General features: G+C 42.2%; 6 protein-coding genes across 7 annotated transcripts; 1 reads left to right on the forward strand and 5 right to left on the reverse strand.

The window, feature by feature from the left end:
• Nucleotides 1–3,073: 3,073 nt before the first annotated feature.
• Nucleotides 3,074–7,777, reverse strand: chrm3b (cholinergic receptor, muscarinic 3b; the record flags this gene model as incomplete). The annotated part of the gene is made up of 5 exons (XM_079237681.1): nt 3,074–3,588; nt 3,677–4,392; nt 5,937–6,232; nt 7,196–7,368; nt 7,675–7,777. The coding sequence occupies 5 exons, from the start codon at nt 7,775–7,777 to the stop codon at nt 3,074–3,076; spliced, it is 1,803 nt and encodes a 600-aa protein (XP_079093807.1).
• A 28,531-nt stretch (nt 7,778–36,308) lies between these two features.
• ryr2a (ryanodine receptor 2a (cardiac)) lies at nt 36,309–188,092 on the reverse strand (the record flags this gene model as incomplete). Its single annotated transcript, XM_079237783.1, has 115 exons — nt 36,309–36,404; nt 37,091–37,142; nt 37,692–37,792; nt 37,925–37,989; nt 39,188–39,344; nt 41,496–41,630; nt 42,036–42,182; nt 42,960–43,020; nt 44,303–44,436; nt 49,901–49,943; nt 50,106–50,236; nt 50,397–50,666; nt 51,531–51,617; nt 51,858–52,005; nt 53,502–54,380; nt 58,776–58,846; nt 59,506–59,817; nt 59,907–60,113; nt 60,257–60,529; nt 60,652–60,867; nt 62,154–62,308; nt 62,422–62,580; nt 65,136–65,217; nt 65,793–65,897; nt 66,365–66,493; nt 66,908–66,996; nt 67,357–67,437; nt 73,675–73,748; nt 74,332–74,408; nt 74,558–74,637; nt 74,904–75,003; nt 75,092–75,136; nt 75,243–75,294; nt 75,561–75,667; nt 77,910–78,006; nt 78,138–78,289; nt 78,638–78,781; nt 79,675–79,734; nt 81,449–81,619; nt 81,751–81,843; nt 82,421–82,508; nt 82,897–83,054; nt 83,320–83,402; nt 84,071–84,263; nt 85,096–85,223; nt 87,477–87,607; nt 87,888–87,969; nt 88,198–88,436; nt 89,389–89,449; nt 90,889–90,938; nt 91,217–91,338; nt 91,524–91,588; nt 91,891–92,006; nt 92,537–92,660; nt 93,521–93,596; nt 93,725–93,802; nt 93,980–94,117; nt 96,008–96,097; nt 96,207–96,285; nt 96,484–96,647; nt 97,131–97,271; nt 97,553–97,643; nt 98,233–98,453; nt 99,385–99,554; nt 99,721–99,841; nt 99,981–100,092; nt 100,377–100,563; nt 100,731–100,866; nt 102,921–103,024; nt 104,968–105,100; nt 105,427–105,541; nt 105,848–105,993; nt 106,520–106,647; nt 107,180–107,323; nt 107,464–107,569; nt 107,988–108,188; nt 108,676–109,316; nt 110,355–110,530; nt 111,056–111,150; nt 111,971–112,102; nt 112,610–112,696; nt 113,570–113,729; nt 115,362–115,522; nt 115,623–115,737; nt 115,869–116,014; nt 116,354–116,527; nt 117,062–117,270; nt 118,032–118,206; nt 118,347–118,451; nt 118,836–118,939; nt 119,071–119,218; nt 121,872–122,031; nt 122,287–122,370; nt 122,594–122,697; nt 122,827–122,931; nt 124,010–124,214; nt 124,694–124,886; nt 125,217–125,458; nt 125,629–125,762; nt 126,911–127,029; nt 127,226–127,321; nt 127,700–127,835; nt 128,450–128,633; nt 130,231–130,352; nt 130,930–131,094; nt 131,612–131,768; nt 134,549–134,623; nt 136,261–136,357; nt 137,053–137,152; nt 139,867–139,979; nt 140,679–140,757; nt 141,589–141,708; nt 143,639–143,743; nt 143,882–144,001; nt 188,045–188,092. 115 exons carry the CDS (start codon nt 188,090–188,092, stop codon nt 36,309–36,311), a joined length of 15,849 nt encoding a protein of 5,282 aa, XP_079093909.1.
• A 1,956-nt stretch (nt 188,093–190,048) lies between these two features.
• Nucleotides 190,049–218,119, reverse strand: mtr (5-methyltetrahydrofolate-homocysteine methyltransferase). Its single transcript, XM_079237377.1, has 33 exons — nt 217,983–218,119; nt 215,769–215,980; nt 215,458–215,547; nt 214,330–214,399; nt 214,140–214,232; nt 213,704–213,810; nt 213,399–213,458; nt 213,048–213,142; nt 212,818–212,918; nt 212,003–212,064; nt 211,583–211,650; nt 211,410–211,489; nt 208,800–208,912; nt 208,527–208,667; nt 207,274–207,459; nt 207,009–207,188; nt 205,889–206,005; nt 204,302–204,442; nt 204,130–204,219; nt 203,734–203,886; nt 203,296–203,403; nt 202,815–202,915; nt 202,510–202,577; nt 201,629–201,749; nt 201,271–201,352; nt 200,699–200,797; nt 199,217–199,292; nt 198,098–198,253; nt 197,033–197,232; nt 196,392–196,592; nt 196,100–196,292; nt 193,166–193,278; nt 190,049–192,125 (listed from the first exon to the last, which is right to left on the reverse strand). The coding sequence occupies exons 1-33, from the start codon at nt 218,020–218,022 to the stop codon at nt 192,036–192,038; spliced, it is 3,807 nt and encodes a 1,268-aa protein (XP_079093503.1). The 5' UTR covers nt 218,023–218,119; the 3' UTR covers nt 190,049–192,035.
• Nucleotides 218,120–227,215: 9,096 nt separating this feature from the next.
• bms1 (BMS1 ribosome biogenesis factor) lies at nt 227,216–241,031 on the reverse strand. The gene is made up of 24 exons (XM_079237784.1): nt 240,972–241,031; nt 239,663–239,842; nt 239,282–239,472; nt 238,721–238,800; nt 238,236–238,424; nt 238,002–238,144; nt 237,317–237,438; nt 237,044–237,237; nt 236,792–236,934; nt 236,309–236,472; nt 235,871–236,266; nt 234,259–234,360; nt 234,007–234,158; nt 233,502–233,583; nt 233,224–233,303; nt 231,865–232,074; nt 231,574–231,762; nt 230,954–231,134; nt 230,417–230,475; nt 229,628–229,750; nt 228,930–229,077; nt 228,650–228,825; nt 228,246–228,407; nt 227,216–228,066 (listed from the first exon to the last, which is right to left on the reverse strand). The coding sequence occupies exons 2-24, from the start codon at nt 239,839–239,841 to the stop codon at nt 227,839–227,841; spliced, it is 3,693 nt and encodes a 1,230-aa protein (XP_079093910.1). The 5' UTR covers nt 239,842; nt 240,972–241,031; the 3' UTR covers nt 227,216–227,838.
• A 20,459-nt stretch (nt 241,032–261,490) lies between these two features.
• On the forward strand, nt 261,491–262,853 carry adoa (2-aminoethanethiol (cysteamine) dioxygenase a; the record flags this gene model as incomplete). Its single annotated transcript, XM_079237538.1, has 2 exons — nt 261,491–261,826; nt 262,413–262,853. 2 exons carry the CDS (start codon nt 261,491–261,493, stop codon nt 262,851–262,853), a joined length of 777 nt encoding a protein of 258 aa, XP_079093664.1.
• Nucleotides 262,854–272,047: 9,194 nt separating this feature from the next.
• Nucleotides 272,048–273,726, reverse strand: egr2b (early growth response 2b; the record flags this gene model as incomplete). Of its 2 annotated transcripts, none has more annotated exons than XM_079233911.1 (2): nt 272,048–273,224; nt 273,564–273,726. In XM_079233911.1, the coding sequence occupies 2 exons, from the start codon at nt 273,724–273,726 to the stop codon at nt 272,053–272,055; spliced, it is 1,335 nt and encodes a 444-aa protein (XP_079090037.1). In that variant the 3' UTR covers nt 272,048–272,052. The 2 variants fall into 2 exon arrangements, with proteins under 2 accessions (XP_079090037.1, XP_079090036.1); XM_079233910.1 differs by having other exon boundaries at nt 273,549–273,726.
• Nucleotides 273,727–288,358: the final 14,632 nt, after the last annotated feature.

A 288,358-nucleotide genomic window follows, 5' to 3' on the forward strand; every position in this document is an offset into this window, starting at 1 on the left:
CATTTTTGGAGCAACTTTAGCCAACAACACTCATTTTAGTGCTAATCCTTAACCAAAGAAATCTCCACCAAGTGGCACAACATGGATTCATCACTGATATTGATTGACATCATTGATGATCTGACAAGATCAATATGTTTGAGAATCATGGTATTGTATCACTGTGTAGTATTTAATGGTCTTTGCCTCTAAACTAATTGAACTGCAGTTGTTCTGCAAATCATGTGTTGCTGTGGAGAAAAGAGGAATACAATAATTTTTGTTGTTAATAAATTGATATTAGTATATATATATATATATATATATATATATATATATATATATATATATATATATATATATATATATATATATATATATATATAAATTGTTTGAAATACAAATTGCTCTCATGATGGAAACATTTCTGGAATTCTGGTGGTGCACTATGCATATTGCAAACATCTTTCATGAATGTCTCGTGCACAGCAGTAGTATTAAATAAAGTCAGTTTAATCTTGAAGCCACTTGATGGCGCTATTGCACTGTTATTACTGAGACATTCTGATCCAGAGTTGCAGTCAGTAACATGTCAGAATCTTGGTATCGTTCTAAATAGTTTCAGCAATCATGGGTAAATATATGTCAACGGTTATACATTTTATTGCATCGCTCTTCAACTCATATATTCATGTGGACACCAATTCAAATAGAAAATTGGGTACAGAGTTGAGTTGCACACGTTAATAAAAAAATCCCTGTGGGGTTCTCTTGGAAACAAACAAGAGTTATGTTTACATGTCGTGTTTCTCACCCAATTACACTGTGTATCTTTAACACACATGCCCATTGCACTCCCTTCTTCAGAAAACAAGTCATTGTCTCTTACTAGTTACTGCTGTTATTAATATGTTTATCGCTTGCAGTCTTCTTCCCAGACTTTGTTTGCACATTGCAGAATATCTTGACCCTTGAATAGTTCTGCCATTGGTAGAACTGTCTTTGTGCAAGACGTAAAGAGAACCCACTAAAAACACTACTTGAGGTCCAAACCTCCACAGGGAACCTTTAACACAGGAATAAACACACAAGTGCAAAGTATTTACTCTTTGTTTTTAAAACCATGTATATATCCTCTCACAAGAGTATGTGACTCAGAAAGGATGGAGTGTTCTGTACTGTTTGATGTCATCTGGCAAAACCAGGCACATGGGTGTAGTGAGCGTTTAGTTCAATGGAACCAAAAGGACCTTCTTTTACTCGAGAAAACTTAAAACTGTCCACAGATTTGTGAATCTAAGAAAATCTAAACGAACCATTGTAGCCTACTGCTAATACGTTCCCATTCAACCAGAGACTGTCTTTGTGTCCGTGTGAAACCAAATGTAAATATTGACTTATTTGAATCTGTAACTTAAATAATGTAATGAGCATATTTCATTATAAGCCAAACCATTATGTTCATACTCGGGATGCACAAATACCAGTATTGATGTGTCTTGATTCAAATTACATTTTAAAACTGTAACAGTAATCCTCAAGAAAATAGTTTCCCCCGAAAAAATGTATACTGCACTGGAGTTGGATGGGAACGTAATTTTGTAGGAAACGGGGTTCAATCAGGGCTGCTTTAAAGAAACAAAAATAGAGTTTACTTATTTAGTGCAATCCCACACCCTGAACAGAATACATCATGTTTATAGTCATAGTCCATTCAAAGTTGATCATCATGATGTGCAATACATGATGCCATGTCCCTTTTGTAGACTGCATAATAAATCAAACAGTGTTTTGAAAATGCAATACATTCACACAGGAAAATAACAAAATGTTATCATAAAAAAGGCCCCCTTTATTACAACACTATCATAGACATTCTGAATGTGCTGTGCTAGGACAACACAAAAGGGACTGAAAATGAGGAAACTATTTTTGACTTGCTATTTTGGAAGTTTTCAAATTTGAAAGTAACCAAAACGTTTTCTATACTTAGAAATGCATATTCTATGACTGGTTTTGGTATTCTATTTCAGTAAGTAAACTACAGCCCTTGAGCAGGGTACTGCTAAAATAATCTCAATAAACAGATCATGTGTTCATATTCAGAAAAGAGGCTGAAATGCAATCTTGGAACCCACTTACGATTATTTAGCTTTTGATTGTTTTGACATTAGCTGATAAACTGGCTACTTTAACTCCAACTCCAGTCTAGCATCTCAATTTGCTCATCAAATTGTAAACAATGAATGCAAGGAGTCTTGGCCCTGATATCTGCTGGTATATAGCCCCTTGCCCTCAGAGGTTATCCTGGATGTCATGGATTTCCACCAGACTGTTTCTTAACTAAATTATGGTTGTCATACTGAAAAGTTCGTATTAAGTGAGTATTTTTGCCAGAATAGTTGTAGAGCTAGATAAAACTAATGAAGTCTAAAACAAAAACTAATGGACCACATTTGGGTACATATTACTACAAACACTTCTCAAAATAGCAATACAATTCAACAGAAGCACAAATTACAGCCTCCAAAATGACCATAAAGATGAATGAACACATCTCCAGAACATTTTCTAATAAATTAGCTATGTGTACCAAATAAACTGGCAAATGATTATTTATTTTTACTGAATGCAGAAACAAAGATGTACATACCTCAGCTGTCCTGGTGACAATGCAGGAATCTGCATTCTATTTTAATCTTTCCATTCAATTTTGATTGCCTGAAAATATCATGGGCCCGTCAACAACACTGTAATTCATCCTCTGGAAACCATGAATATTTACAACAAACATCATAATAATACAGCATTGTTTTTTGAGCGTTCTTTGGCCAAAATGCTGGTGACAGAAATAGCTGGAGGGCTCCCCAATGTATTGGCAATTGTGCTCTCGGACCATAAATAGTTGTTCCACCAGCCTTTGGGCCCACAGCTAGCCTGGGAAAACTTTCTGTAGAACACGTTTTGATAAGCAAAATTCTGTTTAGCATCTTTTCCATGGAATAGAAGGCTTGTATGCTGCATTTCAAATCTGAATATATATCAGAAAAAACAGCATTAAACACAGAGCCATCAACCATTTTGCCAATGTATTCTACATTGGGTCTTTTTTCTTGAAAGCCACAGATTTCCTCTGATGAAAATTAGGCTGGTTTTTCTTTTGATTCCACCGGCACATCAAAATATCCCTGAAGGTTGTTCGGAAGGTCTTGTTGCAGAGGGCATAGCAAATGGGGTTGATTGTGCTGTTAACATAACACAACCAGTAGCCCAGTGCCCAAAGAGTTTGTGGGATACAGTCCTGACAGAAAGTGTTGACCAACACCATGATATTGTATGGTAGCCATGTTGTGATGAAGACGCAGAGGATGGCACTGAGTGTCCGTGCTGCTTTCTTCTCGTTTGCCTTTTTTTCATTCTTCCGCTTGTTGATTTCTGTCTTGGCCTTCGAGGCGAAGCGTTTGGCCATCGCCGCGTCTTTAATGCTGATGGCTGCTGGAGGTTGGTCAGCGGGGGATGAGGTGACAGAGTTTGATTGTGACCCTTTTCGACTTTTGTTGGATGATTGTTTATCTTTGTTGGTTTTCTCCTTTCTAGATTTCTTACCATCTAGATAGATAGATAGATCATTATTTATATTTATATAATTTTTACACACATCATGCAGATAAGACCACTTAGTAGCGTGATGTCCAACCTGTTGGAGGCCTTGATGGGTCTGCACCGTCACCTTCGTCCTCTGAACCTGACTGGTCCCCAACTTCATTGTTGTTTAGGCTATCCGAACTGCCCTGCTCTGCTTCCCCAACCGTCGTTGTCGTGGTGTTGACAGACCTCTTGGATGCACACTGACCTAGCAGCAGTAATGAAAACTGAAAGCAGAAAGCGCCACACCTCGCTCTGCTTCCTGTTCCACCAGGTATGCTGGCATTGTCCTTGTTGTTCTTCTCTGAAGCTAGCTGATTTAGTTCATAGCTGCTGCAGCTTTGAGAGCTTATGGCTGATGAATCTTTCTGGCTGTTAGTTGCACCTTCTCCACCAGCTTTTCCTCTACCACTCCCTTGATTCTGAGCCTGGCTTTGGCTGTTGCCTGACCCAGATGCCTTGAGACCTTGTATATCTTTAGCACGCTTCTCTGTCTCCTGATAGATCTTCCAAAACAGGAAGGACATAATAGTTACAGGCAAGTAGAATGCAGCCACAGCAGTGGAGAAAGTAATGATGGGCTCGGACAGGAACTGGATGTAGCACTCATTGGGCTGGACTGTCCGCTCACCCACAATATACTGCCAGAAAAGGATGGCTGGGGCCCAAAGAATGAAAGAGATTGACCAGGCTAATCCAATCATGGTCATAGCTCGCTTGGTTGTACGCTTGGCCCGGTAAGTCAAAGGTCTGGTCACAGAGAAATACCTAAGACAACACAGAAAGAAATTAGGCAACTGTGTAGATATACTTTAACTGTCAACCAGGTCTCACTCCCAACTTGTCGAACCCCAAGTTTGGGTCAGTGCTCTTTGGCTTCTGATGCACAGGCACCCTTTAGAGTCTGTATGAGACGCACCAGGCTTTCAAATAACTCTACTGTAAACCAGTCCGCATCAGTATTAGATGGTCAGAGAAACTGACGGAGAGTAAAGAGAGAGAAAGTCTGCTTAGAGAATGGTTGGGTAAAACTAACATGGACTTGTGACACCAGGTCAAGGTTGACTTATTTAACCTTAACTTTGTTACACAACAAAACAATACGCAAGTGACTTAACAAGCGTATTTATTTTATGTAACAAGCATACTTCTTCTAACCCAAACCAAAAATGTTTCTTAAGCCTAACCAGGTAGTGTTGTTGCCTAAACCAAACCAAGTAAACCTACGTTGGAAGTTTATTTTGAAATGCACGGTATTTGACAAGTTGGGACTGAGAACATGTTGCAACTGTAACTGTGCTGTTGTGCATGTATACCACATTGTCTCTTGATAGAATCAGTAAGTCAAAAGATATTTTATTTTTTTCTACACAAGGGACTTTAAATATGTCCCGTTTCTTACGGCTCTCGGCATTATACCATCATGATATCACATGTAAATATATCCTTTTTATGATTTGGAGGATTTGGATACTCTACTAGAAAAGAGACTCTACTAAGCAATTAGAATAGAAAAAGGCTCGGGAACAAAGACCACGCCTCAAACTCATCCCATTTCCTCAGGACAAACGTATTTAAGCACAACTGATCCGTTTACTTTCCCTTTGACTCAGTTTTCACAGGACCTGTGACAAATGAGCAAAAAAGAAAAAAGCATGTAACGTTGTCTACGTTGTCATTCCCTTACCTTCCCCCAGCTCCAGGGGGGATATCGTCCCTTCCAGATGCTTCTTACAGACCCGTTTGAGATCCATGCACTCAAAGAGTGAAATATCCATGCACATTCATGCCTCCATCCCAGCATTCATTCCTCTTCTTTTGCTTGCCCTGTCACATCTACCTCGGCCACTTTAGCTCTTCCTACCACAATATCGGCTATCACAGCCGCACAGACTGCTCCCATGACACAGCGATGGAGGCTAAAACCCTGATTTCCTCTTGATTTTGTGGGATGGTATACAATAACTTTAACGGCGTAGGATGCCATGTTTGAAGCTGCAAATTCTTCAATACCAGCCCTCATATTCAGAATCAGTCCAATCGGTGTAGCTTTTAGGACATCCCAACATCACTTCATCCCTCGACCTCCATCCCCTTCATTCCTCAACCTCCTCCCGGACCCTTTAGCAATCCCTCCTACATCATTGCGTCACACCGTGGTTGGGGACCGCTGCTTTAGCAGATGTCAGCATCCACTGGTGTGCAGTTTTATTAAAAAAAAAGTAATCAGATAGTACTAACAATATATGATGGTGGCTGTGAGCTTCATTCTAGTTACCCAACAACAAATATAATAAATGATGTTCTGTTACCTGTCAAAGCTGATAACAAGCAGGTTCATGACCGAGGCGTTGCTGGCCACATAGTCTATTGCAAGCCATAAGTCACAGACCACTGGCCCCAGAGCCCACTGGTCCATGATGATGTAGGTGGTATACAGGTTCATTGACAGCGTGCCAATGGTAAGGTCAGCAAATGCTAGGCTAAGCAGGTAGTAGTTGTTCACTGTCTTCAGTGCCTTGTTGATCTTGAACGACACCATCACTAGGATGTTGCCAACAACAGTGACAACAGAAAGTGATCCAGTGAGGAAGACAATTATGATGACCTGAAAGAACCAGAGAGGGTGGTTAAGTGACAGTGTTCATTTTTACCGAAATGGGGTCTATTAACCATTAATCCTATATGCTGACAAAGCTTCTAGTTAATGATAGCACCCACAGTTATTTGTATTTAATGTCTAAGAATTCTACCATGGACAGACACATATTTCAAAAACAGACTGAATTTTCAGCTGATGAGGTCTTCAACAACTATTGCTTTACTTGTACTTTATTGTATTTAATGATATCGTCAATGTCCTAAACATTCTGCTGCACTATTTTGTCAGGAAGCATTCGAGAAGTACTGTCAAATCAAGTACTGTTAAAGTTACAATGTCTCCTCCAAGGTTCTATTCTGGGTCATCATCTATTCCCTGTGTCTGTCATCAATATCCTGGAATTGCTGCCTCTCACACTAAATTTGTGTGTAGATAATACTATTTTAAATGCCATAAATGCATCTGTTCATCTGCTATTGCAAATATACAGTCAAAATGTAACCAGACTTATGGGAGCACTTATATAAGAAATTCATTAATTTAGACAAGTCTCATAACTTTCCATAGATGCAAAGTTTATCTTGGAACACCAACTATAAGCGACCAGTTCAAATGAGCCCTAAATTCCGTGGAGGTTTGGAGCAGCCATGTGAAGAGCTAAATGTTTGTCTGGCGGTTAGAATTTCTCGCTACTGAAGACATGGAATTTACACAGTGAGGCCACACAACTACTCGGTTCTGGAGTACTCTCTACCTGCAGAGTGCACGTTTCATGTCTGCACATTTAGTTGTCAAAAACTATAGTAGAAAGCCATATGAAGTATTATGGTATTATGTCTAAAACATAAAACAAAAAATAAGTGCATCAATGGTTTGATGATGATGTATCCGATATTGTGGAGCAACCAAAGCATTCCATAAAACTGATGCTATTAGAAAAGAGATAAAAGTATAATAGCTGATGGTTACCTGCCAGATAGTATGTCCTCCTAATGGGTCAAAATCCTCTGCTGGCAGCATTAATGTCCTGTTAACTGGCGAATCAGTGACATTTCCGACTTGCCTTAAGATATGACTGACATTATGCTGCTTCCACCCACCAACACTGTCAGATAATATGGCCAACTCCTGGTAAGAGCCACCTGAAGATGGGGAGAAACATCATTAACATGTTTATCAGAGATCTGGAGAGTCTACAATTACTGTCCCTATAAGAATCAGAAAGAATTGCATACAAGTCTACAAATCTTCTATCAGCAGATTTGAAAAGCTTTCTCAGCAACGTTGTTTCAGCAACACTTGGCTAAAATCATAGAGAGACCATTTTGTATTTTCTCTTACGACATATCCCTTTGAATGATTTTACACATAGAATTTTAAATATGCACAAAAATCCACAATATCTACGTTACTTAATTGTAGTAAAGTTCTGTAGTGTTGTGCACGACTGAAGATGGCGGGCTCAGCTATGATTGTGGTAGGCTGCTCTCTCATACCAGGAGAACTGTTGGTGAGGAAATGGATGGAATCAGAGCTGGAGGTCAGGTTCATGATGACCAATGGACAGCTTGAAGAAAGGAAAGGAAAATAATTAAAGAGATAGGGTAAGTCAAGGATATAGTGATTTGACCAATTATTTAACATTTTTTAAAAAGATTTTGAAAAAAAAATAAAGTATTTATTAATTTCAAAGATGAAGTTGATTGAATGACGTTATGTTTTCATTTGAGCTGCTCTAAAAATCCATCACCAAGATCTGCTGTCTTCCATCTGCAGAACATCTCCAGACTCCTGCCATAACTTCTTGACTGTTGCAGACCTGTATTGGACTGTCCTGATTGGAATCATAATTGGACTACCCAGTAAAGCTTTGGACAGTCGCCATCAGTGGCGGCTGGTGAATTTTTTTTTGGGGGGGGCGCAGTTGGGCGGCGCGGTTTAAATAGCAATCCACAATGAGAAGAAAAGAGGTTTTGAGTAGAATATTCTAAAAAACAAAGCTTTATTTCAAGAAAACACAGTACTCAACACTGTCCAATAACAACTATTAACAAACTGTAACTTTGGGCATGAGAGGTTCAGAGCTGAATGGTTTAAGAAACATTGGGTTGGGTTTCAGAGGTTTACAGAATAAAAGAGGTGCCCACACCCTCACATGAAAGAGATTTAGAGCAGAATAGATTCCGAAAGAGAGACATCACATTTTACATTGGGTGTTTGACAGAGTAGGCCCCACTACTTGTAAAGAAATTTACAAGCTGCGCAGAGCCACTGCTTTGCTCCACACTTAGCATCCAGCTAACCAGCTCCGGTTAGCATTGAGGAGAAGCTCCCGCGGTCAGTGCTTTGCTGCTGAATTTTTAAATCCGGACGTTCGGGTCCCAACTCTTTCAGCCTCTTCTTGTCAACATCTGATCATCGGTTGAAAGGTGTTTCGCGTAGAGATGCCACAGAGTTTTCAGTCGCCATACTAACATAATCAAAGCCTCTGCTAGTGTTGCTCGCGTAGCTACGTGGGAGCTGTATGGGCTGTGAGGGAATGATAAAGGTCTATGATTCGACGTCTCTGATTCTGGCTTCCATAGACTCACATTTGGCCGGCGCCCTACAGGGGGAGGGGTTTTTCTCAGTGATGATGAACGGCGATATATTACATTTGGTCACATTTAACTGTTTTTAAGTGGTTGTTGACAGGGGCTTACGGTCTCCCACACACATTTAGCGCGTCAACACGGTATATTTCTTATTTAAATTATGTGGTACATAATGTTTTTTGACAGTATATATATATATATATATATATATATATATATATATATATATATATTTATATACATATATATTTATATATATATATATATAAATATATATATATATTTTTTTTTTCCATCGCAAATTTTTAAGAGAGGCGGCGCCCTAGCGCCCTCTATTGACGCACCGCCACTGGTCGCCATTATCCAATCCAGAACTCTTACAAAATAACCCCACCAAACAGAATTACCAGTAGATGTAATGCCTGGGTCACCACAGTATCACATCCCAAGAGATTTTTATTTAACCAGGCAGATTAGCTGCCAAAAATACCCTTACAACTTTTTGACCTGCGTTTGGGCCTTTTAGATCTGTTACAGATCCACACAATAAACAGTTCACGTTTTACACATTGTAATGTTCCTTAACGTACATTTCACGTTTGGTGCATCAGTCTTTATCTCAGAAGTGTTCCATCTGTTCTTTTTCTGTGTTTTTAAATTTCTTGATCCTGCTTTGTCTACACCCAGTCGTTTCTTACATATTTTGTTCACTCACCAATGAAGACAGCGTGTTCAGTTATGTTCATTTGTGCCGTGCTTTTGCACATGAACACAGACAGGTATAGACAAACAAAAAGTACAGTCATAGCACAAGATTAGTATTTCCTACTTTGGCTTAAATTAGTGTAGCAACAGGGCTTTTGTAGTTTCTCCTCTTTTAGCCATTTTCTTTCATGATGAAAATTATCCAAACATGCTTATTGTTTCGAGTGCAATCCTCCGCTTCCATTGCATTGCTGATTCTGGCATAGATTAGCATAGCCTGTAAAGAATAGATGACATTACTAATACAGGCTGTACTAATTAAAGCCAGAACCATCATATCTCATCAGAAAGTGTCTTCAGTCCGTGCCTTTAGTCATGATGTTTGATGTTGGAAAAGAGAAGGGTTTGCTGACGGGCTACATTCCCACACAAATAAATGCACATGTACGTTAGACAATATAGAAAAACTTAAAAGTGGCTCATATGTCGAGTATGATCCAAGCACACAAACCAGCATAGCTAGTTAGCCAGCAAGCTGCCCACTTAATGTGTGTTAATATTAGCCTTAAATAAACTTGAGAATGCATTTTTGCACCGGAAGAGGACCTTAGATTGTGCCCCCCCCCCCCCCCCAAGAAAATATCCCTTCAAGTGTCAAATTAGTATTTATTTTAAGTTGGAGTGGTCTGCTGGGGCAGCAGCATCTCGACAGCTGACAGGAAGAGACTTAACAAACTCATCAAGAAGGCCATCAGTGTGCTGGGGTGTCCACTGGATGCGGTGGAAGAGACCGGAGGATGATGAGACCGGAGGGCGAAGCCATCATCCCTGAAAGACAACACCTCCCACCCCATGCAGGACACCCTGGCAGCTCTGTACAGCTTCCTTCCTGCTTCTGTCAGGCTGCACAACCAGCTGTGCTCCCAATTGACCACAAAACACTTAACACTATGTTATTCTGCCTGTATATATCATATTTCAGTTACTGAGGATTCTTACTATTTTTGTATTGCTTATTTATAATACTTTTTTTTTTATTCTGTCTCTTGTGTGCACTTTACCCTTTGCTGCTGTAAATCCTGCACATTTCCCCACTGCAGGACTAATAGAGGATTATCTTATTTGATCTTAATTGAACTGAAATAAGTTAATTGGTTCTTGTGTGTTGTATTATTAGGCAGATCTGCATGAAAAATGTAGCAGTATGTAAGTATTCGGGAAACACAATCATCAAATACTAAAACATTAAGAATAATATTGAGCACTATTCACTTGGCTTATCATTTTAAGCCTTGTTTTATTATTCCCATATTGTTATTGTAGCCTAATATCGGAGTTAGATTTGTGATTAAATGGGATTAAATGGGAAGCTAATGTTGACCAAATGTAGAACACTGTGGTAAAGAAAATGGATAATTATATGGAGTACAAATCCCTGTATTTACTTTTTTTCATTTCACCAGTGGCGGGCCGTGCATTTTCGACCTAGGCCTCCAGTGCCGTATTGTCCACATCAGGGGCGGACTGGGGGGAAAAAGTGTCCCGGCGCGTTCATACAGACCACCATGTGTGGACAGCAGACTCCCACTCCGCGACACGGCACCACCACGAGAGAAAAAAAGAGAGACAGCAGACACTTCAATCACCAGCGGGGACACCCCCGCCGAGCAACGCACAGTTACGCAGCACCTCTTGGTCGGACGCCTCGACCTGATCAGCCCAACCCCGTCGGCCCATCGGGGGTTTCCCCGCATCAACAAGAACCACACTTCGTTATAACATGACAAAATAATCCATGATAAAAACAGCAACATAGACACATCAACACAATGCCAGCGCGGATGTAAAAGCCATCTTCCGTCCATCTTGTTAGGGAGAGACCTCACGTTCTCCATCATCATGGGAAACGTGAGGTCTCTCCCTAACAAGATGGACGAGCTAGTGGCGCTGACTCGCCATCAGAGGGAATACGGGGAGTGTAGCCTCATGGTGTTCACGGAGACTTGGCTAACCGAGCTAACTCCGGACACGCACTGGGCCGATCTGACCACAACCTGGTGCACCTCCTGCCTGTGTACACCACTCTTGCACAGAAGCAGCCAGCTGTGACCCGCACAGTTAGACGATGGACCGATGGAGCCGAGGAGGCTCTGAAGGACTGTTTCGAAACAACTGTGTGGGAAGTATTCAGTGATGCCCATGGGGAAGACATCGACGGTCTCACCGACTGCATCACAGATTATATTAACTTCTGTGTGGAGAACATCGTACCCACCAGGACTGTGCCGTGCTTCGCAAACGGCAAACCTTGGATTTCCCCAGAGATAAAGGCCCTCCTCAAGGAGAAAAAGAGGGCTTTTAGATCTGGCAACAAAGAGGAGCTGAGGACTGTGCAGAGGGAGCTGAGGATGAAGATCAGGGAGAGGAAAGATGTCTACAGGACGAAGGTGGAGGACCAGCTGCAGCAGAAGAACACCGTCGGTGTCTGGAAGGGCCTCAAGGCCATTTCTGGGTTCAAGGGGCCCAACCAACAGCCTGAGGGGGACCAAAAGTGGGTGAATGATTTGAATTTATTTTTTAATAGATTTGACCAGCCATCCACCCCTCTCCCCACCCAGTCCTCCCTGCTGCTGCAACCCCCCATCATTTGCACCCCCTGTGGACTACTGCCCCCCCTCTGCCTCCCCTCTTCCACAGCACTTGGCTCCCCTTCACACCTCTCATACTCAGCATTCTACAACCAGCAACCCACCCCCACTCCAACACCTCACGGCACCCCACCCCCCAGAGTGTCCCTCCACCAGGTGAGGAAGGAAATGAGGAGGATCAAGGTGAAGAAGGCCACGGGTCCAGACGGCATCAGCTCAAGGCTCCTCAAATCCTGCTCAGACCAGCTTGAGCTTGAGGCTGGGGAAAGTACCAGAGCTGTGGAAGACGTCCCGCGTGGTACCGGTACCAAAGACCCCTCGGCCTAAGGACCTCAACAACTACCGGCCAGTGGCGTTGACAGCCCACCTGATGAAGACCCTGGAGAGGCTGGTCCTTGCCCATCTCTGCCCCCTGGTGAGCTCATCCCTGGACCCACTTCAGTTCGCCTACCAGTCTGGCATCGGGGTGGATGACGCCGTCATCTTCCTGCTGCAGAGATGCCTCTCTCACCTGGAGAAGGCTGAAAGCACTGTGAGAGTCATGTTCTACGACTTCTCCAGTGCTTTCAACACCATCCAGTCTTTACTTCTGAGGGACAAGCTGGAGCAGACCGGGGTGGACCACCACCTGACTGCATGGATCCTGGACTACCTCACCAACCGTCCACAGTATGTGAGGATACGGGAGTGTGATTCAGATCGGGTGTCCTGCAGCATGGGAGCCCCACAAGGAACCGTCCTGGCTCCATTCCTCTTCTCCATGTACACATCGGACTTCAACCACAACTCTGCTAACTGCCACCTGCAAACTGAGCTCTCAGTAAACCATGATCACTTAATCACTTTTGGACACTTGGTCACTTTACTCACTGTGGACACTTTAATTGTACTCTGGTGCAGTATAAATACGTTTAAGTACTTATATATATATATATATATATATATATATATATATATATATATATATATATATATATATACTCTTATTCCGTCTGTATATTTAATTGGAAATCGATACTATATTCTTCTTACTGTTTTACTACTGTTTATTGTTATTTTATTTATATTACTTTTTTTACTATGTGTCTCTATTGTGTGCAAGGCTGCTGTATTCCCGCAATTTTCACACTGAGTGACTAATAAAGGATTATCTTATCTTATCTTATCTTAAAACTAAAAAGAACTTCACTCACCAGATGCTTTTCACTTAAAGACAAAGTCCATCCACCTCTCCTTGTTAACAAAAAGTTCAGCAACGCGGTTGTACAGTTTATCGGTGCGCTTCAGTTCAAGCAACAGGTGGCCATTGACACCGGTGAGGACAGCCGAGCCTCCCAGCCGCGCCCCCGGAACACGCCTCCACGCGTTCTAGGGCAGAAATATCCACTCGACAGCGTCTGTCGACACACGGGTCATCGCCGCAAACATGCGTTGTCACCAAATCCGCCACCAAGTCCGCTTCTCCTCCTCTTTCAGCCACCGGCATGTTACAACTTCTCTCGCTTCAGCCCGAACCATTCCAGCTCCCACTGAGCTCCGCTCTGTTGACACACTGACCAATTACAGCGCATGTTAATGGTCATGCTGGGCCACTGACCAATCACACGTCCACACCATTTCGCGGGCCTGGCACGTCAAAGAATACACCCAGCTTGTCAAACTAAAGATTTAATTTGTTGAAGTTCATGACAATCAACCACAACGTCCACTCCCGGTGTACTTTAATCTGCAAAGGCCTGCTTAAACGGCTTTGTTTACATAGGGTACATCCCAAGTCTCTAAAGTTGTCGTTTCCTCGATCCTCGAATGAACCGGAAGTGGTTCTGCGCCGCCATCTTGACGGCCGTCCCAAAGCTATTATTCTGCTCGGAGGAGCGAGGATCGAGGAGCGAGGAGGGAAATCGGAAGAGCCATGATCGAGGAGCCCCGAGAGCGGGCTTCCAGGAAGTGTTTTAACGCTGGACACGCCCCCTCGCTGTTCATCTGTTATGTGATTGGACGCTGCAAGCGGAGCGGACTGATCGCTGGAGTTTCATACCAGAGTGAAGACGATCACAGATTAAACTCATTAAGCTATATATTATATATGTTTTCTTATTCACCATCTGGTTAAAATATGTTCAATGTAGGTCTGAATAATAAAAGGACCACAAACAACTGTCTTCAAAGATTTTAACTGTTGTTTCTCTCAATAACTTGTATTATGTATGTCATTAAAATCAGAGAGCTGGAGAGAGGAAACACTTTTTACAACACGTAATGAAGAGAAAACATATTTATATTGTGGGTTATTTTATAATGATGTTACAATCAGAATTTCAAAACATACCGACGTAAATAATAAAGAAATAAGACTCATTCCGCCGGTAGAATCGATCCTGCGCGTATAAGCAGGTCACATCACAGTATATAAATACTCAATGCAGTTTATTAAACGGTAACAGACGACAGAGAAAACATCTCCACTCTGACACTCATGATATATATATATATATATATATATATATATATATATATATATATATATATATATATATATATATATATATATATATTAATAAGATAAGTGTTATATATTATATATATATATATATATATATATATATTAATAAGATAAGTGTTGGAGTAAATGTTAAATATTTAGTAGTAATGCGCGATACCCTTTTTTGCATTGAATCATACAGGGATTGCTGAAATTGATTAGATGGCCCTACCAAACACCACTTAGAAACTGTTAGATTCTACAAACTGCTGCTTTACTGGACTACACGTCATCATATCATCATGTCATCATATCATCATGTCATCATATCAACTGGGAGAGCTTTGTTCCAACAAGCCGAAGACGGTCGGCATGGCAAAAGCTCCTGCACGTCTCCCCAGCGATCACTCTGTGAGCGAGCACTGCTGCTGCTGTGTGAGTGCTGCAGCCCCGCCCCCTTGCAGTCTCTGCATGAGAGGCAGCGGAGCAGTGAGTGCGCTCTGATCCGCGCTATTTTAATAAAGTATCGATACAAAAAATATGCAAAATCATATCGTGTTTAACGTACGGGTACCGCGCTATCGTTTAAGTATTGTGCAACATTACAGAGTAGTGTAAAACTAGAAATTGCATTTCCTGCTGAAAATGCGTTGGAATGCGAAAAGCTGAAGCTTAAAGCTTAACTATTTGAAAATATAGCTGAATATAGCTGAAAATAGCGGAATGTAGCTGCATTAAGCTGAAACCAGCTGAATATAGCTGAATATAGCTGAAAATAGAAAATATGAAGTTATAGAATTATAGCTGAAGGTTTTGTCAACATTTGAACGTTTAAAAGGTGCCTGTAACTGAACATATGCAGATCCTGTAAGATTTTGAAGTTGAAGAGGATTTGAAGATTTCCTCCATTGGATCACATTCATTTTAATTTTCATGAAAAGCTTAATAATTCAAGTCAGAAATATGAAAAGCATTGCCATCATGTCCTTAAGGAGCTGAACATTTTAATAGCTGAGCGGTTTCTGTAGCTGAATACATGAAGGAGGAGAAGAGATTCAAAATGTGTACAGAAGAAATAGAAAATATATAAGGTGAACGAGAGATGTATAGAAAGAGAGCTGAGGTAGCATGTTAAAAAACTAACATGGTGGGACCTAGGACCAAGGGGAATGCAGGTATGACTTTGTCATACTCTCACATTCATCGTGCAATATCACTCTTGAAAGAGAGAATCATTTAATTTTAACAGAATACAGCTTAGAGGGCAGGGGGCGCTACTTACCTGACAGGGTACAAATGTTCAATCATGGTTTCGAATTTATAATATTACACCAGCAAACTGGATGCTGGGTAATCTCCGCCCACTTATCATGATACTTCGTCGCACAGGAGAGAGCGTCTCCTGTGTGACGGAGTTTCCCAGTGTGTGTATGTGTGTTTGTGTGTGTGTCAATGTGTTTGCGTGTGTGTGTCTGTGTGTGTGTCTGTATGTGTGTGTGTGTGTGTCAGTGTTTCTGTTATGATCAAAAGTCAAGAGTCTGAGTGCACGCCACCGTATTACCACGTGCACGCGCGCAGCCGTTCGCGCGCGCACACGCGAACATGCACGTGACCATAATGACACGTGCGTGCCAGCTGTGACATCACCACTCTGAGCTGCGCAATACACACCCATGTTAAACGCAGAAAAGGTTGGAAAAAAGCCTAAAACAAAAACGGTGACAGTTAAAAAATTATTAAAGATATAAAAAATCTGAAACTATAGAATAATAGCTGAAGGTTTTGTTAACATTTTAAAAGTGTAAATGGTGTCTTTAGCTGAACGTATGCAAAACCTGTAAGCTTTTGAAGTTGAAGAGATTTTGAAGATGTTCCCCATCCACTGCATTCATTTTAATTTTCATAAAAAGCTTAATAATTAAAAAAGTTGAATAGTTAAACATATGAAGAGATATAGCGATCGTGTCCTTAAGTAGCTGAATATTTTAATAGTTGAACGGTTTCTGTAGCTGAATATATGAAGAAGTTTTAGAGGTCCAAAATAAGTACGGAAGAAATAGAAGAAAAAAAATAAGTTTATTAAAGATTTGAAGAACAATAGTTGGACTGCTGAAGCATTCCAACTAATAAGTATTTAAATCAACTCAGGCACAGAAAGGAAGCACCGGAATCTGCATTGCTTTTCGGTCCGGTAGGTCCGGTTGATCTGGGACCAGGTGTTTTACCTGTAGTTTCTCAGCCAAAGGTCTTCTCTCAAACGGGTGTTGGAGGAGAGATTATACAGAGTTAGCGTTTGGTTTTCTGTGAAGAGCAGCGCTCCTGCTCGCTGCTGTCATGTTGTTATCATGGGTGGCGCGCGCCTCCTCTGCCCGAGGAGACAGAGACACGTGAACACGCAGACTTGGGGCTTGATGAGAATAGCCCTCCCAGAAGTCTTTTTTAGGGCACTGATTGGATAAATTGTATGTCATTCATTTATTTCTTTAATCAGCGATTGGCTAAACTGCGTATTAGACCCGTCTTCCTTGGGCAGAATCGATCTAGCCCCAACGTGCAATAGCAGAGATGTGCACTGGGGCAGCTGAGAGGTGCATGAGCAGAGAGGACAAGCAGGAAAAGCAGATATTTGGTGCAGATATCCTATGTTACAAATATTACTGGGTATATTCCATGGCTTAAAAACACAAATATTGACAATGTGTATAATTTATTAATATTATTATATTTCTTATAATTAATAATATTATAAATATATATATATTTTTTTTTTTTTTAATGGCTCAAGGTGGGTGGCTCTATTGGCCGGCCGCCACTGGTGTGAAGATTTCGGGAACTATCAGCCAAAGGTATTTCAGAGAAAACTTTGTCCACACAAACAAAATTGTGCCCGTCGACATATTTGATATATAAAACGAAGAAAACCAATTGGCTAAGTTTGAAACAACAGTTGAACAACAATAATCACTTGTCATTGGTAAAATAAACCAGAAGCTGAGCACCTTTAAATAGGAACATCCTTTAGTGGCAAGTGATTCACCAAAACCGAGGCGATAACGAGGTGAAATGAACACTTAAGCAAAGCTCTTCTTCAAACTATAAATAGAAGGTTATTCTAGGTGTTGCACTTTTGGAATATCCAATGAATAAACTATGAACTGACAAACATATTCAATGCACACTGAGTACACTGCAGAGGGAACCCCTTCCAAAAGAAAAGCTATTTAGAGCCCATTTGTAATGTTGTGGTTCAGTACTGATAAGAGGGTCATTGATGCTTTTCTGCACTGGAGAACAAATAAAAAACCATACATATTCATTCATTCTGAATATATATATTACTGAAATCAGATTTAATTTATTTTTGGCTGATACATGTAATAATAGAAAATGTGCATATTTTTATGTAGCTATGTATACTTTATAATATAGATTTATTACTATCTTAAAATGCTTAGTTTTTTATGGTTATTTAAAGGAATGAATGAATAGATGAAAATCAAAAATTTTAGAGGTTAGTATTTTCCTTATAAGTTATGGATAAATAATTATTACACTACATTATTACATTACATTTTATTTAGCTGATGCTTTTATCCAAAGCGACTTACGATAAGTGCATGAGTACAAACTCAGAACAATAAGAATCAAGAAAGTGCAATTTCTTCAATAAAGTGCTATCAGTAAGTGCCATTTAAGTGCTACTAAACTGCTACTACGGCGCTACCTTCCTTATTCAAGGTGTAGTCGAAAAAGATGTATTTTTAGTTTGCGACAGAAGATGTAGAGACTTTCTGCTGTCCTGATGTAGTTAAAGACTGTTTCTGTCTGTTTGACTGTATGTCCATGTGTGCCCTGCTGCATTTATTATATTTAAGAATTCAATTAAGCAAAAGCCAAATGCTGAGTTACTGTAATGAAATGCACTTACCAGTCCACTCTGGCTCCCAGTATCCAATATGGTATCCGAGCTGGGAAGCTCAGCTCTGCTGGTGCAGCATGCTCCTCCTGCTATGGCCAGACTGTCGGGTTGCTGTGTGACTGGAACCTGGAGCTCCGCCTCTGATAACCGCTTTGCTTCTGTCTGCTGCAGAAGGTCTCAGATCTGCTGGAACATGACATGCATATGAGGTGGGCCCTCGGGGTGCGAGTGCCCTGTGACATGGCAGATGATTTGGTCATAATAATAATACAGCTGGTCTTACATACATATGGAGTAAAGAATGGCAACAAATATCTGTGAACATACCCATCATAAATTAGCTGCAATCATATATGTCTATCCATCCATCCATCCATCATCCATCCGTCCATCCATCCATCATCAATCCATCCATCCGTCCGTCCGTCCATCCATCCATCCATCCATCCATCATCAATCCATCCATCATCCATCCATCATCCATCCACCCGTCCAGCCTCCCATCCATCAATCAGTTCATCCATCCACCCGTCCCTCCATCCGTCCGTCCATCCATCCGTCCATCTGTCCATCCATCATCGATCCGTCCATCGATCTGTCCATCCAACCAACCATCCATAAATCCATCCGTCCATCCATCATCCATCCGTCCATCTCCATCCATCCGTCCATCCATCCATCCATCCATCCATCCATCTATACGATGAAGTTCTTCTTAGAATGTATGATCCAGTGGGGTTCACCATTCAGCACACCTGGTAAGAGTAGATGTGGATTGTTCAGAACGTGTTGGTGCATCTGGAGTTGTAATGTTTCTGACAGTGGTAACTGCTTCCTAATGACATGCAGCGTGGCAAACTGACTGTCGTAAGACTGAAGCTCTTAAGGTCTCTAGTTCAGTGCTGGATTTCTGCATCCTGAGTTCTATATTTGCAGCAACCATGCTTGCATAACTTACTGGACCACATCCATGTGGGAACTTTCCACATGATGCTGTCCTTATCGTGCGCCTGTGAAGTCTTATTATGGAAACAAATAGCAAAAGGAAAATTGTACTTTGTGTAAACGGAAATGTACTGCTTCTTCCCCTCATGTGCAAGAGCTAACTAACATTTATTCATGGTATGCGCCGGAGAAGCTGCCAATTTTGGTATCTCAGGACCAGCCTTGACTGTACAAATGATTTTACTTCTTGGCTTCGTGTCTGTCAACGTTTCACTCCCCGGGGCAGAAGTTGAACATTCTTGCACTGCAACAGGTAAAGAGGGCTTTTTAAAAAACATTTCAAGTGTGAAATCCATACGGGAATCCTGGCCCTGCTCCTAATCTCCAGTAAGACACAAAGTATTGTGGAAATGATCATAGTCTGATCTTTGCAGATGTTTTCTTTTCGGATAAAACACTTCCAGCAGTAGAGCCTCAGACTTTTAATCTGAGGGTGCAGGCGGATGGGCTCTGAAACTATGCTCTGCATGATACTTTTGATGAATGCTGAATATGTTTAGATGTATTCTTTCATTTTATCATTTTGCAGTGGCCTTTAGTCCAGTTATTTGCCGCCCACTCCATCGACCTCGTTCTTATTAATTGTATGTTTGGCAGATCATTTTAAATACCAAAATGATTTGACTGTGTGTTTTGAAGCCATGCATGTTGTTTATTTAGCACTTGTGATATCAGGGTTTTATAAAGATGGAGGAGTAATTGAATGGTTCAGAGGTGGAGCCAAGCAAAAGCTTTATGCATTCTTCAGGAGCTCTCCTGACCAAACAAGGACCTATAATTGGCCACTTTCATACAGTGTGTTGAAAGAAGCCAATAGCAGAGCTCTCTTGACCCCATCACACACACACACACACACACACACACACACACACACACGCACACACACACACACACACACACACACACACACACACACACACACACACACACACAGAACAGAGAATATAATGAGGAATGAAGTGATGGAAGATACTGGATAGACACTCTATTAACACTTTAAGTTTAATTATTAGGTCGTTAAGGATACATTCTTAAGGGAAACCCAGCTTAGGGAGTCTTGTTTCGCATTATTTCCGTTTTTCCTTTTAAACTTATGATTCCTATTGTTGACAACATTGAGACAGTTTTTTACATGCCTGACTATTGTGGTATCGCAGGGGACAAGACACACACACACACACACACACACACACACACACACACACACACACACACACACACACACACAGAAGACAGTTATAAATCGGCATGCACTACAACCAATCAAATAGTTGTATATATATATATATATATATATATATATATATATATATATATATATATATATATATATATATAGTATGTCTAAATAAGTCAATAAATACCATGTTATGGTGTGTCTAAAACAGCGGTCCCCAACCACTGGTCCGTGGGTCCCTTGGTACCGTACAGAAAGAATTTAAAAAAAATATAGATATTTTTATATATATATATAATATATGAAATATATGTTTTATTTTGGAAAATGACCGGATACAGCCGTCTGTAGGTAACTTCAGACGTAACCTCTTGACACATGTCAAGAGGTGCTTCTATTTCCAACATCCTGTCTTTGTGAAGCGGGGTTTCAGTTAAACAGTAGACTGGACATAAAAAACACACGTCGGGTGTTATTAGGCTCATTCGTTAGAGCTGCGCCTCACCTGGAATCCAGACGAGAGCAGGCGGCCGCAGCAGGAGGCGTTGACAAGAAACTGCGATCAAGTCGAACAGTTTTAGGCTGCCTTCAAAGTATACACAGGAAGTCACAGAAAAAATGGCTTCCTGTTAGTTCCGAACTTTTGTTTACTTGTAGTTTACAGATCACGTTTGGATTTATTCAAATGTGTTTGTAAATATATATTTATGTAGAAATGTGTGTGTAGCTGCATCCGTTGGTCTTTTGATGTCTGCCTGTGAAATACATTACTAGTAGTTTTGATGTGTGTTGTATAAATACGATTTTGTATTAACAACCACACAAGAAATGTGTTTAGATCAAACATGAGACTAATAGTCAACAATCCAGCGTTAAGTATTCCAACTACACATGAAATAAGGATTTTCTACAACACGTGATGTTTGCTGTTAGATCTAAGAGCCAATCAGCTCTCTGATGTGGCGACAGCCAGGCATTTCCCATCATGCACTGGGCCACGCAGTCGTTGGAAAGCAACTGCGACGGCTGACTCTGAAATCGACGGCGACTTGATCTCATGAGAGTATCGTTGACCATGTGCATGACGTCAGAGCAAGTCGGGAGCAAGTCGGACACAAATCTACCCGGCATGCATTGTGCGCCGATCGATTCTGCGCAGAACTGGCTCGTCTCAAACGAGCCTATTGTCTCCCATCACCCTGAGGCAGAGAAACAAGCTCAGGCCTCCCACTAATTTGGCGTAGTGGTGAGTTGTATTTTTATGCACTCTAAATTGTTGCAGTTTCTCAATATGCATTCTTCTCTGTACTTGTGTTCTCGTGAACTCGTGAAACGTCATCAGTCGCGGCCCAAGTACTGTTCCAATTCAAAAGTCCGCTTCTCGCCAAGCACGGTGAAAATGCCCGGATGTGACTTGATACTCCCATTTTACCGGGATGCATCAGAGCAGACTTGAGCGTACTTGAGAGAGCCAATATCCCAGAATGCATTTCGGACCAGCAAACAGGAAACAATAGGTTCGTTCGTTAGAGCTGCACCTCGCCTGGAATCCAGACGAGAGCAGGCGGCCGCAGCAGGAGGCGTTGACAAAAAACTGCGAACAAGTCGAACAGTTTTAGGCTGCCTTCAAAGTATACACAGGAAGTCTCAGAAAAAATGACTTCCTGTTAGTTCCAAACTTTTGTCTACTTGTAGTTTACAGATCACGTTTGGATTTATTCATATGTGTTTGTAAATATATATTTATGTAGAAATGTGTGTGTAGCTGCATCCTTTGGTCTTGTTATGTCTGCCTGTGAAATTCATTACAAGTAGTTTTGATGTGTGTTGTATAAATACGATTTTGTATTAACAACCACACAAGAAATGTGTTTAGATCAAACATGAGACTAATAGTCAACAATGCAGCGTTAATTGTTGACTATTCGTCTCATGTTTAATCTAAAAACATATCTTGTGTGGTTGATAATACAAAATCATATTTAAATAACACATATCTAAATGAGTAGTAATGTATTTCACAGGCAGACAAACAAAGACCAAAGGATGCAGCTACACATACATTTCTACATAAATACAGAGCTACCAACTCTCACGGTTTCGCCGTGTGACACACGCTTTTGCATGTTTTCACACGCACTCACGCCACACAACCAATTTCTCACAGATTTTTTTAGACTTTAAGATCAGGGGACTGGACCTTTTTGAACATAAAAAGAGTTAAATTCTCAGTTTAAAATATCATACATTTTGGGTTTTAAAAGATAACAAAATATTGTTTCTAGAGCAGCAATAGTAATATTTGCCACTTTAAGGTCACAATATAAAGTAATTAATATCTCACTGGAAACATCTAAAATGTCAGTAAAATAAATATTATTCCTGAGTGAAGTTTATAAAGAATTAATAATAGTCATAAACCAGCAGAGAAGTGTCTGATAACAAATGAAGCCCACCTGTTGTAAATAATGTAAAAATGTGTTATTAGTGGATACTTGTTGAACAGGTATATTGGCTTTTTTACTCATAAGTTGTCATCCACTTGAGTAATCTTCTCTTAAACCTGGCCTCTGCTTTCTCTCTACTGTGTGTGTGGTTGTGTGTCTGAGTGTGGGAGCTACAGGAGCTCGCTGCAGCGTGATAATGAATTAGACCAAAACACGCTGATTTTCAGTACGCATCCCTTCCTTCAGCTAACATAAGTACGTGAGAGGCTCTCGCTCGTTTGTCCGTCCAGGGCCTCTATAGAAACACGGGGCAACCTGGTGGACCCCCGCTCCCTGTAGAAATAAATGGCTATTTCTAATTGAACAAAAACACAACGATTGTTAGTTTCAGATGATTAAACACTAATTAAAACATAGTTATAAATATGATATTACATTTCTACATATAACCCCTCTAAATGTTACACACAGTTCCTTTAATCTATATAATATAAAAGATGGTTTGTATGATTGCTGTCTATATAAGTAATGACATTGATCCGCATATTAATCTACACATTGGCGAACACTGGTGCGTTTTTCCAGCCAAATATCTTCCTGGTGTTCTAGTGTTATTGAGTTGGGGGAGATGTGATCGAATCTCTAATGAGATCGACCACAAACACTATTAGTTTCGACTATGGGTTTATTAATAACGTTTTCTAATCTAATCTTCCTGCACAATCTAACATGTAGAATTCCTGCTTAAAAGTCCTTCTTTATAATAGTTTACCACCTTAGAAGCCATCTTATTGGCTAAGATGCTTGATATATTTATGTTATCTTTACTAGGATCTTGTTTTAACTTGAAGGGGAAATTCTTGGAAACATCATGAAGAATTTTCTTAGAATTTCATCCCGAGATGTTTGTACAAAGATGTTTTATGAATAAGGCTTATGGACATGGAAAGTGTAAATCTCATTTAATGATGTCTGAATGGTTATGTCTAGTACAGACCACGATTTCATGAATTTTCAAGAAGTTCATAATGAAGCTATTGAGGCTACGAAATGTATAGAAATGTCAACATTTTCAATATTCAACATCAATATAATGCTGGTACTGAGAACAAATATCCTACAGCAGAGGAGATGTTGTCTCAGTAGGTCTGTGTGACTTTCCTCTTCTTCCCACATGTCATCCATTGAGGCGGCATAGCTAAATGTAGAATGTAGAAACAAATAGAAACATCTGCATTAACATGCAACACAACTGACATTTGATATACAAACCATTAACATTGGAAAGTGGAGATGGCAAAGATATGCAGGATTTGGACAAACCTGAAGACCCTCGTTCTAACAGACGGTGTGAACACCAGTCCACTTGCAACTTGTCAACTAGTTGAAAATCAAAAACAGATATGCTGACAATAGTTGTAGCCTATGAGAAGCCTCAAGTCTAAACCCACACAACTACAGCTATGTTCCTTCCAGATACAGTGATGCAATACAATTATGATAATCATCAATCACAAAATATGGTAGAAGATGTCATTGGAGAGCTGCACAGTGTGGATACCATTATTTATGATGTAGGTCTACCAACATGGCTTGTTGTTGTGTATTATGGTCCAGAATCATTAAAGTCATCACAATGCTATAATGAACCGGGTTACAGACCAAACAGGTACATTTGCCACTGTAGAAATTATCAATATATTTCAATCAGGAGAGACTTGTTCCGAATTCACAATAATTTTATTCCGTTGGTATAACAATGAATAGTACAACAATGAATAGTGCAAAGTCTTTGGCGATCGGACTCTATCCTGAACCAGGATAAACAAGGGGCAGTGACGCTGAGTTCTGACCCGGCAGAATCCCCCCTGGAGTCCGGACACTGGTGGTGGTGGTGAAGAAGGGAGTTTCTGTCCTCCAGTGATGAGTGAGGAGTTGAGGCCTGCTGCCTGGAGGTGACTGGGGTGGAGGAGGGTCGCATTCATTTCCGCGCTGAAATGACAACTGACAGCACAGAGTAGAGCACACCTTTAAAGTTTGACAGCAACGATCTGATTGGGTAGAGACACCGTGATGCCTTCGGTTGGTTGCTTACAAGTGGCCCCCCCCGGATCAGCTGCGACCGTAATGAAGAAATAGACTGCGATATATGAACGACCCGTAGTGTAGGGTCTTCCTTCCTGAACTACCGCTTAAGCTCCATTTCAATCAGGAGAGACTTGTTCCGAATTCACAATAATTTTATTCCGTTGGTATAACAATGAATAGTGCAAAGTCTTTGGCGATCGGATAAACAAGGGGCAGTGACGCTGAGTTCTGACCCGGCAGAATCCCCCAAAAAGATTTTATATCAATAAAATAAAGCAATACCTTACCTACAGCCGCAGTGAATGCCTAAGGAAAAGGGGAGTTAATCAGGAGACACATGGCAACATTAGTACAGGTTAGGTGAGCTTGCCTGAGTCGCCTTTAACCCAGTGAAGAGTTTAATTTACACACCCCAACTTATAGAGTAAGGCGTTGAGACCAGGAAGTAGTCCCGTTAGACCAGGAATTTACGAAGTAGTCACGATAGACAAGAAATTCAGTGGCGGTCACGAGATATCCGGACTGCAGCGGAGGTCACGAGAGACCCGGAATGCCGCGGAGGTCCCGAGAGACCCGGAATGCCGCGGATTTCACGAATGCCGCGGAGGTCACGAGAGACCACGAATGCCGTGGAGGTCACGAGAGACCACAGAGGTCGCGATAGACCAGGGAGTCAGCAGAGGTCACGATAGACCACAGAGGTCACCATAGACCAGGGAGTCAGCCGAGATCGCGATAGACCACCGAGGTCGCGATAGACCAGGGAGACAGCAGAGATCACGATAGACCACCGGGGTCCCGGTAGACCAGGGAGTCAGCCGAGGTCACGATAGACCACAGAGATTCAGCCGTGGTCACGTGAGACCAGAAATTAAGATGAGGTCACGTTAAACCAGTAGTGAAATGCAGTGAAAGGCTAGCCTGGAAGGTCAGGCCATAAGCGCACTGAGAGATTCCCCAAAATCAATAACATCCCGGAAATATCTAGCGGTAGTCTCAGGACACCTTATTCAACCTGAGATCACCCCTCCCTATGGAAAGGCACCGTACCTGCCAATCCAGCAGGCCTATAACGGACACCACCACCAGTTATATGCATGACGTAGTTACCGGATACTCACAATTTCATGAGTTTGCTTATTAGTATTGTGTCGAGATGGGCAGAGGTAGGAGGTGAAGCATAGTGACGCCCCCTTGTATGAGATGCCTTCGTTGGCAGCCGAAGTAGCAGCCCCTTATTCTAACGTAGGCCCGACTAATGCCGAGTTGATCAGTTGCTATAACTGAGCATTAACTCTAAATTCAGTAACCTGAATTTATCTTCATGATGCCTTTGGAAAAGGAGCACCCTCGGTCAATAATGATGCAGCTCCTTATAGCAACGGATGAAGTCAAATTATGTGACCGAGGAAGGCCTTGACAGAACCCCCCCCAAAACCCAGGGATGGCCTGCATCCATGTAGACGTTTCTCGTGAATCAGAGAAAGCCACCCGCTCGTTGTAGAGATGTCACATTATCCCCCTGATTGTACGCAGATCTGACCTGCCGGTAAGCGCTGCCGCATCAGCAGATAAATACGACTGTTCATATTTGGACATGGAAAACGCCATGTCCCGCCAGCAGGCGAAGACAGCGTCCCATAATGGATGATACTCTTGGTGAAATTGAGCTGCCAGAAGGGAGAGTAACGCTTATTTTTCCCGTTCTTGCGCTGTAGTGCGAGCCCCCGCAAAAGCGCCAGATTCTGAGCCTGAATGGAGCCACTTATACTTTTTGCCAGGGTCGCTACCAGGCGGACCATGGTCATGACTGTTAATGCGTACTAATTATTGGATGCCTGGTGTAGCGTCCAGAAGAACTTAGTCAAACAACTTCTCTCGTTCTCTGAATTTAATTTCCTTGATCACAAGTAAAGTAACAAGCGCTGCCATTGCGATAGCAGGAAGTCGTCCAGTCAACACGCATGTTGACCGTCCAAAACTACACCCCGAACAGCCGGAAGTTCGGCTCTTTAATACACGGTTTTCCGTAATATTTTATAGGCTCTAACTTGGTTAAGAGGAGGAGAATCGTGCCCTCATCTTCTCACAAGGCTGGAACGTGCAACGACCAGTCTGCTTCCCTAATGTCAATGTACTAATAAACAGGTGTGAGTGTTATAGAGCAAAGCGTGGAACCTTGAAGAACATTTCTCACAAAACCTTCTCACGGACAGTATCTGTTAAACTGACCTTGCCCAACCTGAACTCTAATAGACATAAGAATAATGAAATGCAGAATATCTACAGAATATAACGATTTATGTTATCATGACCCAGACGCCGTTGTCTCAGGACCAACCACTGATAGCTAATTGAGAATTATACGATTCTGACTGCGTCCGAGAACACGCCAACCATTACGTGCACTGTATAGGTTCGTCCGATATGAACTGCGCCTCGCCTGGCAAGTAGGGGCGCCGACAAAACTGCTATCCTGTCGGACCGCTTCCAGCGGCCCTCAAAGCACACACAAGTCCCCTAACCAGTTCTTCCTGTTAGTTCGTCAACAGTCAACAATCGCGCCCTAAGCACCACGACTACCCAGAAAACAAGGATTTCCTACAACACGTAGTTGTAGAGTCAATCAGCTCTCCGATGTGGCGGCGGCCGGCACTTCCCCTCCCTTCCCCTGCACTGGCCATGTAGCCGGTGGAGAGCTACTATGGCGCCTGGCTCTCGTGAGATCATTGTTGACCACATTGTGCATGACGTCCGAGCACATCGGGACCACGTTGGCCACACATCCAACCCGCCTGCCTTGCGCACCGATCGCCGGTGACTGATTCCGTGCAGGACCGGCTCATCTCAACCGAGCATGTTGTCCTTTCACGTGAAGCTACTCAGCCAATCAACCCAGTGTATTCTTGCTTAGCGTTGCCGCTCTAGTTAGATTTACCCCTGGACGAGAGACGGGGAAAGAGACCCAACCGGAGAATTACATGAGTCCGATTAATTATCACATGCGTTTTCGACTTTGAGCAGCTTTAACCAGCCCTTTTACCCGACTACTGTTCACACAATCTCTTTAAAAGTTGAGAAAATGTAATATCGTGCTTTTGATGGACCTCCCATCACCCTGATGTATCAACATCGGACTTTGTATGAGGAATTCTCTCACTGGACCTGAATACCACTGCTCTGCGCGCCGTTATCTGCCCGTCATCCACCCTCCGACGAGGACACACTAAGTGGGTCTCTTAGTTATGTCTAAATATGCTTGTAATATCACGGCTGAGTTCTAAATCACGAGAATTCACAGAGAAATCTCCCATATTGATTGACTCGAAAGTGCTGCATCGAAACACCAGACGCGTGTCTGGACCCATCGTTCTGTTAACCGAGGAGCGGAACACCGGCGTGGTGGCGCCGCCGGTAACCCTGTAGTAGCAGATGCCGTTTACCAGATTGAAGCGAGTGTCGACGGAGCTGCCTTAGATGAGCCTGATACTTCCGGCCCGGCGAAGGAAGTTACCTGTTAGAATTAATAGCTAATTGGACCTTTCCAACTGCTGCATCGAAATGTTATTGCTCGGGCAACATGAGTTGTACTCTGACGATGGGCAACATCTATGACATCTTGGTCAGTTTGTCTGCTTGAAATGTGATCATTTTGCTGCAATAAAAATGATTGAAGCAAGATGAAACTTGATCTTCTTAGATACAATATGTTGATGAAGTTTTCCTTTGGGGACAATTTGCGGTGGAAAAAAGAGAATAAATCGCAATCAGAATCAGAAACCGTTTATTGCCAGGAGTGTTTGCACAAACGAGGAATTTGGTTAGGCGGAAGGTGCATACATTAGACATTAGACATTAGACGAGACAAACAACAATCAACGACAGCAACAGTGCAATGATGTCTAAATCAGATAAAGATAAAGTGCTCAGACAACAGATAACATTAATGTAAGTGTGTGTTAAAGTGACAATACTCAATATATCGCAGTATAAAATAGAATCGTGGGAACTCTGGTGATTCCCACCCCTAGTAGGTACAACGTGATTAAGGTAACAAAAAAATCAATAAATATAGTTTTGAATTATAAAAAAAGAAAGAAAAAAGTTAGAATTGTTAATAATTGTTTAAAAAATGTAATAACAATGAATTACCAGAAAGAAATAAGAATAAAATTGAATATGATTGTCTGGTAGTATAGTCTCATTGTTGCCATTTGATGACAATTGTTCATATATTGTAAGCCTAAATAAGTATGTTTATTATTTTTGAACAAAGGTTAAATGTTATTTCACAAGTTTCAAAAAGTGTCCCCAATTTTAATTGAAAAGCCCCTGGATTTCAGTTGGTGGGCCCTGATTGGGATGAGTCTTTCTACGATGAGGTAAAACAATGGAGATACATGACATCCCCCCCCATCAGAGTAGCATGTGATTGTGAGTTGTTCTCTGAGCACTCTGAAGGCACAGAGTATGCTTTTCTGTCTCGTCCAAATAGGGCCAGTAAGCTAAAAGGACATAAAGCTGCTAAAAATATTGATGTTGAGAGCAGTCCACACAGCTCTCAACATGGAGACAGCTGAGTGCTAACAGTGCTAACATTTTAAACAGTGCTCACAGAGCTAATAGTGCCCATCTGAGGGTGGTCGCTACACTTCTTTGATGATGCCTTGGGTCGGGACGGCGTTACTGTATTAGCAACAACCACCGTATGAGCACTGTACAGGGCTGTGGTAATAGTAAAGCCAATAGGACACACTAAGACTCTCATGCACCACTGTTGGTCCAGCTACGTAAACATCAGCAAAAGATTTAACATTGTTTGTGCTGGAAATATATATATATATATATATATATATATATATATATATATATATATATATATATATATATATATATATATAAAAATCCACTTCATATCCAGATTTTCATTGGAGTGATTTCTCATCCATCATTAAAACATTTTTACTGTATAAAGTAAACAGATCTCCCACATAAAAAAATTACAAATGAGTACTAAATGTGCTTACAATTTAGTGTAAAACAAAATAGAATTCTATTTTGTATTATTCTTTTTTCTTCATTGATTATTTACTTCATTTTTGGTATTTACTGCATGTATTACTTAATTGTATTTAACTGTACTTGGTTGGGCGTTTCGGTCCTCCCCCCCCCCCCCCTTGCTGAGCCCTCCTGGTGGAGTGTGTATGTTGAAGTGTGTATATGGAGGAGGGAGCATACGGGTATGTGTGTAGACTGCTGCGTAAGTGTATGGGCATCTGTTAGTCTGGATGTTCATGTATGTAAGAGTTAGAATTTATACTCGTATTTAGACTACCGACACTAAACGCCACCGTTTTGACTATTTGGTACCTGCTTTATCATGTTTGTTTATTTTGATGTCAAGGAGGACTCTGATGTGATGAAAACACAAAATAAAAAGTTTAAAAAACAACAACAATTTAGTGTAAAACAACAGCCCTGCATGAAAGCAATACAACTATCGTTATAGGATGCTGCAGGAATAAATCCTAAAACCTGGAGAGTTGCACTTTCTGTTCCCTTCTAAAAAACAAAAACAATGAGCCATTGTTTTAGTTTTTTTTAAGTTTTCAAGCCTGACATGGGGTCTGTGGTGGTGAACACATGATTTTAACATCTTGTTCAGTAAATCAGTGAGTTTGGAACATTTTACTGTACATGTATATAATGTTAGCTTTTTGACGTTTGTGTTCGAGCTTCAAGGGGCTTCTTTAGGTGTCACAAGTTATCAACAACTGCTTTAGTTTGTTTACGCTACGGATTAGGAATTGACAGCATATCTGTACCTTGAGACGTGCGAGTGAAAAAACGCATCTGATATGCCTTCGGCCTGTAGGGGGGGGGGTTGTGGTTTACATGCAATCAATCAAACATTACAGGTGCAATTTTTTAAATTGTTTGTTGAGACATTGTCAGAGATGACAAGCATGTATGTCATTTACTCCATAGCCTTTATGTTCTTCGAAAAGTAGCCACAAAGCATGGACAGTCAAAACAAATGTTGAATTAAGAATATTCTGCTCTTCACAAGTTAATGAATACAGTTTTATTTCCAAAATCATGCAAATCCATTCATTACTCATAGACTCAGTCCCACTTTATACAAGTATCTCTCAAAAGTTGCAACAGTCTACTCAAAAAGTTTACATGATGCACTAGTCGGTGGCAAATTAGTATGCCCCCTTTGTGATAAATATTTATATGAGCAAAATACCATTTAGTAATTCAGTTTGAGGTGGTATTGAAAATAAAAAGTAAAAAAAAGGCATGGCATCAGTAAAGTGAGCACACTGCATAACACCCACACTGGTTGGTTGTGACCGTAACTCTGTGCTATCATACTTGTATTAGTCTCATAATTTGTGCTAAATGTCAATCACTCATGCATCTTCCTCACTCAACATTAAAGGCGTCATCAGTGGAAATGGCTCTTTAGTAGCCTCTAGTGGCAGCGTGTATTTGTAAGTAAATTATATGATGGAATTTTGTGTACAGTACTTTGGACATAATGTCATTTACAAATTGACTCAGGTGTGAGAACGTGCAGATTAATTTCCAATGCCTCGTCGTAATCACATCTCAATACTGTTTTGCAAAGTGGGAGTGCTGCTCTTATGTTATTCGCAGTGAGTTGACATTTATCACAGAGCAAAAGCAAACATTACGTAGCTAGCTAGCTTATATGGCTAACTGCATCATACTGCAGGTTGATTATTATGGACACCCAAAAGTTTACATATTTAAAACAGACTTTATGAAATAAATTAGTTTAGATTAGTTGTTACTTTTGTCTGACGCTCTGCTTCTAGATTAAATATCACTTCATAATAATAAACTGAATTTTGTCTCAAATGTGTGGTTATTTTTTACATCATGTTCATATTTATTTGATTATTTATTTCATAGTGCCTTTACTTGTTTAATATGCACTTTCCTTGATCCAAATTCATCACAATTGAAGTATTGTAGGGTCTGAAGTTCAATCCATCTTTCACACGCGTCACTGATCACTTTTGTTTCAGAGAAACCAAACCAAGTGCAGAGTGTCTGCCGAGACAGGAAGTGTGACACTCAGGAAGTTTACAAAAGAGGATTTCCTCTTCCTGTTTGAGAAAGCTGATAGCAGAAACAGAGGCAGGTGGCTTTGTGCAATAAGGGAACAATATATAAATATATATATATATATATATATATATATATATATATATATATTGCACCTTTAAAATGTAATGGTAGACTTAACAGTTGCATTTCCTTTCCATTATTATTCATATATTTATTTATATTATTTATTAAATAAATACATAGATTATAAATGAATACATTATTTTATTTTAAACTGTGACCAAATTAAGCAAGCTTTTATTTGTTTTGCCTTTGTTTGCATTTTGAATGGTCAGTCACCTCCCATACACTCCCTGAAGGGCTATTGCTTGAGCTTAAAACAAATGATACATAAACAAATATTTGATTCATAGTATATTTAGATAGAGATAGATAAGTGAGAGAAGCAGGAGCCACTTTTTTTCTGAGGGATGCACTCGTGGCAAACGACTTGAAGAGCAATGAAGCCCACAACACTAAAATACAATAATACAGAAATCTTAATTCATTTTAAATAATCCTATATAACAATTTATGGGTGACACAGATTCTGTGTCTTTGTATATGTGTTAATCAAACCCGCATAATAATCATGCAAAAGCATTTTTTTATACATTTACTTTTTTGGAGAACGTCCACACAAAAAGAGTAACTATAATAATGAGACAAAAATAAATAAAAAAGATAAACAATCCTTTTTTGAAAATGTTTCCAGAACATGTACTATGAGTATTCATTCAATCGACACACACTTCCTATTACTGAGGGATGAATCAGTAAAAAAATAATAAGCATTACTAAACATAATTATGCTTAGGCTATTTTGTTGATGATGTCATTGTGTCATTATTCATTTGGACCCTTTTTGTGCACCCAATCCTAAACGGACAAACTTTGTAAGTCATGATATGCGTTCTATGGAAGGTCTTCCTGCTTTGCAGTGAGGGGTGTAACAATTAAGTACAGAGTAGGAAAAGAAAGAAAGGAGCATACAATCCAACATATTGTCATGGATTATGGATGTTGACTCCTGTATTGCCCGAGACAGAACGGATGGATATACAGTATGTATGTCTGCAGCAGAGTGTGTACTAAAATACAGCTACGGCAACTCCATCTTTTAAGTGGCAGGAGAAACCTTTTCACCTCAGGTCCCCCACAGTTCCCAAGTGGCATTATTGTTGGCGCTGCTAAAACAACCGGATTAGATTTAACAGAATAAAGTAGCCTAAATTTCACCAGTACTTATTTCAGAAAGGCCACCGCAAGAAAACGCGTTCTTTGTTTAGATTATGAAAGGGACAATGCATCGTACATTTTGGTTTTTGGCTGCGGTTTGCAACATGACAAGCTCATGCTAGCAGCCACGTTGGTTTCTGGCTGGCCTTGGCTTCCTTGTAACTTCTTGTACCAAAGCAAGAACCAACCAGAAGAATTCCAATTTGAACTACAAACCCCCGATCACAATGCTATGATACCCAGTGTTTCCGTCATACATCCAAGGGCCAGGTACCACTAGCTAGTGCTAGCTAGTTTAGGAATTAGTAATTCGCATTAAGTGTGATATTGATCGGGATGCTTGTATGCAAAGTCCCCCCCCCCCCCCCCCCCCCGTACTGTTGTCATGAACAGGGAAATTAATGATAGAAACCAAAACAGTTTTTTTGACTGTAAAGATGTTTCTTTACAGTCTGGTTTTAACACGGTTGACTCGTTCTTGAACGTCCCCACTCAATTTCCAATCCTCATTTTTCGCTGCTGTCCCTTCTAGAAAGCTTTCGGATGGTCGGAGAGTTCTGCGTAATTAAACATAATCGATTAAAACACAATTCAATTGTAAATGTTTCAATTGTCACACCCCCTTTTTTTCACTACACAAAGCCATACAAGCGCAACTGAAGTGTGAAATGATGTCAAATGTGATACTTCTACACAGGTGTGCACTGAAACTGCTCCAGGACCAGTGAGGCCAGTCTATCAGATTCCCAATAACAAAGTCCTGAGGGCATTTCTCTCTGACCTTCTGTTTCTACTTTCCTGGTTGTATTTTGGTCTTTCATGAACACCAGCACAGTCACCTTGCTCTAGGAGTCCTCCTCAGGCTTGATATTGTATTTATGTGAGGCTGTCCGACTTTGCCCTCTCCTCCTCCAGCTTGCATTCCTCACTCCTGGCTTAGTAAGGCACTGTATCCTCCGTTCTCCCATCCCCCTGATTCCATCCATGCATTGATCATGTGTCTTCAGCCCGTCCTCCAGCTGTGACTGATGTGTTGCTCCAGTCTGGTTGATTTTTGATCCTAGTTAGCAAGCACACAATAACTTTGTCCGCAGCTATAAAGTCTTAAACAGACAGGTTGTTTTTGCTGCTTTGGTATTGCTTTTTTTTTTTTTTTACAAAACTACATTGTTTGATTAACAAATGCACCGAGCAAGCCCTAATTAAGTAGCATTCATTGGAAAAAGTCTTAACCCCAACTGGTGACACGAGAGGCTGTGATGTTTCTTACACCAGCAGTGGGACGAACGGTTTGCCTAAATGCTGGCTTTAGGTCATGTGCTCGGTAACTTCCATGGAAATCTGACCTGTAGTTGCCCAGACAGGCATCTCTATCCTAAGGCCATGCTGCTACCGGGGCACATAAAAGAAAAATAATCACTTACCAAACATGTCATTAATGAATTTAACCATTTTGAAAACATAGTTTTGGGGGATTTATTTATTTCTGTAGTCTTTCAAAAGAAGAAAAAAAGATTTAACTTGCAAGCTCATGGAGGATTATGACTTGTTGATGTCCATACTTTGGCCAAGTTTCCAGCTCACTCAGCTCCACTGGAACAAAAGGTACTTTTGATCATGGTGCTAGCCATGTGAACACTTAGATAAGGAGCCCTTCACACACAGTGTTGGCATGTACAAGGTATCGACACAATATTAACATTTGTAAACTATACTTTAATTCAATCCAGTACAACAGCCCTATTTGTGAAGATCAGGATGTTCAGTTTCCGTTGACAGTGTCACAGAGGGGTCGATTCGACTCTGGTAATTGCAGAAGACTGAAGTTTGGTGGTGTTGCATTAGATTATTATTCAGAGGCACCGTGTATCTTCCCACTTGACATGTACCACAAACTAGAGAAACTCGAATCTCCCACCTCTTTGACAGTCTCTAACAAAAGCTGACATTAAAGCTTCTCAAAGGTCCGATTATTATTGCAGAGCTGTTATGTTGGATCACAGCAGGGTTGAACAGGTGCTCCTTTTTTGCGTCCACAACCTGTACCTACATGCAACGTGCATTGTACACATGAAAAGTCGTAAAAATCATCATACTAATGTCTGCTCTTTGTGAACATTGTCCTAAAAGTTTTTCAGGAATAATTCCCTCTTCATTTTCCTTCCACTCTCCTCCCCTGTCTGCCTCGTCCTTTCTTTTTCCTTTGCTCCAGTATTCCTTTGTATTTTTTGCTTGTTACTGTGAATGTAGAATAAGATGAAACAAAGAAGTCATCATCTGAGCCAAAAACCTTGACGTGCCACCAGTCCCGTATTGTACAGCATATACTCTGATATTTTCTATGTACAAAGTCAGAGTTAGAAGCATTCCAAACAAAGTGTGCTGGAAGTTGGGGCGGAGCTGGCAAGTTGAGTGCCTGGATGAGGAAGAGCCAGGAGAAAGGGTGGGGCCTGTGGAGGAGGCTGGAGGTGAGGTTCCTCCTAGACTGGGAAATGGAGTCGAGTGTAGGACCCGTTGTTCGGTAGAACAGGGACTCCTTATAGAACAGTAAGAAAGATTTGAGGGATAAGCATCGGGAAGATGGCTTGAGAGGGTTACAGTATGAAAGGGAAGAGTTTGTTGCTCCAGGAACAGATCAGTTGAGCTGATCCTCATACTGTTTTCGGAAACAGTCACCAGCAGGGAAAAACTCCCAGCAACGCTCCTGGTACATCTTCCATACGTAGGACTCCTTTAAGACAGACAGATGGGAGGAGGAAGGGATTCATTATATACAACATATTTGGAGTCAGCTATACTGAGGCTAGCAGTGTAAGCTTCAAATACTAGCCAGGTTTCCATTTAATTGAAATGTCGCAAAACACAAAAGGTGAATTTGTTTTCTATCAACTGGTTTGGAGCCAAGAGATAAAGTTTAAATTGTTCTTGCATGTCAGCTAGTATTGGTCGTGTTTAATGCTGTCTGGAAACAAAGACAATGGGAAGACACCAACAGTAGAAACAGCTGATCAGTCATGTGAGTTAAATATTCACCAAGTCACAATTTATTCGGCTTCCATAGTTCATTAAGCGTTCATAACTCGTGTGAATGGATGCACAGCTACTGAGCCTTTAAAAGTCACAGTATTCTTCAACAAACCGCTGTACGACCAGGGCAGGAGGGTTTCTACCTGTTTCGAATGGCCAAACTTGCCGGCCATCGTACAGAGGGGCAAGTTCCCTCTTTACCATTGGAAAGGTTTCAGATAGCGGTTAGAGGACCTGACAGGCACTTAGTTTAAAGCATACTGAGACTAAACAATAAAAAGCAGCCAAGAGCAGGAACACTGCAGGAAAGCTGAGCTGTGGGCTACAACCACTTTACAATATCACAGTCATGTACATGCACGGAGAACAAAGGAAAATGAGCTGCTTTACCTGCCCTGTGTGCTCTGTTTCATCTTTGTTGATGAGATACATCACAAAGAATCTGAAACATACACACATTGGAAAACATCTTACAATATTATCGCACATACACACACCAGCATGATGTTAAATAGAATCCAAAACAGAGCTCCAAGCTCTGAATCCTTTTTCCATAAATTGGGCAAAAAAAGAATTACACATAAATATATTAATACAATATAGATTTATAGAAATGGTAAACCTAAACTAAAAGAAAACTGAACCTGAAAACATCTTTTTTTTTTACCTTGACTCATCTCAACTCAGTCGGTCTGTGTTTACAACACTGACACTTGGTGCTCAAACAAAGTCAAATGTGACAGATCTGGTTTCAATTTCATGTTAATATGTCGGCCACATTGCCCCGAGATATGTTTTGTTGCTGCTGTTTGCTTTCATCCTCCAGTCTTCAATCAGGTGTTAGGGTTAGGGTTACACACACACACACACACACACACACACACACACACACACACACACACACACACACACACACACACACACACACACACACAGCACACACACAGCACACACACAACACACAACACACAAACTCTCCAGATGTACTCACAGGTAGTTGGCGAGGTTGTGCTCCTGTAGCGTGTGCGTTTCAAAGCCATGTGGCACTGTGTCAAAGTAGTCATTACCTATCCCACAGATAAAACATTTGGTCTGGAAGAGAAACAGGTCAGTGTTAAGTGATTGCCATCACACAACACATGTGCCTGCAGTGTGTCATTCATGTGCTGCATAATAGTCCATAGTTTGAAGGGGTAAATAATGCGTGAGTTTGTGCCTTCTCACCTCCATGTCTTCTTTGACTTGTTCCTGCTGGTCCCTCAGTTCTCCAAAAGCGTCAATAATCAACCCTAGAGTGTACACAAAATGGTGCAGACATTAGCTACCTGGACCACAACCACCTTTAAAGGGCCTTTAATAGTACTGAAATCTAAATGTTGCAGTTGTCATTGCAGTGAGAGTTGTTCAGCTATATACTGATATTGATGAAGTGCAAAACGAATTTTGGCATGGCGTGACCACGGGATCATTTCTGTGTATTCACGTCACTCGCCCTAGACCAGGGGTCAGCAACCTTTCGTATCCAAAGAGCCATTTTGACCTTTTTCCAGCAAAAAAAATTGTCTGGAGCCGCAAAAATTATTTGATATCACAGCTTCTGAAGTTTTATATATAGTCATATTATATATACAAAAAACTATAGTTTGTACTTTTTTTTTTACATTGTATTGCTATTTTACCTGTTTATAACTAAAAAAATAGTCATGTGTCGGCTACATTAAGGTTAATTAAAAACTCCTATTCTCCTAATACTCCTAATAAAAAATTCCTGAAAGTATATCTACTTTACTCAGTTTGCTGCAGCAGTTGAGGAATCGCTCTTCTGCGCGCGAGGGCGGGGCTCTGAATCACGAGTAGCCAGCTGCAGGGGCGGAGGCTTGACAGCGACATGACGCACATTTTAGTGAAAGAAATATTTAAACATGTATTTTTATTTTCAGTGACCCAATACCACCTAAAACTCCAAGATAAGAGGAATTCCCTTTGAAAGTTTTTCCACTTTCTTTTTTTGTCAAAGCCTCAGGGAGCCGCAACAGACGGGCTAAAGAGCTGCATGCGGCTCCGGAGCCGCGGGTTGCCGACCCCTGATCTAGACGCACCAGAGAGGAGACTTACCTCCATGTAGACAACATTTCATCAATCATGGCTGAAATAACCACTATTGCCACTATAGTGGCCAGGGAATAAATGCAACAATCCAATCTTATGCAGATAGGAAAAATTAGTTAAGTGTCTTAAAGAGTGCTATAAAACCTTTTGTTACTGCAAACATTATTTATGGGTATTAGTTAACAGTGTTACTGCAAAAATATGGCAAATTTTATAGGTGAATGCGAACTCAAGTCTCAGATATTAGAACTTTTTGATGTAAGAACATAAAAGCCACTCAAGATCATGACTACTGTGTGTGTGTGTGTGTGTGTGTGTGTGTGTGTGTGTGTGTGTGTGTGTGTGTGTGTGTGTGTGTGTGTGTGTGGGATCTCTCACCCTGGATGATGGCCAGGAGGATAACAATGACGAAGAAGAAGAAGGTAATGTCAAAGATGATGCGATAGATCTCATACTCGTCACCTGCTGGGTCCTCAATCTGGTCCCCAATCCCTCCACCTGCTCTCACACCTACATACATGTGGAACATGTAGCACTGGGAGATAGGGGCGAGAGACACACAGGGAGAAGGGGGAGGCAGTCAGACAGACAAGTATCGTGCTGGATTTGACATAGGAACGAAGCGCGATTATCGCAAAAAAATGAGATTTGACTGTTTAAAGAGCTCATTGATGATTATATACCTTACTTGAGCAACAATGTACAAAAACAATAATCACTTGAAAAGAGAAAATGCCTTTGAGAGAAAGAGTCTAAAGAGAATATGCCAATGTAAATAAATACCTGGAAAAAGGTGAAAGATTTCAAAAGGTTAAACAGGCATACTGTGTTTATAAGGGGAACAAGATGCAGAAGAACTGAGCATAAGGCGGGAGAGGGGGAAGATGATGGGAAACCCCTATACAGGGAGAGAAAGATGAAGGCTCAGAGAAAAGAAAAAAACGAAGAGATCAGCTCAGATCCTCTCATTTGGCTGTGAGTATTATTGTAAGGGATTTATTCACATTAAGGGAGGAGAGGAAAGAGCAAAAACCTGCCAGAAGCAGTGGCCCTTCATCAGTCCATCCCTCCATCCCACTAAGCCCCTGTCACCTTCCTGTAGACCAGCTAGAGCTGCCACCCGTGGCCCCTTAATAGGAAACAGAAGCGCTCTATGGAATGCTATGGGTGACTGACTATAGGGGATTAGAGTGTGTGTGTCCTGAAATTTCCGGGTGACAGAAGGTCCCCCCACCCCCCAGAAAACACACACCACAGAGTCCTTTTATAGTATTTCTGTCAGATGGCTTGGTAGCAGGGAACAGCCTCATAACAGCAGTTATTCTGTCTTTACTCGTTTCCTCCCTCCATCACTGACAAGATGTTCCTTGATACAGGTTTACACATCCTGCCTGACTATACCTGTTAGGCCATCATGCATCAAGGGCATGTGTAAATGTGACGAGTTACACAACCAAAGTTTGAAATGCATAATCAACCAGCTACCGCTATCCCATGGCCTGCAGCATGAAGAGATTGGTGGGTTAGTAGCTATCGTTGTGCTAAACTCACAGTGCCACAAATAGAGTTCACCTTCAACGAGGACAAACCACAACTGTAGCTCAAGCTGCCACTGCAGCTAACCTGCTCCGGCATCATGAAAGGGGTTTCCTGTTTCCACTCTCCGTTCCAGATCCTGGATCATCGCTGTTTCTGTACCCTGAAGAGCCTTTAATTGAGCTTTCATAATGATACATAAAATGCATCCTTCTGATCCTATTCCTACAATATCTGGAAAATAAACAGGACAAAAAAAGAGTGTGTAATCTTACAGCAGCTCAGCTGAACCGCATACAGAGCCTGAGGGTGAACACTGTTGGACTAAAAGCTCGGACCCATGACTTTCTGTCCATAAATGGAGCTGGACGCTCTTTACTGACGGGCTCCTCGGGATACTTCCTACTTTCAATGAGACAGGCTGTACTGACACGTGCGTAACATCAGAGAGCCACTGCACGAGCTGAAGATAAAGATATCTTATGAACATGCAAAGTGCAGATTTTTGTTTCAGAATATCGGCTTGAAATGTCATCAGAAATGATATGTCTCAGCCCCAGTGCAGCTTTCGGTGCACATCAGTGCCTTCTAGGTCAACCCAAAAGAACCCCATGTTCACATGCCTGACATTAATAAAATATGTTAGAATCAGTCGCATTGAAAGCGATGCAGGTAAAAATGATATGTGTAGAGCAAAAGAGCGCATTTACTGAAATGAAGTCTTTGAACCCATCGTCTGTCATCTGACAAAGATCGGTTTGAATTAGCTTGTAATTTGGCTACTGGTGAAACTATCCGGTCGTCCATGTCGTCTCTCAACTCCAACTTCTGTCCTGCATGCAAGTTTGCTAATTGGACAATGCACGGTGAAAGGAAGTCTTGGCCTGGATGGCAGCTTTCTAAACAGGAACCCCAGAAATACCGCCCCTTGCCATTGGAGGCGTCTCTGTTGTCAGAACGACCGCCGATGGGTTCACAGTTTGAACTGCTACTGTTTTGAGGCTGCGTCAATTAATAGTTATGTCCTGTCGTACTGCGGTCCCACAGATAGACCTACTTGAAACCAATGTCACGGTGCCTACGTCCACTTCTATGTAAAGTCGTCTGACTGCACTGCAGCACCTTAAAGCGACACACTTCTCGTACTCACTGTCAACATGTCATCACACTTCATGTCGGGCAGTTCTCCATCTTCACCCTTGTTGTAAAACTTCCTGAAGAAGTTGAAGGCCACGACTGTGTAGAGGTACACCACCACTGCTAACAGGCCAACTGTTAACACCAGCTGGAAGACAGGGGAGAGGAAGAGGCTGTTGTGATGCATAGTAGTACAACCTCGTCATCATCAGTCTTTTGTATATTTATATATACAAATAGCATATTTGATTTATATTGTACTTTAAAAAGCAAATTTGCACCAAAGTGCTTCAAAAAGACATACACGCAGTCCTGTCCTCATTGAACTGAAGTAAATAATGAGCTAACCATCCTTAATGTCTTGGAGGTAGAGCTGAGCATCATCAGCATAGAATTGACTGGGGAATTCAGACGGGGACTGAATCATTTCTATGTTTTTGTATTACTTAGAGTAGTTGCAGGTTGGTGTTTGAATACAATCGAGCTAATACCAAAATATGTGTGCAGCTGTATTTCTGTTGACTATACTGCAGCTAAGAATGCGGTTGTTTACCTGTTTGCCATTGTGTGTGACCGAGGACAGGATGGTACGGAGTGTCTTGAACCCCATGGCGATGTCGAGCAGATGGGCAGCAAAGAAGAAGTTGTTATAGTGACCAAGGATGGACATGGTCATATACCAGGCCAGATACAGGAAGGACTGCAAGGAGCCATGGAGAGAAAGGTTAGTCAAGGTCGTGATTATTACAGATACAGATGTCTGACTGTGGCTATGCTCAGTTTGTGGCTTGTTGTGCAGATTAGTGATCAGTTCATCATGATGTGATTTGAAGAGTTAATGATCCCAGAATAAGACATGAGCTGGACCAACATGTCTTATAAATGAGACAAAAGAGAGACACGTAAACCCTGCATTGATAAAACATTTACTATATTATTGTATCCATTATCAGTATTTTGTTTTCAAAGATGTTCTTTTTGCAAGTTTGAAATAATTACATCATGATTGTTTTTAATTAATACAGAAGATGTTTCAATATTTCGGGTATTAAGTTTCACAAGTGTATTACTGTCTATACCCAGGTAATAAATAAATAATTCATTAAATATTCCCATATCTGTGAGACACCACATCAGAAACAGCTACAACCTTATTCAATAAGTCAGGGTAAGGAAATATACAAAGTGAAATGTAGTCATATTTGAATATTTGGTTTATTTGAATCAGAACTCAGACAATTATGGTAAATGAAACCACAGTTTAATATATTTTTGATCATGCATTAAAAAAAAAGTTTAATCAGTGAACAACTTCATTTTAATTAAATGTTCAGGAATTACTGTGAACATCATAATAATATTTAAATTCTTAAGTTGAAAATCAAGAAAATGCTTTTGGAAACCCTGCCATTTGTGAACAGGACACTCATAGCATGGTCGGAGCCAGACATGCACGGCTGTGCCTTGACATACTCACATTGTCTGTGAATACAACCCCCAGCTTCCAGATCTGGTACTTGACATCAATGGAGTTCAGCCTGATGACAGAGGGAGAAGATGCTCACAGAGGACGATCATGTGTGAGACCATCTGACCAGAGCTGAGCCTCTGAGGAGGACCCTGGTTTCAGGATCAAAGTCCTGTTCATGAAACCTCACATTCTTATTTCAGACTGTGTCCAGTGGGAATACTTCATGCCAATCACAGAAAGATAGGTCTTTAACCCGTTAAGCTCCAGGGCATTTTTTTTAGGATTTAGCTCGAAATAGCATACCCAAACTAAAAAGGGTGTATCTCTGCAACCACAAGGGCTATTTGAATAATTTGGGTGTTATAATAAAGGCAACCCTTGTGAGCTTTTGGTCAGATGTGTAAATATTAGTATATATGTTGCTGGCTAAGAGTAAATAAAGATTGAAACACAAAAAAAATAAAAGTTTCAGGTTCGCCTATAAAAAAAAAGCACTTTCAGGATGATTATCTCCTTGAAATGATGCTTCACTAAGCCCTGAAGCTCTCCCAAATCATAGCACAAAACAACAGTCTCTCTGCAATGTTTTCACTTGAAAAAGTAAAGCAGAACAAAGTCAGAGAGGTCAGGTACAGAGAGAATTCAGACGAGGTTTCAAAAATTTGCATTTCGGCACATTTGCGCATATTTTCGCGCATCTGTGACGTTTGAATTTTTTCATGTAGTAAACCTTATATTTCACTTGTATATGACTTATGGTGGTCAATAAACTTGTATCCGTGTGGATTTATGGGGGAAATGCAGTTTAAAAAAAAAAAGAAGAAAACAAATTCAAAATTTGCTGACTCAGCGATTTATGTTGCTGTGTTCTTTGGTTCATATCTCGGTGATGCTAGCAGAGGGACTTTGTGAATAGATTTGGAATCTGTGTGAAATTGTCTTGCTTTTTGCTATTTGTCTTTTTCTGATAGCACCAAGCTCCGGGTTGCTAGTTCCGGAAACATGCAGAGTGGGCTGACTCATGACAAAATTATGACTGATATTTTAATAATTATTTTAGTTGGTGTTTGAGTTGTGTTGAAATGGCTGACTAATTATTGTAGCCCAGGTTTTCTTGTTTAATTTGATGTGTAGCATCAATATATTTGTTCATGATTATTGTAATGTTTTACACAGTTTAACTAAAATGTCTAAAAAAGGACCTATATAGGTCCATTCGGGGCTGCATGCAGATGCATTATTTCCGCAACAATCCAGTTATTGGTTAATCAGCTAATTAATTGAAATCAAGCTTTTATTGTGCCGGGGAAGCATTAGTACATATTTGCCCGCACACACACACTACTCACACAGCAGCCAGTGAGCTGTCTCTCCTGGGCTTTCTCTTTTTGTGAGAGTCGCTGAAGTCCAGAGCAGCCTTGTCCATTCCAAGCAGCTCACTGATGCGGTCATGGCCGTAGAACTCTCCATATTTATCCATCACCTGAGGAAGAGCAGGACTTCTTGAAGAAACACTTTGCAGTGGAACCGCATCTCAAATGGATTTGAATGAATTGCATGTTTTTAAGAGCGAGAGCGAGAGCGACAGGCTCATAAGGTTTAGCATTAATAACCTTGATCTATTCTTTCATTTTGAATTCAACCCTCCCAGATGTACAGGAGAAAAGTGAGTCTTGGCCTTTGTCCATACTGATGTTCTAAAGCAGTGATTCTCAACTGGTGGGACCCTGTTTTCAGGGGGTCCTGTGGTCTTATTTTTAAGGGACTTTTTTATGCAGCGGAGTGTCGTTTTTTTGCCAGCTCTGGTTTCAACTTGTATTGCACTTGTAATGCACCTCCATGTTTTCAGCAGCGTGTGCCAGGTTGGGTCAAACCATCCTGATATGGGGGAGACTCTGGGTTTTTAGGATGATTTAATTAAACAGCCTACTGAATATAAAATTCACGACTGATGGCGCTGCCTGCATGACAGAAAAACACTCAGGGGTCAAGAGGAGAATTGAGTGTGGAGGGGAGAATTCACTCCCCTCCACACTCCCACTTCCCGTGCTGAAACCCCTCCAGCTAGACCTCCGTCACTAGTTCTAAATGCTTTGATGCAAACACCGAAGTTAAAGCGCCGTGCCCCTGCCCCGCCTCCACAACATCTCCACAACCATCCTCTATCTCCCGTACCTGATAAAGACATTGGTTGATATCTTTTGGGTCCGGACTACAAGGTTAATGACACCACTGATTATCTCCAGGAACAGTCGGGGCCCTGTATGAAGTAAACCTTCTTAATTCCTGTCCTGACTTATCGAAAAGGAAAGGTGAGGCTGCGAAGAAACATTAGTAAATCTGCAAATTTATCCAATTTAACATTCATTCCTTGTCAGCCTGTCCAAAGAAATAGGGCAAATATAGTTTTAAACAAATTAAACTTAGCTTTATTAAATGTCAGGTCTCTGTCAGGAAAAACATTTTTAATCAATGATTTCATTATTAGGCACAAACTTGATTTTTTGTTTTTAACCGAAACTTGGTTAGACCAAGATAACAGTGCAGCTGTTCTTATTGAAGCAACACCTCCCAACTTCAGTTTTATGAGTTAAACAAGAGTGCATAAGAAAGGAGGTGGAGTTGCTATTTTATATAATGAGTCTCTTCAATGCAAGCAGATGTCTTTTGGTCATTTTACTTCCTTTGAATATGTGGCTCTCAATTCCACGCAAGTTTTATTCCTCAACATTTACAGACCTCCTAAATACTGTGCAACCTTCTTTGATGAGTTTACTGAACTGCTGTCTATAATCTGTATTGATTTTGATTGTGTTGTCATTGTTGGTGATTTTAATATCCATGTTGATAATCCCCAGGACAGAGGGTCTATAGAGCTATGTGGTGTCCTTGATAACTATGATCTGACTCAGCATGTAACAGGTCCCACCCACAATAAGGGTCACACTCTAGACCTAATCATCACCAAAGGTCTGGACATTTCCAAGGTTGCTGTGACGGATGTTGCACTCTCTGATCATTCCTGTGTTTTCTTTGAGAGTGCAATCTCCCTGCACACAAATGTCCAAACCAAGGTTGTGACAAAGCGTTACATCACTGAAAACACCAGTGAACTATTTATTCAGAGGTTCTGCTCCACACCAGCCCTCTCTTGCATCTCAGTCAATGAGCTTGTGGATGGCTTCAATTCTAAAGTTAAAAATGTTTTTGATGCCATTGCACCCACTAAGGTGAAGGTTGTCTCGGGTAAGAAAAGATCCCCTTGGAGAAATGCCACACTGGTCAGAATAGAGAAAAGAGAGTGTCGGAAAGCTGAACGCAGGTGGCGAAAAACTAATCTCCAGGTTCACTGTGGTATCTATAAAGAGAGACTTCACAATTATAATTTGGAACTTAGAAATGCAAGACAAGCCTTCTTCTCAGACATCATAACCAAAAACAATACACGCGCCTTATTTGCTACCGTGGACAGGCTAACAAACCCTCCGGTGTCGGTAACGGCTACGCTCCAATCCACCTGGGCATGCAATCAATTTGCCTCCTATTTTGCTGATAAAATTCAGAAAATTAGACAAGCAGTCGGTGGCTCCACACCAACCACAGGATATGTGTCCCCATCTTTAAATAGCATCCATTCAAATATCAAGGGTTAGAGGCCTTATGTCTCAACAGGATTTGGAGAAACTTGTCCATGCATTTATCTTCAGTAGACTTGACTACTGTAACGGTGTGTTCACAGGCCTCTGTAAAAAGTCAATCAGAAAGCTGCAGCTGATTCAAAACGCTGCAGCTCGAGTCCTCACTAAGATCAGGAAAGTGGATCACATCACTCCAGTTCTGAGGTCTTTGCACTGGCTCCCTGTCAAACAAAGAATTGACTTTAAAATCCTGCTGCTGGTTTATAAAGCACTGAATGGTTTAGGGCCTAAGTATTGTTTGTGATCTGCTGCTACCTTATGAACCATCCCGGCCACTCAGGTCGTCTGGGACGGGTCTACTTTCTGTTCCAAGTCAGAACTAAACATGGAGAAGCAGCGTTCAGCTTTTCTGCTCCATATATCTGGAACAAGGTCCCTGAAAGCTGCAGGTCTGCTGAGACCCTCAGCTCCTTTAAGTCCACATTGAAGACTTTTCTGTTTGCTGCTGTCTTTAACTGAACCAGATTCAATTACTGCATCTCACTACTGCATTTTATTTCTTAAACTGCACTGCAACTTTTATTCAACTTTTATTTTTTATGTTGCTTTTTCTACTTTTATTTTGCTTTTTGACTGTTTTAATGTTTTCTTAACTGTTTTTAAATCTGCATTATGTTTTGATGCTTTTAATGGTTTTATGTGAAGCACTTTGAATCGCCTTGTTGTTGAAATGTGCTATACAAATAAACTTGCCTTGCCTTGCGTGCTGCTTAATTTTCTGTAAAGCACAATGTTTTTCAGTATTTACCTACTGATGAGGTAATCACAAGAAAAGTACATTTTGTATATATGAATCCTTCTGAATTGCACTTTTTGTTTAATTTATTTTGAATTTGTGGAAAAGCTGCTCCTCAAGACTTGTTCCATAGTAAAGTGTTTGTCATAGATTCAGTGAGTGTGTATTCTCAGTTAAAGGTAGGTCATTTGAGTCTTTTTGAAACTACTTCTTAGTTGTTGGACTTTTTTGTTTGTGCATGAAAGTTGATGAGTCTGTTTAAAAATGGCTGAAGATTCTGAATTGTTTTGTATGTTGTAATACCTCGTGTCCTGAATATGCACTTTGGGGTTTTTCATTAAAATGAAGCTAATTGAGTGTAAAAGGGAATATTTCCATCTCTAGCATCGCCACCAGCTGGTCGTTTTGGTTTATCATTAAACTTGTTTTTGTGTTGGCATACATATTCTGTCATCACTATATAATGTGTGTGTATATACAGTATATATATATATATATATATATATATATATATATATATATATATATATATATATATATATATCGGACATAACTGTTGGACATAACTGCATAGATGGACAAAAGATGGAGTGTGTGTGTGTGCGTCAGAGAGAAAGCTAAAAGTGGCACACAGCTCCCTCTGTCAGGCTAAACTTATATCACATAGTGATGAGATGTGGAGTTACTTTGTATTTGTATATTTTATTGAGAGACGAAAGTCAGTATAATGTCTCTGCATGGACTAGTAGTCCTTAAGGGGAGCAGTGTGCTCCATCAGAGCTGCTCGCCACTCACACAGACGGTATATAAGAAGTGGCTGTAGTCACCCTTTGGTTTGTGTAGTTTTGAAGCCTCGAGTTTGGCCATTTGGGCGTCACCAGTTTTTTTTGCAACCAGTGAACCGTGACCATATTTGGACTGCGGATGAGTGACGTAGAGACGTCTTATGCAGCTCTGGTGGTGGGAGCAACCGGTCAATCACAGTAAGCCCGCCCTAAAGCATCCCCTGCTTTATGGTCTGTTTGACTCTAAATGGACCATAATTAACTAAATGAACATCATGCTGTATTGAAGAAGACTTGAACCTAGAGATTGAGACATAAACTCATGTTAACAATGTGTAGTGAGGGAATAAATCAAGAGATAAGTAAAGTCATTTTCTATAGACTTCTATACAACGAGAGAAGTCGCCCCCTGATGGTCAGTAGAGAGAATGCAAGTTGAAGGCACCATCTCATTGGCTTCACTTTTCTAGTACAACCCGGCACTAATGTGCCTCATCACATCAGTGGTTTGTAAAATACTTTTAATACATATTTTGGAAGAAAATACAGGAAACAGTTTGCAGCGCTGATGACAGTAGACTCAGCCATCAGAATTACTAAACTAACCAACAATCTGTCATTGTCTATATTTTACTCGTCCCCTTCTCTTAGCGCAGGAGTTCTCTTTGTTCTCTAGTAAACGTGTCGCTCAGCAGCTTTGTGAAAAGCTCTGAAGAGGAAACTCTTAGCTGGCATCTTTAGGACTAATGGGCCCTATTCTTCGTACCTGGCTTACTGAGTTAGCCGGATAATTTTCAGAATAAAATTACGTAGGTCAGGTTTTTTCGGTTCCTCGAAGCAAGTTTAGAAAAATCACCATAGCAACACATCAAAACATTTTAACCTGCTTCAGCGCAGGCTAACTGGAATTCACTGGATAAGCTGGCCACTCCCACCGGACAAAAATGTCAGCTCCCTTCCTCATTGATGAAGGAGCGATATTAGTTATATTACTTTTATAGGGAGAAAGTTCTTCCAAATCGCCAAGATCCGTTCTCACATCATTATGACTTATACACAGATTCAAACTCCTAGTTATATGGTAATCTCCACATACATGTATATACACATACATAGTACATGATACATACGCGCATACGCATATGTACGCGTATATATATCCTCACAAGTATATATTAATTTGTATACTACATTTAACTGATTGAAATTGGTGATGAGGCACTTAAAATTAGCAGATACATTTTCCCAACACTTACGCATTTAACTTGATATTTTACAATGCTTAAGTGACTCTAGCTCGACCAGCGAAGGCACCGTTATGCTGCGTTCACTAACAGGAAGTGTTGCGTATATTCGCTACACTTTGGATGTGAACGCACCATTAGACTTTGCCATGATTATGGACTTAAATTCATCACATGTAGTCATGATCATCTCCTGCTCCTCCATGGAGAAAAGAGACGCTCTTTCTCTGAGTTTATTTGCCATTGTAGCGTTTGAAGATCATGTAATCTGTGTTCGACTCCTCCCCCTTTTGAAGAGGAGCGTGCACGCGCAATTATACAGGTGACTGACGTCTGGTTATAATTAACGATGTCAATCATCTTGTTAATTTCAGCTGGATAATAGGACATTTGATCGACTTTGTTGAACCACGCACGAAAAATAGGGCCCTGGTGGTAGGAAGAGACCGTTTGTGAATATGGCCCCAAAAACAGGAACACTTACCTTCCTCTTCACAAACTTATCCCAGTAGTTGTTGGGGAAAGATCTGAAGATCAGAGGACACACGTAAAAGTGTATTATTATTAAATGTAAGTGTAAAGAACTGCAACAAAAAGCAAAAGATTGAACCGCATCTCCTATTCTTCACACTGCATAGCGCCGCAAGCTCATCTATACACACCCTCGTACACACACAGGGCCTACTCACTGTGTGTTGATTACCAGTCTGTCCCACTGTCCTTTTATGTCATCCTCAGATGGTTGTTCTGTGATGTAAAGGCCATCAAATTCCAGCTTCCTGGCCACCTCCTTTTCACGCTTAAAGATCACCAGTGGTACCTACACACACACACACACACACACACACACACACACACACACACACACACACACACACACACACACACACACACACCCCAATACAATAATAAATAATAAAGTTAAAATCCTAATAATATTATTATTATTATTTCTGCTGTATCAATAGTCAGTATCCTGCCTTTAGACAGTAGTATCCAATAATGCAGAAGAAGGAGATGACAGTGTGCAAGACAGCCAGGATCCGTAACATGGGCTCCATGTATCCGGTGCTCTCCTCCAGGACAAAACGGACTGTGACGGGCTTCAGGGGCTCCCGGGCCTCATCCATCACGTCCTCCTTTGTCTCCATGGCCTCTCCTCCCAGTGGGTCCCACTGAACGCTGTTGTCTGGTTGGGTGCTAGTGTACACCACTTCCCTTTCCTCAACCACAGATGAAGATGTAGATACCTGGCAGGAACAATTTAATAGTTGTTTAAAGGAGACAGATCATGCTCATTTTCAGGTTCATACTTGCATTTTAGACATTTTTTGTGGCGGCTGTAGCTCAATCGTCCCGCAACCACAAGGTAGCCGGCTCAATCCCCAGTCCCCCCATAGTTCACATGTCGAAGTATCCCTGAGCAAGACACTCAACCCCTAGCTGCCTCACAGAACAGCCCACTGCTCCCTAACCAAGGATGGGTCAAATGCAGAGAAGAATTTCCCCAAGGGGATTAATAAAGGATAATTTCTTTCTAATTTCTTTCTTTTATACTTGTATTTTAGAACATGTGTACATGCTTAAATGTAAAAAAAATAAACTATTTTTTTTTATACTGTCTGAATATGTATTCACCCTCCGTCTAAACTTCATTTTAGTGCCTTTCTCTTTAAGCCCCCCTCCCGAAAGAGCCCAGTCTGCTCTGATTGGTCAGTGTTTTCCGGTCTTCCACATCTTCGCTGTCTCGTGTCTTCACGGCGTCACTGCAGTCAGGGATTGTAGTGATTCCAGTTACGTAGCAAAACTATGGTAAAATAAGTAAACTTTTATTTCATACCGGACAGGAACAGAAGTCTCCTGGGTGAAAGTCTGTTTGTTTAAAAAAGTTCACATCAGGTAAAATACCTGATAGCATGTATCTTTTAGCATTGGGCTAATTTCACCGTTTACCTCGCAAGCATTGAGATAGAGGAGAAACATAGTGTCTCATTGATAACTTTTAATAGATCAAACCCGTGCTTTTTGGTCAGAATGTGCCATTTACTGACTAAAGGAAAAAAAGGTCTGTTTCCGTCTCTTGCCTGATAGTAACATCCCTGCTATAACATTACCTTATAAAATAGGAGGATGAAATTGATTGCGAAAGCAACAAACAGCGCCAGCATCCTCATGTTGTAGAAGTTCCTGGCAAAGTAGTTCTGCAGGGGGAGATAGAAAGAAGAGCTACTAATGTTTTGTTTGGATGTTCAACACTCAAAGCCAGGTGTTGGATTTTCAATGTTACTCCTTAAATACTGCGTCAACTGTATGTGAGCATTGTCTGTGTAAAATTAATACAAGAAATATTGAGTGGGTATCTCCCAACGTTACATCGTTTGTTGACAGAGATACTGAATCGACAGAAAGCTGAAACAAAAGGACAGAGAAGTTCCCTTTACCAGTAGTTTCCTCTGGTAGGCTATGATCTTCTTCAGAAAGGCAGACTCTTGCAGATCCGGTTCATCAGACTTTGTGTGATGCCTTCTCACTTTTGGCTTCATCTTCTCATTTTTCTGTTGTTTCTCTTGTTTCTCTGTGTGTCCACCCCTGAAATCACAAAACAGTGAGTTCACGCTTTCACACATAACATCACAATACTGCTCCATAGTAATGGTTTTAAAATAAAGGCCTATAAACCAAAGCTCAGTTGTAAATGTGTGGATATTTTTTATGTCACTACATTTTTAACTCAACAAATTCCCATTGATCGTTGTGAAGAGATAAAATCATGGACAGATTACTCAATGGGCCAACAAGACACAAGTTATTACTAACATTTCTAGACGCAGAATGACAGATTGACCGCAAAAAGATGCAAAACTACCAAAAGGAAACACAAACCAACCAAAAAGAGACACAAAACAACTACAATTAGATGCACAATTGACAAAGAAAAGAGAGCAAAACGGCCAAAGAGAGACACAAAACGTCTACCAAGAGATGCAGAATGAATAAAAAGAGAGCAAAACAACTATAAAGAGACACAAAAAGACCACATAGAGATGCAAAATGAATACAAAGAGATAACATACTATTAAAAGCGCTGTAAACAGATCAACATTCACGCTTTCGCACACATGGAAGTACATGGGGATCATGGCATTCATGAAACCCCATGTACAGGAGAGGGCCACCACTACTAACATGGAGGATGATACAGAAGTAGGGATTTATTGGACTTCTTCATTAATCAATTCACACATATTACCTGCATTTTTGTTTTATTTATTAAACAAACTGTCTTTTGTCTTTTAACAGATAACTCTTGATCTGATGCCGGTGAATCTGATCATGAGCTGACACAATTACCCCAGGTAACTGACACCATAGTAAAAAGAACTTAACAGGTGGGGAGTTGTATTCACAAAACTTTACACCATGGCTAATTTTGAATGTGTTTACTTGCTTGCAGCAGTCTCTTGAAAACATGGAGAGTGACACACACAGCCCAGGACCCCCGCCTCTCCTCACCTCTGAAGCAGTCCAAGACACTGCAGAGTCAGTCCCCACACACACAACGCACACACACCCACCCCCAAGAGACCCCATCCCTATTCCCGCAAGGCCTCCACCGCTGCACTTGGGAAAAATAGCACCTTGACGGAGTACCAAGAGAGCATCCTTGGTGCATTAAAGAAGCCCGACAATGAGGACGAGCACTTTCTGATTAGCCTTTTACCTGCATTCCATAGGCTCGATAATATCACAAGGTCCGAAGTCCGCATGGGCTTCCAGAGAATGCTCCGTGAAGCAGAATTTGGACCTCGTTAAATGTTAAATATGTGAATTAAATGTAAATTAAATGAAGGGAGGCAGTGATGTTCCTTTTTCATAGCCGTTTGTTTCTTTTTTGTTAGTATATCAATTATTGTTGATATAAAAGTTTTGTAATGAATTTAAATGAAAGTTTTGTAATGAATTTAAATGAAAGTATCTCATGTTAATGTAATGAATGTAAATAAAAGTATTTCAAAGATGCATTTAGATTGTGTGTACATTTTTCTATTATTTTCAATAGCAATATTCAAATAATGCCGTCTTGCCAATGGACAGCACCAGCATGGGAGGAGAAATAGGATGTAAAGTTCTCCCTCACACCCTGGGCTTCTCTTGACGCATTGTTGCTGCCAACCCGTTCCAGGCACTGGACAGCTCTCTGCTCCACAGCTGTGAGGGTGGAAAGGTCACAGTCCTCCGTCTCCCAGTGCAGGAAGTTGTGGAGAATGCAGGTGGCTTTGATGACTTTCTCTGCCACCTGTGGAGACACCCCCAAAACTCTCCGATAAAGTCGCCACTGTGTGGGAAGAATGCCAAAGGTGCATTCAACCATTCTCCTGGCCTGGGACAGCCGGTAGTTGAAAACCCTCCTCTCTCTACTGTTGCTATGTCCCGGGTAGGGCCTCATGAGATCCCGCCGCAGAGGAAACGCCTCGTCTGCCACAAACACGTGGGGCACCGGGCTCTGATCCGCAGCACCACGGAGAGGGACATCTGGGGGGAGTGAAAGGGTCTGGGAATATAAGGCCTTCCCAAAGGCAGACGCAGCCAGGGTCCCTTCATCACTGCTCTTCCCGTATGCACCGACATCAATGATGCGGAAACGGTAGTGTGCATCTACCACAGCCAAGAGCACAACAGAGAAGTGCCCCTTGTAATTATAAAATAGGGATCCTGTGTTGGCTGGGGCTTGGATCTGGACATGCTTCCCATCGATTGCGCCGAGGCAATTTGGGAAGTCCCAGAGTTGATGGTAACCTCCGGCGATCTCCTTCCAATCTCTGGTTGTCAGTACTGCCATGTATTCAGTGACCAGACAGTCCCAGATGGCTGTGACCACACAATGCACAATACCAGCCACCGTTGAAAAGCCAATGCGGTAGCTGAATCCCAGGCTTATGAAGGAGTCTTCAGAGGCAAGATATCTGCAATTTACAAAACAATGCTCAGTTATACCTACTGAATGCATACATTTTTGTAGCTTAGTGTTTCCTTTGATGTTGATAGTGTAGTGGTCCAAACAGTTATACTATCAATACTGTTCATACTGCATATATATTATTTCATACTGTATATATCTTATGTATTCATTTATTTATATATTACCACGATACATATGTAAATACCCTGCTGGTTTGATGGTAATTGCATTTCGTTCTCTCAGTACTTGTACTCTATGCAATGACATTCAAGTTTAATCTAATCTATACACTATATATATTTGTAGTTATTGGAAGAAACTCGCCTGAGACAAATAATCAGCCTTTCTGATGGGCTGATTGTCTCCCGCCAGTTGGTCTCCTGCCTCGCGATGCTTGGCCCCACCATGCTCAGAAGACGCTCAAACTGACTCCTGCTCAGTCGAAAGTACAGTTGAAAGCGCTCGTCATCGAGATACAATTCGCGGAATAGATGGTGGTATTCGCCGTACTCTTTCCTTTTTTTTTATATCGTGAACCCAAAACCTCTGCTTTTTGGGGGCTTTTTCCTCCTCCTCATCCCACAACACAGCAAAGAGCGCGACGTCTGCTTGAATCCATTTTGTGAATGAAGTTTTTGCCAAGGCGTTTTTTTTTCCTCCAATAAATCGCCACCTTAACGTGGTGGAGGAGTTTGAGTGGCTCAGTGATCCTGGGAGCTATGTTGTCCGGGGCATCAGCCCCTGGTAGGGTCTCCCAAGGCAAACAGGTCTCGGGGGAGAGCCCAGACTAAGAGCGGTTCAAAAAACCCTGATGAATAGCAGCCCACGGTCTGAAGTTACCTCGCCCGGACAAGGGAAGCCGGGGCACCCTCCCGGAGCCAGACCCAGGAGGGGAGCTCGTCGGCGAGCGTCTGGTGGCCGGGCTTTCGCCATGGGGCCCGGTCGGGCTCAGCCCGAAGAAACAACATGGAGCAGCAGTCACCCCGTGGACCCACCAATTATCGGGGTCGGGTGCTATGCAGACCGGGCGGCGGGCCAGGCAGGAGACCTGGGCGAGCCGATCGCCGGCAGCATAGACTAGCTCTAGGGACGTGGAACGTCACCTCGCTAGCGGGGAAAGAGCCGGAGCTGGTGCAGGAGGTGGAGCGGTACCAGCTAGATTCAGTTGGGCTCACCTCCACGCACAGCATGGGCTCTGGAACCAAGCTCCTGGAGAAGGGTTGGACTTTGTCCTTTTCTGGAGTTGCCCAGGGTGAGAGGCGCCAGGCGGGAGTGGGGATACTCACGAGCCCCCGGCTGAGCGCCGCTATGTTGGAGTTTTCCCCGGAGAACGAGAGGGTCGCCTCCCTGCGCCTACGGGTTGCAGGGAGTAAAGCTCTGACTGTTGTTTGTGCTTATGCACCGAACAGCAGTTCGGAGTATCCGGCCTTCTTGGAGTCGGTGGGGGGGTCCTGGAAAGGGCGCCGCCTGCCGACTCCATAGTTCTCCTGGGAGACTTCAATGCTCACGTGGGCAATGACAGAGAAACCTGGCGGGGCGTGATTGGGAGGAACGGCTTGCCCGATCTGAACCCGAATGGTGTTTTGTTGTTGGACTTCTGTGCTAGCCACAGTTTGTCCATAACGAACACCATGTTCGAGCATAAGGTGGCTCATAAGTGTACCTGGTACCAGAACACCTTAGGCCGGAGATCAATGATCGACTTTGTCGTCGTATCATCTGATCTGCGGCCGTATGTCTTGGACACTCGGGTGAAGAGAGGAGCAGAGCTGTCAACTGATCACCACCTGGTGGTGAGTTGGATCAGATGGCGGGGGGGTCGGCTAGAAAGACCTGGCAAGCCCAAACGTGTAGTGAGGGTGAACTGGGAACGTCTGGCGCAGGATCCTGTCCGGGAGGTCTTCAACTCCCACCTCCGGAAGAACTTCTCACAAATCCCGAGGGAGGCTGGGGACATGGAACCCGAGTGGACCATGTTCAAAGCCTCTATTGTGGACGCGGCTGCTCGGAGCTGTGGCCGGAAGGTCATCGGTGCCTGTCGTGGCGGCAACCCGAGAACCCGGTGGTGGACACGGGGGGTGAGGAAAGCCGTCAAACTGAAGAAGGAGGCCCTTCGGGCCTGGCTGGTCCAGGGGTCTCCTGAAGCAGCTGACGGGTACAGGCCAGAAGGGCTGCAGCTGCGATGGTCGCGGATGCTAAAACTCGGGCATGGGAGGAGTTCGGGGAGGCCATGGAGAAGGACTTTCGGTTGGCCTCAAGGAAGTTCTGGCAAACCATCCGACGGCTCAGGAAGGGAAAGCAGGGGCTACCCCAGGCTGTTCTCAGCGGGGGGGGGGGGGAGACTGCTGACCCGGACTGGGGACATCGTCGGGCGGTGGAAAGAGCACTTTGAGGAACTCCTAAACCCGGCCAACATGTCCCCCGGAGAGGGGGCAGCGCCGGAAGACTTTGGGGTGGTTTCTCCCATATTCCTGGCACAGGTCGCTAAGGTAGTCAAAAAGCTCCTTGGTGGCAAGGCGCTAGGGGTGGACGAGATCCGCCCTGAGATGCTGAAAGCGCTGGACATTGTTGGGCTGTCTTGGTTGACACGCCTTTTCAGTGTCGCATGGGGGTCGGGAACAGTGCCCATGGACTGGCAGACCGGGGTGGTGGTTCCCATCTTCAAGAAGGGGAACCGGAGAGTGTGCTCAAACTATCGTGGCATCACACTGCTCAGCCTCCCGGGAAAAGCTTATGCCAGGGTGCTGGAAAGGAGGCTCCGACCGCTTGTCGAACCTCAGATTCAAGACGAGCAGTGCGGATTCCGTCCCGGTCGTGGAACAGTGGACCAGCTCTTTACCCTTGCAAGACTACTGGAGGGGTCCTGGGAGTTTGCCCAACCAGTCTACATGTGCTTTGTGGACTTGGAGAAGGCTTTCGACCGGGTCCCTCGGGGGTTTTTGTGGGGGGTGCTGCGGGAGTATGGGGTGCCGGACCCGTTGGCACGGGCTATCCGGTCTCTGTACGCCTGCAGTAGGAGCTGTGTCCGTATCCTCGGTAGTAAGTCAGACACGTTCCCGGTGGGTGTTGGCCTCCGCCAGGGCTGCCCTTTATCACCGGTCCTGTTCGTGACCTTCACGGACAGGATATCTAGGCGCAGCCAGGGGGCGGAGAGGAACCGGTTCGGGAGTCTCGGGATCGCCTCTCTGCTGTTCGCGGATGATGTGGTCCTGTTTGCCTCCTCGGACTGTGACCTCCAGCATTCACTGGGGCGTTTTGCAGCCGAGTGTGAAGCGGCAGGGATGAGAGTTAGCACCTCCAAATCTGAGGCCATGGTGCTCTGTCGGAAACCGGTGGATTGCTCCCTCCAGGTGGGGACAAACTGCCTACCCCAATCGAAGGAGTTCAAGTATCTCGGGGTCTTGTTCACGAGTGAGGGTAAGGTGGAGCGGGAGATCGACAGACGGATCGGTGCGGCTGCAGCAATAAAACAGGCGCTGTACCGGTCCGTCCTGGTGAAGAGGGAGCTGAGCCGGAAGGCGAAGCTCTCCATTTACTGGTCGGTCTATGTTCCAACCCTCACCTATGGTCACGAACTCTGGGTCGTGACCGAAAGAACGAGATCTCGGATACAAGCGGCCGAAATGAGCTTCCTCCGCAGGGTGGCCGGGCTCACCCTTAGAGATAGGGTAAGGAGCTCGGACATCAGGTGGGAGCTTGGAGTCGAGTCGCTGCTCCTTCGTGTCGAAAGGAGTCAGCTGAGGTGGTTCGGGCCTCTAGTCAGGATGCCTCCTGGACGCCTCCCATTAGAGGTTTTCCAGGCACGCCCAACTGGTAGGAGACCCCGGGGAAGACCGAGGACACGCTGGAGGGATTATATCTCCCGGCTGGCCTTGGAACGCCTCGGGATCCCCCAGAATGAGCTGGAAAGTGTTGCGGGTGAGAGGGAAGCCTGGGTCGGCCTGCTGAACCTGCTGCCACCGCGACCCGACCCCGGATAAGCGGCTGATAATGGATGGATGGATGGAGTTTTTGCCAAGGCGTTTTTTGAAGCGGCTGCGCTTTTAAAAGTCGCGTCCGGTGTGAACGGGCACCTAAGTCTGCAAATTCTGTCAACTGAGTTAACTCTGTCTGCCAAGGAAGACTGTGAAATGTGGTGGAAAGCTTTGGAAAAAAAGCTAGTAAGTGCAACTTGAGACTTTTGTCAAAAGACTCTGCACAGTCAGTGTTAGATTTGTCACCTTTAAATAAATGTAACGTAGTGTCTGGTTGTAACTCTTCTGTAACTGTAGTTTATTGGCGTTCAATAACCGTATACTTCACTTTATTGTCCGCACTGTCCATACTCACAGTATTTATTTGGTTGCCAACGTAGTTAGAATATCTGTAGCAAGATTACACAACATGAATACATACTTACTCTGATGTTTTCTCAGCTTCACATTCTGTCTCTGCTGTTGCTTCCTTTTCCTCTGAAGATGAGCTCTGCGACTGAAACAGAAAACATCATTTGACAAACAAGACAATTGAGCACACATTTTCTGCTGAAGTTATAATCGTTGTGATATTTTTTTGTGCTCTTCTCACTGTTTCGAAGTGAGCAGAATTTCCACGTTCCGTTCCTTATACTCTCTTCAAAGCCGCCAGACTGCAGTCTACTTCTACGAACAAGAGCGCTCCAATCGCCAAGTTACTGTATTTAATACACTGATTAAGGATGTTTGTATACTGTATGCAGCAGGGTCATCATTCATACAACTTTTTAGAAGGGCGTGGCAAAATAGCATTTTGACACTAAAACATACATACTTCGACCGAAATATGTTGTGTGAATGTTCAGATTTGAATACATCTGGGAAGCTACAAAACAAAATAAAAACCTATAATAAAAAAACACCCACTCTGAAAGTACTGTCAGTCAAATCTGATCCAACCCCACTAACACAGCCGTAAGGAAGCAGATTAAAAGGTTTGATTGAACTCTTAGTGAAGCATATCTAAGGATGTTTTCTTCTGAACTTGATGGTTGTTTATCTGTAAACGTCGTCTGACAGTCGGTCCACCACAACTGAAACATGTGGAAGGATTTCTCTGGAATTTGGTATTCACATTTATGAAGTAGAGTACAATAAGAAATAACTTGGACTGACCTGATGCCTCCGTCTGAGCTCAGGTGGGGATGCTGTGGGTGGGGTTGGGGGTGTCGGGGAAGGAACTGGGGAGTTGAGCAGTTCGGTCAGGCTGGCGTTGGGGTTATGTGGGGTGATCTTGTACTGGCCCCCCTCTCTTCTTATGTCCAAGCCAAAAATGTCTGACAGCAGTTCGGTCTCACTGATGTTGACTGCCAGGTCCGCCAGATCCTCTTTGGCAGTGCGGTCAGAGGGTCTCTTCTCCCTGTCCTCCCCTTCACCCCTCACCTCGTCCTGGGTGGGGTCAGGCATGTTGGCCAGCAGCTCCGACACCTGGGTAGAAGCAGTTTATGCATTTAGTTTGTTTGAATGACCTGTGGATACACTGCCCTATTCTTTCACTATCAAATATGGATAGAAACCTTTATGGCCTTGGCCCCCTCCACTAGATTGCCTCCCATGAAGCTGTTGTAGAAGATTCGGCAAAAACCTCGGGCCACACTGAACGTCACGTGGAGTAGGCCCAGCAACACTGACAAGTAGAAAGACACCAGGGTGGTCACCATGTCCTTAACGGTCATGTTCTTTATCTTCTTTATCTGCTTCTTCAAAGCCTTCATGGACAGAACCTGAAAAGAGAGAAAACAATTAACAAGTATTAATAAGGATGTGTCATTATCATAAAGTCATGTATACGAGCATATTTTCAACTATTCCTTTAAAATACTCACTTCGATTGTGAGCTGTGTCTGGTGCCGTGTGAGCCCCTCACCTTTATCAGCACCATGGCGTTGTATCGCAGAGCTAGCAGAGCCATGCGGACAGTAGTGACAGAGAAGAAGCCCATCTCAGGGTTCTCCTCGTCTGGCTTCTCCCGCTCACTCTCCTCCTTCATCGCTGAGCGCTCACCGGCGTCAGACATCCGAGCCGCCAGCTGCATTTCAAAGATGGTGTCCTCGCAGAAGTTCACGAACAGCTCCATCTTCTCCTTCTCCCCTCCTTCATTCACCACATCAAAGATGAACTGACGCTTGGATTCTTTGACCTGTACAGTATTGAAAACAAGTAGGTGGAAGGAATTGCCAGAATTCAACACTGTCACCAAATCCAGTGGCGAGACAATTAAATGACAAATTCCATATTCATTCATAGCCGTGCCGTCTCTACCTGAGGTTTCTCCCACTGTGTCCGACTGGACTCGCTGATCTCAAAGTAGACCCTCTCGATGCGCTTGGCACTGCCCATGATCTCGATCCGACCGAGGTAGGGTTGGAAGTAGTTGAGGACGCTATCTGCCAGCTCCAGGAAGGTCTGCAGCCGGGTGTCATGAGGCATGTGCTCCGACAGGTTGGTCAGCAAAACCGCCACATTGAAGCCAATGTCCTTATGAATTGAAACCAATTCAGGTTTAAATGGGTTTGTTTCGTATTTCAGTTTTCTTTTCCTGAAGTTTTTCACCTATACAACTGTGACGAATTAGGGATGTTGTAGATAGAAAATAAATAAATTATGGAGCTAGGGGACGGGGAAATGTTTGGAAACTCAAATCACAAAAATTTCAAAAGATGAAAGAAGTAGAATTTCAGACATTCCCTGAGACCGAATACTTGAGGTGCTAGAAAAAGACAAAATTTCCCTCACAATTTCCAGACATTTTCTTTTAAATTAATGTGGGACATGGTAACATGTTTTATACTTCTTTGGAAAATTATTCAAATCGTATTGTTGTGTATTTTGCATATACCCTTTGTTAACAACACATTTTGCAGATCAGACGTAGTCACACAAGTAGCCAAGCCCCTCAACTTTAATCTTGGAAATTCAGAGTTTCTTTCTTGGAATATTAACCCACTCCCCTGGCTATGTCTTTTTTTTTCTCTTGCATGACCCTAATACCCAAATATAACACTTAACCTGCAAAATCCTGTAATAAATTAGACTCTTGAGGATGGTACCAGTTCCATCCTTGGTTAAATGTGAATTACATTGTAATTTGCAGTGTACTTTTTTTTACTCCCTAGTTTTTGTCGAAGTGAAAGTAAAAAAGTAAATCTGGCCAGTGATGGCCGACCCGCAGATAATGCCTACCACACACTACCAACTGATCATTTAAACTACATTTAAATACATGATGTAGATCTGATGTGATTTGAATGAAGTGATGGAAAAGTTGTGACATATAAAAAATAAACTACAGTATGTTATCTTTTGCTAATGAATGATGTTCAAGAAACTAATTAAACACTTACTCCTCCTTGTCTCACCTCACTCAAATTCAAGCAAGAGACATTTGTTTTACTCTCCCCAAAAATCAAAGGAATTAAATATTGTCTGACTGAGCTGCCAATGAAAAAGCCCAAGAGCAAGGGATGCTCCATGTTGGCTTCCTCATACAAAAAATACAAATAATTGTACCCGATTCTATTATGATACTGCAAACAAATATCCGCAACTCATTTATGGAGTAAAACAAATGGAAAGGCAGAAGAAAGAAAGACAGAAATAGAAATAACAAGTGAGCTCCCCCACTAAACCCCCTTTGAGTTGTTTAAACCATTCTCTAAGAATAGATTTTATCAACAGATTTTAGGGATTAAAGGGCTTGCATTTGGACAATTTAAGGCCCTTATAAGACTTTATAAAAGATCTGTAAACATCTAGGTCATTACCTTGGCTGGCTCATGAAAGCGCTCCACAAATTCTTCATAGTCCAGGAGCTCATTCTCATCAGTCTCAGCACATGAGAGCAGGAACTGTGTCTCCGACTGGGTGTAGTGTTTGTGGCTCTCCATGGCCTTATGGAAGTCCCTCTTGGAGATGACACCTGTGAGTGAAATCATCAATCTATAAATCATCAGCAGCTCCCTCTGGGATCTCATCCCGATGCTGCCCTAATGACAAATGTGATGAAGAGTAAATGTGGGTTTAGAGCCTTGCCTTTTCCGTCAGGGTCATACTCCTTGAAGGCATCTGAGGAGGTCAAGTCTTTCAGCTTGAGGAACATGTCAAAAAACTTGAGGATCATCTCCACATTGTTGGAGGACTCCACCAGCATGTCCACCATCTGCTTCCCAATGGTCCCGTTCACCACATTACCTGTGAAACCACAACACCACGTGACATATTTCTAACCATACACAAGAGACAAAGTGTTTGCAATGCCTGACCACGTCCTCAAAACTCACTACATGAAGCCTGCTTGCTTAGACTGCTCATTTTTCCTGAGTAGTAGGTTACATTTTAAGGATGTACCTAAAGAGAACATTTACCAATTTTCCCAGAGCTTTGTATCGTAAAAAATGTGCAAGAAAAGAAGAAAGAAAGAAAGTATCCTTTATTAATCCCCTTGGGGAAATTGCTCTCTGCATTTAACCCATCCTAAGTAATTAACCTCTTAACATTCCTATAAAATTTGACGAAAAACGCCGATCCAGGTATACCCAAAGTAAATTGGAAGCTGTACTTGAACTATTTGGAGTAAATTCATGGTCTTGGTCTCTTTTGAAAGGTAACAATCTGAAGACACTGAGTTATATCTGCTGACACTGAGTTATATGAGTTTGAACACACTAAAGTATAACGTTTTTATTTCCGCCTGAACATTTCTTTGTAAATAGATGCCTGTAGATGACTATAAATGGGACTTATGGACTGGAAAACACAATGGAACCATAGCCTGAAGCCTTTTCTAGTCTAAGTAAAAAGCAGATAACAATATCACAGAAAATTAATATTTTACACATGTTTTTCTAATGAAATGTCTAGGCGTTTTTTCATTGAGTCTGAAAATATTCATGATATATACACTATATAAGGCTTATAGTCTTGCAAACTTATATAGGTACTATTCATATGTACTACCAGTATTGCTGATACAGAGAAAATGAAGTATAAATGCATTTTTATGCAAATTCAATGACAGACTGAGGATCTATGAGCAGAAGTCTGTTCTGGTGAAGCTGAAGCCTGTTGTGATCATCTCCACCACCTCTTGTTTAGACCCGTTTTTTAGGCAATTTCATTGGCTGTACGAAACGCCTGTCATCTGAGCTGTACGACGTGACAGGCTTGAGCCACGTAAGAAAATGGAGCCTGAGCCTGAACTTCAACGTAGTTTCTGGTTGGGTAATGTAGCCGGTTAGTCAGGACATGAAGCTCCTATTGGTTCCAGTGGGGATCCAATAGAAAGCTTAGATTTCGGCGGTCATTTTGATACCGAGTTTGTAGCTGTGCTCTTATGCAAACTTGCCTTTTCTCTAAAATTAATTCATTTTTTCTTTCATATCTTCCAGCTGATATGAAATGATGCAACGCCAGTTGGTGGATATTTATGGATGTAATCACGTGTTTTGGACTAAATCTTTCATGGGATTTATTTTTATTGGACCTTTACGACGTAACAACGCCAATTTTGTTGGAATGTTATGGATTTATGGATACATATGAGGCGTCATCAGTGAGTTGCCTGGATTTTGCTATCGTTTGTTTGTTTGTTGTTGTCGTCTGACAAAAGTCTTGTTTGTAGCTGTTGTGGTGGTCTGATCTTGAAACGGGTTACACAGCTGGAATCACAAGAATCGTAGGTTTCCAGAAACATATGGCACTCGTACCGGGGGTACAGTGTACACTAGAATGTACAGTAAAGGACGCCCGCGGGACGGCAGAACGTTAAGAGGTTTTAAGGAGCAGTGTGCTGCCATGGGGCGCCCCGGGAGCAACTGGGGGTTCAGTGTCTTGCTCAAGCTCACCTCAACATGCAAACTAAGGGGAGACCAGGGAACGAACCGGCTACCTTGTGGTTTCAGAACGACCACTCTGCCCATGAGCTACAGATGCCCCGGAATGAACGACCCTTGGCTTCCTTCCGTGTTACTTGACCCCAGAGCTCCCTGCTCATTTGCCGTTGAGGGTCCGCCAGATGACGAAAAAACCGGGAGGCCACCTCTGGTTTTGAAAAGTGAAGCCAATGCTGACGTGTCTAAAACTCACATTCCCTCTGCTGGCCATCAGGGAGCGACTCGTCCGGTTGCAAAAATAAGTCAGATTGTATTGAAGTCTATGAGAAAATGAATCTACTCTCTTGTTTATTCCCTCTGTAAATATTGTAAACATGAGTTTCTATTGCTTCTGTCCATCCGGGGAGAGGGATCCTCCTCTGTTGCTCTCCCTCAGGTTTCTTCCCTCTGAGGCAAACTTGTTTTTGTGATGTTGGGCTATATAAAATAAACTGAATTGAATTGAATTGAATGAGTTTATGGTCTCAATCTCTAAGGGGGGGCACCGCATTGCAACGATACAAAGCCAGAGGAAAATCGGCAACAGCTTATTTTCTGTCATTGCTTTATGTGCCTGCAGAAACCTACATTAGTCTATTTACCTCAACAACGTGTCCAGCACTATAGACAGAAACAGGGAGAAGCCCTTTAATAGCCAAGTGTGTCCACTCACTCAAAGAGCTTTTTGAAGTGATGATTAAATGTCTTTAGAATCAAACTTAATAAAACTCTGCTAAAAATGATGATTTAACTCATTTAACAGTGCACAAACCTGTGCTATAACCTTGTGTTCCTGTCATTCTATCAGATTTTTCAGTAAGAAATATGTAATATATTTTTTATTTAATAATGGAGTACTCATGAAATCAAACCTACCCTCCAGCATAGACAGCAGCATGACCACCATATCTTTCTGAAGATCCATCAGTTCTTTCAGTAACTCAATCTGACTGGAGTCCTGATGCGAAAAAAGAAAGAGACAAAAAAAATAAACATGTTGAGACTTTCTGAGCCATCTCAGGGAGAACTACCTCAGAGAGGTTTCTCGCTTAATACTTTAAAGTGAGATATTAGTATTTTATGAGAATGTGGAATTAGGAGCCATAGTGAACTATGCATTTCAGGAAATGTTGTTTGTCATATCCTTTAATAATTCAGAATTTGAATTGAAACGCTAAAGGCAAAAATGACTAGGTTTCCAGTTGGAGGAGTTCCAGGAGGTCTTCCACACAAGTGATGGAGAGAGGATTGTAAGATTGGCTGGTAGTTAAATGTACTAACTTCATTATTTGTTCTGGTCTTTTGCTTTCACTGTACAAGTGACCAATATGAGCTTTCTTTACAGGTAGGCTGGTCTCAACAGTTGCGGTGGTTTAGCATGTGAGGGCTTTCCTCATAAGATAGTTTACAGTGGAAATGGAACAGAAAATAAGGGGACAGAGAGATGAGGTAAGAAAGATCCATTGCTGAACTCAGACTCGGGATGTTGTGATTATGTTGTCAGCACCTTGACCCACAGTGACCCTAACTCACCTGAGATAATTTCATCTGCATATGAGCGAAGACATGCAGGAATCCAACCACAGCGTCCCACAGTCGACTGTGGGCCAAACTCTGCTGGTTGCCAGTACACGGACCCTACAACAGCATTAAGAACAATCATAATCAGGTTTCACACAGTCAGATATGTGAGCATTTGCCACAGCTACAGCCTACATACAGTATATCGTAGATTATCAATGTATTTTGCTTTTCAAACTGTCCATCGCCAGAATTGTTTTCTGTCAGATCACTGATTTCTTGTCATACCCAAAAACCGACAAGCATGACTACTGCTAACATTATCCCTTTCTTATTATCAGAAGTGTGATTGTAAACATTTCCTCAAATGAATAACTAAGTTAAAAAACTCTTTGTCTTACTGAATTTAGCAACAGCACATTCTGGTAAGATACCTTTAATAATCACCAAAGACAAATTTTGACTGTTAATCACCTTCAATTTGGATTATTTAAGACTTTTGAGAATGTTCTAAGAACTACAGGTGTCAGTTTATTCCTTATAACAGTGACTGAAACAGTAATAAATGCAGTGTCTTCTCATACCTGGATGTACTCTGTGAGTGTATTGAAAACCTGCTTGGCCACATTTATTGCCTTAGAGAAATTCCTCTGGCCCTGCTCGTCAATAACATCTTTCCCAGAATAATACCAATAGAAATCACTGATGGACTCCTGGAAGAGATGAAGAGAATAAAACAATGAGACAGATTAACAACAAGTAAATAAATTGATGGTCATTATGGCTTGCTTATTATTATGGTATGCTCAAGGACCTATCATAGTTGCGGAGATTTACAATTTAAAAAAATATATAAAACAGGAGAATACCACCGTGGAGCATAATGTAAGTGTAATGTATAAAAAAGAGACTTTCTATACACTAATACAGCCAGAACACTGTCAGTTTTACTATTTTCTATACTGCAGGTGCATGAAATGGTATCATAACATATCAATTGCAATACTGATTTCCTGTTTCCTTTTTTTTATAGTCTGTTTATGAAGTGTATAACTCAGTGAAGACTCATTTAATTTCAACCAACCAGGAACCAGCCAAAGTGACCAAACGAACCAAAAGGAGCTGACCTGTACTCTGAGGAGGTAGTCGACAGTAGAGATAATGATGTTGACCGTCGTATTGTTGCCCGTTTGCGTCCTCAAGTAGTTCTGGAAGTCTGAAACAGGATATCACGACAGACTGCAATTTTGTGCTTGTAAAAAGTGTTAAATAAATATAGTGGTAACATGTCTGTAGAACATTGCGTGTCATTTTATGTAATGCCTCTGTAGGAAACCCACAAAGAGGAAAGCTTAACGAATCAAATATATAAATAGTAAATCTGCATCAATCAGTGGATTGATTAAGACAAAACGTTTCTGTTTGACATGTTGGTTAAAGAAAAACATTTCCCATCCTTTTTTCAAACTGTAATCAGCATTCAAACCAGCATTAACAGTATTATTGAATATACCCTATATTGAGATGCTCAGCTATATTCCCAGATCAACTCATAGAGAACAGAGAACACACAAACCTGAGTTGTGTCCTTCGCAGAGAAGCTGCAGGAAGCGGAAAAGGTCACAGGTGAACTCATCATCCTGCATGACCTTCTCACCTGGCCGGAGAGAAGAAACACACCCATACACATACATGCACACACACACACACACACACACACACACACAAACAAACACACATGCAGACACACATACGCACAGGCACGTATGCACAAACGTACACACAAGAACACAAGCATGTGCAAACACACACACACACACACACATTCATATAAACATACACACAAACACAAAGAAAAGTCAGAGAACACGGGAGACAAAAGCAGACAACATGTAGGAAAGGGACAGACAGACAGGAAGATGGAGAGTGAAGAAGTATTAAAAAGAGATGTGTGAGGATATCCCCAGTGTTTTTTTCTCAGTCAGTGAAAGGTGTAGGTTCATAATACACCATTCTGACTTAACGCAAAAACAGACGCAGCATTTTACAGTCAGGACTGGATTTAGGCTGTGTTGAGGTTTTCTCTGGTTTGGTTAAAAGGAAACGTGTAGGTTGCTGCTTGTCTTTGTAGATTCTGCACAGATTACAAATGCTTGAGGAAATTGAGGGACAGCTGCTCTGACTGTGCTAAAATGCTGCTTTGAACCAAGGAAATGCAAAAGGAAAATAGGGTCAGAGAAAGAAAGATGAGACACTATACAATAACAGAAACATTAACAGAATACATCCATACAATATGACGACAAACTGGACTGGGCTGAGGGAGGAAAATCTGTGGGCACGAAACAAGACTGAAAGTGTAGTTTTCTTTTTCAATGGAAGTGTAACATTTTCTATGAATCAGTGTCAACAAGGATGTCAGAGGTTTAGTTCTGCTAAGGGCTGAAAACTAAATTAGACCTGCTGATAATATCAGAATGCAAGTGTTATTATATGTTATTAGTATGTTACTTTGTAGTAAAAAGTACAACTGTTCAGTAGTACAGGAGTAGTAATTCAGGAGTTTCTGAAAATGTTCCTTATGGTGCACCCATTTTGAATAATATCTGCAGATTTAATGGGAATCATCAGTGGTTATCACGAGCATTATAATACTGTGAAAGTGAAATCTAACGTTGTGAATTGAAACCAAACAACTTTAGGTTCAGGCAACAAAACCACTTGGTTAGGTTGAGGATAAGATTGTGTGTTACGTAAGTTAGCATTACGTAAGTTAGCATTACGTAAGTTAGCGCTACGTAAGTTAGCATTACGTAAGTTAGCATTACGTAAGTTAGCGCTACGTAAGTTAGCATTACGTAAGTTAGCATTACGTAACTTAGCGTTACGTAACTTAGCGTTAATTAAGTACGTAAATTACGTAACAAAAGTATTTTAAAGATTCACACGGGACATGAAGAGTGGTCTGCCGTGTGAAAGTCCTTTGTTTGACCCAAACCTCCATCCCACCCTCCTACTTACAGGATAGTCTATCTGCAGGTTCACAGCACACGACAAAATACTATTAAGTGTTTGTGTGAAGGCACTTTCAGGCTTATTTCAAACACAGTAATAAACCAGATGAGGGGAATATATTTTTCACAGTTGAAATAATTACGAGACCATATAAACATTGTATTCCTAATATCTTAGTAAGTACTATAAATAGAATTATATATAGATATGAAAATAAAAAAAGACAAGGTAAGGGTGTGGTGTACAATAAATGCACGTCAAAGTTTTAGTTAAAAACGTAAGGTTTTTACACTATACACAGTATAATGCAAGACTACAACTATAACCAAATCATGAATTTAAAATACAATAATGGAGGGAAATAAATCACAACATAAAATAATAAAATAAGGACTGGTTATTCAAATGATCTTTTCTCAAAACAGTCATGAAGGACACGTACACTGACTACAGACCACAGCTCAGCCAATAAACAGAGAGAAAGGGAGGAAGGAAGGAAGGAAGGAAGGAAGGAGAAAAGGATACTGCCATAGCGGACTATATTTCGTAAAGTTACGTAACAAATGTAACAACATCACGTAACAAGCCTAAAGTGAATTTTTACAGGACAACAACAGCAGTCTTCTGGGTGAAAGTCCTGTCTTAGTTTGACCACCCCTCCAACTGACCATGGAGGACTTTCTTGCTTCTTACCCTTGTTATTATACCACATAACTTTCCATAATGATTACTCAATACACTTGCTATGTGCATCACTTGTTGTATTCTTAATAAAATAAAATAAACAATATCGACAATCAACGTATCCATGGTTTGCTGAAACGTACATACTGACATCTTTTCTAGGATTGGGTTGCTAATTTGATATAGATTTTATCTGCACAGAAAAGAGGCCATTGATATCCAACAAAGTAAACACTGCATTAATTGATTATTTTGGGGGAGCCTAACAAACTGTATATACATCATAAACATATATAACAAAAAGTTCCCAGTTACGTGTTAACATTAGCCTTCATGTTTGTGTCCAATCTGCAAGTGTAAGTCCAATATTTTATTTATTTTTAGCTCTGTTTTTGGTCTCCACCAACTCCTGAGAAATGTTTTTACTTATTGATGAGTGCAGTTTTAATGAATCTATAATTTTGGTTGGCTGATTGGGGTATTTTTGTATTAATTGCAGCCCAAAGAGAGTGAGTCAGGAAAGGACAGAGACAGATTCTGAGAACACAGATGGGACTGTACACTTCACAACAGATAACAACCAGCACAATAACCATCTCCATTACTAAGACACAACAACCAGCTGACTGTAGGCTGTCTACATGACCGTGAGGGTAGGGGTGGAGGATGGTAAATATTAGTAGTATTTAGAATGTGCCAGATACTGTACAAATCCTGAGAGGGAGGCAAACGTGGCTTGTGTTTTAGAGGGCCCTCGCTTCACTTCTACTACTGCTGCCTGGATATGTCTGGATTTGTTTTTCATCTATATGTTGTATTCCAGAAGAAATAATCATAATCATCATCAGTTCATGGTTATTGTGGAAGAGGAAGACGTGACCCATTTTAAGTCAAATTCAGAAGTGGACTAAGACTTTACACAGCATAACTAGTTATAATTGTCAGAGATAATAAAAAAAGCACAGAGCAGGTAAGGACGAGGTTTGAAGGTCTACACTCAGGACCTGGACAGAACTGACACAACAAATAACCGACCGCAGTGAGAGAGCGAGAGAGAGAGAGAGAGAGAGAGAGAGAGGGAAAGAGGGAGAGAGGGAGAGACCAACCAACACACAAGGAAATGGCAGAAGGCATAATTACCACGCTCATGAGTGATGACTGAGGAAGGGAAGAAAGTGCAGTAAAACAAAATGAGAAAAGGAAAACAGGGGGAAGAAAGAAAGAGAGAAAGAAAGTAAGAAACAAAGAAAACGATTACATATAGGGAAAAATCTGAATTTTGGTTGTTTGGTCAACATGGAAAAGAACCTGTTGAGTTCAGTAAAACATAAACAAAAAAATCTAAAACAATTAAAACATATATATAATACCAAGCCTTAGTGATTTATGTATCTTTCTGTTTCGTTAATAAGGTCTTTTAAAAAGCTAGTTCATGTGATTACTTTCTGTTTAAAAGACAATAATGAGTAAATTATGAGTACAAAAACATTATCAGCTGTGCATAACTATATGCTACAACAGGTGCAGTAATGATTAATACTGTCAGTTTTAGTAATTACTGGTTAAGAAAGGATATTTTCTTCATTCTGCATATACAGGGTTTGACAAAAATGACAACACCAGTTGAACAATACAATTCAATAGATTACAGTTGTAAAAACACCACACATCCCTTTCACCTCACACAGCAACTTTGCATTGAAAACATATGCCTTATGATAATATGCAATCAGCAAAGTGATAACTGTCTGTAGTGACTACTAAGAACCAGTAATCAACAAGCACAGAGACTTCTGAGACTAAAACTTTAAAAGACGTCAGGATACATAGAGAGAACAAAGATACAACACAAATAAAGATAAACGTATTTTTTTTATTCCCCAAAGAGTAAAAGTATATCTATAAATTATAATTCAGATATTAAGTCATAACCAATCTAAGAACCCATTGGCTATTGGTCTGACAGCAGGTTAACCTCTGGTTCCCGTGTAACCGGCAGATATCCGGGCCAAGACTTCCTCTTCCGTTCACCAGGAATCCGTTTCCTGATTAGCAATTTGACACAACAGACTAGAGTTGGAGTTGAAAGACGTGTCAACAACCGGATTGCTTCATAAGAAGCCAGTTTACAAGCTAATTTTAAACCAATAAAAAGATAAATTATCGTCAGACAATAGCCGTTGAGTTCCCAGATTGTATTTTGGCTAATGCGTTCCGCCTCCTTTTATGGGTTTCACTGAATAGTCGACTATCAACACCACTAGTCAACACTGTGCTTTGCTGGAGACTACTTGCCGTTTTAGCTACCGCTATCGAGACAGCAGTGTGTTGTTGCTGCAGTCAGTCAGACAGTTTCTCCAGCTCAGACCAGCCTACTCAGCCTCTCAGAGCCAATCAAGGACTCTGCTATTTCACATACCTCCAGGTGGATCCCGTCCACATTAGTTAACATTGTACTTGTTCTACTTGAGACCTTTTCGAGGAGAACTAATCAGTGTTATTGGGAGTAGTTAATGACTACTAAAATAAAGCCGTCGTGAATGCCCTTCCTCTTTTGCTCCCCACACGGACTGTTGCATGCAACCAAAGCCCACTCGCATGTTCTGCATATGAATGTAGAGTCTGTTCATAAAGATTACGTCATAACTGACTTAATTGAATAGCAAGTCAAAAAGTGTGAACAGGTAAACAGTCCATGGGAGAGCAAAAGAGCAGGACATTGGCTACAAATTAATTTGGAGAACCCATCGGCTATCGTCTAATAACTTTTGTTCGCTTGTAAACTAGCTACTTGTGAAACAATCATGACGGAGACATCGTCTTTCAAGTCAAACTCCAATAATGTGTCTAAAGTTGCTAATTGTAATGCAAAAAGTTGACCAGCGCAAGGAAAAGTAAGTTTTAGAAATATTGGCAGCTGCCAGCAGAGGATAGTTCATCGCTGGATTGACAGCCGGTGGGACCCGAGATTGAACATCAACAAGCGTTAACAAAGTTAGAAAAACAGGTGGTCGTGGTTCAGGTTTAGAAAAGAACACCTTCATGTTTTGAAGAAACAAACTTTGACTTTTTGAAGTAAAGTCAAACACTCTAAATTGCAACGTCTGTGCTTTGTGAGCTCCTCCCTGGGAAGTTTAATGCTGGGATGATAACATCACACTATTCCTACCTTTACTGTATGGAGAAAAGAGATATTAATGCACAACTGCTTCTCAGGATATTGTAAATATCCAGTGGGTCATTTTAAGCATTCGAACACTCAAAATGTTTATTCTTTTTTCTGATGACCATAGTCTCTTATACAATATGGATGATTTGTTCCATCACGCATATGAGCACACATTTCGGAACCCCATGCGCTGCAAACGTGGGGAGTCAAATATGTATGTCTAAGTGAGGCGGAATGAAAGAGTGACAGGAGGTCAGAAATGTCATAATGTAACAGAATACCTCCAGGTATTTACCTTATTAAAATACCAGAAATGTTGATGAACATGATGATTATTTATGCACCAACCTATGCAGCATTAATACCTCATAATTACCTATTATCATCCGGTAGTTACAACTGTATTTCAAAATCTAGTGCAACAAAATAGTACAACAAAAGAGAACTTGTTTTGACAATTTGAGATCTGAATTTTGAAAAGTATCAGTATGCAATCTAAAGGATGATTGTAACAGATGCATACACACAGAAGATGTAAAAGGAAAATCATAAGCACATACACATGTATACTAGTACATCACATTATACAAAACTGATCGTACTGCATTACTACCAGTTGATAAAAATCATCAAATCGCTTAAACAAAGTGATGACAGGATAAAGAAAAATGGTTTGACAAGCATAAAACAAAACTTTTTCAAATGTAAATGATTCAATCTTCTTAGGGAAGATTTTCAATAAGTGGAAAAAATATTTTTCCCTTCCGCTACATTAGAATTAGCATTCCTCTACTAAACCAATGGTTTCAGCAGCAAGCAGTGAGTTTTGCATGAAAGTTTCAATGTACAATCTTTAGGTTAATTAAAAGGACATTTATGATTTGTACCTGTATCTGGTGAAGAAAATAAATGTTTCTATCAACAGACCATATGTTTTCAGTGAACCCCAATCTCCAATTCAGAAAAATAAGTATTCATGGAACTTCTTTTTCTATTGCTGTGACCTTTAGATGTAGTGACGCTTACCCGATCCCTCCTCTGTCACCATTCCCAGTCCTTCAGCTTTGTTCTGCCTCTCAAATGCATTTAGATCCAGAACACTGAAACAAAGACAAATGTATTGTGGGTCTCCGTTATTTTGTGCTGTCCTCATTATCCTCATTTCCATACTTAAAGCAAAGAATTCAGAAAACAAATAAAACAAACAATAATAGTTAGAATGTCAGTGATCAACTGCAGTGTCATCAAAATGTATGTCATTTTACAAAAAGTATCTTTAAAGGCTGTTTTCTATCAATTAGTTTTTTCTCAGACTCTGATCCAGAAATCTCCACTTTAGTTGCTCTTACTTCCCCAAATGTTCTACTTTCATTTCCATCTATATTCTGAAGGTTTTCACTGAAGGATTTGTTCCTGCCTGAGGAGATGAGGCTCGCTCAATCCCTAATCTCTTTTAAATCACTTCTTAAAACCCTCTTTTACAGACTGGCTTTTATGTGATATCGTCGCTTTACTACTTTTTAGTGTTGATTTTGCTCAATTATTTCATCTTTATCATTTTACTTAGTGGGAGGCTAAACAGACGTCAAAAACACACAGTCAGAACCCATTAACTGACCCACCTAAAATATGAATACATTGTAATTATGGGTTTCAGTAAACAGGAAGAGTTCATGTAGTTACCTGCATGACTGCATCAGACCAGCCAGACTCTGAAAAAAGCCCACGTCCTTTTTGTCTTTCAGATAATCCAACATTTTCTATCAAAGAGACAGAGAACAAAGACCACTTAGGACCACGGGACAGACAAGTTGTATTTTGGATCAAATTCTGCTTTGGAACAACGGCAGGAGGTGGAAGACGATTATATGAAAGACCATACAACTAGTCTTAACCAACGCTGATATACCTGCTGTACAGTAGAGTTTCCTCCATTGAGAATAGCTATGCCCAGCTTCAGAGTGGAGGCCACCATGGGACCCATCTCACCTTGTGAAGAGGAACCACAGAGAGGACAAGTTCACCTACCAGGGCGCAGGGTCATTGCACTTTTACAATGAATAACTTAGTACCCACTCTCATGCAGTGATGACTTAAACATACAGCAATACAATAACTCTCTATTCTTCAATAACATTTCAGATCAAATGTCAGAGTCAAAATCCTGAAAAATGTGTTGTGAACCATTCAGTGAATCATTGACAGTCTCACTGGTTAGTCATAACTAACGCTAGTCATTAGTGCATAAAATCAACCTTTGCTAGCGCTGATGGTTTGCAGCACCATCTCAGCAGCTCCGCGGTCATGCAGCCGAGCCTGCTGGTACAACAGCTTCTGCTTCTCCATCTCCTTCTCCTATTCGTGTGACAAAACCAGACACACGTCAGCAGCAGGCCCGTTTACGGCCAAGGGGTGAACAGAAGTGAGTGACCGATCAACACACCTCAAAGCTCTTGACTTCCTCTCCATCTTCCTCGTCATGGCAACTCTGAGGGAGCAAAGAGTGATACAAATGAGAGTTGCATGTGGACAGCAGAGGGATAATATGTTGCAAAAGGAGGAATCATCATCATCATCATCATCATTACTGGTACCTTAGCCATGATGTCAGCATAAGCCATGTAGAGAATATCCTCATCCAGTTTACTGCAACACACACACACCACACACCCCCACCCCCCCCCCCACCCACCCACCACCACACACACACACACACACACACACACACACACACACACACACACACACACACACACACACACACACACCATGTTTAGTGTGACTAGCCAGACAGAAGATGGTTTTGGTTTACTATAAGTAAAAGAATGTTGTTTTCTCCCACGAGAACTTTTACTTATGAAGCCTTCGGTGGAGCTTGGTATCTAACACACGGTATATCTACCAGAACCCACCACTTTTCTGTGAGGGCTGTTCTGCTGAACAGTTGAATGAGCTGATGAAGCGGATCAATGTGTTTCATCCCCTCCTCTTCCTCCGATGGCACCTTCTCACCTGGTTTCTATAAATAAACACACATTTTCACAGGACTCAGTGATACACAGTGGACTCAGGACTCAGTGATACACACATATTTCAGTCATACACACTGGGGAAAAAGAAACCAAAACAATAGGCCAATTTCAAAATTCCCATGTGGCTTAAGACAGTCCAAAAATATTAGGAAACAAATTATCATCTTAAAATATACCCTCACACTCGAGTCCTCGCTGTCGGCTTCCTAAAGTTATTTTGCATCTACCGGCGTCGCCATGTTTCTTTTTGACAAGTTTATACGGCCTATCAACAGCGATTAAGGGAGGCGGGACTTGGGGTTTGTCAATTAGGAAAGATGCTCTATTCAGGGGTGCCCAATACGTCGATCGCGATCTACCAGTCGATCGCGATCTACCAGTCGATCGCGAAGGTAGTGCGGGTAGATCGCATGCCATTTAAAAAATAATAATAATTAAAAAAATTTAAAAAAAACTTTAGCGACAAAACCCAGCTCCCAGTGTGCAAATTAATGTCAATCACTACGGACGCTGCGCCCGCAAAGGTTGGCCGCTTGAATGGATGTATTGCCAAGTACAGGGAGATGTTTTCCCCGACTTCCTTAATTACCACTGCATAATACACCAACAAGCATGATGCGCTACAACGCTAAACATGAAAGAGATCACGGATGTGGCAACAAAGATCGTCTAATCGAGCGACAGCTCTTCAAAGACGAATGTTCTGTGCGCATCTGGAGAAGGACTGCAGCCACTCTGACTTCCTGCTGCACACTGATGTGAGATGGCTTATAGAGCTCTGTCCGGAGATACAGGAGTTTCTCCATGTTGTTAAACATGCAGAATACAACCAACTAAGAGTATGTCAATATGCTCACGTTTCTGAATTACAATTTAAAACGTGTGTAAATTGTGTGTTCCCCTGAAGGAGGGAGCAGCAAGACGTGGGACTGTAATGAGTCATTTTGATTTACTTTTAAACCCTTGCGCTTTAATTATCGGGTAGGATGGACAATTTTTTTTAAACTTTTGGACTTTGAATGGCACTTGCAGCCCGGTTATTCTTTAGTTATTTTGCACTTTCAGAGCCTTGGTTGCTATGTTGAGTTACCTTTAAAGCTTTATTTGTACTTTTTCTTTATTTTTAAAGCATATTTGCACTTTAATTTGTATTACTATTTAATTTATTTGTTATGATGATGTTCTGATGTTCAGATCTTGTTACTCAAATACATTTGAAGTTCAAATTCCAACATTTTGAGTTACTATTCTTAATTTGCTATGGGAAATAGTCATTAGATTAGTCGATTAATCGAAAAAATAGTCGATAGATTAGTCGTTTATGAAAATAATCGTTAGTTGCAGCCCTAGAGTCAGCCTTTTCCCACATGAAAAAGATTAAGTCCAAACACCGTTCCACCATGACTGATGACCATTTGGTCTGCCTGACGCTGACTACCAGCAGCTACTGTCTGGACTATGCAACCCTGCTGGTTCCATGCAGTGAAGTCATCAGAGCAAAATGTAATGACCAAAAATGTATAAAATTGTATTGTGTCATAAGGGTTCATGCAGTTATGCAAGGTACGCCAATATTGTAAATATAAAGTATACTCTGTATATTTATACATTAATAATGCTTTATATAGATATAAGCATTATTAATGTAGGTAGATCTTTTTGACTTGGTGATTTTAAAAGTAGCTCGTGAGCCAAAAAAGTGTGGGCACCCCTGCTCTAGATGACACCGAGTAAACTCTGAGTATCGGGTATATTTTCAGTTTCCCAAAAGAGAACACTTTTACATTTAGCTGAAGCTTTTATCCAAAGCGACTAACATTTTTGCTCTATACACCGTAGACACAGCAACGGGGAGCAATTTGGGGTTTACGTGTCTTGCTCAGGACACATTGACAAGGACTAGCGGAGCTGGGGCTTGAACCACCGATCCTCTGATTGAAAGGTGGGCATGCTAACCACTGAGCCACGAACACTTCAATAGATAAAGCTCATTTGGGTGAAAAAAAGGGGAACAAATACAGCTCCACACTTTTTACCCGTTGACATCATCGTCATGTATACTTCCTTCTCTGGTTTCCGGCTTTGAGAGAGAGTAGCTTATGTTCTCCAATACTGCTGGACCTTTTCTCGGCCACAGACACAAGATAATGAAACTCAGACTTTGGGTTGCGTTCCCCAAATCAAAAGTATAATTCCATCTGTTTTACATTCACAAAGAAATTAACTCACAGCAAGGTCTTCTATGAGTTTATCTTCAAAGTAGTGTTCCTCTGCCTCGATCCAGGACTTCTCGTAGCCCTGCAGGAACAAGTTGACAGCCCGGTGCCTAGTTTGGGGGAGACACAGCAAGAGTAAAAACCTTCCTACAAGATACACCAGATGTACGGCGCACACACACACACACACACACACACACACACACACACACACACACACACACACACACACACACAGTACCTGGGCAAGTTATAGAGCGGTGCCATCCTGAAGCAAGCCACCACGGCTCTCTTCCTCTGTTTGGACAGCAGTTTGTGCCACACAGCCTTCTTGCTGCGCTGAGGATGTTCAACCTGAACACACAAACTGAACCACTCAGTACGGCCAACTCTCTACTGCATGAAAGCCAGAACGCCATCATCTGACAACCGCTTAGAGAAGCACATTCATTCAGTACATCGCTGTCTCCAAACAACAGACGCGCTCGTGTCTATTTTTGCAATTTGTGCAGTTTTAACATTGGCCAATCACATCAGCTCTTCTAAGAGAAAACTGACAGCTTCTCTTCATGAAGTTGGCACAAAGATACAGTACATCAACCCAAATACGATTATACAGAACTGTGTATATCATATGGATTGCTCCAATGGCTGAACTCTTTAAACTATTGAAATGCAATATTTCAGATGTCGTCTGCTCTGTGTCATCAACAACAACACACACACACACACACACACACACTTACACACCTGTTCTAAGTGGAAGAGGACGTGAGCGATCTCCAGGACTCTCTCTACCGTCCTCACTGGGTCCGAGGTGTCCTCGTAGTGATTAGGGAGGTCTCTGTACAGAGCCATCTGCCAACGAATAGCCGGATCCTCCAGCTGTACAAGGTACACACATGCAGTTCACAAACACACTGAGGACACGCCTTCAAATGTGTGTTGAGGCTGCGCACCAAGGGTACAAGATGTTTTGAATTTGTTTTGACTTTTCAATGTCATTTTAGTTGACCTGAAGTTGATTTTCAGAGTGTGTCTGCATGTTTTACTTTAAGTTTACATTTTTCAGGTTTATTTTTTAAAGTAAATGCCCTCCTTTTTTAGTCCCAGGTATACAGTTGGAGAACTAACAGTAGGAATGACCATGATGTTTAAATCTGTTGATCCGGGAATCAGCTACTACAACATTGAAATTGTATTTGTTCCTGTTGTCAGACTGCATGTGAAGAACTACAGGGATCCATGTCATCCTTCCTGCTCACCAGAGGCAGTGCTTAACACTGAATACCTTCCGTCTCACACACACTGTCTTTATATCAACAAAGTCACCTGTGACCTTGGATGTTCTGGTGTCATCCCTGAGATCAGTCCTTTTTCATCTTCCTGCTTACGCAGGCTAACTACCACAGGAGCATTATTTTAAGCTAAATGTGTCTATGATTAAGACTTGTCGGAGCTCGTCGCTTGTAGCTTTGTGATCACCGCGACAAGCTGTCACTCTTTGGATGCAACGGTGTGTTCGCGAGAAGATGAAAAAGGATCTCAGGATGCCACCGGAAATGATATCCGACTGGGGTCATCCGAGGTCACACATGACTTTGTTTATGTAAAGACTCGACTTACGTGTATGGGAGACAGAAGATATTCAGTGTTAAGCACTTCAGGCTATCACCCACAAAACCTTTTCCATATCTAAATATAAAGCCATGTAATGTTCAACCAAATATTCTTGCAGTACCTTGACTCTGTTAAATACAAGCTCAAAGTATTCTTACCTTTCCTTGTAAATGGAGATTGTTCCTGATGATCTCTCGAACTTCACCCTCTGTGTCTTTCTGTGAACAGAGTGAATGCATTAGACAAAGCTAACCAATCAATAACAGACGTATTGGCACAATTTATACACAAGGCAGTGTCAAGGTTGCAACAGGAATTGGAAATAACTTTAAAAACTGAATGAAAGAAAGTGTGAACATCTTTACAAACACACTATACAAGCGTACTGGACAAATATTTTGAGGCTAAACCATTGAGAGATTTCTATAAGAGCAATATTGTACGCGACTGGCGTGATGTGCGTAGAGCTGTGTGTTATTCTGTTGCAGCCTGGTGATTTAAACACAGTGGACGGCTGTGAGAAATGGCACTACACTTTGGTGCTTGCACTGCTCGGATCAGAGGCTTCCAGATTTATCGACATGTGTTCTGCTGCCTTCAGATGGCTGCAAGGATTTAATGAACTGACTGTTCAGAAAGTGTGCCACAGTAGATGGAGAGAGAGAGAGAGAGAGAGAGAAAGAGAGAGAGAGATAGCGAGAGGGAGAGAGAGAGACAGACATTGGGCTACCTCTGAAAGTCCACCGTCCTCTGAGTGACATAAAACGGATTGCTGCCCAATGGGATTTTTGTCCTCTGTTTAAATTATACATCAAGTTCTGCACTGAAGTTATTCTTTATCAGACAATGCGTTTGTAACTTTTGTTTCCACCATATACTGCATCAACAGACCATTGTTTCAATGGATGAGAATCATTTTGTTCCTAATCTGCTGAATATCACAAAGTAAACCGTTGTGGAAAATGGATGACAGATCGTTCACTTGAAACAGATTTCAAATCCTTGGCACGGGGATAGCCATGCCAAATGTCCCAATTGAATATGGTTTTAGTTGGTCTCTGATCAGACAAGTCTGTTCCAGAGTGGAAGCATTTGACACTTGTGAAGTAAATTTGTGAACTTCAAAGAAGGATTGAATAAACGTAAACCCCAGACACAGAACACACACATGAGCGATAGAGTTGTGTAAACGAATGAGGTCCCAGATTACCACGTTATTAACTTTGTTCAGTACAGATCCCAGCACTCCACCCGCTGACCAAGATACAGCACTGACAGCTTCTTGTAAGTTTTATTTCGAGCACCGTGCCAATATATTTATACTGCTTAGTATATGAAAGAACAAAAAGCTAAAAACAATAAGAGTTCATTTACCATTAAGAGGTTATTGTGTTAACGGAGATTTTCCTTCGGTTTACCAATATGTATTGCCAATAAATCAGTGTTGGTACTGAAACTGAAAAACAAATTTATTCTGATGCGACTTGAAATTTGAGGCGACCGTTTGACCTGAAAGCCAAGTGAAGGTTGTTGCATACGTATGTAGTAGTATACAAGTCTTTCATATTCCCCCGTGTCTCCTAATATATATAGGGTTACATGCATGTAAACATGTAATATCCCCTGGTAACTCTTAACAGCTTTTGTCCACCATAAACCATCTAAAGCTAAAAGCTAAACCAGCTAAATGTTAAATCATTGTCAGCTATTATTTTTTCATTATGGTTTTCTTTAACTATGTTTTTATTTGTTTTACTATATATTGGCTCTGTGGCACTCTGAGATTCTTTAAAAAGAAAAGTGCGTTTAAAAATGAAATGCATTATTATTATTATTATTATTATTATTATCAGTGTTTTAAACATTCTCTGAAAATAAAAAGCATTTGTTCCCAGAAAGCAATTATTTTGTAATTAGACAGTGTTCTTCTACCTGGTTAAAGCGGTTCTTTGCTAGTGCGATGAGCTCTTGTTCTCCGGGGGCACAGATGTTGAGTCCAACAGGAAGCAGTCGCTTCAGGGTGGCAACAATAAGACTCGTCTGCATCGTGTATCGATCTCCCTTCCTCTTCATCTTCTTCCTCTCCTGGTCTGAAACTGTCCCCTGAGACAAATAAATGCACACACAGGTCTATTAAGTGTGTGTTATGTTATTCTGTACATTTAACGAGCGATCGACAGGACACTGCTGACATGGTAACCCTTGATTCGCTCCTCTGATCCATGTGGCCTTACCTTTGACATCTTACACTTGGTGTCAGTGATGAGGAAGGACATGTTGTTGATTTCATTCTGAACCACAAAGTTCTGCTCTTCTCTCTTGAAGTTCTGCAGAAAGATGACACCATTCGTCACTCAGCAGTGACAATGTTGTGCTGTCTGACGCGCTATTAGCTGCTTGGGTTGATAACAATCCTCAGTGATCCCACTCAGCAGAGACCAATGCTCTGTAGGGAGTCATTTGATTCAGCATTATTTATCAGAAATACCAATAAGTGGAGTTTTAAAAACCTGGTACAAATAACGACGCGCTCTGTCACACGTATCATGATATCTGACAGCAGAAAGGACAGCAGAAAATCTCTACAATTTTCGTCGCAAACTAAAAACAAATCTTTTTCGACTACACCTTGAATAGGGAAGGTAGCGCCGTAGTAACACTTTAGTAGCATGGCACTTACTGATAGCACTTTGTAGTTTAACTTTGTTGAAGAAATTGTACTTTCTTGATTATTGTTGTTCTGAGTTTGTACTCATGGTTGAATTGCACTTATTGTAAGTCGCTTTGGATAAAAACATCAGCTAAATGAAATGTATGTAATGTAATATCTTGTCTAGCACTCCTTTGACTACCTCTCACTGTGACATTTTAAACCAGCATCATGTAATATAGTGATTTGCTTACATGAGACTTGGCCCAGAAGATGAAAACCTCTGCCACCATGCGGAACAGCTTCTCTGCTCCTGGGTTGGACTCTTTCAGCCATCTAGCCCTGTCAGTATACCAAGGCAGTTTAGTGATAGTGGCACTTCTTAAAAGTTCCCTGTGGAGTTTTAGACCTGTGTGGCGTGGTGAGTAACACTGAATGTAAACTTCTGTTTGTTTCCAAGAAAACTCCACAGAGTACCTTCAAGCATTACAAAGCACTTGTGTTTTAGACACCTGCTATCGATGTCCACATCCGTCATCCTTTCTCCAAAATACAGCTCATATGCAACTTAATTTAAGTTATACAGAGCATCTGCAGGACATGCATAGAGGCAAGAATTACAGTTGTAATCATCACAACCGAAAGTGATGCAGGTCATATTTGCCGTTTCAGAAAGAATGCTCAGGTTTAAGTAGATAAACGTTGGAGCCATGAAATCAGCAGCATGTACCTGTTGTAGTCGACAAATCTGATGAGGAGGGGGTAGAAGGCATACAGGTCTCGGACCAGAATGGTGAACTGGTCCATGATGAGGAGCTCCGTCTCTGACATCTCTCCCCTCCCCTCTGCCTTGCTGTGCTCCTCATCCATCAGCACAACGGCTGCCTTCTGCAGGGTACAGTAAAAGACCGCTTTCTCATAATCTGCACAAAAATCATATTGTGATTTTAGTAGTAACTGTATTATAATCCCACTTTGCAAAAAACGCTGCAATAGATTTAGAAATGTACCGTCAAAGTATTGAACCCTTTGCTTGCACACGTCTGATAGCTTATGGCCGTGTTACATCTGTATATGAGGATGCTGAATGTCAACCATTATGCTAACGAACTACAAAACAATCCATATTACGTGAATGAATGATGAGACTCACTTTTTTGAGTTTCTCCATCAAAGGCAGGAAGTGGGTCTTGAGAAGCTGGGCTTTGGCCTTGCTGATGATTGGCTGAGAGAAGACTAAAGCAGGGACAGAGATTGGGGTTTAACAATTGAGCATCGGTGTGTGTGTGTGTGTGTGTGTGTGTGTGTGTGTGTGTGTGTGTGTGTGTGTGTGTGTGTGTGTGTGTGTCTGTGTGTATGTTGAGGTGACTGTCGGATGGCGGTGACCCCACACTTTTTAGAACCTTGTAAAGTTGCCTGGTATTATATTTAAAACCAAACAAACACACATATTGAAGCAAGAGCGTGAATACGTCCATTAAATGCATGTTTTATTCTTATTATATCACTAGAATAGCTTTCTGGGAATCCTTACTGTTACTTAACAGTGGCCTTTTCACATTGCATAATCTCTTAACCCGGGGCTAAGCAGAGCAGTTCCAGGATTATGCCGGCGTGACAGCATTCTTTGCCCCAGGCTAACAGCTCACCTAGCCTGTGGGGGTGTGAATAATAATAATAAATGACATTTTAATATAATAATAACATTATCAATATTTGTGATATAGGGTAATCATATGTGGAGGGACATAAGTGAGAGGGTGTGTGTGTGAGAGATACTTGTGACCAGTCCCAGAGGCAACACTGAAGATATGCACACACACCCGAACATGTCCTCACTCTGAAGGCCCTCATAAAGATAGACACACACACACACACACACACACACACGTTGGTGTGTTCACCGGCTAGTCTTTTCATCCAGGCCCCTTCATCTATTCCCAGGTTGTTGTAGATGATCTTGAGGATGTTTCCCAGCAGAGTGTTCATGTGTTCAGAAGTCACAGAGGTGCAGCAGCCGTCGAATTTGTCTGGGCTGCTCTCTGGTCCATGTTCCCACCAGTGAGACATGTAGCTGCACATCATCGGCAACACCACCTACAGCGGAAGCAAACATACATACCGGTCAAGAGATCACCCACATCACAATCCTGACATAATGCTTTGTTGAAAATGTCAAAAACAGTCAAAATATTCAAAGTAGAAGAAAGTATGAGTAATAAAAAAGAACTATATAAAAGTAACAGTAAATAATGACACAAAAAGGAAAAACAAATTATATTCACGAGGAATATACATAGGGTTACATGCATGTAAACATGTAATATCCCCTGGTAACTCTAAACTGCTTTTTTCCACCATAAACCATCTCCTGAAGCCAACTGTTAAATCATTGTCAGCTATTTTTTTATTATGGTTTGCTTTAACTATGCTTTTATTTGTTTTACTATATATTGGCTCTGTGGCACTCTGAGATTCTTTTGAAAGAAAGGTGCGTTAAAAATTAGATGCATGATTATTATTATTATTATCAGTGTTTTGAAAATAAAAAGCATTTGTTAATGTGGGAATGAGGGTAATGCAGATATAGTGGTATATAACAGTTGCTGTAAAATTGGGCATTTTAACACGGGAGTCAACAGGGATTGACTCGCATTTTAGAGCCAGCCTCAAGTGGCCATTTGAGAAATACATTTTTCGGCCCCTGCATCAAGTAGCCGCGCCCCAACTGACAAATGGCGTACGAATGCTATATTTTCAGATTTTGTTTTCATTTTATTTTATTGCCTGACCAAAGCAGTGCTGCAAATGTCAATGGAAAGAGTGATTCTAATACCTCAAATGGAGGATTGTGTGAATGAGAAGGCATCAGAGCACCCCGAGGAAAAAAGAAACAGACCCAAGAATGTCAGTTAGTAATATATCCCACCTCCATGACATGGGGCATTTGAGTGTATCTCATTCCAGACTCAGCCAGCTCCATGATCTCCTCCAGACACTTCTCTAAGTTTGGGATCAGAGCACAAACCTCCCCCACCTGCACTGGAAGACCTAGAGCTGATAGGTAGAAAGAGAATACATTTAAAAGATGACTATACACATGTATATACACTCACCTAAAGGATTATTCGGAACACCTGTTCAATTTCTCATTAATGCAATTATCTTATCAACCAATCACATGGCAGTTGCTTCAATGCATTTAGGGATGTGGAAAGAAAACGTGATTTAAGCAATTTTGAGTGTGGCATGGTTGTTGGTGCCAGACGGGCCGGTCTGAGTATTTCACAATCTGCTCAGTTACTGGGATTTTCACCCACAACCATTTCTAGGGTTTACAAAGAATGGTGTGAAAAGGGAAAAACACTGACTGGAAGACTGGAAAAATGTTGCTTGGTCTGATGAGTCTCGATTTCTGTTGAGACATTCAGATGGTAGAGTCAGAATTTGGCGTAAACAGAATGAGAACATGGATCCATCATGCCTTGTTACCACTGTGCAGGCTGGTGGTGATGTAATGGTGTGGGGGATGTTTTCTTGGCACACTTTAGGCCCCTTAGTGCTAATTGGGCATCGTTTAAATGCCACGGCCTACCTGAGCATTGTTTCTGACCATGTCCATCCCTTTATGGCCACCATGTACCCATGCTGTGATGGCTACTTCCAGCAGGATAATGCACCATGTCACAAAGCTCGAATCATTTCTAATTGGTTTCTTGAACATGACAATGAGTTCACTGTACTAAAATGGCCCCCACAGTCACCAGATCTCAACCCAATAGAGCATCTTTGGGATGTGGTGGAACGGGAGCTTCGTGCCCTGGATGTGCATCCCACAAATCTCCATCAACTGCAAGAAGCTATCCTATCAATATGGGCCAACATTTCTAAAGAATGCTTTCAGCACCTTGTTGAATCAATGCCACGTAGAATTAAGGCAGTTCTGAAGGCGAACGGGGGTCAAACACAGTATTAGTATGGTGTTCCTAATAATCATTTAGGTGAGTGTATAGCTCAATAATAATTTTGAATGCATATGAATGCTGTTCCCGCCTGCTTACATGAGCACTGACTTCCATTTCAAAAGTCATTGGCAGCTTCTGCACAATTATCTGTCCGTCTTTGGTTGCAGTGATGGCCAATAACCAAACTGTCAAAGCTAATGCAGCATAACAGCTACAGATATGGAACCTCTGCACCTACGTTAATCCATCGTTTGAATCTTGGAGCAACAACAGAAACAAACAACATGCTCGGTTGCATTTAGCGTGAATGTAATTCTCAGAAGATAAAATCACCTCAGGATTTATATATAACCCCCTTCATTTTTGTAAAATTGAAATAATTGTGTAGCCCTGTCTACAAATATCATTTAGACATCAGGATGTAAATAGTTTTCTAAAACATTAAGTTAAAAGTAGATAAGCATAGAAATAATTGGTGAGTTATCTTTACGGTGCAAAAGTTAGAGTTTATGCAAATGAGCATAGTTTGCGTGTGTGTGTCCGTTTCTTCTGCGCTCTGCTGTGGATCATCACCCCGCTTTCCTCACATCCCCCCTCCTAATACTCCTTGGATTCGTGAGTAACAACAAACCGTGCACGTGCCCTTTTTGTTTAATGCTTGTGTGGACAAGTGAATCGGTCATAACCGTTTTAGGCCTCTACGCTCCTAAGCTACAACTCAGGCCTGCAACAGGGGTTTTGTTATTTTGTGTATGTGTGTGTGTATGTGTGTGTGTGTGTGTGTGTGTGTGTGTGTGTGTTTGTGTGTGTGCGCGCGTGTGTGTGGGTGTGTGTGTGTGAGAGAGAGTGGGTTTAACATGTTTAAAGATGCTAGTAAATAATTTGGGTTTTGTTGATATTTTGTCGTATCTCTGTTGATATTGTCATTTATAAGAGATCTATCTGCATGTCATTTTTGTTCGATGCCGATACTACTATAATAAATACCATACTGTGTTTTAAGGCAGTTGATGTATTTTGGGTGTGTTAAAGTTCCAGAACTGTTTACAAAAGGGTAAAATATAATTTCAACACCAGATAAAAGGACTAAATAAGAGGCACAGACCTTTTATTGTACTATCTAAATTCTATTGGCGGCACCGCCAGTTAATTCAGTTTTTATAGAGAGCAACGGTTGTAGGAACAATAACATTAATTTATAAAAAACAGGTAATAGCGTCATCATATTTAAAACTGTACCCAGGACCCCACCCATAGTACTACAACACCGAGCCGATTCAGATACTATTATATAGCTACATGGGACGGGTGTTACAATTGGAATAAAAAGCACATTCATTAGTACCTGCTCTGTCTTTGGTTCCTTTGCTGTTGTAGATGGAGAAGCTGTTGAACTTGTTGATAAGAGGCTCAAGGAAGGCCACAGGGAAGGCTGCTGAGAAGGCAGCTAAACACTTTCCTAGTGCTGGACGCTGTCTGGAGAGGAGAGGAGAGGAGATGATTATTTATTCCTCTTTATAGTTCCACGTGTGTTTTCTTATTATTTTACATATTTATTATGTTTTATGGCACTCATGTTACTCTCCATTGTGGCCTATCGATGTCAGAAAGAAAAACATCAGTAAACTTTGCTGATTTGGAGTTGGATTGGACGTTCTCTGTAAATTCATGTAAACCTACATGCACATGGGGAAGGACTATGACTCTATAGAAGTTTCTGTACCGTGAATATATGTGTATGTCGGGTATACTGTACCTCTCCACATAGATGCTTTTGTTGGTTCCCAGAAAGTAGAGGCTGTTGAGGATTCTGTAGCAGGAAACCTGGACATCATCCACTGGAAGAGGAGAGGTTACCAAAAAAGAATGTTTGCAGTTTAATTTTAATGGAGTGTGTTACCATTTTTGTCCTGTAATTTAACAATGAAACAGCAATCTATTAAATTAAGGAAATCTGCCGTTATCCTTTAGAAACAACTTTTTTAACTGAGATGCAAATGCAGGTATTTTCTTTCGTATTTTCGTTTGAAAGCCCGAATCACACATCACCACCAGTCAGTACGCACATATGAGGTCTTCTCCGAACAAGTTCTGTCCGATGTGTTCAAACAGGGAGGAGAGGACGGGCAGCAGGGCGAAGGTGGTGTAGTTGATGATCTGTGTGACGCCTCGTGGCTGCTCTCTGCTGTGGGTGAACTGGCCGAGCTTCAGGTTCTCCTGTGTCTTCTCCAGATCTTCTGCTGCACTGTCGAAGAACAACCGCAGCGCCGCCTTCACGGACTCCAGACCGGTCTTCATTACTGTCCTGATGTATGGGGAGGGATAAATATCGCATTATTATCTTGAGAAGAACCAGCTGTTTTTCAACAAACAGTGCCAGAAAACACACACATTCTACTGTTTTCAATTACCATACATCACGTGAAAGATTAGAAGCACAGGACGGAGAGCGGCCATCGAGGGTTCTTGATTTGATCCTCCATAAGAGTGTCAAAGTGTCCCTTAAGCGAGATGCTTTTTGTGTGTATGAGTGAATTGAATGGGTGAATGGGTGAATGGATGAAGTGCAGTTCATTCACCATTCGAGTAAAAACGCCTCTCGCCTGAGGGGTAAAGGGTACACACTGAAGGTCCTTTAAGATCCCAAATGACCAAGGTTGCTCTAAAACTTGTAGAGGCACAGAGGCGAGTGCGTGCTCCCAGCATTGATCACCGGAACCTTCCGTGGCTTACTATTTGGACAACGAGTCTAAACTGAATATGCAGGTTCAGTTGGAATGTACATATGAACTTAAATTTGCCAGGCGGTCACATAACGTTTTGCTGAGGGATAAAACAAAAAAAAGGTTTAGTCTTCACTTATTGTGTATGAAAGTCTGTGGAGGAGAACCTTCTGGGATTCCTCTTTTCTGTGTCACTGGTCTCCAGAAAAACAAAGAGCTGTCTCGTAAATTGTGGGCCAAAGAGCAGGTTTGCTCACCTACGCCATGTTTGCTCGCGAGAAAGCTACTCATAAGTGCCGGGAGCGTCGACTTTGTTCACCGATTTGTTCACCGATTTGTTCACCTCCAGACTGTCTCCTGCGGAGCATCATCAGTATTCATCTTTAACTTCATGGGACGAAATGCATATTATGTGTCCTTCAACTACATCTTACCTGGTGTAATGACAAAAGGACACACACACACACACACACACACACACACACACACACACACACACACACACACACACGCTCAATCCATGTCTCTCCTTACCTGGCATCCAGGCTTTGTCCCAGTATCTGCAGACAGTTGACTATGGATGTGGCATTAGTACCTGAAAAGTAGACATCACATAATAAACAGAACACCCCAGGTGCATGCTGGGTAGGGTTTGACGTTCCTTTCATTCAGCCATGGGTAGTCAGGCACACAACTACAACAAAACAATCGCCTTGTTCAAACTAAAAGTACTTTACTTTAGTAAATAACACAGCACAGCATCATATTCAAAGAAAAAACATGTTCCTTTCAAACTAAAAGCTTCAAAAGTCTCAAATCAACACCAATAATAAACATCTTTTGTTTGCCCAAATGTGTCTGTCTGTTATCAGTCGTGTCAGGTTTTAGTCTGCAAAGATGGAACATCTTTTTTACTTTGAATAGAATGACATCAGCATTTGGATATTGTGCAACAAGTGGCAATACACACCACACAACACACAGCTGCTGAGCAGAGGACAAGCACACACACTATAATACCATGCACACAACACCCCTGCACACACTGTTTGTTACCGCTCTGTGTCTCACACAAACACATTACTGCCATTCAGGATCACACCGTTGTATATGTACGATAACAGATGCATACCTCTACTTCTACCATGTGTCTCAGTGTACACTATGTTTAAATCTCCACTCAGTCCTCAGTATTTCTGAAACTAAGCAATCTGCCAACCAAGACGGAGAAGAAGAAGACTGCTAGCAAGAAAACACTGATGCAAACTATGCAAATTTTAAACTTCTAAGAAAGGTAGGCGTTGAAAATGTTATATTAGGAAATAAATGCATCCAACTAGCAACTCACTATCCTCAAAGATGCACACATTGTAAACAGAAACATTAGATTCCACAGGGCACCTTTATCTCAGAAACTATTGCACGTCATTCATAGGCAGGCTGCTCTCATTCACTGTGTGTAGCTATACTTACTAAAAATAATGCACTATCATGTATTTAAATATCCCACATGATCATCTTGTATGGAACAGTGAGCGATGTAGTTTAAAGAGCAATAAAGTCCATGTAGGAAGGTTGGGATGAATGGGCGAGTCTAAAAATAGGGAATGCCCATTGTTTCGACGTCCCGTAGTCCCACAAATGTCCCACTGAACTGAGTCTGTTATCCAGTAACAAACAACCATTTGTGGGCCCACTACTCCAATAATGCACACCCTACATGCAAGACAGAGAAGCACATGGCTAATTATAATGCAGAATGACGTCATTGGATGTCACGATTTTTCTTTTTACATGCAAAGGCATGAACACACTCTACTCTTCTGCCTTTGTTGCTTGGGTTGGTTGGGTTCAGGCACAAGGGGGGAGATCAGTAAGGTTGCGTATCAGGGCAAATCAACCAAAGGCAGAGTAAGGGCGAGTGTGACATAGGCATTACTCCTGGTTCACCTCTGTATGAAACCATTCATACTGCACTCAGAACAACAGCAGAGAAGGAGCGGAAGAGGAAGCATTAGGCATGAATGTCCTTACCAAATAAGGATATCCTATGTCTGACAAGAACTCCCAGTTTGCAGAAAAGACTGGAAAAGTTTCAATAGAAGTAGAGAGGAAGAGGTAGAGAGGGAAGTGGGGAAAAAAAGATAACAGAAAGGTGTGAGACAATGAATCCAGAGAGAGAGAGAGACAGAGGGAGAGCAGGGAGATATAAAGGCCACAGACTATCATATACAAGTATTCAATTTGAACATACAGTCAAGGTCTTGTTCAACAATACAACATGAGAGTGAGTGCTATAACCTGCAACTCTAGCATCACTGGCTTTCTATCCATCTATTGTTGTGTCGTTTGGGACACTCACCTGGTCACCATCTCCTTCTCCTTGTTGGAGGCGTGGCCTCCGCTGCTGATTGGACTGATGGCTGTGGACAGGAAGTACAGCCGGTGGTTTTTAAAGTACTGATCCACCAATGGTAAGACGACCTGAGGGTGAACGGTATAAATACACATAGGGATTACTGTCGGGCTGTGTTTGAAATTGCAAACTAACATGCCGCATACTACAACCAACAACAAATAATACTTTTTCTTAAAAAAATAAAATAAAATCCATGACTGAAGTAAACCAAAATATCAAACTGATTGTTGAATCAAATACCAGTTCTGACCTTTCCAAAGAACTTAATCTGTTGTTCATGAGGAATCTTCTCCCCCTTTGGTCTTGTTCCTAGATCTAAATGACGAGTAGAACACAATCAAAGACAATAAGGTCTGAAAAGATTTGCATGGTGACCTTCATCCAACACATTGCCCCAGGTGTTTGAGCTAGGAGGAAGATTTGTATTTGATCAATATTTATGCAGTCTAATTTGTGGTGCAACGAGTCCATTGAAAAAAGAATTCAGTGTGGCAGCTGATAACCCCTTTAACAACTGCTAGAATCCACTGTGTTCTCCAGCAGCCACCCGTGCTTTCTTTGAGGTAATCCTCTCTGAACCAGCCCTATAATTCTAGACCAGAGGTCTCTAGTCTCACCAAACTCCATCATATGCTGGTGTGCCTGGTCCACGTATGTGATGAGCTGCTGGAGGAAGGTGTAGGCAAACCGTTTCTCGATAGCTGGAGTGTCCAGCTCCTGCGACTTCACACCTCTGGAAACAACACACACACACACACACACACACACACACACACACACACACACACACACACACACACACACACACACGATCCACCATTTTTGGAAATACAGATCAAATGCACCTATTGCTATAAAAAACAGAAAACTGTATTACATCGTCATATTACATACATACATGATATTTGCCCTCTGCATTTAACCCATCCATAGCAATTTAGGAGGAGTGGGCTGCTGAGAAACGCCCGGGGGGGAGCAACTGGGGGTTCAGTGTCTTGCTCAAGGACACTTTGATATGCAAACTATGGGGAGATTGGGGATCGAAACGGCTACCTTGTGGTTGCAGGACGACCACTTCATCCCCATGAGCTACAGTCGCCTGTTTCATGCAATTGCAGCCTCTCGGGCAATTACCAGGTGACTTAAATTAAGTCTCTGAGGATTCAAACCTCATACTTAAACTCAACATACCTGGTTCTAATTTCAATAGCTATTAAACAAAACATCCAGCCTTGTGTTCTAAGTGTTAAGCCTACTTCCTACCTGGACACAGTGTAACCGTTGATCTGGAGGAACTTGAGGATGTCTTGTGCTTTTTCTCTGTCTTTGGATTTCTCTTTGGCAGTCAGTGTATCGTAGGGAACCAGCAGAGGATGGTTTCCTCCACCTGGAGACAACAGCAACACGGCAGGATGGAAAACATAAGACAACCGGCTGACACAAAGGGGTCCCTTGTGTGTCTGAGCATCCCTTTCACTGGTTTGCAAAGCTTCAGGAACCTCAAAAGCCTGGATTTGTTTTGCGAACTGTCATGGCATTGCAATCAGCTCAGACAAAATAAATGATCTATATATTCTGGTTCAAATGCACAGTGTCTTTCTTTTTTTGTGGAAAGAAAATCTAACTAGAGTCACCGCCTCGCAGTTGTAATGCTCCGTCAACCAGTCACGTTGTGGTATACATCTACATCTGTCCAACCCTGTCTCCTGCAAAATGACATTCCCATACAACTAAACTGCATTCTCAGGTACATTTCGAGAGTTGCTAGTTTTAAACAGGTTTTAAACACATGGTTAATATTACTGGTTATGTTTAGTGAACGTCATGGTTTGACTTAAATTAGTACATTTGCGATTTAAATTACAGACGTATATTAAAATAAGTCTACATAGACTTTTGGTTTCACACTTGTTTTGATGCGGAATACAGCAACTATGATTACACATTTTTCCCACAAAACATAATTGACAACACAGTTTTGTTGCACGGGACGTCATTTTTTGTATACCATTTTGTAAAAATTAGGAAGTTCTACCAATGTTGGTAGAACTTCCTAATTTTTAGCAATTCTAATTAGCATAAGAATTTACGTCTCAGCCAAAAACTTGTTTTTATGAGGTTCAAAGTGACCTTGAACTTAGAACTTTTGACCATCAAATCCAGCCACAAAATACATTTGGTGGTGTTAGCAGAAAAGGAAAAAGGTTTTGGGAAACACAGTGTGTGTATGTGTTGCGTTATATCCACCTTTGGCTTCCAGGTCCATTTTCTTTTTCCTTGCCCAGATATTATGATAATTCTCTGCAAGCAGCTCTGCCATCGACTGGAGAAACACAATGGTAAATATATGTGACTCCGACTGTTACATATCTATTCCTCTATCAATCCACAATATCTTCTACAAGCTCAGGGCTCAAACATGTTGGTCTGCGTGGGTATACAGTAGCCTACCTGCATGTCTCTGGACAGTGTCACGTTGCTCATATCGATGGGTCTGGGGCTGAAAGCAGGAGCTCCTTCAAAAGACAGCTGTGGAAGACAGCATACATACACCGTCTCATGTGGTTTTCCTTTTTTCTATATGATTGCCCTCTATAACAAAGTTAGTGTGTGTGTGTGTGTGTGTGTGTGTGTGTGTGTGTGTGTGTGTGTGTGTGTGTGTGTGTGTGTGTGTGTGTGTGCGTGTGCATGTGTGTGTGTGTTTACCTGGCTGGCCTGTGATATCCTCCTGGACTTGTTGTGGAGGCTGGCAGGGTCGCCGTCTCTGATCCTGTCGGTGCTCCAGCCCCACGACACCATGGTCTTCAGAGACTCTCTGACCGGCCAGCCATACGCCTCCTTGTCCTGCAAGATTAAAACCAACTTTAAAGTTGTCAAAGTGTGCAAAATACAGTATTCCTCTGCCATTATTCCAAAAGGATTTCCAGTGGCATGTGGATGCTCTCTCTGGAGTAAGACAAGTCTTCTCAGTCTAATCAAAATGAAAGGTACCCTGTGAGCTTTTCTTGTAATCAGACAAAAGAAGTGATGATTATATTTGGTGTTACTCACCAGATCACACTGTTTGTCCTGTAATGCGCACCCTTGAGGTTTAACACACATGTTTAATGCATTTCCTTCCTGATCAAACATTTGCAAAGCATTTTTTAAATCTGCACAGTTTACATCCATGTTTTACAGAAGTCCTGAGAGGCAAGTGAGAAAAAAAAATATCTGTAGAGTGTTTTGGCAGGTGAGAGTGTTGTTGGAATACTCATTTGGACTACAAGAGGCTAACGCATGACTGCCTCATGTTCTAAACAGGGCCCTATTCTTCGTAGCTGACTTACTGAGTTAGCTGGCTAATTTTCAGGATAAGATGACGTAGGTCAGGCTTTTCGGTTCCTCGAAGCAAGTTTAGAAAAATCACCATAGCAACACAGCCAAATATGTAATTGTAACTGAAATTCACTGAATAAGCTGGCCACTCCCACCGGACAAAAAAGGCAGCTCCCTTCCTCATTGATGAAGGAGAGATATTAGTTATATAGAGAGAGAGTTCTTCCAGATCGCCAAGATCCGTTCTCACATCAGGATGACTTCCTGTACGAGCGCGATCGATTCTGCCGACAAGGAATCATATATCACCCCACGCCCATTGCCCGTCTCACAGACTGTTCCTCTGAGTTTATTTGCCTGTTTGTACTGTTAGAACATCGTGGTGTCAGTGCTTGATTATTATCCCTTCTGAAGAGGAACAGGCACGCGCATTTATCCAGATGACTGACGTCTGGTTAGAATTAACGAGACCGTTTCAGCACGAATCTTCCGTAGAGAAACCGAGTTAGCCTGATGTCAATCATCTCGCTAATTTAAGATGGATAATAGGACATTTGCTCGACTTTGTTGAACCACGTACGAAGAATACCCCCCTGGACTTAAATTCACGTTGTCTCCGAGGTGGGTTTACATTTCTCCATTCCCTGGTATACATTGTGTGTCAGCGAGTTGTAAAACCTTATTGTTATGTCTTTCTTTTGCCTTGAAATGTATTTTAATTGGCACTAATGTGCCAGTAGGAAAAGCATGAATGTTTTTAGTCCTATTTAGAACATGAGGTGGCGTTGCATTCAGCCTCTTGTGGCCAAAATGAATATATTACAACAACAAACTCTATTATTTACCTGTTTTCATACACATACAAAATTATCCTGGCAGAATCTTTCTAAGACATGAGAGGAAACTGATTTAGATCAGACTAAATGTATCACGAGAATGATTATTGTATTTCTTTCACTTGCCTCTCAGGGCTTCGGTAATGTCTCCTCGCCTGCGGTCTTCTTCTTCCCTTTCTTTGCTAGCCCATTGCCACCTTTCGACCGGAAGGAATGTGTATTGCATCCCCGGCGTCCTTATGTGCTCATAGAGACACTTCTTCAGTTTAACTACTTTAGTTTAAAGTTAACTACAGCCAAGGTAGGCAAGTGCTTTGGCCAACAGGGGGTCTACATCTGACCTGCCTAGTTGACCCTAAAGCTGGGTGTCCAGACTCCTTGCAGGCTAGTAATACACGATAAACCAGAAGCAGGATTCTGTGAGCTGACAGAACCCCATTGCCAACCCGTTTGTTGGGTCCGGCTCACATTGAGTGAGACTGCTGACACAGCTGAATGCACCAGCACTCAGATTGCCTCGTTAAGTTAAAAGTAAAAAAACAATGAGATAATTGAAGGCAGACAGCTGCATGCAGATTACCTTCTCAGAGAGGCCTTTGTATGGTTTCAGTAAAGGGTGGCTCTTGGAGATTTCACATATCTGTTCCCCATATGACCAGCCATTGCAAAACTATAAAACATAGAGACGAGATGTTTAAGATTTTGATTTAATATTCTTGCAGTGTATTGCATTTTTTTTAAATCATTTCATGTATGACATGAGAACTTCGCCTCCTTACCTTTTCTATACACCACTTCTCATGGTTGTGCTCTGCATATCTGGTTATGAAATAGTCCAGTTTCTCTGGGACGGTCACACTGAAAAAAAGACAACCACATTTAAATATGTGGGGTCACCTGCTTTCAAAGCCGAGACAACAATCCTCGGCATGTATTTTGATAACTGGTAAATCATTGGCTCTTTTTTTATGAAAATCAAAATGTGGATCTGCACCGTAAAACAACTTCCGCAATAAAAGGTACATAGCAAAGAAAAAATGAATATGTTGTATATACCTGGTAGTGTCTGCAGGCTGTGGAGTGAAGTTTCCCTCTGAGTCCATGGACGACTGTTTCTCCATCATGGCCATGTAGTTGGACTCCATGTAGTCTGGAGGCAGAGCGCCAGCCACAGCACTGAGACATGGAAGCGCCAGCTTGAACAGCTCCTGGTCATAGCGCTACACCGTGAAGACACATACACAGAAGGCAGCTTTATCCATCCTTAAACTGCAATGTTACACTTCCACTGCCCTGGGCTACTATAGGGGTCACCCACATAACCACAGGCAGCACAACAGGCTGTATACTGTTTTCTTTCTTTCCATAATTGCATGTGCAGTCGCAGTATGCAGCAAACAATCTGGTAAAGGTCAGCCAAAGAAGCAATATGGGGCTTTAAAGACGTAACTGTTAACAAGGTTGGGTAGGTCGAACAAAGAAATGCTACAGTGTTGGTTGCATAATGGGAGAAATAGGATTCAGCGTTTTTTGGAGCTTGAGCCATACTGAACTTTTCTAGTTCTTTAATATATCTGTGTCATGTGAGTGCAACAAAAATCCAAAGCACCCCGGACACATTCACTTATTTTATGTATCGTCAATTCATTTCATTTTTTTATTAATGTTCTAATTTGAAAACAAGGCCTAAACTGGAGCCTTACCTTGCGTGACAGAGCGTCAAAGATTCCCCAGAACAGTTTCCTGGAGAGGTGAAGCTCTTCGTCTGATGCAGCTCCAAAGCTGCCCCAGCCTCCAGCCAGGCAGTAATACTTCCAACAGCGCTCATAGTGATTGGTCAATAGCTGGGTAAAGTCAAGGGGACATACATCAACCATCTGCTGGCTTTAGGAACCATTTTCAACAAAATAGTGCTGCCGTTGGCACAAATTCACAGAGCAAGATTCGCTTGTCCATGATCAGATTTTCAGTACATCTGAAATCAGAGATGCTCATGCAAAATAAGTGCACTTGTAAGAAAATAATTGTATTGTTGACAACTGGATGAGCTAAAGTATTGCAGAGGATTCATTTGAAAAGCACTTTTGAATTGATGGGGCAGAGATAACTGCAACATGCTCCTCACCTTCAAAGGCATCTTGGTGTGTTCATTAAGCAGAGGGACATCGAACACCAGCCTCCTCAGCAGATGCTGCATCATCGAAGGCCTCAGCTTACTGCACATTATTAAGACAGCGTACATTAGTTGGTTGTCTCCACCGCCACACAGAAACAGGATAAAGAAAACAACTAGGAAGACAAATCAGATCTTTAAACAACAAATAAAGTAGAAAATAAGCAAATGACAAGCAATGACATGATAACAAAAGAAAAAGAGCAAGTGCTTTACAAAGATGCATATGTGAAAATGAATAATGACGAGTTGGTGAATTAAATAAATCAGAATATAGTTGTGGTGGCTGGGGGCATGGTTAGGCCCAGCTGCAGAGGGGGAGGGGAGGAGCGGCTCAGGGAACAGGTGTCAGGAATGTGTCTGAAATTGATGAGGGGTTTGTGTCTTTGGCCCTATATGAAACTCAGTAGGGATGGAGCGGAGGGTGAGGAGAGAGCAGAGGCACAATTTGCAGCACATGCATGTGACAATAAAAACAAACGTGATCTCAAGTGTGCTCGTGTCATTGGTGCCCGGGAAAGTAGCAGGAGCGTGTTACAATAGTGATTAGTAGTAGTCAGGTTGAAGCCAGAGCTGTTAAGAGTGAGCGTCTGTTCTGCCTCCCTCTCTCTCTCTCAGAACTCCAGTCTTACCCACAAGCGGCCAGCAGACACTCCTCGATGGCGTCCCTCTGGGCCTTGGTCAGGCAGCAGCCTTTGGACAGGCGGTAAACCGTGTGGAGGAGGGAGTCGATCAGCGAGGCAAACGGCTCCGTCCCCGCAAACAGTGGAGCACATTTGGTCAGGAGCGGCAACACGGCTGTACACAGATACCTGTTGAGGGCAAGGGCCATGTCTGTGGCACTGAGGGCCACCTGACACCAATACAGGGAGGAGAAGATGAGAGAAAGGGACTATTTAAGTGTGCAATCAGGTTTGAGCTGAGGAAAATGTGCATTCGAGGGGAAATGGGAATAAAGAGAGGCGATGTGTGTTACAAAATTCTTATAATTACATTACATTTGACATCGACTCCAGTGGTGCATTGGGTGGAGTTAAACACTTAATTTCCTGCATTCTGTTGAATTGTTCTCAACCAATTTATGGTGAAAGGTTTTTCCCAAGGAAAACACAAAATTCAGGCTGCAGGCAACAATTCAAAATATATTCAAAATATATAAAGCTCTCAGACATTCTGTACACATGCAAGTATGATTTACTCTTTCTTCCTCTTTTGATTGTGGAAGTTACACCTTTAAATTGGCAACAATACATTCATTATTTTTAAGTAATTCATGAACCCTTGGATTTTTATAATTCATGTGTTTCGGCCACAGTTCTGTTCATGTTCAAACTTTCTGCACATCCACAATATATCCCACATATCTTACGTGACGTGAGCCTTCAGATAGATCCTTCCCTTAAAGCCAATCAAATGCCAGCATGCAAGATCATCTTGAAGATGAATATATTCTAACATGACTTGACGCAAAGATAATGCAAAGAAGTTTACGCAAATATTGGTCGGGACAATTCTGTTCTCCCAAAATACTGGTGGGGGACATGTACCTAGCATCACCGCCACCTTCGTTGGTAGCTAATGGTTTTCTACTTACACAGGCACAAATCAACACTAGCAAAACCAAAACAATGATGAAGTATAAACTAAAAAGCTCCATAAAGCTGAGAGAAATTACAGAATTGAATTACTTCAAATTCAAGAAAATATTGAAGGGCAACAAAGAAACACACACACACACACACACACACACACACACACACACACACACACACACACACACGTACAGTGTCCAGAGAGGCAGCGGCTCTCAGGTCCGGTAAGAAGCCAACTTCCAGCAGGTGCAGCAGGAAGTTTTGGTCTTCTATACCGTAGACTCTGTCCAGGAACAGGACCATGGCTGCTTTATGGTCCGGACAGAATCCAGCTGACATGTCCGGCTCCACTACTAACCCGTCTGTGCATGCAAAGGCAAACACATAACACACACACAAAAGTCAAGATTTAACCATCAACCAAGTCGCTGCTTTTTATTTGTGTTTACTCATTATTACCATCGATCCCATACTAGGAATACTGTGTTATGCATGTCAGATAGGCTGGGTGCTGGAGCGTGTGCTTACCTTTAGCCAGGTTGGGCATGGAGAATGGAATGCTGATAACTCCCACCAGGTCTTCAATAGGAATCAGAGACCTCAAAATTGCTCTGATGCGGATCGCTTCACCTTTACCAGCATGGATCAACTGAAACAAAATGGGTTAGGTTAGTGTGGGTCTGTATGAGTCAGTCAGTGAGTGTGTGTGTGTGTGTGTGTGTGTGTGTGTGTGTGTGTGTGTGTGTGTGTGTGTGTGTGTGTGTGTGTGTGTGTGTGTTGTCACTCACATGCATCTCTGGAGCACAGCGGCCCAGCAGGTCAATGAGAGCCGCATAGAAGGTCATGATGGCGTTTCCCATGTGGATGGTATCATCTTCCTCTTCTTCCAGCATGTCACCGCTACACACAGATACAAAAACATGATGCTACTAAATAGTCCAGACCACTTGCATCTCAGGGCAGATGGCTTTTCCCATAATTCTTAACTCAAGCAACAGATGAAACACAATGTTTCTCTCTATTCAGTGAATTTAAAAACACATAACTGGGATGGATAATACTTGTGTTTGGGTTGAAACAGAGACCATGGGGGCATTTACAATAGCACTGATTTATTGAACTGTAAAGGCCTTCTTGTAGAGTAAACTATAACTATAAAACAAGAAGCGGTGACGTTGTCTTACAGTGTCTTGCTGCTCTCAGACGTGGGTGAGGGTCCATCTCTGGAGAGATCCTGAGAGATCTTAATGGCTTCCTCCATCGCCGCCAACAACCCATCACCACCTTCACCCCGAAGGGCCGGGCCAAAACATTCTGGTCGGCGAATCAGAAGCCTCACCACGACATTGGCATTCTCCTCCACACTTTCCCCTGACACACAGAGCAGCAGAGGTGTTCATGACAAACAGAACTGCGTGGCCAACACACACCACGTACACATGCACACGTCAACAAAGAGGGGCAACAGTTTTTTTTTGAGAGGAACAGATGTGACCGGCAATATAGTCATCTGTGGGAAAAGGGACTTGTGAATTCACCGTTGCAGAAGACGGCAAAGCGCAGGAAGTCGAGGTAGCGTTCGCCCTCCACGGGGTTCCAGCCAATGTCCGGGTATCCATTACGCACCAGCATCACACAGCTCTGCAGCCCACAGCCCGCCAGGTACTGCACCACCTGCACAGGCAGACAGAGCGGCATGTTTGGTAACACTTTCTATGACGACCACGTCTATGATGCATCATAAACATACTTGCATTATACCACTGTATACTCATACTAATAGTTATAAGCACTTCACCATGCTTTATAACAATAACATATTATAACGCATTTTATTTTACAATTTCATAAGATCAAGTAGCATTATGTTTTCCCCTGTACAAAGATGCTGTAATTGGCAGCTTATCTGGTGATAGCAAAGTGCTGTGATAAGAATGTAGACTATATACAGATGGACTGGGCGGTTAGGCTAGATTAATATTATCCACCGCTACATTGGTCACACAGAGAATGAGCCGAGCAAAGTTGTCACTCATCTGCCGATAGCAATGTGCTTTTCTACGCTGTGACAAGGGTAAGTGGATGAAGAATGATGATATATTAAGTTGGCACCTTGCTTCAAGGATCATTATGTATCATATTTCCCATAGCTGCAATACATTATATTGTTTTTAGAATGCATCGTAATTTCTAATAAATTACTCAAAGTGGTGTGGCCATTATTTGTGTGAAGTAAAATGATTTTCAGTCTATGACCCCTGTTGAAAAGAACACACAAAGCACCTTAAGCAAACAACGACCACTTAGTTACATCTTATTATGATCATTGCGAAAAAAAGTCAGTGAGTGACTGATGAAGTATTATAACATGCTTCATCATGTGTTATCATTGTTGTTATAAAGCATTATGACTATTTATGAGTTCTTATGCGGTATAAAAACCTGTTGTGAACCTGTTTCTATGACGCCCATGTCTATACTGGACTATAAACTTACTTCCAATCTGCTATATATATATATATATATATATATATATATATATATATATATATATATATATATATATATATATACATATATATATATATATATATATATATATATATATATATATGTGTGTATGTATATATATATATATAATAAGTTCATGATACAAATGCTGACACAATGCTACATGTGAGTATTTAACGTATAGCAGATTGGAAGTAAGATTATAGTCCAGTATAGACATGGGCGTCATATATGTGTATATATATATATATATATATATATATATATATATATATATATATATATATATATATATATATATATATATATACATATATATATATATATATATATATATATATATATATATATATATATATATAGCAGATTGGAAGTAAGATTATAGTCCAGTATAGACATGGGCGTCATAGAAACAGGTTCACAACAGGTTTTTATACTGCGTATATATATATACACACACGTTTGGTCTGAGTGAGGTGAGGGCTGGGATGATACCACATGAATCCTCTATAGCCCTTATTCCTCTGAAATAAAATTCTGTATTTTGCATTTAATTCAATCCAACTTTATTGATGCACAAAAGCAATTTGGGTTTTGATAAGTGCAAACAGACAAGAAACAGACAGACACAGAGCACCAGAGCTGTTTAAGACTATGTTGGACTGAAGGTGTAATAATATATTAAATAGATACAAATCATCACACTAATATTTGATAATAAGTGAATAAGGAAATAGTCCACATGGCAGTAAGGTATTTAGGTATTTCATGTTTTTCATGTTCATGTTCATGCTCCCGATAGAGGACAGGATGGTCTTGGTGCTTGTTTACCAGGCCAATGTATCTGGAACTGGGGTGGTGGACATGAACACTTTCCCCCATGACGTCACAGGCCTTTGCCCTCACCAGCTGCTCATAGAATGAGGCTGAGCCAGGGAGGGGCAATCCAGGGATCACTCTGGTTCAGAGGTGCTTTCTGAACCAGCAGATGAAGGAGAAACACAGAATCTCTCAATTAAGCTCTTTCAGGCATTGGTGTAGAGAATAAGGGGGAATAGAATGCACCCTTGTGGTGAGCCTATGCTGGTGTACAGCGTATCTGACTCTCTGAGGTCAACCTGTTCAAAAAAATCCCAAATCCATAAATAGGAACCGTCTTCCAATGAAACAACCTCAAATTTGCTGACATATGACATATTACTGTTTGTAAACATCACCTTCTCCAGGTCTGGCTCTCTCAAAGCCAGGGCCAACTCATTATTATCCATGACGGATGCTGCAGCCACATCCAGAGGAGTAGATCCTCGCATGGAAGGAGATGCTGAGGAGAGAAGGGAAGGGGAGGAAAATATATAATAAATATAAATAGACCTAAGATGATAGGGAGTCTTTTAATAATAAAACCACAAGGGTCCATCTGTTCCTGGATACAAGCACTGTAGGAAACACAGCACTATTCTGACAGCCAACACTGTCTGTGGGTAATAAGGGATGAAGCTGTAAAAACAAATTAGGTTTCCCAAAGTACCCAACGCCTTGACAGAAAACAGCACACAGCGTCTGCATGGACACAAAGGAACATGCTGGTGGAACACAACTCCCGGCAACAACACTGGTGAAAGCAGTTGGGAAGGAGCGAGCAGAGGGTCTTCATCGTCAAACATCACTCTCTACTCACCCTTTACACTCAAATAGAAGTGCTTACGAGAACCACAGAGGGGTTTCAAGCTTGTAGCCGTAGGAGAACCCTTTTTTTGATTAATGATAAAAACCTTTGATAAAGGTTTTATACAGGCCAGAACCTATTATGAGCGGTTCTAGAGAGAACCCTTCTATGGTTTATTGGTTCCACCAAGAGCCTTCTCTGGAGGCTCTAACTTTCCACTTTTTAAGGGTGTCAACAAGAACCTGGGAGTTCTACCAAGAACTATTTAATATTCCAAGGGGCTCATCGAGAAAACGTTTATAGTCAAAAGGTATCCTTTAAAACCCATCAGGGTGTTCTACCGAGGCCCGTTTATATTCCAAAAGCAAAGAAAATACACCACACTATCTATTTGTTTGAGAAAGTATTGTCCTTGACATGGACACTGCACTGCATTTTATAGATTTGAAAATGACTGTACAGCTGTCAGCAATGACGATGATGATTCATCTCATAGATCAACTCAAAATATTGCAAGTTATTTATGGAGCTAAATCCAGGTTATATATTTTGTTCATTTAAAAAAAAGATTTGAACTTTGAAAAATAATATATTTTTTCAGTTTTCAGTAACAGATTTTATATTTTCAATTTTCACTCATTTTACATTTCAAATCTCTTTTTTTCGGATTCAAATCTTTTTTTCAGGTTAAAATTTTTTTTTCAGATTCAGATCTTTTTTTTTAGGTTCAGTCTTTTGGCCTGGATCTGGCGTGGGGGCGTGGTTTCAACTGCAGGGGCGTGGTCTCATGAGTGACACCTTAACAATGAAGGCTGAGAACTAGCCTCAACCACGTTGCCTTCAGGTAACGTGGGTACCGTGAGCATTATGACTCACTATACCTTCATACAGCATATTCACAGGATTGGCAGTAAACTAAATTGACGCCAGTGACACAGTTATGTTTAGCAAGCTGTTTTAGACCATACTTGAATGACAGTATAAGAGCAATAAACTATGCCAGGTTGTGCCTTTCAAAAACTACACTATAATATCTGACGTTTCGCACCACTGTGAACACTGTGTCCCTGCGATGCCGTCCAGTGTGTGAGATGAACTGGTTTTGAATTAACTGGTTTATTATTTTTGCGTGAGGCAGATGTTCCGCTGAGACTATAAACAGATCAGTTTGCTGTAAACTTCACTAACCAAATGACCTGGATTTAGCTCCATAGTTATTGCGTTTACCATGATGATGTGTGCAAGGGCAGAGTGCGATTTCAGACACAGTCTGTGGGAACATCAGAAACGTATTCTCTCCAAGATCAAGAGAGAACTTTCATTCTCAACACATGATTACTGTTTCAATGTTTCTCATCAGTCACACAGCAGCGCTCACGTTACTTCCATAAATGTTCAAGCTTTGATTGATGCCCAGCCCCCAATCATGCAGTCGGTCTGCATTCATTTTGTGGCTCATTTACATGTAAAGTGTAAACAGGGAACTTAACTAAGCCATTTTAAAGATGGACAGGGAGTTCTCAGAGGAGAAGTAACAAAAGAAAGAACACCGAGGCAGTAGATAAAGCACATATATATAATATCACACACAAACTCACCAAGCCCGACACTGCTGTTCTCCAGCAGGTAACTGAGATGGTCAAACATGGCTTTCTGGTTCTGGCGGCTGATTCGGCAGAAGTAACAGAGAAAACGACAACAGTTGGCCACCATCTTAGGAAAAGTGATTTCCTGGAAAAACACAAGATTCATGTTAGACAAATTCCATGCAACGATATAGTCTTTTCGTTATAAATGGCATATTGTCAATAAAGGTGTATTACCAATTTATATTAAATGCTCTTTCACAAAGAAAGACAGATTTCAGAACATTTACAGTTTGCCAAATAAAATATCTTTCCATTTAGACATCTCTATTTAGACAAGGCTGATCGATAATAACAATAACCACACTTACACAACACACACAAGAGAGAAAGCACAAAACTTAAAGAGAGACACAAGCTTATGAACTTCCTGCCTATTCTCTGGCTCTGCAGTTCATACATCCTCCCTACCTTGGAGTCTCCCCCACTGAGTACGTTGACCATGACCTCCATGACAGTCTCATGCATCCCCAGAGCTCTCATCAGGTTAGGATGTTGGTAGAACACCTTGTTGTTCATGATATCACTGCGGAAGAAGGAGGAGGCGCTGGTTAGAAGCTTAGTGCAGTGTTCTGTCATTAGGGCTCTAACCCGGTTTATAGTGGAAGCATTGACTCAACATGTCATACACAACATGTCATAGTAAAACGGGCGAGAGTTTGAATTACAAAGCCACCGATTTCTGTTTTCCTCGTATTCCTAGTATTTAATGTGCGGCTACATACACTATATAAGACACAACATATTTAAATTATTCATGTGTCATGATAGACATCTGTCTAGTTGCCCCGTGCCCTAACACATGTACATTCACAGATGAGTGTGTTCTCACCCCAGCCCTCTGATCATCAGCTTCTCCTCCTCTCTTCCCATACGGACACTCAGCAGAGATCGGATCTGACCCAAAGCGGCCAGGAGGTTGATGGTGTCCTCGATCGAGACTGAATTTATGGTGTAGGTCTTAGGAAGGGCGCGCACCTGGACAGATAAGGACAGATTCATATCTTTCCAAACCTGCTGCGATGTCCCCACATGTCCTTCACATTTTAGAGAGTTTTTTTTATCACTGCGAGAAGCTGTTCAGACTGAGCAGGAAAGTCTATTAGCAGTCACCATGCTCTAATCAGAAGATCTGTGGATCGCTCCCCGGCTCCCCGATGTCGATATGTCCTTGGGCAAGACACTTGGTGTGTGAATGAGGAGATAGACCTGATGGGTAGCTGGCACCTTGCATGGTGTATGAATGGGTGTGAATGTTGCTTCTTTTGGCCACTGGTAACATTATTGAAAAAGTCTCGCTCAAATCTTGCGAAGTTGTTGGGGAACAGAAAGCATATCTTAGTGATATCTAAAACATTTTTAATGTCATGGCTGACTATTTAGAGGATGACCATTAGGCCCCACGGCGCCCCACATATGTCATATTCTAATGTAACGATGTAAACGGGTATTATAACAGGCTCCATTTAAAGAAACACACACATGCACACAAGCTCAAAACTACCTGTCCTCCAATGCCGTCATACTGGCGGTGCAGCAGGACAAACATGGCTCTGACCAGCTCTGGATCTTCAATAACTGACTCCTGAGCCCAGCGGACCATCGTGTCGGAAATCAACTGCTGTAACGTACCTGCAGAGACAGAGACCGACAGAGACAGAGTTAGGGGGGGAGATTGTTGGTTCATAATCACAAAATCCTATTTCTTTCCCTTACCAATGCAGATCTTGTTAAATCCAATATTGAATAACAAAATACATTAAAGTGCTACTGGAGTCTGTATTGTTCATAAACTCCAAAAACCCTGAAGTGTCTGATGTATGCACAACATACTATTATCTTGCTTAAAGGCTTAAGCTCTGTCCTTACTTTGCACGAGGCACAGAAAGCTACAAGCACGCAAAAAATGCTCCACGAGTAGTTTGTTGCAGTATTTTCTGAAATGCCAGAGGGCGAAACAACAACAAAACATTCTGTGAAAAAGATTAACAAAATAATCTGGGAGGAAAACGCCACAAACCTGCTCTTAAGGCATTTAAAAACAAACTGGTCCCCTTTCTAATTCATTATTTTACTTCTGAAATTAAAAAAGCTTTGCTTGAATGAACATTTGTACATCCCACTGCTCTCTCTGTCTGTGGATCAGCTGTTGCAGAGGACTTACTGGGTTTCCTTTCTTTTTTCTCCTTTGGCAGGTGGCCCATCTTCTTCTTCAGGTAAGCCACTTTCTCCACCAACGACATGAGGCGTCCCCTGATGGTGAAGTCACTGTCCCCGTCTATCCCTCCCTCCTCATCCAACTCTATACCTGACAGAACGGAGAAATCAGTACACTGTGCATACCGTATGTTTGTAGTTAATGAATATACATAATATACACATAGCATATACACGTTTTTATTCTTATTATTGATCCCTATTAAACTCTTGAGCTGATTGGTAGTTTACCACAGTGCCTCATCAGGTCCTCGTGGAAGTCGAGCAGCTGTTCTCGGATGTATTCGGGACAGGGACACTCCTGCTTCTCGTCCTTGAAGTTCAGCAGCATGTTTATCTGCAATGACACACGCCGGGGTGACTGTGATACAACAACCACTGGGATTACATCACGGAAAGCACACACGCTCTGGTTGTTGTATCTGACTGGGGGTTCTACAATGCATTCAAGCAATCAGTGTGTCCAGCAATAGCAAAATAATGAAAAGGTGCCTCAGAGACAGTACAGTTTCACACACTGCGAGAGCGGTTCATTGTCAAATGGGAGCGAAAGTGAACTACCTGGTGTCCCGTGTTAAGAGGCTGCAGCTGAACGTGTGTGTTTAGGTGATACATTAAAAGTGTTCTTCTCTGATACGCTTCCTCTACATTGCATTATTAACCTCCTGCCCGCTCTATAATAATAATAATAATATGTCCCCTCTGCACTGTTCTGTCCCCCGGACCGGGGCTCTCCCTCCTTCAGGTGTTCTTACCTGCTCCTGTGGAGGAGATCGGAACTCCTTGGTCTTCTTGGCAGTGAGGGCTGCAGACATGTTGAGCGCCAGCATCACCTCGTTGTAGCGGAACCGCTGGTTGTCTTGGAGACAGGCCACAAAGTCGTCGGAGAAGGCCACGACCGCTTCGATGCGATGACGCACCTGGCAGTCACACAGGTACTGCAGCACGTGGCACATCTGCACACACAGACACGTGCTGGGTTAACGACATGCTGTGAGGAAAAAGGTTTGTATGGCAGAGGGCATCCCTATGTCATCAAGCTTGCTGTCATTGTCGCTATAAAAGATAGGTTTTTTATTTTTAATACATAATAAGATTATCAATAAAAAGAACAAAAAAAGCTGTTTATTTCACAAATTTCATTTGCTTTCTTGTTTAACTTCAACTTGGTGAAGCGCAGCTGCCTTTTTTGCTCTGTGTGTTAATGTTAATTGATGTTTTCTGTAACTTCAAATGCTATGCATATTATATCACACGTAAAAACAAATGTAGACATTAAAACATGTGATTCTATATTAAGGAGAGCTTCATTATCAGTAAGAAAAAGTAAATCAAAAATAATGACTGTTACACTGAAAATGATTTTTAAAAAGCACTATGTCTGTCATCTGATTTAGTAAACAAGTGTAAGCACATTTACAAACTGAGTTAACAGCGTGTCACCTGGAGTTTTACAGGTTCGGGTAGCTTCATCTGTAACAGTCCTTCTTTAGGCATGCTCCGCCCTCCATCCTCAGTCTTCCCCTCCTTCACCGTCTGCAGCTCCATGTGTGTGTCCTCCTGACCTTCCCGTCCTTCAGAGAACACGGATGGCTCAATCAGCCTGAGGATGTTCTTCAGATCTCCACTCTGAAAGACTCCCATGATGAGCAGGGTGTAGAACAGCTTGATGAGGGGGACGAAGAGAAACTCCGTGCTGCCTCCTATTGGATCCCGCACGTGCATGCTCCCCTCCCGCACCGCCTCCGTGAGCATCTCTATGGTTTTTATCTTCAATACGTCCAAGGGGAACTCAGGGCTGTACTGGAAACAGTCCCCTGATCCGGTGTTGCCGGTGTTGCGATACGACGATCCGCTCCCACAGACAAAACTTGGGGATGAAAAGTGCATTCTGGGCCTCAGTGAGGTGCTGAGGCCTATGCCTGGCAGGCCATGTTTCTTCTTCTCATCGGGGAACAAGGTGATGCTCTTGGTTTCGTCTGTCATGGGAACAATGTACTCGTTGTTCATCATGAGGCGAGCCGTGGTGTAGCTGCTCAGGTGGATGTCGATGAGGAGGTCGTAGTAGCCCGCACGGAGCAAACCTGGGGGTGAGAGACAGAAGATACATTTAAACATTCAAAGAAAACATGAATCTTACCATTTATTACCGTTCTTATTAATGATTAATTAATTATTTATACAGTAGGTGTATATAGCCATTTCCTAACATATTCTAGAAGGAGAGAGCCCAAAGTCTATGGAGGTTACTATATTCATTTTTATCCACTTCATAGTAATTTTACGTTTGCTGCTTATTTACATTTTGCTGTTAACACTTCTGTACTTTTACTTGAATAATACGTCTTGTGATGTTTTATATTTTTCTTATTATCAACTGACCTCGTGAAGAGCCACACCACCAAGTATTGTGTATGTGTGCTTCAAAAAATAATATATCTTCTTCTTCTGTGTCATAGAGCTCCATTGTTATAAAAAAAAAGGTACTAAAACACATTACTGAGCCACACTGTTGCACTGGATGACATGTTCCTTCATCCCCATTGTATTTTGACTCAATCCCACATCCGCCGTCCTTCTGCCACAAATATACTAGAGATCCCAATGTGAATTAATCCGCCGCTGAAAATAGTCCCAACACATGACATAATACCTCCTGTTAGTAATGTGTGTTAAAACAACAGCTGACAGATATTGTAGGACATTATTGAGCCTATTTCTATTTATTTATTTTTAATGAAACAACATATTTGTGAGCAGTTTTTTTTAACACTTCACACATCACATTATTGGCTTGGGTCTTTTCATGGGATTTGTTGACAATAAAAAACCTTTTCATTGTATTCATCCAAACAGAGCGTAAAGGGTAGTATCTTTACATTGTAGTATTACCAAATTCTAATGAAGGATCTGAATACTTCTTCCAACTCTTCCTACATTAATCCCGGTCTGCATCATGCAATTATGATTCGTAAGTGTCTGAAATTTCAATCGCCTTCTTACTATGAAGTACACTATTGAGAGTTTAGTGCATGGTCTATTGCTTTAAGGACGGGCTCTGAGTATTTACTACCTGACCTCTGCATATTTCTCAGGCACAGGTCTAATGCCTTGCATGTTACCTGGCATGTACTTATTCTCTATAGCCTGCAGGAGCTGTGCCTCATCTACATGGGAGCAGAGGGCGTGTGCCACCCGGTTGTTTCCCAGAGCACAGATTGCGGAATACAGTCTGAGGGTATGGTAGTGAAACTTTAATAGGTCCCTCTGCTCTGACAGCTCCAAGATATCCGTCGACCTGGACAACACACACAGAGAGATACTGCATGAGTAATGAGAGAGCAGGAAAAAGAAAAACGTGTGTGCGTGAGGACTGAAACAAGTATTTAAACCACTGAGTGGGAACGGTTCATACTTGGTTTTAAGGTTCAGGTTAGAATGTGGTTGATGTGAAGGTAAGGGTCAGACATTTAGTCATGATATTTAAGGGAAGGGAATATATCATGTCAAGTCAATGAGTGTCCTCAACAAGATAGAAGTATAGGTATGTGTGTCATGGGTGGACTTGGACCAAAGAAATTGGCCCTGGCCTATAAAGGGGGAGGGGTTTAAATGCATTATTAGGCCAGCAAAAAAAAAAAAAAGAAACACTGGGCAGATCTGGGCTACATGTTTTATGGGCTGCTGAGACATAAAGACAAAAAAGGACAACTGTGTCGGCCAAAATGCAGGTAGTCCCACAGGGAAAAGGCCCGGTAAGCCAGATGGTCCACCCCTGATGTTTGTGCGTATATTTGTGTGTGTGTAGCTGTGGGTACTCCACTTGTTCTCCTCAGGTATGTGCAGAGACATGAACTGCAGAGGTGTGTTACACTGGACCAGCCAGCCATGTCTGTCATTCACTCTGGATGCTGACACCTGAATAAAATAAAATATATATCTGTTAGGACTTCGTAGAAACAGCATACATTACATTTCATGTTGCTTTCCCTCCTCTGTACAGCTCAGCAGGTACATAGCATGCTGCCCATACGCAGGAATATAATATGGACGAGTCATAAGACTAACCCTGTCACGGCTCGGCCGTGACTCATATTCCCTGTGTCTCTTGCGTCCCCTGTTTATTCCCTGTTATGTGTGTGTGTGTGTGTGTGTGCGTGCCGTGGCTTCCGGCAGCTGGCCTCATCTCCAGCACCTGTCTTCAATCATCTCATCAAATCCTCCCTGTTAAAACACCCTGGCTTCCCTCTCTTGAGTTGCCAGATTGTTTCACCATCTCCAGTGGTACGTCGACTCTTGGCCTCTCTAGGAGTCTGATCTGTCTAGTACTTTACATTGTGTTTGACTTTTTACTAACCCCTGTTCCCTCTACCCAGGATTCCCATGCCTGCACTCCTGCTCTGTTGCCACCTCACCGCTCTGCCTGCACTCACCTCCTGTCCTACCATCTCATCATACCATCTTCATAGAAACAAGCATTAGTAAGGCTTTCCCAGTAAATTGGAAATGATCCACTGATGTCAGGCAATCAGTTTTCCTATTCAAAACCAAGAATAGCAAACAGAGTTAATTCGAAGAAAGCTGCATGCGAGTAAGATTGAATCCCAATTGTTAGTACAACAGTCAGCCTTTGTTCTATACATTTCACAATACGTGATTTTTCTCTGATATATATATATATCGGCCAGAAAAAAGCACAGAAGAACCAGAGAATGCAGACATGCTGTCGGAGTTGTACCTTGAGGAAGTGGTTGGGAACGCGACTCCATAACACAGGAGTGAGGAACTGGACATGTAGCCTCGGAGGACACTGAGGGATTGGGTTCTTCCTCTCGCTCTTAAACAGACCAGCTGACAGAGGCATCACATTCTGACCGGAAACAGACGGGTTGACAAGGATACAACATCACACAAGGCAAAACTGGACACGGTGGACATATTTAAACTCAGTCGGTTTTCATATTGGTGCTCATTAATCTGCTGATGACATAACCATCATCCCAAACTGACATAAGAGCCTGTGGGCGTGGTCAGTAAAAGGACTGAGAAATGTTCCGTTTTCATTTTGAGTATTTTGCTCTTCTGGCACAAAGTGTTACTAAACACACATTAAACCAGAAGGCTGCTACAAATCCTACAAGAATTGTAACAAGTGGAATTAATAATGCGTAAAGTAATAAGCCTCAACAAATAATTCTACGTAATTTTGGTTGTTTGTTTCTCCATAAATCAATACAACTTATTGCCCTGTTCACCACCAGAAGGCTGTTATTATGGAAGAGCAACAGTAAATGCAGGTCACTGAGGTTAAAAGCAACCTGCCAAACCTCAGACACTTCATTTTGACAACAAAGCTGTGTGTGCTTGTCCGTCTCACCTTAATACGGCCCAGTTCGAACTGGAAGACATTGGGGCTGGTGGCCTTGGCAAAGACTGCAGGGAACAGCTTAGTGCTGGGCTCCACCTGTGGAGAAGAGAGAGCGAGGCTTTGCAAGTTACTTAAATCCAACTGAATCGACGATTAGTCCTTCCCTGTACGCGGCCCAACATGTTTTTTTTCAATGGAATTGAGAGGAAGGTGGGCCTATGTAAATCCCTGATTGGACACTGAACAGTCAGACGCACAAATGTAAATCAACTTTCTCTGGTAACTGTAGTTTAAATGCCAAAAACAGACACTGTTGTAGCAGTGGTGGTGAAGAATGAAGACCACAGCGGATCAAGAACCTTTTCTGAAGGTGTTCAATGTGCTCTATCTGATTGGCAAATAAGCTTTCTAGCCTGATGGTTCATCTTTGCGGACATTAGCCAGTAAGCTAATGTGAGTTGTTGATCAAAGTCTGAGGCTAATTGTGTTGTGTCTCGGCCTGCAGGCCGACTGTTAATCAGTGTCACTGCAGGCCGGTGACAGAACGGTGATGTCACGCTTTACTCTGCTTTAATGAAATGATGTGATTGGCTATATGAACAGAAGTGTAATGTCTGAGCAGCATTCTGACTGGTTAACTCAAATATAGAGGGTTACATCCTGAAACCAAAGAATCACACAGTCGCACAGTTTACTGACCATATGTATGATGTAGCAGAATAAATGTGTTTCAGTTGGACTAACAAACATTGGCAAACAGGAAAAGCTGGGTTTAATATAGCTGCTGCCAGACTGCAAACAAAATACATGAGAAGAAAGAGAAGAAACAAGGCAGGAAGCAAGGAGGCACATTTTTGTGTATGCAGCAAAATGAAAGGGAAACAAAGATGCAGGATGTGAGTAGATGACACAGCAGAAGTTGAAGGGAAAGACCATCCACAGACATGTCACAGCATGTCAAATATTTACCTGGTAGTAGGTGCTGAGTTCTTTCCCGTTGGCTGTAAATGTCAGCAATCCGTTTGTGGTGTCGACCAGGCAGCCGATCTCTAAGCCGTTGTTGTTCCTGCCCTGACCAGGACTGCTGCTCTCTCCAGCCCACACCATGTAACAGTTACTGCGCTTTATACTGAAGAACACACACACACACACACACACACAAACCCAAAACACACACCATGTAACAGTTACTACGCTTTAGACTGAACAACACACACATTAGTTCAGGTTAAAGATACGTAGTCACTGAAAGCATATGATGTAGTCGGAATGAAAACCTGCTGCCTTCATGGCACCCATCCCTGCCCAACATAAAATTAAGAACATTTTGGAAGTAACCCTAAGATATGAGCAGTGCCGTAACGGAAACACATGAGGCCCCCCTGCAGAATAACCCTGCAGATCTTCTCTCACCAAAAAGCCAACAGGGCTCACAATATACTCTGTCAATTTTGGGGGAGTAGCACAGCCATTTGCGTTGTATCTTGGTTCCTTTTTTTGACACTCTATGATACAAATCTTTAGAAAAACATCTCCCCTTTTTATCTTTAGGATACGGACCTTCACATTTACATGGTCCCTGCCTTAAAATGAACTTTTTCATGTCAGCATCAGTAATATCCACCGGGAAATGTGCCCGGTCACCAGGGTAAAGTGTAGTATTAGAAGTTTCATCTGACTCTGTCGCACGGCTACCCGAGGCCTCCTCACTGCAGCCTGACTTCGCTGGACTTGCAGAACCTTGGCGCACGCCTGGCTCTCCCTTATCCTCTGTCACAGAATATGATTTAAGTGTCAACGGTGAATGGGACTTTTATTTTGACGGCCACAGAGATCGGGAAGCAAAGGAAGTTTGGAACGTACACAAACCAGGCATCGTTCACATGGCAACAGTCAACTGTCAAATAGCAAACTGTGAAGACCCATTTCCCCGGTACTGGGGGAGCGTCTCAAGATTAAGTTTTCAAATAATCGTATGAACCACAAATGAGTTCTCATACTTGTATTATTTTATATAATTTTTTTTCAGAATTTTCTTGTGAAGAAAATGTATATTTAAAAAAACAACAACTTTTATGACATATTTTTATCATAACTATCAACATCCAGCATGATCTAATTAAGAATGGCAGAAAAATGCTTTTCGAGCGGTTTCCGACATGTTCAAAATGTGTGCTTCAGACCCTTACCAAGGTCTCACATACTAATAACACCCCTTGTTAGAAAGAACAGAGCCTAAAGAACCCGAATATGCAATGAAACCACACAAAAACAAAGTGTCGGGGTCATTTGAAGGCTTTTCAGGGGGAAAACTGTGTAAATTGGTTAAACAAAACCGTCAAAGTTCTATAAGAAAACTACATTTCCCAGAAGCCAGCCCGGGTGCATTCTCTTCAGTAGACTGAGCGTGTGCCGTCTGAGGTGGATCAAAGATCGTCCATTCGACAGGGGAAATGCTGGACCCAGAAATGTAAAATAAAAACATCTCCGACGGTTGACGGAATTTAAAGTTACTTATAGGTGGCTGGTAAGGATCTAGATGGCGCCGTTCGACTCCTACATGCCCGCACGGTCACGGAGATGTGTTTATTATTGAAATCCGTTGTTTTAAAGGATAGTTACGAGCGATTTTGTAAAACGTTACTTGCGTCGCGGAAAGTTGAAAAAAAATAAAAAATAAAATATTGCCACATGAGGCCCCCTGTCCCTGCGGGGGTAATCTCTACGGGCCTGGATATGAGTTAGCTGCAACATGACTAACCTCTCATGAACTTTGCCCTTCTCATCTCCCAGGGTAACAGTGACGGTTCGGACATTGTGCAGATCAAAGCCTGGGTCGTACTGATGGAAGTCAGAGGTTACCCAGCCCACCCAAACACTGCTGGGCTCCTGACCAGGGAAGATCCTCACGGAGTAGTAGTGCTGCACAGAAAAGAGATTCACTTGAATTTCCCTTGATCACAGTTACTTTCTCAACAGGCATATTGCGTGTGAATTTTGTTTTGTTTATGTGTTGTCTTACAGTCGAGGCTTGCATGAGGAATTCATATTCATCTCTGTCATCAGCAATCACCTCCTCTGACAGACGAGCAGATGTCGGACAGCTGTTGTCTGGCTTGTTTTTCTTCAACATGAACCTGGTAGATCAGATTGGTTTAGGCTTATAACATTTAAAAGGTGATCAAGCACAATGACAGAATGGTACAAATTACGAGAGCATAAAAGCTCGATAGAGATAACAGAACGATTGAATCTTTAGAGGGTTTACCGTTGCTTGAGTTTGGAAGGTTTCTCCTGGTTGTAATCTTTGTGGTTGTTGAATTCATCTCTGTCAGGTCCATTGGGACCATTGGGACCATGAGAAGACTTCATCAGGACCTCGAAGTCTGACACAGTTTCAAAGTCCTCCAGCTCCTGCAGAAACAGAGAGTGAACGCACCGCGCATATTCTCAGTCATACACCCGACCCTCTGTTAACACGTTGCAAGTAAATGTTAGCAGTCAATAGTGTTGTGGTGAGCTTTCCTTTATTAGTTCTATGAACAAATGTGAAAAGCATGCAGTTGACGAGAGAAATTCAAGATAATGTGCAGCAGCAGAGTATGCAATATGTTCCACTTGGAAACTGCTACACAACAGATGTATTGAGTGTGTGTTACACAACAAGTATCTGTCTGTAAATGTCAACGTATCTGTCTGTCAATGTGTAGGGATGTAAATGAGTAGAGGTCAGTGTGTGTGTGATGCCGTTACCCTCTTTGGTGAGAAGAGGCTGTCGTTCGGGGATCTGGAGAAGGATTCCGCACACTCTATGGGCATGCTCAGCCTGTAGAAGGTAATGTCAGTGTAACTGTTCTGCGACCCAAACGACCTCTGAGTGACCTTCAGGCATGGACAAGACTCTACCGTCCCATCGATCCTTGTCACCTGAAAAAGAAGGCAATATCAAATTACAATTACCACCTTGCTAATGTATGCCTCCGCCAGTTGGTCAAGTTGCAGTTTGCACCCATGACTGTCCCCAGTGTCCTCCTTTAATAATTGTATCCTCTCAGATTTGATCCCATTAGTGTGAAAATGTCATGATAAGCATATCAATTCTTGAGTTATGGCCAAAGTTGCGTTTTGTGAGGTCCGAGTGACGTTGAATCCAAGTGGCCTTTTGTGCAAAATTTGAAGAAATTTAATGTTATTATTTGTTATGCCCCTGTCATAAAAACATGAGTTATGTCTGGTTTGTCAATACTTCAACTCGGCTACATTTTTCAGTAGTATATTGAACAGTTTTGGGGGGACAAACATACAAGACGTAAACATATAGAAATGTCTTGAAATTTGTCTGAAGCGATGACATTTTAGTCCAGATCGCAGGCCAATGTCATTGAATGTTGTACAACAACCTCCATCAGATTCCAGCAGGTGTTCACTATGTGGATCCGTATCTCAGGTGACTCCGCTCACCTCCATGTGTTGGTGATTGGGAGGGACGGGAACAAACTGAGGCAGCCTCTTGCTGAGCCACATGGTGACGTCCCGGTTCATGTTGACAGCAAACGGTTCGTAGCCTTCTTGCAGGCCGCAGATGGTGAAGTACTTCAGAGTGCTGACGTCTTTACCGAAGTTCATGCTCCCCACCTGACACACACCCAGACTGGACACAGGGATGAAACCTGGAGACCGGGAGAAGAAAACAAATACTAAGATGGTACTTTTTGGGCATGTCTACCTGTAACACTATCCATAGCAGAACCTTTTCAATAGACCATTTGTGCAACTCACCTTGTTATAAAGCACTTATTGAAATTCATTACATTTCATTTAGCTGACACTTTTATCCAAAGCGACTTACAATAAGTGCATTGAACCATGAGTACAAACTCAGAACCACAAGAATCAACAAAGCCAAACGACAAAGTGCTATAAGTAAGTGCCATTTAAGTGATACTAAATTGATACTCTCTTTATTCAAGGTATAAATCACATGTTATACAGCTGACTGCAGGCATGACCAATGTCTTCTCATTTTGAACAATGTTGAGGCAAACCTGCCCATGATGGCTTTCTATCAAAGCACCAGACTTAAGCCACAGTTATGCTTTCTGCTCAGGCGGTCGCCCGGACACGTAATCCTGAAGAGGAAACGTTTGGCTCTTTTATTCTCTGCACAGGTCTCTCCTTGCAGCAAATCAGTCAGCAGCATGGTTTTGGTGCCGTTAGAAAATGTTGACTGTGCACAAAGAGGCAAAAATCCGCAGCACAGGAAATTTGGGAAGGGGGATATCTGATGGGGTAACGTCACTGTGGCCCTCCCGGATGTGTCAAGCAGGAGTACAGCTTTACAGAGCTTTACCCAGCTAGTGTGAAGATAACTAATAAACTTCAACATTAACAATACAAGCATGCTTATTGTCCTAGAAAACGCAGCACTGACCTTCACCAACTTCAAAGTCCTTGAAGGCCAGCTCAGATCCGGAGTCATCCAGCAGCACTTCTCCATTGAGTGTGAACATCATGGTGTGTTCGTTCAGATCCACCATGCAGCCCACTACATCCCCCGTCTGCCACGCACGGCCAAAGTGTTCATTACCCTGGTGCCAGCGCTGGACCTAAGAAAAAGAAGAAGAAAAACTTTCCAAATTCATTCCTAATTTGGACAATACAAATTCAAAAATGTAATAAATGTTTCTATTGCAGTGCCATGAAACTGAATAAATGGAATGTGTGGAGTGAAGAAAAATCCAGCCACCTTGAAGCCATCGAAGACAAAGGCCTGGTCATCAGATCCCAACTCCTGGTCTGGGAGGCATCCTGGCCTGGCCCAGCCCACCCTCATCTCTCCTGCTGTCAATACCTGGAGGAGAAGCAGGAACCAGGTAATATCCAGTTTCAGAAAAAAAAAAGAATAACTGTAAAAGCTTTGTGTAATAACTTGGCTGTAGCTGCACCCTGCAGTCTGTTGGGGTTTTGAGGTGTGTGTGTGTGTGTGTATATATATATATATATATATATATATATATATATATATATATATATATATATATTGGCTTGGTACGTGCAGATTACGGCGGCTCAAGAAACCAATGCGGAATAGAAACAACATTTAGTGAAGGTTTTTTATCACTTCGTCATACACTTTAAAATCAGAATAGGTCACTATAGGGGGATATTAGGTTCCATCCTTATAGTTAATATCTTTAGAGCAACATATCACATCTCTTATCAGGTCTCTTCTTACCTCCAGCTCAAAATACCACTTCCCCGTATTAACGCAGTAGGTTTTTTCTGCTCTGAAAATGCGGAACCTCTCAGTAGATATGTTGATGGGATCAGATTGAGCTGCTGGATGAGAAGAAGGGTACTGTACCATAAAAACAATACCATCGTATCATCATATTTTGTACTTTTGTTCAATCAAGGCAAAAGTGACAAGTCATTGAATGAAGTGATGCAATGAAGGGTTGGTTTTGTACCATGGTCCTGGTCAGGAGCTTCCAGGTTGTATCCATATCCCAGCAGAGTCCTGACGGCCTCTCTCAGACTGTCTTTGTTGGACTTCTTGGTTCTCTCATCCAGCAGAATGTAGGGGACCAGGCGAGGGTTTCGGCGACTCTTCACATCCTGGCGAGACAGAGGTCAGAAGAATAAAAAGTAATTACTAGCTGCTTCATAATAATGTGGTGCCGGGTAGGGGAAGAAATACCGAAGAGCTTGCCCCTCCCACGTTAACATCCCTGAGCTGCCTTTAGGCAAGATACGTTAATTGCTTATAGCTCCAGTAGAGCGGCAAACCCACTGTAAGACAATAGCTTTCTTGGTGCATTGAAATAACCATTGTTTCTAGTCAGGCGGCAACCTCCAGGCCTGAAAAGTTAAAACAATGCAGAAGTGTCTTAAACTTGTATTCTCTTTACTGGCCATCAGGGGGCGACTCCTCTGTTGTATAGAAGTCTGTAGAAAAAAACTTTACTTCTCAGTAAACACTGTAAACATGAGCTTCTCTCTCAATCTCTAGTTTCAAGTTGTCTTTGACACAGCATGATATTCATTTCATAAATTATGCTCCATTTCAAATAGACCATAAATCAGAGTATGCTATAGGGCGGGACTACTGTGATTGACAGGTTTCTACCACGGCGTGGTCCGTCTGAATTGGGGAAGACATTATGTCATCAGTGTAATCCACAAGCCATTTAGAAAATTACCAAATGATGATATTGCCTCTAAAAGAAAAACAAGCAACCGACGAACATTATGGGTTGCCTGGTCAACGATGCAGCTTGTTATCACACAACTGATCTGCCTTTCTTCTCATGCTACTAGTCTCAGTTTGACTACACTCAGGATTCCTCCCCACTGAGATGGCATGGCAGTGAGTGGCCCAGTACAGTAGTTGTAGGTGTTTCCTTCATCAGACATCGTCTCTCAAGCTGCTGGCTTGTATTAGACTCACAATTATTTTATTGGATTATTATCAATATTGAATGTGACGGCCACACCACAGGCAGACACAAAAACGTGTTTTTCAGCTCAGTTAACATACAAACAAATCAAGGAATGACGCATAGGGTGCATCCTATCTCTCTAAATTGTCGTTTCCTCGCTTGAACCGGAAGTGGTTCAAGCCATCTTGACGGCTGTCCCAAAGCTCTTATTCTGCTCTGAGGAGCGAGGAGGGATCTCGGAGGAGTCATGATCTCGGGCCCCGAGTTTAGGCTTCCAGGAAGTCTTTTAACGCTGGACACGCCCCCTCATTGTTCATCTGTTATGTGATTGGACGCTGCAGCTAAGCGGACTGATCGCTGGAGTTTCATACCAGAGACGATCACAGATTAAACTCAAGTTATATGTTAGATTTGTTTTCTGATTTACCATCTGGTTAAAACACTTTTTACAACATGTATAGTCCTTTCATTCAGTCACGTGGGGCTGATCGTTCCTGACTGTCGGTTTGATAAGTTATTTAATTTAAGTTTATCCTGAAACATTGAGCCTAAAAAAAATATTCTAGTGTAGAAGAGAAACCATAATCATATTGTGGGTCATTTTAGAAAAAGAAAAGAAATCGATCCTGCACGTATAAGCAGGACACAGGACACAGAACACAGTATGAATACCACACACTGTGTATAAATACTCAATGCGGTTTGTTTAACAGGTAACAGATTACAGAGAAAACATCTCCACTCTGACAGTGATGGTAACTGTCTTTATTAGTAGTAGTACTTTAACACCATTAAATCAACTGCAAACATTATACGATAATTTTTAAGCAATTGTTTAAGTGGATTTTTATTACATTGCTAAAACTGTCCGGAGCAGAAAACAATTCTGTTCTGATGATCATGTTTACGGACACAAACTCCGTCAGCTGTTGAAGTGACTGACAGCTGATCAGCTGAGATCAGATGTCAGTCGGCTGCAGTCATCATAAACTGACGGCGCTTCACGTTTTCAGAGGAAAGGACAACTCATGTCTGTTAAAACATATTTCCTTGCGTCTTCTCTCCTCGCATGGTTTCCTTGCGAGGAGAGAAATATGACAGGAAAAGGACGCAAGTTAAGGAAATGGGGATGTTAAAATGGCCTCTTATACAGTGACAAGCGGGAAGTAGAAAAGGCATACTAGGTAGGATCCTAGTTTAATCTAAACATTTCGTGAATTTATGGAAGATTAGTTTTTAAATACTTTCTTGATCTTGATTGTATTGGGTAAATGTGACCAGTAGGTAGTCAACTGGAAGTCGATGGCAATGTGGAGTGGAAGCAAGGTAGGGGCTGCAGCAGTTTGCGCAAGTCAAATTAAAATCGTACCATTGATTGAACTAGAACTCGATAACTGATTTAAAGAGCCATTCGCAGTTTCACTGTACCGGCCGTGTGTACTTAGACTTGCATGGCTTAATCTTTGAGACAAGCATATACTACTGGCAGGATCAACCAGGTAGCCTTTGATTGATTGTTTAATGAACAACAAAAAAAGAAAAGGGCTCAACCAATCATGTACTGGGGTGACCGAGTGAGCAAGTAGAGGAGAAGTTGGTCTGGAGCCCTGCAAACAGACAGGTCATCCAACTATTGAATCAATAAGGGAACTTGAGAGACACAGGAAACATAAAGTCATTGCTGTCTGTCTCAACATATAAGCAAACCCACACACAGAGCCCAGTATTTATAAATATATATATATATATATATATATATATATATATATATATATATATATATATATATATATATATATATATATATATATATATATATATGTGTCTACCTGTTGGATGCCATAGGTCCAGCCCTGGCGGATGCGATCTCTTGCCCAGACGTTGTGTGCGTTCTCAGCCAGTTTGTCCACCATGGCTTCCTGGGTGGAGGTCAGTTTGATGTGACTCAGGTCCAGAGGGGCAGGTTTATAACCACCGGACAGCTCATAGCTGCACAGATAGAGTTGGATGACTGAATCTAGCTCGCCAGCTGCTACAACAACCTTCATGTACTGATGTCTGAGAGCCTCTGGTGCTTTCCCCATCTAAACATCATCTTTGTTCTTCCCTATTAATCATCGCAAGAAATGCCCCATTGGCCCCATCACTGTATCATTACATCATGCATCATGCTTTAGTTCTGCATCCAGTCCTTGTTGACTTGTGGCATTACTTATCTTTTCCTAAACTGTACGGTTGACTTACGTTGGTGACAGTTTCATGCTCTTGACTTTCTCTACAGCGTGTTCATCTGCTAAGCCAACGTGGCAACCAAGTGCAAGGAGAGTTCTGTAACACACACAAACACAATCAAACACGCAATTCAGTGTCCAGGTGTTTGATATTGACTGAAACATGTTGTCATTGCCCATAGTTAACTGCCTCGTCCACAGAAAGAATCTTCGAGCTTGCTCGTGGACAAAATGAACGTGTTGAGTGCCTGATGATGCCAAAGATAAATATTTGATCTAAGTGGCACATTTTATGTTGCTTTATGCACTTGATGCATTACTTCAGAGTTTCCAGAGACATCTGTAAGTTGTAGCTCCGCTCTTGTTCCGGAAGCTTGGAGAACTCCACCAGACAGGGGTGTTGCCGCTTGTTATCATCTCGCACCTGAAACACAAACAACACATAAACATGAGATCAACATATTTAACTGCCATCAGATTAAATGTATGTAAACAAGACTGAAAGAGGCTTATAATCATTATTTCATATCCAGTGTTTGTCAGTGATACTCACTGCGCCGTAGGTCCAGCCCAGCTCTATCTTGTTCATCACCCACAGCTCGTGGATGTTTTCTGCAAGCTTCTCCCTGATCCTCTCCAAGTGAGGCGGCAGCACAATCTGCACACACACATGGAAAATGTTGAGTTGTTTCAGACATCGAACTTCTGTTGCTTTACACTGCCTCCGCCCAGTTTGTTTTGGTCGACGGACATTGGCATGTCCAGGGAGGTCTGTCAACTCTTTCACGTTACATCCCTCTGTAACCAATACAATATATATTTCCAACAATACCGTGAATAAAACATAAAAAAAAACCTTTAGTAGCACGTAAATGCACTTACTTATAGCACTTTGTAGTTTGGCTTTCTTGAAGAAATTGTTCTTTCTTGATTCTTGTTGTTCTGAGTTTGTACTCATGATTGAATGCACTTATTGTAAGTCACTTTGGATAAAAGCGTCAGCTAAATGTAATGTAATGTTATAATATCTATTGTTCTAATTAAATGATTGTCATTTGTTTTTTCATTTTCTTTTAATTTGAGGGCTTTTTTGGGACCAGAATAGCATGTTGATTCAGTTACTTATGTCTTTTCACTTTAAGATCAATATCATCATGTTTTTATTTTCTTCCCTTATCATCACCATCATCATTATTTAAATTGTACTATTAGTACTCAATAAACATATTTGACAACATCATTATTACCATTAATTCATTTATTTATTCATCTATTTATTTCTCTCTCGCTCCTCCTTCTCTTTCTCCTCGGACATACCTACATTTTCTGGTCACAATTATTCATCTATGAATTTAAAATCACAAAAAACATTTGCATATACACACCTACAATACTCCATCAAACAAAAACAACAACAAAAATCTGGACCATATTCAATTAGAATGTCTGTTTTGTACATCTTGTGATAATGACAAATTTGCACGTCCAAACATTTACACGAAATAATAAGAACTGATGGAATTAAATAAAAATTACTTTGAATGAGACAGGATTAAATAATATCTCATAGTCATGAAATAATTAGAAATGTATTAAATTATTTCACTTTTTCAACGTTAAATTATTATTATATATATTATTATTATATTGTGTCCGTATTAAATCATAAGATTATTGATTTCATGATATTTATTTGCAATAACATGCTCCTCGAAGCATTGGTCAGTGGTCTGTACCTGGCTGGTGTCCACAGGTGTGGGGGTGAAGGCTGCCTGGCTCAAGGTGATGGTGGGTCCCAGCAGGTCTCTAGCTGTAGTCTGGTCCTGACTGGCCTCCAGCTTCAGCTTGTCCCTGGGCAACACCGCCTCGTAGCAAGGAGCGTAACCTGGAGGAGGGAGGAACTTAAACTCCCCGTGGCGACCCCCGAGGAGGAAACGCACCCTGCAATGTGACAGATGACAGGAGGAGTCAAGGAGAAAGTATGGTCGAAAGGGTATGGTGGAAAAATTTGTGTATTTGTACTTTCCCAGATGTCAAAGGAAACAACCAAACCCAGTAAATTCATTAAATAGTATTAGACTTTAGTTTTTCAGCATGGCCATTTAGATTTCAGCATTCTGGACTTTATTTTACCAGACAAGAATAGTTGTATAGGTAAAAGGTTCTAAAGGTAAACACAATTACTATAAATTAAGTGCAGTAATCCATTAAATACATTTTCTTTTCAAAAGTCCATTAGAACTCTATTCCTTTTCACTCTTACTAATTCTAGTATTAATTCTCTCGGTTCTGCCAGAAAATCTGAAAGACCCATTTGGAACCTTTTATCTGTTTACCGCTTATATGTTTGATGGTCAGACAAAATATTCTCAAGTTTCCTGTGACATGAGAGGAGAGGCAACAACTGCATTCTCACTGACTTGACTCCCGCAGAGAAGCTGGCTACAGGGAAGAAGAGGCCGTCAGAGTTGAAGTTCTCAAACATGCCCTGGACCGGCTGGCCGTTGATCCTGAAGGAGATACTGGGCACACTGAGGTCCAGGCAGCAGCTCACCACATCATCTTCTCTCAAAAGATGCTGATTGGGTGAGCTAACAGTTCGCGCAATGCAGCCTGCACGGTGAGGACAGAGTTCAGCTGTCAGTCAGTGAATTTTGATTCTTTTGGAATTTCATTTCATCTCAGGTCTAGATTGTGTGGCTAAATTTGTATTAACATGAAATAATATGCAGTGAAGGCTTTTTGAGTAGCTTGTCATAAATCATTGCTATGCACGAAGATGCATACCATACATGTCATTCAGCTTGTTGTTCAGCCATATCTAGTTATATTACTATCATCTCAATTAACACACACACACACAAGACGAGAGGACAGGCACAAACACTTTGTTTCGGTCCTCACTATGTAGCAAGTACAAGACCACCCACACACCCACCTCACCTGACCATAGGTGGAGTCCATCAAAGCCGTAGGAGTAGAGGTCATCACCCACCCCGTTTCCACCCCACCCTTCACCCCCGCTGGGATAGGGCGCGTAGCCATTAGTGTTGGCCCAGCCCACCCTGAGGTGAGAAGCCTCTGCTGTGACGAACGGCAGCGCCTGATCCACGATCAGCTCGTAGTACCACTTCCTGTACTGAGCAGAGCCTTCACCGACTCCCAGGAAGATGTTGGGACGCATGCTGATGGGAAGACGGAGCAGAGGAGGCACGGTCAATGAGCCGTCTGAAAAACGACTCTCCACTGGGTTAGAGTGACAACAAGTATTTGCTTTTTTTTAAAAATATTATTGTATTTAAAGTGTGTGTGTGTGTGTGTGTGTGTGTGTGTGTGTGTGTGTGTGTGTGTATACCTGCTTACGTGGTTGATCAGGCGGGTCTGCAGTAACAGTTCTCTTCCTGGCAGCAGGTTGTCACAGATCAGGTGCTGGTTTGAGCGGACTGCCACGCCGTGACACACGCACAGTGAACACAACACATCTAGCACCTGGACAGTAGCGCACACACACACACACACACACACACACACAGTAGCATGTCAGTGTTGTAAATATATCTTTGTTACAGTATGAACACACACACATACTGGACTGCAGGATTCCCCATAGATTTTATTGGACAGGCTGCAGCTATGCTCCTTTGCCTTGAGAAATCTCTTGTTGTTATCTCACCCCGCTCGGTGAGTATCACAATGTACGGCACTCGAGGGATTTAAAACAAAGATGGGCTGAGAAATCACTGCTTCCAGCTGTCTTGTTTCATCCAGCACTTTGCCCTCAGCTGCCTCGGGTTCTGCCCACAGATTCCTGGAGGCCTTTTCTCACACACACTTACCCATGTGGAATATACTCGCATTAGTTTTTCAAAATTAGTTTAAAGGGACACACTACAGGTGAGTAGGGAAAAACATTAACGAATATGTATCGCCATAAAACCCCCCGTTGCATTCAGACAATTGTTTTTATTGTTCAAATATGCAAATGAGGCTTTATCTAATGCTAACTTTCGGTGCATTTAGGAGAAATATACAGACACAAGAAGACAAAGTAGTAAAATAAAGACCTAAATGTGTATTTTGGATCATGCGTTTCCTCTAATCTGCAAGACAGCATGTTATGGAAGCAATGTAGCCCAAAATCGATAAATTGCTCAAGTGATGGAGCGGATATTTTTGCCTCGGGTAGAAAGATAGATAGATAGATATCTATATTCATATATTCAGATTCTATATATCTATATTCATCCCCAGGGGGAAATTTGTTTGTGGCAGCAGCAAGCATAATACATAGTAAACATACAAATATTAGGTATGGGAAATGATCAATATATACACAATACAATAAAAAAGCAGAGCAGAAATATTAATTTCAGACAATTAAATAATAAAGAAGATGCAAGTATATACAGTGATGATTCAATTGAGGGAGGATCTGCCCAGAGGTGATTTAGTATAAAGTCTTATAGCAGGATACCTTAAGGTTTATAAAGGAAGCTTGTTCGCATGTGTAACATTTTTTCATTTGATATGAAGACATGTTGCACATATATCTACAGTATATGTAGACACAGCTTTTCTGAATGAATATCAATTCAATTGAATCTGATAACTTTCTGTAGAGCCCTATGTATAAGTACCTTGTAGTTGCGTCCATGCTTGTCCAGCAGAGATATAATAGATTTGATGTGTCCCTCTTTGATTATGTTCAGCGCCTCAGGACTCTCCACCAGCACACAGTGAAGCACCTCCAGTATACCTGGCAATACAAAACACGGATAGTAAGAGTGAGTGCATATGTAGAGAAAGCGTTCATCTCGTACGGATGACATAATAACGCCTTTGTAAGAGATACATCTCAGGGCTTCCACAGTTTCTAAACTTTTAAAAGCAATTGAAGAAGAATGAGTAGATAAGAATCCAATCAGCTATTCAAAAAAAACAAGCTGACTTACCAGAAGAGGCCTCCAGTCTCTCCAGTCTGCTGATCAGCCAGTCCAAGGAACCGGAGAACTGAGCACAGTTCTTCCTGTTTCCTCTGATCAGAGCAGCTGGGAGGAGACAGAAGAGGAGCGACATAACTTAAGTGCTGCTTTTACGTGATGAATGGTAACCCAGAATAATGTACACACACTTTGCTTACTACTTCTACAACTGTGTTGATCTCTGTCGTTCGATCGCAACGTATGTTTTATTTTCACCTAATCTCCTCAGTACATTTTCATTTCTTTGAATAATAGGAATGTTGCTTGGCTTTAATTTGATTGCTTTCTGTAAAATCTTATTTAAGATAATACAATTGGTTGAAACCATATCATTTGTAGTGTGTGTGTGTGTGTGTGTGTGTGTGTGTGTGTGTGTGTGTGTGTGTGTGTGTGTGTGTGTGTGTGTGTGTGCGTGTGTGTGTGTGTGTGCGTGTGTGTGTGTACCAAGTAGTTGGTAGAGGGAGTTGAGGATGGAGCTCCAGGCCTCTCCTGCCTCCCTTCCTACTGCCTCAGCAAAATGAGCCGCACTGCTGTAGACGTGAAGACGATCAATACACTCCAGTACCAGGCTGATCATTCCCTACGGACACACAGTTGGTAACACTGGTTCATTCAGCTGGATTCAGACGCATATACGATCGCATGGAGTGGACAAGAGAGGGAGCGGTTGGCTTTAACATTGATCCAACATGTTTATGTCAACTGCATGCTTGAAACATTGTAATGTTGCCACTAATTTTTTCAAATGTCTTAATTAGGAGCACAAAAAAATCCTACAAAAAAAAAAAGAAATCGGTGAGGGACCAATGAATTAAATGACAATACGGAGTTGTGAACCAAGGGTGAGATTCAACAGAACTTAAAATAAATAAATAAATAACGTGACATTTTCATCTCGTTTCTGTGTGATATATTTTGAACCTTAAAATTACTGAGAAAGAAAAACAGCCAATTATTTGAATTATGCTTGCAGGTTAATACCACAACAATGAAACATAATAACTAAACAATAAATACATTTTATTTTGAGTGGCTTCGTTAGTTATATATGTAATGTTTGAACTTATAAAAGTCCTTGACAATATTATAGAATTGATTCTGAATAGGAAGACACACACACACACACACACACACATATATACACACACACACACATATATACACACACACACATATATACACACACACACACACATCTTCCTGAAAGAGGTTCTGCCGGTTCTTCAGAGCTCTCAGTCGGTTCTGCTTGTCTTCATGTTCCAGGAGATCTCCAGGTGGATGGAAGTAGCCAATCAGATCCTGCAGACTCAGACTGACCGAATCTATTGGTAGATCAAGAGTGGAGCTCTTCCCCTTTTTCCTTAGTGTGTCCAGCCCCCTGGTGCATATTGAGTAGAGGACGTCAGTCATTGTCTTTATCATGTGACACACACTCACTATTGCTGGTCACTATTGCTGGTCAACATTATGTCGAGCTGTTATTTCTGCAGCGTGTTTCTGTTCAGAATGCCGACGCTTTTAGTTTTTGCACGGAGCCATTTTTGTCATATTTTGTGTGTCTGTTATTGTTTTGGATGGTGTGCCTGGCTAACCGTCAATAGCTAATGGAATTACCGGTGCACATATTGCTGTACCTGGCAGCTTGGCGAGTTTACCTTTGTGCTCTGGCATGTTGTATGAAGTGAATAATACGAGGATTTGAGTCCATTGCTTGTATAACGGCTCATCGCCTTGAGTTTAAATGAAGTCTGTTTGACGACATTTTGCAGCCCTGCTTGTGTTCATTCAATTACACAATACAGCAGTGGTCGTTGTAGACACCTGGCAGAGATCGGCACTCTACTGAGTGCACCTCTTGAGTCTTTTATTGGATTAAGGTCCATGTATTGACGTATTGCTCAATATATGATTATTTAAAGGCTCTACTTTCTACTTAAGATGTCCTTAATTTGTGGAAGGTTCTTCAGAATGGATTTCTTTTTTTTTTAAACTCGAGTTGTCTTTTAAGATGGGAACCTTTTGCATGACAATAGTTTTTTTTGCAATACGATGCAAGACATGTACAAAGTTATGTTCTTTTTTGGACAAATGTGTTTTCCACAACTGCAATGGTGTCTTTTAAGTAACAGTATAAGACAATGGCTGGGCTATTAATACACATGATGCAATAACAACCTTGCCCAGCTCGGGGGCTGAATCGAGTAATTGCAGAACTTAATTGCAGAACGTATTTCCATTTTTATGCCTTTTGTGTTCATCTATTTGTGGTTCATTGCATTAGTGTCAATTGTGAATCAGTACAGATGATCAGTGCAACTGCAGCATGCTTGTTCCTAATTCTGCACCATCTTGACAGCAGCAGTATGTGTGCTGCACACAGCCGAGAGCGGCTGCTGAGTCTTCAAACAGGAACACAGCTCCGTGTTGCTTTACATAAACATGGCAAACAGTGAAGACTCCGTCCCTTTTGTTAAGCTACTCGGCAGGATCCTGCCATATTTTCACAATTCTGCCCTGAAATTACAAGGGATATTTGCTTTGCTATATCGTTCATGTGCACACAGGACTAGTGGTGAAGCTGGCCGTATGATTTAAGAAACAATAATCATTGTGTTCCTGTTGAATGTCTCACAGCTGCTTGGATTCAGAAGGAGAGATGTGGAGAACCAAAGGCCACTTCAGAAGAGCATCACTATTACTTGCGATGAAACTCCCGACAATCACAAACAGTAACATTTTTAGATTGTTAAACTGCCGTTGGTGTTTATTCCAAGCCGATACACAGCACAGCCTCTTCCTCTGAAAGTGTCTGATTACCATCCTTTGCAACGGTATCTCTTGCATTCTGTGCTACGTGTATTGGATATCTAGGTGTGTGTTTGTCTGTGTGTGTGTGTGTGTGTGTGTGTGTGTGTGTGTGTGTGTGTGTGTGTGTGTGTGTGTGTGTGTGTGTGTGTGTGTGTGTAGTAATCCACCTGATGAAGAGGTTGAACAAAAACACAGTACTGCGGATGACTCTGGCAGAGCGGCTCTCCTCATGTTGGGACCGGGATAGCGTCAGCCCGTCGTCCATGTGGCCCTCGTGGTGCATGATGGCCTGAAAGGAGAATACCACATCGTTAATATCACACTGAACTAAGCCAATTACAGCTTGTCTATTGAGTTAAACCTGTCTTCGGGCCAAAAGTATCCAAGGGCCCCTGTGGTTGCTGTTATTTAGAAGGAAGTTACCCTTGCCTAAATTTACTAAAATATCTAAACTTTACAGTTATAATAGCCGCTTTCTGATTGATTTCTGCTTTAACTATTATTTTTGGCTTTATTTTGAACAACAGAACTAATTTAATCAGTCTGTCTAAAATGCAGTCATGCTTTGTTTCTCCTTAGGCACAACTACATTTCTACATTTGAGTGATGTACGTTGGCTCACTGTTGGCTCAGGTCAGTCTTAACATTAGGTTAACATTAAAATAATTATGGCTTCTTTGTGGCATGCGTGTTTCTAAAGTTTACCCCAATGTTAATAAAGGGTTTAGTGTTGACTTCTTAATCTGTTGCCACTCTAACTGCCGCGTCCTGTCAACCCCTTGGTATACACAGCAACCCCAACATGGTAGTTACAAGAAAAGAGAGACAGCTGAAAAGGGGCCGTATGGTTGCGTGCAGCGAGGTACCTTTCTCTGTACTCCACCCATGCGTGCACACTTGGCGTCAACGGTCTGGTATGTGAGCCACAGGTAGGTGTCAACATGTTGGATATAACACACAGAGTCGCCATACTTAATGTCGGGAACACCCATCCCATCCACCTCCTTCTTCACACCAGGGTCCAACTTTTCCTGAAGGAAAGAGAGAGGAAGGGGGAAAAAACCTGAATACTGTGATCAATACAGATTAAATGTTACAAGACAAGAAACCAGGGTCGCTTTAAGGGAACAATTCATGATTTAAGACCCCAGTTATTTTAGACCAGAACTGTGGTTCTTCAGCATATTTTACATCACTTTAGATTTTTGTCTTTGGCTATTTTAACTTTGTTTTAACCTGTTTTGTCTGATGCTGTCTCATCATTGTTGCATATGTTGTTGTTTCACTCTGTGTGGCACTTTGTAACTTTGTTAATGCAAGTGTTTTATAAATAAAGTTATTATTGAAGCTGTTCTTATTCTAATCCTTACTGAAAGTGAGTGAACTCAGAGCTGTGAATCGTATAGCATGCCATGTCACAATCTACCTTCATTATGGTTACAGAAAGATGCCTTACAAGCTTTTATACAAAATGATGTTTGGTTTTACTTGAGCTTGTGAAGTACTTCCTTCACATAGACAGTGCTGCAGATGCCGTTAATGCTGTACCTTCGAGGACCGGAAGCAGAAAGCTGTCGACTTGACATCGGCTTTCTCTTTGTCCATCAGCAGCAGAGACTTGTCTTCTATCAGACTCAGATACTTCCCTGTGGTCACGTGTCTCAGTCTGAACGGCTGACCCCAGCGGATATGACTCCCGCTCCACCTGGACACAAACACAGTCAAGAGACATTACATGAACAGACCTGAAGAATCCTCAATAATAAAAGACAGAACTGTAAACAAAAAACAACAACTGGCGGGGCGGGATTAGAAGTGGGTCGTTTTTTAAATGACATGTGGACCATATGCACTGAATTAATTTCCTGTAAAGCTACACTTATACGGATCAAATGGATATGTATAATGTGAAAGTTGTTACTCACAAACCCATCAACTCTGCAGTTCCCTGGCCATCAGCTCCTGGATTATAAACAGGGCCCGTGATCTGATCAGCTGAAAATGTGTTGAGCAATATGCACGGCCAGAGCACAATCTACACGTCAACCAGCGGTGGGATAATGTCACAGAATAGGAGCACTGGCTGGTAAGCAATTGTTCCTGATGGGTAATTAATGGCAACATAAATACACAATACACAGCTCATTTACTCTATGCTCCAGGCAAATGATGTATACGAATTGGGTTGAAATATAAACAGATGTGGAAAATAAAATGTTGCAGAAGCGAACTTAGAAGCCTGCAGGCTAATGTGCCTTCATGAACTCCAGCAAACATGCGCCTGATCTTCCCTCCCTGTTGAACTCAGCCGGTTTCCTATCAGGGTCACAATCCTTCTGTATTTCTCCCGCTTAAATTACAATTTCCCTCTTTTTCCCTTTTTTTTCGTTATCACAACCTGTTTATGCCACGACTGTTACCACCTGGACAACCACAACAGCCACACCAGATGTAATTTCCTGGTGGCAGAGAGCTCCACCATTTATTTGAGGGCTCAACTTCGGCAAACTAACAGTTTTTTTTCTTCAATTTGGAACCTGACTTTTCTTCAATAAAATTATAAATAAAATAACGTTTTAAAATACACTTACCAACTCTTCTGAAGCTCACTAGTTACCGCCTTGAATCCTGCTTCTTTATTCAATATACAATCATCGGGTTGCCGGATACATTTGGTGAGTTTGATGACTCTAAGAAGTTCAGTTCCGCCCAACTGATGTTCACCAAGAAATAGTTACAGAAGCTCACCTTAAATTGGTGGGTGTATTTCTGAGCTTTTGACAAAACCACGCCAGCTGCTTTGCTTGTTTAGGTGACCAATTCTGCAGGACCTGGTTAGCCTATGCTAAACTTTCTATATATTTGATTCATATTAATCATATTTTGGTGAGCTGACTATGCTGCAGCTACCATTTAACTTTCTCATGTGGATAGCTGCAGGGCTGCTTGTGCCATTTTTAATAAATGTCAGTCAAGGTTTGCAGAGGTGTTGTTGTGTTGCCTTTACGGCATTTTCTATTTAATTTTTGTTTAATTAATTTATTTCAAGACATAGTTATTGGTAACATGATTTTCCTGTTCGTGTCATGTGATGAGATAACTTCCGGTTTATTCACTTCCGGGACGGGACTGCCGGGTAAGCCACTTCCGGTTCCGGTACTTCCGGTTAAATGGTGTCCGGTTTCAGTACTTCGGGTTGAGTAACATTTGATAGTGGACCGAATGCTCCAGAATCAACTCGCATCCACGGGGAAGCATCATAGAGGCAATGTCGTGAGTGCTGTAAATGTATAAAGATGCAATGTATATTTATATGTTCTACTGTGAAATGTTATGTTTACGTATGTACACTGAATGTTTGTATTGTCTTTGTTTGCAGTTTTCACCAGCATGATTGAGGGAAAAGAGTTACAGTAAATGGGTGAAACTTACTAAGACTCTGTCTTCATTAATTGCGGTTTAACTCGGTGTTTAGTCCGGAGTTTCAACACCTGCACGAGAGTTGTATATGTAAATAGTGTGCTTAAAATACACTGAAAACAAGCTGAGCCTGTTGCTTTTAGTAAGATCTATACACGACATGACCAAACACGAAATGTTCATATACTACGTATTCGTTTCTGAAATATGGATTATAATTTTAAGAGAGCATTATCACTCCAAATGTAACTTAAATGGTTCAAATATGGCAAACTTGGGCAACCAAGGAGCTGCTGCCTGGTAACCAAGTCTGTCTGGTCCTGATTCTGCTGTTACTTAGCAACTATTGAAGCCATTTAAAGGCTGTTGAAACACACACACACACACACAGTTGTAATATTTTCAACATGCTAGACTCTCCATACACTGTGAGAAATCCTCAGCCATGGCTGTAAGCACCTTAACAAGAAATATTTTTTTTCATCAGCAATTGTTGTAATATTTCATATATGCGTGCCAATTTATCCTCTCTGAAAATGTTACATTCAGTATATCAAGCTGCGTCGCGTCGTACTTTTGGTTGCCGCACACATCATTGCAGTTTGTATGAAAACGTTTGTTTTCTTAATACAACAAACACACTGTGTTAAGTGAAAGCGCTTTTAAAGTTTTTGGATCCTCATGCTGGTGTGAGCTAAAAGAGACGAGATTATTTCATGATCATGCAAAAAAAAAAAGGTTTGAGAATCATTTGAGCCCTGAATGTACTTGTCCTGATGCCGAATGACAATTCTTTGATTGTGATTTGCTGGTTTGTTTTAAGTGTGTCGTCTCTTTCATATGAAATGATTTGTGTTATGTTGTTTTTAACTTTTTGCTCTGCTTTTTTTGTTAAATCCGTTATCTGTGCTTTTATGTGGCGCATGTTTAAAGATTTGACGAGGCCATCTTTAGTGAAAAAAATAATTACAAAAATAATTACAAAATAATATTAATTAAAAAAATTAAATAAACTGCTGGCGTGTATTTATGAATCCACGTTTCTTGTATGAATGATGTACTCACACAACTCGCAGTGTCTCCAGCCTCCACAGGGACCTGGCATGACTGGACACTGCTCCCCCCTCATAATGCACTGTCCTGGGGGTAAAAATGAAAGTCACACACCATCAGACTTACATATCCACTCCACGCATAACAATGTGCAAGTCACTTCTCCCACTGCAACTCCAGTTGCATATGACTTAGATAAGTTACTACCTGGATGACTCAGCAGACGTTTGGGAAGAGAACACAGTTGCTCTCATCGGCATTGTTTAACAACATGGCTGTCCCTTTTGGGGAATTCTTAAAACTATAATTATTATATAGTCCTCCCCGTCTAAGTCACAGCAGAGAGCTCAGTCTGGAATGAAAGTTGATACTTTCTCTCCCTGCAGACCATGGTAATTTCCTTAAAACAGAAGCTGAATACTGTGTATGTCAAATGGTCTAAAACTCAAGGGTGGTGGAGAGCCGATCAACGCATCACAGGAACTCCACTTCCAGCCATTGAGGAAATCCAGAGAAAACGCTGTCTGCATCGAGCTCGCAGCATTCTCAAGGACGCCTGCCACACTGCACACAGACTGTTCGCCCTCCTGCCCTCAGACAGACGCTTCAGGTGCTTCCGGACAAGGACGAGCAGACTGAGGAACAGTTTCTTCCCCAGAGCTGTGTCCTTATTGAACTCTGCCCCATGCTGACACCCCCCCCCCACCAACACCCCCCCACCACCCCCCACACACACCCCCACTCCCCAACCGTCACCACCCACAACCCCTCAACTCGTCATCTCCCTCCAATGACCAAAGAATGCACACCAGCACTACTGGACCTTCCTGCACTCAAACACTTTGGATCTGTTTGCACTAAAAACTATGTACTAAACATTGCACTAGTCTAGTAACGTTAGGCAGCTACTGTAAATACGTACTTATTATCTGTATATTGGTACTTTCTAATATTGCACTTCTGGTTGGATGCTAAACTGCGTTTCGTTGCTCTGTACTTGTACATGTGTAATGACAATAAAGTTGAATCTAATCTAATCTAATCACATGACCAACTCTGGAATTATACACCTGGTTTGAATTAGCCAATGATGTGAATGCCAGCTGGTCGTAAAGACGGGACTCTTTCTCATGTCAACTATCCTTCCTATATGACTGGAAAGCAACATTGGCTCATTGTTGACAGTTGCCCCCTGACTAGTAACATACATCACATTCATACATGTTTAGAATCTGACAGTTCTCACTGTCACACTGCTGATTCCCACACGCAAACACTGTTAGCTCCCTCCACCAGTCTGACATCCTCCTGTCGTGTTGACTTGCCAAGATCTAATGTTGATGTACGTTTCATAGAACATCTATTTATTATTTTGCTTTGTGATAAAAGTTTATTATGATCTGCTGAAAAACATCTCCAAAAAAATCATACAGGTGTTGGTACTCATTATGTATGTGCATAACGGAATGACAGAATGTAAACAAGCCATACGGGCTCGTTGTACTAAGCTTACCCTGGTCACGTATTGTGCTTTCAACTAACTCCAATGTAAATGTAAATAGACAGTACCTACGATTCAACAAACATCCAATGTTGAATCAGATATTTACACTGAATCAGTGCAGGTAAACTACTTTGTGTATAAAAAAGACATATATTTTGTGAAATAAATGACAATCTTGAGTCTATACATCAGTCCAGTTGTAAATATCAGCACACATTACCTCCTCTGCTCGTCCCCATGCTCCCCAGACGGAACAGTCAGACACTCGTCCATATGACCGTGAAGGAGGCGCAGGACGTCCCCTCCTATCAGGAAACCTGCAAAAAGGGAGACAAATAGTGATGACATTGGAGAGGAGAGGGAGTAGGACAGATAAAAGGGACTTTGGGACTTGGCACATGAATTATCTGTACATCGGTACATGTACATGTATCTTACAACAGAGAAATGGACAGGTTTGCATAAAAGCTCCAGAATTAGTACATACACTACCTACAAATTCTGAAACACTTGACTGTGCTGATGTGGGAGGAGGGCAGCAGGGATCAATTATGGTATCAAACAGGAAATGAATTAGCGCCTCTAAAATCCACCTGTTTAGATAAAAAAAAAAGACCAGCACCAACAGAGCTGATGAAGGTCACCTGTTCCTTTCAATCATGTCACTCTGAGCCTTTTGGGAATCGTAGTCCCTACTAGACTAAACGTACAACAGTCAGCCACCACAGGCAGTTGCAGCGTCCTAATTCCATACTACCTATATCAAAACTAAGCAGTTTTTGACTCTGTAGCGTTTCCACACTGGAAAAGTGTCTAAATGAAGTACAAGAAAAGATCTCAAATCAGCATTTACATGCTATTGCCCTATAAGTCATTGCACACACAAAACAAGGAGCTGCTAACATCTGCAACACTTTAGAATAAAGTGTGAATGGTGGATGGTTGTACACTAAAAGCATGCAAGCAACAAAGAGAAAAAAGAAAACAGACAGAGAAACAAAGACAGGTGTACCTTGTGCTACTTCACTGCCAGAACAGATGGGAGCCACACTCCATAGTGTCTGCTGGAAGGCTGCATCAACATGGAGACTGCCATTACCGTAGGACAGATGCTGTAGGGAGGGAGACATGAGACATGAGAGACAAATACAAATAAATAAATTACAGACACACAAGACTGAAATACAAAAAAAAACTAAAGGATGTTCCTGTCTTTAGCAATTCAGAAAGGCAGACCATGACCCTAGCTATCTTTTCGCTAACTATTTCAGCCATTTATCCATTAAATTAAGCTAACTTTTAACTAACTATTTCAACAGTGTATCAATTACTTCTAGCGTTAGCTAACCTTTAGCTAGCTACCTATTTCAACTGTTACCCCATTCATTTTAGCTCACCTTGAGCTAACTATTTCAACTGTTTATCCATTAAATTAAGCTAACTTTTAGCTAAATATTTCAACTGTTTATCCATTACTTCTAGCGTTAGCTAACCTTTAGCTAGCTACCTATTTCAACTGTTACCCCATTCATTTCAGCTCACCTTGAGCTAACTATTTCAACTGTTACCCCATTCCTTTTACCTTACCTTTAGCTAACTATTTCAACTGTTTCCCCGTTCCCTTTAGCTTACCTTTAGCTACCTATTTCAACTGTTTCCCCATTCCTTTTAGCTTACCTTTAGCTAACTATTTCAACTATTTACCCATTACCTTTAGCTAATATTTAGCTAACTTTAACTATTTCTACTGTTTACCCTTTACTTTTAGCTAATTTAGCTAAAGTAAACTATTTCAACAATTCCTTTTGTTATTTTCTCTCATACTTGATGTGGTGTCACCTGCCATTTCTTCTCTTGTCTGATTTCACCCATAAAGCATTGCACAACAGACCAGTCAGTCTTACATTAGTCACTTATAGGAAAGGTGATTTTAAGTCTGATTTAATGTTATATTTAGGGATGCAACTAACGATTATTTTAATAATCGATTAATCGGTTGATTATTTTTTCGATTAATCGATGAATCGGATAAAAAAATGTTTTTATCAAAAAAGCGTTAATTTCCAACCCTTTATTCAAAAACAGAAGTGACAGTGCAAAACATCTTCAGAAAGTGCACAAACAGGTTGCTCCTTGAACATCCCTGAGCTGTTAATTAAAACAACAAAATGGACTAACACTAAAAACATACACATCTATGCTTTACATCTGCCAAATGTGAGCCCTTTTTACTGTAATTGATCCCTCCAGAGGCTGCATTTAGCATACGCTGCTTTATCAATATGCATGAAATACTGGGACAGAGGGAAGCTGTACTGCTACATATAGAGCGTCCTCTTCCTTAAACTCTTTCATTCTGGGTCTCTTATGACCACGACGTCACGTTGTTGGCTAAGACCAACTACGTGATTTGCTTCATTCTACTTTGAGTAAAAAAAAAAAAAAACCTGCAGCCAGGTCCGCCGGTGTGCCGGTTTAACGTTAACGAGTGACAGCGTGAACTGAACCAGACCGGGGGGTGACGGCATGTTTCATCACGTTACGTTTTTTTACAAGCAAGACTGAACTGTAACGGAAGATAACGTAACTTTAACGACAATACACAACCCAAACACGTTAGCTAACGTGATAGCAAGCTGACTAGCTTCCATTAAAAGCAAGTTTGAGGAACATAAAGACGCTGATTGGCCAAGACTCGACTTGTCAAAGATATTCTATTTTTGAGATCATCACAACCTCAGCTTTTCTCGTGTCTCACTCCAATCTCAGAAACGCTGGCCGGCCAGTTGCTCTGCACCGCTCTTTTTTTTCTTTCTCCGCGACTTATTGCCCGGCGTAATAATCGCGCGACACAACAAATCGATAATGAAATTCGTTGCCAACACTTTTGATAATCGATTTTTATCGATTTTATCGATTCGTTGTTGCAGCCCTAGTTATATTTAAGACGAAAAACTTGGTTTATTTGTATGCCACTAGCTCCAGAGTGTGCAGTGCTCCCAGTGTATCAGACCATTCAATTAGTCTTCGATTGTTTTGTATTCTATACAGGAAGTATTTAAAAGATGGACAGTCAGGAAAAAGAAAGGGAGGAACAGGCACAAACATATCATATGCACAGATACTGTATGTACAATAACTAAACAGCCTGAGTTGTTTCCAGGTCCATGATAGCTAATAAGTGTGCAAGTGCGCTGCAGATTATGAAATCATGCCTACACTTGGATTAAATTAAATGTATGGAATTGTGCAATACATGTCTTTTAAGGTATAATATGTGTGCATGTTTCAGTTTCGTTTTTTCAAGAACAGTTTTCAGAAGAACAACAACATATGTACTCCGTATGTATGTGTCAGTGGTGGGCCGTCAGGGCCTGCTAAGCCGTCTCTGCTGGCCTAAACAGAATCACAAGTTTAAATAAAAAAAATTTAAAAAGTTAGAACTATTAATAGGGAAAAATAATTAGAATACATGTATTATGTGAATTTGTGAAAAACAATTACATTATAAAACAGAAAAAGTACAAATTAGAATTATAAAATAGCTATAACTTTGTGATTCTGTTTAGGCCAGCAGAGAAAGCTTAGCAGGCCCTGACGCCCGCCACTGATGTGTATGCATATGATCAGCTGTCTGTAGCATTTGCTCCTAAGGAATGACGTTTATGTAGAAAGAAAAGTTTATAAGGAAAGAAATGGCAGGAAGGAAAGAAAAAAAATGTATTGAAGGAAAGAAGAAAGAACACAAAAGACACAAAGTGAGAGGGATAGTAAAATTTGAGCACCCCTCTCCTCACACGTGTTCCCGCACGCAGCTGCTACTGACCAGATATCTTTCAGAGGAGACGCTGACCAGGATGAGATCATCTCCCACTCGAACCTTCTCACCCTCTGACCGCTGCTTTGATGCTGGATGGATGGTCCACCAGCATGCCTCGCCTACACACACACACACACACACACACACACACACACACACACACACACACACACACACACACACACACACACACACACAAACACATACACATACACACAAAGAGTATGAAAAAACACAAAAAGCAAACAATAGCTCAGAAAATATAGCAGTCATGTGTCCATGAAACACAGGATAAAACACAGCAGCATGAAGTCCTGTTATAATACTATCACCTCTGCCTGTGTACCACTTTTGCAGCTGCTCTGCTTGAACTGTAATTTGAAAACCCACAGTGGAGAAGCAGCAGACTATGTGCTGATTACCTGGGTCCTATCTGAGTTATCTTTATTTAGTAAATAGGTCTTTATTTTGTACACACTAATAGACACAGAGCAACATTATCCATCATTTAGAGTGGTGTCTATGTCCACCTATTTCATGTAAGTCCAATAGTTACTCTCCCTTTACCTTACTTTTGCTCTCCATTAACTCCTGAGACAAATATCTGGCTATTTAGCTGATAGCTGCTCACCAGCTAGTCTCTACTGTGTCTGCTGATTGTTGCTGGGCAGGTAGTGTGCAGCTGCTAGTGGCTGGCCAGTGGTGCACAGTAATGACGCTTTAATGACTGCTAGTGTTTTTTTTTTTCAAGTCAACAAAATTCAAACTATGTGATAATAGAAAGCCGTGCCGATGAAAGAACTGAGCTTGACTCCTACCTGTGGTATCTTCCTGCAGTCCAACATCAAAAGCCAGTTTGTCTGTGGATGAGCGTGAGGTGGACAGACAGCACAGGTACTAAACAGAGAAACACAATGAATTCCATCAATCCACTACAGGGCAATTTGATGGAATTGATACCTCTTGCCCGAAGAGCTCATGTGCATCCTTTACCCCAGTAATAATGACAGCCCCGGTTACACACACTCTTTTTTTCAGCTCACACAGCTCACTCATCGGTTCAGCCATAAAGCCCGGAGAGAAACAGTATAACTTTTAGTTCTTCACAAAATGAAAAGTTGTTCCTGTTAAAGTTCCATCAGTTCAGTGTACAGTTTGATTCATATGAGACGAGTCTTTGCTGCCCCTCATGTCAAAATAATGGTACTATTTAGCAACCCAGGTATTGAAGGAAACAGACAAAAGAAATTCAAAGAACAATTACTAATATTTTCATGAATTTCTCTTTCAAGATTGTTGTCAATTTCAGAACCACCTGCAATTTTGCATGGGCTTAAATGTCATCTTAATAATGAGTTAGTCACAGATGAACTGGGCAAATATTTAATTATGCACCACTCCTTGGAATATTATTCCTGTAGGAATGAGGGTGTCTGAGCTAAAGGAGTTTCTGGTGAACCTGCATGACTTCATTGGATTTTACCAGAATCGCAGAATAACTATATAGAAAAAGCAAATCTTGTCACTGATGGTCTTGTTTACTTTTGTAGGTCATATGAGGCATCAGTATTAAATTGAGACTGTTTCATAACCAGTGAAAGGTTCCTCATGGTAACTTTACATAAAAAAGCAGGTCATAAATAAACATGGCAGAAATATCCTTGTTGTTTTAGTTATAGTTGTTATTTTGGTACGTGCATGTTTGTTAGTGTTTGTGTGTTCACTGACCATTCCACTGTAGGAGTGCCGCAGCAGCACAGCGTGTCCGTACAGTAATGTACGATGGCCGCCACCCTGGGCCGTCTGACACATTGACAAGAAGAAGACAGAACGAGGAAAGAAAAAAAGCTGAGTTACAAGAGACAGAAAGTCACTGGAAGAGAAAGCCGATGAGAAACAGCCAACAGAGATATCAATAAACAGATGCAGAGAGGAAGAGAGCAGGAAAGACCAGCTGTATCGTTTCATTCTACGAAGATGCTTCATCTATAAAGTTGTAGGAAATGTGACCTCAGAGTCTCCACACGACAGTAAGATCTGTGATGACATCCATCCATCACATCATAGTAGTTTTAAAAGGCACTCCGTGTAGAAGTTCAAACTGTCATATTACTGTAACATCCCTAGCTGATAGTATAATTACCATCATCAGGACTCTTTCCTGAAATAACAATCAGGAATAGGATTCGGGCCTCCACAGTTAATTAAACCTGATCCGGTACGGTACTCTATTGACAGCTTGTGTTTAGAGTGCCTCCTCTGGTGTATCGAATCAAGCGCTCCCCAATCACATGTAAACAATTCCGACCAATCACAGGTCTCTGCTTCCCAGGCAGCTGCATTTTACTGTTGATTTTTGTTGCATGCTTCCTGTAAAGAAGCGTGAACTTACCTTGTGAATTATGATTTGTGTATTGTACATCTGATGCAAGTTCAAGCTCTATGTTTCTATGTTGTCCTTGACCCTTCTCCTCCCTCTCAAGACTATAAAGGTTCTGCAAAACTACATCATGACACTGGAGGTCACACCACTAGGATACTGTGCCATGAAACTGGAGTCTCTTGCTCTCTGACGGACATTTGTCTTCTGAGCAAAAAGTGCTCCTACACAGCTATCTGTACATGAACCTCATGTCTCCTGCTGCACTGCAGTCCATCTGGCCTGCTCCTACTCCTCCACAGTGCGGAACAAGGTCTCACAGACCAGAGATGCTTCACTTTCACATACATGTTAATGAATGTGTGTAAGCAGTAGTTTCTGTACGTGCCATGATCCATTTGTAAAACAACTCACATCAAGAGACATGCAAAAAAGAGGCTTATAGTGCCTCTTTTGTGCAAAGACACATGCGGTTCTTGTGGTTGGCCTCTCAAGGATCTACCTACTAGTACAGAGGAACCAACCTCGCCCAAGTTGTGTGAATGCAGCCACTAAATAACAGGACTAGAGTTTTTGTATTTCACAGTACGTCTTATAATTCAGACTATAGTTGTGGATTAAATAAGTGAAGACACATGATGTTTATTTTCTCATGTTAGATTGATGGTGGTGGGACTGATGTTTGTGCAGCATTGTAAACAACTGTGTCTCAACCACACATTTGTACTTTGTTGATGAGCGAAGTGTTGGATCTGTTTGCCTTGAGGCAGAATTCCACCTGTCCACCGATCCAAAACCGAACACCCTTCAGAAGAACAGCTCAGTTTTTTTTGGCCATCCTCTACCTTTATTGGAACCATTCCTTCAGAGGAATCGTCTGTTGATATAATCCTCTGGCTCCCAATAGGGACTGCCTTTGGTTCTGCTCACATTGCAGAATGATGACACTGTGGGTAATTTTAAAAAGGAATAGTCCACTGTTATTTTTAAGTGTGTGTGTGCGTGTGTGTTCATGGTAATAAAGGAACTTTATTGTACATGTTTTTAAACAAACAGAAAATAAATAAATAAATAATAATAATAATAATAATAATAATAATAAATAAACAGAAGCACATTTTAACCAGCAGCTGCACAAAACTGATCTGAGCAGCGGTGTGAGGAAACGTTTGGAACAACAATGTTGACACTGCATCATGAAATCAATTGCTTGATGTAAAACTGATCTGCAGCCCCCTTTCTCGCTGCTTTGAACTGTAGATAAGTGCGAGCAAGGAACCCCCTGTGTCTGCGTCTACCACCTCCTCCAATGTGTGTGTCTCACCTGTAGAACAACCTACTCATTCATTCATCCCCCTTCCCTGTTGTGTGTGATTGTGTGTGTTGCTTCACACTCACCCCCTCAGCCTTATCCTCGGTGTTGGCCAGCATTTCCTGCAGGGCTCGTACTGACAGAGACTGCTCCAGCACAAAGGTGCAGATGGACAGATCTGGAGGCACATTCTGAAACGATAACACACGTCAGGTGATTTATTGCCGTTGACTTCACTTTTACACACGAGCGTCCGTTCTTTTGTATCACACTCTGACCATACGCAGTGGTGTGAGATCAATAAAGTAGAAATACTCTGGCATCAGTACCTTGGAGTTGGAGATGGATTCAAGGAAGCAGAGTCGGTTTCCGAAGCCTTCAGCAGCCAGACAGAGCTTCTGTTGTTCCTTGTGGATTGTGGCTGAGCACTGGAGGACCACCTCGTCGTCCTAAACACACACACACACACACACACACACACACACACACACACACACACACACACACACACACATATAGTTACCAATCAATCAGAGGAGACAAAACTCTTATACACATGCATACCTTATGCATTATTAAAGTCAATAATAGAGACTGAACACATTATTGTACGCAGTTACATAACAGTGAATCAAAGAGATTAGAGCAAAGAGCATACTTGTCTATTAGTGTCTTCCCTATGTGTGCATATGTGTAACTGTTTTTGAGCAGTCAATTGACTTCTACTATATATATATATATATATGTATATATATATATATATATATATATATATATACATATATATATATATATACATATATACAATTCTTTTAAATTTAAAACGCTGCCCATCCACTACCACACTCCTACAATCTACATACTGTACACACGAAAGGACACACAACCTGCTGCATTGGCACTGATTGTTGTATGGTGCAAATTGTGAAATGCAGATTAGTCCAATACGAGCGTATGCCATTGACAGGCATTATGAATAACTAAATACAGAAATAGACAATATCCTCATATCGTACATTGAGTTTATTTAAGCAATGTTTTGGTTTTCACAGTTTAACATTTGATAACTTTGTTGTATTTTGCCAAATTTAAGGTTTTGTTGCATCCCGCTCATATACAAAATATTGTTTATTGAGCCTTTTAGCTCAGGAGTCATGCTCCCGTTTGTTGCTCAGGACAGTGTTCTGCTATTTATTCTGCAGCACTTCTATAAACTTCTTTCTATAAACATGGTGGCAGTTATCTTTCTGTGGTGTTGTACCTCTACCAGGCTAAAACAGATACAGTATAATCAAATTAAAAGTTGTTCTCGATCAGGCAGAGATCATTAACCATTCCCTTCAACGCATGCATATTAGGAGACACTGAGGCTCTGATAAGCTCCCTATCAGAGAATCAGACAGTAACAGCACTACAACATGTCCTACATGTGAGTGTGACAATCAATTAAATATCTGTCTGCTCACACATCCAGCAGCAGATCCTGCTGGAACTCGGATCTAATCAGTGTGCATCTGTTTCGTATGCCTAATGTCTGTCTACGCATACGTGTACTAAAACCTCCTGGTAGTTTCTGTTAACATCAATCGAAGTAATTGTCTGTGTGCCAGTAGGACAAAGTAAGTCACACTTGATATGTACCCCTCATCCATCCCCAGCCTCCCTCCAGTATCTGTCCTGGTCTTGGATGAGGGTGAGATCAGACCTGCTGCACCTGCCTCCTCTGTGTCCTCTTCCTCACTGGTGAGACCTCTGCTCTGTGTAGGAGGCTCCTGGACACCTGCTTTGTGAGGTACGGGCTAATATCTTAAGGAGTACTCCCACTTCAACTTACATCATGAAAAGGTCGATGGTAAGGACCTTTCTACACAGCACAACATCTGTATGGGGACAATCGGGACCACGAGGTAGAACAAGTAAATGAACAGAAAATAAAAATAAATCTTGACAAAAAACTGAATGAAGATCAGACACAGAAATACCAGAAACATCAGCTGTGAACACCAGACAAAAAAACTGATCCACTGGTAAGAGGTCAAAGGTCATGAACAGGGAGTCAGGATCAAGGAGGACATTCACATCGGACACCAGAGAGTTGCCATCTCCTGTTGCCTCTAAAACACCACACTAACATTTTAGCGGACTGTCTCTTAACAGTCGGTATCGATGCCTAAGCTGCACTTACACTGGAACCTAATGGAAACAAAGGACTGTTTGAATTGACTGTATATGATTACTGCAAACAGCGCTATAGAAGACAGCTAGTTCACACACTCAGGCCACGGGAAGACAAGCAAACCTGCTTTATTTAAGCAGCACTGGAGTCCAAATGTAGTTAATAGTCGCAACTGTGTATCTTCCGCGGTGTATTCTGTGGCAAAACCATGGCGACTGCAAGCCCACTACCAGACAAGGCGGCAACCTGCGGTTCTGCCTAGTGAAGCAAATGTGAAAAGCTGCTTTCTCTCTGCTGGCCATCAGGGGGCGACTCCTCTGATTGTATTGAAGTCTATGAGAAAATCATTTGACTTCTTTCTTGATTTATTCCCTCAGTAAACATTGTAATCATGAATTTATGATCTCAATATCTAGTTTCAACAACATGGTGACAGCTGTATTCCAAGATGGCGACGTCCAAATCACTGAACTTGAGGCTTTATAACAACAGTCCACAAACCAACATCATATCTTATGTACAGTCTGTGGTTTATTTATGTTATCTGTAGTAACCCTGTTAGCTGTTAGCTCTGTTAGCATAAACCCACTGCAGGACTCTGTTGCCCACCTGTTGCTGACAGCTAAGCTAACTCTCCTCCTAACCACATAAAAAGGCGTACTCCGTTTCAGTTAGCACTCGGTTCAGGTTGTCATTTGCTAAGCTATTAGTCATTCAAAAATTCCTAACTATATACATCTATACATCCATACACACAATCATCTTACCTAGGCGTGCAAAGTCAGCAGTTTTTCCAAATATAAAACACCAAATATATTTGGCTAATGGGTCCAGTAGTATGTGACTTTAGCCGTGGACAGACAGACTGACACAACGTACAATATGATGAATTCGGGTTTCCTTTATCGTTTCATCATTTATGAGGCCTCTCTAGAAGTGCAAACAGACTCGGGGAAAATGGCCACAGAGCACAGGTCTCTCCCAGGGGGACAGTCCTGGTGAATTGTCTGCTGCAGTGTTTCTCTCGGGCTGCAGCTTGAGATGATGGTGGTGAAAAGCAGGAATGGGCGGGCTTCTGTCCACGACGCCATACAAGCAGAGTGCATTTTTGTAGATACAGCTGGAAATGTATCTATAAAAATACAGAGAGTACCACTGGGGAATATTGTAGTTGTCATAAGATGCCTCTGGAATTCATCAGTCACTGTGGTTCGGCTTAATTATCTAAACGTGTGGGCTGAGGGAATACCATCACACACAAACACAAACACACACACACACAAACACGCAAACACACACACACACACACACACACACACACACACACACACACACACACACACTTAAGGTTGGAAACTGGCGTAATGTCTTAATGACTCTTACAGTGTCTGGCACATACAATCCTTCCTGCCCACACTCACATACAAGCACACACTGTGATATCTAGTATAGCTATCATTAACTGGAATAATGCCTTAGTGACATTTATAAAGGCTGACACACACTTTTTCTCACACACACGCGCACACACACACTGTTCCCTCCATGAAGATGTCTGGTGTCTCTCCGTCAGTGGCAGTTTGCATTCCAGCCTTCTATGGAGTGAGAGAGAAAACGGAAAAGAGACACCGAGGGACAGATAGAAGATCAACGGCATTCGTTCCGAGCCACATGTAGCCATTGCAAATTTGGCTCGCACTTTACACTACAGCGCGGTAAAAACATGGTAGTAATCAGGTAATAAACAAGTAATGCTAGAAAGAATGAGAAAGAAAGAAATTATCCTTTATTAATCCCCTTGTGGAAATTCTTCACTGCATTTAACCCATCCTTAATTAAAGTCAAAAGTCAAAGTCAGTTTTATTGTCAACTTTGTGCAATGTGCAAACATGCAGAAAATCGAAAGTATGTTTCTCTTCTGTCCAACATATAGAGAATTGTGCAATAGTGATAATAATAATAATAAAGTGCAAAAAACTGTTTAAAAGTTAAAAAAAAACAACAACATATAAACATAAATTAGGAACTATTAAGACTGAAGGGCTATAAATAAATGACTGTGACTCCTTAGCAGCATCCAGACATGCCGGCCATCGAACCGGCTACCTTGGGGGTACAGAACATCCCCATGAGCTGCAGCTGCAATAAAATATATGATACGGGCAGTATTACCTTGAAACAGTACTAAAAGGAATGTTTGAATTCTCCTTTATAACATAGTCAAAACCATTTTTGACCAATATTAATCATTTAATTTTGTAAGGTATTAGTGGCTCATCGAAGCCTATAATATTATGAAAACATATCCTCGTTGTTATCAGGCAATTGCCCCATTAATGCCACCATATCATCATGTATTATCCCGCCAGTGGTTCTCAAATGGGGGTACTTAAGATTTTTTTTTTTATTAGCATGAATTCAAAAATCCTTTAAAAATAGTTATTTAATAAATGTTCAATAATATAAGTGTGAGTTCTTAAACTGAATTGTATATATTCCATATTAAATCAGACACTGATGGCACAGCGCTGTGTATTACATTGTTTTATTAACCAAAAATGCTTTGAGCTGGTCAGGGGGTACTTGGCTGAAAACAAATTCCACAGGGTGTACATCACTGAAAAAAAGTTGAGAACCACTGACCTCAGGGTTCTATGCTTTGATCTCAGGGTTCTATGCTCTGAACTCAAGGTTCTATGCTCTGATCTCAAGGTTCTATGCTTCAGGGTTCTATGTTCTGATCTCAGGGTTCTCTTATCTCAGGGTTCTATGCTCTGACCTCAAGGCTCCATGCTCTGACCTCAAGGTTCTATGCTTTGACCTCAGGCTTCTTCTATGCTCTGATCTCAAGATTCTATACTCTGACCTCATGGTGCTATGCTCTGACCGCAGGGTTCTGTGCTCTCACCTCATTTACATTTGTATGTGTGAATGTTGCCGTGTCACCAAAATAGTTTTGCCTCGTTGCTGTCTTTAAATGTGTTTCCCCATTATTAGCTTTTCTTTTTGGGCCCTTATTACCCTGTTATACATTTCAATCCAATATCCCCCAGATTTAAACAGTTAATACCAATATGGTATCTGGTAATTACACTGTATTAGTAAAGTAGTATCTCTTTATTATCAAACTACTCCAAGACTATTGACATGTTTTTATCGCACTGTAGTGTAAAGTGCGACCCAAATATGTAGCATGTGCGTGTGTGCGTGTGTGTGTGTGTGTGTGTGTGTGTGTGTGTGTGTGTGTGTGTGTGTGTGTGTGTGGTCCAGTCACTTTAACTACAGTTTTGCCACATTAGATACAGAAGCACTTAGTTTGGTGCTTCTAGGTAAAAAATTAGTGAGCACACATTATCTTACAGGAAAGTTGGGAAAACCAGCAGGATGACATAATTGTGTCCGTGCCTTCCAAAATCACTACAAGTCACTCCTGAAAATTAGATTGGTTTTAGGATGTAACTACGTTTTGCTTAAGGCTTGGTCAGGTTTACGAGACCTTTGTCGTCAGTGATTGTGCTCATGAAGAAGAAAAGAAGATAAGCTCGGGCTTTGTCACCAACAGTCAGCATTTGTCGTTTTGGGTCACTTGTGGAAATGGTCGAGTAGGAAGGTCAAAGTTGAATCAGGAAGGAGGACTGTAAACTGTGATGGATATTTACAACAGATTGGTGCTAACCTGTTGTTGTTTTTTCCCAGCTTGTGTAATCATCTGGCTGTTTGTGCTCGTTGTCCCTGTTTGACCTATTTTTTGTGATGTCACGGTGTTCTGACATTTCAGCAATTACGGGTTACCCAGTTGAACCAGGACTGCACAGGACAGACTGTAAGACAGCAGGAAAATGAGAGGTTTTCTGAAGGGACTATGTCGCTCGGAAACACTACCGCTTTTGTCCACAGGGACCGCCAAAGTCAACGCAAAAGGAAAGCTCCTCGGAGAGCCTTTGAGATGAAGGAACAACTGTGGTCATTAACAGAAAGCAACGTTGCCTATTGGTAGGTGGTAAACTAACAGTCTCACATGTCAAAATAGTACACAGTCTTCCTGAGATAAATGAAAGTGGTGCAGTAATAATTCAATAAAGATTCAAAAATCAATTATTCATATTCCCTAATCCTCACCCGTTATTAACAGCGATAAAGTCAAAAACAAATTTATTCTGTGTGAGTTGTTGTCAAATTTGACCATTTCATCAGCCAACATATATTATTACTACATCGTATTAGTTTCTGTATGTGTGTGCGCATGCACAACAGCAGGGTTTACGTACATGTCGCGTTTTTAGAAGTGTATTTCTACCGTGCTCCACTCTCGACCAGCAGAGGGTGCTGCACGGCCCTCAGCATCCTCACTTCCCACACTTGTGCTGCGGGGTCTAAATAATTCCGATTAATGTCAAGCAATCTATTATGCAGTCTTTTTCTTCAACATTGCAAAGGAGGAATGGACTTCATCACAGCTATGCGTGAAAAGGTGAGCAGGTGGAAAAGCCCTAAAACACATTCAGGAAGTGGATGAATGAACTGGTCATCCAAAGAAAAGGCAAAAGATGTGGGGTTCATGTATTGGGTTAAAACACAAAGCATGGACTATCTTGGGTTACACTATGAAAGGGTTTTTAAAAACATGCATGAGGGTGCAGTGTGCGTGTGTGCGTGCGTGCGTGCGTGTGTATTAACCGTAGCGACAAAATGGCTTCCCTTGCTCAAGAAAAACACTCTCTTTGGCTGCATCTGCCCTCCCCCACACACACAGAAATAGACTGACATGAATTAGCATGTCTTATATAGTCTACACACTCATAAACTCACAAAAGCGCATTGGAGTGCATGGTCAGTGCTCATCAGGGCGACAATCATAAAACAGCCCAGAGTTGAATACACAGTCTTACACAACAGCCTATTCAAAAGTAGCAGTCAGGGGAAACATTAAATGCGACCTTCCCATCACAAAAATAAATAAAAACAGGGTCGGAGGCGAGAGAGAGAGTATAAGTGAGAGACAGAGAGTGAGAGTGAGAGTGGCCTTTTGTAGTCCAAGGTGGACAAACTGGATCACCAAAACAATGATTAATCCTCCTCTGACATAAGAGAGGGGGATAGAGATTAAGAGTGAGAGAGACACAAATTGGTGAAGTATAAAACATATTTAATCCCATCCACTGAGTCCACCAGTGCAATGGCCGACAAAACCAAAGATCAGACTGACTGTAGGGGGAAGTCCACAGACTGTATATAAGAATAGGACGTAGTCGTGGTGACATCGACCTTTTTGAAACCTTGAGTTCGGAGATTTTGCCGTCGCCCTCTTGTAATATGGCCGTCACCATGTTGTTGTTTTTTTTGCAACCAATGAATGGAGGTTACCATATTTGGAGTGACAGAGACGCCGTATACGGTTCAGGTAGAGGCAGTGACCTGTCAATCACAGTAAGCCCACTCTAAAGCATGCCCTGCTTTATGGTCTGTTTGACTCTTAATTACCATGATTTACTAAATGAACATCATGCTGTATTGAAGAAGACTTGAAACTAGAAATTGAGACATAAACTCAACTTTACAGTGTTTACTGAGGGAATAAATCAAGAGAGAGTAGAGTCATTTTCTCATAGACTTCTATACAACCAGAGGAGTTGCGCCCTGATGGTCAGTAGAGAGAATGCATGTTTAAGACACTTCCACAATGGCACAACCGCAGGTTGCCGCCTAGAAAAGACTTTAAAAACTAGAGGTTTAAGTTCAGCTTGCTTTAAAGGACAAAGCCGGTGTTATTATAGATGTCTGTTACTTTCAACAAATCACATTAAAAGACTAAAAAGACTGTGGGTCTGCACAGGGGATTTGCTGAGAGGGAGAAAATAAGTAGAACATCATACAGAATATAGCTTAGCTCAAAGACTGGAAACAACCAGCCTGGCTCTGTCTGACGTGGTGAAAAACACACCTGCCTCTAAAGCTCCCTAATTAATATTCCGTCTCTTGTACATTGAACCAGCACAGATAAAAGAGGTGTACAGTGGCTGTGTGCAGCCTCCTGGAGGTCTGGTACAGAGTAGCTGAGCCGCAGCCTACAAGACTCGCTCCAAGAAAGAAAGCAAAGCGTGTCCCAAAAACAACTTCTTTAAGGGTTTTAGCAATCAATCTTTTACATAATCCAGCAGAACTAGAGCATTCGGTTGGAAACGTGTTTGTGCCCATGTGTGAACATAAAATCCAAGTCTCCCTCTCATTATGATTATTTGGATGCTAGACCTTCAGTTTTAATGCTGCATGCTAATTCTGGCCTCGTATCAAACCTATGGAGTGACGTCTAATATGCACTGAGTCACTCCAAAAGCACCCCAACATTTATATCAAATCTGGTTGCTCCTATATTTAGTAATATATTTATGTGTCAGGAACGATGCATCTATGCAACATTATTTAGGTGTCACAGCGCACTCACCCCCTCCCAAAAAAAGGAAAAAGTCTGTTAAAACAGTCAAAATGCAACGGGACGATTTCTGCTGCATTTTGCTGCTGCACTGAATGTTCCAGCTCAGCCTGCTGTGTGTCAGTATGTACTGTGGAGCTGTGTGTGTGTGTGTGTGTGTGTGTGTGTGTGTGTGTGTGTGTGTGTGTGTGTGTGTGTGTGTGTGAGAGAGTTGTATTCCAAGTATACAGTGTTACAGAGCATCAGGGATTTGGAAGACACACAAACACACACACACACTGACAGTGGGCAGGTCAGCGGAGGAGGGTTTAAAAGCTTGGCACAAACAGAGAGAGAGAGAGAGTGAGAGAGAGAGACAGAGACAGAGATTGTGTGGAGGAGGGGAGCGCGTCAATGATGTAATCTGAGAAAAGCAGAAGGGAAGAGGAAAAGAGGGAGACACTTGACTGTGATCACAAACTGATGTAATCTGAATAAATACTGATAATCACTCAGATTTGTATTCTCCATTTGACGACAGGCTGCTGCTTTGTAGAAATAGGATGCATTTTCGTTTGGATTGATCAGGACTGACGATATTACCAGATTTCCATATCAGTTTGAATTGACACATTTATGACTGTGACGATAATATCTCTTCAAATACGTCTTTGCACAAGATTATCCGCCCTCACAGTTACTTCTCCTCCATGTGCCAGATAACGAAACAGAACCAAACTGGCGACCATCCTGTGACGGGATCTCACACACCACTGCGACATAAAAAAAATGCGTGGCCAGGGGCTCGACCCGCCCTCTGGAGAGATTTCCCCATCGCCAATCTCGCAGGGGCTCACGTGGCATAGTGGTGGCAAAACTCGGTCCAAGTGACACAAAGCACCTCGTAGTCCCCCGCTAGAGTAGGCGTCTATTCTGACAAGATGACACACACACACACACACTGAAAACAATAACAGCGTCGCTGACCCGGCTGGTACCGAGTCATCCACATTCTCTGGGTCCGGATTCTCTTGCTGTTTTTTCTTAGTCTTCTATGATTGTAAACTGCATGTGTATCACTTTGGCATCAATTTAGCAGGGAGGCGGCCCGCCCCTCAACACCTGATTCCATTTGTACATGCACTTATCTAAGTTCCTGTATCTACAGGAAGAAAAAAAAAAACGTTTTTATGACTAATCAGAACCTGTTCAGTCGGGAGATGCATCCTCTGTTTGGTTTGACCTCTCTGGGCAGCATTTGTGTGTGCAAGCTCCTCACAATGTGTTTTGCCCAGGGTGTTTTCACACTTGACCGGCTGGATTAATAAATCTTACCAACACTTGTATTGTGAGGGCGATTCGTTTCCCCCCCAAAAAAAGATTTTTTGGGCCACTTGTGTCGTTGAAAATCTGATGTTGTGACAGCCCCGATAGTTCAAATGATTTGCGATGGCACTTGCCAGGTCAGTGTGCTTCCACCGGGCTGGTGTGGAGGCTATCCAACCCTGTTTTTCAGGAGGCCTCTGTTCACTCCAGAGCGGACCAACCACAGTACGCAGCACATGGATATAATTGTAGTTTAAATCACATACGTACCTGATTGTGAACTGTTTGGGGATTGGACATTTTTCACAAGTAATTTGGTCCCCACTGTAGAGTATATGCATCAGCGCAGGAGTGCTGTAAACACTGTGTTGTGACTCTGTGTTCAGTTCAGTTCAGCAATCCCCCATAATACCGCTGTGCAGCACGTCTCCGTTTGGTCCCGTCTCAACTTGATCGTCATTATTCAATATGAAGTCGATTTACCGTCTAATTAGACTAACAATGTTTATAATCAGTTACTTCTTGACATCAGAGAAAATAAATATACACATTAGAGGCATTAAAGTGCTGCAGAGTGATTGTTGCCAAAACCCTCCAATCAAATGAGTCACCTCAGTCTGTGACCTTGTGTTTCCTCCTCTTGCTTGTGTAAAAAGGACAGGGGGAACATTGACTCCGCCAGAAGTAAAAGGCAACAACGGATCTTTTTTTCCATTTCTTTTCTTTTGGGACAGACGAAATGAACCGAAATGCAGCCCTCAAAGTCTTGCTCCGTTACGCTCCTCTTCTCTGCTGTGCTACGCCGAGGCAGAGGCCAGAGTCGTTTGTGGAAATATTGTATTTGAGCAACTATTTCATGTTTCGTGCAGACAGTACACATTCTAGAGCTCATGAAAAGCACCTCTGAAGATACGAACTGGTGCCAGACAGGTAAAAAGAGTAATTTGATTGTTCCCCTCAGTGGTGCGTACAGGAGAGGACGCCATGTGACTGAATCGCAGTTTAACGTACAGAGTGTTGAAGTGAGGGACGGGGCTGGGAATGAACATTATGCATCCGTCCTAAAAAAAACATTTTCGGGGACGCGGTGTCGGTTGTAGACAGCTTCTGCCTGGTCTTCCTAAACTTGAGAGGATCCCACGATTCTCTGTGCCTGGATCCCCCTGCGGAAGCACAGATCTGAGGCGGTGGTAAGGTGTTCTGAACATCTGCTGCTACGGCTCGCTTTACTGAACTGCTCAGCCCAAAGGTTCATCTAGTCTTGGTCTGAAAAAAAAGCACTACTTGCAGCACCTGGGTTTGATGTGGAGTTGTTCCGTTTCAGAAATGCGTCTGATTCGGCCTACACATTTGTAATCGGCTACCTGAGAGCACGCTAGTCTATGCTCTAGTCTACATCACGTTATCGCATCATTTATGATTCATCCTGCCTGATTCGTACTGAGTATGTGCAACAGAGCAGAGAGAGAAGCGGCTCTCTCATTATGCTGTGTTCACACCAGACGCGGCTCGAAAATTCGCGCCGCGTCCACCGCGGAAGTTTACTTGTGCGAGTGAATCGAGGGTGTTCACACCAAACGCGAAAAATCGCGGCGCGAAGGGGGCGTGGCTTAGCTCAGTTGCTTGCCTCTGTGAGAGACAAGCGATGAAGCTTTCATTTCCACTATCGACCATGGAATAAATAACCACTAGTTCTGCTTTATATTTGTTGTGGAAGTCCCAAACATGTCGGAACATGAAACGCCCTCGTATTTGGGTTCATAACATCATCCGTAGCCGCACACAGCTCGGTGAATTTCACCGACTCCTCCAGGAACTGCGTCTCGCGTATCTCCGTAAAACAATACCGATTATGCCATCCACCATGGAAATAACCACCAGTTCTGCTTTATACTTTTTGTGTAAATTCCACATATGTCGGAACATCAAACTCCATGGTGTCTGGGTTCATAATATTATCCGTATTCCCACAACAGCGTCTCAATGAAGCCGCTACCAGCGCTGGTTCAGGCGGAGCAGCAGCAGTTTCATTCAGGAACAGGGAGACGGTGGTGGTGACGGGCGGAGCTTCTCAACGCTGATTCTCAATGCTGATTGGCTGCCGCAACTTTGCGTCACGCAATTTCTCCGCCAGAGTTGGGAGAATTCAACTCACGCGAATTCGCGCCGCGTCCTTCACTTTGTTCGCCCCAGGTCAAACTTCTGTTCGCGCCGCCTCAAACGCGTCTATCTCGCCGCGTCTATAAATCGCCAATTCGCGTCACAGCGCGTCTGTGGATTGACTTTACATGTAATCTGGTCGCGCCGCATATTCGCGCCGCGTCCGGTGTGAACACGGCATTAGACTTCTGGAGTCGGTGAGGGAAACAGCTAACGGCCTTTTCTCATCTCTGTTGAGAGTTGCACGCGCTCAGTGTCGACCTGGCAGCTGCTAGTGGAGAGAGTAACGATAGCCAGAGCGAGCATAATGGCAGCCATATGGAAATATTTTACACTGGAAGATCCAAGATCAAAGTAGAGAATACAAAGGCTTTAACCGGAACCAGGCCATACTACCATGTGAGCAAGCATGTCACATCCATACAAGATTAGTAGAACACAGTAATACAAAAAACATAAGTTCACGTGTCTTTATTGGTATCAGAAAGGAAAAAAAGGTATATGAAATTGTACACATTCTGATGACGTGACTGTCCAGCGGGGTCCTATTCTTAAAGAAATTGATCAAGTGATCCCCTCCCTGCCCCCACCGACTGCAAGCCCTCATATTCATTAAATGCCAAATTATAAACGACATAAAAGATTAATGTGCTGTATATTTCAGCCCGAGGTCACGCATATCAGGGGCTAGGATGGCGTTGTTCAGAGCTATGTGAATAAAGTTTAATTGTGTTCTCATTATTCACCACATTGTCACATTGTCGCATGCTCGTGGCTATAAAAGGAAGCGTGTAGAGAGGCAGAGCACTTGCTTTCATTTGGGTGAGTCGATCCATTATTGTTCTCATGTATTAGTTTGGTGGAGGGTCTCTAGTGATGAGGTTCATAACGTTCAAATTTGGGGCTGACGCAGCTTAACGGCTGTTTTGAAAGTCTATTTCCCCGTAATCTCTTGTTGTGACGCGTTAATATTTCGTATTAGCTGGAGCTGCAGTGTATGCTACAACAGGGGCGCAAAAATACATGGCTTTGGATGAAATCATCAGCTAAATAAATGCAATGGAGCTTAAGCGGTAGTTCAGAAAGGAAGATTCTACACTGCCCCTTGTTTATCTTGGTTCAGGATAGAGTCCGATCGCCAAAGACTTTGCACTATTCATTGTTGTACTATTCATTGTTGTACTATTCATTGTTATACCAACAGAATAAAATTATTGTGAATTCGGAACAAGTCTCTCCTGATTGAAATGTCAATAAAAAGTTGCTCTTTCATTACTCTGACGGTACTTTGTTTAGCTCTTTAAAAAAAAATGTTAAGACCAAAAAAACAACAAAGGTTTCAGGAAGATATAACCGTACTTTTCTTTGGTTTTGACAAGATAGATAAAAGTCTCATCCCACTCATTTGATTTCCTGAATCAACACCCTGCATGTTCTGACACAATCCCATCCAGCTGGCCACAGAACCACCACGCTAACTCACAATTGCTAGCAGGATTTGTAGGACTTTGACTTTAACCATACAACTGCTGCCAACATTCTCTGACAACACACACACACACACACACACACACACACACACACACACACACACACACACACACACACACACACACACAGGTCAGTGATATTCTTGGCATAATCCCAAATGTCTCTGTAATTACAACAGAGCAGCACTGCCTTCCTCACACTAAGCCAGACTACAAGAAGGACATTGATATTAGGAGAGAGAGTGATGCTGGCAGAACAAAATAAAGTAAGAGAAACAGATTAACTGGTGCACATTAAGATGTGGAGAGGTTACAGCAGGGCGGTGGGGAGGGGGGGGGGGCTTGCATTGCTTGCACATGGCTCCCACATAGAGACATGGCTTGCATGTCTCTATGTGGGAGTGAAGACATATGGCTTAGCTAAGCACTGACAGAGGAAACCGTTGCACTGAAAACATCCTTCACTCCCAATAAGAAGACATCTATGGGGGTTATTTGGTTAGAATAGTGGGTCTTCTTCCATAGTCCTTTCTGATTGGCTGACAGATGTCGGTGAAAATGATGTATTGGAAGACACTACTCATTACTTCAGCTCCTGAAGAAGATGGAGGTTGGTTCAGCTGTCCATGCGCAAAAATCCCCCCGCGCCTATTCTCGGACAAAAAAAAGTTTCCTTAATTATCTCCGCAACCACATGGTTGTTTAACGTCATTTACATTTCTAAATGACCGCAACCCTTGTGAGAAGAGACCTATGGTTTAAAACATTTTTTAAAGTAACCGTTAAGGTTAGGTACTTACATAAACTTTCTAAACTCCGGAAACTCCGGAAATTTACTGCGGCGATCGCAACGTTTCACTAAAACGTTAATAAGTACCTACCCCTTACATTTTCGGATTTCAATAAAAGACACATTTCCGTAACCCTAGTCTAAAAAAATCTGTATAAACCCACTATTAGTACCTGTAAAGTCACAAAACGGACAGAGCTTTTTTCCTTCTTTTGCCGGTGGACATTTCGGACTCCTGAGCCTTCCTGATCCGCCCACATTTCTAAAACTGCATCATACAGCAAGTGCGGAAGCTGATGAACATTTCGGTACCCAGCATGCCCAAATCGGCCAATGTTTTGCCATAAAATAAGTAATCTTTCCATTTTCCAACCGAACGACACAGTTTTTTGACTGAAACTCCTTCCTAACATCCCAATAATTTGTTTTATTGTATTTTGCAGATTCTGATTCTTTAGGTCCTAATCTTTCAAAAAAGGTGTCTTGTTAGTATGTGGGCTGTTGTTAAGGCCCTGAACCATACAGTTTGAAAAACTCGGGGACCGCTCAAGGAAGCATTTTTGGGGAATCTGCCTCATATCATACTGGAGGTTCATAGTTATGATCAAAATATGGTATAAAAGTGATTTTTCATGAAAATATACATTTATTTTGCAAAAAGATTCAGAATTTTTTTTTATAAAATAACATAAGTATTAGAACTCATTTGGGGTTCATACGATTACTTGAACAGTACTTGAACACGGGGGGGAGCAGTGCCCCAGATGGGGGGCATGGTGTCCAAAAGGGTTCCCATTGACCTTTAACTTTACCTAACAGATGATTTTGGTACATAGAATCATCTGAGAAGCCACCAGTGAAAACCGTTTGGAAAAGGGTGAGCCAAACATATTTGACCGGGGATTGGACGAACCATCCGTTAATCAAACTCTTGCCGAAGCCAGTAGGGAGAAGAGGGAAAACATCTTTTCCGTGGAGAGAAACTTTCAGTGTCGTTCTTTGCCTTTCTTTCAATGAAGAAGTACTCTCAGTTCTGATATCTCGCTGATACTACTGCTGCATTGAAGATAAACTCTTCTTCTGTTGTTTAGAACAAAGAGTTGCCCCTCTGCGTCGCGTCACATACACCACGCTAGCCACGCCCCTAGCTACCAGCGACTCCTCACAGGACGCTGACCCCGTGAGAATCCGCCATAATTGGTACCATAATTTACTAAATGAACGTCATGCTGTATTGAAGAAGACTTGAAACTAGAGATTGAGACATAAACTAATGTTTACAATGTTTGCTGAGGGAATAAATCAAGAGAGAAGTAGAGTAATTTTCTCATAGACTTCTATACAACCAGAGGAGTAGCCCCCTGATGGACACTTCCACATCGGCTTCACTTGGCAGAACCGCAGGTTGCCTCCTGCTTGAGACAGAAATATTACATTTAAAAAGACTTTACAAAACTAGCAGCAAACATGAAAAATATAAACATGTACTGTATACTTTATACATGTATCCCAAAACTTGTTTTTCTCAAAATATTTCTTTGTCAAATACTCTCAGTTATTTGCAATAGCTTGCAAGAACAATTGCTCCGTAGTTTCCAAAGAAGTTGAATTGCTTTATGTAATTTTCCCACTTTCTCACTGTGTGTGTGTGTGTGTGTGTGTGTGTGTGCGTGTGCATGTGTGCATGTGTGTGTCATCATTGAAGCTGTCATATCTGTTTTTCTGAGGACCGGCTTAAAAAAACCCACTTGTAACACTCTCATTTTCTGCCTCTTTAACCCAGCACTCAAAGATCATCCTGCCAAAGACTAGTGGGAGTAACGCTCTCACACATGAGGCATGAGACCTTGGAGACATCACACTCTCAAATTATGAAAATGGATTAATTATAAAGTCAACAATTGATAAAATGATACAACATTTTAAAAATAATAGACAGATTAGTTGATAATGACAATAACTATTAGTTGCTTTCCTATAGCATTCCTTTGAACTAACACCCTTTGTCAAGTCGATGGTATGCGCCGTACGTTCTGCATAACGTACTGTAGCTATAGCTAAATGCTCAGCCAGGGGAACTAGAAACGGCCCATCACAGTAAACCACTTCGCCACTTGCGGCTCAATTTGTCTTGATGAGTGTTGGATGCTTCATGAGGCCGTGCTCGTTGGGTTGCTCCAGAAGGACAACACATCCCTCTGCCTTCAGGTCATCAGCCATCACTCTCCCTGTGCACCCACAAGCCTGTCTACACCTCGCAATTCATCACACCATCACACACACACACACACACACACACACACACACACACACATACACACACACACACACACACACACACACACACACACACACACACACACACACACGATTAAACAGCAAATAGATGCACACAGTAAGGTAAATGTACATTCCATCATACAGGATACAGACTCAAAACACAATCCCAAGCACAAGTATGGTGTATACACACACACACACACACACACACACACACACACACACACACACACACAGCTCTGTTTGTGCAGTGTCAGCAGAAAAAGGGCCAATTAAGCTTTTGTTTGTGTTTGCAATAAAACATTAATAACCATGAGGGGCGTCTGCAGAAGAAGTCACTGAGCTCACACAGGCTGCAATCTGTCTCGAATCTGGACACATAAAACCGCTTACAGTATGCTGCTGTTGTGCTGCTCACTGGCACTACGGTAGGGAGATGCAACTCCAGATTCACAATGGTGACATGGTCATAAACTACCAAACAGTACAAAAAGTAGTGACGTACTTTCTATAATTGTTTGTGTCAAAAACAACACCACGCCAAATAACAGTTCTATTTCATCCTTACTGACCGCCAGAGGCAGTGTTTTCACACTGGATATCTTCCGTCTCGCGCTTGCGCAGTTCAAGTACGTATACCAAAAACGTCACCTGTGACCTCGGATGAGTCCCCAGCTGGGTATAACTTCCGGCCTCATCCTGAGATCATGTCCTTTTTCATCTTCTCGCTATGCAGGCCAACGAATGTGTTAGCATCAGCTAAAGCTGAACCTGTGTAAACGGAGCTCGTCGCCTGTAGCCTTGTGACCTCCGGTCGGAGTCGCGGGTCTCTCGCCCTCCAAAGGCTGCGACAAGCTGTACCCTCATAGGAGGGAACGGTGCGCTCAGCATCCGGACCGTCGTTGACGATACTGAGCGCGTGCATCGATGTCGGTAGATATTGCGGCTGTTATAGTGGCGAAGTGTCCCCAAGCTAAGAAGAAGCAGGCTAACCGAGACCACGCTAATTCTGACAGCTACTAGAACTAGTAGCTGTCAGAAGACAGACTGTGCCGGCCTGTCTCCACAATAGCACAGTGCTCTGAAGAAGCGCTGAAGCTTACTGGCTGATCACCAATAATCACAGCTGCTGGACTAGTGAAGAGAGTGCTGCACTCCCCTCTCCTAGACAGACTGTGCCTGACCGATTGCCACTCGACCGGTTCCCCACTAGCTCAGTGCTCTCGCTGAAGCTTACTGGAGGAAACCGAGGAACACAGCTGCTGGACTAGTGAAGAGAGCGCTGCGCTCCCCTCTCCTAGACAGACTGTGCTTGACCTGTTGCCACAGGACGGGGCTTCCTTCTTTTCTTTCCTTACCACTAGCTCGGTGCTCTAGAAGAGGCGCTGGAGCTACTGGTAGAACATTGAGTCACGGTCATGTTTAACCTTGCCGGCTGTGGGACCTGTTTGGCTCCCCTCCAGCCTGAAGACGGCCATGAACTTTGCCCATCCTGTTTGAGCCTTGGGCACCTAAGGGAGGGTCTCTCGATGGACCCATGCATGAACTGCGGCATTATGCCTTACGCAGTGAGGGTCGCTAGATTGGCTGAGGTGGAACGCCTGATGGGTGGGGGTGACCTTCCCTCGTCAGGACAGTCGGATCCAGCCCAACAGACTCGGGTCAAACGCCGGCTCTCGGGGGCCGCAGGGCCCCCCCACCCACCCCTCCTAGGAGAGCTAAATCCGGAAGGTTGACTTCTAGGGTGGAGCTGCTGACTGCCGAGCTAGCTCAGATGAAGTCTCTTCTCCTGACCCTCCACCCTAGTGCGGGGGGGACTGGGGCATCAGATCCACCCCTGGCCGAGCCAGTCCTAGAGGAACTGGTCCCGGAGGAACCGGTCCCGGAGGAACCGGTCCTAGAGGAGGACATTGTCTCGTTGACAGCGTCCGGCAATTTCTTCACTGAATACAGTGACGGGCAGGCCTCCCATTCTTCCGGGCCTGGTTCCCATTCCCCATTCCTGCCGGACGCCAGGTGTCCTCGACTCCAATGTCGGATCACGGACGACCTGCATTGCCAAGCTTATAACATGGCAGCACGCATGGGCCGTATTCTCTCTCTCATCTTATGCTTGCTCTCTCAGTTTCTCTGCAGCAGGCTACCTTCAGCACTACTGCCACCAGCCTCAGTGACGCTTCACTGCAGGCTTTTGCACTCATGTCAAGGGAACTTGGGCGCATGATGTCGACCCTGGTTCAGACCCGCCGCCAGGTTTGGCTGGCGCAGTCACCCCTGTCAGAGGCATGTAGGCGGACCCTCCGTACTGTCCCAGTCGAACCCGGGGAGCTTTTCGGCTCAGCTGCTCTGCAGGCGCTTCAGCGAACTGTGCAGGCCGTTCAGACCAGGCAGCAGTTCTCCGGTCTTCGCCGAGACCTCGACCTAGAGGGTCCACGGCGGCCCCCTGACGCCATTATCGGCCCGCAGCTTACCTCAGTAGCCACCAGCGGCTCTACCCGCGTGCCCCCCAGGCAATTTGTCCGGGCAGGGGGGCAGGGACTGAGGTCCTGGGGCCGGCAGTCGTTTTTTTCTCACAGCAGCATGTCAGCTACTGGGTAGCTCACGCTCCAGACCCCTGGATGGTTTCCACCCTAACCCAGGGGTACAAGCTTCAATTCCGCCGCCGGCCCCCAGCTTTCAGCCGGGTCAAGATGACCACCATCACAGACCCGGCAAAGTCCCTAGCCCTGAGCCAAGAGTTAGCCGTGCTCCTGACCAAGGGCGCAATCGAGGTGGTGGGACCCCGGTCACAGGCCAGGGGGTTCTACTCAACCTACTCCTCCTCGTAAAGAAGAAGAACGGCAGACCTAGACCTAGACCTACCAGTCCTAGATCTGAGGGGACTAAACAAGTTCCTGAGGGTCTTACCATTTCACATGCTGAGCACAGCAGACGTCCTTCGTGCCATCTCCAAGGGAGACTGGTGCACGTCGGTCGACTTAAAGGACGCCTATTTTCATGTCCCCATTGTACCTCATCACAGACAGTTCCTTCGTTTTGCCTTCCAAGGCCGTTGTTTTCAGTTCAGGGTACTTCCATTCGGACTCTCCCTCTCCCCACGAGTGTTCACGAGATGTGTCGCGGCTGCCCTTCTCCCCCTGCAAGCGCAGGGCATGAGGATATTGCCGTACCTGGACGATTGGCTGATCTGTGTGCCATCCCGGGCTCAGGCTACACAGGACACCGCTCGCCTTCTCTCTCATGTGGCCCTGTGGGGCTTCAGGGTAAACATGGAGAAGAGCTCTCTGAGCCCTTCTCAGAGCATAACCTTCATCGGTCTAGCTCTGGACGCGGCCACTATGAGAGCCTGTCCGTCGCCCCAGCGTGTGGACAGCATCCTCCGCAGCCTCCCCCTCTTCCGAGGGGGCAGGCGGTTGCCCTACATCCTCTTTCTTCGCCTCTTAGGCAAATTGACAGCTGCCTCAGGAACATATCAATGTCCTGGAGCTACAGGCTGTGCACCTAGCGCTCAGACATTTTCTTCCACATTTAAGAGGAAAACATGTACTTGTTCGGTTGGACAATACTTCGACCGTATTCCACATAAACCATCAAGGGGGTACTAGGTCTGCAGGATTGCTACGGGTTTCCCGTGCCCTTCTGACCCTGGCAATGTATTTACCAGGAGAGCGGAACCAGATTGCAGATTCCCTCTCCCGTCACAAGCCTCCACCGGGGGAGTGGCGGCTTCACCCAGAGGTTGTGCACAGCATCTGAGGCCTCTTCGGCAGAGCAGAGGTGGATCTCTTTGCCTCAGAGAGGTCGACCCACTGCCCCCACTGGTTCTTCCTGGTAGAGAGGACCAGTCCTCTGGGTCAAGATGCCCTGGCTCATACGTGGCCGGGGGGGCTTTCTTTATGCTTTTGCCCTGATCTTGCCTACGCTCCTCAGGGTTCTTCAGCAGGGCCACAGGCTGGTGCTGGTTGCCCCCTTATGGCCCGCCAGGACTTGGTTCCCTGGCACCTCAACCAACCTATCCAGCTCGCACAGTTTAACCCTCCATTGGGAGAGGAGAGGTCAGGGCTACTGTGCCCAGTGCGGGTCCTCAGAACCTATGTCGAGGCCACCGCAGGTATACGGCGGTCGGAGCAGTTTTTTGTCTGCTATGGTGGACCTAAGAAGGGCTGTGCCCTGTCAAAACAGCACCTGTCTCACTGGATAGTGGAAGCCATTGCCTGTGCATACAGGGCGAACGGCCGGGCGCTGCCACCCGGAGTAAGGGGCCATTCTACCAGGAGTGTCTCCACGTCATGGGCAACCCTGAGAGGTGTGTCCATGGAGGATATATGTGCGGCGGCCTCATGGGCATCACCGAGCACATTTACCAGATACTACAGAGTAACGTTGCCACCCCTAACCCATTGGGTGCGGTTCTTCGTGCACATTCCTCTGCCTGAGTCAGACGAGGTAGGTTCCTTTACATTCCTCGTGACTTTGTTGGTATAAGTCATCCAGTGTGAAAACATTGCCTCTGGCGGTCAGTAAGGATGAAATAGAACGAAAGTTACGAAGGTAACTACGGTTCTATGAATCCTGGATGACCGCCAGAGTTCTTGGTCACTCGGAATCTCGTGGTTTTGCGAGAAGATTCCGCAGGACATGATCTCAGGATGAGGCCGGAAGTTATACCCGGCTGGGGACTCATCCGAGGTCACACGTGACGTTTTTGGTATACATACTCGAACTGCGCAAGCGCGAGACGGAAGATATCCAGTTTGAAAACACTGCCTCTGGCGGCCATCCAGGATTCATGGAACCGCAGTTACCTTCGTAACTTTCGTTTTTCTACCTGCTGCACACAAAGGTTCAGACTAGCAGCAATCTAAGCACAATAAATCATATTTACATAACCACAATCACAAAATCTTTTGTTGATGGTGGTGCCGTCATATACAATATAAAGACAGACTTCCGGGGGTTCATTCAAAGACATCAATAGTAGCTTCAAATGTAAAAAGGTATTTGGTTAATCTACATATTTCGTATTTGTTTGAAGTTGAATCTTTTTTGAAATAGTAACAACCGGGGAGACAAATAAATCCATCAAAGTTTTGGTTCCGCCGTCTTCAGTGAAAGGACAACAGCTCTAACATACTGCACAGTAGCCACAGCAAACGTGTAAATGGCACGGCGTTCTCCTTCTGGTCACTCGTACCATCAGGCTGCAGTCATGGGCCAGTTAGAGGCTTAACACCAGTGTGTGTGTGTGTGTGTGTGTGTGTGTGTGTGTGTGTGTGTGTGTGTGTGTGTGTGTGTGTGTGTGTGTGTTTGTGTGTGTATATTTTGATATTTTGGCAGCAACAGCTACTAGACTGTCCAACAATTTGAACCCAAGAAATTAACGTACGTATGTGTGTATGTGTATATGTGTGTGTGTGTGTGTGTGTGTGTGTGTGTGTATATATGTGTGTGTGTGTGTGTGTGTTGGCAACCTGCCACAATTATCATCACATTTCCATAGCCAACTGGGTAATGCAAATGAGCTGACATCAGCAAGAGTTGCTTGTGTGTGTGCACTTTTGTGTGTGTAGTGAGGAGTCTGATATTTTCAGGGAACATGTCATAGTTACAATTCAGCCGACATTGAATACATAGGTGACATCACAAGAAGTGAATCAAAGCAAAACAACTTCACCAAATCAGTTATATTATCGGAAGACAAAATAATAATAATAATAATAATAATAATAACAATCTTAATCATGATTTGATGAGTGGGGGCAGAGATATACGATGCTGTCTAATCAAACACCATCTGATCATAGTGACAACATAGTTAATATCATCAATATATGTCACAAAGACAGGATCCGATGAATAAAGCAGAGGCTAAACCACCCTTAGTGGAAACGTTACGGTCGCGCTTCAGAACAAGACCAAACCGTGATGATCATTGTCCACAACGTAGGAGAAACAATAAACACATGAATCATTATCATGTGAATCCATGAATGGGCCTGGAACTAGGCTCCAGGTAACTGTAGCTCTTGGACGAGGCGACAATATTCTCCGGAGGATCATGTCACACACCCGTATCCTCAACGGTCAGACTGAGCGGTGACTAGCTGAATTTATCAAGACAAAGAGGTAACATCGGAACATCGGAAAACAAGAAGGACACTAAAATATACTGTACAATGCATTTATAAGACAGAATAAAAAACAAATGTACCTCGATGGCGCCGCAGATGGCTGCCTCGGTCTGTTGGTGCTCACTGTTTTGTGTTGTTTTTGTCTTAAATACTATATTCTGCTGTGATTCCCGGAGCTCTTTCACTTTCACCTTTTACTCCCCCCGTGAGTTTGCTTAATTTTCCTGGTCGGGGTTTACAAGCCGCCGCAGTACAACGTGCAGGAGGCACAGCAGACACTCGCCGAACAGATACGGTGTGTGGAGCGGACCCACCCGGACTCTTTAGTTATTGTCCTTGGGGACTTTAACAAAGGAAACCTCAGCCATGAACTCCCTAAATACAGACAGTTAATTAAATGCCCAACTAGAAAACGAGAAGAGCATTCTGGACCATTTCTACACCACAATCAGTGGGGCTTATCACGCCGTTCCTCGTGCTGCACTGGGTCACTCTGACCATGCCATGGTTCACCTGCTTCCCTCATACAGGCAGAAACTAAAGCTCTGCAAACCTGTGGTGAGGAAGTTCAAGAAGTGGACCAGTGAGGCTCTGGAGGATCTTTGGGTGTGGTTGGACTGTACAGACTGGGATGTCTTCAGGACTGCTACTAACAGTCTGGATGAGTTCACAGAGGCTGTAACTTCATACATCAGCTTCTGTGAGGACAGCAGTGTTCCAATCAGCTCCAGGGTGAGTTATAACAACGACAAACTGGTTCACAGCAGAACTCAGGAAGCTACGACTGCAAAAGGACCAGGCATTCAGGAGTGGGGACTAGGGCTTGAACACAGAGTCAAAATACAGGTTTTGCAAGGCGGTGAGAGATGCTAAACGACTGTACTGCAACACTGCAACATCGGCTCTCAGCAAGTGACTCTGCTTCTGTTTGGAGAGGTCTCAAGCAGATCACCAGCTACAAGCCAAAAAAAACCCACTCCATGAATGACCTCCACCTGGCAGACGGGCTGAACGAGTTCTACCGTAGATTTGAAAGACAATGGAGCAGTCCTGACGCCATCCCCCACAGCGCCATCAATTCCATCATCTGCCGTCCCTCCAGGACTTGTTTGCTTCAGGACTCTGAAGCGAGCAAGAAAGATTGTCGCTGACCCCTCTCACCCTGGACACAACCTGTTGGAGTCCCTCCCATCTGGCAGGAGGCTGTGGTCCATCAGGACCAAGACCTCACGCCACACCAACAGTTTTTTCCCGTCGGCAGTCGGGCTCATAAACAGAGCCCGGGTCCCCCACTGACTGACCCTGTCACCCCCAGGACTATTTCTTACCGGTCACTCCCCTGCACATCCCTTCACACTTCATATTTAAATATCAGTGGCGGGCCGTCAGGGCCTGCTAAGCCTTCTCTGCTGGCCTCAAACAGAATCACAAAGTTATAGCTATTTTTTAATGTAATTGATTTATTATAATATTTTTTCCGTATTAGCTTATTTTCTCATTGCACAGCTCCTGTGTTGTCTGTTCCTCAGCTTCTGGCTGCGCGCGGGCGCGGCTTGGCAGCTGGTTAAGCAGAGCTCTTATCCAATCAGATTTCACCTCTGTTTCTCTATGGTAGAAAAAAGGGTGCCGTGCCGCACCCAGTTGATCTAGACTATAACTCAGGGCCCTGAAGGCGCAGGGAGAACATCCACGGCCCGCCACTGTTAAATACACATGTCACTTTAACATTACACTTTAACATACACTTTGCATTACTGTTATCTGTTTGTCTGAGCACTTTATTTTATACTTAATTTAATATCTATTGCATTGTTGTTGTCGTTGACTGTTGATTGTTGATTGTCTCGTCTAATGTTATACACCTTCTGCCAAGAAAAATGTCTTCTTTGTGTAAAAAATGGTGAATAAATGGCTGAATATAAGCAGTTAGTTTGGCGCTGAGCTCTTCTCACATATGGGACACTTCACATGAAGTTAGGACTTTGCAGAGTTGGCCGGTGTCTTTGAGAGTCTGCAGCCGGCCTCCGGGACCAGAGCTAGGTGCACGCTGCAGCAGTGAAGCCGTCAGTGTGTGTTGCTTCTGTGCCATAGGTAGGTCTCCTGGAAATAGGCTGCCGGCCATTCCTCCATCAGCCACATGATGCATGAGGCGCCACACAGGGGCCCATTATTCAAACCCGTTGCCTGCTCCGCTCTCCCTCGCTGACATGGTCACATGCACACCTGCTCAGCGCACGGTATGTAGGTTGCTGCGACAACTGCTCAGGTTCTCAGCACAGAAAGAAGAAAATCCATCCTACTTTGCCCTGTTTATGCAGCAGCGCAACAAGGAGCACCAGGTAATTTGCAACTGCATATCTTATCTTATTCCATTATAGGAGGAAAAAAATGTTTTCTCCAAGAATTTAAAAAGGGCCACACACGGTGAATTATTCAATATGGCAAACGTTGACATGCTAACATGCCCACAATAACAACGCTAACGTGCTGATGTTTAGTTTAGCCAACCTAGGATGGTCATCAGTATGCTCGCGTGTGCTGAGGCTGATGGGAATGTCCTGCAGGTATTTGGTCATAACTATTGGGCAAATTACAATTTAGACTGGATGATGGTGATCGAGGTAAATGTATTGGGAGTCATTGTGGGTCTCATAAACGTCTGAACCGGATCATGGCAATCCATGCAACTAAGGCAGAATACGAAAGGCCATTAAAAACATAAGGATGAAGAACCCTTAGTACGACGGTTCTCTCGGATCATCAATGTGCTCGGCATGATGTCATGAGGACCCGTTCATTAGGTCACACATTATGCATTTTATGGCCATGGTGTGAAGGATTTTGTGCGATCATCGAGTCTTTCAAATGGCCATGAAATTAAAACACAATTTTGTAATTATACAAGTGGATATTTTAACCTGACGGTGGTGCTGCAGGGAAGAGTATTTAACATGGAAACAATTCAAAATGGCAAAAAAAAGCATAATAATTCTAAGAGACTTAAGACTGGAGAATGGGGAGCTGTTCAGACCACAAAAAGAGTCACTACTAACACAGATTCCAGTTTGTGTTCATGGTTAGGTGGCAGCATCATTTACTATCTGCAGTGAGAGAAAAATAAAAAGCTGTGTGTGACTTCACGATTACATGTCCTGATGGTTCCTCAGTCTCCTCTCTTCTGCCCCGTGCTCTCATCTCATTTCATCTTTACTCCCTCCCTCCTCTCCCTACTTTTCCATTTCTCCATTGACTCGCTCCTCTCTTCTCCTTTCTTCCTGTCTCCTCTGCACTAGAACATTCTGCCGCGATCAATCAGATTACATAAGAGCACTGCAGTGAGAAGCAGCGAGGAAGGAGCGAGGCAGAGAAGTGAGGGGTGCCGTGCCATCTCACTTTCCCTCTTTACACTACTATGCAGTTCTCTCTTTCTCTACCCCCCCCCCCCCCCCCCCCCCCCCTAACACACACACACACAAACAGCTGATCCTTTCTCCAAGTGTCCACACTGTGGTGAGTGTCGGCACAAAGGTGGTTTGGCAGCTTGATGGAAGAGATAAGCAAGATCCATTTTCCTCCAGAGCACGGACAGATTATCAAATATCTAGAGGGTTGCTGGAGCTGTGCTGAATACCAATGACTCAACAGTTACAAGACATCTCTACACCTGGCTGTTAGCCCAAAGTGTGCTTACAACTCAAAGCTTTGATAAAACTCAATTATCATCTCATGGTCGTATGCCTCCGCCAACCAGTCAAATTGGTGTTTACATCCCTGTCTGTCCAAAACGCTATAATTTTATCCATCGGACATTTGAGTGAAATTGTCACAATTATCAACCGAAATCTTGAGTTATAACCAAAAGAGTGTGTTTGTGAGATAACAGGGACCTTTGACCACTACATTTAAAAACAGTTCATCCGTGTGTCCACGTAGAATTTTGTGCCAAATTAGAAGAGATTCCCTCCAGGCGTTTCTGAGACATTGCATTCACGAGAATGGGACGGACAGATGGCCAGATGGACAGATTTTCAGAATCTCTACATGAATGACCACAGCGCTTGAAAGCAGCTACACAGCAGGTCTTCAGGGTCAACGTGGCAGAGGAAAGAGTGACGTGATCAGGACAATGTTGACAAATGACTGACGAGACAAGTTCTAATGAGCAGGTCTGGTCTGAAATGACTTGGCTGTGGGAGCAGCAGTAGAGGTGCACGGCAGCAAGGCAGAAGGAGAGCAAAAGCAAGATAAAACATAAAGCCAGAGCTAAGCTTTGCCAGTACTAGCTCACACCGATACGTCACTAAAGTGCATGTCGACCTATTGCGTACAATTTCCAACAGAGTCGAAATCTTGTAGAAAGCCTTTCCCAGAAGAATTGCCATTTAGCCTATTCCCATTGATATAGGACGGACAAAACAATAGAAATACCAGTGTAGCAATACATCTCAACAGCACCACAAACTACATCTTCAATGAAAGGTCTTTGAGGCTACACCTCTCTCAAACAACATTGACCTGGAGGTTTACGAAGAAATAAGCCTGGCTTAACTTAAGACCTGGCTTTGTGACACAAGCCTTTGTTCGTGTGCGTTTCCTGTAATTGTGTCTTCACTGTTGTCTATTATTGAGAGGATTGTGTCACATTCTACCCATCATGTCACTGCTGAATAAAAGGGGAAACCTTCATCCCCTGCTGAACGTCTGCCTCGTGTCTCGCCCTCTTTCGCTCTGTTCATCCTTTGAACCTGTTAAAAGGTCACCTTCAAAGCATGCTTCACTGTTAAAGCGCACATACACAGTCCTCTCTACCTGGGGCAGCACTGCCGTCTGGGGAACCTGTCAATCTAGTGCTGTTCCAAACATCAAACTGGGGGAAAAGATGCAATTGGTCAGGAATGAAGGTGAATATACCCGTTAATGCCATTGTACACCAATCGATTCCTTTTCAATCAACCAAAATTATTATTATATCTTTTTTTTTTTGGTTTCTCATTTCAAAACTCAAAAGCGACTTGCATCAGCAGCCATGTTTCCATTCAATTGTCAAGAAATCTGCGAGAAGTTGGCACTATAGGCTACAAATGACTGTAATCCACCAGTGAACCGAGTAGAAGAAAAAGAGGTTGGGAACCAGAAAACTAAACAGGTCACCTTGGTCATCTAGTCGACAGTAGAACAATGGAGAGAGGTCTCAGGACTTTGTTTCAATTGGACAAGTATGAATGTATCCTCTATATTTACCCGCCGCCAGTGTAATGGACAACATGTTATCGTTGCCACTGCTTCAAACACAACTACAGTTTTCATTCACAGCCTTCCCAAACCCTGCCTTACCCGCATGGCCACACTCAACACACCCCTCCAAAACAAGCTACACTCACTTTTGTCCACAATAACACCAGCTAACAGCATCCTAGCCATCAACATCCAGCTGGTTCTGCTGAGTGAAGCCAATGTGGAAGTGTCTTCAAGCTGCGTGGGGCAACTCCTCTGGTTGTATAGAAGTCTTTGAGAAAATTACTCTAATTCTCTTTTGATTTATTCTCTCAGTAAACATTGTAAAAATGAGTTTATGTCTCAATCTCTAGTTCCAAGTCTTCTTTAATACAGCATGACCTTCATTTAGTAAAATATGGTCCATTTATAGTCAAACAGACCATAAAGCAGGGCATGCTTTAGGGTGGGGCTTACGAAATCGACAAACTAGAGGCTTCACCTCCACAAACTATCGGGTGACGTCACTTCTTCTATACAGGCAACAACCAGCCAATAACTAACTGTGCAATATAAAAGACTGTTCTTCAATATTCTGATCTCTTAGTACTCTCTCTTGGGTAACAAGACGTTGGCACCACAGCCTTCAGCCGATAACCAGTGTTTTCGCTGTATCACTGATTCTGTGATATAAAATACATTTCAAGACAGGCAATATGACACTTTCTGTGCACCAGAGGGGTGCATGAGCAGAAATAGCCAAAGAAGTAATTTCATGCTTTTCAAAAAATTATTTCAGAGCTTTTGTCTATTTGCTGCCTTTATGAAGAGCCTTCATAACAGACAGCCGACATCAAACAGTTTGTGTTGAAAGTCTCTTTTTTTTAAACCACACACAAACGTCTGAATTGTGAGAAAGGGAAACGTTTGAGAAAGTATCTGACAGTCAGTTGTGAATGCCATGTTTTAACACTTACACATTGCATATACTGTATTACCAACTAATTGACTGATTAATTAAGAATGATTATGAAATACTATCATTCGTTGCAGCCCTAAAATACCCAGTGAAAGACGCTGAAAGAGCCCAATTTAAGTGAAAGTGACTCTCAGGTCAGGTCGGTCTGACAGAACTTTTCCCCTTGTGGTGTGAAGAAGCTCTTGCACAGCCACAGTAATAATCAGACCAACACTTTCTCCCTAGATCAGGGGTGTCAAACTCATTCTCACCCCGGGCCTCATCAGCATCATGGTCGCCCTCAAAGGGCCGGTTGTAACTGTAACACTATATCAATTTAACTACTACCGAACATATTGTTTAATAACTGTCTTTGTATTTGATTATTGTTTATTCAAGTGTAAAAATATTGTACATGGATTTATATAAATGCAAAAATATATATGTAAGCAAATCTTTCTGTTACTATACTATGACATAAATCCATTTAATTTAGGGCTAAGAAACCCACATTACTCTATCAAAGATCTAACTTAAAACAGAAGAAAATAACAAACACAACGATTAAACGCTCGTTATTATATTAACTTTGTTCAAAGCTTTTTGTCACAGTTAAGAAAGGACATAACTCTGGTCCAACAAATAATTGTGAGCCAATAAGAACATGCATGTGGTCTAGGCCATTGGTTCTCAAATGGTCTGGCTGCTGACCCACTATCCTCCCTGAATGACCCACCAAGATCCAATGCGAGGAACATTTTCAACTTCTCAAATTGATTTAATGAAAATTTGGTGCAGTTTGAACCTGAGAAAGTAGAGAATATCACAGTATGCCAGCAAAAAGCTAGTTAGAAATATTCCCTTTTACACTCAATTAAAAACCCCAAAGTGCATCTTAATGACACGAGGTAATACAACACACATAATCATTTTATAACTTCAGCCTTTTTTAAACAGACTCAGCAGTGCTTTCATGCACAAACATAAAAAAGAAAGTCGGAAATTAACTGAACTATCACAAATAGTCCGGCGTGTAAACTCAGTAAAGTGTGTTGTGAACGCAGGATTGAGGAGTGTGAATAGATGGCACTCTGCTGCATAAAAAAATTCCCTTAAAAAAAAAAGCACAGAATTAGTCTGCGACCAACTGAAAACGGGTCTGTGATGGTGATCATGCCTTTCATGCCTTTCAAGCCGTCGCGGGCCACATAAAATGACGTGGCGGGCTGGATAAGAAAGCCAATTAGGCATGTTTCCACCAACTGGTTTGGTTTCGGCTACACAAAGCATCAGAGCATTAGCATCAGAAGTTGGCGCTCTAGGCTACACATGGCTGTAATCCACTAGTAATAAGAGTAGAAGAAGAAGCAGAGGTTGTGAACCGATCAACCTTGGCCATTGAACCCATGTGCAATAGAGAGAGGTGCGATAGAGAAGTGTTAGGGAATTAGTTTAAATTGGTCAAGTATGAATTGTTCTTTCATGTCAGCTAGTATTGGTCGTGTTTCATGTTGTCTGGAGACGAAGACAATATAAATACAGTATATATCGAGGAAGACGATGCAGAAAAACACTGTAGATCCAATCATGTTCTCCAGGTTGCATATTCTTTTTTTGCGTTTGGCCTTTAGTCTAAGTAACCATGTTGGGTTTCTTGTGTAGTGTTTTTTAAGCATAGTTTGTCACATTTGGACTTTCACATCTATGTAAAATAAGTTGTTTATGTGTACATTACAATGCATAAAATATGATAATTAATAAGGGATATTATTATGAGGGATTTGTATTGTATGCATATGAAGGTCACTTTTATTACTGTAGAATGATTGATGTGTGAATAGACAAATACTGCATGCTGCATGATATATTGACTGCCGCTTTAAGGAGTTGTAGTTCTCTTGTTCGCCTGAGGGGGCGGAGCCGAACATTGACTTTTGAGACAATAGACACTACCCTTTTTGGGGAAGAAGAAGAAGAAGACGGAAGAAGAAGTGTAGTTCCGCCCCTGAAATAGCAGGTCCAATAACATGGTTATACAGGGGTAATAAAACATTAACCAACAGGAAGGACTCTAAGTCCCGCGAATGAGTTGAAAACTAACCGGTACGTAAACGCTCGTCCTCTTTTCCATCTGTCCAGCGAACCCCTCGGACCTGTGTTCTGAAGTACGCCGTGGATCCAAGGAGCCCGATCGGGAGCATAAGCTTTTTTATTAAATATAATTTTACGATAACTCTTTTGGATTCCGGACCTCATTCCCCACCACTTCCCAGGATCTTGAACATATATTTTACAATTTTGGTGACCCCGACGTGATTCTGTGGAGGTTCTGGTCCGGGATTACAGCTTTTGGACGGGCCGCTCCAGGTCGGCTTCTCCCTTCTCACGAAGAGATCTCACCAAAAAGGTATTTAATAAGGACCTGTTTAATCAAACCTTGTTTAGGTAGAAATAGGAACATTAGTGTCGTGAGCGGAGAGAGGCCGGTCTGACGTGGATTTAAATTATTAGTGTGAAAACACGACATAGAGTAACGTTAATTAATAAGAGGGAAATGATAGTCGGTTTATGTTTGTATGTTAAATGTGTATGAAAGCTAGCAGTGTGTGAGAGTGAAGCTGTTTGACTGTGTAGTTTTATGTTGAATGAGGTACCGTGTGCGAGTGGCGTTGTTTGGTTGTGAAGGAGAAAGAAGCGTGTTTGAGAAACTAGAGGAGACACGTGGGTTGGAGCAATGGCCGCGATGGATTGTGAATGAGTTTTTTCTTTTTCTTTTTAAATATTAAAGCACAATTATTCTCAGATCACATGAACTAACGGCAATAGCTAAATTACGCATTAGGAGTATCATGGATATAGTTGCATATTTGCAGTAGGTGCCAAGATTGTTCAGGTTAATGAAAAGACCCAGCAAGGCCTGTATTGATAGCAGATATCTTACAGTAAGGATTAAAGATCGGAATCGGTAGAGAGGTTCGTTTTGGGCTGGCAGGTCCTTAATTGTTTTGATACCCCGTGAATAATCCTTAGAATCTGAACATATGCATATAAATTGTAAATCTGTAATGGCCCGATAACCCAAGGACCCAAAAGCACGACTCAGGAAGACAGAGGTAAAGAATATAATTCCTTTACGCAACAGGTAACTACAGGTAACACACAGGGAACGCTGGAGGGCTAGGTTAAAAAACACAAGACAATCTGGCAGGGGACAAGTGCAAGTGAGGGGACCTAAGTAGTGAAGACTAATGAGGGAATGTGCTACAGGTGAGACAGGGATGGGCCAGGTGCAAGGAATGAGGGCTGACGGGGAGGGAGTGACTGATGAAGGGGGCGTGAAGCAGGATCTGAAATGACAGGACAGTTAGTAAACAGACAGGCAGACAGGATGAAAACAACTAATAGAGAAACGTGTGGCGCTGAACCGTGACAAACTCGGAAGGGACGTCGCATAAGTCCTGGCAGTAGACACAGGATTAGTGCTAGAAAACTAAATTAAAATTTAATAAGACGACGTGTGAGCCGAGGACCAGCAGGAAAGCTACCTGAAGTACCAGAAGCAGTACCAAGAGCAACAACGAAAGAAACAAGAAGTCCCTCAAAGGTCCCCTAGCAGTTCACCAGCACCAGTCACATCCAGAGAACAGAGAGAAGAATGGGATGGTCCCAAAACTCCGCCTCCACAAAGAAACCAACACCCGTGCTCCGACTCAAACCCAGCATCAGCCTATCTTGCCAACAGAAACTCAGCCCAGATTCAGGTCACACCACCCCCTTCACACCAGGCTGCTAGATCAAGCACCTCAGAGGAGAAAGCAGGAGCCAGATCAAAACACCAAGATGCTTCACGCCCCCCTTCACCTCGATTCCAGAGACCAGTAAGCTTTGATTTCACTGGCCAAATAGCTGTTCCAGAATTGTGGTGCAGGCGAGAGCAGCAAGCTACAAGACTGAGACGCCAGGAGAAAAAAAGATTATCAGGAAAGGCAGTCATCACGTGATCAAGAAGAGGAGGTCGAGGGAGGGGAAGAAGATCAAGGTCCCCACATACAGGCCCCAATTCTGACTTTGAATAATGGTGTAAAACAATACAAGCCATATAACCCCAAGGATGTGAAGTACATTATTGACAAGCTGCCTCCCCTGACGAAAGTAGGAACTCCCTGGATCAAAGCATTGAATGCAGCCACCACCGGAACCCCCTTGGCAGTAGGAGACCTGAGAGCCATTGTGGTGCAGTGCTCCAGCCTGGGGAACTTGCAGGAGGTACAGAGAAAGGCGGGGTGCCAACATTTAACAGACAGCCGAGAAATAGACACCGCCCTGTTCGACGCGATCAGAGCACATTGGCCCTATATCCCCAACCTGGCCAACCTGGACAGCATTAAGCTCAAGCCAAGAGAAGAAGCAATGGTGTACCTGAGACGAGCTGCTGAAGATTGGGAACTATCTACGGGCGCAAGACACGACAAAGATGAGACTTGCCTGAGATTATGGATGAATGCTGTTGTGCAAGGCCTCCCAGCCCCAATAAGGCAGAAAATGAAAGGGACAGTGGGCATTAGAACTGCCTCGATGGAGCTTTGGGGAGAACATATCACCCACCACATTAACCAGTATAATAACAAGGAGGTAGAAGAGAGTGCAGGTGACCAGAAGATGACAAGGAGACTGCTGAAAATGACAATAGCAGAGAAAGACACCGAGGCTGCGAAGAATGGGCCAAAAGTGCAGAAACAGATGGCTGCTGTGAGTGACCTAGACATCCAGATTGATGAAGCAGTGGCCAAAGCTCTGAAGGAAGAAAGGCACAAGGTACAAGACAATAAGAGGAATGATGAAGGCTGTTTTAACTGTGGGAAAAGTGATTTTTTTAATTTCTAATTTTTTTCGCATTTTATTCAAACTAAGTTAAAGTTATGACATATTCTAGCGGTGATTAACACTGTTAGTTATCCCCCTGCAAGAAAGAAGAGACAGTCAGTCGTCAAGTGGCTGATACTGAGACAGGTCTCCAAGAAGGATGAGGTCTGACAATGGCACATGCACACACATTTTGCATTCAAACATGTACAAGAGAGGGACATATTTTAGAAATTACATAGTCACACAGAGCAGACTATGACCCACCATTACAGGGTAGTCGAGAGAGCTAATCAGATGATCTCTGAATGAGCTAAAATATCGAGCGAGATCAAACTCTGGGGAGATTTTTTTAATTAACCAATCAGGTTTGAGTTTGTTGTCTTACAGGAGCCAACCAGACACCAGCTGATGAGAACGTGTCATCAGTGGAACAAGGTGACTAAGGTTGAGTGTTTGCACAAAAGAGGTTTGATATGATGTTGTAAATATTAATGGTAAATATGATGAGCTCTCTTGCACTGAGTTCATATTGTTTAATATTATGCACCACCTGCCATGACACATTTTAGCATAAACACACGGGTCAACAAATGATTTGGGGATTAAAGTGGACACTGGACTAGGGCCGTTTGGAGTTGTTGCAAAGGCTTCACACTCCCTCCAGAGAGGCCACGCCAAATACCAAGTAATATCGTTTGACACATAGTACTACTGATACTTTTGGAAAACACTTGTGCATATCTTTTAAGGTTGGGAAATGATAAGAATGTGATGTCCATATTTGGTTCATTAGAATGAACAAAGAAGAAAATGGAAAAAGGAAGTTGACAAGAAGGATTGTGGAACTTGAAGGAAGGGTTGGTGGTGGAGAAAAAGCATTAAGAAAGGAGAAATTAATTGAGAAAGGAACTGTGAGAAGTGATTAATGAAGAACTGTATTGACATGTGATTGATTCCCTGAGCCAGAGATCCTGTGCAGCAGAACCAACCGCTGAGGGCGTATATTGAGGAGGGGACGGCTGCAGTTGGCAACAGTGCCGTTTGCACTAAACCCTGAAAATGATCCTGAGGGGTTCAGATGCATGCTTGGACTGTTTAAGAACAAGCTCTGACCAGGGAGGACCAGCAGTTGATGATGCCGCTGATGGTTCCTGAGGTGGAAGTGGAAGAGCAGAGTTTAGGTGCTGCCTTGTTCCATTCCCCACACCCCCAGAGTATTATGAAATGATATCCTGTGCAGGAGAGTCCAGCCCGGAGACCTCTCCGTGCTTTTTGACTTTCTTTCACAGCTACACTTGTCACTTCATCGCCAACCTCCATCATGCTACTGTCAGTACGAGAAGGCCTCACCATCAGACCAGAGACTCCAGGTGTCACATCAAGAGAGCTGCAACCCACTGGGAGCAGGTAGTATGAAGGAGTATCATACAACTTTAGTAATAGAACAACACACTGAGGTTTGAGTTTAAATGATCATGATGCAGTGTTTGAACCTGTTTGTGGTGGCGGGGCGGGGTTATGCGCAGGTGCAGAGGGAGAGAGGGGGGAGCGATTCAGAGAACAGGTGCCGGGATGAGGGATAATCAGGCTCAGCTGGGTGCAATTGGTGTCTGTGTCTCTCCCGGTTTAAAAACCAGCAGTAGCGAAGGAGGAGGGGTGCGACGCAGCTGACTGGAGAGCAGTGAGCCGAGGCGACGGCGCGACAGGACCCGAAACCAGCAGGCAGGTGCGCTCAGGGGCGAGGCCGAGAGCGTACCCGAGTCCGTCAATAAAGCGTGTTCTTAACCCATCCCGAGTGTGTTGTCGTGTGTGCTGCCCAGACCTCACGGGGTAACGCAAAGTCGTTACACTGTTGTTCTGATCTTTTTTCGAGATAACTGGAGATGGAGACTGCTGGAGCTCGAGAAGATGGGAGCAAGGAACATGGAGTCAGATGAACGAGTCGACAGAGATCGGAGGGGGACGATGGTGAAGTGTGAGCGTGCCAGACTGTCAGGAGAGGCTAAAATTGGAGATGCTGAAGAGGAGCGAAGGGTTTCAGGTAGTATAAAGAGAGGGAATTGTAGTGTTTTTTAAGCTTAGTTTGTCACATTTGAACTTGCACATCTATGTAAAATATTAATTATGAACAATATATTAAGTAAATAAATAAATATAAACACTTTTGGATTCCGGACCTCATTCCCCACCACCTCCCAGGATCTTGAACATATTTTTTACACTTGCAAGCCAATGATCGAAGGGTGACAATATTTGGAATGCGGAGGAGAAAGTAAGCCCGCACTAAAGCATACTTTGCTTCATGGCCTATTTGACTCTAAACTGTAGCATAATTTACTAGACTTTATAGACTTCCATAAAATTGGACTTCTTTTTGCAACCGGAGGAGTTGAGCCCCTGCTGGTCAGTAAAGATAATGCAATTATTAAGACTTCCGCATTGGTTTCACTCGGCAAAACCGGATGTTGCGGCCTGGACTTTACTCCACTTTTCTTCCGCTTCAAGATCAAGCACACCTCTCATCTAGTCTCTCTCCGGTTGAAGATCAAGCTGTTCCACTCAGCGCTTCCCCTGCAGGCCTTCCGTTATGTGGACCGGATATGCACTCTTTTTCGGTTGCATTTGTTTTTCTAGGTTTGTGTGTTTTTGAGTTGGCCTCTTTCTGTATTTAGAGCATATTTGTTCTTCATGCATTTGTTTTCGTTGTTCTATTTTTGGGGGATTTTCCTCTCTGTTTTTTTTATTGCCATTGCTTCGGAAGCTGCAGCACATTTCTTCTAGTCGAGACGTTTTGAGCTGTTTTAGGTCATTCGTCCTTGTCGGCTACCGTACTCAAGTCAATTGGAGGAAATTGAGTTGAGTCTCCTCATATGGTATGATCCACCTTAAAGCCAAAAGGCTGGTGCACTGCGCCCTGTCAGGCCTGATCACACACTGTGTGGTTGAGTGTTGTGGCTGAAAGATGGTAAGGGACTTGTGTGGCTCCTATGAAATTAGGAGGGAACTCATTCAACTTTCATAGAGAGAAAACGGGCTCATCAGTTTCTTTGCGTGCATGAGCTGCACTGACAGCTGATGGAGGACTATTGCTTTTTCCACCCCCCATCACCCAGCCCTGCTCCACACAGGACCACTTCTGCACAGAGTCTCTGTACATTGTTCTGTTTTCATTTAAAGGAACTTTCAGTAAACACGGCTGCTTTGTTCAAAAAGCCGAATATAACCCCTGCTCTTTTTCTAACTGGGGGAATTAAAGTGCGGAACAAATTGGGTAAAACACCAATTTCAAAAATAAAACCCTGATGTTTTACATGTGAAGCCAATGCCACTGGATGTTTATTTTGTTCTAGTAGTCATCGTTATGTCACCCATTGGTTTGTGGACTGTGGTTTTGATGTGGTTTTTGACTTTGACGAGTTCGGCGATTTCGCTGTCGCCATCTTGGATTACTACGGCCGTCGCCATGTTATTTGTTTTGAAGTCAATGATCAGAAGTTACCATATTTGGAATGCGGAGGAGTGACGTAGAAACACTGTTTACGTCTCTGGTAGAGGGAGGTCGTTACCTGTCAATCACAGTAAGCCCTGCAGTAAGCCTCGCCCAAAAGCATACTCTGCTTGATGGTCTCTTTGACTCTAAATGACCATAATTTACTAAATGAACATCATGCTGTATTGAAGAAGACTTAAAACTAGAGATTGAGACCATAAACTCATGTTTACAATGTTTAAAGTAGAGTCATTTTCTCATAAACTTCTGCACAACCGGAGGAGTCGCCCCCTGATGGCCAGTAGAGATAATGCACATTTTAAGATTGGCTTCACCCAGCAAAACCGGAGGTTGTCGCTTGGTCTCGCCAACAGTCAGATGTGTTTGTATGCAAAAAGCTGATTGAAAATCAGGCTTGTGAGCACGTGTTGGGATTTGAAAAACAGAACTTTTTTAAAATATCTATCCCAGTGCACCTTCAGAAAAAGAAAAAAAACGTGTCATGTCTTTGTCACGTAGGGATACGGTTTTTATGTACTGCACAGTATATTGTTTCTATTTACTGTTTTCTGTTTCTATCTACTACAAAAGATTACAAAACTGAATAAAAGACACATGATCCAAAAACACAGAGTTTTAGACATGAACCTGCAGAGTTTTATTTCTGACAAATTCCTTTCTTTGTATCACAGTATGGAGAGGCAAACCACAGTTCATACCATACTCCCCCGACACACTAACTGGTAATACGAGCAGAGTTAAATGGATCGATACTCAGCCGGAGTATCCGCTCTATTTTCCATGTTTCACGTTCTCCTTTCCTCAGCATGTACTACTTTTATCTCGCTCGGCTCAATTCTTTAAGCAACAGCTGATTTCAAACTATTCCTTTACTGGGTCAGAAGTGTACGTTAATAAAAACTTGTTTTTGCTCCACAGGCCGGTCAGCTTCCTTGATGAATTTAGGACAGTGCTGAAGTGGCAGAATGGGTACTGTACGTGTCTTTCTAACAAAAACAAGCTCTGCGTTGCTGCGAACTCTCTGAGCTGATCCTCACCCCCACATGTCAAATATCCATGTATCAAGGTTATATGAATATGTTTGTTAAAAATTACTATTGGCTGGTCCAGGTGAATAGTGTACAAATACATTAACTATAGATATCACCAGGAAGCATATATGTTAAAAAATTCCGTTATTACACGTTTTTTGAAACGTCATGTTAAAATATGCAAATTAGGCACTGTCTAATGCTAATTTATTGGTGAATTTAGGCGCAAAGAGACAAAGTAGTAAATGGAAGTGTTTGGATGTTTTTGCCAGCAGTGTCTCGTCTGAAAGCTTTGCAGAGAGGAGGTCTGGGTGGACGGATTGGTCGACCAAGCATGTGACACTAACATGGGAGACCACAGTTCGCTTCCAGGTTCCCAACCACAACTACTAGTTATTCTTCTAGTCCGAACCACAACTGTTCCCTAAATGAGTCTGTGTTTATTCAAACCACACCACCATCTTACTCCAACTATATAGTGTGTGTGTCTAAACCTAACCAAACCGTAACCATGGTGGTGACTGATCACAAACTAATATTTTTTGTAGTCGTGTTTTTAATCGTTTTGCAGGCCACTAAGCCCTGATGAGCATCAGATCAGAATAGCTTGTTTCAGGCAATCACAAATAACTTGTTTTAACTTTTGGTTTTGATTCATGTGGTGAAATCAAGTTGAATTAATCCGCTAAAATGTTAAAAGTCAGCTGATCATTCAACGTTATTTGATGTGTTAATGCCCTGCAGTGGCTCTCCTGTTGGAATGCTCTGCTCGGTCCATCGCTACAGTCTACAGACACAGACATTTCTCTGTCACACAGATTAAATGAACACAGACACACGGCGGCGGCCATGCTGTTTGCTTTGTGCTGAGACATCAGCAGGCACCAGTAACCATGTATTGATCTGCATTCAAAGTGCACTTAGCAGGGAGTGCTGAAGGATCAGAGGGGGAAGGGGAGGGGGGGTAGAGATGGAATAGGAGGAGAGAAGAGGGAAACCAAAAGCCTGGAAATAAACGTACATTGCTATAAGAGACACAGCAATTTTGAATATAAAAACACACGTTTGTCTCGGGACAAAACGTGGACGCCGCAGAGTTCAACGTTATTGGCAGGAGACTGACAGTTATTGGTAAAGCCACTAGGGACGCGCTTGGGCTAATTAGAAAAAATAGGCTGCATGGGTTTCTCATGTACCATATGAAATACTGATCATCAAGATACTGTTATCCCATTATCACTAAAGAGCCAGTACTTTATTCAAATCTAAAAATATCAACGATATATATAGACTAAGACAATGTTGCAGTAAACCTACAGTGCATTCATATTTGAGTGGACATGTATGATATGATCAACAGCGACAGCAAGTTCAGCAATGTACCAGAGCAGCAGAGGTGGGGACTTTAGAGGAGTTAATGTGCAGTCAGACTGATATTGACAGACCAATCATGAGGCATTTTCAAGTGGATGGAGAAGACAGCATTGAAGCTATAGTTCCACAACTACAGCATATAGATCAATGGCAGAGCCAATGACATGGAGCCAGCATCAAAACAACTCAATCCCACGACCAGGGAACATTGGAACACAAACGGACTCTGGACTTTTTCCAACTCCAAACTCCCTTATGCACCAAATGACAGGGAAAGACTGAAACATCTGAAACAGGTACCTTCTAAAAGTGATTGTCCTAGTAACGCCGGTACCCCTGGCCTTGCACGTCATTACCATGTGACACTGATGAATGAGTTTGCTTTGTGTGATTCAGTGATGAGGATAATCTTAATAATAGTTTTCCTCTGCGCCGCCACACTGCATTGTGCCGTCTTGTGGAATGAGAGTTGCTACGTCTCTGCCAATACCATTTGACTCTGATGAAGACGCAGTGCACGTCTGAACGTAAGTCACTTGCGCCTAATGAAGTATTAAATGAAGCGCAGTGCTCCGCTGCCTTTCCCTGGCTTCGCTGCCTGAGAAGTGGCCCTCACATTCTTCCCGTCCTCTGAGCGCTGCTCCTCTATTACAGTGGCACCTTACCATCACTACTATCTGCTTTGTTCTGCTTCGGGTTCTGAATATTTTACTGGGTGACTTTAGGCTACAAGAGACTTAAAGCTCAACATAAAGGGAATTAGTCATATTGTGATCAGGCGGCAACCTCTGGTTCTGCAGAGTGAAGCCGATGTGGAAGTGTGTAAAAAACTTGCAGATTCCTCTGGTTGTTAAAAGAAGTCTGGTTGTATAGAAGATAAAAATGACTCTACTTCTCTCTTGATTTATTCCCTCAGTAAACATTGTAAACATGAGTTTATGTCTCAATCTCTAGTTTCAAGTCTTCAATACAGCATGATGTTCATTTAGTAAATGATGGTCCATTTAGAATCAAACAGACCATAAAGCAGAGCATGCTTTAGGGCGGGCTTACTGTGATTGACAGGTCACTGCCGCTCCCAGAGCCGGAAACTGCTTTCCAAATATGGTAAGTTCTGTTCATCGGTTGCAAAAGAACAAACAAACATGGCAACAGTTGTATTCCAAGATGGTGACGACGAAATCGACAAACCAATGGGCGACGTCACGATGACTACTTCTTATATACAGTATGATTGTGATAAATGTTGATATTGACTGATATGAAAAGACAATCGTTGTAAAATGTCTGACAAAAAAAAAATTTATATCTTATCAGACCTTTGGCTATGTCCAGCGTTTACTATTTTACAACACAAAATGAAGATGAACTAACATATAAAAAATACTGTCAACAACTTATATATTATTATATAATAGGATATAATACAATCATTAAATGCAACTGAAAAATATATTTAAGAGGTGGCTTGATATTAGAATATACTGCTTCATTTGTCATTTTAATTTCTCTATAGCTACTAAAACATATACAGCTCATCCGGTGTGTTATTGCAGATTTAGATCACTGTAAATAGTTAATAATTACTAACCCCAGGTGGACATCAATATCACCCAATTTGGAGTTATTGATTGTGAAGGCATATCTATTTAACTCAATTTCATGCACTATTGAATGTTTTTGTACCGCCTGGGACCGAAACACATAATCATTGCTGGGTCTAATGATTACTTTCTTAACGTGACCCCAAAATGTCAGTGAGGGTAATCGGTGTTAACTGGCTGTTAGAGCCCAGACCATTCAGCATCACGTTCGATCCACTGGCCGACGAGTCATTACTGCATCTCTACAGAACTAATGCATTTATTATTAATGTTATATGTGTACTACAACATGAGGCTACAACATACTGAAATGATGACAGGTCGCCTGTTGAGCAGTAACCACAAAGCACTACTACAGTATTCTCTCCTCACCTCAAAGTCATGGATAAAAACTGGATATTTTTCTCCAAATATCTCCATGATCTTTTGTTTATCTGAGTCTGGATCCTTAAGGCAGCAGACTAAACATCCTCCAATGCCACATTAACTAGGGGGGAAGCCAAGGAGCTCCAAGGCTAGACATAAACCCTTCAGTCTCTTCTGGGTACACCTCTCCCAGTCAGACATGCCCAGAGGGAACTAAACTATATATCCACAACAATATTCAGTTTACTATCCTAGAAGGGCAGAAAATGTACACATCTGGACCCAATCAGGGCGTTATTTTTTAAATGTGCTAAATTCAGAGCATTTAAGATAGAGATGCACCAATACCGATTTTGGATAACGATCTGATACAGACTTAAATAAAAATTCAATACAACTACATTTATGTGTTTTAGTTTTACAAACTTAAGAAAGCAGTGTTTTAGTCCGGCCTGATGTTGCCTCACACATGCAGTGGCTTCAGATTGGCACTCGGTATCAACCCATCATACCCAGAGCCCAGGTATCATATCGGTATCAGTAACTGAAATAAGCGGATTGGTGCAACCTTATTAATATAGCGGCAAACAACTATGTGCGATGTGAAGACATATGTGAGGGCAAATAGTTAGCTAGCCACTACCCCACAAAAGGCCTCTGCTAATGGCCTCTGCTCTGTACCGTGGTAATACAGGTTAGGACACTTATCTCTCTCAGCAGCACTGTTGTTGACATCTGTACTGTTGGCTTCAGCGGCTACCTCAGCCGTCACCATGTTGAGAGCTGTGTGGAGGCAGATGGATAGTAGGGCTATACTCACTTACTGTTGCGAAAAAAAATGTAAACATAGCGGCTCAATATATTCGTAACTATACATTGAAAATAAATCCCTGTGTGGGTCAACCAGCCTCCCCCTCCACCTATTGCTTTCTAAGCTAAGGCCAGTGACCTCCCAGGCGGTCACATAATCCAGCCAATATCACAACATGGTGATTTACAAGAAAGCGGTCGTATACTGTAGAGTGCATGTAGATGGGATCCCGGCTCCTTCCTGCTGACATGTGATGGATGTAGCAGTATAATGCACTTTATTTCCTATGATGTATGACGTCTACATGTAAATTAAGCGTCGTCAGTGACACAATAAGAAAAGAATACAGTATGTATTTTATCTTCAAATGAAGTTGTGGAAAAAGCATGTTAGTCAAAAATGGTTCAGTGACGCACTGAGAATAAAATATGGACTTTATTTTCATTTAATTTGAATGGCAAATGCATTTCAATTCAGTGTGTTCTCTGCTGAGTGACTGTGTGCAATACAAATACCTTCTGAAGTAGTTTTGATGCAATTTGTCCGCTGAGTTATCATATCGTAATATATTGTATCGTGACATGAGTATCGCGATACGTAATGTATTGTGCAGTGCTTGCCAATACATAGCCTAACTGAAAGCTGCATTAATCAGATCTTTTAATTTTAGGGGGAGGGAACGACAACTGGCACACATTTGACATATTTCCGCATGAGTATTAACAAATAATCTAAACATTATCGTTCATCAGGAGTTGTGCTTGTGTCCACTTGATGAATGCAAGTACAATGTTCAGTCTTTGTTAGCCAGTAAGTCTAACATATGCTGCCACTGGGCGGGTTGTATACAGTGGCTTCAATGGAGCCTTCTCACTAAAAACCCCAGCCAGCCATTGGCAGTCACCAGGTTGATGAGAGCAGTGAGACTGAACAAAAACAATGACCTGAAAGACGCTAAAAAAATCTCTGTGGAGCGGAGAGGCACTGCAGAGTGGGTGATGATTATCTGTGGGTTCGTCACTCCACAGTTATTTGACCCAATATGAACGTGAGAAGGGGCAGCTTTAAAATGCAGTCCGGAGGTTTATTAAAGCACCCCTGTGGGGCGCCCCTCATTCCAACATGTCCTTCCAATGGAATTAGTTTTAAAAGGATCAAGCATCTGAAAAGCATTGCAGCAACCTTCGTTTATTTGTCATGATACTGACGATAGAAACTGCACTGACAACAATGGAACCATCTCAGCCCTGACAGGAAGAAAAGGCTACTGATTAGGCTTTCATTTCAAAATGATAGGTTACCTTACATCCATAAAGATGTATTATTTTATTTTTGGAAAATAAAGAAAACAAATAGAAAAAAAGAAGAAGAAAAAATACTCAGGTGCAGTGAATACATGTTTCTCCCACATCCAATATACGCTTTTACTTCATTATAAGAGAAACATGACATATGCACACAGGCGCGCGCGCGCATAGACGCAGGGTGCTGTGGCATTTCCTCCGCGTAGAAGCTAATTGAAGAGAAGTGAAGCAGATGCAGCAGCAGCAGACTTCACGCTGCCAGTCTGCACCGCACTGCGCCCGCATCCACCAACACACAGCCCGCACGCTGCTCAACTCCTCTCGGAGGCAATAAGGACAGCGACAACAACAACAACACAAAAACACATTTTCCTCCATCTCGCTTGTCCTGCGGTGTATTTCTCACCGTCAGTCATTCCAGTGTTTTTCACACCACTCCTAACGCCTGAAGTCCTCTGTCAGCATGATGCGGACTCACTGACCAATCACTAGTACCTCGAGGAGCTGTCATCCTTAATGCGGTAAACTCACTGCCCAAACCACACACGCACACACACACACACACACACACACACACACACACACACACACACGCACACGCACGCACGCACGCACGCACACAGCCGAGCAGAAAGACGCAGTGACAGCGAGCACCGCGCCGGCCCCTCGGTGCAACATTGTAACGACTTACAGTTCGCAGGAACTGGATTTCATCCTCGCCTTCTCCTCCCTCGGCCATGGTTAGCTTTTCACACACACGGAGACGCTCGTGGCTGTATCTGCGTGTGGACTACGGGCTGGCTGGGGTGTGCGCGCGCGTGGCGGTGTATGCGTGTTTTGAGACGGCAAAAGCCAACGCGCAGTGGAAGCCGCCTCTCATTGGCTGGCGCGCGCTCACCGAGGGAGGAGCCGCACAGGTGTGAGCGCGTGTGAGTGTGTGCGCGAGCAGTTTGCCAGCTCTCTCCATCTCTCTTCCTCGCTCGCTCTCTCTCACTCACTTGCTCTCTTTCGGCCGGTTAGGTATGGAAGCTAGTATATATATATATATATATATATATATATATATATATATATATATATATATATATATATATATATATATATATATATAATATGAAATACGATTTTTATAATACATAAGTACAATATTTATCAAGACAAAATATATAATACTATATAAATGTGTTTAAGCCAAATATAAATGACAATTAATAATATAATATAAATTATAACTTCTATAGTACAATCATGAACTTTGATAGAATAGCAACGTCCACCTGCCTTGCACCAATGTACCACCAGTGTACTACACTGTAGCACACTATGTCAATGGCCGTGGCCTTTCCATCAAATAAACACAAACTTGCTTTGCATGTCTGTCTTACTGCAGCAGAGTCATCAGTCGGAGGTCTGGCATGTTGGTCATACCGAAGGGCTTTTGTTGACGACACGTGTCAAAGCTCCACTGAGCCTGAGCTTCAGAAATGCCTGGGGATGTATAGCTTACATGGATGCTACCTCACTGCTTGATCAATAGAGAAGTTATATATTTTACATAGCATTTATTTCCCAACATAAAAGGTCTAAAAGGTACTCAATACGAATGACGTATGTGAACGCACACAGTTTGGCTACAAAAGTACGTCAGAATGCAACAGCTTGTTACTCTCTGAAGGTCATGAACCACCAAAGATCACCAATGCAACCAAAACAGATGGACTCCCAGATCCATGTGCTCTTAGTGAGTGGGTAGAATACATACAATATTTAGTGGGCAGTTATATATACACATGGATACATTTATTTAGTGCAGGAAACTAACCTTTAGACAATATGAGCACACAACTCACTGGATGCTTCCAACTCCGTCATCTGTGGTCTTTGATACAGAAGGTCAAATACTACGACATGACCTCTGAGTTTGATTGAGTTTAAAAGTGGGCGTCAAAAACAAAATCATTTAATCATTACAGTGGTAGTCAACATGTGAAATAAAAAGCAGCCAAAGTGTAATACAAATGTAGTATTTTGTTATTTATATTCAGTAGAATGATACTAATAATTCTCAATTACTAAATTTGAACTAAATATTCATAGAAAAATTAAATAGCATCGCATAACTTCTATTCAAGAAATACTTCACTTTATACTTCTTTTTTTTACTATTAAAAACATGTTCTCTAACAATTCAGTTTTCATTTCCATAAAGGTGGGGGACTGACAAGAACCATAAAATGGTACAAGGTAACTATGCTTTAGTTGTTATGGGTCAACCTAAAAAAAAAAATGCAGTGTCCTACACTTCCCATGATGCAACCAACAGCTGTTTGTATGCCCTTCCCATCTGAAGAAGAAGTTATCCTTTACCAATACTTGGGGAACTTGTTCTCTGCATTTTACCCATCCTTAGTAATTAAGGAGCAGTGTGCTGCTGTGAGGCGCCCGGGGACCAACTGGGGGTTCAGTGTCTTGCTCAAGGTCACCTCAACATGCAAACTATGGGGAGACTGGGTCTGGTAAATGCCCACATCTTTCAAACATAATGCACCCAATTTAGAATTTTGCAGACTTGACAGAGCTCCTCCAGAGCCACAGAAGACATCACACAACGGTTTGATGCCCCACATCACGTCATATCAACATCTTTTTTCTTTAAAATGGACTGGACATATGAACTTGGAGAGAGACAAGCAGAAACTGTGTTGAAATGATTTATTGAAAAAGAAAAACATTATTCTATTGCTCATGTTTTACAGGGTTTGCAGTTCCACTATTATTCATTCACAACCTCTTTTTTCAATATAAGAAACAAAGTTTCATACAGATTGAGATCAACCACTGCAGCACATCAGGGCTTTTAAGACATGTGAAATGAATGCGGCCAGCATCTAACAGAAACCCAATTTGAATAGAGTAGATGGGTTGTTTAGTATACACAAAACAATTACAATACCTGGTCAAATGTAAACAATGTGTGGATGTTGACAGAAAACTTGCATCCTGTTTGATAAAACATACAAAGAAATAATTCATATTTATCAATAAATTTGGCACACTTTACAGATCCCTGCATCGCTTCTACAATCCACCCAGAAATTACAAAATGAATAAACATTAACTTAACAGCCAATAAAACAGTGTAACCTCGGATTCAAATACTGAACTAATCTGTTGTTGAAATTACACAGGATACTGTATCAGGGTGAAACAAGATGGTGAGAGAGATTCATTGAGTGTTGTCTCGATAAGGATTGATACAATTACCCACAGAATTAAGTAATACTCATTAGTCTAAAATCTTTATTACTTTTAATGATTGTGCCTTTGACACATTAATGAATTCAATTTAGAATGGACTGAACATGAACGTTTTTTTTTTTCTTGAACGCTAGTCAGCTCTGCCGTGTGGATTGAGCCACTTCAGTTATACTGGCTGCAACTCTTTAGGTGAAGTGGAAAAAGAGCTACAAAATGGGACATAATACTGTAGAAAGACAATTGTCCGTGAAATAGCAGCATCGAAAGGAGGGGGAAATGATTTTGCTAATCAAATCATTCTTCGTCTTATTATTATTACAAATAGAATATTTAACTTTATCAAGTTATTAGCATATTTTAAATTGCACCATTACAAAAAAAAAAAACTTTAAAACTAATCAAAAAGTAATCAACATTAATAAACCACTGAAAATCTGTTAACTATTACAGTAGTAGTAGTAGTAGTAGTAGTAGTACTACAGTACACAATTGTTCAAACCTTTACACAATAACAATAAAATAATGTATGGTTGTAGTGTAATTAATGTGCTTTCATACATATTGGATTTGGTTGAGTGCAAAGGAACTCGTCGGTACCACCAAATATACAACTGTACAGACGGCAAAACCAGAACAGGTGCACACTGATTGGGCTCCAGGCAGATGGATAAACTGTTAGCTTGAGAAGTGTTCATAGGTAGGTTTTGTTCCCACTTTGGCTGAGCTAGGCTAGCTGTTTCCCTCTATTTCCAATCTTTATGCATAGCTAACCACGTCCAGACTGAAGCGCCAACAACATGAGATCAATGTCAGTCTTTTCATTTTACTCTTGTAGGAAAAGCAAATCAGCAGATTTTGCAAATCAGCACAGTTTCTAAAATGTTGTCCGTTTCTTAAAGATGACTTAACCTGTAAACACTGACGTACTGTGCCCTTTAAAATGTTTCATAAATCGGCATATCGGAGCATCAGTAAGCATGTTTACACAGTGAAGAGTGCTAAAACAATAATGATCTCAACATTGAGCAAAAATAATAGCGACTGACGATTTAGCTGAATCGAAGAAGAACCGCTAAAGAAGACACACGTGAGTGTGATGTAACACCAACAGGTCATTTCATTCTATTTGTAGACTTAAAAGAATCCCTCCGTTAATAAACATTGTATACATTTAGGAGATCCTTTCATCATTGCACACAATGTAAGCATGTGTGACAAGTTGAAAGATTGAAAGAACACATGTGCATAGTAAGTAGTAGGTTTGTAATAACCTTTTGGCACAGAAGACTGAAAGTAAAACACAGTTTACTGCCACTTGTAAGCAGCGGTGGTAAGAACCTGTGTGGGCTACAGTGGATTGGTCGGACTGTCAACCTGATTCTGTGTTGGTCCACTTTACTGCTGTGGTGCTGAGTGGTCGCACGCTACGCCTCGCTGTCGTAGCCCAGGATGGGAGCCAGCCACCTCTCCGCCTCCTCAACACACATCCCTTTCCTCGCGGCGTAGTCCTCCACCTGAAGACAACAGAAGAAACAATACAAGTTGGGCTGGGTTTTGTGTCACAAATCCTCTCTGTTACAAATACTCTTCCAAAGTATTTGCTAGGACTTCAAGTGAATTCCTAGTTTGAATCCTTCCTCTGTTATTTTTTTGAGATTAGTCTCTGCCAATTTTTTCCAGTGGCAACTCTTGGTATTAAAGTGGTCCAAAAAGCATTTTTTCCCCCAAAGGCCACTATTATAAAACAGATGCCTGTGAAACTGTCGATAGGACACCTCGAACTGTTCGCACTAGTTTGTGGACTTCGGTTCAGATGCCTCGAGTTCGGCATTTTGGCCTTCACCATCTTGTTTTTTGCAACCAGAAGTCACACAAAAGGGTGGAGCTAAATCCAACCAAACACACAAGACATTTAACATTCATGAACTGAAAATACCCTGTGAAAGGGTGAAAGTTCTAAAGCAGAAATCACAGACAAAGCCCCGCCTTAAAGCATAACCTGCTTTATGGTCTGTTTGATTCTAAATTACCATAATTTACTAAATGAACATCATGCTGTATTGAAGAAGCCTTGAAACTAGAGATTGAGACATGAACTCATGTTCACAATGTTTACTGAGGGAATAAATCGAGAGAAGTAGAGGCATTTTCTCATAGACTTCTATACAACCTACAGTCAGTAGAGGTAATGCAAGATTTAGGCACTTCACTTTTCAGACCCGAAGTACTACTATTCATTTGTAAGGTGAGGTTGTTATCCTATCATAATATAATCATTGTATGTACAGTACTTTAGTCATTGTATTGGTACAATATTAAAGTTACACTTAAATCAGAATCTCGTCATTGAGGCATGTATTTGATTCCTTTTAAAAATCGGTCTGTGAGTCTTGTCCAGAGTTCTCTAAATAAAGACGAAGAGATTTGTAATCCAGTTCCGGACTCACAAAACACCAACATCTAGAGTGCACAACGTGATGGTATAGTATTTGGGAGCTAGTTACGGCACTAGCAGGATATCTCATTATCAGTTTCAAGATGTGCTTAGACAAACCTGCTCTTTGGTGATCTTTCCCACAGCGAAGTACGAGGCCTTGGGGTTGGAGAAGTAAAGTCCAGACACCGAGGCAGCAGGCATCATGGCCAGCGACTCTGTCAAGCAAATACCTACACACACAAAATGAGAAAAGCGGAAGGTTGGCGTGTTTCGTAATCACACAGCCTAAATGACTCTCTCTCTATTCCGTCTGACAACTTGTATGAGACCTTTGTAGTCTCATTTGCATAAAGCCGTCAATGGTCTCTTTTGGTACTGAATTTACACAAAATTAATGTTAGTGTCTATTAACGCAGACCTAACCTGGAAAAAATATTGTGATATTTCATGTTGTCCATATGGCTGAGCCAAACATGAACTAATGTTCACTTTATTTCCATGATATATGAATACCATCAGGGTCCTGAGGTAAAGATGCCAACCATGAACCACAATGTCCCCGGTTCAAATCTTTCTCAGGACCGTTGTTAGATCTATCTCTCCCTTGTTTCGTTCTCATCTCTTCACTAGAAGTTATTCATCTGCAGTTGATCTGTAATGAAAACAGATACATTTATTATTATTTATTAAAAATAGAAGCCTGTACCTCAATGAAAATGAAGCAAAAGAAATTCCCACGGTGTTGGTCAAAAATCATGTCAAAGAGGTTTTAAATTAACTGTGAAAAAAGGCCTTTGGTTTGATTGACAGCTGAGTCGACACAGCAAACACACCTTTGCTGGTAGCTGTGCTTTATAAGCTGAGGGAACACAGTGTTATGTTGGTGGTGGGGCTGAAGAATAAGGACCTCAACGTTTATCGTCCAAACTGACCGATGTTGACCTTTAGAGGTGGATCGTTTACAACGTATAATATTCCGTAAGCTAATTAGCCATTAGCAGTGCACTTTTCTCTGGAGGATCTTTGTTTGGTAGTTCGTTCAACAAGACAAGAAATGCCCTCGTTTGTAAATTAAATAAGAAGTAGACGTTAGCTAGAATCCCAGTGTGGGTTGCTGTTCAAAGTTGTGTTGTTGTGTCAGTCATTGTTGCAGTTGACCGGAAATGACGGTTGACGCGGTGATGTTAATGCTTACATATACAGTTACAATTAAATGATTTAGGTTGAGGTGCATACGTTAAAAAGGTTTTCCATGTATGTAGACAGCGATCCTGCGTGATTCCAGCTGGTTAAGACACAGACTCCATACAATACTTATTTTTCCCTTTTGGGTACTGAATTGTTCTCAGAGATGATTCTGATTCATAGAGCAGAGCGTATGCTGAAGCAGACAAAAAACAAACATTTTAAAGCGGTATTCATTCTTTTTGCAAATAGTTTTTCCGGTCGTGGGTGCAGAACAAGCTCTCAACGCATGAACGTACCTCCTCCACTTGTTGGGTTGAATATGTTAGCAAACAGTTGCCGATTTACATATTCAGCAGCAACACAAGCATTCGTTGGGTTTGGGTTTGTGTCCACCTGATGAATCTAAGTCCAATACTCCTTTTAGCTCTGTTGTCCATGGAAAACAGCTGCCTGCTGCAGCTGGAAACCAGGTTTACACTGTAAAACCAAACCCGTGATTCTCGGCATGAGATGGACAGCATAGCGCTGTAACACATCATTTTTAGATAACTAGCCAAACAAACTAGGTTGATTTACATGGCACACTTGATTCACTCAACCCCATTGGCATTGAATGAAAATTGATTTCCGGATCCCAAAATAAAAAAATAAAATCTGAAAGATTTAACATTTACGTCCAGACCGAGTGGGTTCGTCCCCAAGAGACACCCTTTTTACATTCGATCCCTCGCTAATGTAAAAAGAAAGAAAGAAAAAACGTCCTCATTGTGTATAATGTGGCCTTAAAATTAGCATTAGTGTTCTACCTCATAAAGACCAATCTGGCGTTTTGTCATCAGTCTGTGCAGCAGTAACCTGCATGGAGACGTAAACATTCACTTTCTATCTGGACAATATTTTTTTTTGGTGGGGTGGGGGGCGGGAAGAGTGTGTGGTGTGTTTTTATTTATGCTTTAGAACATAACCACCATGAAACAAGCAGATCTATCAATACAATACATCTCACTCGCTCTTTGAGCCAGAGGCTCAAGAAGAACAATTTCATGTTGTCACCTACGAATGATTCGACTTGACTCTCAGGGCGCCGCCCTCAAATAAATCCAAGCCGCCGCATGATAAACATCGTATCTACTAAGTGCCAATTCTATAATGCATTTAAGTGAACATTAAGTCCAAGAGTGTCAGCAGAAACATTATAGACTTAAAGTTCTCAAATAACAGTCCATTAATATATGAATTCTCAAAAAGCTATTAGAAATTGATTATATATTAATTTACTTTAATTAATCATATCAAAGTTAATACAACCTATAAAGAGAACACGACGAAGGATTCTATTTGCTTATTCAGTCTTCAAATTATGACTTGATGGTTTAGTTATTATATTCTCTAACATTAATAGCGATTCATTTTTCTCCTCCTTTAACATCTACTTCCATCCATTTCCATTTCAGGACTCCATGAAGACATGTGACAGCGCGGTTCCACCTAAAAATACAGTTCAACCCACAGAGCAGCAGCAGAATCTCGTGTGTGTGTGTGTGTGTGTGTGTGTGTGTGTGTGTGTGTGTGTGTGTGTGTGTGTGTGTGTGTGTGTGTGTGTGCTTGGTTTATTTGAACTTTTTTTTTAGCCTGGGTTTTGCCTCTCAAGCTGTGTACAGTCTGCCTTGTTTTATCAGTGAAGGTTGTCAATCATAGATCTCAGAATTTAGCGTGCAGAGTCGAGAAAACCAATGTAATTTGATTTTGCTGTTCAAAGGCTACTTAAAGAACGTTTGACCCGTATCTCATGTGACAAACAATACAACAGCACTGGGAGCCTTTCGGCTGCGGTTGTAATGGTAAAATGCCTGATGCCCTCACCGGTCTTCTCCTGGATCCCGGCCAGGCTCCACATGGCGGTCTTCTCCGTGTGGTCAGGCTGACTGGGGTAGCCGGCTGCAGGTCTGATGCCCTGGTATCGAATTCTGTGGAGGTCCGAGGCCTGCAGAGCCTCGTCGGTGCTGTAGCCCCACAGATCCTTACGCACGCGAGCGTGGAGCTCCTCGGCAAAGGCCTGGAGGACGGACAGCAGGTTGGAGCAGAGACCAAAGAAAACGCCGCGGCAGCAACAGTTACAGAGCAGTGCCGCGGTCGAGAGCTGTCCCTACTGTACCTCGGCCAGTCGGTCAGCCAGGGCTTTGACCATGATGCTGCTGTAGTCATCTCCCTGGGCCTGGAACTGCTGACTCAGTTCCTCTGCTCCAAACACGCCCACAGCAAACACGCCGATGTAGTCTGCCACGCCGCTGTCTACAGGGGCGACGAAGTCAGACATACACAGGTAGGGCTCTGAACTGGAGCTGTCCTTCTCCAGCTGCAGCACACACACGCACAGACACGCACACACACACACAAGGAAATGAGTCACTGTTACTTTGCAAATATATTGCCACACATTTCTGCCTCAATCATGAAGGGCAGAATCTGAATAAAAAAAATGTATATAATCAAATCTAAAGTACTACATCTGGCAAAAATCAAGGCACCACCTGGCTGGTCAACCAGCAAAATGCATTATTTATGCTACATGTGTCCACAGCTAAACAAAAAGAGGGGTTCTCAGTATGGAGAGTGTACAATTACACAATGTAACATAAGAGTTAAAACAGTGTCTGTTTACTATCCTTTCTTTTTTCCATTTTGACAGTAACCACAACCATAAAAATAGTCAGTTAAAAAAACTTTAAAGGGGCGGGTCCCACATGGACTTGGAGCGATGCAATGAAATGTACTGCAGCCGTCTATGAACCTCACTTGTTGCCGTAAAGCGTGGAATGTGCCGATTGGCTCAGTGTCTTTGTGCACTGTGACATCCCCTTCGTACACGCGGATGTCATCTCCATCACTCTGGGCACGCCAGAACCCCACCAGGCCATGCCCCTTCAGACTCCCACTGTCAATCATCTCGTTGAGCAGCTGCTGGGCTTCATCGAAGACTCGGCGAGCCTCCGCACCTGCAGGAAGTCAATATTGCTCAAAGGGTCAGGCAAGGTTTCACACCTGTGACGACGAGGCAGGGAGTTCCACTGACTCACTGCTGACATAATGTGCATGTGTTCTTGGAGACAATTATTTTAGCATTCAGGATTATGTCACTGGTTTCACTGCACTAATCACCAGAAAATATGCCTTCACAATATGGCTGGAGTGCAGAACCAGATTTGTAAAACGTTGGAGCGTTGCCTTCTCTGCCGCTCCAGTTTTGCTTAGGTGTCACTCACACTGTGAGTTCAAAACCACGGTGAAGCTAGCCAGACCCAGAATGCATCTGGGGGTTGTGCACGTGGGTTCTGCGTGGGCTTGTTTCAGACTTGTGTGATCCCAACATTCCCAATAAGTTTTGTGAAGTCAACATTTATTGAAAAAAAGATAGATGTAATAATTTTGTGTATGTTTTTAATCAAATATTTATCCTTTCAAAAACAACATTTTTACTGCCGTCAAAAAACTGTTTGCTCTACCGCCCACCGCAGCAATCTAACAAAAATGACAGTCCAGAGAAAGTCGATTTATTGAAGGGGAAAAAAAGGATTACTTTATCCCTTTTAATAACTTGATTCTTATTTTATGGCATTCAAAGCTTCATTTGAAAAAAATAATTTGAATAAAACAAATTAAAAAAAAAAAACACATCAGGTACAGCCCTTTGGAGCTAGTGGTGAGCGACCTGGGTGCAGCAGGGTGAATTCTGGGTGATATTGAGCGCGTGTGGCTTTGAGAGGGGGGAGCTTTAAGGAACGAAGAGCTTCGTGAGCAGGAACGGAAAAACAAATGTGTGCTATGGTTTGTGAAGAACTGTGACAGACGGCGAGCTCGTACCAACGTTCTTGTCGTTGAAGATCTTGGGGTAACCTCTGTTGGGGTATTTTCCTCTCAGCTGCCACACATCAAAGAAAGGCTTCCAGTCGATGAAGTGCAGCAGACTGTTCAGGTCGTAGCAATCAAACACACGGGTGCCCAGGAACTGAGGACGCACTGAATCACAAAGACGAGAAAAGAGCACACTTGGTTCTGCATGGTAAACCATGTTCCACGATGTAGCACTTCCTGGATCTGCTTGTTCCAACATCTCACTGAAGCTAAATGATATTCGTACCGACGGATCTAGTGGATTTTACTTTAAAAAGGGTAAGATAAGTGTTTTTTAACCTGGACTCTATTCTTCTATGTGTTTGAGTATAAGTGACCAATGGGGACAACCATTTTTTAAACTTTGTCACTGATTGTTATTCCAAGTGTCTGAGTACATTATAAATAACTCTGTTACATTCTGTACACATGCCCACTATTGTCCATCCAGGGAGGGATCCTCCTCTGTTGTTCTGCTGAAGGTTTCTTCCTTCTTTCTGGGAGTTTTTCCTGATCCGATGTGAGGTCCCGGGACAGGGGCCTCATATGAGTACAGATTGTAAAGCCCTCCAAGGCAGATTTGTGATTTTGGGGAGACAAAATAAACTGAATTTAATTTTTCTTTTCCATTTCTCCTGGTCCGGTCTGTTTATTATTGTGTCATGTGACTTGATGACAACGGTGGAAACGTGAGTGAGAGTTTGAGTGAGAGAGGACAGCCTGGGTTGTCAGAGTTTGTTGTGTTGGAGACCAGAAAGAGTAGCTTTGTGTTTTTCTCACAGAAATTCAATGTCATGGCTGAATATCCTTTGACTTCCACACAATGTGGAGGTGACGCCAGATTTCAATATGAGATTTGTCCTCGATGCAGACACAACAACAGAAGGTGAAAGGTAAAGAAAAAGGTTTTATTCCTCCTCAGGGGTCTTTCCATAATGTTATCAGACGCCCAGAACAGCAATCTGAGCTGTCGGAGAGAAAAACAAGCACTGTACTCGTGGACGTACATTGATGGTGAGGAGTTGCCCCGAGCGAATACATTGCAGTCCCTTTAATGACTTTGGATTTCATTGAGCCGTGCTAACTTACCTGGTCTGGGCAGAGAGAGCCAGTCTATATGTAAAGCCTTGTCTCTGGCCTGGGAAAGAGACAGATACCTGCGATCCTGAGGAAACAGAGGCAGACAGAGGATGAAGAGGAAGGCAAGGCAATGTTATTCATGAAACACATTTCAGGACAATTTGCTCAAATTAAAACATATGTGCAGTCTAACCAACTGTGAAAAGATTCAGGACATTCAATTATTGGATATCATTATTAGCGAACTGATTTGTTGGTCTAAAACAGGAAGACTATCAGAGGAGAGCAATGTGATACATGTGTGATCGTAGGTACAGTTCACTTTCAGGAACATTTCAGTAGGTCACGGCAGTTTGGAAATATCTATTTCTGCAACTACTCTTCTTCTGTGACAGAATGACAAAAGACAGTTTTATATGTCACTGTGGGCCATTGATGACTCAGGGAAGGAAGTCGAGTGGTCAAAGGACTGATGAGAGGGAGGAGACGTGAGGCGCTCCGGTAAAAACATACACGGCGGGATGTTTGTGTGATTTAAACAGATGTCCATTCAGATTACGCTTCAATAAAAAAAAGGTGACAAAAATAGACTTGGAGGGAAAAAACGTAGGAGACAAGTGAGGATTAATACATTTAATAAAATGGAAGTGTATCTATTCTGTCAGACGGACGTCAAAACCCTTTTTCTAAAAACGCTTTCCATGTCGATCGACTCAGACCATCTGATGCCTTTGTGATGACTCTTCAAAGTACTAGTTCTGTGCAATGTACTTAAACAATCACACTATGTAATAATACTACTAGCAACAGTGAATCTTGATCAGATTTTAAACACAACAAAAAGCTGGCAGGAACATGATTTCAACAGGGTTTGACAGTAACAGTTGCGAGTGTGCCATCGGCAACTATTTTGAGAAATTGCAGACCAATTCTTGGCCTTTGGTAGTGGCAACCACATTTTTAACATGTGAAAAGAAACAGTGCACAACTAGACCATCTTCAACAGCCCCCACAAGAGATACTATGTAGTACAGTCATTTATCAGCATATCCCAAACAGATACTGTGTGTGTTAGAAGCCTGACATAATTTCTTCCTCAATGAGCCACACTGTTGCACTGGGTGACATGTTTCCTTCATCACCATGAACACGCTGTAGTTTATTTTCACTCGGTCCCACACGCCGTGCTGCTGCCTCAAATACTCACTAGAGCAGTAAATATGGAATAATCCGCCGCTGAAAATAGTCCCCATTAAATGCCCTATTTTTTACTGTGTTAGTAACATTTAATAAAAAACTACAGTGACCAGCTGTTTTAGGAGGTTTGTTTTGCAAATTAAACTAAGATGTTTTAAAAAGATTTAGGCTAAAAGGTTCAAGAGACGTGGATGCAATGCTGACCTTGCTGACGGTTGTCTATGTGGGTCACAGGACCCAGAGGTGTCTCCTCTAGTGCGTACCTTACTGGGCCTTTCTACCAGCCAGTCTTACCTTCAGGGAGTCGTAGTGCTCCTGCCTGATCTCCTCATACTCCTCTTTCAGGTCCTCAAAGTACTCCTCCCTCACTGCCTCATCCAGGAGCTGCGAGCACTGACAGAAAGGAACAAAGGCAGGAGGTTTGGACACATCAACTAATATCAACTCTTTGCATTAAGAGATTATTGCCCCCCGAGGAGGATCTGTTTCTACTTCCCTCTGTTAGCTAGTTTGTCATCTGAAAAACAGAATTGAATGTAATGTGGTGCCTTGTTAGACTGTTTCAAAGGAACACATTTTAGTTGTAGTTTGCAATATTTTCTCATGAACTCATGGACTTGAAAAGCCTACGGCACGTCATCATGTGTGCCCCAGATCAACCAGCCAGGGTATTTCTAAAGAGACTAATCGGCTTTCATTTAAACCCATTTAGCAAAATAAACATGTTTTGATATTGTCCCAACAGGATACTTGTGTAGGCTGTTTCTAAATGCATTTCTATTCATGCCAAATTAATGCTATGGGGTTTTCTAAAAGGTCAACGGGGGAGGGGAAAATGCCTGAGGAAAGCTCCAGTGACGTCTTACCACCACTACACTCCTGGAGGCGTCCAGAACATGGATAGCAGGAGAAGTGTAACGAGGGGCGATCTTCACCGCTGTATGAGTCCTATCAAAAACACACAAATTACCCAAGAGACCACTGCAAAATATCAACATGTTGTGGTAGTCTACCTTACAATGACTACTTACTTTTCAAGAAATGCATCCATTATTAAGTCATTTATTATCTATACAGATCAGAGTGTGAAATACATGGGATCTCAGGGCTCACTTCAGACGCCCTGAAAAATCCCCGGTAGCAACGTATTGGATGTCTCGGTCCTCTGTGTGTGGACCTGAATGGACCCTGTGTGTGTTCTGATTGTATGTTTCTCTGTGTTACTTTGATGTGGTGGCTCCTCCAATCAGCAGCGGCGTTGTCATTCCCAGTCTCTCCATCTCTTTGGCAACGTAGATCATCTCGTCCAGAGAGGGGGTGATGAGCCCAGACAAGCCGATGATATCTGCAGGAACAAAAACATCCCACATTGCTGCTGCTGATATTATGAAAGAACAACCAGTAACGTGGCCACAATAACGTCAAGCATTCGGGCTGGCCAGTCGTTTGGGATCATAGTGTTAGTATACCAAATAAAAAGTCATGACAAAGTACGAACACAATAATCACCTATAATTCCCTTGTTAGGATTATAATCTGATAATAAATATCATTATGTTTCAGAAAAAAATGGCAACAATAAACCTTTCACTCATTGAATGTTTTTTCTTCTACTTCTGTATTATTAAGATGAACAGTCTTGCAATAAGTTATCTTTGATTCATGATTACTTCCAGCCTCATCTGGAAATTAAAAAAACAGCTAAAGAGTATGCAGATACAGCTTGGGACTTTTTTCAGCCCCAGAGGAGAGTAGTCCTCCTCACAAGTCCTCTTCATGAGCTGCACACAACCTTAACGGTCCCCGCCAAGAAGGAACGGCAGCTTTCACGTTGCCTTAAAGGCCAAACGTTAGGTAACCACTCGCTACTGCTTGTACTCAAGCTTAAATATCATATGCTCATATGCAATGTGTCTTCTTGCTGAGCCGAAATGGGTTTGCAAGTCTTACTTTAAACCAGTAGTGCAGCAGCTCTCTGGACCTATTGTGAAGCTAAACCTATTTATGAAATAAAATAGTTTTCTTGGCTACATTTAATTTGTAAAAATATGTTTTTTCTGCCTGCATCCCAGGCAGACAATATGCAGTCTCAAGTGTGCACATACCTGCTTTCTGTGTGATGGCCTCTCTGAGGATCCGGTCACAGGGAACCATGACGCCCAGGTCTATCACTCTGAAAGACATGAAACATCCAAAATCTCTTTTCATTTCTTTGTTTCTGTGTGTGTGTGTTGTAGTCTTAGCTTCTCTGCGTTTTGTTTGCTCTGTGAACGCTGTTGGCACCGTTAGCCGACAGGGCTCGGCTCACCAGTCGCCATGTGGCGGAGGGAACTAACCACACTGCTAATGCTGCTAGGTAACCCTGCACACAGAATGTATCAAGAACCTGAGTCTGCTTGAAAAATTTTACCTGAAGTTGTTGCAACCCAGCACCACACCCACAATGTTCTTGCCAATATCATGGACGTCGCCCTTCACTGTAGCCAGAACTATGGTGCCCTGATAGGGATCCTGCAGACCAAGGAGAAAACATCAGTGGAATTGATGGTTGATTGGTTATCTTTGTATATCTAGTTTACCATGTCGATAACTCTGAATGAGTTATATACTTGTGTCCTCATGATTTTTGGTAAAATGGACTGAACGATTGAATTGTAAAGAATCTAACCAATCTAGTTTCACAATATGTAAAGTAAAGAAAAGAAAAAACATGAACAGTTAGGAATTCCTTCCAAAAGCCTATATCAATTAATGGACATTTTTTAGGTTTAACAGGATTACGATCTGTTTAAGTGACATCACATTTAGGTCTCGTGGGAAAATAATTCATGATCTTCGTGGGAATATCTTCAAAACGAGAACAAACGCATCCTTATTAAGTGGAGACTGACCATTTCCTCAGTTGACCCCAATAACGCCATCATCTCCTCCCTCTCCTTCTCCATGAAAGGAATCAGATAGCCCACCGCCTTCTTCATAACGCGAGCCGACTTGATCACCTGCAAAACACACAAGGACTTGAAGTTTTATTACCGTTTCAAAAGGTTAGACAGTTTGACGAAATTGACAATTACCATATAAATTCATGAGTTATGGTCAAAAACGATTTCCATCTTAAAAAAAACATTGAAAATTAACAAACCAACACGGCTGGCGTTTTCATATTGTACAGCACATTTTTTGAAACATCCATCCAGAACATGAGAACTAACATATGCTCTGTTCGTAAGCCCAAACCCTCTACTAACCACAGCTACCAGGGAAACTATTGGACTTTTTTTTGTGGAAATACATGATTTATTGGGTTGGAGGCTTGTTTGCCATCCTACCTGTGGAAGGAACATCTTGCCAGCTCCAAAGAGATCCCCCACCACCTTCATGCCGTTCATCAGGGGGCCCTCGATGATGTGAAGGGGTCGCTTGTAGCGGTCGACCTGAGCCTTACACTCCGCCACGTCCTCCACCGCGTACTTGTCTATTCCCTACAGCAGCAACACGGGATGGAGCCTCTACATTATTTTTCTTAAACCATTTCTGAGCTGTGTCCATTGACGACTTTCACTTTTGACTGCTCTGCCAATCCTTTGAAATGATATACACATCCTGTCTCCTAAGTGGGCGGAGCCATTGCACGTTCCCCCCCCCCCATATCCACCTATTTTTTTATGTCAGTCACACCAGCATGTGGATGTGTTCATCATCATCATGTGATCATCCGATGTTACCTTGATGAGAGCGTACTCCAACCTCTCCTCCACACTCCCTTCTCTCCACTCATCTGTCTGAACCATCTTCTTCGCTCCTTTCACGTTGTTCTGTGAATAAAAGTAGTGAAACCGTCATCTGTCGCCCAAACTGAAGCGACAGGATGTTGTCCGTCTGTATGTCTGTGCGTACCTGTGCGTAGGTCAGTAGTTTCTCAGTAGCCTCAGCGTCTCTGTTCCAGATGAGGTTTTCACACAGTAACAGCAGCTCTTTATCGATGTCGTCATAGACCGGCAGGTTCCCAGCATTCACTATGCCCATATCCATACCGTCCTGGAGACGGGGAGGAGGACAGGCAGTGGGTGTGTGTTACGAGTAGAAAGCCTGTCTGTGAATGCTCGTCTCACTGGACTGGTATTTCTTGGGGGTTTATCTGTGTTTTGTGTGGCGCCGTCACACTGCGATTATTTATTTAACTATTCATACTACTCCGGAGCTTTGGTAGTAATTAACAGTGAATGGACTCAGTTTTCTGTCATTCACTCGGAAGCAATCGTTTCATGATGAGTTCACGAGTATTGGTTTGGTGTGGGGCCGGCGGTGCACACACGCCTCTGTGCGCTCAGTGTCTCCTCACCTCATCCTTCCATCTGTAAGTGTAGACGTACTCTTTAAAGTCCTGTTTGCCGTCCCTCTTCCCCTACGGGGGCGTTTTCACCGCCTCTACAAGCCACTCCCTAATGCAGCCAGAAGCCTCTCCTCAACCCCTACTGGCTCGAGCCCCGCATGGGGGTCACACTCCGACACAAGCAATGGCGACGAGGGGAAGGACTCAGCCAGAGGTTTCTCCGGTCTTAGCGCTGCAACATGAGTCTTTTTTTAGTATTAAAAAGGTATTCTTAAGGATTCTGTTATACTGGAGTATCATTTTTCTAAATATATGTTATTGAATAAGAAACATTTCTCCAAAAATGATTGTGCGTTTAGGCACGTTTGTAAAAAACTAATCAACGGAAACCAGAATACCAAAACATTTCCACGCTAACTTCAGAAATTCTCCTGACTAGAAACATAAACTGGGATGTTATGTACGGCCCAGGACAGGAGGGCTCTACAGCGGGTGAATAAAACCACTCAGAACATCATTAGTTCTCATCTACTGAGCATCAGTGAAACTGGTGATGTGCCCGTGCATAGCCCATAGGATATTAGAAGACAAAACCCACCCAGCAACACCCTGTTCAACCTGCTGCCGTCTGGAAAGAGATACAGAAATATCAGATGCATCACCACCACACCTGAGCGCAGCAACCCTGCTGTGCAATGATAATAAAATGACCTTGTAACCTTGAAAAACATGTGCAGCATCTCCCATCGTCTCTACAGAGATCTTGAGAGAGAGCCACGTGAAAGAGGCTTTAGAGACACAACTCTGGTGAAGCCCTTTTAGCGGCGCGTGGAATAGGACGATAACGATTGCTGGCCCATCGCTTGGAGCACCCCTGAGTACTTAACTGCCTTGTGAAGCAACATCAGGACATTGTTTCGATTCAGAGACCTCTAGTAGTGGAAAATTACATAATATGCTGCATTCAAGAACCCAAGGTATGTACTCCTGGAGATAGTTTGGGGATTATCTGCCCAGTTTAGAGGTGGAAAAAAAACTTTTGAAAACTCTCTGGAAAACATTGCAGTGCTTATGAACTTTAAACCACAGACCTTACTGTGAACGGGTCTGTTTTTCTTTTGTTTTACCTCTATTGACTGCGATGCGTTTACCTTGATGGCTTGGTAGAGAAATGCTCCATGCATTGCTTCTCTGATGGCCTCCATCCCTCTGAACGAGAAGGACAGGTTGGACAGACCTCCACTCACCCTGACTCTTGGTAATGTCTCCTACACACACAAATATTTGCAATGAGAATCTATCAAATAACTTCAAAAGTTTGAGAGCATGACATTTATTTTTGCTAGGTAAGCATGACCTACTGTATACAGTGGCTTGCAAAAGTATTCATACCCCTTGAACGTTTCCACATTTTGTCCCATTACACATTTGTTATCGCAAACATAAATATATTTTATTGGAATTTTATGTGAAAGACCAACACAAAGTGTCACACAATTGTGAAGTACAAAGAAAATTATACATGTTTTTTGCAAGCCACTGTATGTTCATGAGTGTCCCTGTTATAGTATCCAGGAGTATAGAAGTCAGAGCTCTCAAGCGTCACGCAATGAGCGTGACTGTCACGCATTTCGGTCTTAAGTCACGCCCTCCCGCCACACATCGTATTTCTCACGCTGAAAACAAACTCTAGGCTATTTAATGTGCCGCAGCGCACAAACATGACCTGGTCGCGCTGCACTCACCATGGAGGAATCAAGCACGTCTCCCCCGAATCCCCAGCCAATCAATAAAAAGAGATGGGCGACACGAATAGCCAATCAGAAAAACGTATCTGTTGTATCTGGGTGAAATGTAATCCCGGCCGCGCCTCCGAGTGGTAATGTACGTATTTGAAGTGAGCACTCGACTGGGTAACAGACTTGGAGGTTACTGCACGAGTTGTGTGAGAATTCGTATATGGACGTTTCAACATAGCTTTTGCTGTTTTTAAACTCGCCCTCCATTTACTTGAATTCAAGACATTCCTCCGTTTAGTTCAGCGCCCGATAACACAGGGTGAGTAATTGATATACAAATTCTGTTGGTGAGATATTCCTTTGGGGCACTTTGTTTCGCCCTGAATTCCGGTCTAAATGAATTCAGTCTCACTCACATGTTTGTAAAAACATTGGGGTTTTCCCAAGGTTGAAAATCTGAAGAGATTAGACCCTGAACAATAAACAGCAACAGTGGTTCTTCCTCATTATTTGAATCAGAAAAAGACATCACCTTGATAACTTTGGTGGCTCGGATGAAGTAGATGGCGTAATCGTTGTGTTCCTCCATGCCTGTACCGATGGTGAGGATGTTGGGGTCAAAGATGATGTCGTTGGGGTTGAATCCAACTTTGCTGACTAGCAGCTTGTAGGCCCGAGTGCAGATCTCCACTTTACGGTCTGTATCGGCAGCCTAAAGAGGGACGGCAGACTTGTCAACACATACAAGTGTGTTTTTGTGTGAGAGGGTGCATGTTTGTCCCGTCCCCTTCCCACACCTGTCCCTCCTCATCGAAGGCCATGACCACTACAGCAGCTCCGTAGCGCTTCACAGTGGCCGCCCTGTGCAGGAACTCCTCCTCTCCTTCCTTCAGGCTGATACTGTTTACGATACACTTCCCCTGACAGCATTTTAACCCGGCCTCGATCACTGAGAAGTTAGAGGAGTCGATACACAGAGGAACCTGGGGAGGAGATAGTTAGTAACAGGTTCAGATGCTAAACTGGGGAAATTAAATGTAAGCACACAACTGAAGGTGATTGTTAGCACTGTAAAAGTCCCGAGGTCACATGAAAACTAAACATCTGATTAGACGATGGTAAGTTTGAACACTGAAACAAGTTTGTATTCACTGGCTCGCCCCACACACGAGTGCTGATGCACAGGGATGCACTTTGGGGGCCAATCAGATCGGACAAATAAGACAACGGCCCATTGCTACACCAAGTGTTGCTAGTTTGTGTACTGTTGATGGGACAGAGAATTGGGAGAAGGCCGGGTCTGAGGGCCCCACTGCTCCCATAGATGATCTATAAAGAGATGAATTTCCCCAGCAGAAAACCACTCTCTTCTCCAATTTGCAGAATATGTCATTTGAATAGCAATGCACCAATGCGGAAATTCAAAGCTATGTCATTAAATGAGACTAAATACAACCCCTTTGCTGATCCTGCGCTGTTTAACTAGAAAAAGAGTTGGGCCCGCCCTACGGGCACTCAAGACCACACACTATGGCTTGTGTTAAACACAGCCGTGCGAATGAGTTTGTGAAGCTGTGATGTGAGCTGAAGGCTAATGTCAGCATGCTAGCAATGACAAATGCTAATATGCTATGTTTGGCAGGGATAATGTTTACCATGCTCACCATCTCAGTTTAGCATGTTAACATTTGCAAATCATCACGAAACACGAAGAACGGCTGATGGGAATGTCATCAGCTTGCAGGTATTTGGTCATAAACCAAACGATTGGAGAAATCTCAATTTTAACCCGATTGTGGCTCTCGAGGAAAAGTTGATATAATTCATCCTGAATGGACATAAATGTAGATATTGATTTTTACGACGATCCTTCCAGTAGCTGCTGAGGTATTTCCGTCTGAATCAAAGTCTTGGACCAAGAGACTTAGCCAGCCCGGGAGTCACGCTGCTGGAGAAGCACCAGTGTAATTGCCGTCTCCTACGATTACAATTTGCAGTGTGGGAGATTGGACGTTCATTTCTGTTGCACATTGTGTTGCAATATTCCTACCCGAGCGATGTCTGGCTCAGAACCAATCAAGTTACAAAATCGAGTCATAGCGGTTGGCCCCTCCAGCATCCCCTCGTCCATGTTTATATCCAGGACCTGGGCTCCCATCTCCACCTGGGCCTTAGCAATGCTTAGAGCCTCCTGGACAACAGACAGGGAAACACATACCAAATAAACAGTTGTTTATTGCTCAGGATTTGACCAACATTTCTGGACAAATGAAGAAAAAAAAATAATAATAATAATAAAAAAATAGCACTCAATCATTCTCACTTCATAGTCTCCTGCCATGATCAGCTTGGCAAACTTGCGTGAGCCAGCCACGTTGCAGCGCTCGCCGATGTTAACAAAGTTGGTGTAAGGGCCGATCCTGAACGGCTCTAAGCCTGGAAAAGAGAGAGAGACATTTTATCACGCTAATTATTTAAATAAAAGCCGGGGGTGTGTTGCTATTTAATCTCTACTATGACTGTAATCACTACCGGTATTTATATTGTAAGGCCCTTAGGGTAAGTGTAGTGGATGGCATCTACATTCCAGCCAGAAGGCTCCACCCACTCGTCAGGAGAGCATTGAGATCAGGTGTGGGACGAGACACCCCTTATCCTGATCTCCTCGTCAGGGAAGTTAACAAAAGCCAAGGAGGGGGAATGGAGTAGAGAGACATGCGACAAGAGAGGCGTCTCCGCTTTATGAAGAGGATTGAGCTGGTAAGTCGGCTAGCGGCCTGGCTGAGAAACTTTAGTTTGAGTTAGGGATGGGCGGATGAAGCCTTGTGAAGCATTGAGACCTTCTTCCTACTTGTACCGAAAAGGATTCGACGCTTCACTTTGAAGAACAGCGACATCCGGGTGGCCGACTGGAATTAAAGCAGCCGTTTAACACTGACCGACGCACTAGAACAACACCTCAATGTTTCAATCTCACATTTCTGCAGTAAAAGTCAATTAAAGCTGCGTGTTCATTCACAGATTTGATGTTACATACAAACATTAACGATATTGCTTCTGTCATTTTTTACATTGCAATAAAACTAAATGCAGGTCAATAATGTGAAACAACGCTTCATGATGGGATTCGATAACGGAAAAAGGTTATTTTGCGTGCGCGTAACCCACTAAACTATAGACAGACATTTATAACTGAGCATGTTTTTGTATATTTTTTACAACTCTAAAGTTTTATGCCAACAGATTTTATAAATAGTATTTGTCCTTTAGCTTATATTAGTGAGGCAGGATTTCATAGAAGTGGCAATGGAAAGCGAGACGTAGTCATTTTCTCAGACTTCTGTACAATCTGATTATTGGAACAACCAGAGGAGTCACCTCCTGCTGGCCGCTAGAGACAATGTAGGTTTTAAGACCCTTCCGCATCGGCTTCACCTGGCAGAACCGGATTCAAGCGTTTTTACAATAAAGGACAGGTCAGGGCTAGCTGGTTAGCATAGCTCATTTCAGTAGCTCTCTCTGCAACACAACACAGATGTCTTTGGCATAACGTTAACACTGTAACCTCCTTACATTCTGTTCAGAATGTTAGTTCATCTTACCATCTTAAACCTTGCACCTAGCAAGAGAAGCAGAGTGGTGTTTATGTTAAACTACATTGTACTGAATGAAACCAAGGAAGTGTGACGCTTGCACACAGAAGCTTTAAACCAGAAGAATGATCAAATAGAAATCAAAGCCCGTCTTTAATATAACCCAGCTTCTAATAAGTAGGGAAATTAAGTAAATAAATCAACATCTGACTCACATGCTTTACTCACTAAATGTATATTTTAATCAATCAGAACAACAAAGGTTGGTTCTCAAACTTTTTCTGTCACGCCCCACTTTGGAGGAAGAAAAATGTTCGGGCCCCACTGCCCCAACAAAAGTGTAACAAAATGATCCAACTTTTTGTGACTCCTCCATCCGTGCTTTTTTAAATAATAGAATAAAGAAAATTACAATCCCTTTCAAGAAAACCAGATTGCTCCATCAGACAAAAACTAATAGCATCGGCAATCACTTTGTTAGAACATTGCAAATAAAGTTCTATCTGTGCAAAAAATAACTAATATTTGGCAAAAAAAAAATACTTATTGTGGCTGCAAATGTCTGTTTTGCACTGAATATATTTTCAAGATAACAATAACGTTCAACCTGTGCAAAACATGAGTGAAGATATGTGAGGATCACGTTGTATCAGTATATAGTGGCTGCAGTGAGCTGCTTTCCTCTACAAATATTTTTAAAACGGGGTTGTAGATTTGATATGACCTCTCTCAATTCATGCTCAATGTTGATCTTAGATCAATATTCTGTTATGAGAGACACAACAGCAGAAAAGATCTCACATAGGCTTTTAGCAAAACGCCAAGAATCAGCGAGTCGTGCATGCGCAGCGTAACCTGTTAACGGCGTAACGTAAACATTTCCACAAAAGTACAGGCATTTCACCATGTATTTATTCATGATGTTTTATGTCTGTGTACTTTTGTACTATGTGAAGTTATCATGTTCATGGAGTGTTCGTCCTGAAACCACAAGGTAGTGGTTCATCCCAGCTCTCCATAGTTTCATGTTAAAGTGTCCTTGAGCAAGACACTGAAGCCTCAGTGCTTCACAGCAGCACACTGCTCCTTAATTACTAAGGATGGGTAAAATGCAGATAATAATGTCCTTACTGTGGGATTAATAAAGGATTATATTTTTTTTTTAATGAAATCATTAAAAAAAAAATCAGATTTTTATATATTTTTTAAAAACAGCATCACCCCCCCGCGCCCCACAGTTTGAGAACCACTGTACTAGTCCAACGTGAAAATAAGACTCATACGGCTTTCATTAAGTTTGACAGCCGTCTTCACAGATGGTAACGGGAGGTTTTTAATACCTGACAGCAGCATGTAGTCTTGATAACTATCAGCAGCAGGAACTCTTGGCTGACAGTGTTTGACTGCTTCAGCTATGGCTCTGTATGAGGGAGGAGAGGGAACAATATTTAAAACATGTTCAAAATTGCATGCAAATTTCTACGTTTTCTTGTCAGAAAAAATAAAGAGAGACCTGATGTGTCCTGGAGTGGTCCCACAACAGCCTCCGACAATATTCACTAGTCCGTCCGTAGCAAACTCCTTCAGACAAACAGAAAAACAACCTCTCCATTAGGGTTGTGCTTCATTTACTAAGCACACTTATCTATTTTGGTGTGTTAAGTATAAACCTGGATCAGGGTGGTGCAGGAGACTGTTTCCTTATGAACAACATGATGTCATTCATACATCATCTTATATCCCACGAATACAGAACTTTATAGTCACCTATAAACTATTTTCCAAATCTCAGTTTTTATACAAACAAAGGACAAAGTCTAAAGGAAATTATTTCCCTTTCAGTATTAACCATTTCTCAACATGGCCATCGTGACGATATATATCTTAACAGCGAACAGCAGTCGTAACAATAAAAAACTGAATTGAACGGAACCTTTAAATTGGAGGCTGTTACTTCTGGAGTTTCGTCGTACCCTCCAAATGTGTTGGGAAGACCTAACAAGGAAAAAAAAAGGTAAGACATCATCTCGGGTGGTATGACACATGGTGCAAGATAAATAACGCTACAGCTCAATGTGTGCTACAGATAATTACAAAGAACAGCAGAATTATCGACAGTGGGCTAACATGCACTAACCCATAAGCAAACGGCACGGCAAGAAATCCAGTCGGATTCAAACTCTTGTCCTTTCTGTGACTGTAGTTAGTGTTGGTAGATCATTGGATTGCATTATATTGAAAGCTGTTTGGAATATTCTGTCTCACTATATATAGACGTCTGACAGGGTGGCCAAACATTTACCACGTCTCTTTAATTCATTAGTTGGAATTTCTAATTTATAGAAATGGATGGTTCAATTAAACGTTTTGTTTCATGGAATTATTTCAAAACAAATTTTGTTATTCAATCTACTTGTCTGTTTCTGTAGTATTTTATCATTACAAAAATGAATATATTGTTTGAAATCAAATGTAAATGTACTCCAACTTCAAGGCCTTTTCAACATGAATGACTAAAATGTAACACTGAACAGGTTACGTTTTGGGGTCAGGAACTCTCCAGGCTCCAAACATTATGTTCACCTGCTGTAATTAGTCATTTCAATAAACTCTTGGAGAAGGGGAATCCAAATCTTTACGTGCAACTGCTTATTTTGCTGCTCCATTTTGATTTGAGACCTGAACGCTTTGTCAAGGCCGTACTGTGCTGAAGATGTGATTAAGTTGTTTGGACTGAGTGAAGGTTACCTGCATTGGGATAACAGATAATGAAAGCCGTGGTGCTTTTTCCGATGGCCTCAATGAACGGCCTCATCTCTGTCGCCCCCAAGGCACAGTTCAGACCAATGCTGCAACACAGAGAGGGACAAGACCAGTAAGAAACTGTAACTGGAGTATTAGAAGTAATGGGACAGAGGTGTGTTGTCAGAACTCTAGTAACACAACACAGCTTTGTATGCAGTGCTTTTGTGACTCACCATAGAGGCTTCATGTGGGACACACTCACTACGAAGGCTTCTCCCGTCTGGCCGGACAGAGTGCGTCCACTCCGGTCAACAATGGTGCCTGAGATCTGTACGTTGAGTGGGACGGGGAGGAGAAGGGCGTTTAAATACGTCAACTAAACCCTGCAGAACACACTCATCCTAGTTTTAAAATCTTTATCTGAATATAGCTTGAAAATAATATGGCACACCACTTTCAGACAGACAGCATGTTTACATGAACTGCATATACTCATGTGCGAACCCAAACACTCCATATGCATGAACTGTCACCGGAGAGTATCAAATTATTAGATTATGAATAAGATATCAGTATAGACATACAAATATAGGTTTCCTTTCGTAGCTCTTCTCAAACAGCAGGTCGATGGCAAACAATGCAGCCTGTAGAGGGAAACAATGGCAGAAACATAAATTCCTATATACTGTACAGGTATTTATAACTCTATTAATTAATATATATATATATATATATATATAAACTTATATTCAAATGTGTTCAATGTCTCATTGTTACATTCATTTCAAAGTAATTACTAACCGAAACCCCTTTCTATCAACTGCCTGCCCGCTGCGGGGCAAAATTCAATCGTACAAAAAGATATTTGAACCAATCGGACAAGGGATACCTTGGCGTTGGCCGTATCAAAGATGGTTTCAACCAGAAGGATGTCCGCTCCTCCATCCAATAACCCTCTGACCTGCTCTGAGTAGGCCTCTACGAGCTCATCGAACGCTGGGGAAAGCACACACACAACGCACGTTTCAGTGAATGTCATTACATACTGCACATTACATTGCCGTGAAACTCATTTGCACGTTGTGACTTATAGCAGGAAAAGCACAGGTCTAACAAGGTCTAACAACTGCAAGGGGAGTGTCCCAGGAGCCACGGCAGTGGAACAGTGAGCCGGTGTACGAACTGAACCGCCACGGCCTCTTCGTGGGTCAATGTGAAATGACTTGTGAATCTCGTCTATTGAGTGAGTTCCTTTGTTTCCAGGCTGGACATACAGCTTTCAGTCACTTGAGAGATGAAAACAAAACAATGTGAGGTCATCTTACTGATGTTCCTGAAGTCGGGCCTCTCCACAGACGGGGACACAGACAGTGTCTTATTGGTGGGACCCACTGCCCCGGCCACATAGCGTTTACAACCTGATAGTGCACACACAGACCACAGCTGATGTTACACACTAGAGGAAATCCCTGTGTACGTTTTATCCACCGCTGCAATGCTTAAAGTTCAGCTGACCAGTTTGTTTGGTGACATCGTCGGCCGCCCGCCTCGCCAGCTCTGCAGACGCCTTGTTGAGACGGTAAGCCTGCGCGACAAACGCACAACACGCGTTGATATTTAAAAGCAAGCAAGACACAAGCCTGTGACTGTCATAGTTTTATGATTATATGGAAGGGCCGTGTATTGGTAAGAATCAAACAATATGCATCATGATACGGTGGTTATGATTCCATGTAGTGCGATACTCTATTGCATTTATTTTTATTAGACCTATATTTAACTAATTCTCTATTACAATGACGACCGAGGTCAAGTCAATACAAGACATTAGAAACATAGATATAACTCGTGCAATGAAACATTATTTTTCTTTTTTTGTTGTTGTTTTCTCTTTCAGTCTTTCTTTTATATTGTATCCCTAAAGTTCTAGAGTTCTGTCTTGTAAAATCAAAATAAATATATATTTTTTTTTTTAATTAAAAAAAACAACACTAGACCAAATTAAAAGTACGGTAATTTAATAGGATTTCTTTTAAATACTTTCAGGAAACGCGTCATAGTGTAAAGAACAAACCAACATATGCATAAAATCAGAGTATACATTTTTTTTTTACTTTTCCCACACAAGTAAGATCTGCATTTATCACAGTCATAACATTAAACATCGTAGCATGAATCTGCACGTAAACCTTTAATGAAAAATTTATATTTTTTTGAGAATCGATACGGTGTCACAAAACGAAACATCGTGATACGATAAGTGTATCGACATTCTTACACCCCCATCATATGTGACTTGAAATCATCATTTTGTCACTTGGGAAAATCTCAAAGCAAATCAAAACTACATATACACAGAATATAGATTATCATTTAGAATAACTAACTGAAATAAGTACAGTGCTTGCAAACTGAGGAGGATTTTGTAGCTTCTGGTGGAGAGAAGATCAAGGTCACAGAGTCAGATGGAGAGTGCACAGACACACAAAGTTTCCACCATGTGGGAAAACACGGAAAAAAAAATTGCGGCACTCGATAATAAAAATGGAATAAACTGTAACGGACGGAACGTGGTGAAATTTGCCCAAATGTGGACGCCTAGCAGGATTTATCCACAGTAGTCAACAGTGACAGACGCCATACCATGTGCTCCAGTCCATAGTCGGCCTGGGCAACAGAGGTGCTGCTGAATGTGTTGGTCTCTATGATGTCAGAACCCGCCAGCAGGTAGTCCTATAAACACAGAGAGCGCGGGTTAAGACACTGAGGACGGTTTAGAATGTCATTCTGCACAAACTAAATTCCCTTTTCACTAAATTTGTACTGGGTTGGAGTCAGAACACTCTCAACACGTAGTACTGAAAGTTACTACATGTCTGATAGAACTAAAGGCAAGTGGGCCTAACGTACTGTGGGTGAACGGGGCCCTTTGCGGTTCCCCTGAATGAAGGTACCTTGTGTATTTTGTAAATGATCTCGGGCTGTGTGAGGCTGAGAAGGTCGTTGTTGCCTCTCAGTGGAAGAAGGTGCTCTTTGAACTCATCCCCCCTGAAATCTTCTTCTTCGAGTTTATGCTGCTGGATCATGGTTCCCATACCGCCATCCAGGACCATGATCCTTTGCTGCAGCACTGCTCTCAGCTCGGACTCTAATGGACATCGGCATCCTGAAACGAAAAAGAGAATTCATATTAAAATCAGGGATTTTTTACAGTTAAACTTTTTTTTTAAAGAAAAAACAAGTAGCTTGTGATAAACATAAAAAAGGGAGAAAATAAAAACATAACTTAATCTATTGTCTTGAACGGATTCGATCAGATCAAAAAAAAACATCACGTTTTTGCTATATAGATATAGTCATACTCAGAAGGCTGTTTTGGATCAGGGAAAGTAAATTCACTCAAGCGGCCATTTTATTTGAACGACAAGTTGTTCGTTATAGTCTGGACGAAGAAAATGAACAGGTTATGGGAAAGTATTTTAAAAATATAAACAGTTAACAGATATAATAAGTGGCATATAGCTATGTGGGTACAATAACAAATCTGAAGTACAGGTAAGTGTGTATGGTAAATTCAGAATCTTCATGATCATGCCTAGGATATTTGCACGTAATGTCTCTTTATGTTCCGTAAATCCGAGAGTTGTAATATTTCAGTCCAATACATTGCTCTAACCTTCAAAAAGCAGAGCATTCAATAGTGCAAAACAAGCACTTGGATATGATGAGAACAAAACACTTGGGGCTTTAGAAAAGACCAATGTCAATATTTGAGAAATAATCCATCAGGCGATATTTGAACCCGTTTGATGAGCAATCCCTGATATTCGGATCTTACAGAAGACCAGGATATGAGTTGATCGGGGTGTGGACAAACTGTGTGATGGAGGCACTGTTTTCAACCAAGACATTTGTGATAAGAGGGTAGGGTCTGATACTCTGGCCCAGCTCTCCTGCACATCCACAGGTTCACTCACAATAGGCTCGTTCGAGATGAGCCAGTTCTGCGCAGAATCGATCGGCGGTGATCGGCGCGCAATGCATGCCGGTTAGATTTGTGTCCGACTTGCTCTGACGTCATGCACACGTGGTCAACGATACTCTCACGAGACCAAGCTGGCTGTCGATTTGCTGCCGCAGTTGCTTTCCAATGACTGCGTGGCCCAGTGCATGATGGGAAATGCCTGGCACATCAGAGAGCTGATTGGCCCTTAGATCTGACAGCAAACACCACGTGTTGTAGAAAATCCTTATTTTATGCAACTGTTATAGTTGGAATACTTAACGCTGGATTATTGACTATTAGTCTCATGTTTGATCTAAACACATTTCTTGTGTGGTTGTTAATACAAAATCGTATTTATACAACACACATCAAAACTACTAGTAATGCATTTCACAGGCAGACATAACAAGACCAAAGGATGCAGCTACACACACATTTCTACATACATATATATTTACAAACACATATGAATAAATCCAAACGTGATCTGTAAACTACAAGTAGACAAAAGTTCAGAACTAACAGGAAGTCATTTTTTCTGTGACTTCCTGTGTCTACTTTGAAAGAAGCCTAAACCTGTCCCGACTTGATCGCAGTTTCTTGTCAACGCCTCCTGCTGCGGCCGCCTGCTCTCGTCTGGATTCCAGGCGAGGCGCAGCTCTAACGAACGAGCCTAATAACAACTGCTGTATAAACCTGCTCTGACTGAATCACATATTTTTTAAACAGGGAAAAACTCAATATGTTGGATTCATCAAAAAAATGAAGTTATACTTCACATTATGAACAAAACAAAACACACTTTTCATTTCCAGATACTAGTCCTGAACAGTAGTTTGCCCGTGTGTGTTTTATTTTCGGTCTGGCCAGATTATCATCTGCGTGCTACATGTTTAATTCATAAAAGTATATACATGTTGTATACGATTATACTGGAATAAATGGTATATCATAGCTAACTAGACAAAATAAACTGTCGCATCCGGTTACAGTCCATGTCAAAGTTAGCTCGTGTAAATTGCCCCGCAGGCGCGCACGCACACTGGTGTCACACCAGTGGACAGAAGTGAGTTCACTGAGAGCAATAGTTAGCATTGCAGGCTAGCAGGTAAGCGTTAAACACACGGTCCATGCTGTTAACGCTGGACGCCAGTGAACTTACCCGCCTCCGAAGAGCGCTGAATGACATTAGTCGGAGCCATACGGTCCGTCTGCAGCTCAGGAGGTTAGTTTAGTAGCTCAAACCTTTCACAGCCAACCGGGACTCACTTCTTCCCTGACTTGGAGCGAGCTTGTGGGAGGGCGGGACTGTTGGTGGGTCTGTCGCTCTCATTGGTCAATAAATACTACCGGTTGTGAAATCGCTGTTCTTATTGGCTAGAATGCTGTCATTTCTCCATTCAGGGAACTGATGAATCGTAATGATTTGTTTTTGTTTTACTTATTGACAGAAGCATGGATGTATCAGAAGGAGGCGAGGAGAGGCAGCAATAATAGATGATTTGAAGTTTGAGTTTTTATGTAATATTGTGTCGTGTCTATTTTGGATCTGCAACGTATTGATATTTTATATTTGCACCCCTAAATCTAATATGTTACATCAAATATAACAGATTAACAGAAGGTGAATCTGTGACATTCAGTAACATTCTGTAAATTGGATACCTGATGTTTTAAATTACATTCAGGCTCAATTAAGTGTCTTGTTCTTAAACACAAATAAGATATACAGTGAACAAATGCTTTGGTGGTAATAATATAAATTGTTATATTCTGTAGATATTCTTCATTTCATCATTCTTATGTCAACTAAAGTGCAGGTTAGCGAAGTCAGTTTAACACAGTTTTGCAGCTTGAGTTGGTTGTGTCTATGAAATGTCCAGGGCCCTATTTCTCGTACCTGGCTTACTGAGTTAGCGGGCTAAATGTCAGGATAAGATGACGTAGGTCTGGCTTTCTCGGTTTCTCGAAGCAAGCTTAGATAAATCACCATAGCAACACATCCAAAAATTTAAACTTGCTCCCGGGCAGGCTTACTGAAATTCACTGGATAAACTGGACACTCCCACGGACAAAAAAGGCAACTCACTTTCTCATTGATGAAGGAGCGATATTAGTTATATTAGTTTTATAGGGAGAGAGTTCTTTCAGATCGCCAGGATCCATCCTTTACCTCATCATGACTTCCTGTACGCGGCGATATAGATTTTGCCGGCAAGAAATAATTTATTTCCGAGAGCTTCTCCAGCCGCGGACATTGAAGACTATCAGCCGCTGCATGCCGCGCTGTTCTTAAGTTTATTTAGCGCTTCAGAAACTTATGGATGTGTTGAAAGCACTCATAATTATATGACAGTGTTATTAGTACACCATACATCTAATTATTGTAGAACATGATTAAGGTGGGTGTTGGCCTCCGCCAGGGCTGCCCTTTATCACCGGTCCTGTTCGTGACCTTCACGGACAGGATATCTAGGCGCAGCCAGGGGGCTGAGAGGATCCGGTTCGGGAGTCTCGGGATCGCCTCTCTGCTGTTCGCGGATGATGTGGTCCTGTTTGCCTCCTCGGACTGTGACCTCCAGCATTCACTGGGGCGTTTTGCAGCCGAGTGTGAAGCGGCAGGGATGAGAGTTAGCGCCTCCAAATCTGAGGCCATGGTGCTCTGCCGGAAACCGGTGGATTGCTCCCTCCAGGTGGGGACAAACTGCCTACCCCAAGCGAAGGAGTTCAAGTATCTCGGGGTCTTGTTCACGAGTGAGGGTAAGGTGGAGCGGGAGATCGACAGACGGATCGGTGCGGCTGCAGCAATAAAACAGGCGCTGTACCGGTCCGTCCTGGTGAAGAGGGAGCTGAGCCGGAAGGCGAAGCTCTCCATTTACTGGTCGGTCTATGTTCCAACCCTCACCTATGGTCACGAACTCTGGGTCGTGACCGAAAGAACGAGATCTCGGATACAAGCGGCCGAAATGAGCTTCCTCCGCAGGGTGGCCGGGCTCACCCTTAAAGATAGGGTAAGGAGCTCGGACATCAGGAGGGAGCTTGGAGTCGAGTCGCTGCTCCTTCGTGTCGAAAGGAGTCAGCTGAGGTGGTTCGGGCATCTAGTCAGGATGCCTCCTGGACGCCTCCCATTAGAGGTTTTCCAGGCACGTCCAACTGGTAGGAGACCCCGGGGAAGACCGAGGACACGCTGGAGGGATTATATCTCCCGGCTGGCCTTGGAACGCCTCGGGATCCCCCAGAATGAGCTGGAAAGTGTTGCGGGTGAGAGGGAAGCCTGGGTCGGCCTGCTGAACCTGCTGCCACCGCGACCCGACCCCGGATAAGCGGCTGATGATGGATGGATGGATGGATGATTAAGGTGATCGTGATAAGAATACAGAGAATCACACATAATTTATTTTCACTGCTTCAATTGATTGAATTTCTGATTATAAATAATACATATATACTGATCCGCCCATTCAAACTCCTAGTTATGTGGTAATAGGTAATATCCACATACATGTATATACATATAGTACATGATTCATACGTGCATACAGTACATATATCCTCATAAGTATATATTTATTCGTAAATATAATCTGATTGATTTGGGTGATGAAGCACTTCAAATTAGCCGATACATTTTCCCAACACTGACGTATTTAACTTGTCTGATATATTTGCGACGCTTATAGGCTCGTTCGTTAGAGCTGCGCCTCGCCTGGAATCCAGACGAGAGCAGGCGGCCGCAGCAGGAGGCGTTGACAAAAAACTGCAATCAAGTCGGACAGTTTTCAGCTGTCAGGTGTGTATACGCAGGAAGTCACAGAAAAAAGTACTTCCTGTTAGTTCCGAACTTTTGTTTACTTGTAGTTTACAGATCACGTTTGGATTTATTATATGTGTTTATAAATATATATTTATGTAAAAATTAGTGTGTAGCTGCATCCTTTGGTCTTTTGATGTCTGCCTGTGAAATACACTACTAGTAGTTTTGATGTGTGTTGTATAGATACGATTTTGTATTAACAACCACACAATAAATGTTTTTAGATCAAACGTGAAACTAATAGTCAATAATCCAGCGTTAAGTATTCCAACTACACATAAAATACGAATTTTCTACAACACGTGGTGTTTGCTGTCAGATCTAAGAGCCAATCAGCTCTCTGATGTGTCGAAAGCCAGGCGTTTCCCATCATGCACTGGGCCAAGCAGTCGGGGGAGAGCCACTGCAGCGCCTGCTTCTGAAATCGACGGTCTGCTTAGTCTCGTGAGAGTATCGTTGACCACGTGTGCATGATGTCAGAGCAAGTCGGGAGCAAGTCGGACACAAATCTAACTGGCATGCATTGCGCGCCGATCGCCGCCGATCGATTCTGCGCAGAACTGGCTCATCTCGAACGCAGTGTTGCCAACTCCTCAGCAAGAAAAATAGCTATTGGCTGTCTGAAAAGTAGCTAGAAGTCGCTAAATGACGTCATCGCCTACTTTGCATAATTGTAATGAAAGCTGTAGGAGACAGGAATATAGTGATATAGCAATTGTTTTACTCATTAATGCCAGCTTGCTTTGGGTAGAACTGTTATAATGTTGCTTTGCCTTTTGAATATGATTTTTAGTTGTCATATGTTTATTTATAACACAAAGTTTGACATAAATCTGCTTCACAGTACAGGCAGTATGGCCTTGTAGCATCTCCAGTAAATGGCTACAGCCAGCCTTTGAATTCAGGGTTTGATTCCCACTCCTTATGTATTTTTGAGCGTACAGTTAGACTGAGACATGATGACTATATGTTTAGCTGATGTCACAGAGAGGCACACAAAGTGGACAAGGTGAGTGAGGTGATTTATTTTAGTGTAATGGTGAAGAAACATTTACATCCCGCTCTGTAAGCCGGAGCGGGATCAGCGGCGGCTTTGCGCATGCGCGATTAATTTTTAGTGTGGGTCTCTCCTTCCTGCCGCTACTGCTGCGCGACTCGCTCGGCTCCTGTGAGTGCTTTGGGACGGCGGAGGGGGCGGGGCTCACGACGGAGGGGGCGGGGCTCACGGCAGCACCTGCTGCTCGCTGAGGACAGTAACTGCAGAACGATACGTGCGGCGCTTTCTCGTCAGTCTCCAAGACACCAGGAAGTCTCCAATTACACACAAAAAAGTCTCTAGATTTGTCGCTAGTCGATTTTCACAAAAAAAGTCTCCAAGAGGGTTTGGAAAGTCGCCAGATATAGCGAAAAAGTCTCCAAGTTGGCAACACTGCTCGAACGAGCCTTATGTCTCGCAGCCGGGGCGCTGTTAAAGTTGCGTTCACGGCAACAATGTTGCAAAAACTTTGGAATATTCGCAATGCGTTTGTTGTGAATGATTACGGTATTAACTTCCTCATATACGTTCATGTTCATCTCCTGCTTCTCATGAGAAAAATAAAAAGAGGTTCCTCTGAGTTTATTTGCCATTGTACTGTTAGAACATCGTGGTGTCAGTGCTCCATTATTATCCCTTCTGAAGAGGAGCGGGCGCGCTACAGCAAACGCATTTCGAATATTCCAACGTTTTTGCAACATTGTTGCCGTGAACGCAACTTTAACAGCGACCCCGCTGCCAGACATAAGCGTCGCAAATATATCAGACAAGTTAAATGCGTCAGTGCTGAGAAAATGTATCGGCTAATTTGAAGTGCTTCATCACCCAAATCAATCAGGTTATATTTACGAATAAATATATACTTATGAGGATATATGTACTGTATGCACGTATGAATCATGTACCATATATGTGTATATACATGTATGTGTAGATTACCATATAACTAGGAGTTTGAATATGTGTATGGGCGGATCAGTATGTATGAATTATTCATAATCAGAAATTCAATCAATTGAAGCAGTGAAAATAAATTGTGTGTGATTCTCTGTATTCTCATCACGATCACCTTAATCATGTTCTACAATAATGATATGTATGGTGTACTAATAGCACTGTCATATAATTATGAGTGCTTTAAACACATCCATAAGTTTCATAAGAGCTAAATAAACTTAAGAACAGCGCGGCATGCAGCGGGTGATAGTCTATGTCTGAGACGGGCGACCGGCTGCGCCTGTGGTGATCAATGTCCGCGGCTCGAGAAGCTCTCGTAAATAAATTATTTCTTGCCGGCAAAATCTATATCGCCGCGTACAGGAAGTCATGATAATGTAAAGGATGGATCCTGGCGATCTGGAAGAACTCTCTCCCTATAAAACTAATATAACTAATATCGCTCCTTCATCAATGAGGAAGTGAGTTGCCTTTTTTGTCCGTGGGAGTGTCTAGTTTATCCAGTGAATTTCAGTAAGCCTGCCCGGGAGCAGGTTTACATTTTTGGATGCGTTGCTATGGTGATTTATCTAAGCTTGCTTCGAGAAACCGAGAAAGCCTGACCTACGTCATCTTATCCTGACAATTAGCCCGCTAACGCAGTACGCCAGGTAAGAGAAATAGGGCCCAGGGCAGAGAGTTTGACTGGCTTTTCACTGCCTTTTGAGTGGTGTTTTCTTTGTAAATAATATGTTGTGGTTGTAAATAATAGTATTAGTATAGTTTCTGAGAGTTCTGCCACTTGCTGGCCCACCTAAACTCCCCACTAAAGGCCACTTTTCTGTCCACACAAACACAAAGAAGGACAGTGGGAAAAGGACAGGCAGAAAGTCATTTTGGGGAGGAAACACTGTACTAGCTGCCTGTAAAAGCCTGTCTGGATGTTTGAGGAGGGCAATAATGGGTTCTGTCTTGAGCTGGACCAGAACTGCTTCAGGGAGATAAACAAATCTCTAAAACGCCTGGACATGGAGACATATAAAAGCCTATAACATGGACATTGAATGCTCTATGCAAACAAAACTGTTTGAGAAGATGTAAAATCGGTTACATTTCATTTATGTAATCTCAAAAGCTTTGGTCATGTTCATTTTCAATTGTTTAGTAAATAAATATGATACAAATTCAAATACATTTCTTAACCTTTTACACAGTGTTTTAAGCCTTTATAACATATAATAATGACAAATACTCACCAGATTTTTACATTTCTCCTGAAAAAAGGAGCAAAATCATTTTGATCACAGACAGTCGATGCTCCACAAATGAAAGGCCAACCTGATTATGCTTTGGAGAAGGACTTGACAAAGAAGTTCAGGAGTGAATGGAGGACACTGTCCTACGCAGATTTCACTTGGCGGCCAACCGTCGTCTCCCGCTCTACTAATGGTGAGTTATCTGGTTTTATCCCTATGGACTAGGCTAAATGATTGGTTGTAGTCCTATGTGTTTGTTCTTTCTTGGAAAAACAAACAAACATGTAATGCAAAGCAATGTCTTCTTAGTTTTTGTTGTAGGCTAGCTGTTGGAGGGCCTTTTTGTCGTTGCTGCATGCTGCGCTCCGCTCTGTTTCGGATAAACACCGGACAGTGTGTTGTTGTTGAGTGTGTTGTTATCGTTATTGTTGTTGTTAATGTTGTTGCTGGATGTGTCAGCCTAATAATTTTAGACCTTTTTAGGCCTATTTTTTAAAAGTTTTGTTGTGGCTGAATCTGCTATCTGTTGATCTTTCAATACAATATATTGTGGGACTTATGTGTTGCTTGATTGCTGTGTTGATTGATTGCCATAGGCCTACGGTTCATGTCTAATTCTATTGGGTAGGCTACCTGCTCAGCTGGCCTATTTATTAGCTTGTGAGATTCTAAATAATAACGTCTGTCACCTTTTTGTGCCGGAGTTCGATTATAGGTGAAAAGTTGAACTACTATGCTACCATAGGCTGTAAAAAAAAAAGTGCCCCCACCCAAAGCAACGTAAGGCCCTCCCGCAAATCAGTGCCTGGCGCCGGGCCTGAACTAATATCGCTCCTTCAACAATGAGGAAGTGAGCTGCCTTTTTTGTCCGGTGGGACTGGCCAGCTTATCTAGAGAAGTTCAGTAAGCCTGCCTGGGAGCAGGTTTACATTTTTGGATGTGTTGCTATGGTGATTTATCTAAGCTTGCTTCGAGAAACCCTGACCTACGTCATCTTATCCTGACAATTAGCCCGCTAACTCAGTAAGCCAGGTACGAGAAATAGGGCACTGGTCGTTGCACGGTCCAGTCTTGTGAGAAAAGATGAGAACACGGAATTCTCCTCTTCTTGACAGGATAGAGCGAATCAGATGTTAGGACGAGGCGAAACGAACCTGTGACGATAACCTGTGTATGAAAGGCCCCACTTCCGTTTGTGGGGCAGTTATTCTTTGCCCAACCTGCGTGTTGGCTGTACCACTCACTGCTTTTGCAACTGCAGCGCCTATTACTTCACTTGTAATTACTTAGTAAATACATTTAGAGAACGAGAGAAGTTGTTGAACTGAATTCTTCCGGGAGCTACACCAGGCATCCAGTGATTAGTACACATTAACAGTGGCAATACAAAAACAAGAAAATGAGGCTAATCCAGTAGTGTCTCATGTACTGTGAATGCTCACAAGAAGACATGGGGGATATGATTTATGTATCGATCATAGGAGGTGTCTGGTTTGTTGATGTGTGTTTGTTTGTGTGTGGAAAAGTAATACAAATATGGGAGAGAAACACATGCAGCCCCTTCTTCAGCGAAAATACTAAAACAGGAATTATCCTTTTTTTGTATCAGACTGGCAGGACCTCACTCTGGATCCAGGGGACTGCACTGAAGCCACACACACGTGGAACAGCCTCTGGGCTAAACCTTTCCATGTGGAGAACCAGAAAGCATGAATGGCTTCAGTGCAGAACATAATTGGTTTGTTTTCAAATTCAAAGTACGTTTTTTTATATTTTATGTTTCACATTGAAAAACAGAAGCCACATTTGTATTAACTGTATTTGATGTTACATTTATAGAAACAAATAATAAAGAATAGATATGAAATAAACATTGAAGTCGTACTGTGAAAAGAAATCCAGTTGCCGATTTTCGTTTCAACATAACACGCTTTCCAGCAGGAGACCTTTCTAGTATTCAGCAGTCAGAAAAAGTGACTGTGGAAAAATCTGCCATCTCAACTCGGTTCAAGATGACCAAGTTGAGCCAATATTACAACTATTTAGCATACTTTGAATTGTTTTGTTGTTGTTCGGTTCATTATTTATCTATAAATCCACAACAGATTATTTTTTCTTGATCTTAATATTAAATACATGACACTCTTTTCTCAGGATTAGGGGTTAGACATCCATGGTGTTAATTTTAGCATCTCCTGGGGGTAAAACTACAATGAACCCCCCCCCAGGCAACAAATTAAACATCCTTAATAGAAGACCAACCTATTTTTAGACCTCTGCTCGAAAATTGCATACCCAAAATAAAAAGGGTGTATCTCTGCAACCACTAGGGCTATTTGAATACTTTTGGTGTTATAATAAAAGGCTACACATGTGAGATTTTGTGCAGATGTGTAAATATCAGTCTATATGTTTACACATATAATACACATGTTTATATTATATGTTTACACATATATTTATATTATTATATATTATACTTCTGTTATCTTTTATATTTTGTGCCTTATTTTTATAAATTTTTTTACCTTAAGTTTATTCTAATTCTATGTGTTAGGACCCAGCTAAATACGCATTTCATTGTATAGAATAACTCAGTTATCTGTACATATGACAGAAAAAAACATCTTGAATCTGTTCAAAAACTGTCCAGTTATGTTACTGGTTAAGAGTAAATGAAGATGACACACAGAAAAACATGAAAAGGTTTCAGGTCCGCCTAGAAAAAGAAAAAGAAGCTTTTTCAACAAAAAGGCACTACTACGGCTGGGCAGGAGTTGCCAGACAGGGTGGAGGAAGTGGCTGCTGGGTCGGTGTCTTCTGCCTGCTGCTGCTGCTGCTGCTGCTACTTCCATGCAAAGAGACACTGAGGAGCTGCTCCCCTTAAACTGACCTCTTTGTACAGAGACAAGATACATTATTTCAAATGCAGCCACATAAAGAACATGTATTTGGTCCTGTGTGTTTGTTTGTCTGCCGTTTAACACACTTCAGTAACATTAGGTGGAAAGTTTAGCCATGAATAAGAGAACAAGTGATGTTTGGTGAGACAGCACCACCATGTGGCCGATTATATAGCACTTTATATTTTAGTTGATAACGACGGAAACTGAGTTTTTCCTGTATTCCTTCGTGAATAATGAATCCCAAACAGCTTCTGTTATATTTTGAATGGCATCTTTCAAACTGTACTGATGCTTTAAGTTTTTGGGTATACCACTTTCTGATGAGACATCCTTTATAAGCATGCATTCATGGCTTTTTTAATTGTTAACGCCTTTTAAAAGATAATATGAAAGTAATTACAAAGATTTGGGAGGAAAATCCTCCATCAACATCAGATAGCTCTTTAATTCATCAGGAAGACCACTTCCTGATGGCAGCAGGACGTCAAGAACAAACTCAATTGATATCGTGTCATTTTAAGCCATGAATTAATTCCTATAAACACTTCATAAAGGCTGACTTATCGGAAAGTAACAAAGAAAATTACCTGCTGGCAAAACGAAAGAAAAAAGATGCAGAATAAGAAAAGTGTGCTGAGAAAATAGCGTTTAAATTAATTCTGACATCCTCTGAAGCTTTTAAAGTAAGACTTTGTGTTTTTTGTTCATCATCACTTCAGAGAGCGGGCTTTTTTTCTTATTTCTGTCAATAAACAACATAGCTTCATATAACAGGAACATCCCATACATACTGGAAAGAATCGTGAGGTGACGTAACATCGCCATGACACGGAAAATGCTCCAATATACAGGGACATCAGTTTGTTGATAGGATGACAGTTTCCATTATTAAAACAAGTTCCAAAAATCTGATCACGTTTCCTTTACAGCTGATGTTTAATATCAATAAATCTAAAAAATACAATTAAAACCTTTCTGCCAAAGTAATGAAGCGCGTGTCAACAGTCCAAAGAGCAGACCGAGCATCTCAGTCTGCAGAGGGTTTTCCTCATGAGTCCAAATCCAGTGACTTAGTCGTCCTGGGACCCCCCCTTCAGACTGGACCTGTGCTTCTTCTGGTCCGCCTGGCCCATGGCGCGGTACAGCTTTTTGCGCGCCTCCTTGTGTCTCTGCATCTTGGCCTCCTCCTGCTTCCCCTTCTGCTGCAGGAACTCCTTGTGCTTGGCGTGCTGGGCCATGTGGGCTTTCTTCCTCTTGAAGTTGTGGACCGTGCTCAGAGCGTGGACCAGGGCCGCCACCTTAAGGAACGGGACAAGAAGAGCGACGCTTAGAGATGAAGCCATGTCTCACTACAGGGAGCGGTCCAGGGCTGTCTGAGATCAGTTACGATATTATCTAAATGGTGACATCTGAACACACTGGACTCTTTCTGGTGTCAGAACAAACAAGTGACTTGCTTGAGGTCACAAAAGCTCACCTTCTTCTCATGTGGCTCCCTGATCACACTGGGCCTCTGGAGATCTCTGGGCGTCTTCCCTTTGGGTTGCTGCTGTTTGGGTTTGCTCTTGAAGGGCAGGGCCTTCTGGAGCTCCTTGGGGATCTGGAGGCGGTTGAAGTGCCTTTGGGCTCGGACCACCGGCTGGAAGGGGAGAAGGACGGATATGCACACATCAAGTCAGGATCTCTATTGTGTCAAGTACAGCTCTACAGATGCTTTAAATGCATGAGATCGCAGAGGAGTTCAGTTGTCACGATAGCTACTCGTGTTGGACAACACATTGCTGCAGAAATAACAGATAATTTTCATTAAGAGACAAAGAACCTTGGAAAGTATTTGTAATAAAGTGTACACTTGAGGTGATCAGGAGGAGTCTACTCCACCTTGTACAAAGAGTCCACGTTGGGTTTGTAGCGGATGCCCAGGTCGTGTTTGAGCTGCCCTAGAGTCCTCATGCCTGCCCAGCTGTCCTTCTGACCGACGGGCAGCAGCAGAGAGGTGACGGGGTTGTAGAGCTGAGGAACGGTCACCGGAAACCAGGAGCGCAGGAACACAACGTCTGTACAACCACAACCCGCACACCTTGAGAAGCGATACATTGTTGTGTCCTGCGTTGTTGCACTCTTGCATAATGACTAATCTGACAATGTAACAAACACTCACCGCTCATGAGCAGACGGTCCTCAAACGTGGCTCTGTAGGCTCCTGGTGGTGTAGACAGCGCCTTCTTGATCTGACCTCTGACTCCCGATACTGTTCGCACGGAGGCGCCTTCGAATTTAGCTACCTCCAGCACTGTGTTGAACATGCCCTGTGAGACAGAGGGAGGAGTCAATCACAACACTTCACATCAGTCGTATTAATGTCACATCACTGCTTCTTCAAGTTGGCCTGCCTTTTTTAAATTATCGTGATACACGGGTTACTATTCAATATACTGGGATATATTGCGATACTGTAACCAAGGCGACATACTACGATTAAAAAGAATATAATTTGATATATCTGTAACATCTGAACAAAGGAATCAACATTTGCCTATATCAGTAAAATAATAAAACAAAGTGCTTGCAGGAGTTTTGAGAAAAATAAATAACATTCTTTTTTTTAACTATTAATTAAAGATCTACAGGGTCGTTGAGAATCAACAAAGATAATCAATATTTTCTTGCACCCATCATGAAAGGCACACTTAATAATTTATTGAGCAAATTATACCTCTATAATGTGGACTCCCCATTATTGATCTATCACATCTAATGTCTTGTGTTTTTAGTTTTTAACCTAAAAAGCTGGAGATGATCTGGAGCCCTAAATGACACGGCTAAAAGACCAACAGGCAGAAACTAAAGTCTCCCTACCTTGATGAAAGAGGTGTTCTTAAAGATCTTTTCGGGGTAACCGATGAGCTTCAGCTTCTTCACTACAGTCACAGACTTATCTAGGTCCAGGACCACTCCTGTTGCTGCAATACGGAAATTAGCCTACGGAAAGAAAACAGGAATTTATCAGTAAACTACATAGATATAGATCAATAGGGGAGGGGGCAATAAACTGTGTTCGGGCAAGTGGGATGATAGGGCAAATACATGTGATTAGCAAAGATATATCTGATAAAGCTACATTGTGAACAACTCCGTTGGAATGAGAAAGAGTAGAGCAAACAGAAGAAAGGAGTATTGGGCGACGGTAAACATCATCATGATGTGTTCAAAGGTTGTGCAATTTAGTTGAATACATCCTGTTGTTTGAAGGAGATGTTTTCAACATAAAATAGATATGAGAGCGAACTTCCAGCTAGCTCCAAGCAGCTTATAATACATAATCAAAATGACGAATGTCCCCCAATATGTTCAAAACAGATATTTAAATAAAATAAAATAATTTATGGTCAAAAGTTATTGATACCAAATCACAGGTCTTGATGTCTTAATGTGGTATTTTGGAAGAGCAAACCGCATTATTCCATTTAGTCAAGGGTTTTCAGACATGGAGTTCCTTTTTACAAATACTATTTTTGCCATTTTACCATTTGGGTAACAGCCATTGCTCTCACGTCTACTGGCGCTTTATCATGTTATCTGAAGAATTCAGATTGAAGCAGCTGCTCCCACTGATCCAGACTGCTGAGACCCGAGTGAGTGACCTACCTTAACTCCTGCTACCGTCTGCACAGCCAGGAAACCGGTGCCCTGTGGTGTGACAGGACCTTCAGCGAGACAACAGGGGAGCGAGAACACCGGTTATTATTATTATCATCATCAGACACAGCTGATCTTCATAGACATGACTGCAAAACACTTCTTGAGGAATAACATGTCACGCTGGCTGGAGCCGATCCTAGCTGACATTGGCTGAAGGCAGGGTCCCTCTGGACAGCTTGCCAGACTGTCGCAGAGCTGACCCAATCGAATCCGGGCAACCCATTTCTAATGTACAGTATGTTGGAACTAAAGTAGTTCTAATATGGTCAGTCCATAAAGACAACCACAGCAGTAAATAGACACAATATAGAGGGAAAGGTTTTAACCATCAATAGCACTTTTGTCTAAAGCATGAACAGGAATATAAATGTTTTCTTTTATCTGTAAGCAGCCGATGGAGATGCGTTAATCAGAATGATATTTTCAGTCTGAATCAGATTATCGTGTGCTTGTAAACACAGCCATTCAATAATGGCGCCTTACCCCAAATGGAGGCTCCACAGTGCATGTGCTGCGGTGTGTATTTGAGCAAGCGGTGGCGTCCGTTGTGGTCCTCAATGTGGTAGAGGGGGATGGTCTGGAAGCGCCGCCAGCCCAGTGACAGGATGAGGGGATCCCGCGTCTTCAGGATGCGGTGATACCAGCGGTGCTTCTTCAGCCGCATCTGACATTCACACACGGATTTGGGCGTACAATAAATAAGTACAAATATATAATACATAAACCAGTTGTAGTATTTCTTAAAGGGATAGTTCAGGTCTTTTGAAGTGTGGTTGTATGAGGTACTTCTCTATAGTCAGTGTGTTACTGCAGTAGATGGAGTTTTTAGAAACTGACAGGAGTACCAGCACGGGAGCAAAGCAGTGTCCTGCTCTGGACGTATGTTAGACGCCTAAAAAGAGATGCTTACTGCTCAGTGCATTTGCGCAAGAAGCACAATATGTTCACCGGGTTATGTTGCAGAGATCTCTGACAGTGTAACTGAAGCCGGTAAATAGATCGAGATCTTTGCTCTCGTCAAAGAATTCGTACTAACCAGAGTCTCACAATAACAACAAAGGAACCAATGAAGGAAGCAGTAGACTGAGCAACACAAATCGTACCTGCAGATATCCCACATTACCCTCAGAGGAGCCCAGACCGCCGAGGATGATGGGATAATGGGGGTCGAAGTTGGTGACAAACTCGCAGGGCAGGGAGGGGATTTCTAATCGGACGTACATTCCTGGTCGGAATCCTTCATATTGCACTCTGGTCTCGTCGTCCACATCCTGGAACTCCGCCCTGTTCAGCTGAGGACAGAAGGCGGAAAAATATGATGCATGATTCATCCACGTTCCCATTGATGCTTCACCACAGAGGATTTTCTCTACGATGAAGGAACATGTCAGTACCTCGGCCTGCTTCTGCAGCTCCTCCTTCAGGTCATCAAAGTAGGTGGCGTCTCCATCGTCGTACTCTGAATTGAATCTGTCCTTCAGCCTCTGTTTCTTCTCCAGACGCTTGTTCTTCAGGGCCTCATCGTCGTCCACCTTCACCACACTTTCTTCCTGATCATCATCATCTTCGTCATTTTCGGTGTCACCGCTGCCCTCACTATTCTGCTGGTCATACAAGACGAAACATCATCCTACTGAGGGAACTACATGGTCTGTTTTCAGAATTGGTCGACTGTAAAAGCTTTAAAGCGCTTAAAGTCACAGGAAATAAGTCAGGAAATAAGTCAAATGTGGTACATAAGTTCGGGACATATTGGATTTGCAAAACAAGAATGATTAATGTGCTACAAGACGCCTGGTATTGACTTCCAGTTCACGTCCACATTGACAGAGACTGTGATGAGTGTCTTTTTTTCTTTTACATTCACAGTTTCTATTCAAATGTCTGTCATTATATCACCCAAAAGAAAAGGGCAAAATACGATTTTGTGTTATTGAGGTTATATAAATAATGTATGGTGTTAGAGTGCTGCTACACCTGATACCATCTTTTGCAGTGAAACTTGTTGAAAGGCTAAACGCCAACAAATATGGATTGAAGCAGAATATTTCGTTCAAATCATGATGTGAACTTTGTAAAATCTCACTTTTTTCTCTCAATAAATGTATATTTTACGACTGAGTTACAGAGACGGGGACACAGTCGCTCGCGGTGACCATTAGAGAGAGGGAAGGTGGATTATAGCATGCAATCTTTCAAAGTTATCAATAATAGTAATAATTGGAATGTCAACCGTATAAACGTAGCTTTGAACCATTTGGTACAGCCCGAGCGGAAACCTAGACATTGTGGCCATTTCATACATAATACCCAAGATTATGTATGTCAATCATTTTCCTGGATCAAGCCTGAGACTCGTGTCCCATTCTTACAGAAGGCAAGTTCACACTCAAAAGGTTCTGTAGTAGTGCAGCTCGACTGAAACAATGTATAATATTTGATTATTCAATACAGCCATGCACTCAGAACTTAGTCCAGTGAACACATGCTGACATAATTCTCTCCAACACAAGTGTCTTAAAATGGGAAAGACAGGAAATGACACTGTTACCCGGGCTGTGTGTTGGTTAAGTTAACTTTAAACTAATAAAAAGTTAAAGCACACGATATACAGAATATGTTCACAGAGATTACTGGATGTCAGCACTGTAGTGGATGCTGTGTTCAAACAAACGTTATCATAACTGCATAATGTTTCAATGGTCCAGTGGAAATTATCTTAATTTCGACCGATTGGCGTAAATAAGACGTACCTCTGCCGGATCCTTCGGCCCGGTTTTGCCCTTGTGAACTTCTCCCGTTTCCAAATCCTCATAATCTCCATACATCTCCTCTAGACACAGCAGGACAACACAAGCAGGTGTGTTAACATGGCACCACATTGTTGTGGGACCCAGCTACACCCCCTCACATGCGTCTGCTCTGCTATTGAAGGTTCCACACCCAACACAATAATTCAGTCATGAGAATTGTTTGTAATGGTCTCCCTTCATAAGTCTAAAGGCGGCGTGGATTGGTTCTTCTCTCTCACCGTCCTCCTTCAGCAGCGTGGCGGCGTCTTGGCTCTCATCCCACTTCCCCGTCACAAAGCAGTCCCTGATGGAGTTCAGCATCTGGAAAAGAAAAGAAAAACACAGCAAGCCGTAAGTTTCACTTTAACGTCTTTTTGCGTTTGCTTTCATACCAACAGCACAGTGAGAAACTCAGTTCTCTCAACTATCCCAGTTACTACCCAGTAACACCAGAGTATAATAAGTACGCATCCCCACCAAGACGTTACTGGTTATTGTACTGCTGCATAGTATTCACTGATGTACTGATGCAACAGTGATCCCTGTAAACCCCACACTAAAGGTTCCTGTACTGCCAGAGGGTACTACCCTTTTCGAGGGCCTTTTTGGGGGATAAAATGTCACCAGAGCTAAACTTAGACCCTGGTCCCTGCTGTCGAAATGCAATGAGTTCCTCAAAAAGGTTCCTGGTCTCTGGGGGAAGTTCCTGCAGTGGAAAAGGGGCTCTAATAGTAACCGCTGTACCTCCTCCAGGTCCCAGTTGTGGGAGGCGTCGGGGCAGAAGCGGGAGCTGTCGACCGCATTTGCTTGGAATTTTTTGCTATTCTGAGGGCGGCTGACGCGGAACAGGCCCCCCAGCTCCTGGTCCTCATCCTCAGAATCATCTACCTCGACAACTGGAGACAAGAAAAAAGAGGGTTGACATCGACGTACAGTGTAGAAATGGATTATACTGAGATATATGTGTGTTCACATGCAACCAGAGCCTCAGGCTACCTGAACCATACACCAGTTTCCTCAGATTGGGGGCAGCTTGCTGTTGCCGCAGAAACGCCTCCGATGCCTTCTGCTTCAGACCCTCCTTCCACCTCAGACCCCCTGCGAACGGAAACAGGAGAATGGAGAATTCACAACACAATTCTCGCCACACGGAACATTTACGAGCTGCTCCCGGGAGTTTTACACCGCCCCGTGCGACCGTCACCAGCCAATGGGAGTTGTGCACCAACCAAGTATGAGATGTGTAAGATCTTTACAGGCTTTTAGTTTATAACATTAATGAATTAGTGTGAAGAGGCTACTGACACGCCTATGTTTCGTGTAGCAGAAATATTCACTGAAATGAGCTATGCCAACCAGCTAGCCTCGGCCCGTCCAGCCTTGTAATACCGCTTGTACCTCTAGAGGCAATACCGAGTCACAACAACACGAGAGGCCCAAGAAGTAGAGCTGCCCTGACTTCAGTTAGGACTTAGCTGTAGAAACTTGCATTCAGGATTTAGTGGTAAAATGCTGGGCCCCCCCAGGTCTGACACGTTTCACCGTTAACACTTCTGACACGGCCTACGCGGATCTGCGTTTTCACAGCGTTTACGTTTTTTAAATATTCATATCTTCGCAAAAAAACGGCGCAGAAAAAAAGAATCCGCTGTTCCTAGATCCACCAAACTGTGTAGTTTCCGCCCCTCTCATATGTGTGTTCTTACATGCCTCTCACAGGAGCCGACACTCTGTGGAGTCTGTGTCGAGCTCCGCCTTTCACCGTGATTTGTCAATTCAGGTGTCCATCGACATTTTGTGTGAAACTACCCAATGAACACTCAGGAAATCCCTAAGGATCTACCCACCCACCTACGCTGCAACAAGACATCGGTTTTCACTTAGATAGACTGCACTCTACCCAGCTAAAAAACGGCTAAAAACTAGTGTCTTCTTGCAGTGTACTGCAGAACAACACTTGCCACAGACAGACTGCACCTCTGCTCCGTTCAGCTGTTCTACTCTGCGTGACGCGACACACGACCATGTGCTGGTAAACAGTACATAGTACACACATACAGAGTACATATGTTGTTCTTGTTCTGAAAACTGTTCTTGAAGAAACTGAAACAAGTGCATTGTGTAAACATTGTAAATACTTCAAAATTTGGTATTAGACATATAAGACCTTTGGTAAACCAATTTCCATCACCAAAACGTTTCGTCCACATGAGTAAAGGTATGTTTTCACAAGAGATATGAAGAATTTAAAAAATCAAGCTTCATTTTTTCAGCTTTAGGGCCATATTATCACTTTACACTTGTGCCTTAGGACAATTGTTCCTCATTATATAGAGAGCTGAGAATGTTCTGCCATTTTTGATGTAAAACAGGGGTATGTATCTTATAGGCAAGTGCCTTTAAAAAGGTGAATTTAAGAAATGATGTAAAATCGAGAAAATTAACTCAGTGCCTGAAGGGTTAAAGGGTCTCGGGGAAACCAGTATCAGTAGTCTTTTTGAACCAGTATCAGAAGAGGACAAGTGGGATTAATTAAACCTTTTGTAAAACACTCAAATTAAAAAGGTATAACTCTAAGAACAGATTTTAGATTTGACAGTATATTTACCCTCCTCCTCCTCCTCCTCCTCCTCTTCCTCTTCCTCCTCCTCACTCGCTGTTTGCTCCTTCATTGTAGCATCGGCTGCATTGTCCTCTTCCCCTGACTCGCCTTCAGACTCTTCCTCGCCACTCTCTTCCTCGTCCTCTTCGGAACAGTGCCCAGAGTCTCCCGCTCTCTTGGCCTCGCCCTCGTCTCCACTCTCCTCCTCGCTCACCTCCAGGTCATCTTCGCTGTCGGCGAACGCCGGCAGCTCGGCACTCTCTACCTTCCTCTCCTCGAGTTTCTGTCTCTTCACTGGTGGCGCGTCCGCTACAGTCTTTTCTGTCTCGTCACATTTGGCTCTCGCCTCTTTGAGAAACGTGGACAGGTTCTCCTTGCCGTCATCATCGTCGTCATCATCCTCCTCCTCCTCCGCCTCCTCCTCCTCCTCCTCCTCCTCGCCGCCATCCTCTCCCTGCTCCTCCTGGTCACTGTCTTCCCCGTCACCGTCCTCATCATCACTGGATCCGCTGACGTCGTCCTCTTCCTCCGTAGTGAACACCACCTTCCTCCTCTTTCTCTGGGTGTTAGGGTCCCAGACACTCTCCTCCTGAAGACCCTCTTTCTCTCTAAGACACAAACAAAACAAGAAAAGGTTAACGGTTTTACCAGTCTTGCAATGACTTCTTCATGTTATTTTTTTTACTTAAATACACAACACAAATGTAATCCCTCAAATTCTGTTATTGCAAAACAGTGGCCACGAGAAGTCTTAGGGTGTAGAAATTAACCATTTAGTGCTCTCTGGTGGACAAACTACGATCAGGGTATAACACTGACACGATCTATCGATGAGGCCTTCCGCTAACAACGTGCGCAGGGAGCATATGTTGTCCCGGCGTCTGTGCCCAGAGAAGAGAAAGAGATCCGATCTAAAAGACGTCTCACCCGCTCTCCTCGACGACATCTTCGGGCTCCAGGGTGGCAGAACCGCTGAACAGAGACACCTTGCTGGCCGCCATCTTGGCATCTAGGGTGGCATGTGTGTCAATGAGGGATTGGACCAGCTCTGTGGTGGGCCGCACCTCCTCCTGTACCGGGGGTTGGGGGACGGGACAGAATGTTCACATTTGCAGTTGCGAACACACAAAACAGGCTGTCTGAGTCTTCTGCAGAATCATACTGAAAAAAACAACGTACCTGTTGCTGGTGGACGTGGCTAGCAGGAAGGTCGATGTACACGGCGTCTTTGTCGTACACAACCCCCCCGACGCCAGCCATGGGCGCGTAGAGCAGACGCTCCTTCTCGTTCAGCGCCCTCTTCTTCTGAGCGTTGGGCAGGGTGCACGGGTCCGGCAGGAAGTTCACGTCTGCCACCTGAAAGTCTCCAACACCTGCAGAGCGCAGAAATATTACAGCAAATGCTTCGTTGTTGCTACTCGGGAATCGTACTGTAGCACTGTGCTCATGTACCTGGGATGTGGACCTGGCCTTTGTTTTTCAAATGTGTCCCTCGCAGGTAGCCGTAGAGGGACACCGTCCGGTCACACTTGGGGTCTGTCCTCACCAACTCCGGGTCAGTAAGGTCCTCCATACTGTTGTAATGAAGAGAGGACAATTGAGAAAATAATTATTGAGAGCGCCTACAAAGTAAAAGCTCTGTGACCCGAAATAGGATAAGCGGTTTGGAGAATGGAATGGAATGATTTCAGAAATGTCAGATGCAACATATATAAAGCACCTGAGATATCTTTTATTTATCACTATTCTAATTAATAAGAATAGGAATAATAGTAATGAAAAACGGTTGTAAAGTTGCCGCTGCTGTGCGTCTTTCAGCACCACGGAGGTGAATAGAGAGAGAGAATATAATATAATGAAATATATTCAAAGACCATTTTACAAACAAATACAGTCTCAGGGGTTCACACATTAGTTCACTATTTCTGTTCTAAAAATTCACACAACATGAGTAGAAGCTGTCCATACACTTTTCGAATCAAGTCTCAATACAGATACAAAAGTGATATGTAAAATGTGTTTAAAAATAAATAAATAAATAAAAACATGCTGCCACTGCGTCTGCAGTTCACAGACCAAGTAGCGTGAACATGTGTGTGCATTGAGGCGAGCGGTTTGCAGAGTCGGGTTCACTCACCGGTCGACCAGCACATACGGGTGGGAGGTCTGCCACACCAGAGGACGGAACTTCATGACAGCGATGAAGCGGCCGAGGTTCTTCACCTCCTGGGTCTGATATTCGCCGTACACCATACCCGATAGATAGAACAGCTTGGCGCCCTTTTGGGGTTCAAACGAGCGCACATGTTAAGGCTTCAACGTGCAGGATTCTGTGCGTGAGCGATGGTGTGGGTTATGAGGGCGTGCTTACCTGATACACCTCCGTCCAGAAGCGATGCTTGAGGTTTTTCTTGGTCTTCCGCAGCACCTTGTTGTTCTTGAAGGAGTCCAGGTGAGTCAGCACGCCCATGATACGAGGGAAGCCGTGCACCTGGCAGATGTTGAGGAACTCAAAAGTCTCCATCTCAAAGCCAAAGCTGGCGTCTATCAGCATCAAAACCTGGGAGGGACAAACAATGTGCTTAATTCAACTTAATGTAGTTAATGGTACATTATTCAGCCTTCTGGATTCTATGCATATCAAGTTATTAAGCTGTATTGTATCAACGGGTTATTAGTCCGTCAAAGACATGACATTTTTTTTTTCATTTACTGTTAAGTGGATTGAAAAACTACTTTGAATAATGAAAACACAATGTGTACAGTTGATTATATATATCAAAGTAATACTTTTCCGTACATTTAAATCAACCCCTTCATACATTTATCAAATGCACTATGTATTTAAAAACTCACCAGGTCTGCTACTTTTGCGAGGTCGATCATTGTATTGATGTCATTGTTACACTCCATGAAAGTGAGGCGTCGCTTTTTTCCTGAAGAATCCAAAAAGCATGGCGAAAAACAGGGAAATCAGATCAAATCATAGAGCACTACAACATAAAGTCAAGCAAAGTATGAAATATAAAAACAGGATTCAAACATGAATTTATTGAAGTATTTTTACCTCTCAGAACACGGGAGTCGCCGGTCTAACTGCTGCCTCAGCCAGTTTGTTTGCTGGCGATATTGTGCGACTCTGGTTAGTTCAAATTCACCAACGTTAAACAATAACACAAGCAAACTATTACGCAAACCATCCGATCGAGGCAGCAGTAGACCAGCAACTCCTGTGTTCTGCAATGTACAGTCTTGTGGCTTTGAAGAGAGCATAGATAAGAGCTCCCCATCAAAAAAAGGCTGCCTGATGGCAGTGCCTCATACAAGTCCACTTCAAAACACCTGAACTATCCCTTTAACAGCAGCGCTCGGCCGAAGTGGACCACGAACACAGAAGAAATCAGAGGCCAGACTTACCAGAGACGATGGTTACAGGTCCACATATGTCCCCAAGCTTCTGCCGGGTGAAGTTTTTGATCAGGCAGCGGATCAGGGTGCTTTTTCCCACTTTGGGGGGCCCAACTACTACAATCACAATTGGAGGGGGTTCCAGGGAAGTCCGGTCTACAAGGGGGATATGGTGTTTTTTAGTCTTTATGTCCTGGGATCTGAAGAAGAAGAGTTTGTTTAGTCGAACTGTCCTGGAATTTACTTAATTATCAGTTATTGCTACTTTCGATTCATTTTGGCAAATGGGTGTCCCTTATTAAAAGGACCTCAGAATGGACACTACAGCTCTTGCGCTACAGGCAGACGTGTGCAGCGGTACAGCTGAAAACGAGAGGCATCAGGACCGACCTGTGGAAAGTTTTGGCCATGCGGACGGCCGACTGCACGGCGAACGCTTTGGGGTTGCGTTTCCGTGCATCCTCTTCCGTGGAGGGCCCCTGCTTCTTGAGCTTCTTCCTCTCCGCCTTCGGCCCGCTGTGCTTCTGCTGATGCTGCTTCTGCTTCTTCTCCTTCACTTCCCCGTCCATCCTGTACAAAAAAAATTATAAAAAAATCTAAGAAATTATGCTTTACTGTGGTGGAATGTGACACTTTTCAATTATTATTATTTCTTTAGTTTTACTATAGACATGAACAAGAGCGGAGAGCAGAAAAAATGTTGTTTTCCGCAGTGTAAAACACTCTTCAGGAAGTCTTAGTCCACACTTATAATAAGAATAATAAAACAATGGGAACCTTGACCTAATATTACTTGAAAGATAATACAAAAATAAAATAAGACATAATGTGTGGTTTGGGTTACTGGCACGCATTTGTGACGCAATTCAAATGAATCCGAGAAATTAAAGCAAGTACATTTGATCTACTCAACAAACCACTTTCGAGGAAAATTAATATAAATGATTTCTCTGAATCCCGTGTATTCTGTAACACTAGCGCGGAAATTATTTATTTAATGAATGCTTTCATGTTGAATACTTCTGGATTTTATGTCAAACATGTATTTGATATGCAACGTGGGACGAAGATTAATTAGGCAGAAAAGAGCTGTTGCTCTTCATTACAGGAAAATTATCTGGAAAGAAGTCTCATGAAGTCACCTCATTGTATACGTTGTTATCCATAAATACTAATGATAAAAAAATACACATAAAAAAATATACATAAAAAAGAAACCCCAGCTCAAGCATGAAACATCTACAATGCCTTAAAAATCCTCTTTATAATTCATTTTGTTACTATTTTTTTCATTCCCGTTTTGTATCATTTTATGAACATTGATTAAAGAAAGAACAAAATACACGAATGAACAAATCCCCATCCAAGATCCACGCTGCTTACGTGACTGGTATGCATCGTTTTTTAGATTTGAGATGTTAGAGAGGCCTTGACAACTCTTTTTGTGTCTCTTTTGCTGAACACAGAGATGACATGGCCGTGTGTCTGTAATACGTATTTCAGTTGGTTTGTTATGATGGAGGGACACACGGTAGTCTTTACTTCAGCGTGTGTTTAGACGAGCGAGGGACCATCAGGAATACAACCTAATGTTACGGTTTGTAAATAAAGTTAACTTCCGGTCTGTTCCTGTGGCTGTAAAGACAGAAGCTACGTTAAAAGTTCTGGGGAGAAAAATACAATTAATTACGAGCAATACCTGAAGATAAACCTGCTGTAGTTTGGTCCGAGTCGGTTTTCTTCAGTTCTCACATGTGTATTGTAACCTCTAACCCGGAAGTGCACGGAAGCGTCACCTCGTAGTAAAACGAGTAGAAACAAATTTCATAAAAGGTTCCGCACCGTGACAAACAAGCAAGCGACAAAGACACTATACAATGGCGCCCTCTGTAGGCTGGTTTGAGATTAACGCGTCCTTTAAGTTAAAAGGGATAGAAAAACATCTTACAAGAAAGCCAACAGAGCAATGTCATGTTTTTTAATATATATTTTTCAAAGTGAAAGAAGGTGAGAGGTGAGGCTAGGACAGAGTGGAGCCGTTCATATTATTACACGTACAACTGATATGGCTGACGTTGGCTTACTTTAGTGAAAGACAAGTTAAAACCCTCTTGAATATCTTGAATATAGAATAACTCAAATAAAAATTGCCATTTGGTGTGTTCTTGGTGAGAAAATAAAAAAAGTATGGACAAAGATGAAATGAGTAGATGAAAGAAGAACTGTTGAACTGAAGAACAAAGAAAAAAATGTATAAGAGAAGAGTCCTAAAAAAGAGGTGAAAGGATCGAAGGGATGAGACAAAAATGTAATGAATTGAAATGGAAAGACACAGAGGCATTGGAGAAGTTCTGTAGGGAAACCTCCTTGTCTGAACGTTTGATGTTTGGTGGTCAGCTGGTTGGCAGGCCTTCACAGGGACCGTGTGTCGGAGCAAAGGTACACATCTGACAAGCCCTCAGAGCTTCACAGACACACATCCAGTGTTTCTTTTCCTTCTAAGTTCCTCTTTACACTCTGGTCTTCAAATACTACCTTCATCTCTGACAATGGGCGCCCTGGTAAACTCTAGTATCCGGGGAGAGCAGGCAGCAGAGTTACAACACACATGAAGTCGCGGTTGTGTCCCACTGTTGGGCAACACGGCTCTCATATGAGGTTTTCTTTATTTCAGTGTATCCAAACACAGTGGCGGCCGGCCAATAAAGGGCCATGGGGCCTGGTCCCACCCACCTTGAGCCACCAATTATTTTTAAGAATAATATTAACAAATTGTACAAATTGTCAATATTTGTGTTTTTGAGCTATGGAATATACCCAGTAATATTTGTAAAATAGGATATCTGCGTGCTCGTCTCTCGTGCTCGTCTCTTGTGCTCGTCTCTCGTGTGTTTTAAGATGAGATATTTTGAAGGTGGCTCGCAGAGTTTAAAAGGAAATCGCATTGTGTGCGGATTTAAAGTCGAAAAGCTACGGAAAATATGGTCAGTTTTGTATACAAATAGAAACCGTAACGGTTTTAGCACTCCCCGAAGAGGCACAAGGTTAGTTAAAGTTGTAATAAATATGTATGTTTTAAGGAATTTAGCATAATGCTGCGTTCACACCAAACACGGTGCGAATTATTTCACGAATTCGCGCGAGTTGAAATATCCCAACTCCGGCGGAAACAATTGCGTGACGCAAAGTTGCGTCAGCCAATCAGCGTTGAGAATCAGCTTTGAGAAGCTCCGCCCATCACTACCGCCATCTTGCCGTTGCTGAATCAAACTGCTGCTAGTGCGCCTGAAGTAGCGCTGGTAGCAGCCGTCATTCAGACACTGTTGTGGGACTACGGATAATATTATGAACCCAGACACCATGGAGTTTGATGTTCCGAAGAATGTGGAATTTACACAACAAGTATAAAGCAGAACTAGTGGTTATTTCCATGGTTGATGGCAGAAACGGTAACGGTGTTTTTACGGAGATAAGCCAGGCGCAGTTCCTGGAGGAGTCGGTGAAATTCACCGAGCTGTGTGCGGCTACGGATGATGTTATGAAGTCAAACACGAGGGCGTTTGACGTTCCGACGTTTTTGGGACTTCCACAACAAGTATAAAGCAGAACTACTGGTTATTTATTCCATGGTCGATAGCGGAAAAGAGAACTCTTTTTCATGGAGAGAAGCGATGGCGATAAGCCACGCCCCCTTTGTCGCGGTGTGATTTTTGGCGTTTGTTTCACTCGCGCAAGTAAACTGAAGCCCGTCAAATCGCGCCGCGACAAATCGTGCCGCGGAAAATCGCATTGTGTTTGGTGTGTTTGGTGTGAACGCAGCTTTAGTGTTGGCTCTGTGTGTGTGATGCTATTAATGCAAACGAGGAGTAAGCTAACATAATTATAATTTTTGTGCCTTTGTACACAGCTCTTACGTTGGAATTTACCAATACATTTGAAATCAAGTGTAAAATTACTTTTCTTGTCACCTTCACATACCCCTTACATCCCGCCTTAAAGTACTGCTATCTGTTGACTGTGCACTTTATTTAAACTTTAATTTGATATTCTACTGTAGATTTATTTGTAAATATTCATGCTCCCCGTTATTGCACTCTGTTTATTGTTAAATGTTTATTGTCAAAATGTTAAATGTATGAACCTTCCGCCCGAACAAATTCCTTGTATGTGAAAGCATACATGGCAATAAATGGTTCTGATTCTGATTCTGATCATATGTATATATATATATATATATGTATATATATATATATATACATGTATCATATATATATACTTATATATATATATATATATATATATATATATACATATATATACGTATATATGTAAATATATATACGTATATATATGTATATATATATATGTACGTATATATATATATATATATATATATATATATATATATATATATATATATATATATATATATATATATACTGAATTGTATTCATAATATGTCCTTATTATGTCAAGGTGTTGGAATATATGTTAAGTATTTTTTAACTGCAAAGTAGTAATGTAATAACTTTTTTTTGCATTGAATCATACTGGGATGTTTGCTGAAATTGATTAGATGGCCCTACCAAAAACAAAATCCACCAGCCGCCACTGACCAAACATTAATTTCACACCCAGTTGCAACACAGAACTGGCTTTCGTCAGCGCTGCCAGAGCTGCAAGGAAGATTTCATACCACTGGATGGTGCCAGCCGACAGAGCACATTGCTGAGCAGCTCATTGGACACAAGCTGAACAATCATGATGGAGATGAGATCATGCAGGACAGTGCCGGAGAAGATATGGTACTGGATCACTGTCGTCATCTTCGTCCTCGTCTTCTTCATCCTTGTCTTCTTCATTGTCACAACTGGCATCATGTTATGAAGGCTCTAATAGACCCCTGTGCCGCCCTCCTGGTTTTCAAAGCCTTTGAACTTCCTCTCTTTAACATCAAGTGCTTGTTGTCTTTTTTAGATGATCAATTTTCACCTTCCTCCTAATAGTATTAGTACTGTTGTTATCATCATCATCTGGTGCGCTACATCTGGCATTAAATGCCAGATGTACACTTCATGTCCTGACAGGAGTGAAATCAAACAATCAACTCGTCCCGGTACCAAGTTGCTTTTAAGGAAAATACACAGTTAATAACGCAGAACATGCATTTCTATATAAGCACTGCAAGTAAGTTTCTTTCAATATACAGGCCATATTCAGATGTTGCTGCCTCAACCACTGTGTTGGAGAGTACGTATACGTTTCACAGTAATATTCCGGTAATGCTGATGTTTTTTATTTGCTGAATTCCCAAAAAAGTGTGAAACAAATATGTTAGCTATACTTGTGCATTGTTGTCTGTCAACTGAACTCTTCCAACCTGTTTGCTCTAACTACAAACACACTGAGAGAGGGTTAAACGTCCAGACGTGACAACGCCAACGCCCTAAACTCTACCCTGCTTTATGGTCTGTTTGACTCTAAATGACCATAATTTACTAAATGAACATTACGCTGTATTGAAGAAGACTTGAAACTAGAGATTGAGACATGAACTCATGTTTACAATGTTTACTGAGGGAATAAGGTAGAGTAGAAGTAGAGTCATTTTCTATAGACTTCTATACAATCAGACTTCTTTTTACAGAGTTGCCCCCTGCTGGTCAGGAGAGAGAATGCTGGCTTGAAGATCTAGTCCAAAAGTTCCACTTTTTACACGCACTGTAACTAGAATATCTTTACGACAGGCCACAAAGCGTCAGAGCCAAATCTGAAAATACATACATAACATGTTCATGTGCAACTTTTTACAGTCTCCTTGTTTTGAAAACATGCTACAATCTATTATACCTGAAGTAAAAACTAACCATGCAGATCTTCTTACTTGTCGTTAACTAAACAGGTGAATGCGGATCCAGGTCTCATTAAGAGAGGAAGAGAGAGAGAGAGAGAGAGAGAGAGAGAGAGAGAGATCAGAAGAAGGGAGAAAAAGATTAATCTGTTTGTCATAGTTTTTCACAGTTATATCTCTACCCACCAGTACACACACACACACACACACACACACACAGACACACACACACACACACACACACACACACACACACACACACACACACACACACACACACACACACACACACACACACAGAGCAATAATGTGAGTTGATAAATTGGTCCACTTTCAGCACATTGGTGTTTGTGGTGTGGAATGATCCGTCATTTAGTGGAGATGACCTGATGTCATCAGAGAGTGAGTGAATACAGAGAGAGAGAAGTGAAGAGATGAATGAGACCATAACAAATCCATAGCCAATATTTCCACATCACTGAGTCTGACTGTTGCCATTTGAAGGGTAAACACAGAGCACACTCTGTGGGTGAACCTTCTGTTACAAAACTGGGTGTTGCATTAAATGAGTTGGCCAAGGAAACTCCCTGCACATGGTCAAAAGTGAACAGGCATCATAGTAAATGTATTGCAACACCATTGTGGACGTATTTTTTTTCCATATCCATAATGTGTAGGGTTCAGGGTCAGGGTGAATTCATGCGGTCTTAGACCTGCATTAAGGACTATGTTTGCAAATTAAATTAGTACTGGCTAGACTGCCACCACGCAAAGTCTACTGCAACTTACTGGAGCCATACATGACAAATGTGGTCCTCTGGAAATAAAGGTTGGCAAGAAGTCAAGTGCAACAAACTATTGGCAACAATTATCACTTACAGTAAAAGCCTGAGAATGCTGTGAATTGAGTAAACCTACTTCAACACATCATTCCCCTTAAATTAAAAAAACCTTTGAAGAAAGAAATTATTCTCCACAATTGCCACCAGGACAGCCTGGTAACGTAAAGCTGGTTGAACAAAGTTTGGTTGTATAGAAGTCTATAGAAAATGACTCTACTTCTCTCTTGATTTATTCCCTTTGTAAACATTGTAAACATGACTGTATGTCTCAATCTTTAGTTTCAAGTCTTCTTCAATGCAGCATGATGTTCATTTAGTAAATTAACGTGTTTTCGTCATGGAACCTTAACTCTTTCACAGTGTGTTTTCAGTTCATAAAAGCTAATTGTAGCATTTCACAAGTTTAAATGCATGAGACTTTGAGTAAAGCGAATTTAGAATTTAGACATAAGAAAAGCACATCATCCAGCATCAAAAACAATCTCAGACAATGCTAAAATGATTTTCTTAAAAGTAAAGATTGGCTAGTAAGGCACACATTTCTTTGAAAACAAACATTCTGTTAATATTTCTTTTTTGATCTTGTGAGTAAACTTTGATGCATTCTGAAATCTTATCAAGCCACTTTTTATAAGGATGACGAGATAATAACTATATTGCCAATATGAACAGAAGATGAACAGAAAAGGACCTCGAACAGTTCACTTTTCACTCCACTTTAACACTTTAAACACTATTTACAACCAAATCGGCAGCTCATGAAATCTTCACGGATGAGTTGCCCCTCAGTGAACCTGCTCCGCTTCACCCTTTGGAGACACAGTCCTCTCTATTGGTAACTTCTCAATCTTTCTGTCTGATCATTTTGTATTGGAGTGTGCAATAAACATTTCAGCCTGTAGAGGCTGTTTTCTGGCATTTACGCTGAGTTTTGATATCTCCTAGCAGCAGATTTGAGATGGACTGCAACTCACTGCGGTCCTGTTATACTCACTCCCTAACGTCACTGTCACTGTTCATCCAAACATCCTACGAGTTCGTTCCCACACATTTGACCAATGCACACATGTCATGGAATGGTGGAATTTGAAGACTATATTTAGCAGCAAGATATTACTCCACATACTCAAGAACTGAGAGCAAGGCCCTGTCAATCATCCGTGACCTATGAGCTGGCCGTGTTCAGTCGCTTTCACTTCCTTGTTTTCTATCTGTGGATTCCCCTCCTGACACACGGACACACTGTTCGTCATTATGGCAAAGACAACATTTGAAGTGTAAAAAGATGCCAACTTCACTCCATTTAAGGTCAAATAATAGCTTGCCGCATCTCATGTTTTGTAGCCCCTCTGGTATACAGCCATAGTTTATGTTCTCCATAACCATTATGAATTGACTCTGGGTATTGCTGACAGTGTGATACAGTTCGTTTTGGAAAGTTATAATTTAAAATTAAAATTTTTGAACACTTGCAAAAGTGTTTGTGTCCCTTCTGGTGGCCGCACTTCAAGGTGGCATGCCTGCTGTTATTACCTCTCACTGTCTGCATCCCAGTGCACCCTGATCTCTCTTCAAGAGGTAGCCTACTTTTGTCTGGATGTCCAATGGGACACCCTGCACACTCAAAGTCCAGATTGACATTAGCACGACATAAAAAATAATGAGACAGAAAATAGACTCTTTGCAACCAAACTTTGGCGGCCCGTTATTAAGTAGCTGATAATAATAGGGAGATGACATGAAGCACAAAAGATTTTTTTTCAGGGCTTAAAAATCTTTTTTGCGCCAGTGTTTCTGAGATAGGAGTTGCCATCTTCGCAATAATAAGATCTTTGATGTGTCGAGTCTTCTTGGCCAATCAGCGTCCCGTTTCTCGACATGCGCTCTCTGTACCTCTGCTAGCGCTCTGCCTCCGTTAGCACCCCCCACCCCCGCTGTCCTCCTCCGGGCGCCAGGAGTGAAGCTCGCCCAGAGCGCCACATGAGCTCGGCCCGGCGCTCTTTAGGCTCCTCTTGGCGGACCCTGCTCCAGCAGCTATAGGCTACCATGGCGAAAAGAAAGGCAGAGCAGGCGCCCCAGGAAAAGGTCTGCCTAACGTTTAAACATGAGTGGCTAGATGAAATAGTCCAAACTGGCACAGGTAGGTTGAAACTTTCAGACATATTTAAATATGAAGAATATTAAGTTATTAAATTGTTTATATAGGCTACCTTGAGGAAAAAAGACACCATGTCAATTTAATAGGCCTATAATTATTGTTAAGCACTGCATTAGCATTTTTCTTTCAATGAAGTTCCACTTAAATGTTGTACCTGCTGAGAAATGACTAAACACCTTTGATACTTTTATTTTTTTATATATATCATGATCAGTCATAACCAGTGAACCAGTCATAACCTCCCCTTATTGAAGTTCAACAAAGATCCTTTAAGTTCAACTAGACTGACTGGTAAAACACCATCATTAAAATGTTCCCAAAGTCCAGCCATGATAAAGGATATTGAATAAATATCAACCTTGTATACATATTGATGCATTTGCTGTCATCTCTTTGAATCCCCTATGGCTAACGCAGGCTTGTGGTCATTTTCGGCAGGTCGCGTGGTTGCGAATTGCTCACAGTGCTGAAATGTGCGCTCAGAAAAAAAAAGGGAAGAAGGGAACATCATCATCATGATCATGAGTATGAAAACTATCACCGTCTCCCCGAAGTTCAAAAACACACATAGACTTCTAAAAAAAAAAAATCTCCCATTGCCTCCATGTATGAATGTGTGCTTTATCACAGGAAATGATTCACGGGAAACATTTGTGTGCATGTGTGTCAAGGCTTTGTGTAGGGACGTTATTCAGATATCACACCGTATTATCTATTCAATAATTGAGCCTCCAAAAATCATAAAATCTATTTCCTGTATGAGTCATGATCTGTCCACATACGACACACACACACACACACACACACACACACACACACACACACACACACACACACACACACACACACACACACACACCTCTGGGACAAACACATGCTGCTCTCCTCTCCCTCCTTTTCTTCCTGTCTTCCGCTGTCCTCATTTTCCTCATCATCCACCCCATTAAGGTGGACCATTATATTAATTGTGATGATTGTTTTAGTCTTTGGGGCCAAGAGGGACTGTCACGGCAAACACAAAAAGGTCTGCCGTTTTTTTCTTTATTTGGTCCCAAATCAGAGCCACAACCACGTCTAAAGTCCCGCTAGTTGCTGGTAAAGGCAGACATGTTCATTAAATTCACAATGGCCTTTAGATTATACTCAATGCAGGATGACATGTACAGCACAGGTTTAGTTTTATCATTCGGTTTCTGATATCACCATTGTAATAGAAAGAGCCGGCCATATTGTGCTTTATATTCTTTCATTCACTGCATTTTTTAAAAAAAGTCCAAAATACCACATAATGATACCAAGACCTTGAGGAACACCATAGAAAAAGTAATATTGTTTTAATATCTCAAACTTTTAAAAACTGAAGACCACTTTTGTTGTCCACACAGTTATTTACACCAGACACATCATTCAAAAGGTAAAGCCTGTGTGTGACATTGAAATACCACACTCAATCGTCAAGAATGCACCTGTGATAACGCCTGTAACCAATGAGGTCAGCTAGAAGTCAGATTTTGGACACTATAAATAGGATTCAGCTGGACAATGGAGACATGTTTTGGAGTGAGATAACTGTAATTGCAATATACTGTATCTTGTTTGGCAGTACGATACAGAAACTATATTCATCTTCAGTTATTAAATGTGTCTAGATAATAGTGTTTCATATTGGCAGCTGGCATGTGGAAGGAGCTATTTATTTTGTGTGTATGTGTAAAGCTGCGTTGCCAAAGTACACAAAACTACAAAAAGGTTTTGTAGTTTTGAATGAAGGGATCGCTTTCGTAAGACATGAAAGATATTTTGTATTTTATGGCTTTGCTTTTTTAGTGTGTTTTAACAAAGAGGGCCCCAGTTTCACAAATTGTGTTTCATAGCAAATGTAAAAAAAAAAGTCCAGTAGCTTCTTTGCTGAGTGTTTTGCTCTGCATCTGTGTAACATCTTCAGACAGAAACCAAACCGCCCTCAGCTGATGGCATTCAGTCCGTGTGAAGGCTCTGAGGAAAGTCATCTCAGGAATGTCCAACAGGAACCAGAGGGCCCAGGCTCCCCCTCACCTCTCCTCCACTGTCACCCAGCCCACAAAGACCTGCGCAGGTCCCCGTCCATCCAAACGTCATCCATCCATCCATCCACCTGTCAGGCCGTGGCGGGACCCAGCGCGGCCGACAGACGTGAGCTGCCGTCAGGTTGAGAACTCTCTTACGAGGGCCCCTATCGGAGCTGTCCAAGGGCCCCGTAGGAGCCTGGAGTGCTGCGCCAGCTCAATCTTAGTAGTGGACAAAGTGAAGAGAGCAGGAGCCGTCCCATCAGTCTCCATTATGGGACAGCGTTGTTGCTCCGCTGTCGTGTTCCTGTGGTACTCCAAGGGAGATGCTGTCTCATACATCATCAGGGAACAAAGGGCCTGGCCAGGGGGGGAGGCTGGGGAGAGGAGGGAGGAGGTGGGTCCTTCCTGCCCCCGAGACACACATACTCAACCCCCTCCTCAAGGTCCACAACCAGCCCTCCACTGGAGGGAAGGGGGGGGTTCTCAACTTGAGGTTCGTTTCAAGATAATCTTCTAAAATGCGATGTCTTCTCTGTGACAAAAGACAATGAATATGAAACATATCAGTGTGGCGATAAAGGATTATTCTCAGCTGGCAAAATGAGTTTCATGTAACTCCTGGTGAGAGGCTGCACTCCTGAAAAAGGAAAGGCTGCACAGAGAATATCAACTGTATGCACTGTCAATGGAACGATTAGCTACATTTAGTCTGGGTTGTAATATTGTGTGTACTGTCAGAGGTTACATTTTGACAAAATATTTTGAATTTCCCTGACATTAATATGAAACACTCTGGTTAAGCTCTTCAACTTTGTTTTGTGTGATCTGGAAAAGTCAGACTTTGGATGGACAGACTGGGTTAGGGAGGTAAAGAAACAAACCAAAACGTTAAAAAAAAACATATGAGGATGCATGAAAGTATATTACTTTAAAATTAAAATATTAATAAAAAAAATATATTTATTTATTCATTTGTTAGTAATATACTGTCATGCATCCTCATCTGGAAAGGAGCTTCTGCCGCTGTCTGCTCCTATTTGCATCTGTAAGTGCACTCACACCTCACACAGTCTGTGTATGAGCTTGTGAAGTATTGCTCTGTATTTTTTGTATGAACTCTTTAACAAGCAGCTCCATTTTGGATGTTCAGTACAACAGAGAGCACAGAGGACACAGTGTAAAGCCAATGTGTGCAATGAGAACCAGAGGCACAGCTTCCTGACAAATCAACTGCACAGCCATATTTCTCACAGCTAACTCCAGCCTGAAAAAAAGCAAATGAGATGTGCGTTTAGCTTTCCGAGGTAGTCGGTCATTATAAATATGACAAACTTTTGAAAATATTACACTACCATAACCAACAGAAAGAAGCTATTCCACTGCAAGCTGATCAAGATAAAAGAAAAGTATTTTGCATTTTGTGCAACCAATTTCCCATATGCTCCAACCAACCAATTTTGTTGCGAGAGGTCAAGGGTCAACGATGACCAGCCAAAGTATAGTTGCACTCCAGATGTGTTATTTCCAGTGTACAGTATTTGCAGCTGCCTCTTTGTGTGCCATTGAGCAGGAAAGGCCAGCTGTAGCGGGTCGGTGTCAGAGAAGAACCTCCGGCTGCTGAATGTGATGAGCAGATCATTAGCATAGCAATAGCCGCTCTGCTGACTCTACAGTAGCTCCGATCAGCCCTCCCCCATTCACCGCTCACACTAAAATAATCGCAATACGTCCGCTGGCAATATTTGGCTCGCACTATGCAAGCGTTCTTTTTTTCTCAGAACAGTCTTGAGATTTGCTGAATCTGGCAATGCTGGCAAAGGAAAATGGAGAGGACGGTTTTCAGGAGCTCCTGCGATCATTTATCCACATCTTCGGTAATATGCTCATTGGCCTTTTCTGTTGAGAAGATCAATGTCAGTCTCATGCCTTTGTGTTCAGTACAGAGCAGGGAGTTCACTGGAGTGGCAGACGTACAGGGTGGATGGACAAAATGTTGTTTGGAAGAAGTGTGTGAAGGAGAACAACCATTAACCATTGAAACACAGCATCACAGAGAGCACGAGGAGGCTGACACTTCGCTCACTTCGCTCACTTCGCAGTCTTCCCCACTGTCTCCAACGGAGAGAGAACAAAGAGATTCACTCGCTTTCCAATACTTGAGTGTGGATGGAGGTCTTTACGAAAACAATCATTACAGGTTTGGGAATACATTCATACATTTTTGTCTCGGAGCACTGCAGCATCTCTATCAAGAGCCATCAGCAGCCCAGCCTGCTGAGTCGTAAGGTAAAGCTGCTCTTTCAGGGGGAACACTATGCAGTTTTGCACATCAACATATGCAGGTGATGGGGAGTACTACCACACATGTGATGAGTCGTGTAACGCCCCTTATGCCGTGTTCACACCGGACGCGCCATCCACCATGGAAATAACCACCAGTTCTGCTTTATATTTTTTGTGTAAACTCCACATATGTCGGAACATCAAACTCCATGGTGTCTGGGTTCATACTATTATCCGTAGTCCCACAACAGCGTCTCAATGAAGCCGCTGTCAGCGCTGGTTCAGGCGGAGCAGCAGCAGTTTCATTCAGAAACGGGGAGACGGCGGTGGTGACGGGCGGAGCTTCTCAACGCTGATTCTCAACGCTGATTCTCAACGCTGATTCTCAACGCTGATTCTCAACGCTGATTGGCTGCCGCAACTTTGCGTCACGCGATTTCTCCGCCAGAGTTGGGAGAATTCAACTCACGCGAATTCGCGCCGCGTCCTTCGCTTTGTTTGCCCCAGGTCAAACGTTCTGTTCGCGCGGCCTCAAACGCATCTATCTCGCCGCGGCGCGAATAAATCGTCAATTCGCGTCGCAGCGCGTCTGTGGATTTTTCTTTACATGTAATCTGGTCGCGCCGCAAATTCGCGCCGCGTCCGGTGTGAACACGGCATTAGTATCCCCGGATGGGTCTGCGTGAAGACCTACAAATATCCTCAAGCGATGAGTCACTTGAGTCAGCACCCACTGGAGCTGAAGACTACAAGGAGGAAAACATCTGGAGGTGTGGACTCAGCGAGCTGACCAGACCTCTACTCGCCCCCAGAGACTGAATACAAGAGGACCTATGTCACTGTGATGTCCCCCATTGGTCTTTGGACTACGGTTTTGAAGCCTTGAGTTTGGCCTTTGTTTCTGGCCGCCTCCATCTTGGTTAATGGCCGTCGCCATCTGTTTTTATTTTTACAACCAGAAGTGATGCAAGAATAAGACACTTTTTTACGCAGTATCCTGTCAATCACAAGGGAGCCCTGTCCTAAACTTTACCCCGCCTTATGGTCTCTTTGACTCTAAATGGAGCATAATTCACTAAATGAACATCATGCTGTATTGTAGAAGACTTGAAACTAGAAATTGAGACATAAACTCATGTTTACAATGTTTACTGAGGGAATAAATCAAGAGAGAAGTAGAGCCATTTTCTCATAGACTTAAATACAATCAGACTTCTTTTAACAACCAGAGCAGTCGACCCCTGATGGTCAGTAGAGAGAATGCAGGTTTAAGGCACTTCTACATTGCATAATCACGAGTACTCTTATAATAAATGGATGTGTGCGTGTGCGTGTGCGTGTGTGTGTGTGTGTGTGTGTATGTGTTTTCTGTCAGCACTGAACAGCTTTCAGATCACACTTGTCCAATGTTTGAAGTGTTACAGACATTTTACTTCTCCCGACCTGGAAGACTTATTCAAACATGAGGCCGCCGCAAATTTGCAGTGAATTTGCGGCAAATTTACGGAGTGAAAAGCATGTCTGAATAAAGGCTGTAGATTTGCCCCTGAAGTGTTCAATAACGCGGCTCAGTACAACACACGGCGCCATGAAACCCACTGGAGTCAGACCGTTTACACAAAGGTAATAGTTTCTATCAAGGCAGCAACAGCAGTGACGAATGGCCTGGTTCCGCCCCATTGTTTTACACTTTACTCGTACTCCTCCGGGCCCTGATTGATAGAGATGCAGTTAATTTCATCATCAGCTTTGGAAGTGGAGATGTGTTTTCACAAGCCACTGTTTCCCACAGGCATATGTATCAGAGTAGCCAACAATGGTTAATTGCTTTAAGTGGACATCTACAATGGAACTGAACGTGAAGAATTTTCTAGAACAAAAGAAAATTCTTTCAGAATATGTGCACTCAAACTACCACTTAAATCATAATGAAATAAGTGCTAAAAAAGAAAAAAAGATCTCAGTTTGATAAATGAGATAGTAAAGGTCCAGTCAACTCGGAGCAGCTGGATCAGTTCATCTGGGAATGATGAGACCAATTCAAACAGAGCTGAACAGCAAGCATTTTTCTCAAAGTTACCCTCCCAACACCAACTCTTAAAAAATGTTTCCCTTGACCACACACACACACACACACACACACACACACACACACACACACACACACACACACACACACACACACACACACACACACACTTACAATGTATGTATATAAAAATACATTCTGAAAAGTGAAGCCAATGTGGAAGTGCCTTGAACCTAAATTATTTCTAATGGTCTTTTTATTCCCTCAGTAAACTTTGTACACTTTTGAGACACATTTGAAACTATTGAGACCACAGGTTTGTCAGTTCTACAGTGTTTCTGAAAGGTAATTGTAATATTTTGGTTGCCTAAAAATGTCTTATTCAGCCTTTGTCACTAAAAACATGATGGCTACGGCCAAAATGCTGAACTTGAGGCTTTAAAACCGTAGTCCACAAACCAGCCGGTGACATCAAGGAGACTACGTCCACTTCTTGTAAATCTATGGTGCTATGGCTGTCTAAACCTTTAGAAATATAATAATTGTAATAATATTCATAGATTAATTTTGCATATAAGGCTCCACAGTGCTTTTTCTGGAACACCATGTTCACACAGACAGTTCCACATATTCACACCTAGTCTAGTCTAGTACAACTGCAGCTGATCTATTGGAGCAGTTGGGGGTTAGTGCCTTGCTCAAGAGCACCTCATTGGTGGTTACCATGGAGAGGTGCTGCTCTTTCACATCCAGATTTATGAATGAAGGCATATGTGACCTTCAAACATCACAAGCCCTCTTCTCTAACTTCAGACAAACACTGAATACACAAAGAGAATCCTCATTAATGTAAAACGGGAAAGTTTGGTTTTGTTGCAGAAATATGAAAAATGAAACACTACTGGTTCCTAAATGTATTCTGTCATGCCCGCCTTGAACTGTCTAGTTTCTTATTCACAGTGAACACACAATTGGTACAATTGTTTCCACAGATTTGGTGCTAAATTGAACCATATTTGACCACTTGAGAATTATTTAAAATGATCAAAAACACCTTCAAAATACCACACGAAGACACCAAGACCTCAAGGAACACCAAAGAAAAATCCATTCTGTGATTTGGTATCGAAATCTGACATCTGGAGATTATTACAAGAATTGCCTTTTCTGAGATTGAAAGGCTCATTGGATGGAGCTCATTGGATCCCGCTCCTAATACATGCAATTCTAATTCAATTTAGGGACAAAAATATTAGAATACACAATTTTTAGAACTGGCCAAAATAATAAATTCATGCTGTATGTTAAAAACTGCATGATTTTTGCCCGAAACTGCATGGGATTATCATGAAGTGGGCGTGGCTGTAAAGGGGGAATTTGTGGGTTCCAATAGAAACCATTTCCATCGATATATTTTGAGGTGAGAAATCAAGTGACCAATGTGAATATGGCCATGCCAGTTTTTCCCTTACCAACATTGAGCCTATTCAGCCTCCTCCTGACATGATTGGTACCAATAGATTCACAAGGTGGTCCAGCTTCAAATGATACCAGCATCTTCACTCCATTTTTACAACTAAGCTTCAGCCCCCGAAAAACAATAATGTCGGCCGAGTGAACTTCAAGAGGTCAAAATATTCAGCTTTCAGTCTTTCAGCTTTAGTTTGAGTCGTCATTGTTGGGTGAACAATCACCAAAGTGTTACACTCACAACAAGACAACAATGTATGTATGGAGCTTTAAGAGGCCTTTCTCATGAATACATACTGATTGACATGGAAACATACAGTAAATTATATATTATGACGAAGGCAAAATGTGTGTGCATCAACAGCCCCCCAAGAGCACCTTTCTATAGAATGCACAGAGAACAAAGTTTTACATTTACATCTTCTAGGTCCACTGAGGGACCTAGAAGAATCCCCAGAAAAGCTATGTCTGAAGAAAGCTGTGTTGATGGAAAGAACAAACATTAGCATTGCGTTGTCTCCATAATTCAAGTTATGCAGACATTTTTTTTCTTTTTTCCGGCAAGCTGATGAATTTTCATATCTGGCGCGGGTTGTTGCGGTCTTTGACGGACAACAGAGTTGGCTTCATTCTCAACGATGGCCTGATTCAATGAGGCCACAGAGGGGCAACAAATAAAAGACTCCTCATGTTCTCAACCGTGGAACACACTGCGAAATAATGACAACTCTGATGACAGAGAACAGGCGGCGTATTGACTGAACACAAAGGCCATGTTGACTGGTCGCACTAAGTGATCCATAAGCAGCTGTTATCATTGTCTCATTGTTTCAATATGCTGATTCCAGAGGACAGAGGAATGTGTGTGTGCATATGTCTGCCAGTGTGTGTGTGTGTGTGTGTGTGCAAATGTCCAGTCACACTTGTATATTTGTGCATACCTGAATGATTGTGTACATATACACCAGGGCTTCTCCCTGGTCTATATACATATCAGCGTTATATGTGTGTCCGCCAAATGCGTTTGTATATTGCGATGAAAATTGTGGACAGGAGGAGAATCACTTGTTCCATTCAGAGTTCCTTGGCTGCAGCTCTGAGGACCGCATGGTGAAGCTTGCTTGACTTCTCTGCAATGTCAGTCATGCACATTTTAAACAGCTGGGGAATAATGGCGGCTTTATGTTCCGAGGAGTGGCAGCAAATGCAAATACGGTCTGAGACAACGGGGGTCTTTGCAACTTCGTCCTCAGTGAACGCATAATTCAAACAATATTGTTTTATGCAACTTAAACTCGGGATGCCCTTTCAGGAAATCAGCTCCAGGAAAGTCAGGACTGCTGCATATCTTAAGAGAAGCCGCTCCCACTCCCGACTGGTCAAATACCGACGCTTGGTCAGTGCCCCTCGGACTCTGATAGCGACACACGAGGCATACTCAGGTTTCTGTGTGAGACGCACCGGACTTTTAACTGACTCCAGTGAAAACCCATGTGTGCCATTGTTAGAGTCAGAGCAACTGATGTGTAGAACTACGGTGTAAAGAGGGAGAAACACAGGACCTTCACTCAGGTCATTGTGCTATGTTTGGCTGAGCTCACTGTGCTCTGCCTCCTGCTATTAATATACTTATATAGTCCCTTTTACAGTTTATAAACAATGATGATGTACATAATGAGCTCACCCAGTTTGGCAACAGCAGTACAGCAGAGTGCAACAGCTTGTTACACTCTTCTGCCGATGTTCCGTATCCACAGGGCCCTGAGAGAAGCACCCCGCCTCCCAGCCCCCGTCCTCAGGCTCATTCACATGACCGGGCAGGGGAAATAACTGGATACAGCTATTAGTGCATTTGACAACTATTAGGACCTAATGACTTACATGAGGGCTATTCATGTGTTCGTACTGGGAAGTTGATTTAAATTGTAAGTCTATATAAAAGTATTTGAACGAATTAATAATTTCTATTTTGCAGTATTACTATTTTCTTCTGTACTTTTGTCATATACAGACATGCAATATAATGTATGTTGATATTGTCCAATGTCAAATCTATGTTTGATCATGTGACGAGATGCAACAGTGGTGTGTGTGTGTGTGTGTGTGTGTGTGTGTGTGTGTGTGTGTGTGTGTGTGTGTGTGTGTGTGTGTGTGTGTGTGTGTGTGTGTGTGTCAAGCAAAAATAAGTTTTAATTGGGCAGAATGGAAACAATCACTTTTTTTATTTTGCACAATTCAAACAATAAAAGAAAAATCATGACAGAGATAAGTGAATATCACAGTGCAGGAAGAGACAAAAAGCCAACTGGGCTTATTTAAAGCCTCCGCCTATATAATATTTAAAATGTCTTCATTAGGGAAGGATATAAACTTTTTTGTTTTATGATGAACATGAACATACATACATAAGCAGTATAGAAGCCTCCACAATGATACTCTTTGGGGATAGGGATTGTGTACACCCCATTAGGTATTTTTGATCATGAAAAGTATTGACACAATTCACCCTGATATTACTTGAATAAACTACTAAACTGGTGGTGTTGGCCATTACTACTAAAAACGTGTTTAGCTCCATCCACAGAGGTTTATCTCAGCTGATCGCTGTGTCGACACCAGGACCTCGAAGAAAAGTTTCTTTGCCTAAAGTTCAAATCTGTGGAGAGCAGAATAAAGAATTGAACAAATGATGATTACATAGACTACCAGTCGGTCTGACCCCCTGGGATTTAAAATGGATTAAACATTTTCACATGCCTTATCAAATGACGGTGGGTCTCTAAGCAACGTGGTCTCATCTTCTGTGTGTGTGTGTGTGTGTGTGTGTGTGTGTGTGTGTGTGTGTGTGTGTGTGTGTGTGTGTGTGTGTGTGTGTGTGTGTGTGTGTGTATGAACCTGTAATGAACCGGCCTCATTATTTCTCAAGGAGATATAGCTCGCTTTGTGTCTCCCTCACTTGTCATGCAGAATCATCATACACAACACACACACACACACATACACACACACACACACACACACACACACACACACACACACACACACACACACACACACACACACACACAAAGACACACATGAAAGAGGTACTCAAACCTAAACCTACCAACAAGTGTGCCAAATGTTCAATTGAGCTAAATGTGAGCACGCCCACACACACACACACACACAAACACACACACACACACACACACGCACACACACACACACACACGCACGCACACACACGCCAGTGACTCAGCCCTGTGCTTTGTTGTTGGGTTACCCATACTTCCTTTCTTCTGCTTCAGAAGGCAGTGACAGGAAGAGGACAATACTACAGTCTGATAGGGCAACAGATTTTTGGCTTCTCCACAGATAGCGAATGGACCCTGTTCACATTCTCGACTGAAAGTCAGTGAGGCTTAGACATGGATGGATTACTGAAGCATAAAGTGACACATACCAACCATGAAGAGAAACAAAACAACTACAAGGAGATGCAAAACAACCTCAAAGAGATACAGAATGACTACAAATATACACAAAGTAGCTACAAAGAAATACAGGATGACTACAAAAGAACACAGCAGCTACACAGAGATACAGAAGGACTGCAAAGAGACACAACATTACCACAAAGACACACAAAACAACTACAAAGAGACACAAACGACAACAGAAGGAGGCCAAACAACCATACATTCTGTCTGTCTTGCTCTTATGTAGTGGAGGTGGGGGAACTTTTTCATGTGTGTGCCCTGAGGCAATTGTCTCATAACATGTTCAGGGTCCTGACAATGCCCTGTGCCCTTAAAAGGTGGTGTGCCCTCATACCTCATCGATGAAATGCCTTCCATAATGACCTGTACGAGTTCTGAACTGGTGCTATCAGAGGGACATCTAACAATGCCAACGTAACCCATACGACCATTATAAAAATGATTCATATGAACATTTCCTGATGTGTCAACTCTATGTTTAAAAGGACCCTATGGCTTAATGTACAAATTAGTGTGTTGTTAGTGTAATTAGGTGCTGAGATATCTGGGAACACAGCAATTTCACTAGGAATAGGTCCTAGTTTACCAAAAAGGCTGCAAGTATATGAAGTCACACATAAGTGCCTAGCACACTGGGCGGGGTATCAGTATTCAATACCTTTAAGGTGTCGACCAAAATAACACAGGACCCAGTATCGAAGCCCCTCCAGCCACCTGCAATTGATCCTTTTTGTGCCCGAAAAATATATATTTGTATGGTTTTGCTTGTCTGTCTTGTCTTTCTGCCCCGTCTGACCTCTTTTTGGTGATGCTGATGTCAGCAATCAGTGAGTATAACCGATGAATCCCTATAAGTCCTCCAAATGTAATGATAAATGTGTTTTTTGTCTATGCCTCCTTGAACAACATATACATTTTTTTTTCTAATTCGACAACCCCTGTAGACAGGAAGACAGTCGTAGTATTCCTTTAATCACACCTTTATTGTTTTTGTATCGGTCACATGGTCCACTTTAACTGTTCTGTCGTCCTGCAGATGGGGCGCCATGAACCAATAGTTATGAACTATGAAAATAAAACCCCAAGTTGTTATAACTTGAAGATTTCCGGTGAGGAACAAACTGTTTTGTTTATCTCTCACATTACTCCTTGGTGAAACAGACCCTCTGTGTTTTCTGCAGTAAGGAACCTGAATGAACCCACAACAGTGTCACAATGTAACGATGCTGCAATTAGCATGTAGACAGTGTGACGGACGAATGGGAATAAAGTCATCTATTGTTCGATCGATTTTTCGTTCATAATTATTTTTATTTAATAGTTTATTTAATTAAATTCTGTATGTCGTGCAGGTTCAGAACAGATGCAGTGTGTGTTAGGGGCCTCTACAAGTGCAGTCCTCTTTTAACAGAAATGAAGCTACAGGTGTCTGAGGGCTCAACGCCTTGGTCTCTGATGAAAAATCACTAAGCTATCTCAAAGGGAGAATTCTGCAGGAAGGGAGGATGTGAAGTTAGACGGGGCTGAGAGTTCAATGGCCTGTCTGGCCTTTCCCTCTGCAACTCCATCCCTTGGATATCTGGGAAATGTAGTCTCATTGAAATGCAAGCTAACTTAGTTTTGTTTCGTTTTGATTATGTTAGTAAAGGGCCCAATCCTGCACAAAGACACACACATTTCTATCAAATGCGATCTGATCATGAGGTGCTTCACTGTTTGTGTCTACGTGAATACGTGTACGTTTTGTGATGAAACTCCAGATCCCAGGCTGCTTTGAGTTTCGCGCGCATGCTCCGTGAGCGCTGACGAGGAGGCGAGTCGGTGGAAAATGACTGGAGGGGGGCTCTTATCTCGGGGTGAAATTAGACATTACGACCACGAATTGCATTTTGTTTCTATTAAAGTTTATTTTTTGTCTTTTTTTAGCGCTGGCTGTCCTGCTCCGGAGAACGTTTGCTAACATTGGCGGATTTGCAAGGCATTTTTATCACGGAGATCCGGGAGCAGTGCCAGAGACTCGCCGCTAACCGTTAGTCCCTTCACTCTGCAGCCAGGATGCCGCGGGACAACAAAACTCCTCTTATTCAGAAAATAGCAAAGCAAGCCGACATCACCTTTAGGGGCTTAACGTCGTCGGCTGACGGGGACAATAAGCTCGCCGCGGACCAGCAGAGTGAACTAATATCCTTAGTGACCGCGGTCAGGGCTGCTGACCTGAACATTGCTCCCCGGAAAACCCAACCGAGCTCCGGGGCAGCGGGGCTCCACAGCCCGCCGGTCACCTACATGCACATCTGCGAGACGGAGGCGTTCAGCATGGGGGTGTTCCTGCTGAGGACCGGCGCCTCCATACCGCTGCACGACCACCCGGGCATGAACGGGATGCTGAAGGTCTTTTACGCCTCATGTCTGTTGTGTTATGGCCTCACGCGACCCACTCTGTGCTCCTGCTAACCCTAACTTACTTTGTTTAAGCTAAGCTAGCTGCAGCTAGCCAGGACATGCTCACCAGCCCGTGTTTCAGCGCACAAAGCGACATTTAATGAGGTTCATCATAATATTTGGTTCACCCTAGATTGTTATGTCCTTTCATCATGCTCTTTGGATTGAGTAGCGTTACCTTTGCTAAAACCGAGGCATGTGAACTAGAATACTAAATTGGGGGGGTCACTGTAACCACCACTTTAATAATGTGTTGTCGAGGGACCATGTGTCCAAAAAAAGAGAGTTTTATTATTTCAGTTGTCGTGCTCACGTCATGTAGATTCTTAAATAAGTTGATCACATTACACATCACCTCAAAACTAATGCAAATCAAATGTGAGTACATTTTTAGAAACCGTGAACAATGGGGGTCAGCAGGAATTGACATCAACGTTAAACTGACATGATCAACTCGATTGATCCGTGCAGATACTGATCTTAGGAGTAGCAGCCAGAAGTAACCAATCCATGCAATGTCCTGTCTCTTGTTCAGGTTCTCTATGGGAAGGTGAGCCTCCGCTGTTTTGACAAGCTGGAGGATAACCTGACCCCCGGCACCGCTCCGCCTCACTTCGAGCCCCCGTTGGCTCTGTTCCAGACGGCCTCCCTGCGCCACACCGTGCTGCGTTCGGTCGCCGAGTTCTCGGAGGACAGCGGGCCGTGCCTCCTCACCCCTCTGCGGGATAACCTCCACGAGATCGACACGGTGGAAGGGCCGGCCGCCTTCCTGGACATCCTAGCCCCTCCGTACAATCCAGACGACGGAAGGGACTGTCACTATTACAAAGCCCTGCAAACTGTGACCGAGGGTGGGACGGATGGAAAGAGCAATGAAGAGCAGCAGGGCGAGGAGGCGTGGCTCCTTGAAATCCCTCAACCAGAGGACTTCTGGTGTGGCGGGGAACCCTACCCAGGGCCTGCGGTCTCTTTCTGAATGCATCCTCTGATGAGAGGAACTATACTGCAGTATATGACGGTGATAACATAGTGATATCCATCCATCTACGAGAGGAGACTTACTTTTGCTTTGCTCCACTGGAAATTCAAACATGAGGGTCATTATTACCTGGAACTCAAAGGGATTGGGTGCCTTGCTCGTGGGTGCTACAGCAGGGCAGAGGCTTGCAGAGACAGAGGCTTGAACTCTTGACGCCCCACACAGAATAAGGACCACAGAACGGCCTTCTACAAGTCATCAATAATCTTGTCGGTACGGGGAGAAAAGAGTCGACACAAGGAATGTGCATTCCTACAATTTTTCTTTGCACCGTTATGAATGTCATTACGTTCTCTGAATGCTTGGGTGTCATTAGGATCTCTTATCTTCCGCGTGCCTTTTACACATTATTATTTCCACTCTGCTGCAGAGGACCTCCACGTCGTGATGTGTCTTGATGCCAACGCGTGCAACTCAAGCCTTAGTTTTGAATATGGAGTGTTTAGTTAATAACAGTGCCATTTTCTTATGCACACCCTTTATTTCTTCTTCCAAAGTGCACGCGCTACACTATATATATATATATATATATATATATATATATATATATATATATATATTCTTTAACTTATTCCAGGTTCCCACACAGGTCTATTAGTTAAGGGAACATAAGCTGATGTTCAGCTACTTCTACATATTGTTGCTGTTGGGCAGAAAACCTGATGTCTCCAAAACATTTACTTTTCAGGAAACACTGCATCACCAACATTGGTATGTGTCAGATACTTTCATGTGTCATTATATTATTCATGTTTTCCCCTAAATCAAGCTCAAATGGAGCTACAAGGTTTTTAACCCGCGATTGTCGGAATACTGGAATATTCTTTAGAACGGCTGCTCAGGTCACGTCGTTGGCAAGCTGCGCCAGTGCTCTCAGCGAACACTTCCACTCATAATCATTAACATCAGAGTGACGTGAAGAACGGGTACTCTTTAGTTTTAACTGAGCGACCAGGTCCAGGCGAGACTGATCTGTCCAAGACCACCTAGAGCCAGCGGTCGCAGCGCAGCGCAGCGCCAAGGAGGAAACGGGAAGTCCCAAGCGCTTTTTAATCCTTTTGATTGGTTGAAATGTCTGTAAAGATTACCAGACTGACCAGTAGCATGAGACAAGTTAAAGACGAAATATGGAGGTACAAGGTTTTTCGCTCAACACTGATGATGTTCTGTGGTGTCATTTCATCCACTGTAATTTAGTCCAGAGGGATATGGTCTAATGACCCATTCCTAGGCCATATCCCTCTGGACGAAAGGGAGAAAAATATCACAATATTTTTGACAAAATACCTCGAACGATATTGCCAATATAGGGTTGACCATTGGTGCTTTCCCAACATATTTACACAATGAGAGTTTTGATAAATGATCAGTTATGTTTGGGTAAAGGCAAATAGTAAATAATAAATAGAATAATAGATAAACAATGGAACAGCTGGAACATACTTGTAGGCGTCACTGTAATGCTGCCTTTCAAACAAGGAAAAGACAACACTTATGACTAGGGATGGGTATCGTTTGGGTTTTTTCTGATACCGGTGCTAAACCGATACTTTTAAAACGATACCGGTGCCTGAACCGATGCTTTTTTATTGCCAAGGCAATTTTTTTTTCTTCAAATTGAACAATATTATTAACTGTTTAAAGTATACTATAGATATAAATAAATAAATACATACAAAACACGCTTCAAACTACAGCTTCAAACCTTTTAACTTCAAACTATAAAAATATATATTTGAACAGACACAAGCATCAGGTGGCCTGATGGGACCGTGTGCAACAGAACTCAGACACTGTTGGATCCTAAAACTGCTGCTTTACTGGACTACACGTCATCATTCATATCAACTGGAGAGATTTGTTCCACCAAGCCAAGGACGGACGTTCAAAAGCTCGTGCTCGTGTCTCCAGCGCACTGTGTGTGTGAGCGCTGGAAGCCCCGCCCCCTCGAGCCCCGCTCTGCATGCAGGCGGACAGAGAGCAGAGCAGCGAGTGCGCTCTGATCCGCGCTATTTTAATAATCGTTTTTAGCGTGCGAGCACCGCGCTACCTTTTTAGTATCTATATACCGTGCAACTTTACAGAGTAGTGTAAAAAAAAAAAGTATTTAAATCGGCTCAGGCACCGGAAGGAAGCACCGAAATCTGCGTTGCTTTTCGGTCCGGTAGGTACCGGACGTGTTGGTTCTCGGTACCCAACCCTACTTATGACATGTTACCATAAGAGACAATACCTAGTCTTGTTTCAAGATTTTAAATAATATCAATAAATTTCTCAGCTCTGCTATGGTCTGTATGATTTGCATGCCCTAAAGCCGCCACGCTTCACTCTCCACTGCCCTATAGCTCGATGAACACGCTATCATTCTGATCTTTATGTCACTTTTGCTTTCACATCTTTGCAGTCAGACAGCTCCTTTAGGCCGCCGTTGGACCGCACGCGGGTCTGTGTGCCAGTTTGACCATGATTCGGTTCCTCTGATGTTGAATGTATGTGGATCAATAAAGTAGATGGGGACTAATCATGAACTTCTAGTTTGTATGCTGTCTTATCTACTGTGTGGTCCTGATGTGTGATGTTCAGAGCAAACACCACCCCCGCTGCACATTTGGCTTTGTAATTTAGCGTTTCATGTATCAGTTTTCCACGGGTCAAAATGAGTTCAAAGAATACAGTTGGATCAATTTCACCACCGTACTAAGGCTTCATACTTTTTCATTTTTTTTATCCAATCCCTGTGAAGTTAAAGCATGGGTGGAGAACGGATTTTTTTTCTTCGATGTAACGAATTATTTGTTCCATCGCAGTCTGTTTATTTTTACCGCTTATGCTGAAAGTTCACGAGCGCTGCACGAATTCTGCCTGGAAACTTTAACTGGACCGCCGTTAGCAGCAGATTTGCTTGTGTACCAAATTTGCCGGAGGGCCAAAGGCGCCTCAGTCCCCGTCTCCAACACTCGAACCACCAGTGTTTGAGTGAAGAGTTAGGCTGTAGAATCTGTTTACCTTTTAAAGTTGATAAAGATAACACTTACCGATATGTGTGTGTTGTTTATGTTCTAAGATATTGTTGGATTGTGAAAATATGTCTGTTAAGAAGAGCAATAGCATACTCTCTGAAGGTAGCATTTTTTATTTGATAAACAAAAAACATGCATATATTGTTGCCTTTGCTATGGAGACAGAAATCATGGCCAGAATGCACAAAATGACATGCTACCGGACCCCATTATCACTTTGTGTCTCTGGTGTTCGTCCCCACACAACCTGGACACAAGTAAAACAATTATAATTCAGTCAAAAAAGTTTATTTTTCACCAGCACCCATGTTCAAGTTATTGTGAGGCACTAAACAGTCTCAATGTAATACCAATGCAGTGAGAAGTTTCTATATGGTTAGTAATATTGCTTGTTATTGGTGCCACTGGGCAGAGAATCCAGAACCAGGACTGAGCGGCAGAATGTCAGACCCTGCTGCGGTAAAACGAGAGGATTCCTAATGGCAGGCTGGGGCTCCAAAAAACACTTCACGGTTTGTCCACAGGGACCGCCAAACAACACAAAATACAAATGTTCCTCGTAATAACTTTGAAGTATCTCAGGGATGTTTCCTCATGGAAGATGTTTCGATTTGTCATAGCAAGAACAAACTGGTGACATTAATCATGCTCCAGAGAGTAAGGAAAATATTTACTGTCGGACCAACACATTTCAGCTCTTCATCATCAGGATCATCCATAAAGTATACGAGCAAATGGCTTTCCTCTCACGCTGATTTGCCCAGAAGGAAGAGGGTAACAATGCAATAACTCAAGTGTGAAACGTTTACTGTGATTGAAGAATAAAGTCACCTGTGGAATGTTCTTTTATTTCTCGTCTCAACATCAGTGAGTGGTGAAGAAATGAGACTCGGGCCACACGTAATGCTGATGTTTCACTTGTTGCACAAGGCGATAATGTGTTCCATTACTTTAATGAACAAAGTGTAATTAATGCATTTGCATTTATTTACACAAACACTGATTATATTACATTCTTTTATTTTAGGATATGTAGTTGTATTAGATGAAATAGATAACGATAATAACGGAACTGATCATGTTTTGAGGAGATTTAAGTTTCATGATTATCACTGTTGACCCCAGTCGGGAGTCCGTGCATGTACAACGCGGTAGGATGAGGATTAATGTTACACTGTAAAAATAGGTGTTTCTGTCATATTTAAGGCTTGGGTAGAAGAAAGTAAAATGAGTCATGAAACATGGAGTGAAATCCTTGAGTCTGTGCAGGAGAAGAGACTGAGGGAGGACTTAACAGCCAGCAGGACAATGACCCTCAAACAAAGTCCGGTCCAGACAGAGAGAGCTTCAAGAAAAGCAGAGCAGAAAGGTCAACGTCCGGCCAGGCCAAGTCTTCTCCCACACTCCGACACAATAGAGGGATTTGTGGCAGTGCTTAAACACTATTGTTACATTTGTACGTTTAATCTCGCTGTAAAGTGGAATATTTAAACAAATATCCACATCTGCTGGAAAATCTTCCACTGAAATAATTGTTCTTCTGTTTAGAGTCTTTGTGTCACATTACTTCACTCAAGTAAAATATCATTTATTATCGTGCTTATATCCACGTCTGCATGTCCACACATACGCATGCTCAGAGGCTGTCAGTCAGACAGAGTCTGCATGCAGAGGACACAGTGACACAGACACAGTCTGGTCAGCGCGGCTCATATTAAATGCAATTATCCTCAATTTGCAGTGTAAAGTCTATCAGTGTATCAGCATGGGGAATACTTGCGGTGCAGCTCGAACAAGAAAAGCCTTTTATTGGCGGCCAGCAGATTGCAGATACGTGTCTTTTCCCCTGACCGTATCCTCCTCTCTGAATGTAATGGTCATAACGACTGGGTACATTTATTGGGAAATGTTCCGTGATGTGTGAACATCAGACAACACCAGCATGAGCATCAACATGGTGATGAGAGCCCTGCAGGTGCAGAGTGACCATCGTGCACAAAAACATAACTCGGTCTACAGGACTCAGAAGCCTCCAGTTAGCGTTCATAACCAGCACATATCATTCCATAAACACACTGTACTGTGTCCTGAATTACGTGTTTATTTGTGTATTTATGTTTCCAAATATTTTATTCAGATATATTAAACTTATTTATTTCACATTTGTAGTTTCCTTCTTTTGTTCTATATTTACATTGTTGATACATCTTTTCTTTTTAATATATTTCTTAAGATATATTTTTTAATTGTCTTTCTTCTACTCAATATTCATGTTTCTTATATATCCTATATCATGTTTATAGTATTTCTTGTTTGTTTTGATATTTTGTTTCTATATACTGCATTTATGTTTCTTGTACATGATTTTTTTTTTCTTCTATTCTATATTTATTTTTCTTGTAGGTCAGGTAAAAAATCTATGTGGTGCAACTTAAAAACGTAAATTCAATTGCTGCCTTAAACTTTCAAGTAGAGTCAAATTGGATTTAAAATTCGCTACAACTCATAATTTTCAGTTTACTTTAGCTTTGTATTGCTCTCTGTAAATTCACATGACTGTATATTACATGTTTATTTAACTTAGCAATGCAAGTTCAAAAGATATACAACTTATTATCATGCATTCGGTTCACTGGGTCCAACTATTGATTTCAACTCTCATATTTTAGTTAGAAGGAAGTCTTGACATTACTTTACCTAAAAGTATGCATAGTTTCAAATGACAATTTAAAGTTACACCATGTCTTGTGGCAAAAATCGTATTAAGATTAAATCTTTTTATCTTATTATTATAATAATAATAATTATTATTATTATTATAATAATTAAATCATATTAAATCGTATCGTATTTTTGACAGTATAGTAATTCATTGCTAGTATTTACTATTCTATATTTTGTTGTATTTTCACTTTTTAAATGTTTTTTGATTCTATATTTATGTTCCTTGATTTTTGCAATACTTGCCTTTTATTAAAAATCCTTATTTCTCTTACTATGTTTATATTACGCACCAATAAACAAATTCTTTGAATGTTTCCTGCTCTAATGCTCATACGAAGGGTAAGAGCAGAGCGTTACCGGCCTGTCGGAGGAGAGGGGGCGGAGCACAGGGGGCCCTTTGTGCAGCTCCTCATACTCTACAGTACTGCTCTCTTGTTCTTGTGGTCAAAGCCGGCGTCAGAAGAATAAAGATGTCACAGATTATCGCGCAGGCTTCAAGAGCTTCCTAAAAGCAAAAGTCTGGCACTTGTGCTCGTTGGCCATCTTCCCCGGAATCAATCCAGAAGATGTATATCCCTTTAATCTGTGTGTCCAGTGCAGGGTCAGGCCTGAGACACATCTGTTAGAAAACTCCTTCCATCATCTCAAAGCTGCTTTATTCACACCCTGGACACTTTAATGGATGTCTAAAGGAACTAAAGAACGTAATCTATCCCCACATAGTGTCAATGCCGTACGGGTGTATATGGTAAACAATCTAAACAATATACATCACCATGTCACTGACATAAAGACATGATCAGTGCATGAAAAAAACACTGTTTTTGCCCGAGGTCTCGCCTCTTAAAATGCAACATCTTGGTCATAGACCTTCGGCCAGCCTCCAACTCCCAATACGAGGGAACGTTCTAAAACTGGAACCACACGCTGGAGCAGGATCACAATCAGCAAGACCACAATCTAACAAAATATATTTTGTAGATATAAATATATATAATGGATGTAAATATATATCTAGACAGGCAATGCAAACACATGTTTTTTTTTTATCAGTAAACGTCACTGTCTTGGACTGTAAACTTTATATTTCCATTTTTCTATTGTATGTTGGAATTTTCATATATTTGTCTCCATTATTGTTGATGTTCCCGTGGTTCTATAGAGCATCTTTAAAGACGTCGCTTCATGTCGTGAGTTCAAGGCCTGACAATCGTTCGGGTTGTGTGTCGGCAAGAGTCCTTTGGACATGATAGTATGGCGATACAGGGGTTATCGTTCAATATACTGGAAGCAAGGCCATATATTGAGATTTAAAAACTGCCATAGAATAAAGAACTGGTGGCAATTTGCATGAAAAAAGAGTTTACTTTTTGTCTGCAGTCTGAACAGCGAGCCATCTCAGTCCCTGCAAGGTCTCTTTAAGAGATCGCACACACACTTTACAAATCAAATAGAGTATATAATCATTCATTACATTTTATATTGTGTTTTTGAAAATTGATACATTATCACATAATATCCAGATTTTCTTACACACCGAGCAATGACCAGATGTTTCTGCTCTGGTTGTTGCTTTGTTCACATAAAGTAAATTGTTCTGATGCATGGCTAAAGTTTACTCTCCAGCTTCAGTATTAACTTGGTTCCATTGTGTACTTAAACTGCACCACAACTAAAGAACCACATCCTGGTGTTTATGGTTATAAAGACATTTAGCAAAGAGAATGGAAACAGGTGACCACAGCTGCCCACTCCAGAAAGGTGTTGAGTCACAACAACTGATACAGACAGACGCAACATCACAAATTCAAACACACACACACACACACACGCACACACACACACACACACACACACACACACACACACACAGGACACAATACTTGTTTTAAATTCTATATCAGCTGGTAAAAGTTTGAACGATTAACAGCTTGTTCATTTTTGAATTTTCAAGGAGCAAATTCAAATATTTATAATTCACAATGTTCCTAAACACGGAAGTCATTGCCTTCGTATTTTATTCTGGGATGTTTTGGTTTTAGCACCCTGAGAGTTTTGTTTTAATGAAATACTTTTGTAGGCTGATTTCAGTATTTTACACCCAATATATTTAATGTAAAGGCTTAAAAATAAATAAATAGATTAACAAATAAATGTAAATAAATCTTTCTCCACCAGAAGCTTATTCAAGGAAATGTGGGGAAGGCTATACGCAGCATTTAGACCTACAGGGGAATAAACATAGATTAACTGTTTACTAAATAAATGCATCGGTTCTGCCTGAATACGTCCATCTGTACTATTATATATTACACATGTATTCGCTCTTCTTTTAAAACTTTTTTTAAAAACGGATCACATTGGTTGTATTTTAAGTAGTTTGACTTGACAGTTTGTAAAAACTATTTGTCATCTTCACGTTGACAAAGTGCTCATAGATCGTCACCTGTTTACAACCTAAAGTGGTCCCTAAATAAAAGAGTGTGCGTGGGACTCAGAACGCCGCGCGTGACGCACGGCGGGGTTTACCCCATGATATTCCATCATCAACAGCTTTGCAAGTGTTTTATTTTTAAATATAAATACAAACAATTGTATTCACCACTTTCAAACCGCGACGTTTGGGTTCCTTGAACGCAGCTCGGGCTGACCCCTCGTTGAGCTCCAGTTAGTCACGAGTAATAAAGCAAAGAGTTGCCAGCTGTGTTTATCATCCACATATATTTAATAAGTCTCCATAGACACACCACAACAAAAGAAGTGTATGAGTTCAACATATTTACACCCCAACATTGTTTTACACGTGAACCACAACTGCTTGACACTTGAAGTTACACGAGACGAAATGCGTACAAAAATAGAATGTTTTCCAACTTTACATATTAAAGGACAAATATACATTGCATTAGAAGCGTCCTTGAACCGGTCAGTGTACACAAAGACACACAGCAAGGCACTAAAGGGGACACATAGTGATCAACAAGCATGTTAGAATGAACACTTTGTCAATCCAATAACTTAGAACAGTTGCTTCAAAGCGTTATTGCAGTTATTTCACTTTTAAACGCGCAGCCTGTTGCGCGCTCATGTGTTTGGCGATATTTAATAAAACAACCCACTTTATATTACAACCGCCTTTATGAATTAATTGCTATGTTTACTTTTGTTTTCAGTAGACTGTACAGGCAAAGTGCATTCGTGTCAGTCTTTCCGTCGGTTCCGGATCAGGGACGGGTGGATGTGCGTAATTGCGTATACGACCGCACAGAAGTTGTTGCTCGATTCCATCCTGGTGTTTAGGCTGCTATATCACAACCGTTTCAGAATCATTATTTAATAGTTATTTTTCTTTTAAGAGGTTAGTGTGCGTCAACGACGTTTTCCAGGGGAAACTATGAACACATCCCGCTAGTTGCGCTGATGGCGCCAGACTGCCGCTCCACCCCGGAGCTGCTGGACGAGGAGGAGGACGAGGAGGACACGGTGGAGGACTTCCTCTCCTTCTGCCGCAGGTGGATCTTAGTGTGTCTCTTCCTCTCGTCGCTGCGGGCGAATTTGCGGCCGCAGAAGTCGCACGCGAACGGCTTTTCTCCCGTGTGCGTGCGGATGTGCGTGGTGAGGTGGTCGCTGCGGCTGAAGTTGCGCATGCAGATGCGGCACTGGAACGGCTTGTGTCCAGTGTGGATGCGGATGTGTCGAGTCAGTTCGTCGGAGCGGGAGAACCGCCGGTCGCAGCCGTCCGCCGGACACGGGTACGGCCGCTCGTGGATGGGCGTCTTGCTGGGTCTGTTCGGGTACTTTCTGGGCCGCAGGATCGGCCTCAGGGGCAGGTTCTGAGGGCTGTAGGCAGAGGGGAGCCTCGGCGGCCCCCCCTCGGAGCCGCCACTGCCCGGACCCAGCGTAAAGTTCCTAATAGTGTTCAGCGGGGTCAGGGGTGGAGGGACGCGAAATGGATCGAGCGGACATGGACCAAACGGTTTCCGGTCTTGGATCCCCGCCGTGTGCATGTCCCTCTGGCATGCGGGCTGGAAGAAGCCCGAGTAGTCGGGGATGATGGGGAAGAGCCCCGGCGCCTCCACGCTGCCGGGCTGCTTGGGCGAAGAGTATGAGGGCGGAGGATAAGAGGCGATGGAGCAGGTGGAGGTGGACAGAAACGCAGAGGGGTCCTGGTACATCTCCCCGCAGCCGGAAGAGGAGTACGGAGGCGGAGGGGAGTACAGGTGATGGTGGTGGTCCATCTCTGCCTGGTTCTGAGCCGCCATGGTGCAACTCAAATTTCCGCTGGAGTGAAAGTGATTGGGAGATCCCGAGGAAGCCGGAGAGGAGGACGCCGAAGAGGAGGGAGGAGGAGGAGGCGGCGGTTGGGCCACGTTGAAGATGCCCGAGACGATGTTGATCACTCCCTCGGGGTTCCAGTTACCTGGATACTGCGAATCGATGGAGAACTTCCCCATGTAGGTGAAGGTCTGGTTGCGGTGGGCTGCGGCCTGAGAGAAGCCGCTGGAGTAGGGGGAGAGGTCCAGAGAGCGCTTATCGACGCCCATGTCTGCGCCCATCATGCCGTCTGCGGACAAAACACAAGAACGGCTCGTTAGGAAGGCAACACACTTGTTCAATATATATGTATATATATATATTTATAATATATAGTTATATATATAGAGGAAGGTCACTAGACAGCAAAGTGCTTCAAGTGAGGAGGAAAGCCGGTGCGTCTCGTTTCCATTACGCACGGACTCTGGTCCCATCATGCAATTATACTTTAAACATGTTAGCGAACTTTAAAAAATATATTATTATGACAGGCAATTTTTTCTCATCATTTTCTGAAGCTAGACAACTTTTCATAGAAGAGACCAATTGGCCATTTGTCTTCAAGATACTCCACACAGCGTCCTCTCACCTGCCACATTGATCTGGTCGTAATGAGCTCCCAGGTCGCTGTTGGGGAAGATCGCCACGGAGGTCGCCAAGCTGGAGCCGAGGTCCTCCACCGAGTACCCGCTCTCGGGATGCACAAACCCCCCGAGATTCAGCGGCACTTTCTCCAGAGTTTTAGCCGTCATTGTGGAGAGAGAGAAAAAAAAGTACCGCTTCTGAAGCTCTCTCTCTCTCTCTCTCTCTCTCTCTCTCTCTTTCTGTTCTTTTCCTGAAAGCTACTTTGATAACACACCAGTGAGGCAGTGGGTCACTGCATGTCTGTGTCTGTCACCGGGTGAGAGGATGAGCTCAGCGGGTCTCTGGCGCGCTTCATGCGCTCTGGGTGATAAAAGTCAACACCGTGTAAAGTGACTCGTTTTTTGGGAACGGGGGCCCTCGCTCTAGTATGTTTATATGGGGAACCTTTTGAACGCGGGCTGCTACGTCATTACCCAAATATGGAGTGGGAGGGGTGGAGGGAGAGGCGCTGCCGACGCCGGTTGGCCGGCTGCCTCCGTGACGATTTCAAAGGGAATCACTTGTCAATGGAGAGCCCGCTCCAGGAGATAACCCGACTCTTTCCACTGGCCGCAAGACAGAGATAAACTGCCATAAAACAACACGGCGACAGAATATAACACAGTGAGCCCACATGGCTCTAATTCATTTGATGCATTCTTCTTTATCTTAACACGTATTCTGGTGTGTGTTTCATCTAATATATATATATATATATATATATAAATATATATATATATAAAAAAAAGAGGAATTCCGGTTGAGCTCCTTAACCCATAAAAGGTTGAATCCGGTAAGCAGGGGAACGTCCCCCATTCTCCTTATTTGGTTTCGATTCCGGAATATGATCATCGGAAAGTGACGAGTTTTGCCGAGCGGAGCCGCCCTGGCACAACCGCAAGCAAATGAGGCGGACAGAGGAGCGGAATGTAGAAAGATAGTCAAGAGACGGGCTCGGAAACTTATGTCAGTCTCATCTCACTATAGGAAACAATAGATCGGGTTAAATATAGTCACTTGGAGATATTTACAGCCACGAGAGGAAAGTGGGTGTTATATATAGAGGCTGTGGTGGTGGGCAATGTGAAATAAACACACAAATTAAAAAAAAGTATTGTGAAGGTGACAGTGCTCTACATTAACGGCAGATTTATTTTATTTCTGATGTTAAAAAAAAAAAAGTATGATCCATCAGCGTGGCGTTGTTTGATAATAATATCAAACAACAAGTCATAAAGTGTCCAAACCCGGTTATACATTTTTTTACATGCTGATGTTGCTCATATTAACCAATGTTTCCCTCATCCATATTGTTACACTACACAATATGTTAAGACGTGGTTGTTGGTCCCGAGAGCATTGTGGCCCTCCTGTGGTCTCATTGGGAAGCGTGCCTCGCCCCGCCCCCCTGCTCTGTTTGATCTCGTAAAAGTCCCTCCGTGGGTGGAGAAAGTTGACAGACAGAAAACAGATAATACTGGGTGGAATACTGTTTCCATTTTGTGTGTTTGTGTGATGTTGCACAGCCACATCACACAGCCACCCGGTCATGTTGTGATCTAAATATAGGATTATTACTGTGTGTCAGACTTTTGAAAAGTCCAACAGTCATTGATATCACTGGAACCGTTCACTGACCCACTGACACTGGAGACCAATTCCAATGCAGGGGATGAATAGCCAAAGACACGCAAATCATATAAAACACGCATGAAAAGAAATCACATACAAAAGCTTTGGATTAAAAAAAAATGGAGTGGGGGCTGTGTCACATTGGGACTATAATATTGCAATTTTCAATATTGTTTTGCAGATCATTACACAATTGCCTTCTTGACATTAGCAGGTGGATGGCTAAATACAACCTCACAAGATCCCTGGTCCAGATCATATTTATAAAGCTGGTTGACAAACAGTAAATTAGTCAAATAAAGCAGAGCAGATTGAACATGGTTGGGCAAAACATACAGGACTTTCACACAGGAGACCGCTGGTCGTGTCCCGTATGAAACCCAAAAGATTACACTGACCCCACGCTTATTATGTAATGTAGCGTTACGGGCTCAAAACTATTTACAGCCTCACAGAGGTTCAAAATCTTTTCAAACATGTCTTAAGAATGACAAAATGTAGGATCCTTTGAGTTATTCCCCAAGTAATGATTCTTTTGAATATCTGTATCCAGACATTTTTTGAATCTCAGTAAAAAAATGAGAAACTTGCTTTGCTATTTTGGTCTGATATTTTATTGGGTCACTTTCCTTCTTTCTTTTCTCTCATTTGAGTTTGTTTGTTGTTTTACTCACAAAATGCACAAAGGAAGACATTTTTCTATTTCAGATGTACTACACTAATGCTGCGTCACTGCTACCACTGCGTGTGTTCATACCTTTCTACTGATACTACATAATGATAAAAAGGATTAAGAGAAGGGCGCTGATAGATCATCAATTCTGCTTTTGGAGCCTGTTACGTGTCTTCTCATCTAACATAAGGTGTGAGTAATGAGACGACTGTTTAAATAGCTTCACAGTGTCACATTCACACACACACATCCTTCACATGAATCAGCGCCCCAGTCAATAGACCCTGTCAATAACAGCTCTATTCATTTAACACACGCCCTGATGCTCAGCGTGTGTGTGTGTGTGTGTGTGTGTGTGTGTGTGTGTGTGTGTGTGTGTGTGTGTGTGTTATCAGGAGGTGGATAGGAAGTGAAAAATAAAAAACAGAGAGAAAACTCAATTCTCAGTGATTTTCCTTTTAATTGTTTCATCATAGTACAGTGGAGCTGTGTGAAATCGTTGTGGACATTTAGTGTAAACACGGGCATACGAGAGCACGTTAAAACCTGTCAAGAAGGATACGGTGAGCATGTGTCGCTGATACTAAATGCTATAGAGCAAAACGTAAGAGAAAAGGAAGTGTGACAAGATATTTCCAATGAATCCCTGTGTAGCCATGTCACAGGAGCCATGTTTCCATTCACCTTTTTTTCTGTCTGTTTGGAAGTATCGCAATGTAAAAAGTTGTATAGAAGCGGCATAATTTGATAAAATGCAAAAAGGCAAAATGTTTTTTAAGCTTGCTTGAGGTTTCTTTTTTGTTGAAAAAGTGGTGATTTGCTATAAGTGTGATATCGTCACCTTCCTAAAGTAATGGCCGAAGTCATTTTTTTTTCGGTTTTTCAGAAAACACAAACAACTTGACCAAATCTAACTGTGGTGCACAAGCTGCCTCTAGACACTGCACAACATTCATACTGTATTACCGGTCAAATTATGTTATGATTACTAATATTATGTTCGAGTGAGATTTTCATTGACAAAAATTATTCCGATGGAGCGAACCTTTAACTCACATGCCTGATCGGCAGTTTCTGCTGTCGTTGTCTTCCTAGATATATATTTATATTGTCTTTGCCTCCAGACAACATGAAATTATGGCCCAAACTAGCTGACATGGAATAATAATTGACCCACTAAAAACAATTCCTGAACACCTTTCTCCTTGAAACTATTGAGACACAAGCGCATGTTTATAATGTTTATTGAGGAAATAAATCAAGAGAGACGTAAAGTAATTTTCTCATAGACTTCTATACCACGAGAGGGGTCGCCCCCTGCTGGTCAGTAGAGAGGATGTATGTTTAAAGCTCTTCCACATTTGCTTCACTCTTCAGAACCGGAGGTTGCCGTCTGGTTTATTCCTTGGTTTAAACGTGCCAAACTCTCATTTCTCTTTGCGACATTTCAAAAGTTTGCTTACATTTTTTTGACAATACAAAGGAAACATGGCGAGTGATTTGTGTAGAGTCTAATCATATGGCACCTTCAGTTAAAAACCCTCTAATTCCAACATTGGAAAGGTGTGAGTGTGATTAATAATGCTGTTCGACAACAGTTTGAAGCATACTTCTGACTTTGGCAACTAAAAACTCTCAGTTAATGTTAGAGAAAAGGCATTGTTCCACTTGTAATTCACAGATATATCAGACTGGGAGGCAAAAATAAGGGTATGGACACCCCAACATTACTCCCATATGTGATTGTTGAAAACACAAATTGCAACCTTGTTGTGGCACCAGAGGACAACTCAAGGAGTAGGGTTCATCCCTTGAAGACCATGCATGTGTCTCAACAGTTTATGGCAATCCATCCAACAGTTGTTTATATATTTCAGTCTGGACCAAAGAGATGGAATGACTGACCAGTCTACAAGTTACACCGCTAGCAGGGCAATCCAGTCTCATAATCATCTCTTTATTATCAGACATGAGCGTGTTATGTCATAACTTACATTTGACATTAGCCCAAAACAGTTATTGTCACTAAATGCAGCAGCAACCCAGGGGAAATCCCTGGGTTGTCCCTAAAATAACCTTTTGTACTGTGAATGACAGTGTTACCGTGGTTGATTAAGAAATAGAAAAAGGCACATATTCTCTTATCATATTATTATAGTATATTATACAACTATATTGTGTGCCTGTGTCGACAGTTACAGTAAGTACTCGAGATCAGAACATGTATTTCTTTAGTCCTTCTGATTTAAGACAAAATATCAGAATCATTGTATCTGATGCTCATCATAAGACAGTTTGAATTGTAATATCAAGCTAATAAAGCCTTTATTGACACCACAGCATAATTATGGCATTATTAGGTAAATGCATTACATTAAGGCCTATATCACCGTCTGTTTAAAACAGAATCTACATTCCAGGAATTTTAGAAAGTTGGAAAATCAACTTCCTGCAAGTTTAAATAGAAAAAAGGAGCAGCTCTTAATTTGCGGTTGTGGACCCATTGAAAATATACCTTTTTGACAACACAGCTTTGTCCTTATCCTCCTCAACATATGAGTTGGTTCACTTTCAAGCATTCCCACTCAGGTTTTGCCACTGCCACAAGTTTCATATGAGAGAATATACAATTACGTCCTTGTCTGTTTAATTGTCACAAACATCAAGAAAAAAAAAGAAAACCCCACACTGGATACAGTTTGCTTTTGTAGCTCACATACTTGGTCTGTGTGGGAGAACAGCATCTTGGGTGTGTGCATGCAAATATGTGTATGAATGTGTGTTAGTGGGGTGGAGAGAGACGATGAGTGTGCAACTGTCAAAGCGAGAAAGCTAATTTGGTTTAAATTTAAATCTGACCCATCTTCAAGTGACAGATCAACAAACAAGCTGCCCCCACATATACACAGTTGCCTTTCAATGCCCATAGATGGAGCACCGAAAGGCTTATTACGGACTTTCAGCACCTTGTGTCATATAATGTATCAGACACCAGCCAGTCAGCGTGGTGGAGTTTTCTTTCTTCTTGAACAAATACAAATCAAACAAAAATATTCAACACACATGAATTAGGCCCTTAAAATTAACAATTGTAGCAGCAATATGTATGAAAAAAACCTTAGAAATTATGTCAACAGGCATCCAATATCAAAGAGAATATTGGAGTTGTTTTACGCCAAACTATGATCTTTTCTTCAAGTAGTTGTGTTGCCTATGAAAGCACACAAACTCCTTCCAAACGGCCTTCCATCTTAATAACTACTGCACTGACCCTGAACATTGCTATCATAATACTGTATTAACAGAACAGGCCATAGAAGCACCAAATTCAGATTGGCTCATCCTCTGGGGACCATGAATATCAGCAGCAAATGTCTTGACAGAGCAGACAGTAGTTGTCAAGATGTCTTCCTCCAGACCAGATCACTGGGTAGACAGACTGATTGTTCCTGTACGTCCTTCCAGGGAGAACACATACGTTGCACTTTCGAAGGGAGTAGATCCATAAATTCAATGCAATTTGTTTGGGTCATATGCACTTTTTATTGAAAATGTTTCATTCATTGAAATGTTCTTAAATATAATATAAACATATTTATATTAGAATTGATAGATGTATCTGTCCTGTCCTCAGTTAACCCCATCCACCATTGTGTGGACCAAAGCCTCAAACAGTTTCTCTTTATTTTGTGGGATAATACCTCACCCACATCACTCCTACACAACTTCCATTCTGTCTCTCGTGTAATACATTTTGTCTAATAAAGAAACAATAGAAAAACAATCCTAAACCAGAAAATGCATCCCACAAACCACCTCTCCTCCAGCAATAGCCAACATTAATCCCAATTGAAATAAATCAAATATTCGGTTGGCATACATGTACAACACCAAATTCATCCTTTCAGAGGGAATTTTGAGCTGTTTTGTCAAGGATTCCCATTTTCATTTTGACTTTAAAAAGTTCTATGACTCTTACAGGGTCGACTCAAAACTGCCCATATGATGTTGGCATTTCACATCTATTTTGAAATAAATGTAAAATGAGATGACATGATCTGTGTGGATCAGAAGAGATTAGCAGTAGAACATGGGGAGGCTAATCCCACATTATGGGATATACGCTTCACTTTTATTCACTTTTTCTCTCAGAGTACGGAGCTGGACTTAGGACGTGTTAGCCTAACTTACCGTGATGGAACCAGCTAGTCTGGTTTTGTCCAAGGTAAAAAAAAAAGACACTTCTAAAGCACACTGATTACATGTTGTTTCTTGCACAAATGCAGAAATCTAAAAACCTCCCTTCTTTGTTTTCGAAGATTATATATTGGGGGAGTTCCATTGTGCCTGTAGAGAGGACCAAAGCTGTGTCCACGTACTGGATCTGGCAACCACGGCTGTAGCTGGAGACGTAGCACTGTTCTTTGTCAACAAATGGATCCATTTTATTATTCGCTCTAAATCCACAAATTGTCTTTTTTAATTAAACAAATAGTTTTACAACTGAAATTGACCATGTCAATCAGTGAGTTTAAGAGGTGTTGGCCGATTTTTTCCCTATTGTTTCTTATTTGTTCCTTAACAAAATATCCACAGTACAGTATGACAATATATACTGCACACTTTGTTTACTGTGTTTCTTTCTTATCTCGTATGATGCTCCTTTTGTTTAGACTAGTCTGGACAGAACAGGGGCAACAAATTCACAGCATATGCATTGAAGTTAAATTACTGAGCTGACACTTTGATCCAGAGCTGCTTCTACAGTGAGCAGGTCCTGCTCAAAGACACATCGACAGGACAGTCTTTCTAACCGTCACAGTACCCGCAGGCCATTTTTATTGGGGTGGAAGATCATTACCCCAAATTTGGAAAAGTCACCACTCTTAAATCCATGATTCTTTCTTTAAAAGCAGCTTCCCTGCCACCATGACTGTTAGCTTTGTGGCATCACAGACGGACAGCTTTCATCGCCTGCTGTGTGAAACATGAAAGCAAGTGGAAGCGCTCTGATATCAGTCCAACATAGAGGAGAAGAAAAGAAAGAGGGAAACAGAGAAATGGATAAAAGAAGAGCTGCACAGTGGGGATTGCATAGAGACATGGTTTGTCTCAGACAGCCCGGGAGGAGGGGTAAAACTGTTATAATTCTTCTTTAGCTCCAACACGTACAACAGCTCTTATAACGCAAATGATCCTTTTTTAGATTTCTAAAAAGAAACACAATTCAACATGTTTCAGACAGAGCAAGGCTAGCTGTTTCCCCCAGTTTCAAGACTTTATGCTAAGCTAGGCTAACAATGCCCTGGCTCTGTACTCAACACACAGACTCACTTCAGAGAAAGCACATACACACTATTCATTTTTATTTTATAGATCTTTAAATTGTTTTGGTTTAGTAGACTTTCTGATTGAGTGTTGGAACAATTATAAATACACACTTGACTTGGCTAACTCAGACTGCAGAGGCCCCACATTCATTCTAGAGCGCACCTGTCAATGAGAACTTTGGATTGCATTACATTTGAGTCACTGTTACAACCATAACTTTATATCTAATGGAACACAATGAGTAACATAACGTTTTCCAAAGTTTGCAAAGAAAATGTGAATAACACGGCGAGATGTATATTAATATAACAAACAGGGAAACCAACTAAACAGCAGCAATTGAGGCGTCAGGGTAAAAATAAAAATAAAAAACTCCCACATTATGTGGAAAATGGGTCGACTGTGGCTCAGTGGTGAGCAGGTCCGTCACTCAATCTGTGAACCTGTGGTTCGATCCTCGACATCCCTGTCCCGGGACCTCACATCGGATCAGGAAAAACTCCCCCAATAAAGATAGTAAAAAAGGGGAAGAAACCTGAGGGAGAGCAACAGAGGAGGATCCCTCTCCCCGGATGGACAGGGATCAACAGAGCTGCGTCAAGGTGCATCACAGAGTTGGACCAGTTCAACTCAAACACAGCAGCAACAACAGGCCGCTCAAAGACAAGGAGCATTGGTTCTATAGTAGATATCCAGCTGCACTCATCGTGGGTGAAGGAGATTCAGGTGTGATTGAGGAGAGAGAGGGCGTGGCAGGCCTGGAACATACAGAGAGAGACGGATCTCTTCCAAAAAGAGGGAGAAACTAGTGGACGTAACAGTCACGCTAGGCAGAGATCGATCCGATCATGGCCGGTATGGAGGAATGCCACCTGCTGCATGGTCTATTTGACTCTTAATAAGGTATTTGGTTTTTCTTTGAGATTGTTTCACTTCACAATTGAGTTTCTTTGTGTCTCCTCGCAGGTGTTTTTACGTCTCTTTGTCGTTGCTTTGGTGTCTTTGTGGTCATCTTGTGTCTCTTCTTAGTCGTTTGAAGTGTCTTTGTGGTCATCTTGTGTCTCTTCCTGGTTGTATGGGTTTCTTTGAGTATTTAGTATGTGAAGGCCAGACGGAACCCCGACCCTTTGGGCCCATGGACCCGCTCAGTAATCCATTCATGCAACTGTTTCTTTAGAAACACCCATGCAGCAGAGGTCCGTGCATGCATGGCCCACAGCTAGAGGTTCACCACAAGAACACAAATTCACGAACACATACATAGACACAAACACACACGTTATATTCTTTCTTTTTCTCATTGTATTTATTCTACGTAGGAGTCCTATTTATTTTGATCTAAGATATATATGATCTAATAAAAAGCTGACGTGATGAGTTCAGCAGGGGTCGGTTTTAAGGCCCTCTTTGTGAATGTAAACGGTGTCAGTATAGACTAGGCTCCATGTAGATTTAGAGCCTCCCACCCTGCTAATACAAACACGTAGCCGCCCCTGTAAAGTTCCACAGTAAAGTGTCATAGCTGTACGTGTACAGTCATCGTCCCCGTCACCATCCACCTCTGCTTCACACTACACTGCAGTGCTGCTGTGGTCTGACTGATCTGCTGTCACACTGCACAGCACCGTTCCACTGTGGAAACACTGCTGTCTCCAATGCATTACCATGCATTTACAAATGAGCAGAACAAGAAAAGCATTTTTTTATTTGTTCTGACAGTTAGCAAGGCGGCTAGCTCAGTGGGCTACAGTGGCTATCCAGTGCTAGCCCCACAAGTAGCCGGTGGGCCATTACCATTTCCCAGTTCGTACACCCTTGAGTTCTTTCCTTCGCTCCACTCTCTCGTGTCTTAGTCACACCCAGGGAAGATGTTAGCGGAGGAGCCGAGGTGGTGACACGAGGAGAGAGCAGGCGAGGCAACAGGCAACAATATGAGACGACCTTGTCTCGTAGCCATCAATTTAAATATGACATGGAGTTCAGCTGCATCAGCTGTACATTGTGCCGAAAAAAGAGAACCCTTGCTCCTCAAAGAGCATTTTAGGAATTGGGCGTCCCTCAAGATAGAGCCCCCAGTGTGTTTTACCCTGCAGGATGCGCATATGAATTTCACTGTGCCACTTTTTGGGCATTAACCCTAAATCCAAATTATAACCACAAAATAGACACTTTAAGTACTAATGCCTGGCCAGCATGACAACACACACACACACACACACACACACACACACACACACACACACACACACACACACACACACACAATCAGACTCCACACAGCTGGTGTGTGTTGTTCCAGCTGTATGTCCGACAGCAGACATGTCCATCAGTTTTTTTCAGCACAAGCCTGATGACATGGCAGACGCGTAGAAACACAGGCGCAATAGAACGATAAAGGGTTCTTTGGGTTTGTCCCCATAGGAGAGACCTTTTTGGTTCCTGTAGAACTTTTTATGAAGTTTCCACTTGGAAGCCTTTCAGAGGGTTCTACTTAGACCACAACATAAAGGGTTATACCTGGAACCATCTGTGGAAGGTTCCCCCCTATGAGAGTTCCTACAAAAACCCTTTCATGGTGGAACCTTTCTACCTTCTAAAGATGCTAATAAGAACACAGCCAAGAGGTTCTAGCTGCAGGGAGAACCTGTGTGGAACCCTTATGTCTAGTGGCCTAAGAATGGTGGTAATGCACACAGGTTGTACACAGGTTGATATCCAGGTTTGGGTCAATCTCTGTGTCTGTGATGAACCTCAGAGTGTGTAGATTTAGTGGGACAAGAGAAAGTGAATTCCCTGTCAGCGCTCATCTCCAGGATCTGGCAGCAGATGATCTACAGCTAGCGACAAGGGACACAATAAATATGGCCTGTAAAATGGGGGATGGCCTCATTAGTCACAGCTTTCATTATGGCATGACAGCATGAGTGTGTGTGTGTGTGTGTGTGTGTGTGTGTGTGTGTGTGTGTGTGTGTGTGTGTGTGTGTGTCAACGTGCTAATGTGCCAACATTTCATCGCTTCTAATGCACCACTACTATGTATGTATGTGCATGTACTGTATATTTAAACTGTGTGTGTGTGTCTCATTATTATTTGCGTTCAGGCACTGGGAGAATGTTTAAAGGGGTTTCCCATTGACACTGGGCCATCAGTGTGGCCTTAGCTGCTCTGTCAACCAATCTGTCACATTTATGTGTATGTGTGTGTGTGTGTGTGTGTGTGTGTGTGTGTGTGTGTGTGTGTTTAATGTCTCTATCAAACACTCCTGCCATTCTCACCCAGTGATTATACAATAGCGAGGAGGAGCATTCCCCTTCTGACAGCCTGTGTGTGTGTGTGTGTGTGTGTGTGTGTGTGTGTGTGTGTGTGTGTGTGTGTGTGTGTGCGTGTGTGTGTGTGTGTGTGTGTGCGTGTGTGTGTGTGTGTGTGTGTGTGTGTGTGACAGCTCAGACTGATTTCAGGACTCAGCAGGAACTCCAGTTGTTTCTTTTATTCCTCCAGACTCCCTGCCTTCTGCTGCCGTCTCTGTGAGACTCACTGAGTGGAGCCAAACAACCCACAGTTTTTTTTTGTTTTGGCTGAAGTTGATTTTTACTAGAATTGAAAATGTGTACCCGCGAGTGTAGATCTACATTTCTTGCCTGTCTTTTCACTAACTTTGTTTTCTCTTTTGGCTGTTTTAAATTTCATTGTATTGTATCCTTCATTGGGCCCCTGGGTGTCTAGTCTTCAGGGGCACCAAGCTGTAACCATACAGGGAGTTACTGGGGATTTACAGCCTCATTTGTTGGCGGCCATCGAACATACAATTACAGCTCACTGTTTAAAATTGCCTTTAACCAAAGTTGCTTTTTCTTTACAACCTATAAACCTCAACGTGTGGAGAGCAATCACAGTGATAGAAGCACCAGGGGAAGAACTTCGCTCAAGAACACTTCGACATGCAACAGTACCGACACTCGTTTCATATAATGGCACTTTCCCAAAGGATGTTTACTCTTCTTCTTTCTTTTTTTTACACATTATGCTGGACCCTTGGCACAACGGGCCCACATGACGCCCAGAGGGTAGACTAACCATGTGACATAAGCGCATACATTGGTTCATATGATATCTTATGAAATATTATTCAAAATCTTATGAACTTTTTCCTTTGAATGTCAATTTATATTTTATTGAATATTTATTAAAAAACAATTTTAAAGGATTTTTGAATGGACGTTAACTTTAAAATCTCACGTACCGCAGAGGTACATATACCCCCATTTGAGAAACACCGGTTTAGGTAACTAAGATTTTATGTTTTGTTTGTAGTTAATAAACAGCTGTTTTTATTGCACATAAATACATTCACAAATAAGTGTTCAAACTATTTTAAATGTGTAAAAAATGGCCAGAACAATCTCCACTCACGGTTTACTTCCGTCGCTTGTTCTGGAGCTTTGGACCAAATCACACTGTTGGTTCTTTAACTTAACACAGTAACACAAGTCAAGTGTTATGAATGTTGTTCCAGTCATTTAGCTACTATAAATAAGCTGGTCTCTGACTTCCCATCAGGCCTCATATGCCCTCAACCGTCACTATTATTCTTGAACAATGCAATTAAAGAAACGTTGACCCGACAGCAATGCGCATCATATGATGATCGCTGTATACAGTAGGTCATTGACAGCGGTGTGCTTGGACCACAGTGAGGCTGCTCAGTCGGAATACAGAAGATGGTGATTGTGTGAGCAGCACATTGACAATAGCTGAGCCACCACAAAAGCTTCTAAGTCCCTGTGGAACACTGAAAGCGTTTGAAAAGCCCCGTCGTTAATAAGCCTCATCTGAATGTTTCGCATTTTCAGGAATGTTTCTCGTCCGCCTCCACAAACTCAGATGAGGAAACGGTTTGGCCGCGGGGACGTCCTCAGATAATGCAGCCTGTATTTCTCTTGTCCCGCCCACGGGCGCAAAAATGTTTGCACACTGTGGCAGAGAAGTGAGAGACGAGTGAAAGCCCTGCCAGATAAGAGAGGAGGAGAAGACGAGGAGAAGGTGGGGTGTGGGGCAAAAGGAGGAAGAGAACTGGAAAAAAAGGAAATGAGTGAAGCTGGAGAGAGAAAGATGGAAGGAGGGAGAGGAGATAGATTGAGAGTGGCTGGGAGAAATCCAAGAAGAGAATGGAGGGAGCAAAAGAAAGCAATGACAGAGAAAAGGAAGGAAAGACAAGAGAAGTAGGGGAGAGGAGAGGAAAGGAGGGTAAGCCGAGAAGGGAAGGAGAGGAGTAAAGATGTGGGATGTACAGAAAGAAAAGAAACATAGGAATGGAAGGAAAAGGAGATTAAGGTTTCTTTTAAAGAAAGGTAGTTGAGGCTACAGAAGAGGACATAAGAAAGGACAGAAGAAAAGGATGAATCAAAGGGGAGAAGGAGAAGATGGGTGTGACGAGGAGAAAAGTAAAGAAGATGAAAGAGAAGAGGAAGGAGGGAATCAGGGAGAGGAATAAGGGAGAAATAAAAGTGTAAAGATAAATTAAATAGTTTGAGGAGCAAACGAGAAGCAAAGAGTGAAGCGAGGAAGGAAGGAAAAGGAGAAGGAGGAGTGGTGAGGGAGTTGAATAAAGAGAATAAGGTGAGGAAGGAGAGGAGGAAGAATTGAGGTGGAGGGAAAAAAATTGGAGAAAGGGAGATTTAAAGAGGAGACAAGCATCGAAGGAGGAAAATATTTTGAGGAGAAGGAAGCTAACAAGAGAAAAAGAAGTATAGACAACTGTGGAGAAAGGGGGAGGAAGGGTGGAGTGAAAGAGAGGAGGAAAGAGATGGGGTGGAGCAACAGAAAAAAATCAACGATTGGGAAAATGATGGGAGGAGGAATGGAGGGAGAGGAGAAAAACAGGAGAAAATGACTGCAAGAGAGATGGAGGGAGAAGGAGGGGTTCGCTGACAAGGCCTTTGGGGTTTGATGGTCGACCGCTCGCCGCGCCCACGCCGGCCGCTCGATTACCAGTCTTTTATTTCAGCATCAGCTCCATGTCAGCCGGGCCGAAAACAGCAGGGGCCCCGGTCCCCTCCGGCTCCCGATCGCTGCTGACTTACATAATCCCTTTGTGTTTCTGTGTTTCTTTGTGAAACAGCAAATCAAGTTCCAAACCCCATTTGGACATTTGGCCCCAAATCTGCGCGATGTCTGATGATCTTAATTTATTTTCCTATTTTTTGCTGTTTCATGTGTCGCCATGGGATGAAGTTGTAGGACCGAAGGAAACTAAAAGCAATTCTGCTTTTTAGTTTTAATGGGGAGCTCTGGGATATGGATCCGACCGCACAAAGTGAACTGAATTCAAACCCAACTTCTAATGAATGTATTGTTAACCACGTTTCTAATGAGAGCTCGTAAAGGCCGAGAATACAGACGTCGCCGTCACGTGTACCTGCATGCATGGAGTTAGCTTTACTTTCTTCCATAATTCCTTCCAAATACTTTTTGGACACAATATATTGCATCCATAGCTGCAAGTGGGACGGTTCCTATTTGATTGCAGTGTAAACAGCTTGTTGTGCTTATATGACTCAAAAGGCTCGAGTAATCAAGCAGTCTGCTTCCACTGTTCTTTTAGGGCACTTTTCATGCATGACAACAGATATGGGAGAATATTTTCATATTTTAAAAAGTGGGTATATTTCGTGGAGGATGCGTTAATGAGAGAAAGAAGATGTTGGCTGCAGGACAGGAAAGAAGGAAATAAAAGTGCTGACAGTTACGGTGCTCTCTTTGTCTCTCTCTACCTTCATGTGCTCTCAGGGCCTGTCACTGTCCACCCACATCCTCAGATTCCCCGCATCACCCCGCACTGCCAGGACACACACACACACACACACACACACACACACACACACACACACACACACACACACACACACACACACACACACACACGGTGAGGTTGACCATGTGGGAGATGGCTGCCTGTTTGGCCGGCGGATTCTCTTTCTTCTCCTCGGGCCGTGGGAGGTTTCTGTTTTTCTTGGTAATTTGGTGTAGGTGGCTCTTTTCCTCTATTGAGGCTGACCATCAAAAGGAATCTAAGAAAGAAGGCACATAAATAACATATGACAGTGGAGAGGAGAATTACCATAAT

This window comes from Taurulus bubalis (genome assembly GCF_910589615.1).
Source record: "Taurulus bubalis genome assembly, chromosome: 2".
NCBI lineage: Eukaryota > Metazoa > Chordata > Actinopteri > Perciformes > Cottidae > Taurulus > Taurulus bubalis.

Coding starts and splice junctions, on each gene's coding strand:
- bms1 (XM_079237784.1), bottom strand. CDS start 239,841: ATGGACGGGGAAGTGAAGGAGAAGAAGCAGAAGCAGCATCAGCAGAAG. Junction 233,304..233,501: donor CACGCTGCTGAAGGAGGACG/GTGAGAGAGAAG, acceptor TGCTGTGTCTAG/AGGAGATGTATGGAGATTAT. Junction 228,067..228,245: donor GGGAGCCACATGAGAAGAAG/GTGAGCTTTTGT, acceptor CCGTTCCTTAAG/GTGGCGGCCCTGGTCCACGC.
- mtr (XM_079237377.1), bottom strand. CDS start 218,022: ATGGCTCCGACTAATGTCATTCAGCGCTCTTCGGAGGCGG. Junction 211,490..211,582: donor ACCACTCCAGGACACATCAG/GTCTCTCTTTAT, acceptor TCCCTCATACAG/AGCCATAGCTGAAGCAGTCA. Junction 208,913..211,409: donor AGACTACATGCTGCTGTCAG/GTATTAAAAACC, acceptor TCTCTTTTCCAG/GCTTAGAGCCGTTCAGGATC.